The following is a 288,358-nucleotide window of genomic DNA, read 5'->3' on the forward strand; positions in this document are numbered from 1 at the left end:
AGATATGCTAGGAAAAAAAATGGATCCCCAAAATCAGCTGGTGGATTGTCTCCTGCAAAACATTTGCAGTTTACAGAATGTAACTTTTTTTTATTGATGAAAGTTATAAGTTTACTTAAAGTTCTCCACCATTTATTTTCTGGTGAACACAAAGCCACTGCCACTCTTTGATGCTGAGAAGAAAATTTTACTTTGTCAAATAGACCTTGCACAGAAAAACTTAGAAGGCAACGGACATATAACTCTAGGTTTTATGGTATGATTACTGTTCATTAGGTTTACTATGGTTCTCTCTTTCTATGAAACAAAATTCAATCCATGTATCAATCTAAAGCTGAGTAACTATTGCCAAGATGATCAATTATTATGCCTTTCCAAAATATATGTAATTAGGGCTATAGGAATGAATCTATGTTTTAGCATGGAAGGTAGTGGTGGTATATCCATAATCACAGTATGGCCACCAAGTTGGATTTGGTTCCTTCAGCTGGTTTTAAAAAGCCAAATATACAATCCATATGAGAGCAAGATTTTCTAGGGGCAAAGGCATGAGAAAACAAGGGTAAACTTTAATTCAAATAGGTCACTACAGGATGAATTTCTCATGGTTGGGAGCATGGTGCATTATGAAAAGTGATTGAAAGGGATATACTGGTTTGGGGGAATTTAGAGTCTGCAGTTGTCTTTGCCTCTAAGAGACAAGACTGCTGTTTGAAATTGTCTGCCTGGAAATGTCGGTTTTCATTTTCAGCTGGAGACTGAAGGATGTTCTTTTGTGGAGACAGAAATAGGGGTTGTGCTGTTGAAAGGAGGGGTCATAGACTGAGGAGAGGTGCTGACCCAAAGGATGAGCTGTTGCCCAGTTGTGGGTGGGTTTTTTTGTTTGGGGGGTGTGTGTGTGTAAATATCAGAGGTATTCCAGCACAACTGCAACTCAGTTTTACACTGAGAGTAGGCAGAGTGTTTGCTAAATGAGACACTTACTAAATCAATCTGAGAGCAAAGATCCCCTCAGCCTAGAAGTAGACAGGGTCCATTTGGGGCTTTGGATCTGAGATGGATCAAAATATGCAGCTAGTAGCTTGGATCCAGTTACCCAAATCCAAACACCCCCAAAATGTGGAGGCAGTTGGATATGTGATCCTAGTTTGGCACCTCTCTCAAATATTCATTAAACACGGATAGCTCTTTAATAAAGTAAAGAGCAGATAGATGCTGAAATCTTCTATTACAAAATATAGGGGAAAACCTTTTTGTGGAAAGGAAAATAATGCAACTTCCTCTCGCTTTTAATACCAGAGAGGCTTTTGAATTTTGATAGGCTCGTATTCTTTCAAACTATCACCGGTACACGGTAGCAAAATGATTTAAAAGCACCATAATTTTATTTGCTATTTAAAGTGGCATGCCTCAAATTTAGTGAAAAAACTTTTTAAATATTTGCTTTACAGATGTCTCTTTCCCTGCTAGTGAAAGTCTTCATAAAACATCTCTAGTGTAGAATGTGAAGTTGAAAATACATTTCTCTCTCATTGGTGTATTCTTGTTTAATGTATGCTCTGTATTCTATAACATTGCAATTTTAGGGTCGATCCTCCCTCCCTCCAAAAAGGGTGGTAGCCAGGAAGACAGCAGCCAGAGGGAGTATGCAATCCTGGGAAACGAGAACCTATACAAGTAATAGAGGCTCAAAATGCTAGTGCATAGGATGGAGAGGAGACTGGTTCAGTTATGTTCCAACCTGAGCAGTAATAATACTATCCATGGATTCTGAGTCTCAAATTGTTAGGTGTGCAAGAGATATTTATGGGGGGGAAAACTTCTCATGTCCATTATCACTCCATTTTACAGGACTATCAGTTAGGTACCAAGGGTCTCAAACCCAGGCCCAGAGGGCTGCCAAGTGGAAGCCTTACCCTCTGCTTCACAGCTTGATGAAGGAACTGCTGCTAATACCCCATCACTAGCAGCTACACCTGCTGACACTCAGGTGGGTCAGACGGCTAACAGACTGGTGATTGGATACCACTGGGTATAAAGCTTCCTGTTCCTGTCCTATCCCTTGTCTGAGAAACTAGTTGCTAGGTCTGTTGCTGCTCAGGCCTTTAAGACCACATCCCTCCCTCTTGGCCTGAGCCACCCTCTCCCCCAATTCCTGATTCCAGCTTTGACCTGTGATCATGACTCTGACTCTACTCCTGGCTTTGACCACTAGGTCACACAGCCAATGTTACATGTCCCAAGAATGATCCAGAACATATGAAAATCAAACTTTGCTTAAATTTTAACTTTTCGTATTCTAAGGTTTTAGTAAAACCAGGAAAGAAGCCTGCTTTTTTAAAAAAAAATTAACCACGCTATCTATTTAGCTATCTAGTCTCATGATACATATAAAATAAACCTAGCACAATGGATCTCTGACTTGGCTAAAGGCTCTAGGAGCTACCAAAATATTTGTTTAATAATATATGGCAGTCAGTCTCCAGAAATGCAATCTGACAGCTCACCTTAATCTTAAAATAAATAAATAAATAAAAGAGATATGACTAGCTAAATTGCAGGGTTTATTTATTTTATTCAGCATGATGCTAAGGATGGGTCAGTAACAACAAGAGGAACCTAAAATAAGCTCTCTTCCAGGAAATGAATGGTTATATTAGTGATAAATGCATGCAAAGGTTTAGTATGTGGGGTACAATATACATATTTTTGATAAAATAGGAATATTTTAAATTGCTCTTGTTCATCATAATGGGACTATAATATTTCATACTGAAACACAATATCTAAATCTCTCTTTGCTTCACTCTCACCTTTGCTTTCTTTAGGAGGTAATACAAACATTACCACTGATTCATAAGGGAAAAAAGATTAATTTAATAGCAAAATCCCCATGTATCTTTTGAAAAGAGCTTCCCCATTTGCTGCTCTTCAGTACAGTTAATGGAAACCTTGTGTGATCTGTGTTTTCTTATCTGCATCAATTGGATTTTTTTCCATCATAATATTTTCATTTTGCAAAACAGTGCAGAAATACACACAGATATTAGCTTAGGTCACTTTGTCATAGCAGGTTTACTGGATTTACTGGTATTGCACTGATTTTTAAACCAGTGGTTCTTAACCTCTTCTATACCATGACCCCATGTTACATCAGAAAAAAGTTTTGGGACTTACTGATTTCACCAGAGCTACCCCAATTTTAAACCAGCTGAATATCTGCTGTAAAAACACTTCAGATGAGGTTAGTTGCTTGTTGATTTTGTCTGACTTATAAGTGGCAACCCTACAGATATTCTGTTTGCAGAATTTTCTTTTTAAACCATTCCAAATTTTGCTTTGCTCTGAACAGACTTTATTTTATTGACAGGCAGTGTCCTGCTACAATAGGAGATTTTGTTTGTTCCCTTTCTACTCATCTTACCTGTGGGAATCCACGAGAATCTATAGCAGGCCCTTTGCTGTTTAGTTACATGTTGCTGCTGGGACAATTGGTTTGCAAAAATGATGGTGATTCCTGCTGCTCCGTTGATGACACAGATCTGTGTTGCACTATAGCCCAGATATTGATTCTTTCAGTCTGTGTTAGAGACCTGTTTACTGGAGACAAACTCTAGATGCCACGGCATTTGCTCCAGCTTAATTCTGGGGCTTCCTGCCGATCTTGAAAATTGTGCCCGCAATCAAGATGCATTCTCTGGGGTCTCTGAATCAATACTACCTCTGAAGTTAGAATTATAGTCCTAATTTACTGTATGCAGTGTTGTAGCTGTGCTGGTCCCAGGATATTTGAGAAGAAGGTGGATGAGGTAACACTTTTTTGCGGGGGGGAAGACACCATCTTCTTCTTAAAGCTTTTGTCTTGCCAACAGGAATGGGTCCAATAAAAATATATTACCTCACTCACCTTATTTCTCTAAATATCCTGGAATCTTTCATGTAAGTTCTCATCCTTCTGTGCTTGAAAAGATTTTGAATTTAACACTTGCGTTGTGATCTTGCCAAAGTTGTGCTTTACTCTTGCACCATAAATGTAGACTGCCTCGTGTTGGACTCTCAAAATTCTAGTACAACCATTTGCTCCCAAGACTGCTTGATCTGAGTACACAGTATGCAGCTGTACAATTAATGGGAAAAGAGAAGTTGGGGGTGCGTTGATTTGTTTTGTTTATGCATTTATTTAGCCTTTTAGATCCAGAACATCTATCATGCTCCCGGTGCTTCTGACAATGTTAAAATCCTAGTTAACATAAGCCAAAGTATTAAAACAACCCACCCCGGACAAATCATACAGTCCAGATAAAATACATATCCTAGCCATAGTAAACATCACTTCTTAAACAGCATTTCTTCCCACAAAGCTCTCCTAACCAGATCAACCTTGTAGTATTTCTTGACAGTCAGCAGATCTGGACTATTTCAGAGTAGGGGGGAGGTTATGTATTCCTAAGGAAAGGGGATTTTGTGGTGAACACCTGCCAGCAGCCCCTCTCCTCTATACTGAGAGGTCCAGATTCAATGCCTCTACAGATGTTAACTGTAGCAGCATGGCATGACACAAGGAGAGGGATGTTCTTACTCAATACTAGTACCTTAAACTCCCCCTGGAAGCCTCCAGGCAGCCAATGCAGATGATGAAGAACTAGTTAAATATGCTCAGGGCTTGATTCTTCTCTAGTGGACTGCCACATTCTGCAGTAGGTTTAGTTTTTGAGTGGATTTAAGATAGAGCACATGGCAACATTCCAGTCTGGTAGCGATAAAGAAATGACTTAAGGTGAGAAAGTATGCACCGGAAAGAGAAGGACACCCTTCAAGAGTTCTGGAGGTGGAGGGGGAAACTACTAGCAAAGATGACACATAATCCATTACCCAGAGACCAACAATGGCATCCAGGAGTAAGGACTTGGTGAGAAATTGGGCATTAGGAGTTGCCAAATCACTGTGGTCCATTTGGCAATAACAGAATATGACTAAGTTTAATTGTTACATTGGAAGTGTCTCTGGCACACAAGTGAGCTGGCTTCTTCTGTATCTAAGTCTGTCTGAACCATGCTTGAATGAAAACATTGTTGAGTGTATCAAAGGGAATGAGATGTTATAGAATTTGGATGCAGTTCTTCACTCATTTAGGGGAGCTTACTAGGTGCCATGTTCCACAATAGAAAAGAATCCAGGTTTAAACAAAACATAATTTCTGGGATAGATCATAGAATATCAGGGTTGGAAGGGGCCTCAGGAGGTCATCTAGTCCAACCCCCTGCTCAAAGCAGGACCAATCCCCAGACAGATTTTTGCCCCAGATCCCTAAATGGTCCCCTCAAGGATTGAGTTCACAACCCGGGTTTAGCAGGCCAATGCTCAAACCACTGAGCTATCCCTCTCCCCAATTTAGTGCCTATGATGGGAGTGAGGGTTGTTCTGGGACTTGGGTGGAGGGAAGGAGGGGCAAAACCAGACCAGTGAGAGGTTCTGTTGCCACTTGCTCTGTAACCCTGGGTGCCTCACAGTGCTTTGCTGCTGTAGTTCCGAGCCTGGGATGCTCATAACTAGCCTACTAGCATGCAGGTCACACCCTGAGTGTCTGTGTATGGCTGCAGGCCTAGCCCACCAGATTCTGACCCTAGCAGCCTGCCAGCAACACACCAGTGACACCCTGGCTTCCACGTTCCTTGGCTACAACCAGCAATAAGACCACAACACACTGTCAGTCACAAATTTCTCCAAAATGCGCCCTTAAGTATCCAGCCCTGTCATGGATAGAGCAGAGAAATGACGTTTATTGCTTCTAGAAAGAGACCAAACTACATCAGTTTATTAACTTAACTGAGGTAAATACACCCTTTCCTTTAAACACAGTACTGCCTTGGTTTATGGTAAAAATGAAATAAATTCATTAACAAAATATACATGGGATTAAGTGAGTTCAAGTATAAGGAATGAAGATAGAAGAAGTTACAGGTAAAACAAAACAAGTTTCTAAAAGTCTAAAACTTAATCTGGAAAGGTACACTCTTTGGATAAGCAGGTTTCTCTTCTATATTCAGTTCCCAGAGACTTCAACCTCTGTCCCCTGGGTTGAAGGAGCCATTCTTCTCCACTCACAAGACCTCTAGTCCCTTGTATTGGTCTAGTGATGGATGTTAAAGATGGCTTCTGGCTTTGCTTGTATTTTTTTAAAGTCCAATGAGCTTGTTTCAAGAGGCAGGAAGGGCTGTGGGCTTCCCCATCCCTCAGCTGATTTCTGTGTAAAAGGGACTTCCATTGTTTCTGATCCCACTGTGCTTAATTTCTACAGAAGACAGGCAGAGAGCTGTGAAATTGCCTCCTGTCTGGGCAGACTGTACAGCCTAAAAATCAATGAGTATCCATAATTCCTTACATTGTGTTTAATATACATTTCACAATGATATTAATCACCAGAATGGTGTTAGCTTTTAGAAAATGCCTGTCTATGCACTTATAGTACAGTAATATTGTATACAGCCAATTGATTCAATAGTTTCACTTGAAATTCAGACCCACCCCCCACTTGTCCTTATAGACCAGTAAATCTTTCATCATATTCTTTGAAAAGTAAAACCCCGACCAAGCTTCTCTCTCCTGTTGGGCATAGACCCCATGCTGTCTTCCTACACTTTTTAGTGTGAGGTTTGTCTCCTCCCCTTGTTAGCTTGATGGACCCATTTATGCGACATGTAAATACATTCTCATTGTCTTTCAAAGTACTTTGGAAGTAACTTGGAGGTGGGGAAAACACATTCCTTTGTTCAGAGTAGACCTATTTATTAACCCCAAGCATGCCTGGTTTAAACACACTTTAGTAACTCTCTATACATGTCACACCCATATATTATGGAAGAACATTAATGATCAGTGAGTTATTATTTATCAAATTATACCTCCCAATGCCTATTTTGTACAAAATATTATTAGACTAGTGTGTAGGATTTGAATACATGGGTGCTCAGTATCACATTGGGGTTATAAACTCCCAACTGTAGCAGCCATGAAGGGGTTAATGTATGGAACTGTTACTTCCCCAGCTGTGACTAAATGGCTGAATAGCAACATCTGAGGTAAAAAGCTGCAGTTCAAACAGAGTGGGGTGACTGCCAGAGAGGCTGGAGACTATTTAAGGAGGTTCCTCAATAGCAGTTGGTTAAGGAGCCACTCAAGGAATGAATTCAGAGGTCTGCCATGCGAGTGAGGTAAAACTGTTGGCTAATTGCCAAAAAAGGATATTTCTTTCCCTCCTACCCTACCAGATGGAAAAGAGGAGAAGGCCAGACTTTGGAGGCCTGGGTTGTCAGGCCTTGGAGAGACTACTATTCAGGGTGAAGGAACAGCCAGCAGAGACCCAGAGAGTCAGGAGGCTGGGCTTAAGTCCAGTGTATCAATAACATCGTAAATAAGGGGTGAAGGAATGAGCCCTTCAGTACTCCTTCCTCTCAGTGGTTTTCAATTGGTTTTGGCTGCAGATATCTCTGAAACCTGGAGTTCTGGGTGTCTTTTGCCTCTGAGAGAGTTTCTCTTCTCTCAGCAAGCTTCTATCACGTGTCTTCAGTACCCACTCAGCTTGGCTTTCACAACCCTGACAGCTCCTAGCAGCTCTCCTCTTTCTCCCTAGGGAGTGTGGCTACTCTTTTTGGTTTGGGGTTTCTTAACATGAACATTTAACTTTAAAACATATTTTTTTGGTAGACTGGTCAAAGAAGGATGGAGACTTTTAGTTTGTTAGCTGCACTACAGTCATGGGATGTAAGTACACCTCTACCCTGATATAACGCTGTCCTCGGGAGCCAAAAAATCTTACTGTGTTATAGGTGAAACCAGGTTATATCGAACTTGCTTTGATCCACGAGAGTGCGCAGCCCTTCCCCCCTGGAGCTCTGCTTTACCGCATTATATCCGAATTTGTGTTATATCGGGTTGCGTTATATCAGGGTAGAGGTGTACACAGTTAAGTTGCATCCTAAATAGTCTGATTAAACATGTGCTTAAATACTTTTCTGAATTATGGCCTCTGTTGGCAAGGATAGTTTCCATATTTGTGTATAAAATGGAGGTATGTCTTTACATAAAGAAATATTGTATATACAAGTTAGTCCTCGATCCTGCAGCTGGCTGCCTGCTCAGAGTCAAGGCCTTAATTTATTCTGAATAAATACGTGTTCACATTTGCTTTCATTTGGAAATGCTACAGTAACTAAAAAGCTTATTTGTTCCCATAAATATAAGATGCTTCAATTTCTAACAATCACGGAATGCCTAAAAGTATGATTTGTAAATATTTCAAAACTTAAATGGATTTCAAGGATACAGTATTTTGAAGGTGTTAGTTTTATTTCTATTGTGGACTGGCTATTATGATGTAATGGCCCAATCTAACTTCAACAGAAGTCAAGGGGAATTGGATTGGGCCCTAAATTACAGATAGCATCTTTATGAAAATATCCAGTGTACAAAATGTTATACTTTGAATGCATCCTACATTTGATTTCACTGGACTGTAAGAAGTATTAAAAATAGACCGTTTTGAGAAACTAGTTTACAATGCTCATCTTTCATTCAAGGCACAGTTAAATAAGAGGCTTCTCAGGGCAGTAATTAATGAAAATAAGCATGGTAGGCTTTATATAAAGCAAGGTCCACAATAAAACTGGAAGGAGAATGCAGTTGTAATAGATCTTGAGAGTGCTAGTTAATTATAATTGACTGTTAGTTCTGTCACTCATATCCTTTCACTGAGTTATAAGAAAAATGAGTGAGTCAATTATTTCTATCCCCTTTCACAGAAAATGAGGACAGAAATTGTACTTAAAGGGGGAGTCTACCTTCCTGTTTAAAATATTACCCTCCTTTGATAATTAACTATACTCTGCTCTCTTGTTAGGCAATTTTCTTTTTGTGCTACGAATTTGTTTGGAATTGATCTGTTGAAAAGTACCAATATAGTAAACAAATGTGGGGAATATAATTGAACCAATACATGTATAGCAAACTAAACTGGAAATATTGCCATGGGAAACCGTTTCTGCATTAGTTACAGTATGACAATTTAGCACCATTTACCTAGTGATGTACAATAACTTATGTTGTGATTAAATTGTAAGATTTCCTTAACTTATGCTTTTATTAAACATTAAAATTAACTTTCTCTAGCAACTCAGACATTTCAAGTATCAGAGGGGTAGCCGTGTTAGTCTGGATCTGTAAAAGCAGCAAAGAATCCTGTGGCACCTTATAGACTAACAGACGTTTTGGAGCATGAGCTTTCGTGGGTGAATACCCACTTCATCGGATGCAAGTAGTCAACGAAGTGGGTATTCACCCACGAAAGCTCATGCTCCAAAACGTCTGTTAGTCTATAAGGTGCCACAGGATTCTTTGCTGCTCAGACATTTCAGTAGGTCATGAAATGCAGTGGAGTTTCACTTTAGTCAGTTACTCTTTATATTGCATTCGTTGGTCTTTACATTCAAAACAGTAAATTCTTGGAATTCCCCATTACTATGGCAGCTATGTACCAATGTTCCTAAAATGTGTGGTGATTGTATAATACCGATTATCTGCTGGGAGAGTGAAACCAGTTCCCACTTACAGTACCTAAATATCATGCATGTTGGGTTTAGGGCTTTTAATAGTCTTCCTGGTAGGAATTTAAGGGCTTGTCTAAGCAGGGACGCTCTAGGAAAATTAAAGTGGATGAGTTAAATTACATTAAACCCTTATGTGGACACTTAAGCATGAAAGTCGACTTCATTTGGTTTGGTTTAATTCACATATTTACATGTACAGACACACTAGTCTAGTAACACAGAGCCATGGTACTTTAGCTTTACATACTGCCTGTTACCTGTTCATTAATACTATTGTCTCTTCTGACACCAGTGCTACTGCTCAGTAGAGAGGTGGCACGTGTCTATGGCCGCCCTTCCAGTGGAGGAGAAATCTGTCACTTGTTTTATTTACACTAGTCCTGAAATTAGCTGGTCAAACGGTATCCCTTCTTCCAAGAATCTCTTCCTAACCCCAATGCCCACTCCCAGAGAATAGCTGCCTCAAGAACTTACTCTAATCAAAGCCTAAGATAGAGGGCAAATTCTCCTGCTGCTAGACTAGCTTCTTCTCTCCTAAAGTTCCGTTTACACCAAAACCTTGCATTGCCGAAAGCTAACACAGCAAATCTTCCTAAGACCCGAAATTTTCTTGCACATTAAGAAAAAACTTGGAAGACTGTAACAGTGCCACTGGGTGATGCTTGCCATAATAGTAATAAATTGATAATCTTCTTAAACTTTAGAAAATTGTATTATCCTGGTGTAAACTGGAGTCCAATATTTTCAGTGAAGTTCTATCTATTCCAATATAGTAACATGAAATAAGGCCAGATCACTGTTTGCTTTGTATTTGGATAAATATTTGTAAAATCAACTGTGTCTTGTCAATATGGGGGGGGGGAAATTAACAAATACTCTTCACTAATTCAGTAGGAAAAATGTTTGAATTCTGTAAACACTGTTTTAACTTGTATAAAATTGGCATCTGGAAAATAATGAAAGAAAATGGCCTCAGAACTGTCTAATAGCTCTTGTTTTGATGCATTATCTAAGATGTGACATCACAAATAGACACAGTGCTAGGAGATTGCTGGAAATTTCCAGCAAAGTATTTCTCCACTAATTAGCTCCCAAGAGGTGAGAGAGTTTTGTTCTGGCTTCAGCTCTGAACAGAGGGAGGCAGCTTTGTTTTCCCTTTCCATTGATATTCAAGGAGTGTATTGTTTAAAATCAGAAACCATAGCTGATAGCCTTAAATGATTAATATGCTATTTATAGGATACAATGTATACTGAAGAAAATCAGCACACTTGAGCCGTCCTTTCAAGGCTTTATTAAGCCAAATTACATTGTAAGATAGTGTTGGTTTAAGGCTTTAAAGCATCAAAACAATTCAGCATTAGGAGGATAGTCCCATGAAGCTGTTGTGTGTGTTAATACAAGTGCAATCTGTTCTCCTCCTATCTTAGAATGTCAAGGATAGTGTGCAAATTCACTTGCAGGGAGACATTAAGTTTTTAATTTAAATCTCAAGTATGCAAATATATTATAGAACAGAGGAAAAATGTGAAGTGCTGTTGCTCCTCAGGCAGTGGGCTAGATCCTCCGCTAAATGGAAATCAGTGGAGCTGACCTGACTTACATCAGCTGAGTATCTATCCCAGTATTGATGCAGCAATAGTGGTGATGCACTAGAAGCTAGAAAATACAGAAATAATATAGTTGACAAAAGTTCACAGGATAGGGAAACTTGGGAACCTGGCCAGAAAATGGTTCATTTTCTGAAACATTTTGAGGGTTTTGAAATTTTTCATTTTAATGCAGAATGAAAATGAAACCTCTCAAAACATTTAGCAAAAAACATGCAAATAGTCATTAGCTCAGTGGTTAGGGCATTCACTTGGAATACAGGATCCCCAAATGATTTTCCCCAACAACCAGGCTATTGGCTATTCTTGGGTGGGTCTAGCTCTGATACATTTCCCCAAATCACTTCTGTTTCAACAGGGGAAAACAACCTGACACATGTTTTGACCAGCTCTAATGCTCACTAAGTTAGTATCTGATTAGTAAATAAACTTCCATTAGCCTAGCAGGACTTATTGCATGATCTGTAGCATCATAAATCCAGCACTGACAGTCATGCTGTTTTAAGATTCCAGAATTCACCTATTAACTCAAGTTAGGTCTGAGACAAATTTCATTTAATGATTGGAAATGGCTACCTGTCAATCTCCTGTATGTGTGTTGAATGAGGATGGGAGGGTGTTTTCTTTAATTTGTCATATTCATCCTTCCTGGATAGCCTCATGTTTTCCCAAGTAATAAATGAATGAGATTGCAGCCTGTTTGGAAAGGGAAAACATGGGACTTGTGGCCAGGCCTGTTTATGACTCTTATTTTTAGCTACTTTCTGCAGTGCTACTGCCTAAGATTTACTCTCCTGGCTTGGGCTTCTGAGGAGAGGCAGAACTCTGTTTAATCTAGCCATAGATGTGTAACCAAAACATAGCTCCCCAACCCACCTATGGCTATAGCTGCAGAGCTATGGCTAGAGGCACGTGAGCAATGCTGTTATCTCTAGCAGCAGGGGTTTGCAAGCAGTACCCAGAGAACCATACAAAGAATCCCCTAGTCAGGAACCAAGAGGCTGGGGGCAGAGCTGGCTAGCCTTGGAGCAAAGGGCAGCCTTTTTACCCCCCTTCTCTCATTAAGGAACAGCTAGAACTAGGGGCAAGTAGCTGATCCAGAGCATCCCACAGCTGATGGCAGGGAGCAGCCATATCCTTCTCTTTCCCCAGAGCAAGCAGCAGCCAGCATGAGTGGCTGGTGACCTCAATCAAGGACAAGCAGTAGCCAGAGTTTCCTGGACATCAGGTTGCAGAGATAACTGCTATGATCCTGGCTAGCACAGGTATGGCCCTAAAATCTAGTTCTTTGCTGCAGCCTTCTTAGTCATGCTATCAGAATTTAATACTATGTGTCACTGATGTAAGGTAATGAACATACACCAACTCTTCAGATTAGATATTAAATTTGTGAAAAATCTCCACATTTCTGAACCTTCAGCCTTAATGGGGATGGCTGTGGTTAACTTGAGGTTTCCCTGGTTAAAACAGGCAGCAGCCAGTACTTGGGACCTTTATTCTTTCAATTAGTCTGCTGTTCAAATTGATAAATTTCATCTCATCAAGGCTTTCTTTAGCCGTTTGGCAACCAGACTTCAGGAACACAGTGAAGGGCTTTCATTAATGATCATGGAGGACAGAGAATCTTTATGCATTGGTTGGTGGAAAAGAAGAACTACAGGATAAACATCAGGTAACTTAGGTTTCTAAACATAAGCAGTTGTGTGTGAAAATGCTGGCCAATACCATTTCCACCCATGTGAGCCCTTGGGGTGAGCTTCCGCTGACCTTAGCACTACCTACTTCTGGCTCTATATTAAACAAATGTCTCCAAACAAGCTAAGCTACTGAGTACTGCTGTTGTGATGGCTGCCATCCTGACTAACTCACTGAAGACTGAATCAGGGACCTCTGGAACAAAATGAATGAGACTTCACAGTTTGAGCTCAAGAGACAGGCTCTCTAGTTGTGACCTGTAACCGACTCTCATCCTCCGTGGATCGGGCACAGAGGACATGTAAAGCACACTAACCAGTGGGTTATACAATCATACCATAATATGCTAGTTTTCTTGGAAGCACTTTCTCATTATTTTCACCTGTGGACTAAACTACTGGCAAGCTGAAGTTCTTTGGGACTGAATGTTCTCAGTTCTGGTTAGGAAAACCAGGGCATGATGTTAATAGTTGCAACAGTTTCTTAGCCCTCAGGTTACTGTGTGTAGCAATGAGAACAGCAGCACTCAGTCTCTCTTTGCAAAATTCATCAAGTTTTCAGTAATACTCTAGAACGTTGGTGAATTTTCTTTAAAGTGCTTTTTCAAAAGGAAAAAAAATCAAACTGTAGTACAGATTCTTCATTCATAGGATTATCTGAATATGTATATCCCGATTCAAACAGGAATGCTAAGGAGATTATAAAGGGCTTTTATAGAATATACATATGTTGATGATAGCTGGAAGGAAGGCTTCCAATTTTTGTTTTTAAAATGGCTGGCTGAGAGGAGGACCAAGATGCAGGATTTAAAAAAAAAAACTTGCATAAATGATGCATCAAGTATTTGGGCCTTGAACGTTTGCTTAGGAATGGTTCAGAGAACGAAAGGGAGTGGAAGGGAGAGGTGGTCTGTTTTGTATCTGACTGTACCTTGTACGTACATATAAAATTTTTCTAATCTGATTTTATGAACATTCTAGTTTAAATTACATTAAACCTCAGTTAATTTTTAGTTACTGATTAAAATGGAATAATATCTGAATTCTTTAATGATGCGTTATTGTCTTAATAGAATCATTCAACTTATGATTCAACATCATCCTAAAATTGCTTCTTTAAGGGAAAAAAAGTCCACTTTTTTTCTTGACTTGACTTCTTCCAGGGGAGATTAGTAGAAGTTGCTATTGTTGTTTTATATGGCTGAATTTTGTTGCCAAAGATCCTTTGAGATGGAAAACAGAAGTAAGACAGAGGCTGCTACACAATATTAGAATTCCTGGTTAAACAAAAAGTGGATATTTTCTGCCCACAGATCAATGATAAAATAAATTATTTTTGAGCTCAACTTCTGCAGTGGGATCCAAATGAAGGATCAAGATCTTTGATTGTGTTAGTACTAGGTGGTACTAGAATTATTTGAAAATGATTTCAGATACTGACCGTATAATGCACATTATTCACCTTTTTATATAAAAGACATTCAGCCAAGGCCTCTAGATTAACAAAAGGAGAACTTCAAAATGTTTCTTTTGCATAAGCTTAAAACTAAAATGCTCATCAAATGTCTGAAGTCTGGAAAACTGGGCTGGAAATATCTTGACAACATGCCCCTATGCACCTGGGTATCGATTCAATATCCACAGTATCTTACATGGCACCAGTCACTGAAGTATCTAGGTACCAAGCTAGAAGTCTAGCTATGAGACAGCATTTTCAAAAAAATCAAATCTCAAATGTTTGTGCGGTTTATGGGAGTGGCTCACCTAGTCCTACTGCTGATGTCTCCAAACTCAGCACAAAACCTGAACACTGAAAACTCTGCTCAAGTTTTAAGAAGGAAGCTTAATATTTCCACAGATCCTGTGGGATATTAGACAAGGCCTCACTTGGCCTTAACGTCTATGAATGGGGACAGAAGGGGGAACCATTGTGATTATCTAGTCCAGTGGTTCTCAAACTGTGGGTTGGGACCACAAAGTGGGGTCGCAACCCTGTTTTAATAGGGTCATTAGGGCTGGTTTAGACTTGCTGGGGCATGGGGCTGAAGCCCAAGTCACACCACCCATGGCTTCGTCCATGGGTGGTGGGGCTCAGATTACAGGCCCCCCTCTCAGGGCAGCGAGTCTGGAGCTTTGTGGTCCTCCTCCCCCGGGGTGGTGGGGCTGGAGCAGGCTCAGACTTCGGTACCCCTCCTGAGGTTGTATAGTAACTTTTATTTGTCAGAAGTGGGTTGCGGTGCAATGAAATTTGAGATCCCTTGATCTAGTCTGACGACCTGCATGTTGTAGGCCACAGAATCTTACCCAACCCCTCCCATAATAGACCCTTAACCTTTGGCGGAGTTACTGAAGTCCTCTAATGATTTAAAGACTTCAATTTACAGAGAATCCACTATTTACTTGACTTTAAACCAGCAAGTAACCTATGCCCCATGCTGCAGAGGAAGGCAAAAAATCCCCAGGGTCTCTGCCAATCTGACCTGGGGAAAAATTCCTTCCCAACCCCAGATATGGCAATTGGTAGGAACCTGAGCATGTGGACCCACCAGCCAGATACCAGGGAAAGGATTTTCTGTGGTAATTCAGAGCCCTCCCCATCTCCATCTCCAGTCCTTGAGGATATTTGTGACTAGCAGTTGCAAATAGGCCATATGCCACTGTAGTCAACTTCATCATACCATCCCAATCCATAAACTTATCAAGCTCCGTCTTGAAGCCAGTTAAGGTTTTTTGCCTCCACTACTCCTCTTGGGAGGCTGTTCCAGAACTTCACTCCCCTGATGGTTAGAAATTTCATCTAATTTCGAGCCTAAACTTGTTGATGGCCACTTTATATCCATTTTGTTCTTGTGTCAGCATTGGCACTTAACTTAAATAACTGCTCTCCCTCCCTGGTACTCATGCTTGGTCTCTATAAATACAGAGGGATATCTCCCCTCTGCCTTTGTTTTGATTAGGCTAAACAAGCTAAGCTCCTTAAATCTCCTCTTGTACGGTAGGTTTTCCATTCCTCTGATCATCCTAGTAGCCCTTCTCTGCATCTGTTCCAGTTTGAATTCATCTTTTAAAGGTGGGAGAACAGAATTGCACACAGTGTTCTAGATGTTTCAGCAGTGCCTTGTATAATGTTACTAATGCTTCCCTATCTTTACTGGAAATACCTTGCCTAATGGATGCTATTTTCATGACCACATCACATTGGAGGCTCAGTCATCCTATGATCAACCAATACACCAAACTCTTTCTCCTCCTTGGTCACTTCCAACTGATACTGCCCCAGATGATAGCAAAAAAATTTAGTCCCTAGTGCATGACTTTATGCTACTAAATTCCATCCCATTTCTATTAGCCCAGTTGTCAGACCTTCAGATCTTCTTGTTTGACACTCTGGTCCTCCTCTGTATTGGCCATACCTCCCAACTTTTTCATCTGCAAATTATTAGCAAACTCTCACTTTTTGTGCCAAGGTTATGAATGAAAACATTAAAGAAGATGGTCCCAAGATCGACCCCTGTGGAACTCCACTAGTAACCTTCCTCCAGCCTGACAGGTCACCTTTCAGTATGACCTGTTGTAGTCTTCCCTTAACCATTTCCTTATCCACCTTTCAATTCTCATATTAATCTCCATCCTCAATTTAACTAGTTTCCCATGTGGAACTATATCAAATCCCTTACTGAAATCCAGTGGGATTTATTTTGTCTAAAAATAGTTATCTTCTCAAAGATCAGGTTGGTCTGGCAAGATCTACCTTTTGTAAAACCATGTTATATTTTATCCCCACCCCATTCTTAGTGCTCCTATTTTTTTTCCTTGTGTGGGTGGTGGTTTTTGTTTTTTGTTTTAAATTCTGTGGCTATAGAACTTTTTACTATTGGTTTTTATTTCCTTTGCAAGGTCCAACTTGACTTGGTTTTTGGAAGTTCTCACTCTTTGACCTCCAAGAGGTAGCTTTCCTTGCTGGTCCTTCCCATCTTCCATTTATTGTACCCTTTCTGATTTCTGTTGATAACATGTTTGGACGCTTGCTCATCCAGTTTTGGTCTGCAACCCTTCCCTATGAATTTTTTCCTATTGGTTGGATGCAAGTTTCAGAGTTTCTTCAACTTTGATTTAAAGTAATTCCAAGCTGCCTCCATATTCAGGTCCTTGAGTTCTTCAGTCCAGTCCACTTCCCTAACTAATTCCTGTTACACTTTAAAGTTTGCCTTTTTGAAATCAAGGACCCCAATTGCAGACTGAGACAAAGCAAAGAAACCACCCACCAGTACAGAAGGGGTTAAAGAGAACCAGATGGCTCCTCCCTGTTATACCTGCAGCCAATGCCACCTGTGAGAGGAGAGAACCTGGCTCAGTTCAGGGCTGACTGGTAAAAAGGCAGAAGCTAGCTATAGGCAGGGCCACTAGTCTGCCAGCCAAGGTAGCCACCAGGAAGTTAGCACCATCTCCATGGCTAAAGGTGATTGAAGAAGAGATTTAGGAGCCCCCAGCCTAAGAGGTAACCAGGTGAACAAAGCATAGAGACCTTGTGTTTTTTTACACCACCACCAGACTTACAGCTACCCCACCCTGAAGAACTGCACAGCAGGACACCACCCAAAATCCACAAGGGGGTTCTACTAGAGACAGGCCACCACAGCAACTTGGACTAGAGGGGCCATGCCCCCCAAATGAAAGGCAATGATGGGAAATAGCTTGGGGCAGTGGCTGTAGACTTCCTGCTGGAAAGTCCCCTACTCAGGGGTTGACTGTCACAGGGCCCTGGGCTGGGACCTCAGTGGAGTGGGAGGACTTAAAAAATGATGCACCTTAACCACTTGGGGCCAAAGTCAAGCTCTCCAACCACTAGGCTGCATAGCCCTCTAAGCCCCCTTAAACGGACCTTTCATTTGTGGAATTAGCTCATGATCACATGAACCAAGGTTGTCCCTTACAAGTAGCTCTTCTATAAGGTCCTCACTACTTACCAATACTAAATCTAAAATAGCTTTGCCTCTTGTTGGTTTGGTGACTATTTGGTGAGGAAATCTGTGCACTATCACATCCAGGAAAATGTCCTTCAATGTATATGTGGGAAATGACTCTCCCATAATCTCTCAATTCTCAGTAGTATTTATTTCATTAAAAATATTAGATATCTATCCATAGCCAAACTGGATTCTAGAGGACAGTAGCAGATGCTAAGCACTATCCCAGTGAAACATGTGTTAGCTTTCTTCCCCAAAATGCCTTTGACTCAAACATTCTGTTTATCCATTCCATCACTTCTAATTTCTTTACAGTTTTATCATTAATATACATTGCTATTCCACTACCTTTACTTCTCTCTTCTGAACAGCACATACCCCTCAACACTTGTACTCCAGGTGTGACTACTATTGCATTGTTTCTGTTATCCCTATAATATCTGGTTTCACTTCCTGCACCAGTAGTTCTAGTTCTTCCATTTTGTTACATAGGCTGCTTGCATTGTTAGACAGACCTGTTAATTGTTTATGCTTGGCTCTGACCAGCTTCCTCGCCTAGTAGGTACAGTAATTCTACTGCTAGTATCTCCTGCCTGACTGTTACTGTCATAGTGCCAATACCAATCTTTCTTCTTGATGTCTATTCGCCTTCCCTCTGTTCCTTTTTCCATTGCTGTATTCTCTTACTTGATTTTCTTGCTGCTCAATGTTTACAATAAGGTCTGGAGATTACTAGAGCATCTCCCAACTATTTCCCCCTTCCCCCCTCCAATTCCTAGTTCTTTTAATCAGTTGTCAACCTCCATCACCGAAGTCTATTTCCCTCCCTATTCAAGTGGAGTCCATCCCATGAGAACAGTCCTCTGTCTGTGAGTGTCTCCCAGGGGTCAAACATCCCCAAGTCCTCCTTATAGCATCACTGTCTACACAGCAATCAGAGGTGTGTTTATAGCATGTGTAGATATACCCAAGCTAGATTTCATCTACGTACAGTTGCTCAAATAATAATAGCAATGAAGCCATGGCAACATAGGTACATATTTGAGAAGCCAGCCTATGCTGCTGCCTATGCTGCAACGGTTTCACTGTATTGTTTGAACTAGCTAAGTCAAATCTAATCTGGGTATGAGTACATGTGCTGCAGTCACATCTGATTGCTGCAGGTTCCTGTCAGTGTGTCTACACTGCAGAGACTGGCCTCCTCCCCCTCTCCCCCCCCCAAAAGCTAGGCTAGGGTACAGTAGCAATAGTACAGTGACTTTATTACTTCCTCTTTCTTATTTATTGAAAGAACTCAAAAAAAAGTGTTAGGCAAAATATCACAAAGCAAGTTAAATTCAAACCATGCTGAAGGTAGTATACAATCTAAATTAAACGTAACACAAGCAGGGATGAAATAGACAAGTTTGAGGGTGTAGGGAAAGACCAGGTGAATATAAGGGGATGGATGTGGTTGATCAGTAAGGCATGTATTTGTCTCTCTTTGCTTTGCAAAGGAAACCTTGTAGAAATGAATCTCTATAATCTGGTGAGGCAATTGACTTTCTCTTCAAATTTTCTGTCAAAACTGTTTTTCGTTGGAAAATTGGGTTTTTGATTAACATAATTTTTCATGAAATGTGTCTGCTTTCAGCAGAAACTTCTATTTTTGTCTAAAAACCTTATGCCAGAAAACAAAACTTCTGTTTTTGTTCAAAATATTTTGGATTTGAAAATGCTGCCACAGTGCCTTATGAGAGTTATAGGTTAGTTGTCTCATGTTTCTGTAATCCTCCTTGGCCTGGGTTCTATGACTAGACTTGCATCTCCAATGAGGCATCATGGCCAGGGACTCCCATGTTGCAATCTTCTGCTCTCCAGTAGGGGAGACCATGGTGCATCACAACAGATATAGTCTGTCCCAGAAGCTCAACCCTTAGAGGAGAATGGGAACTTGAGGCATCTGAATTACAGCTCCTATGAGGCATTGTGTGGCAGGATTTTAAATTCCGTTTTTTTCCTCCCCCACAAGGGAGAAAATGCACTTTTGACCTGCTCTAGTTAGCATGGGGAAGGGGAAAGGGACAAACTCTACTACTTTCATGTTAGTTAACTGTTGTTCTGCAATCTGCCCCAGTCAGTGAAATAGCCTACACTCTATACTGTCACTCATCTGTATATGCTTTTTTAAAAGTGTGTGTTTTGTTTTAAAAGCTTTCTGATGTATTATGTTAGTCAAACTATGCCCATATAATGTTATGAGTAAAATTCCATTTGGCCCAAATTATGATGATCATTCCTCTAAATCAGTGAAAATCCATAGACTTCAACAGTTAGTGTGGGTTCACACTGGTTTTATAGGGAAGAATTTGGCTTCCTTTTGAGAAAGGGCTTGGCTTGAACAATATCAAATTGCGGAGGGGTAGCCATGTTAGTCTGTTTCAGCAAAAACGAGGAGTCTCGTGGCACCTTAAAGACTAACAAATTTATTAAAGCATAAGTTTTCATGGGCTATGACCCACTTCTTTAGATGTATGGAGTGAGCATCTTTCGAAGACCCACATTCATTTATCACAGTGGTGAGTTCCCAACATGTGTGGAGATCTTTGACATCAACAGACCCCTGCCCTTTGCAAACAATTTTCAACATTGCTAAAAGTAAACCCCCAGATACACATAGTTTATCTTCAGTTTTTGCCTTGTAGTGGCTATACCTGAAACCAAAAGCAGTAATTCAGCACATGTAGCATCTTAAATTCTTAGCAGATGTGACACAAGACATTTCTGGCCTGAAACGATAAGCTTGTATTAAATTGTCTCTCACTAAGCATATGTTATTGAAAGTCTCTGTACTGTGTATGTAATAGTGACTAAAACTAGCCTACTTATGACTGAGAAAAAGGAGCTATTTATACATTCAGTTTGTGATGGTATCAGTCATTATAATATGAGGCTTGAAGCAAAATTAATGTAGCACCTAAACAAGAAGCTATTTTAGATAAACACATGCACACAGAAAAGATGCATAACATTTTGCCTGAGCCTAGAGCCCTTAAAACACTTTCTTTCCAAGGTCCCTTACATTCTATTTTGCTGCAAGAAAAATAATTGTATGCCAATCTAAATGGGCAAGTGCAGGAGCCATAAATTATGGCCACTCGGTTATAACTGTTGGGATGCATCAACTAAGATAAGTGATGTGCACCGTAGGCTGTCATATAGCCAATAGAAAAACAGCAAAAAATAATCAAATGGTATTAGCTTCAAGCAAAACATGCTTACTCAGCTTTACAACTTTCCAAACCTATTGGTAATGAGGTCTCTTCAGTCATAGGGAGACAAAGGACAAATTTTAAAAAAACAACCCTACCAAACAGGTTATACATACTGCACTTTAAATCTGAGTTGTAACTTAGACAAAACTCAGCTGCTTTTAATAAAAATCCATTGTATACATATAATACACACTTGTTCTGACATTGACATTTTCAGCATCTTCCTTGTCAGAAAAGTATGTATTTATTTTCCTATGCCAATATAGTTGATATAGACAGGCTTTCTAAATGCACACAGTTAGGAACCATATCTATTTTTCAGGGCGGAGTACTTTGTGAATGTTTATCCATTCTGTATATGCTACTCCTGGGGGAATTCTGCGCCACTGTGCATGTGCAGAATTTATGTCCCCTGCAGATTTCTTTGCATCCCTGCAGAAAAATGACTTTCTGATGGGGAAGCAAAGGGAAGCACAAGAGCGGTCATGCGACCCTCCCTAGCAGTATGTTTTGGACAGCCGTCAGAGAGGTAAATCACTGTGGGGAAGGAGGTGGGACTGGGGAACACCCAGCTGGTGGTTTCTATCCTGTGCTGGGCTCAGCTGCTAGTCCCAGCTGGGCTGGGAAGGACGGGACTTCCTCTTCCCTTGCAGGGCATCTGGGGCTGGGTCAGACCCACCCCCATATTTCTCCCCCAGCTAAAGGAAGCTCTGCAACCCCCCACCCCACTTACTGCACCCATCACTCCTCAGCTTCAGGGGGAGGGATCCCTGTATCGGGAGCTGCTCCCCCATCCACCCAACCCCTGTGCATTCAGACTTCTTCATACCCAGACCCTCCTGCTAAGCCTTACCCCGCACCACTCAGAACCTCCACCCCAATGAGCCCCACTCCCTCTGCACCTAGACTACCCCCATGAACCACCCATACTCAGATCCCCACCCCACCAAGCCCCAACCAGCTGCATCTAGTCCTCCCACTGAGCCCACCCATACCCCCCCCTCCAAGCTCTATTCCCCCCCCACACCCAGTTCAGGATTGGGTATGTAAAATTCCCAAAACATTTTATAACTGTGAGATCTGCCGAATCAAAGGGTCTGCATTAAGGATTTTGGAGGTTTTTAGACTTGCAGATGGTCCTTTGGGATGAACTCTAAGCAGACAAATTGTATAAAAACAAAATTATTTGTGTGTATATTTAACCAAATGTACAAAGTCTATTATAGAACTTCACACTTATTCCTCAGATTAAATATAATAAAATACTTTAAATTAAATATAATTCCATTTCATATCTCTCTCCAACTCCTTTCTCAATCCTCTTTCATCCATTTATAGTCTCTCAGCTATTGCATTTTCCCATGTAATCATAGATTTCAGTCACTTCCAAGCCCTGTCATGCTTTTTCACCAGCCTGGTGAGGAAGGTGCATGGATTGTGAAATTGACTTGTTAAAACTGTAAATTCTGTTTCTCTCTGGCTCTGGGGACTTCTGTGTTCCTTCAGTGCTGCACAGAGTGAGAAACAAGCAGACTAGAGATGCACACTTTAATGATGCAGTACTTGTCTGATCTTCTTGTTCCTGTTGTGAGTGTGGAAGACCATGGAGGCCTTTCAAAGTCAGAAGAGGGACGGGGTTGTTGTGGGGAGTAGAAGTAGAAATGGATAACTCTAAGGGTTGCAGTAAAGGGAATATTTTGGGATCTAGGACTATAAAAGGGAAAGATGGAACATTCACAGGGCTGGGTGGAATGACTGTTGGAGGAAATGAGACACAGCATAGGGTGGGGAATGACTCATGATTTACAAGATGCTACTCTGGGTAAAAGAATGAAAATGGGGATACTGGAAATGTGATGCCGATTAACAGCTAAAATAAAACTATCTCAAAATGAATGGGGAAAAGACAATACTAAATGCAAGGGAATACAGACTCCCTGAGGGGAAATATACAAGAGAAAGACGGAGTTTGAAACAAACAGGAACATAAAACTGTCCATGGGAAATTACTGAGGGGAGACAAGTATCAGAGGGGTAGCCGTGTTAGTCTGGTTCTGTAGAAGCAGCAAAGAATCCTGTGGCACCTTATAGACTAACAGACGTTTTGCAGCATGAGCTTTCGTGGGTGAATACCCACTTCTTCGGATGCCACAGGATTCTTTGCTGCTTCTGAGGGGAGACAGATAAGGAAAGGCTAGATAAATGAGAAAACAGAGCAACTGTAGTTCTAATACACTGGATAAAAGCAGACTCATGTTATAAACCTGGGACAAAGTAGAAATGGTGAATATTGCAGAACTATTAACTAAGGTTTGTAACCTGTCCTTTAAATCAGCTTCTGTACCCAATGACGAAGTTAGCTAATGTAACGCCAATATTTAAAAAGGGCTCGAGAGGTGATCCTGGCAGTTACAGACCGGTAAGTCTAATGTCGGTACTGGGCAAATTAGTCAAAACAATAGTTAAGAATAAAATTGTCAGACACATAGAAAAACACAAACTGTTGATCAATAGTCAACATGGTTTCTGTAAAGGGAAATCTTGTCTTACTAATCTATTAGAGCTCTTTGAAGAGGTCAACAAACATGTGGACAAGGGGGATCCAGTGGACATAGTGTACTTAGATTTCCAGAAAGCCTTTGACAAGGTCCCTCACCAAAGGCTGTTACGTAAATTAAGTTGTCATGGGATAAGAGGGCAGGTCCTTTCATGGATTGAGAACTGGTTAAAATACAGGGAACAAAGGGTAGGAATAAATGGTAAATTCTCAGAATGGAGAGGGGTAACTAGTGGTGTTCCCCAAGTGTCAGCCCTCGGACCAATCCTATTCAACTTATTCATAAATGATCTGGAGAAAGGGGTAAACAGTGAGGTGGCAAAGTTTGCAGATGATACTAAACTGCTCAAGATAATTAAGATCAAAGCAGACTGTGATGAACTTCAAAAAGATCTCACAAAACTAAGTGATTGGGCAACAAAATGGCAAATGAAATTTAATATGGATAAATGTAAATTAATGCACATTGGAAAAAATAACCCCAACTATACATACAATATGATGGGAGCAAATTTAGCTACAAGTCAGGAAAAAGATCTTGGAGTCATCATGGATAGTTCTCTGAAGATGTCCATGCAGTGCGCAGAGCCGGTCTGAAAAGCAAACAGGATGTTAGGAATCATTAAAAAGGGGATAGAGAATAAGACTGAGAATATATTATTGCCCTTATATAAATCGATGATACGCCCACATCTCGAAAACTGCGTACAGATGCAGTCTCCTCATCTCAAAAAAGATATGCTGGCACTAGAAAAGGTTCAGAAAAGGGCAACTAAAATGATTAGGGGTTTGGAATGGGTCCCATATGAAGAGAGATTAAAAAGGCTAGCAGGGCCGGCTCTAGACCCCTGCGCGCCAAGCGTGTGCTTGGGGCGGCCTGCCGCTGGGAGGGCGGCGGGCGGCAGGCGGCTCCGGCGGACCTCCCGCAGGCATGCCTGCGGACGGTCTGCTGGTCCGGGGCTCCGGTAGACCTGCCGCAGACGTGCCTGCGGAGGGTCCGCTGGTCCCGCAGCTCCAGTGGACCTCCCGCAGGCATGCCTGCGGCTGCTCCACCAGAGCCGCGGGACCAGCGGACCCTCCGCAGGCACGTCTGCAGGAGGTCCACTGGAGCCGCGGGACCGGCGACCTCCAGAGCGCACCCCGCAGCGCGCCGCCCTGCTTGGGGCGGCGAAATTACTAGAGCCACCCCTGGAGGCTAGGACTCTTCAGCTTGGAAAAGAGGAGACTAAGGGGATATGATAGAGGTATATAAAATCATGAGTGATGTGGAGAAAGTGGATAAGGAAAAGTTATTTACTTGTTCCCATAATACAAGAACTAGGGGTCACCAAATGAAATTAATAGGCAGCAGGTTTAAAACAAATATAAGGAAGTTATTCTTCACGCAGCGCTCAGTCAACTTGTGGAACTCCTTACCCGAGGGGGTTGTGAAGGCTAGGACTATAACAGTGTTTAAAAGAGAACTGGATAAATTCATGGTGGTTAAGTCCATTAATGGCTATTAGCCAGGATGGGTAAGGAATGGGTGTCTCTAGCCTCTGTTTGTCAGAGGATGGAGATGGATGGCAGGAGAGAGATCACTTGATCATTGCCTGTTAGGTCCACTCCCTCTGGGGCACCTGGCATTGGCCACTGTCGGCAGACAGATACTGGGCTAGATGGACCTTTGGTCTGACCTAGTACGGCCGTTCTTATAATATTTTCCACATTTTATCCTTGAATAGCATTTCACCATTCTCCTTCCTTTTTTTCTTAGTGCCTTCACCTTCTGTCCAGCAGACAGAATATTTGCTAACTTACATCCTGTTTCAATACAGTTTAAATGTTCAGAAGGCTGCTGGTCATAATGTAAGCAATAGAGTTCTTCGGGTATTAAAATGAGCTTGCCCGAGACGCAATTGTAAACATGAACTTCTTCGTGTGTGTGTTGTAATAGTCATTCTCTCTGATTCTTGTATTGGCCCTGTTCAGTGTACAAGTCAAAGTAAGATTGTTGGAAATGCAAACACTGCAAGCTCAATCTACTCTGAAAATAAAATTTGCTTTCTGCTTCATACATCATTACCAACAATAAAGATTCCAGGACCAGAAGTGAGCTGGCAATTTTGTTGATTTATGAGGCAGAATGGAATACAGCTTTCTCTTCTGCGGCTTCCCTGGCTCTGCGGTGAGAATAATAAAAACATGTTTTTATCAGATAAATAAAAATAAGTAGATATGGTTTAGAAGATTAGCCAGGGAGGGATATGCAGCAACCAGTGTCCTTCTCTGGAGACTCTGACTTGAACCAATAAGGAAAAGATGTAAGCAATTTTTCCATTCTGATTTTACACATAGGTAAGAACACAGCTTTCAAAGGAAATGTGCTTACAGTTTATAGTTTAGAAAATGTACCTTTATCAGAGGTGGAGATAGATCACAGAGAAATTATTTTGCTTTGCTCCCCAAAAGAGTCTTTAGAACAGGAGCAGCAAAGGGGAGTTTTGTGAAGGAGTTCTCCAGGTGAAGAAGGAGCACTATGTGACCCTTAGGGTGAGTTTGTTTTGTGTGCTTGAGTTTTATAGTGTGGTCAGTTTAGTAGGCTGTGCTCTGAGCCAGGTGGCCTGCTAGGCTAGGCTGATAGCTTACTAACTAGGCTCCTGCCTGCTATCCTTTGATCCCTTGACAAGGGGGTGGGGCCAATTTAGGGAAAACAGGAGTTTAAAAAGTCTCCTCCTAAGCAACAAGAGGAGCTAGTGAATAGGAAAGTTTAGAGAGGGAATGCGAGAGGCATATACACCTAACAAAATACGCTAAACTTAAACCAATAGCCTCCCCCCCATACAAAAAAAAGACCCAATAAAAAACCCTGCAAGAGTAAAAATGCATGTAGAAGTCCGGCAGTGGAATGGGGACTATCCAGTCTATTGCACTGAATGCTGTATGTATGATTATCTGCCTCATGAATAAGTGGCATATCTGTACATTCAGTGCAAGGAACCCATGGCGGTCAGACAGAGTATGGGCTATTGAGACCAGACTGACTGAACTGGAGAAGCTATCGGAGACAGAGGTACACGGAGAAGACTTTCAGGGACACAGCTGAGCAGTCGTCCGTGTCTTCCTTCCCCCCTCCCACCCCCCGGGTCTGATAGCCACTGTGCTGTCGAGGATGATGAAAATTTTGGGGAAGAAGACCATCAAGCTGGAGTGAAGGAAAACATAGTTGGGACCCTCCTTCCAGATGATGTCATGGTATCTTCTCACATTGAGAGGGATACCCTTCTGGGAGAAGGGACCCAAATTATTAGGAAGAGACAGGTAACATTAATGAGGTTTTGATTATTAGGTAAATAGTTGTTTGTGATGACTGGGAGAACAGATGACTGGTGACATCTAGACAAACTTATGTTCAGTAATGGGGAGGAGCCAGTGTTTGTGGTACGTGTATGTATTAATGACATAGGGAAAGGTAGGAGAGAGGTCTTGGGGGCAAAATTTAGGCTGTTTGATAAGAGAATAAAATCCAGGGCCTCCAAAGTGGTATTCTCTGGAATGCTTCCGGTTCTAGGCACAGAGCTAGTTAGACAGGCAGAACTTCAGAGTCTCAATGCATGGATGAGACGATGGTGCAGGGAAGAGGGATTTAGGTTTATTAGGAACTGTGGAACCTTTTGGAAGGCTAGGCTACACGTAAACCAGATTGCTGGCATGTAAAATTAATAAATCCTACCCTAAGGGATGTGTGTGTCTGACCAGCATACTCTACACCTCTTGGCTTTCCCTCAATCCTTGGTTTAAAAATTCCTGACTTTTTTAAAGGGGATTCTCTATATTCTAGTAAAGAAGGAAGAATAGAAGTTAGTAGAGTATGGGTAGGAACTGAAGAGAAACAGTTAAATGAAATAGTCCCATTCAATTACATCCTATGAAGCCAGACAACTAAATATTGACAAATTTTATAAGTGCTTGTACACAGTGGAAGAAATCTAAATACTAAGATTGGTGAACTTGAATGCCTGGTATTAAACGAGGCTATTGATATAACATGAATTCCAGAAACTTGGTGGAATGATGATGATCAATGGGACATGGCAATACAGAGTACAAATGGTGGGGGACTAGCACTGTGTGTGAAAGAGAGAATAGTCAAATTGATTCATTTAGGATTTTAAATATATCTGTACCACAAATCTCTATGGATTGAAATTCCATATTTGAATAATAGTACAGTAATAGGAATATGCTATTGACCACCTAATCAAGATGGTAACAGTGACTGTGAAATGCTCGGAGAGATTAGAGAGGCTAGAAAACTAGAAAGCCCAATAATAGGGGATTTCAACTATCCCCATATTGACTGAGAACATGTCACCCCAGGATGACTCCATTAATGACTACTTTCTGGGAGCTGGTCCAGCAACTCATATGTGGAGCCTAGGATCCACTCAAAGAGGGGAATATAGCTGAACCACTTAGTAATAGAGACCATAATGTAATTAAATTTAACATCCTGTTGTGGGGAAGGGGGGAAATAAAGAAACCTACCACAGTAACATTTCACTTCAAAAGAGGAATTACACAAAAATGAGGAAGATAGTTAAACAGAAATAAAAAGGAATAGTCAGAAGTGAAATGCCTGCAAGCTGCATGGAAACTTCTTAGGGGCTCAAACTATATGAATATTTTTAAAAATTAAAAGAATTTTTTTTTAATTTTTTAAAAAAATAGAGGACCAAAAATGCCCCCATGGCTAAACAGCAGAGTAAAAGAGATAGTTAGAGGCAAAAAGGCATCTGTAAACAATTGGAAGTGAAATCTTACTGTGGAAAATAGAAAGGAGCATAAACTCTGGCAAGTAAAGTTTAAAAATCTAATTAGGCAGGGCAAAAAAGAATTTGAAGAGCAACTAGCAAAAGAGATGAAAACTAATAGCAATTTTGTTAAGTACATCAGATTGGGAAGCCTGCCAAACAATCGGTGGGGCCACTGGATGATCAAGGCGCTAAAGGAGCATTGAAGGAAGACAAGGCCATTGCAGTGAAGCTAAATGAACTCTTTGCAATGGTCTTTACTTCAGAGGATGTGAAGGGAGATTCCCACAGCTGAGCTAGTCTTTTTAGGTGACAAATCTGAGGAACTGTCCCAGATTGAGGTGTCAGTAGAGGTAGTTTTGGAACATTTAAACAGTAATAAATCACCAGGACCAGATGGTATTCACCCAAGAGTTCTCAAGGAACTCAAATATAAAATTGCAGAACTACTAACTGAGGGCTGGTCCACACTAGCTCTTTAAATCGAATTTAGCAGCGTTAAATCGAATTAAGCGTGCACCCATCCACACCAGGAAGCCATTTAATTCGACATAGAGGGCTCCTTAGTTCGACTTCGGTACTCCACCTCGAAAAGGGGAGTAGCGCTAAATTCGACATGGCTATGTCGAATTAGGCTAGGTGTGGATGCTAATCGATCTTAGTAGCTCCGGGAGCTATCCCACAGTGCAACACTCTGTTGACGCTCTGGACGCCAGTCGGAGCTTGGATGCTCTGACCAGCCACACAGGAAATGCCCCGGGAAAATTTGAATTCCTTTTCCTGTCTGGACAGTTTGAATCCCATTTCCTGGTTGCTCATCGGGGCGAGCTCAGCAGCACCGGCAACGATGCAGAGCTCTCCAGCAGAGGAGTCCAGGCAATCTCAGACTAGAAAGAGGTCCCCAGCATGGACTGACCGGGAAGTCTCGGATCTGATTGCTGTGTGGGGCGATGTGTCTGTGCTTTCGGAGCTGTGCTCCAGCAAATGGAATGCAAAGACCTTCGAGAAGGTCTCCAAAGCCATGAGAGACAGAGGATACAGCCGGGATGCAATGCAGTGCCGCGTGAAAGTCAAGGAGCTGAGACAAGGCTACCAGAAACTCAGAGCGGCAAACGGACGCTCCGGAGCCCAGCCCCAGACATGCCGCTTCTACGAGGCACTGCATGCCATTCTCGGTGGGTCTGCCACCACTGCCCCACCAGTGTGCGTGGACTCTGAGGATGGGATAGTGTCGACGGACTGTTCCTCGGAGATGTTCGTGGACGGGGAAGATGAGGAGGACGAGGCAGTCGACGGCGCTTTCCCCGACAGCCAGGATCTCTTCCTCACCCTCACTGAGATCCCCTACCAACCCTGCCCAGCCGTTACCACGGACCCTGAATCGGGAGAAGGATCAGTCCGTAAGTGCTTTAAACAAGTTAACATTTATTTATTAAAAGCAGCTAAGAACAACGAGTTAACATTATTTTAGTAATTAAACAGGGAGAGACATTAGGAGAACAGAAGGTCTACATACAGGGGGATGGAACTTTTATCTTCATAAGATATCTCCAGGAAACTCTCCTGGAGGTAATCTGAAAGTCTATGCAGGAGGTTCCTTGGCAGAGCTAGCTTATCGTGTGCCCCGAGGTAGCACACTTTGCCTTTCCATGCTATAAGCTGGAACTCCGGGACCATTGCCCTCACGAGCATGGCAGAGTAGGCCCCTGGGTTGTGGTGGCTTTCTTCCAGCATGCGCGCTCTCTCTGCCCGTGAGACTCTCCTCAGGGTGATCTCTCTCGCACACTCCTGCATGAAATTAGAGTAATTGGGGTACTATTAGTAATGGGAGCGCTTAACTGTTCCTTTGCATAACAAGAAGCCTCACTTAACAGCCACGTGCTGCAGTCTACAGAGTGGCAGCATACAGGGATCTTTCCCAGTGAACAGCCGCGAGGGGGTGCAACAGGGGCCGAGTTTATGCTTTCAGGATTGCCTGCATCAAGAGGACAGAGCTGTACATTCACTTCTATGAATCCAAAAGTGTTTGGCTTACCATGCCTTGCTGCTACATGAATTCTTCTTTCCTGCAAAGGTTCTCTGATCTGCAGCCCAATACCCCAGGCAATGAAAGCGCATTCAGAGAAATCGAACTTTCCATTAGTGAGTGCGCATGAGACAGGTGCTGTGCATACTCTTGTTCACAGACAATGAGTAGACTGTTTCTTTGTTTAAAAAATGTATCATTGTAAGAAATTCACTATCTTTTTGACATCACACAGGTGCAACTGTATCACGACCTGATGCACCATGCCCCTCACAGATGATGGCGCAAACTAGAAGGCGTAAGAAAAAGACAAGGGACGAGATGTTTGCTGAACTTATGGGCTGCTCCGGAGCCGAGGCGGACCAGCAGAGCCAGTGGAGGGAGAACCTCAGTCAGCAGCACCGCTCACTCTGCGAACAGGAGGACAGGTGGCGTCAGGAGGACCAGCAGGCGACTCAAACGCTGCTTGGACTAATGAGGGAGCAAACGGACACGCTCAGGCACCTTGTCGATGTTCTGCAGGACCGCAGGCAGGAAGACAGAGCCCCCCTGCACTGTATCTGCAACCGCCCACCCCCGCCTCAAACTCCAATCCCCCCCTCATCAAAAATAACAAGAAGGAGGGTCACCAGGGGCCGTGAAAACTGTCACTGCACCACAGGACAGTGTTAAATTACCCAAAAGCTATCAGTCACTACATTTTGAAAAGTCCTTCCCTTACTGTGTTGTTGATTATTAATAGTAGTTTTCTGTTACTTACTTTTTCAGTCATGGTTTTTTACACAACGCTGTGTTAGATGTCTTGGGTGGGTCGTTGGGTGGTTGAGGGGGTAGTGTAATGCATAGGACAGTCACCTTTAGCAGGGTACAGAGACGGGGGCTGGATCAGCAGCATGTCACACACACAGTGCAGTCAGTAGGCGGTTAGCTGGTATGGGAGGTGGTTTGCAGGTTTTCTGTCGTTGGGGGTGGTACGTGCATTTGTAGCGGGGGAGAGGGGTTACAGATGTCATGCAACAGTCCCTGTAATGGACCGCAGAGCCACGCAGCAGAGGAATCTGTATCCGTCCTCCCCCGCAACAAGGCCACATAGCCCCCGCACACAGAGTCCAAAAAAGGAGGGATGGCAGGATCCGTTGAAACAACCAGTCCGGCACTGCTGACCGGTCTGGGAGCGGGAGCATGTCAAACCTCGACTTTAGAGGCGGTCTTTACATGACCACACACCCTACCCAGCACAGTGTGCGTCCCAGTTTCAACCCTTTAGCGTAAAGTCATCAATAAAGACACCGTTGTAAAGCTACAGTGGAGCACGTACTTTAATTTTTAAATGTGTGTTAGAAGTTGGGGAAGCGGGGTGGACGGGGTATGTAACTGCAGAGGCTAGTCAACAGTAACTTGGTAAAGAAATGGGCAGGTTCAGCTTCTCTGTGAAGAAAATGAACAGTCACAGTTCACGCTGCTCGCTGGTACTTGAAGAGTTCCTTGTCGCTGTGCAAGGTGCCTGCATAGGGCGTGACGAGCCAGGGCATTAGCGGGTAGGCTGGGTCCCCTAAGATCAGTATGGGCATCTGCACATCCCAAGCGTTATTTTGTGGTCCGGGAAGAAACTACCTTCCTGCAGGCATCTAAGCAGACCAGAGTTCCTGAAAACACGCGCGTCATGAACTTTGCCTGGCCACCCGACGTTGATGTTGGTAAAACGTCTCCCATGGTCCACCACTGCTCGCAGCACCATTAAAAACTAGCCAAATTTCTCAGCAGCTGACTGTGGAAGAGGTGGACGATAAGTTGCGAGGAGCTGACAGCGGCCACAACTGCAGCGGGATCCGTGCTCGCAGTGCTGTGGTGCCCGCGCTGTCACTGAGAAGAAAAGTGCACGAACAGATTGCCAGCTGGCGCTTTCAGGGAGGGATGCTGGGCGTGATTGATGGTTCAATGATGACAGTTACCCAAAACCACCCTCCACACAATTTCCCCCCCCCCCCCAGCATTCATTGGTGGGAAATCCCAGCATTCCAATGGGCGGCGGGGAGTGCGGGAACTGTGGGATAGCTTCCCACAGTGCACCGCTTCCAAAGTCGACGCTTCGCCCGTTACTGTGGACTCACACAGTTGAATTAGTGTATTTATTGTGGATACACAACTTCGACTTCATTAGGTCGATTCCAGAAATTCGAATTAAGATGAATCGAAATAGTCTTGTAGTGTAGACGTACCCTGAGGTATGTAACCTGTCACTTAAATCAGCCTCTGTACCAAATGACTGCCAGATAGCTAATGTGATGCGCTTTTATTTTTTTAAAGGCTTCCTAGGTGATCCTGGCAATTACAGGCCGGCAAGCCTAACTTCAGTAGAAGGCAAACTGGTAGAAACTATAGTAACGAACAGAATTATTAGACACCTAGAGGAACATGATATATTGTAGAAGAGTCAACACTGCTTCTGTAAAGGGAATTCTTTGTGAGTGCCATCAAGCATGAGGACTAGAGTGATTCAGCTGATAATAGTGTACTTGGATTTTTAGGAAGCTCTTAACAAGATCCCTAACCAAAAGCTGATAAGCAAAATACAGAATCATGGGGTAAGAGGGAAGGTCCAGTTAAAAGATAGGAAATGAAGGGTAGGAATAAGTAGTCAGTTTTCACAAAAGAAAGTGATAAATAGGGTCCCCTCAAGGATTTGTACTGGGACCTGTGCTATTCAACATATTCATAATGAAGTTGCAAAATTTATAGAGCATACTGAATTTCTCAAGATAGTTTAAGTTCAAAGTGGACTGATGAGTTACCAGGGGATCTCACAAAATTGGTGACTGGACAACAAAATAGCAGACAAAATTCAGTGTTAAGTGCAAAGTGATGAACATGGGATGATGTTTTCCAAACTATGCATACAAAATCATGGGGTATAAATTAGCTTCTATAACTCAAGAAAGATTTTGCAGTTCTTGTCACACCATCTCAAAACACATGTATTAGAACTGGAAAAGGTATGAGAAGGGCAACAAAAATGATGATGGGTTTGGAAAAGCTTCCATATGAGGAAAGATTAAAAAGACTGGGATTGTTCAGTTTAGAAAAGAGATGACTAAGGGGGAAGGAGATATGTCAGAGGTATATAAAATCATGAATGGTGTGGAAACAGTGAATAAAAAATAAAGAAGTGCTATTTACCCCTTCATATAACACAAGAACCAGGGGTCACCCAATGAAATTAATAGGCAGCGGGTTTTAAATAAAAGGAAGTATTTCTTCACACAATACAGTTAACCCATGGTGGAATTTGTTGCCAGCAGATGTTGTGAAGGCCAAAACTATAACTGGGTTCAAAAAAGAACTAGACAAGTTCATGGAAGATGGTCAGGAACGCAACTTCATGCTGTGGGTGTCCCTAAACCACTGACTGTCAGAAGCTGGGACTGGACAACAGTCGATAATTGCCCTGTTCAGTTCATTCTCTCTGAAGTCTCCTAACTGGCAAGTGTTCGAAGGAAGGATACTGTGCTAGATGGTCCATTGGTCTGACCCTGTATAGATGTCCTCATGGTGTAAGTCATTGTGGTTTTTAAGGACTTTGGAAAAAACTCCTCTTCTCTTAAACAAAAACAAACCACCAATAACAAAATTGAAGCAAGTGTTCATTTGTGAAGGACAGCATGTATCAAAAGGGCCTAAACGGTGGATGGACACATGGCCCAGTGGCTAGCTACAGGACTAGGAGATGGAACCCAGGTCTCCTATACATAGAGCCATGTCACTGATTTTTTTTTTAAATGACCTTGGGAGAGTTGCTTAATTCCTTTTTGCTTTGTGCCTCAGTTTCCTCATTTGTAACATGAGGATAATGATACCCACTTTTGTGAAGCACTTTGAAATCTATAGATGAAAAGTGCTATGTAAGGATCATTAGGATTTCTCTGGCCCCTGATTTGTCACTTTGGTGTTGCGAACGGACCAGAAATTGGCCAATATCTTTAGAGAGGGAAATTCCCAACTGATCTGTGGGGCCTGGCCAGAGTGCTGTTCTCCGCTAACAGATGGCCCTTTGAGGCCACTGCTGGCATAGTGTAAAGCAGTCTCCTTTGGGGCCACTCCTGGCATAATTTTAAAGCTGCGCCTAACTGCTGTTAGCTACAAAGAAGCCAACATAGAGATGGCCAGAGAACTAGGCAGCTGAAATTGGCTCTTGTTTGCATTTGCCCCACTGCACAGTAGTATGTGAATTTTAAACATGTTAGAATCTGGAACTTTTGTTTCTAAATTCTTTGTTCAGGCTCCATGGCCTCTTCATTTTTTTAATTTTTTATTTTTTTAAGAACTTTCATCAGCATTGATTTCTCCCTTCTCCCCCCTACTCCTGTGCTGGCTCATTTCTTTCTATGAGTTCAGTTGATAGTGTTAAGTGGTTTGGTTTGGGGTTTTTTTTTTTTTCCCAGCCTCGTTTGTGCCTGTAATTCTGACTGTAACACATTCCTTTCTTAAATTTTTATCTGTCTTGAGAAAGAACCACTAGTTTTTGTTTTTTTATCGTGACAGTAGATTTTGTCTTTACTTGATTAGATGAGAAAAAGGATCAAGCAACACTATTCCCAATGCTTAAATAAGGAATAGTTTTCCATTTTTGACTTGGGAAAACAAACTGACTGGGATTACTTCAGTGCCCTGGAATACTTGATCTTCTGTCTCTAGCTGAACACACGCTCTTTAGCTTGTACAAACCATCAAATTTGTAAACTGGACTGAGTACCCAGTGTTTTGTTTGCTTTTCTAGCAAAAACACATAGGATTTGTAATAACAGCTAGTTAGTATATTTTGGACAGGCGTTAGCCTAACAGTTCCATGAATTTTTTTTTTTTTTTGCCACTCAAACACTGATAGAGAACCCACTTCACAAAGCATCTGTAGCTGCTGGCTTTGTTTCAGCAGCATTTCTTTTGGGACTGAGTAGTAACCAGAAGCCTGCTCACCAAGATAACTATTTTGAGTGAGGCTGAGGTAGCCTGTCAGAGACCCATTGGAGCTCATTAAGCCCCAGTTTCAGAACACAGTAACCTCTAAATGTAATAGATCTTAATACAAATATCTATGAGATCTGACATATTAGGATGAATCCTTTCAAGTCAGGGAACCAGCTGGAATATAATGTAGCTAGCTCTTTGGCAGTTTTTATATATCTACGCTGCAGGCTTGCTGGGTGTCATGCTTGCACCCATGCTGAGTTAGCCAATCTTGCCTCTGAGAGCCCACGTTGCTGCACCACACGCCTCGCCATACCCCGTATACAAGTGTCCATACAGGCACTGCACTTACATGTGTCTAGTGCTAAGATTTGTAGGGGCATATCTCAGAATTCTTGGGAACTTTCCAATTAGAGCCAGTCTAGGAATTGGTTCCTAGTGTATTATGGGGGATCTTATTTGCCCTCCCTTGGCCCTTTTTTGGAAATGGTTTTAGCCTGCCAGTACTTCCTACTCTGGATTTTGCTAATTTCTGTCCATTCTAACCAGGGGGAAAGCCGTGGATCTGTTGGGTGGGCTGCTCCTACATATTGATGAATAGTTTTTGCAGTGGTGTAGATGTTTGGGGAGACTCAGGATGGCATTTCCAAAACAGAAAATGGAGGGACTCTGAGGAATGGACAATTGCAATCACTGGGTCTGATGGCTGCTTGAGCCGACATACCCTAGCTAGCTTTAATCTAGCTAGGTATGTCTATGTTGCAGTCTTTCCACACGTCTGCCCCTGCTTCACTGCATTACATCTCCATGTCCACATCCCCTGCACTGAAGGAATTTTGGCACACAAGGCATCCTTGAATGTGCACTTTCTGGGTGGTGCTTAGAAAAGCCACCATCATCCATTTTCTCTTCAGTCAAGAAGAAGCCAAGTTTTTGATGAACCCAGAATTGCCTATGGTGTATCCAAACTCCACAGAGCAGAAGCCAGGTCCAAGGAACTGAACAGAGCACCTGTAGTATTTTGGACATTTGCACAACTCATTCTGAGTGGTATCTCAATCTGGCCACATTTAGGCAGAACTTGGTTTGTAGGCATGTGGAAGACTACTACTGCTCTTTTATCCCCAAATTGTCCCCTTGGCTCTGCCAAGTGTAAAGGGCCAGGTCCAAAAAGGCATGTGGGGGGAGGAGTTTCTCTAAGACAAATACTAAAACATGGAATCTTAAGAAATATATCTTGTTTATATAATTCTTAGTGTATTGGAATAGCTAGTGACTCACTACAATAATAGCTACTGTTCAAAGACGTCTTACAAAAAGGAAAAAATCCTATTTTATTGTGTGTATGTGGTGTCAAAACTTAAATCTGTTAGTATAGACAGTCTATTTCATTGTCACAATGGTTCAGCACAAGAATACAAGAATGACAAAATATGCAATGTTACACACTTATAAAAGATATTTTGCACTTGAGTAACATGTGATCATGTAATAGTATGTGACCATATATGTACAAGGGGCAGTGTTAAGGTAATCAACCTTGTCGCTGTGACATTTGAGTATTTAAATTCAAAATAATGTTACATTAATGCTACTTTTAGAATTCATGCCTTTCCAACTTATTCTACAAATGTAAACATTACAAATGAGATGGGAGAAATTCAGCTATCAAAAAGTATAGTATTTTTATTGAAAGTCATGATGTAGCTACAAAAATTTGAAGAGTCAGTTTTCTGAGTCAGAATGAATTCTTAACATGAGATGCTGTAATCACTGAAAAGTACAGCCGGGATGACACAGGCAAAGAACAAACAAACAAAACCCCAAACAGCTGTCTCTGGGAATGATAGCTCTAAAGTCCCATTTAGACGTATGAATTATTTTAACCCTCCTTACATATAAAAGATAGTGCTTGCATGATGCTAGCATTAACTAATTTAATGGCCTTGCTGTTCTTATGTTTTCATTTTGTCTAAGCAATTTAACTTTAGGGTGGATAATTTATGATAGTGAATTTAGGACTAGACAAACTATGAACATTAAACAGATCTGCACAGCACCAACTTTGATGCACCTACAGTTAAGGACTGTAAGGGAGGATATGGTTCTTGTGCCATTAAATAAAATATTTCCCATTGTAAAGAAAGAGAAAGGGAGGATACATATAACGGAAACAGTGATAGGTAAGTTTGAGATATGGTGTTTGCTCTTCTGTAAATGTTAGCTGGTCCTGTGTCAACCCAAGTCACTAAGGGCATGTCTAGACTGCAAAACAGTTTTAATCTAGCTAGTTCAGATCCCAGAGCAGAGAAGCCATGGCAGCAATGAGGGCTGTACAAGCGAATCTGGAACCCTGGGTACTTGCTCTGCTGCAGCTTCATTGCTCCAGGATCTGACCCAGCTAGACACTTTTGAAAAATAACTTTGTTATTGTAGCGAGTCACCAGCTGTTTGAGAGAAATGCACTAAAGAGTTATATACAGAAGGGTTCCTTGTTTTATTATTTGTCTTAGAGAAATTTTTGGACCTGGTCCTTAAAATTTGGCAGAGTTAAGGGACAAAACGGGGGATAAAAAGCAGTGGTCTTCCAAGCTGCATAATGTTGCCAGAATGAGATGCCATTCAGAGTGGGCTGGGTATATGTTAACAATATGATCACAGGTACTTTGTTCAATTCATTGGACATGGCTTAATCTCAATGGGGGGTGGTTACACCATGGGCTCTGCTGGGTTCCTCAAAAGCTTGGCGTCATTTGGATTGGAGAGAGAAATAGATTATGGTATTTTTCTAAGCACCTTCTACTTGTAGCATGACAATAAGATATTGCTGATCTTAGTCATCTCTGATCATAAGCTTTGAGAGCATGGTGCTTGCTACATAATTATTTCTGAAATGTAAAGACAGGGCATATAGTTGCAATTGTCATCTGCCCAACTGACCACAATTGGGTCCTTCCAATTACTCCATTGTCCTAATTTTTTTTTAAAAGAGGGATTTGAGCCATAACTCCAGAACCTGGAAGCCCCAGAACTTAGAAGACCTCTGATTCCAGATCCAAACTTCGAGGCTTCACTAATATTAAAAAATATTTCTGCTTTGCATGTCCAAAACAGGTTGGTGAATAGCTGATGGCGGCTTTTGGGACACTATATATGACTTTCCATCCTCACTAGGTACCCTTTAATATAAAGATTTTTGCATTTCCCTGTTTTAGTAATAGGGTCTCTAATATTATTTTTTCAAAGAATTGATTTATTAAGAAGAAAAAGACTGACTCAAGAATCCCTCCAGTTATTTAGGCTGAGTAGACTCATTATTAACATCGTTGTTAGTTATATTAAATGCACCCCAACTCTACAGGGACCATACTTCTAACAGTGAAGGCCATTATTATTTTCTTAGTAATAGTTACCATTAAAACAAGACTTTTACTAAAACTGAAACCAGATTTGTGTTACTAATTATTGGTGTAAAAGAAGCTAACTTAAGAAATGCAATTTACCATGATCATTCTTTCTTGAACTCTTACTCTATTGTTCCTTATCTACTATAATGTTTTGAAATGTGTACTTAAAAATGTTGTTTTGAATGCAACATGCACTTTGCTTGCATGACTAGGAAATATCGAAACTCACCTGAGTGTTCCTTAGACTATTTGAAGCAAATGTTCAGTGCAAACTATTGAAATTATCCTTTTTGCTAACAAAATCAAGAGCTCAAACTTTGCATTTTAAAGACTGCGTTGGCAGAAGCAGTTTTTATAGTGACTGAAGTTATTTATGCCTTTATAGACTCTACTACCTACATACCCAACATTTGTTGCTAGCTATCTTCTTTAGCACTTGAACTGTTGATTTGAATCCTTTTGATACTATTTGCTGAAAACACAAATATTTGAACAAGTGCAGTTTCATTGCTCTGACATTTTTTCCAGTTGCTTGAAAAGTTGTGAATGATCTCTTTTAAAAATGTATTTTAGCTGCCTGATATTGCACAAGCAACAAAAAAACAAAAATCTGTTTGTTCAAAGTGCATTATAAAAAGCCATGAATCTACTTTGAAGCAAGAAAGGAATTAGATTTTCTACTATACCTCTGTGTAGGGTTGCCACCGTCCAGGATTGTCTTGGAGTCTCCAGAAATTAAAGATTAATATTCAGTTAAATATTATGTCATATGACAAAACCTCCAGGAATACATCCAACCAGAATTGGCAACCCTACCTCTGTGCTGGGATTAATAAAATTCACAGCATATAGCTGAAGGAATGATCCATTTGAAGTTTGTATTGGCATCTTGGGAAGCTGTGTGAGAGTGTGCGTGTGTGCATGTGCTCCCCCTCCATTAACTTTTTGATTCAGTATTGTTCCTGGATGAACATTTTAAAAATGAGCTGAGATGTAACATCCACGTTTCTGCAGAGCCACTAAGGCAGGATCAAATTCATCAGTAAATTCAAGTTTCCTTTCATTTCCAAAACTATACATCTCCAAATTACAGTGAATTTGTTCCTGAGCTGGAGAGGTGCCAGAAGTTTCTCATCTAGCTGTCTGTGGGCTGCATTTCTTTTTTTTTTTTTTCCTTTGTGGCTTTCTGATGCTTATAGTGAACTCAACTCAAAGGTTTTTCAGCCTCAGACTTGTCTGCTATTCTGTAAGAGTCAGATTGGGCTCTGTAATACTAAGGAATACTGTTCCAGTGTCAGATTCTTAGTCTGATTTCCCTGCAGGTGATTCAGAAACTCCAGGATGCGTCTGGTAATGTATTTAATTTTCTAAATAAGCCACTTAGGTGTTCCCTTTGTGGGTATTTTTGGTACTCTAGTGTTCTGGGTTTTTTAACTAATTGAATGTGAAGATGTTGGGGAGGTTGCCTATTGCAAACACTGATGCTGTTTGTTTTAGCTGTCAGCCAAAGATGTGTAGGTAGATTTCATAAAGGGACCTTTTGTCTTTAGATAAGAGGGCTTACAAATACTGATAAGCAGATGCAATTTGTAATGTACATAAAGCAATAGTAAGTTTGAGATTTAATTTAAGACTGTATTATTCAAACTCGCATTTGTGAGTACAAAAATGAGAGATGTGTGTTATTGTAACAGAATTAAAACAGGGTTTGAAGAATTCACTAAATTGTAAAAACAGTGATTCAGCTGCTGTAGCAGAATTTCTGTAGGTTTTTAAACTGCCGTTTATTTTTACTGGAGAAAAATGTGGCTATGGTTCGTAGTAACCCTACAGGGCTTTGAGCTTCAGTATTCAGCAAGCAGTTTAGCTATTTTAAATACTAGACCTTGAATAGTAATTAGATCAATGTAAAGCTTCTGTAGCCAAGAGTTAATCTATTTGCCAATATGTAAAAAACCATATGCAAGGTCATGCGTGAACACACACACACACACACACACACACACACACACACACACACACAATTAATTTGATGAATTCTTACAGAATATGCTGTCGGTGTGACTCTGTGATTATTAAATTATTTGTACTGTAGTCAATTAACCATATTTTTGACATTCTCAAGAGAATAGTTCAATGGTTCTTGTCCCTCGTGACTTAGTTCTGAGGTGCTTATTAGCTGTCTTGCACACGAAAGGCATTATTATAAAATCAAATTGTTTTCTTATCCATTTTAAAAATACCTCCACAAAGTAGAGCATATTCAGTTTTGTGCCATGTGTGTTGTAAGCAATAACTTACACTTTGTATTATTTTAATAGACTTTAGAAATAATCCACACAGTTTTTGTTTCATTCTCTACCACTTAAAATAAAGGACACTTAAAATACTGAAATCATCAATAAAAAGCTATTAATCTGAAATACAGTACATTGAAATGAACATATATAAGTCGCATACACTAGTATATAAAACTAAGTATTATTGATTAAGAGAAGAGATGTGTAAAGTAACACATTTTGGAGACAGTAAATTGTCATTAAACCTAATTGTAAATGGTAGTTCTGACGTATCAATTTAGGATTCTCAACAAGCAAATTAAAATGGCTTATACACTATGCAGGCATAGTCTATCTAGCTCTCACTTAGCTATTTCTTCACTTTGGGCTTGCTCCTTTTGAATTGCATTGGGGGAGGGGAAGAGATCAGGTTTCACATAGTGATATATCTGACATGGTATAGTTAGAGAATGTGGGTTGTAGCTATAGTGTGGGTATGAGAAAACAAACATTTAATGACAAATTTTATATGAAGCCAATATTAATATGAGCCTTTACATTCGCTAAGACAATTTGTTAGATCAGCGGTTCTCAAACTGTGGGTTGGGACCCCCAAGTGGATTGCGACCCTGTTTTAATGGGGTTGCCAGGGCTGGCTCTAGACTTGCTGGGGCCTGGGGCCAAAGCCTAAGCCCCACTTCCCAAGGCCGAATCCCAAGGGCTTCGGCCCTGGGTGGCGGGGCTCAGGTTATAGGCCCCCCACCTGGGGCTGAAGCCCTTGTGCTTCAGCTTTGGTCCTCCCACCCGGGGCGGTGGGACTCAGGCTTTGGCCCCCTTTCCTTCCCCCTACCCCCCAGTCCGGAGCTCAAGCGGGCTCAGGCTTCGATCCCCTCTCCTGGGGTTGTGTAGTAATCAGTGCAATGAAGTTTGAGAACCCTTGCGTTACATGATTGTAAATGAACTTGTTAAATTGCACAAGAAATAACATGCATTAGAGGAAACTAATTTATCTAGAGTTGAACATATTGACTTTATTGTCCAGCTGAAGTTTTAATATCTGTCTTACCAAAAGGTATTATGCTTGCTTTCAATATAATTGGGACGGTGTTTTAAAAAAAAAACCCACAAAGAATTTACCTCAGTACTCCAAAATTAACTAAGGCCTGGTCTACACTAGGGGCGGGGGTCGATCTAAGGTATGCAACTTCAGCTACGTGAATACTCAAATTACTTACCCGTCCTCACGGCGCGGGATCAACGTCTGCGGCTCCCCCGTCGACTCTGCTACCACCACTCGCTCCGGTAGAGTTCCGGAGTCGACGGGAGTGCGTTCGGGGTTTGATATATCGCGTCTAGATGAGACGCGATATATTGAACTCCGAGAAATCGATTGCTACCCGCCGATCCGGCAGGTAGTGAAGACGTACCCTAAGTGTTTAAAAATGGAATTAAATTGTTATATGGCTATATGAAAAGTAATATCCACTGTGTGAATTATAATACTCCATTTGTTTACATCCTAACCATTATAAAGTGCAGATATTTTACCTGTCCTTATCTTGCTTTCTAATCTTATCTTGAATTTTTATGCTATCTAAGGGCTCAATCCTACATACTCTTGGTCATTTCAACAGTTTATGACTCAACTAATCCTAATGAAATCAATGGAAGTATTCACATGCCTAATGCTCACAGGATCAAGTCTTATTTTCCACATTAAAATTTTCTGTAGTCCTGAAATACAGAGAAGAGACCAAATTTAACAAAAACTTCAACACTTATAGTGACTTTTGGCTTAACTCCAAGGAAGCTGTATTATCAATGTTTTTGTGCCAATTTGATTTTGTAGACTTTATATTGTTTATAAATATAGAACTGCTAGGTTTTTACAGTCTGGTATGGCTACTCATAGTTTTGCTTAATGTTTTAAAATATATGACTCTTTAGTTTCTTATTGGATTTGAACAGGAAATAAATTTGAGAGGATAACTTCTTCTGGTCCCCAGAAGCGTACAGTTTGTTGTATAGTAGCTGGAGAAGCAAATATATTGCTGTTTTGCTGTGCATGTGGTACATTCTGCATGTTGAACCTGCTCCTAGCATAGGCATCGACTCTGAGGGTGCTACAGGGTTAGTGGCAGTCAAGCAAGAGTTTCAAGGATCACAGTGGAGCAGCTCATGGGGACTTAGGACTGACTCTGGAGTTAGGTACCTAAGTTGTTTCATGGATCACTTCTGAGTGTGCCTATCAGATCAGGTCCCATTCAAAATTTGGCTGGATGAGGAGGTGTAACTTGTGAGTGATTAAAGCACTCATCTGGGGTGAGGGACACCTAGGTTCAACTTCCCCCTCTCGGCCATAGGGGGAGAAAGGATTTAAACAGGGGTTTCACACCTCTCTAATCACTGGACTATGGGATGTTCTGATGTGGGGCTCTCCTGTTGAAGCTGTTCCACTATGGATAAATAATGAGTGGTTGAAGCAGGCAGACTGGACCCAAAGTCTCCCACAATCCACTCATTTTCTGCACTAAACTGTTGTCCAGTGTTGCTGTATTGTGACAATTGCTGTGGTTAGATGTGGCAGAATTTTAGCAATAGGTGATTTGTCCTGTTCTTATGGGCTCCATGATGGTGGTATCAGAGTATGATATGTAATCTTATATTTCATTATATAGTTTGATATGAGAACGGCTATACTGGGTCAGAGCAAAGGTCCATCAGCCCAGTATCCTGTCTACCGACAGTGGCCAATGCCAGGTGCCCCAGAGGGAGTGAACCTAACAGGTAATGATCAAGTGATCTCTCTCCTGCCATCCAGCTCCACCCTCTGCAAACAGAGGCTAGGGACACCATTCCTTACCCATCCTGGCTAATAGCCATTAATGGACTTAACCTACATGAATTTATCCAGTTCTCTTTTAAAACCCTGTTATAGTCCTAGCCTTCACAACCTCCTCAGGTCAATTTGTAATATGCGTTATTGTTTTGGATGAATGGTCTGTCTCTTTTAATATATTACTCCTAGATCTTTAAAATTCCATCTGTCCTGCAGGATGAATTAAATTGCATGAAACTGAATCCAGCTTTAAAAAAAAAAAAGACAATCCCTACTTGCAGGACAGATAGGATTTTGAAAGGGCCAGGAAAATATCCCATTTTTATACAAAATATCTACGTTGTTCTCCTAGAAAAGTACTGGAATACCAATATTTGGTTTGCTGATTCTTAATAAGCTACACTTCCCCTGGAAATTTAAATATGGGTTTTTGTTTTTTAACAATGAGATTTGAGGACACTAACGTGCTGTATTACTTACATGCTGTAGGAAGATAGAAACATTTTAGCACATATGTTTAATACTAGACTATGTCAGCTACTCTGAAAATAGAATTTGAAATATGAACAAAAATGGTCAAGATGTTTTTGAAGATACTTTAACCTGTGTTCCATTATATCTCCAACTGAATTTGTGCATCCCATGTCGGCTACATAAATTCAGCCACCTTACCTACTCTTGATAAGCCTAAAACGATAAGGGAATGTTAACTCATCTACTGTGGTCATGCCCCTAATTAGGAGTGTTTTGGCAGATGTCTTTACATCAGTTTCTGCAGTGTGGAAGGTAACTGAGTTTCTTTCTCTTGCCATCCTGGGCATAATACCAGAAACATTAGGACTGGAATGTTTTCCAAGAGAAATTACTCTTGATTATACTACCTACTTGCCAAAAACTTGTCTTGCCAGGAAATGGAAAAAAATAATCTCCACACCTCAACAAATGGACTAATGAGTTTAACTCATATGTCAACTTGGAAATAGTATTACAAATACAAAAACAAACCCAACTGTTCATGTTTTTATTTGGATACTTGTAATATTCAATTTTTTGCTCTCACTCAATTAGTGTTTATAATCAGGATTTTTCTAAGCATAGAATAGAATCATAGAATATCAGGGTTGGAAGGGACCTCAGGAGATCATCTAGTCCAACCCCCTGCTCAAAGCAGGACCAATTCCCAACTAAATCATCCCAGCCAGGGCTTTGTCAAGCCTGACCTTAAAAACCTCTAAGGAAGGAGATTCCACCACCTCCCTAGGTAACCCATTCCAGTGCTTCACCACTCTCTGAGTGAAAAAGTTTTTCCTAATATCCAACCTAAACCTCCCCCACTGCAACTTGAGACCATTACTCCTTGTTCTGTCATCTGCTACCACTGAGAACAGTCTAGATCCATCCTCTTTGGAACCCCCTTTCAGGTAGCTGAAAGCAGCTATCAAATCCCCCCTCATTCTTCTCTTCTGCAGACTAAACAATCCCAGTTCCCTCAGCCTCTCCTCATAAGGCATGTGCTCCAGCCACGGCCGGCTCCAGACCCCAGCGCGGCAAGCACGCGCGTGGGGCGGCCCTTTCCCGGGGGGGCGGCAGGCTGGGCCGGTGGACCTGCCGCAGTCATGCCTGCGGGAGGTCCACCGGAGCCCCGGGACGACCGGACCTGCCGCAGGCATGACTGCGGAGGGGGCGCTCGTCCTGCGGCTCCGCTGGACCTCCCGCAGGCATGCCTGCGGCAGCTCAAGCAGAGCCGCCGGACCTGCGAACCGTCCGCAGCTGCGGGAGGTCCAGCCGAGCCGCGCGACCAGCGGACCCTCTGCAGTCATGCCCGTGGGAGGTCCGCTGCTCCCGCGGCTCCGGGGCGCCTCCCGCGCATGACTGCTTGGGGCGGCCAAAAAAGTAGAGCCGCCCCTGGCTCCAGCCCCCTAATCATTTTTGTTGCCTTCCGCTGGACTCTTTCCAATTTTTCCACATCCTTCTTTTAGTGTGGGGCCCAAAACTGGACACACTACTCCAGATGAGGCCTTACCAATGTCGAATAGAGGGGAATGATCACCTCCCTTGATCTGCTTGCAATGCCCCTACTTATACAGCCCAAAATGCTGTTAGCCTTCTTGGCAACAAGGGCACGCTGTTGACTCATATCCAGCTTCTCGTCCACTGTAACCCCTAGGTCCTTTTCTGCAGAACTGCTGCCTAGCCACTCGGTTCCTAGTCTGTAACAGTGAATGGGATTCTTCTGTCCTAAGTGCAGGACTCTGCACTTGTCCTTGTTGAACCTCATCAGGTTTCTTTTGGCCCAGTCCTCTAATTTGTCTAGGTCCCTCTGTATCCTATTCCTACCCTCCAGAGTATCTACTACTCCTCCCAGTTTAGTGTCATCTGCAAACTTGCTGAGAGTGCAGTCCACACCATTCTCCAGATCATTAATGAAGATACTGAACAAAACCGGCCCCAGGACCGACCCTTGGGGCACTCCACTTGAAACCGGCTGCCAACTAGACATGGAGCCATTGATCACTACCCGCTGAGCCCGACAATCTAGCCAGCTTTCTATCCATCTTATAGTCCAATCATCCAGCCCATACTTCTTTAACTTGCTGGCAAGAATACTGTGGGAGACCGTATCTAAAGTTTTGCTAAAGTCAAGGAATAACATATCCACTGCTTCCCCCTCATCGACAGAGCCAGTTATTTCATCAAAGAAGGCAATTAGGTTAGTCAGGCATGACTTGCCCTTGGTGAATCTGTGCTGACTGTTCCTGATCACTTTCCTCTCCTCTAAGTGCTTCAGAATTGATTCCTTGAGGACCTGCTCCATGATTTTTCCAGGGACTGAGGTGAGGCTGACTGGCCTGTAGTTCCCCGGATTCTCCTTCTTCCCTTTTTTGAAGATGGGCACTACATTAGCCCTTTTCCAGTCATCCGGGACCTCCCCCGTTCGCCATGAGTTTTCAAAGATAATGGCCAATGGCTCTGCAATCACATCCACCAACTCCTTTAGCACCCTTGGATGCAGCGCATCCGGCCCCATGGACTTGTGCTCATCCAGTTTTTCTAAATAGTCCCAAACCACTTCTTTCTCCACAAAGGGCTTGTCATAAACAGATAGTTAAGGGTTAAAGTCTGTTTTACCTGTAAAGGGTTAACATGTAGTACCTGGTGACCACCTGACCAGAGGACCAATCAGAGATAAGATTTTTTCAAATCTCTGTGGAGGGAAGCCTTTGTCTGTGAGAGAACTGTTCTTGAATCTAACAGAGGACAGTCATGTCTCCAAGTTCTCCTGGAGTAGTTTCTACTAATTAATAGTGAGTATTAATTAGAAAGGCAAATTAGTCTTATGATTTGATTTCTATATTTACAATTGTGTGTTTGCTAAAGGAAATGCTTTATTCCTGTTTGCTGATATTGCTTTTACTGAGAAAAGGGGGAGAGGGGATTCTCTCCAGAGATTGATAAGGTTATACCCTATGAGTGTCCAGCGTGGGCTCATAGAGATTCTGTACTTTCTTTTTGTTCTCTTAATAAATTCTTTTCTTTTCTTTGGACTTGGTTAATTCCTTCCCTTGGGAAATTCAGGGGAAGGGGAGGGGGAAGTGGGCTGCTTCCCTGTGTGTGTGAGATTCAAGGAGTTGAATCAGGGGGGAGGGGGAAGGTTCCTCCTCTGTGAATTGATCTGTGTTCCCAAGGGGGGAAACAGGGGTGTCCCGGCCCACGGAATTGACCGGGTGGTGGCAGCCGAAGGGGAGACCTACCCTAAGATTTTAGGGTGGGGGAAGACATGCGGGTCCTCACTTTGAAACCGCCCAGTTTCAAGTGAGGGTAGACTCTGACATGGTGGCAGCGGAGTTTCGAACCCATTGTTACAAGGAGTTTTTTTCAGCTAGGCTACGCTGAAGGGAGCTATTCTCTTCTTCTATAGCAGGAAAGCAACCTGACAGAAGAGGGAGTTTACAGTTTCAGCCAGGTTGGCTGGAGGAAATTAAGTTTCCAGCAGGCTTTGTTGGGAAACAGATTTTCTTTCTTGAAGCAGTTTTCAGGGTTAGGAGTTTTTTTTTTCTCTGCTGGCTATGCTGAGGAAAAACTCTTCCCTAGAGGTGTGTCCTTCCTTTGTGATATCAGGTATCACTCAGGATTCCTAAGGTGGGGGGAAGTGCTCGCCAAAGTACATTCCCATCCAACAGGAAAAACAGGTTTGGGGGGGAAGAGACGAACCCTCCAGCAAGGTTTTTTTTTTTTTCTCCCTGTGTCTTTTGAAAGGATCAGAAGACAGGAGAACACAAATCCCTGAGGAATAGACCAGATTTTTCTCAGGGGTATTGTTAGCAGCAGCCTTTCAGCTGGGCTGCTGAGTACAGCAACTCAGAGCAGAGGCAGTTTACAGTTTCAGCCAGGTTGGCTGGAGGCAATTTAGTTTTCCAGCAGGCTTTGTTGGAAGCATATTTTCGTTCTTGTTGCTTGGACAGGCAGCTTGAGGAAAAGGCAAGTTTCAAGCAGTTTTCAGGGTTAGGAGGAGTTTTTTTTCTCTGCTGGCTATGCTGAGGAAAAACTCTTCCCTAGAGGTGTGTCCTTCCTTTGTGATATCAGGTATCACTCAGGATTCCTAAGGTGGGGGGAAGTGCTCGACAAAGTACATTCCCATCCAACAGGGAAAACAGGTTTGGGGGGGGGAGACAGAAACCCTCCAGCCAGATTTTTTTTCCCTGTGTCTTTTCAAATCCTCTGGAGCCAGGGAATACAAATCTCTGAGAGGATTTACTACACTTTTCTGCAGGTACTAAGTAGCACCAGCCGGTCAGCTGGGCTTATTAGGAAGATTGTTTTTTTGGAAACAGATTTTCAGCTGGGTTTAGCTGAGGCATAAGGTTTCTAACAGGCTGTGTTAGAAAAGGATTTTTTTCCTTCTTCTTTTCTTTTTTCTCCTTTTTTTCTTTCTGTCTGCTTAAAAACAGCTAGGAAAGAGGTGCAGGTTTTTCTAGGAGGCTTGTTAGAAAGGACCCTCACTGTGAGGTACTTAGCAAGTGCTAGAAACAGGACAAACCAGTTTTTTTGGTCTTCTCAGTATATCAGCAAACAGCAACTACACATTTGCAAATGAAAAGGTTTTGTTTTTTTTCTATTCAGTCTCTTGGGAATAGAAAGGGTTAGGAATTGGGGAAACCAATTCCCTGACTGCAAAGGGGTGTGGCCAGCACCAAAGAGCAACACCAACAAGCCACACATAAAATTCACTGACTGCAGAGGGGTGTGGCCAGCACCAGAAGGCACTGTTCCCCATCCCAAGAAATTTCCCACCTACATGGCAGGTGAGGACACTAAGGCCTTCTTCAAAAAGGTTAAAAGGACCTGCCATGGGTACAGCATCCCTGAAGACCAGTACAAGGACTGGTCAGGAAAGAGGACTTTTGCTGTCTATTACAATTATTCCATCCCCATGCTACTGGGGGCAGACTTGGCCAACCATGTGCAGCTGGCCAAGAGGGGGGGAGTGGTCACCCGCGGCCAGGCCAAACAAGCAGGCACTCCCATCCCTGTTCCTGAGCCATCCACCAGGACCCTGTCTGTGTTACCACAGACCCAGACAGAGGTGGTGGAACCGGATCTCATGCCAACAACTACAGCAGCCATAGTACATCCAGTCCCAGGACCGGAACTGGAAAAGCAACCAGCGGCACAACCAGCGCCAGCACTGACGCCAGCGCTTGCAACTCCACCGCCAGGGGGCGCCAACGGGCCTGAACTGGCAAAAGCAGCACACAACTCTACCCAAGAGGCTCAGCCAGAGCCTAAAATATCACCTTGTGCACCAGCGGAGAGCGGTCCACAGTCAATGGAAACAACCTCATCACCTACATCGCTCCCAAAGGAACTGGTGTCTCCCGCCTCAAGGGAACAGTTCCAGACTGAGCAGGAAGCCGATGACAGCCTTAAGAAAGCTTGGGCGGCGGCACGAAGCAACCCACCGCCTCTCAGCTCTTCTACCCAATTCCAGTTTGTTGTAAAACAAGGACTTTTATATAAGGACATTCTTTCTGGTGGACACCAGGAAGGCCAGCATCCTCAAAGACAGTTGGTAGTTCCAACTAAGTACTGGGACAAGCTCTTAAGCTTGGGCCCTGACATCCCAGTGGGCATTCTGGGGTCAACAAAGCAAAAACAGGTTAAAAACATTCCTTCCACTGGGAGGGGATGGGCAAGGACAATGCCAAGTATGTCCGCTCAAATGCATACAAAGTGTTCTTCAGTGTCAAATATCTTGTTGTTTACATACTTAGTAGTATATGTAATAGTGCATGTGTTTTGTTTATCTGTTTATTTTACAGTTCTAGGAGGAAATCACCACCAGTAGTTCCCACTGTTGGCGATTTGGGGGGCGTGTCATAAACAGATAGTTAAGGGTTAAAGTCTGTTTTACCTGTAAAGGGTTAACATGTAGTACCTGGTGACCACCTGACCAGAGGACCAATCAGAGATAAGATTTTTTCAAATCTCTGTGGAGGGAAGCCTTTGTCTGTGAGAGAACTGTTCTTGAATCTAACAGAGGACAGTCATGTCTCCAAGTTCTCCTGGAGTAGTTTCTACTAATTAATAGTGAGTATTAATTAGAAAGGCAAATTAGTCTTATGATTTGATTTCTATATTTACAATTGTGTGTTTGCTAAAGGAAATGCTTTATTCCTGTTTGCTGATATTGCTTTTACTGAGAAAAGGGGGAGAGGGGATTCTCTCCAGAGATTGATAAGGTTATACCCTATGAGTGTCCAGCGTGGGCTCATAGAGATTCTGTACTTTCTTTTTGTTCTCTTAATAAATTCTTTTCTTTTCTTTGGACTTAGTTAATTCCTTCCCTTGGGGAAATTCAGGGGAAGGGGAGGGGGAAGTGGGCTGCTTCCCTGTGTGTGTGAGATTCAAGGAGTTGAATCAGGGGGGAGGGGGAAGGTTCCTCCTCTGTGAATTGATCTGTGTTCCCAAGGGGGGAAACAGGGGTGTCCCGGCCCACGGAATTGACCGGGTGGTGGCAGCCGAAGGGGAGACCTACCCTAAGATTTTAGGGTGGGGGAAGACATGCGGGTCCTCACTTTGAAACCGCCCAGTTTCAAGTGAGGGTAGACTCTGACAGGGCTGGTCACCTTCTCCCCATACTGCGCTGCCCAGTGCAGCAGTCTGGGAGCTGACCTTGTTTGTGAAGACAGAGGCAAAAAAATCATTGAGTACACTAGCTTTTTCCACATCCTCTGTCACTAGGTTGCCTCTCTCATTCAGTAAGGGGCCCACATTTTCCTTGACTTTCTTCAAGTCATTTCTGTGTTACTATTCAAGCACCACGAGGATAAGTCATATGCCTGTCCCACAGGAGGCACAATGTTTAAGACCTGATTGTTTAGTGGACTTTACTATCTCAACAGTTGAAGGTGAAACAGGAGAATACCAGAAATGATACAGAGGCCAACTCTGTAAAAGGGCAGACTCAACGCGGAAACTCTAACAATAGGGCAAGGATATTGGTAACCTGGATATCTATTGTACCTTGTGTCTACGGTGCATTACCCTATTACAAAAAGAACAGGAGTACTAGTGGCACCTTAGAGACTAACAAATTTATTTCAGCATGAGCTTTCGTGAGCTACAGCTTTCAAACTTTTCAGTCTGCAGACCCCTTTCCAAATGTGTCACCTCTGGGGGTATGTGATAGACTACAAGAGGGCATGCGGGGTCATGTGTCTGTCCCCCCTCCCCTGATTTCTGCCTTCCATTTAGCAACAGCTTCTAGAGCTTTTCAAACTTGGGGCATGCTCCCCTAAGCAGGTTCGGGGGGTGGGGGGCGGGAGGAGGAGGGGAGTGGCGACACCAGGCGGCTTGAGCCATTCCTGCACAGCAGGGCTCTGAGAGGAAGTGCCACCTCAGCCCCCTGACTCACCTCAGCAGGCCACCTAGCCTGTCTGGGTTGGGGAAAGCACAACCAAAAATTATAACTCAGAGTGGGCTCAGCTCAAAATTCAGGGCTGCTTCCCGCCCAACCCCAAATGTTCCTCTGTGCCCCATAGTTTGAAAAATTCTGTACTAAATAAAATGTGTTCTCTGCCATTACGGGATTTTTCTTATGTACCCTCTGATGAGATCTCACATACCCTAGTTTGAAAACCACTGTGGCCTAATGTAAACACAAGGGACAGATTACTAGAAAGAGATTGAGACATGAAAGGTAAAGGGACAACAGTGGCAGGAAAGTAGAAAAGTGTAGTTGGTGCCATGTTACCCTTTACACCACATGACTGATCATTATCTGGCCTCCAGTGGTAACTATTTTCCAGATGGCTCCGACCCAGAAGCATCCCAGAGTGGGAGGCTGCAGAGCCAATTCGTGAAGAACCATACTTCCCTTCCTCAAAGGCATGTGTGAGGCTTAAAGAGCTTTGAGATGTCTCTTTAAAGAGCTACTAGATAAAGCGTCTTATTACCATGGTTGTAAAATTTTCTTCTTGCAGCTGACTTTGACAATAGCATTTGCCATCTGTTCTTGATATACTTTAGAAACAGGACGTTATTCATACAGAGATTCAGAATTTAGGAACTGCACCACAGAGAATCTGTAACTCCACCTGCTCTTGATACAGATGGGTTAAACTGACCATAACCCTGTCTGTCTTCAGCTGAATAGTTGGCTTTTGGACCAGCTACCATGGTTTAGCCAACCAGTGCTCTGAATGTTGGAACTTTCAGCTAATTCTCAGTGTGTTATGCTAATCTTGTGCTCTAATTTGATTGCAACTCAGACTGAACAAACCTGCTTTGCTCAGTCTGCCTCTAGTATTAGAGGTTTTTCATTTTTCACTTTCATCTCTAAGATGAAGTATAGTCACAAAGGTTACTAGTTGTCAGGTGCTGCAAGTAGATGCTATCATCCCTGGAAGAAAGAGGCAACAGTTAAACTCCTTAATAAAGGGAACAAGGAGTCCAGTGGCACCTTAAAGATTAACAGATTTATTTGGGCATAAGCTTTTGTTGGTAAAAAAAACCCACTTCTTCAGATACCCCTCTGATAAAGGGAAGTTCTGCTCACTAGAAAAGCTGAGTGCAGTGCTCTGAAAGTTGATGATCTGGGCGATCTGATTCTTTATCTCTAGTACTTGATTTAAAAACAAAACACAATGAAATATTGTTGGAAAAGTAGCTATGTAAAATGACTCTCTCCCTCAATGGGTCTGTTCCTTGTGTACTTAGTGTTTTTCTGAATTTTGTGGGTGACAAAAATAATTGTGTTGTACAGGATCTAGCACACTATTGATTCTTAATTAATAATAAGCTCTAGGAGAATGATCTGCAGTCTATTGTGGCTTGCACATCAACAGAATTGTTAACTATATTTTAATTGCTTGGGCCAACCTTCCCATCCATTAAAACTGTCAACTTAATTAAAAGCAATGAAATAACCTAATTTAGTCTCAGGGCATAATTTGGAGATAGTGGGATAGCGAACTGTCACTGAGGGCATAATTTGACCTGCAGAACCTTGTAACTGGTGATGATAGACAAGACTCAGTTTTGCATGAGAAATATTATACTTTCCTGCATAGGTTCATTCCATTTATTTATGTCCCAGGTAATTAACTGCCTTTGATGAAAAGCAAAAAATCAGCCTGTCCCTGTTCAGAATACATCTGACCTCCAAGTACTTTTGTAAAACAATAACCTTCTGTGGCACTGTTATGAATTTTTTTTCTGGGACACTTTTTATGACTTGTTCATGAAATATAATTTTTTTCTTGTCAAACAGTTTCACTTAATTACAACTTCTAAATGTTTTTTATAACCATAAAATGATCTCCAGAGCACTTCTCAGACCAGTACAATAATGTCTCACTTAAAGGCATCCCGGTTAACGTTGTTTCATTGTTACGTTGCTGATCAATTAGGGAACGTGCTCGTTTAAAGGGGTTGTGCAATGCTCCCTTCTAATGTTGCAGCTGCCTGCTTTGTCTACTGCTTGCAGGAAGAGCAGCCTGTTGCAGCTAGCTGGTGGGGGCTTGGAACCAGGGTGGACCGGCAGCCCCCCTATCCGCTCCCTGCTCCCCTAAGTTCCCTGTGCTGCAGCCGCCCAGCAGGCTATCAATTGTAGGCTATCAACTACTGGCAGTTCAGCTGTCCCTCCCCCCACTGCCATGTGCTGATCCTGCCCTCTGCATTGGAGCTGCTCCCAGAGACTCCTGCTTGCTGTGCAGGAGGGGAAGGGGGGGACTAATGTCAGGGTGTCCCCCTCCATCCTGCACCCCACTTACCCCTTCTCCGTATAGAGCAGAGAGGGGACATGGACAGAGAGAGACATAGAGAGCTTGAGGCAGCAGCTGCTGTCTCAACTTCCTGATCCACTTAAAAAGACAATGCACTTAAGAGTGGGTCAGCTTACTTAAAGGGGCAGTGTGCATCTCTCTCTCTCCCACACACAAGGTGTGTGTCTGTCTCTGTCTGTTATGCTGTCTTCCCTCCCTCATGTTCGTGCTGCCTTGTGTGAGAGCCTACGTTAACAACAATGTGTTAACCCTTGAGGGCTCAGCCGAGTCCTAGTTCATCATTTAGCAACAAGGCATTCCCTGGGAAATATCCCTCCCTCTTCTACCCTCTAACTTCACCACCTCAACCAAGCTTCACAACCATCATAGCTGTGAGCAATATTAAATTGTTTGTTTAAAACATATACTGTGTGTATATCTACATAACATATAGTTTTTTGTCTGGTGAAAAAAAATTCCCTGGAACCTAACCCCCCCCCCCATTTACATTAATTCTTATGGGGAAATTGGATTCGCTTAACATCGTTTCACTTAAAGTCACATTTTTCAAGAACATAACTACAATTTTTAAGCGAGAAGTTACTGTACATTGTTCCTGAGCCTGCAATCAGATCCACATAGTCAGGGTCATGAGAGCTTGGTGACACTGAAATGCTGAATCATTTTTTAAAAAAAGTGGGGAGAAGTTTGGGGGCTGGGGTACCTAGACTTGAATGGGACACTGCAGAGACATAAGGATCTGGTCATGTAGATTCTATTGCAGGACTGTATCAAGCACTGTTGCTTGTTCAATCAAAATCATCCAAAAATATTTTGGCTTCTTGGCTACATGAAATTGCAGCTTGCCCTTGAGCTGTATTGTTGCCAACTCCTGCAACATTGTGCATCTCCTGATATTTGTTTTTCTTAAAGCCCTGGCTCCCGAAGTCCTCATTGTGTGAGAATCTATATTAAAAAATGAAAGCAGAAAGTAAGTTTCTATCCTCATGGTTGCCCAGAAAAGCTTGCAAATGTGAATCCCGCAGGCTCAAAAACCAGAAGACAAATAAAAAGAATCCAACATTTATTAGTTTAAAATCTCATATTTAATTCAGTCCCATGACTCTTTGAGGGCATGACTCTCACATTTTGAATGCTAATGAACTGTAGCTGAAATCTAAGAGCTAATATTATCCCAAATATATTAAATTTAATAAATTAGAATAGTCCATTTCACATTTTGGTGTTTAAATTTACTTTTTAAAACACTTTTTTAAAAAAAGGAAATTAATTAATGTGTAAACTATATTCAAATTCTTCTTATTTGTAACTTTCTTAGAAGGAAACATTTAACAATCCAGAGAAAACAAAAAGCAAAGATAGAAATAATAAAGAAAATAAATCACTGTGAAAGGTGTCAATTTTATTTTTCCTATTCGCTGTCTCCTTCCCATTTCTACCCTTTTAAGTTGGCACTGGGCATAGGAGTCTGTCCTTTGTGTATAAGATAGCAGATGAATAGAGTTATATTTTTAACTATCTTCACATAGTAGAACAACTGTCTAAACTTATCAGACATTTTAAAAACTCTGCATTTTGATGATCTGATACCATTATATTCTCTCTTCTGTTCCCATTTATTTCCACATGTACTGATGCAAGTATCTGTCTGCAAAAGTAAGTGTCTTGGTGTTGCCAACACTCAGTTTCAAGAGTAACTTTTATGACTGCGCATGATCTTGCATAAAGCCATAGGCTGCTCAGACTTGCCTGCAGTTTGCGCTTTCTCTACTAGAGGTTGCTGCATCACTTGTAGAATATGGGGAGCCATTACAGCTGCCTGCAGTTTCCAGATTTCCCAACTCCCAGTGTGCTCTGATCAGGGCAGGAATGTGGAGCAGGCAGAGCAGTGAGGAACTGCCACCTACCTCCAGCCCACTGATGTGTACAGCAGCAGCCTTAGACCCCCACAATAGTATACTGCAATATATGGAGAGGGAGGAGCCACTGAAATAGGAGGCCATAAGGATTCTATCTGGGCAGCTCCTTCCTTGCCCCAGCAAACATGCTACCTTGTGGACAGGAGCAGCCTCTGGAGCTTGCTGAGAGGGCCCACTGGAGCATGGCAGGGGAGCAGGAGCAACAGGGCACTGACGGAGCCAAGAAAGGGGCAAGGAAAGGAATATTGGAGCCTGACATGGGAGTGGGACGGGGGATACAGGAGCCCTCGAGGGGAGTGAGTAGAACTGAGATGCACACTCCTATGTGTGCTTCTGTTACCAGGTAGTGCGGTGGAGTGAGCTGACCAGGGCTATGGTGTCAGGAGGTGGAATCTGGTGGGAGAAGGGCAAGTGGGGCTGCAATGTATTCAGGGGAAGGTGGATAATAAAACTGGGGGAAACTACTGGAGAATGCCTGGAGATGGGAGAATAAGGAGTCAAAGAGGGAAAGGTGGAGTCCACATCAGGAGGAAGAACAGGTACTCCCCATATGTGAGGATGATGCTTGTGTGTGAGGTTGAATTCTCATACTGACACTCTTGGTGTCTTTGCTAACAAAAAGGCAAGGAAAGGGTAGATAAAAAGTGAGACTCTGATCTGGCTAAACTAATGTGCATTAATCCTATTCTCTTAAATAAGAAAATCAGTGTGACCTTATATTTGGAAATTGTGAAATGGTGCAGGAAACTCTCAATCCTGACCAGGGCCTTTGGGTGCTACCGTAATATAAATGAATAATAGTAGGCTAGTCAGAGGAGCTTTCTGGTCCTTATGCACTAGTACTTTTGCTATTCTGTTTTAGGTTCACAGAACTTCAGGGGAATGTGTAACTTTACTGTTTCCCACCCACCTCAAAAACACCCCAGCAAAACTTTTTGGTTCTGTAAAAGCCCAATCTTACAAACGCTAAAGGTATGTCCTAAACTATGTGGCAGTGTCTTTTCTTCTAAAGAGGACCTAAGAACCAGCTACTGAGATCAGTGATGACTGCTGTGTAGCTTGCCACAGAACAAAAATCCTAATGTGACAATTATTGATCTAGAAACATTCAGCTTTGTAATCACTGTGAAGCGCCAATGGAAAATGTCTCTCTTGCAAGGTGAGATAGGTTTGGCTAGAAATATTGGTGAGTTTTACATTCAGCAGAGAAGTAAAGGAGGAGGATATCAAATGGGTGCTGGAACCATTTTTATAGTGGAGGTGCTGACAGCCACTGAACCAAACTGTAAACCCTGCATATAATGGAAACCACTTCAAGCCAAGGGGGTGCTGCAGCACCCCCTACACTCCTAGTTCCAGCACCTATGATATCAAGACAAGTGCTTCCCAGATTCATTCTTTAGTACTTACTGACAGGTATCAGCTTCTTCATTTCTTTGGTCTCCCAAAAGTAAGAGCTGCTTGTTTATTTAAAAAAAACCCACACCCCCAACCAAACAAAAAATCCTCTACATTTAAAAAGTGGCAAAATGATTTGGTTTTAAATCAACAAACAGGTTTTTGAGGCAATAACCCTAAACACTATACCGGGGTCGGCAACCTTTCAGAAGTGGTGTGCCGAGTCTTCATTTATTCACTCTAATTTAAGGTTTCGTGTGCCGGTAATACATTTTAACGTTTTTAGAGGGTCTCTTTCTATAAGTCTATATTATATAACTAAACTATTGTATGTAAAGTAAACAAGGTTTTCAAAATGTTTAAGAAGCGTTATTTAAAATTAAATTAAAATGCTGATCTTATGCCGCCAGCCTGCTCAGCTCACTGCCAGCTTGCTGTTCACCTAGGCCGGCAGCAGGCTGAGCAGGGCCTGCGGCCGGGACCCTGGGACCCCAGATCTGGGGGAGGGTTCAGGGCAGAGGGCTGGGGGAGGGGGGTTCAGGGATCAGGGCAGAGGGCTGGGGTGGGGGGCATGTAGGGCAGAAGGCTGGGTGTGTGGGGAGGTCAAAGGTCAGGACAGAGAGCTGGGGGGGTGCAGGGCAGAAGACTGGGGGGGTGGGGGGTTCAAGGCTCAAGGCAGAGGGCTGGGGGGGTGGGGGGGTGCAGGATAGAAGGCTGAGTGTGTGTGGGGGGTCAGGGCAGAGGGATGGGGGTGTGGGGGTGCAGGACAGAGGGCTGGGTGTCGGAGAGTTCAGGGCAGAGGGATGGGGCTGTGGGGATGCAGGGCAGAAGGCTGGGTGCGTGTTGAGGTGTGGGGGTTCAGGGCAGAGGGCCTGGGGTGTAGGAGGTGCAGGGCAGAAGGCTGAGTGTGTGTGTGTGTGTGTGTGTGTGTGTGTGGTGGGTCAGAGCAGAGGGCTGGCTATATGTGGGGGTTCAGGGCAGAGGGCTGGGGCTGTGGGGATGCAGGGCAGAAGGCTGGGTGTGTGTTGGGGTGGGGTGGGGGTGCAGGGCAGAGGGCTGGGTGTGTGAGGGGGTTCAGGGCAGAGGGATGGGGCTGTGGGGATGCAGGGCAGAAGGCTGGCTATGTGTTGGGGTGGGGTGGGGGTCAGGGCAGAGGGATGGGGCTGTGGGGATGCAGGGCAGAAGGCTGGGTGTGTGTTGGGGTGGGGTGGAGTTCAGGGCAGAGGGGTGGGGGGTGCAGGGCAGAAGGCTGTTTGTGGGGGGGTTCAAGGGTCAGGGCACAGGGTTGGGGTGTATGGGGGGTGCAGAGCAGAATAATAAGTGTGTGTGGGGGGGTCAGGGCAGAGGGCTGGGAGGTATGGGGGGTGCAGGGCAGAATGCTGAGTGTGTGCGGGGGGTCAGGGCAGAGGGCTGGGGGTATGGGGTTGCAGGGCAGAATGCTGAGTGTGTGGGGGGCAAGGCAGAAGGCTGGTGTATGGGGGGTTCAGGGCAGAGGGCTGGGGGTGTGGAGGGGTGCAGGGCAGAAGGCTGAGTGTGTGGGGGGGGTCAGGGCTGAGGGGTATGGGGGTGCAGGGCAGAAGGCTGAGTGTGTGTGTGGGGTCAGGGCTGAGGGGTATGGGGGTGCAGGGTAGAGGGCTGAGTGTGTGAGGGGTGGGGGTCAGGGCAGAGGGCTGGGGTGCTCGGCTCGTGGGGGCGCTTCCGGCCCCCTGCCCTGAGCAGCTCATGGCAGGGGGCTGGAAGGGATGTGTCCTGTTCCACCCCCTTCCCCAATGCCCCGTCCCTTCCTCTCTCTGCATCCTGTAGCGAGCTGTGTGCAGGCTGCCGCTCTTCCTCCTCCCCCTCGCAAGGGCCATCAACTGATTGGCGCAGGGAAGGAGAGGGGGTGGGGCAGGAAAGCACCACGCTGGGAGAAGAAGCAGGGGGAGGGGGAAGCTTCTGCCTCCTGCCCCCGCAGGGGAGAGCGGTGGGCGGGGGGGCAGAGTGTGGCTGGGGGCCGGGACCGTGGCAGGCAGCTGGGGGCCGCTCAAAATCGGCTCGCGTGCCGTGGGTTGCCGACCCCTGCACTATACTATGAAAATGATTCTCTAGCGCTGGTTTAAGTTAACATGAGGTTCTATAGAAAGCATGTGGTCATCAAGCATTAGTGTAATTTTAGAACAACATAACATTGTGATTTAGGAAACTTAGGTTTTCACAGAAATCTAAATCATGAAGCAAGTTAACATTATTTTTTTGCTTAGTGAGAAGTGCACCAGCAAATTAATGTAATTGAAGCAGAAGATTTAACTACCAATCTGCAAATTAGTCTGTTTTCTCCTCTTAAGTTTATGACTTGAAGTAACATCTTTGGGTGAAGTGTTGTAATTAAAAAGTAAAGCAGAGGCCTGAGGATGATAAATGTGCCCTGTAGTACTAGCATACTGAGAAGTCTGTAGGGTTCTTTTTTTTTTTTTTTTGGTAAAGTATAGATTACTAGATGAATAGGTTCAGTGTTCCTAATGATACAATTGTGGGGCAAGGGGTGAGAAGCAATTACATATAGACCTTATTGACTGCTTCTGACACTAAGCAGCATATGCATATTCTTACATGAATTTTAATTTAAAATATTGACTTTATTATCCTTTAATTTAGTAAATGTTGTAAGCAAAGCAATGAGTTCAATGATAGATATGCCCCACAAAACTCAATATGTAGAAGTATTCTTATCTACACAAAGATGAAGTGGCCTAAGACCATATTACAACTGGTGTCAATCGTAAGTTTAAAAAATAAAAGCATTAAGTAACTTAGCATCCTACATTTATAATTGACTATGACTTACCCAGTGATATCTGACTGTGTAAACTGTATTGTACTATTGGATCTTGGACTGGTGGAAAAGATTAATGATAAAAATATTTCTCTTCCTACAAAAGTCGAGGTATTAATTTAGGCATAAATATTTGAAATCATGGCTTGTTAGGACTGAGCACTATATAATAACAGCACTTTTCAAGTTTATTACTGTTTTCAGTACCACAGATGGCTGCAAATTGTAGTGTTCTCTCTTATTGTCTTTCCCCTCTGCCAAATTAACAAAAGAATGTTAAATCTTGTCTAGCCATAATACAGTGCATATGTTCATTGTGTAAACTGATTTATTACATTTCTGAATTGCTCAAAGAGGAGCAAAATGTGTATGTTGTTGGTTGGTTACTGGGTTTATTTTGGGACTCAAATGTATGTTCTGTACTTAATAAAACTCGTTGCAAGGTGAATAATTTTGTATTTGATTGTCAGCAAGGCTGTTTTTTGAGTGCTTTTGTTCTGTTTGGCCTTTAAGTAGTCTTTTGTATACCAAGGAGGTAGGTGGCATTTGCTTTTAATACCCATTCCCCTTCCATGGGTAGGGTTACTACCTGGCCAGTATTTGACCAGTCTGGCAGTTTTTATGGATTTACCAGTTGCCAGGAAAATAATTGAATCTTCTCCCCCACCCCCTTTTTTTTTTAAAATGTGGGTCTAAAGTGTTGCATTATTATCACAGTACACTTGGATATCTAATGTTAAAAGTTTCTGTGTCCAGCTAAAGATGGTGCAGTGTTCCCAATTCCACAGTTTAAGTGATAACAGATCAAAAGTGTTGAAATACAGCAGCTGTCTGCCCACCAATATGCAAGAGCACCATCTGTGTGAGAAAGAGGGTTTGAGTGATGAGACGTGTGAGGCTATAGATCGGGGTGACCAACCTGTGGCTCCGGAGCCACATGCAGCTCTTCATAAGTTAATAGGCGACTTCTTGTGTAGGCACCGACTCTGGGGCTGGAGCTATAGGCGCCAACTTTCCAATATGCCGGGGTGCTCACTGTTCAACTCCTGGCTCTGCCACAGGCCCTGCCCCCATTCCACCCTTTCCTGCCCCCTCCCCTGAGGCTGCTGGGCCCTCGCTCCTCCCCCAGAGCCTCCTGCACGCCATGAAACAGCTGATTGGGATGTGCGGGAAGGGAGGGGGAGGTGCTGATTGGCGGGGCTGCCAGTGGGTGGGAGGCACTGGGAATGGGGGAGGAGCTGATGGGGGGTGCTGCTGATGTATTACTGTGGCTCTTTGGCAATGTACATAGGTAAATTCTGGCTCCTTCTCAGGCTCAGGTTGGCCATCCCTGCTGTAGATCATATCTAGGTGTGTTATCTCTCTAGATACGATAAGTGGCTGTTGAAAGTGGGGGATTGTGGAGTTGCCTTGTGGTGAGGGTTGGGATTGCGGCAGGCTTTCCTTGGGGGAGGGTGGTACTGGGTTTTGGGTTTGTTTTTTTAATTTCAAAAGTGGTAACTCTATCCATGGGTGATGTAGGGGTTACAGTAACTTTCAGGGTATGCTATGGGCCTAACTGGATTGCTCCTTTAGTACCAGGAAGAAATTATCCTACCAAACAAACATGACTGGTGACATGTAGGTTTTTTTGCCTCCCTCCCCAGCCCCCAGCACTGTAGAGACTTTGTTCCCTTAAGAATAAAAGGGCTATTTCTCATCAAACTTTAGCCACCCCATTTTGGGGTGGAGGGGAGGGATGGTAGGTATCATGAGCCAACTCTTGAGGTAAATGGGATCCATGAGACTTGTGACTAGGCCTCGGTTGAGTTGGAAAGTGGCTGCATTTATGTGTCTCAGAGATCAAGGCACACCTCATCTTCCCTCAACGGTCTGGGGGTTGCTTGAAGAAAGTAGGCTGAAGGTCACTTTCCTCCCTATTCGCTGGTGGTGGATTAAAGCCAATGCTTCCCTCATGTTGGACTCTTACATTAAGTAGAAGAGTTGTGGGGCTGCTATCCCCCTTTGTAAGTTAAAATTGTAGCTGGCTGCTTTTATCAGTCTTCCATGTTGGCATGTTTCCATGTTGGCATGTGAGTGATCTGTGCTTAAGTGATTGATATAACACTAACCCCCTGAAAGCGAAAGTCTTTCCCACATAGGTTTAGCAGTTTACTTCATCCCCAAAACCACTAGATGTAGAGCCTGATACTTGATATACTTTTAAAGCTGAGACAGCCAACTTTCAGGGCATAAAAGCATTTGTTTCTAAGTGTTCATGTCTAGCACATGGTTAAATTGGCGGGAGGGGGAGAGCAAGACGTCACTCAGAATGATATAGATATAAGGTCTGAAATATAGCAAAGCACTGTAGGCACTCCCAGCTTTTCAGTCTTACACAGCAGTTGTTTTTATCCCTGTTGGTTAGTGATATCTGACCTTACTCTGTTGGACTTCATTGGTGTGGTGGATCTTTAGCCTGTTTTTTAGAACAGTGTGAAAGAGCAATACAGATCAATTTAAAATGCGTGTGAGAAATTCTTATCCATTCTAGTGTACAAAGCAGCCTGATCTATTAAGCTTGATGATCTAAAGCAGCGCTATAACGTATGCTTAACTACGGAGCATGTAGGCAGTCCCCTGCACAGCCACTATAAGAACTGCAGACACATATTTACCTTTGAGATGACCCGTCCTTCACTAAGCTTCAGCTCATGCAAAATAGGTACCATATGCTTAAGTAGAGCAGGTCAATGTGAGTGTATCATGCCTGTGCTCTGCACTGGCTTTCACTTCACTTCTGTGCAATTTGTGATGTTTTTATATATGTCCTAAATGGTCTTGGACTTGGCTAATTCAGAAACTGCCACTTCTCCAGTTAATAGCACTTAATGCTCAGTGAGAATACTCTGTTTGCCTGCCTGCAGTTGAGGTGGGGGTGGGCTGCAAGGTTTCTCCTCTCTGGAACTGCTGCTTATTATCTGATGGCTTTTGAGGTACACCACTAGACAGTCTGGATTTCAAACTACCATGGAATTGAATGAACCTGGGAGACATGAGGGTGAGTTATCCGGATTTTCTGTCCAGAATGCTTGGCTACTTTGTAAGGTGATGAGTCTTGTATTCATGCCTAGATATTCTAGGCATCTCCTCACTCGATCTGAACTCCAGCTGGAATGAGAATCTGATCATTGCCTTAAAATCACAGTTGTAGTTTAACATTTTCCTTACTGTTCATTCTAACTCTAACAGTGGTTCTCAAACTTTTGTATTGGTGACCCCTTTCACAAAGCAAGCCTCTGAGTGTGGCCCCCCCATATAAATTAAAAACACAGTTTTTTATATTAAACACTATTATAAATGCTGGAGGCAAAACAGGGTTTGGGGATTGAGACTGACAGCCCGTGACTCCCGAGGGGTCACGACCCCCAATTTGAGAATCTCTGCTCTAACACTTGGGTTTTTTTCTTTTTTTAAAGAAAAAATGTTAATACTACTCAAACCTGGATCCAACTAATAGGGAATAATGTAGCTTGTTGGGTTTCAGTGACAAAATATTTGTCAGGCACCTGCACACAGCTTTCTTAGTCAGTAAATACAGCTAAAATGTTCAGTCTGTTTAGTTTAAAAAATTTTTCTGTAGCAGTGAGGAGGAAGCTGATGATGATTACTGAGAGAGTTAATTTATTTTAGTCTACTTGGAAAACACTCTGTCTTGCATTTTCTTTGTAAGAAAAGCAAGATGAGTAAACACTTCAGTGAATACTCATTGATCCTCTTTGCATCAAAGTAACTGTTGGGTAAAAAGTTTACTAATGAATAGTTCAGTTTGATACAATAATCTTCATTTTGGAGTACAATCAAATATGAAATGTCCTCATGGGGAAATCTTGCCTAATTTGCCTTTATGCCTGTGAAATTTCTCATATTGCTGATAGCTGAACTTTGCTTATTTAGTTCAGATCTGAAGGGCTCAATTTTCCCTTCTTATACACACTAGGGGCCACATTTGGTCCATAGATGCTCATATAGTTAATTTTAACTTCAGTGAGAGCCTGTGCATAGATCTGAGGGAAGAATGTGTGGCCCCATGTGTGTTGTATAATTTATGCGAGTAAACAGATTTAAATTATGTAAATTACTGTCTGCACTGAATCCACCATCTGGAAGAAATCATACATACAAAAATCTGTGGGAGCAATACGTGGGACTGAGTATCACTGAAAAGGGAGCAAGATTTGATGTAATAAAGGAACAACGTGCCCTATAAACAAATATTTCAGCTACTACTGTCTAATAGCAAAACTATTCATCCATAATAGCCAGCATAAATTAATGGTGCTAAAACAAGTATTTAAAGTTAGCTGTAATATGAAGATTACTAGAGCTAGCTCAATGTTAGTTGGCATTGGAATGGAGGATGCATATTAGGAACAGGGGGAAGGGCTGGTATAAGGGTTCCACAAAAAGCTGAGGGACCTTGAGGTAAACTGTTTTAATTTGGGGTCCAATTCTGCTGCCCTCCTGTACATGAATCCTCTTACAGTCCATGGTAATTGTGTGTCTAAAAGGACTAACAGAGTGGTAAAATGTTAATGTTACTGTCGTGTAACTGCCATTCTGGTGTTTCGGGGTATGTCTGCCCTGCAAGTTGACACCCCTGGCTGGCCTGTGCCAGTGGACTTGGGCTTACAGAGCTTGGGCTGCGGGGCTGTTTCGTTGCGGTGTAGGCGTTCTGGCTCGGGCTGCAGCCTGAGCTCTGGGGCCCTCCCACCTCTCAGGGTCCTACAGCCCAGGCTCTAGAAACAGGATGGACATCTGCACTGCAATTAAACAGTCCCACAAGCCCCGGTCAGCTGGCATGGGCCAGCTGCGGGTTTTTAATTGCAGTGCAGACATACCCTCAGAGGCCCTTGTGATCATGCGCCTAGGATCAAACTGTAATAGCTGTGCTCACTTCTCATGCTCTGTGTTCCGATGGAGTAATCATCGCATGAGAAGAACTTCAGTGTTTAAAATAACCCAACAAAATTGCCTCATTTGCAGTGTTAATCTTGCCTCTTGGTAGCAGTTGTGAGTCAGCAAGACAGCAATTGTTTCAAGGACAATTCAGAAAACCTATATGAAACACGTAAGTTGATGTTAAGTAGGTCCAGTTTTTTAAAAATGTCAATAAAAATAATCAAATATGTAAAAATGAATAAATATTTGTGCCCTTTTTTGTAAATGAGTCTAACATAAGAATGAAAGACATTTCAGAAATGAAAACAATGGCTGAACTGTGTCAAGACAAAGGTGTATTAGATATTTGCCAACCAATGGACCTCAAAGGAAGAGAGTAATTCACTTTATTTTGCTTCTTACTGACCTTTACAAGTGCTGACTAATGATTTTCAGGAATCCTAGTTTAGAGGACAAAGCAAAACAAAAATGAGGCAATTACTATAAGTGACCATGCTATAGTAGAGTTAACGGTAAAGAGGATGTAACTAGTTAAGGTTGGTATAACATACTGAACCATTACTGCTTAAATGTAAAACTGTGCAGGAGCTTTTTTTAAAAAAGAATTTTAAATTTTGTAGTGTATTTAACCAAAGGCTCTTACGTAAATTAAGCTGTCATGGGATAAGTCGGAAGATCCTTTCATGGATTGAGAACTGGTTAAAAGACAGGGAACAAAGGGTAGGAATAAATGGTAAATTTTCAGAATGGAGAGGGGTAACTAGTGGTATTTCCCAAGTGTCAGTCCTAGGACCAATCCTATTCAACTTATTCATAAATGATCTGGAGAAAGGGGTAAACAGTGAAATGGCAAAGTTTGCAGACGATACTAAACTGCTGAAGATAGATAAGACCAAAGCAGACTGTGAAGAACTTCAAAAAGATCTCACAAAACTAAGTGATTGGGCAACAAAATGGCAAATGAAATTTATTATGGATAAATGTAAAGTAATGCACATTGGAAAAAATAACCCCAACTATACATACAAATATGATGGGGGCTAATTTAGTTACAACTAATCAGGAAAGAGATCTTGGAGTCATCGTGGATAGTTCTCTGAAGACATCCACGCAGTATTCAGCGGCAGTCAAAAAAGCAAACAGGATGTTAGGAGTCATTAATAAAGGGATAGAGAATAAGATAGAGACTATCTTATTGTCCTTATATACATCCATGGTACATCCACATCTTGAATACTGTATACAGGTGTGGTGTCCTCATCTCAAAAAGATATACTGGCATTAGAAAAGGTTCAGAGAAGGGCAAATAAAATGATTAGGGGGTTGGAACGGGTCCCATATGAGGAGAGATTAAAGAGGCTAGGACTTTTCAGCTTGGAAAAGAGGAGACTAAGGGGGAATAGGATAGAGGTATATAAAATCATGAGTGGTGTGGAGAAAGTGAAGAAGGAAATGTTATTTACTTGTTCCCATAATACAAGAACTAGGGGCCACCAAATGAAATTAATGGGCAGCAGGTTTAAAACAAATAAAAGGAAGTTCTTCTTCACACAGCGCACAGTCAACCTGTGGAACTCCTTGCCTAAGGAGGTTGTGAAGGCTTGGACTATAACAGGGTTTAAAATAGAACTAGATAAATTCATGGAGGTTAAGTCCATTAATGGCTATTAGCCAGGATGGGTAAGGAATGGTGTCCCTAGCCTCTGTTTGTCAGAGGGTGGAGATGGATGGCAGGAGAGAGATCACTTGATCATTGCCTGTTAAGTTCACTCCCTCTGGGGCACCTGGCATTGGCCACTGTCGGCAGACAGATACTGGGCTAGATGGACCCTTGGTCTGACCTAGCATGTCCGTTCTTATGTTCTAAAACTTACATCAGAAAAGTACTGCTTAAGATCTCAACCAAATGAAATAGGGGGGAAAAAGCTTTAGAAAACCTCATACAGTAAAAGCTTTGTTATCCGGCATGTTGTGGGAATTGGGGGTGCCGGTTAATAAAAAATTCTGGTTAACTATGGAATACCAATTTTCAAAGAATTAGAATACAATAAAATGAATAAAGTATAGAATAGTATCCAGGTACTCACCAATCCAGTAGTAAAACTGCACTGCAGAGTGGTTGGTTTCTTGAAGCACTTAGGTGTATACAAGTTTTCTATACTGTAGGTTATCTTATAACATTACAAATCACTATGGGCAGTGCAAGGTGTACACCCAGATCACTACAAATACACTTAACACTAAAACTATTTTGAACGTAATTAGTTTCTTTGATTCAGAAGGCACTTCAGGATCTTGCAGTGCCTCAGTGTCATCATTATCAACATCAATTACCACTGTAGATGTAGAAGGTGTAGGAGATTGGGCTGAATCTCTAATGACCCTATGATACCACCCTGGAAGCTGCTTTTTTGAATAAATCCCTGATATCAGTTTGCTTACTTGCCTTCTGCCTCTTTTTGCATAAAAGTAGAGTGCAGAATGTGCAATTGCATAACCTCCTGGGCAGTATACTAGTCCCAAGCAGTAGATTGAAGATTTGTATTGGGAGATATCAGAAATTCTGGCTAATGGAGCTTTCCGGTTGATAAAGTGCCGGATAACACAGCTTTTACTATAAAATACTTTATGAAAATTGTGCCTCAGAAGATAAATTAAGAGAATTCATGGGAAGAGTTTTAAATATAAATAAAGCTGTATTAAGTAGAAATAAATCAAGGTGGTATTGAGCCTCGGATACATATACAAACTTGGATCAAGAAAGAACAACAAATGTTGGAACTACTGAGATGTTGGAAACCACCACACAGGCTCTGGGAATGCAGATGGATTCCATTATTCTTGTCCAAGGTGTCCACGAGAACGGGGAAGAAAAATAATTGGAAAGCAATTATTGGATAATTGGAAAGAAATGTCCCTTTTTATCTCCTTTGAGGAGGCCCCTGAAGGATCATAAAATGGATCTTTGCTAGCTTAGGGCCTGATTGTGCCACACTTTCTCACATTGAAATAGTGGGAGTACTCACAGCTACTATTTGATGTATGGGTGGCAGACTTTCACACTTAGGGATCAGTTATGTTATTTAACAAACATGGTAAAGTGGTGCCCCTGGAGAAGCATTTTACATAAGGGAGGCAGAATGCATCTCAGAGTTCCTGGCTGCATTAGGCTTCACATCTGCTACTAAGCAACTATGTGGGCTGTAACTTGTTCTTCCTCTGTGGTGTGAAGCTCCACTGACAAGCATCCTTGTCCACTACATGGCAATCAAAGGGAGTAGGTGTGGAGCATTCCTAGAATTTTTAAATTCTGCCTGGCCCTCAGTTGGGTCATGCATGGAGGAGATGTCCACTTCCCTCCACTTAACATGCATGTAAGGGCATACATGTTCCGGCCCATAATGATTGCTGTGAGGGTTATTTTGTGCCACTGCAAATAATAGCGAGTACTTATGGATAAGAATATTGCTATGTAGAAGGTCGGGTGGCTCCCAGCACAAGCAGTACTTCTGTGAGCAGTCAGAGACCTCACTGAAGCTGACAAGATACTAGCTGCCTTCCATTCAGGCTGAATGAGGGAACAAACAAATGCCCCTGCGATGGAAACTGTTGCCCAAGACTAGTTTGAATGCAAATACAGAGGTTGGGAATTAATTGATGAGGGAGGGTGTGTGTGTATGAAAGAGTGGGGAGGGGCAGGCAGAAAACTGACAGAGCAGCAGAAAACCAGGCGACAACAAAAGAAGCTCTTGTAGTGTGGCCTGGAAAGAAAGCCAAGAGAGCTTTTGGGGCAGAATGCTGGCTGGAAAGGCAGGCTTGGAACTGCGAGCAAGAAAACTGTCTCCTGTTGTTTGAGCCTACTGTTTTCAAGGAAACAGGAATTTCTGTATATATGTTGTAAATATACAGGATTGCATGAAAGAAATACCTGACCTCATTATTAATTTCTCTTCCTACTGGACCTAATCTGCAGAATGCCAAATATTGGCTAACCACTTGGGCTAAAAGGGGCAATGGTATAAACAGAACTAGCAATGACCTCTTGCAGAGAAGTTGTATTTGGGTGATTGTAACAAGGTGTGGAACCCATTTTAAACTTCATAGAAAAATGTCTATGGATACAGAGTGGAATGGGAAACAGAATAATGGTTTTGCAGAACTGAGTGTGCACTGTAGACTTACAAAGAAAAAGTGTCTCTGTTTGGGGTAAGGTGGGTAATTTTAGTCTTAAATCTAGTGAGGTGAAATGCATTCATTACATGTGTATCTACTTAAGGGTAAAATACATGCTTTCGATTTTGGAGAGTTAGGGGATTAGTTGTCATGCTGTTTTAATGCAAATTCTGCTTCTGGGGAGAAACATTAAAGAAACCACTTTCTAAAATGTACATAAAATTTAATGAGCATATGCTTGGTGAACTTTATTCAAAATGGATTTATTAAAAAAAGTTTAAGTGTAGCGCCCCCTCTCCACCTGGTTACCTTCTTGAATGCCAATCTGCTTACAGGTTTTGATGGACAGATCTGGGTTCTTCTGGATCCTGCCACCCACTCAGCAGGGTGTGTGTATCTTTATTTTTTCCTATGAATTTATTTGGCAGTGCCTCCACCCCCCTTGCTCCTTCCTGGCAGGGTCACCAGGGCAGCTTGGGAGGAAAACTCCCCACTTACTTGCCAGGGAGTTGGAGACATCCAAGAAATAACACAAACACATACAATATATTCAACACAATAATTATATTAAACAGGAGACAAATACAACATAACATTGTAAAGCACTATTTTTAGGGTCACCGGTGCCCACTCTACTACCTGTGACTTTCCCCAGTCACGTTACTTGATGTAGCAAATGTAAGATTAATGTCCTGTTGCTACGTGTACTTTGTTGTGGCCCTTGATGACCTATGACCACAAAATTCTTCTCTGCAGTGGTTTAGCAGCATGGCTGACTTGGTTCAGTACAGCAGAGCCCAAAGCACTCACAAGTGGGAGAAGGTGGTAAATCCCTCCACAGGTTTACTATGCAGCAGGTTATAAAATTCCCAAACCCTTACTCCCTGGCTTGAGGACACAGTTCCGGGAGTAGGGGGTCCCCAAAACAAATTATCTGACTAACTAAAAGATGGTGCGCTCACAAACTCCATGAATGATCCTCAGGTTCAGAGATGACTCTGGACTCCTCAATCACTGCAGAGGGGCTGATTTTTGCTGGCAGGATACCAGCTGCTTCAGTCCCGGGGTGCAGGGCTCAAGGTACAGATTACACAACTGTAGTAAAGTCCAAACTGTAGTCTCCTAGCCCAGTGTCCAGACACACACACAGCAGCCAGCAGCCTTGGACTAGCAGTCAGAGCAGAGCTGTCCATGTGGTGACTGGTCTCCCCTGGGGAGTTGGAGGGCTAACAGCCTGGCTGGGGAAGTTTCACAGCAAAACTCTACAAACTGGGAATCATCAGTGGAGAAGGAAAAGCCCAGCTGAGGGATCTTGCTTTCCATTCTCTAGAGGCCAGTTCTCAAGGGCACTTTCCCACAGCTCCAGCTGCTAAGCTGTGATGGCTCCAGCTCTAACACATCTGCTGACTTACATCTGGTGTATTGTTGAACAGGAAAAGAGGAGATCTTTCTGGTGACTAGGTCAAAACAATTTAGGGCTTTCACATCAAACCTAACACCTTGAACTTCGTGTGGAAGCTAATCATCAGCGAGTGCAAATCACAGGACACAATTGTAATATGCTTTCTAGCCAAAGCTCCTCTTAATAGGCAGGTATTGCACTAATTTCAGCACCCAAGAGGTCCCAAGGTTAACCCCTTGTAGAGCATACTATAGTGGCCAATCTTAAGGTGACAAAGGCACAGAAGATAACTGTGTAGCAAGATCTATATCTGAGAGACGGTGTGACTGTCATGCTTTTCTCACCAGATATGGAATGAAAAATAACTCTTGGCCTTTCAGCAAATCAAATTAAGTGTTACAAATTGGAACAGTGCACTGAACTCAGTTACATTTATGTGACTTCTGTTTAACGAAATACCAGATGTTGTTAGGTATGGATCATTTATTAGACCAAGTGACTTATTACATGTATTAATAATATCCCAAAAAACAGAGTGGTAATTACAGAATAGTTTGTCAAGTTTTATTATCTTTTACTACAAACTATTGTGTACACAATTACAGGAATTTATTGACTGCATGCTTATTAACTTAGTTGGCCTTGTGTTTAATTTAAAAATAACAGTGGGAGACCATCAGTGATGCTACTATAAAATGTGCACCAGGCACTTCTGCAACACAGAAATGAAACAAATGCTTCCCGTTTATACTCAACATACTGTAACCCTATAGAACTGACTTACTATGATAAACTGTTGTCATTGAATTGTATTCCCACAAGCTATTACTGTCGCCTAGTTAAAAAGTATAACGTGATTACATCTATTTCTAATTATTTGAGATATGAAGGGATAAGTTCTTCATCTAGTTATTTGTTGCTTATCATTCTCATAACTTGCAAAGCACCTCGGAGCGCCTTGTCTCATTACATTATTATGGAATAAACAGCCCTTTTTAATGAAATGGATCAGCAATATTTGCAATAAACTAAGCTCTTAGGGTATCTTAATAAAAGTGAGTATTAAAACTTGTATAGAACAGGTCACTGTTTCTATAGAGTTGATGTCATGGAACAGCATCATTTTTTCAAGGCAATAATTCAGCTGTGATGTGGGGCAGGGTGAGAATTGAAAATTCCTGAGAAGCATTTCTGCAGTTTGATATGCTTGTTCCTCCCAGCAAATGCTTAGTGCTGAGTGGATTGGATGCCTATGCTACTGAGCTAATACACTAGTAATAGGGGTTTTCTTCTGAGACCAGCTATGTGGGAAGCTTTGGGCAATGCAGCAATAAAGTCTGTCCTGGCTGAGATGAAAATAGGAGGGAAATGGTACATTGCTTTATACTACATAGTGTGAAACTCTCTCCTCCCCTCCCCCCCACACTCTTACATTTTTAAGTGGTTCTAGGGAGGCTTAGTCAAAATGTAGCTGGTCAGTGGGAGCTGTGTAGCTAAATCCTCTTACAACTGACTATCTTTTATGAAAGAGGCACAGCACAATCCATAAAGAATAGACCAGCACTAAGAAATAGATTCTGTAATCAGTGCCTTGGTGGTAGGTTAAGAACCACTTCACCATCTGTTCTGATGTTTTTAGAAGTCCAGCAACAGTATCATCTGTGTTCTGCTTGTGATGTTGACTAAGTACAAGGTAATTACATCTGATGTCTTTAAATCGGTGCTTCACAGTGAGACCTGCTTTTTGGGTCTGCTCTTCTGAACAAGGAATTTCTTCATTTTCTGTCACTTACATCACAGAGCACACTGACAGTTTTTAGCAAATAAATAATGATGGAAATACCCAACTTACTCCCCCTCCCGCCATTCTGAAGGCAGTCGTGAAGGATAGCAGCCATGCAGTGTACCTGGTTAGGAAGACATTTGCCTATGGGAAAGTCCAGGTTGTAGAGGACATGTATCTCATAACAACACAGTCTATCGCAAGCTTATCAGACAAGTCATCCTCTATCTATATTGTTTTCCAATAGAATATCAAGTTAAGCTCAAGGTCCCAGTCCTTATCTTCAAGGCGGCCAGTGGCCTGGGTTAGAAAAATTCAAACCAGAAATAAGGCAAAAATTTCAACAATGAGGGTAAATAATAATTGACAAATTTTCCAAGGGCTATAGTAGATTTTTCCAGTAGATTTACTTGGAAGTCTTCAAATATAAATGTCTTTCTAGAAAAGATGCTCTAGCTCAGACAGATGTTATAGGCTTGATGCAGGAATTACTAAGGAACTTTATGGCCTATGTTATGCAGGAGGTCAGACTAGGCAATCGTAAGTGTCCCTGCTGGCCTTAAAATCTGTCATATGAGTCTGCTACAACTGCCAGTTAGAAGACTTAATACTTTGGCTCAAGAAATAGATGTTCACTCTCTTAGCTCTGAGGCTCCTGTATTCAATCCCTAGTAATGACCAAGATGGCCGTTATTAGATACGATTTACCTGTTCTATCTATAACTTTTAAATTATTTTCTTTTATTTATATTTTAATGTTTGAATAGAGGGCACTAATGAGGTAAGAGTAGAAAAGAGAATCATACCTGGATGACTAGGATCGGGCATCCCAATGCTGCACTATATATATAGGGCTGCCACTTAGGCATCTCTTTCGCACACGACATTTCTGAAATTTAATGTCCTAAAAAGTGCAGCAACTTAATGTACTGTGGAAAGAATAGCAGTGATTCTACCGTAAATGCAGTAAGTATTGATTTAATATATTGTGTTCTCTCTCTGTCGGGTGAACATAGAAAGGAAAACATAAGATTTAAATAGAAATGCATTTACTTTCTCAATGACTCTGTGCTAAATTTAGTGATAATGAAGATGTCATTGCTTGTACCAATCCACTTCCTCCTTCTGTTGGCTATCCTGAATGGTCAATCTTTTGTAAAAGCATAACTGTTTTTCCCAGCACCATTTGTAACAACAAAGGGTTTATGATCCTCTATTCTAAGTACTGTATACTAGAGGATGGATTAGTATGTAAGTGAGAGTATGTGGTCTGAATGAAAACTACCCTGTAGGTTTTGTTTTCTTTTAGTACATAAACTGAAATACCTTCATCTGCTGGATAAGTGCATTTGTTTTCCTCCAACCACACATCTGAAGGCCATGAGAGAAAGCTTTTATGATTCAGATATTTGTCTATCTCATTGCATTCAACTGTTAAAAAAAATCAGTAGTAAAGGACCAACATTAAATGCAAAACTTGATCTAATATTAGCCAGATAACCCCTTAAAGACTTCAGTCTTTTTAAAATGATGCTGCACTGCTCCAGACTTATGGGATCAGAAGTTTCCATTTCCCACCTAAGGGCAGGAAGCTGCTCCACCTCTCAAATATATGGTGGGCCTGTTCAGTGAAAATACTGGCCTAATGCAGCTAATAACAAAATTATGGTAGATGGGAATGTTTGTTTGCCTGAAGACCTGTGTTAAGGAGCTGCAGACCTCCCCTCGGTTGAGAGCTGGAAACATCAGCACTCTTTTCAAGCTTTAACTGTTTATAGTTTGTTTTTTCCTTGCAAAATGTATCCTTTAAGTGACTGCTAGCGTGGAAAGCAGGTTACCGATCTCTTCCCAAAGGTTATGAGGTAGCCAGGTCCTAGTCTCCCAGTTCTGGCCTTTGGGTTCTGAGGCAAAACATGGCTACAACTCCTTTGATGTTTGGGAGGACCCCAAGTCAGTCTGTGGCTGTGAGGGGCACTGTTGCCTAGGCTGCAGCTGATGGTACTAGAATTCTCTACTGGCCAGCTGTCTAATCAGTGTGATTAAGCCATTAAGCAGGGTAGTAAAACAGCACGAGAGATTGCATAGTCTATCTGACTAAAGACAAGAGAAGGAGAGGGATTTCTGTACTATAATCCCATCATTGAAACTCTGGGGCCTTGGTCAAATTAACTTAATCTTTCTTCTTCCATTTCCTACCCTTAAAATAAGGGAAATAGTGCTTCTAGAGGCGGTTAGGATTTTAGCAATCACCTACAACTAATGACTTTGGGGCCCCCACAGAATTCCTACCTCTACTTTGTGCTGCTGGGCCTGGATTCTCTTTCTGCCACCCTCTTGCTGCCTCCAAGGATATGAGTAACTAACACCTCAGAAGTGCAAAGGAGATGGAATTCTGTCTCACTAGGGCTGAGGGATCTTGAGCCTGGGTTGGAAATGAAGACAAATTTCCATAGTAAGGATAAGGAAAATGTGTTGGTCCCCAACACATTTGGGAAAAACAGGATTCACATATTGGGTGATTTTTGCCTTCCAGCTTGAAATGAAATTAAAGATACGGCATTTTGAAAGTTGGAGAAATGGGGATTTAATGTATTTCTCTTCATATGGGGGAAACAAGATGTAATTTGAATCCATCTGTGTTGTCTTTAATTTGTACATTCTGAAGTGCATGATTATTACACATTTGAAAATACTTGGATATTTTTTATCATATGAGGGAGTATATGAAAATTCGTATACTATTTGTTCGCTTTCAGGATAAAATAGCTATTCCTTACCTTGGTTCCTGGGCATCTCTTTAAATGTCACCTTAAAGAAAAATCTTGGGACAAGTTCTTGAAAATTTCAGCTACTCGTATAATATGTGTGCCTTTGTGTTCTATTACTGTTAGCTCCCAACAATTCATTTTGCTTTTGACTTACCTAGACAAGGCATTCTGGTCAGAGGGTGGAATGTCTCTTTCTGCTATGTAAGAATCTGCCATTTTTGCCGGGCAAAAAATGACTTGGCTTGCTAGAAAATGGGGAAATTTCCCTGTGGTTGTTTTGTTATGTTCATTGCAAATGGCTGTCAAAGAATAAAATGGCTCAAATTACACATTTGTCATGGCAATTTAGATTTGTGCAGGCAAACATTTCTAAAAGCACAAATTGCTTTCTGCAACTGTTGAGTCCTAAAAAGAGACTTCGACCACATATTTTATAGCAGCCTAAAATGCTCTGGCAAGATACTGAGAACTATTCTTTTTAAAATGTGCAGGGCAGAATTTGACAATAGAGATTTCTGATCAGAAGAACCAATACAATACTTCTAAATCATGTCTTGAGACTTAATACAGATAATAAGATGTGCTCCTACTCTGTATGCTGCTGGTAACCACTGGTGCTTATTAACTGCATCAGCAACAAAAGAATCTTTGCAATCCTTCACATGGTTAAAGTTCGCTTGCTTCTGAGAGGCATTACATAACATTATTGATTTGACCTTTCTCTCCTTATGGTTAAAGTTTACCCACTTGTAAGGAGTATTTCATAGAACTAGTGATTTTGACCTTTACTACCTCATGCTGACAATCCATGATGAATGGAGCATATGAACACCCATTTCTAACCTTTTTTTACCCTGAATCTTCAAATTTTGACAGATGCATCCTATTACCACTGCAGTCTCCAAGACTACAAAGCATAGAGTCAAAGCAGCATCTCCACCTTAACATTTAATATCTCTCTCCCCACCCCCACACACACACAGGGTAAGGAAGGATGTGCCTTTTTATATGATTGTTTGACCCTTTCTTCAGCTTCTGAGTAAATATAGTTCATTTTTGTAGATCGTATTGTAAGTTTACAGTAGTTCTATCTTAGGACTTCAGTGTTTCTCATGTTTCTGTGTTTTAAACCCAGTGGAACAGTATGTAAAACTATTGTAATTTTTATGCTCAGCCATACAAACAAAATGAGCTGCAACTGGCTTAATTTTACAAATTATATCCAATGAACAATACGTGTATGAGCAGACAGAATCAGAACCATACTATTTTTCATGCAAAATAAAATACTTATTGCTTTATAAAGAGATGAAACTCAAAACTTTTTTATGAGTTCAGTTTTTACTTTTATGTTTCTTTCATTTAACAAAGTAATTTGACTCTCAGATGGAGGGAAGGGATTTAGATCTAAGAATCAAAGGGGAAAATTATTTTGCTGTGATTTTATTTTTTTTGGCCAGCCATTTCATACCTGTATGATCAAATAGTGGTCAGTCTTGCCATGGGGAACACTGAGGTGGGAGCTAATATGCTCTGAATCATAGAGAACCTATAATCCACTTTCTGCTATGTGGAGGAAATTGGCTCTTGTTAATAGAAGGTTTGGATTTTTCTTCTGTCGGGAAGAGTTAAGTTTTTTGTTCTGTTAAGTCCAAAAAAGGGCCATTAAGATAAGAGTGAGTTAATAGTTTTAATACAGCTATGTGACAGCTAGCATCAGTGTAACTGAACAGATGATTTCTGGAGGTTTAGCTATCGCCCTTCTGGAAATTTAAATAAACATTATTACAGTCTGCAAGCACCAGCCATATTGTATCTCTCACAGCTAAATTAAACAGATTGTGCTGCTGGGACCTCTATCTTAAAACAAACCTTGCTAACTGACCCATGGACCACCTTGAATTGTTCTCTGCATCAAAGATTTCTAGGCTTTTTTCTCCTTACTGGCTAGCTTCTTTTATAACACACATGAAGAGGCTCATTAGTGGAAACTGAGACTATGTTCCCTGCCTGCCTGATTTGCTAATGAGGCGTGGTTGCTTTTCTGCAGACTCATACAGGTTGGTGAAAGATCTTTTAAAATCTGTCCAGGAACATGATAATTCAAGAGCACTCTTCTTGTCTCCTTGTATCCACCACTGGTGGATGCTTGTGGAGCCATTGGTCCGTACAAATTATGGCACTTTGTGCACTGATGGAGGGCACAATGTTTGCTGTAAGTAAGTTGAAAAGGGGCAGGAAGCTCTTGTCATTCAGCAGTAAGTCCAGCTAGTACATAGTATTGTAAGAATGCCCAAGTGGAAGTAGCGTGCCAGAGTAACAGCCCTCTCTGAGGGTAGGTTTACACTTACCTTCCCGATCGACGCGGTGAGTTCGACTTCTGGGAGTTCGAACTATCGCGTCTGATCTAGACGCGATAGTTCGAACTCTGGAAGTGCTGCGGTCGACTCCGGTACTCCACCACTACAAACGGCGGTGGCGGAGTCGACGGGGGAGCCGCGGAGTTCGACCCTGCCACGTCTGGACCGGTGAGTAGGTCATAAGAACATAAGAACATAAGAAAGGCCATACCGGGTCAGACCAAAGGTCCATCTAGCCCAGTATCTGTCTACCGACAGTGACCAATGCCAGGTGCCCCTGAGGGAGTGAACCTAACAGGCAATGATCAAGTGATCTCTCTCCTGCCATCCATCTCCATCCTCTGACGAACAGAGGCTAGGGACACCATTCTTACCCATCCTGGCTAATAGCCATTTATGGACTTAGCCACCATGAATTTATCCAGTCCCCTTTTAAACATTGTTATTGTCCTAGCCTTCACAACCTCCTCAGGTAAGGAGTTCCACAAGTTGACTGTGCGCTGCGTGAAGAAGAACTTCCTTTTATTTGTTTTAAACCTGCTGCCTATTAATTTCATTTGGTGACCCCTAGTTCTTATATTATGGGAATAAGTAAATAACTTTTCCTTATCCACTTTCTCAACATCACTCATGATTTTATATACCTCTATCATGTCCCCCCTTAGTCTTCTCTTTTCCAAACTGAAGAGTCCTAGCCTCTTTAATCTTTCCTCATATGGGACCCTCTCTAAACCCCTAATCATTTTAGTTGCTCTTTTCTGAACCTTTTCTAGTGCTAGAATATCTTTTTTGAGGTGAGGAGACCACATCTGTACACAGTATTCGAGATGTGGGCGTACCATGGATTTATATAAGGGCAATAATATATTCTCAGTCTTATTCGCTATCCCCTTTTTAATGATACCTAACATCCTGTTTGCTTTTTTGACCGCCTCTGCACACTGCGTGGACATCTTCAGAGAACTATCCACGATGACGCCAAGATCTTTTTCCTGACTCGTTGTAGCTAAATTAGCCCCCATCATGTTGTATGTATAGTTGGGGTTATTTTTTCCAATGTGCATTACTTTACATTTATCCACATTAAATTTCATTTGCCATTTTGTTGCCCAATCACTTAGTTTTGTGAGATCTTTTTGAAGTTCTTCACAATCTGCTTTGGTCTTAACTATCTTGAGTAGTTTAGTATCATCTGCAAACTTTGCCACCTCACTGTTTACCCCTTTCTCCAGATCATTTATGAATAAATTGAATAGGATTGGTCCTAGGACTGACCCTTGGGGAACACCACTAGTTACCCCTCTCCATTCTGAGAATTTACCATTAATTCCTACCCTTTGTTCCCTGTCCATTAACCAGTTCTCAATCCATGAAAGGACCTTTCCTTTTATCCCACGACAGCTTAATTTACGTAAGAGCCTTTGGTGAGGGACCTTGTCAAAGGCTTTCTGGAAATCTAAGTACACTATGTCCACCGGATCCCTCTTGTCCACATGTTTGTTGACCCCCTCAAAGAACGCTAATAGATTAGTAAGACACGATTTCCCTTTACAGAAACCATGTTGACTATTGCTCAAGAGTTTGTTTTTCTATGTGTCTGACAATTTTATTCTTTACTATTGTTTCAACTAATTTGCCCGGTACCGACGTTAGACTTACCGGTCTGTAATTGCCGGGATCACCCCTAGAGCCCTTTTTAAATATTGGCGTTACATTAGCTAACTTCCAGTCATTGGGTACCGAAGCCGATTTAAAGGACAGGTTACAAACCTTAGTTAATAGTTCCGCAACTTCACATTTGAGTTCTTTCAGAACTCTTGGGTGAATGCCATCTGGTCCCGGTGACTTGTTAATGTTGAGTTTATCAATTAATTCCAAAACCTCCTCTAGTGACACTTCAATCTGTGACAGTTCCTCAGATTTGTCACCTACAAAAGCCAGCTCAGGTTTGGGAATCTCCCTAACATCCTCAGCCGTGAAGACTGAAGCAAAGAATCCATTTAGTTTCTCCGCAATGACTTTATCATCTTTAAGCGCTCCTTTTGAATTTTGATCATCAAGGGGCCCCACTGGTTGTTTAGCAGGCTTCCTGCTTCTGATGTACTTAAAAAACATTTTGTTATTACCTTTGGAGTTTTTGGCTAGCCGTTCTTCAAACTCCTCTTTGGCTTTTCTTATTACACTCTTGCACTTAAGTTGGCAGTGTTTGTGCTCCTTTCTATTTGCCTCACTAGGATTTGACTTCCACTTTTTAAAGGAAGTCTTTTTATCTCTCACTGCTTGTTTTACATGGTTGTTAAGCCACGGAGGCTCTTTTTTAGTTCTTTTACTGTTTTTCTTAATTTGGGGTATACATTGAAGTTGGGCCTCTATTATGGTGTCTTTAAAAAGGGCCCACGCAACTTGCAGGGATTTCACTTTAGTCACTGTACCTTTTAACTTTTGTCTAACTAACCCCCTCATTTTTGAATAGTTCCCCCTTTTGAAATTAAAGGCCACAGTGTTGGGCAGTTGAGATGTTCTTCCCATCACAGGGATGTTGAATGCTATTGTATTATGGTCACTATTTCCAAGCGGTCCTGCTACAGTTACCTCTTGGACCAGCTCCTGCGCTCCACTCAGGATTAAATCTAGAGTCGCCTCTCCCCTTGTGGGTTCCCGTACCAGCTGCTCCATGAAGCAGTCATTTAAAGTATCGAGAAATTTTATCTCTGCATTTCGTCCTGAAGTGAAATGTTCCCAGTCAATATGGGGATAATTGAAATCCCCCACTATTACTGGGTTCTTAATTTTGATAGCCTCTCTAATTTCCCTTAGCATTTCATCATCACTATTACTGTCCTGGTCAGGTGGTCGATAATAGATCCCTACTGTTATATTTTTACTAGAGCATGAAATTTCTATCCATAGAGACTCTATGGAACCTGTGGATTCGCTTAAGATTTTTACTTCATTTGAATCTACACTTTCTTTAACATATAGTGCCACTCCTCCCCCTGCACGGCCTGTTCTGTCCTTCCGATATATTTTGTACCCCGGAATGATTGTGTCCCATTGATTGCTCTCAGTCCACCAGGTTTCTGTGATGCCTATTATATCTATATCCTCCTTTATCACAAGACACTCTAGTTCACCCATCTTATTATTTAGACTTCTGGCATTTGTGTACAAGCACTTTAAAAACTTGTCCCTGTTTATTAGCCTACCTTTTTCTGATGTGCCAGATTCTTTTTTATGTGACTGTTTATCATCTGATCCGGCCCTTACATTATACTTCTCATTCCTCTGCTCCTGACTATAACCTGGAGATTCTCTATCATCTTCGCTATTCACGTAGCTGAATTTGCGTACCCTAGTTCGACCCCCCCTTCTTAGTGTAGACCAGGCCTGAATTAGGGCAATACAGGGCTGTAGGCACACCATTGGGTTCCCATGGCTCCAGCCATATGCCATAGCCCTTTTTTGGGGTGGCAGCAAGTTTGAGTTCAGATGAATGGGGCAGGTTGCACATATTGGAGCTATTGTTGCTGTCTGTCTGCACACAGGGTCTGGACTTGATGACTTCTCAGTCACTTTTTAGCCCTATATTTCTGTGATTCTATTACATCAGTTACACTCCAGTCTTGTCTTCAAGCTTTCCTTTGCACTCATGAAATCTAGAAACTTTTTAAAATTAAACTGATTCTGATCTTGCGTCTCAGGGAACTGGGGCTGTAGGTAAGGGCCTGTACTACCTATGCCTTAATCTGAACCTGCTGCTACCATTTTCTGGGGATAGAAGGAGACATTAATTTTTGACTTGCCTTGTCAGGGAAATGAAAATCTGAACAAGAATTTCTGTAAATGGCACTTATTTCCAATTGTCAAAATACATCAAGTAATAGAGTGTGACTATTCCTAAGAGAAAAAGAACCAACTTAGATATGACAAATGTTATCCAATGACTGAGACTGACTGAACTTGTGAAAGATATTGCAACCTCTAAAATCAAAGCTAGATTTGATGGAAAATATAGTAAGCGATGATGTAGGAACTGATAGTTTTCCACAATATCAAAAAGAAATTGTTTTTTTTTTGTTAAAATGGCTACCAGGAACTGCTCAGAATCCCCCCTCCCTAAAGTGTCTAGACTTGATTATTTGCTATAAAGTTTCTGAACAAGCAGCAAGTCATACTATCCTATTTTTCTTTTATATCTATTACTGGGAGCAATAACCTATTGCAAAGTACATGGAGTGGTGAGATCAGACATTTTACTTGATTGATCCTGCCTTGGTAAAGAGAAGGTGAGAGTTTAAAGCTATGAAATATTGGAAGAGTTGGATTATGAAATGTGCTTCTATATTTTCCATCAGTCTGGGGGTCTTTCATGGAGGTAAGATTATCCTTTATGACTTTACTAGGATAGTGGCAGCACATAAACAATAGTGCGCTCCTCCCACCCCCAAAGTAGGTTTCTTTAGTGTTGAGTAGAACATAGATTTAAAGTTCCTATGCATTAAATAAGTATAGACTTCGATGCCCTGTCTGTATGACTTCCTGATTTAAAGGAAGTTCAAAGAAGAAGAGATCCAGTCACTGAACTGATCTACCATGCCTCAAGTGTAACAGCAAGTATTACTAGATGTTGTGTGTACCTCCTTGTAACAGATCTACTGTAATAAAGTTAGACTAAACTGTTACTTCTGAAGAAGAGAAGAGAAGGAGACCACAAGGCTTTTGAAAATAAAGGTCAGTTTTAGTACATTTTAAACTTTTCTGATCAGCGACTAATTCCCATGTCCCTTTTCTTATCTAAAGTTTGTCTTCATGAAATCAAAACAATGACTCATTTCAGAGGCAATCCTATTCTTCTGGCTTAAAGTGGTATATATATTTTCTTATAACTTTGAGAAGACTTTAATTTTGCAAGGTTCATAAGCAATTTTGCAGTACACTTCTCACTATTGACAACAGATGTTACAATGTCTCAGCGAATCCTACCACAAAGCAAGAAAAATATTTGACAGTGGTCTGGAAAGAGCTGTAACACTAATGGAGGGAAATGATCATGGTACTCATGATAATATGTATATAGTATAAGTCCCATTCCTGCAAGCAGCTTTGTGCAGGTGGACCCTTGAGTCAATAGATCTCTGTGCTCTTGTAAAGCTCTTTGCAGGCTCAGAGTATGAAGGAATTTTGGACTGATCCTGTTGTGATGGGTTGGATCACAGAAACCCCCTTGGGAGCCGCCACCTGATGTGCCCAGACTACTTCTACCCCTGCTTTCCCTGCCAGCTCAGGGCTCCAGCACCCTGTCTTGCTGAACCAGACACTCCTGTCTGCTCCAACACAGACCCAGGATCTGAATTACTTGCCCCAAAGCTGCAGGTTTACCTGAAAGCAGCTAATAGAAGTGTTCCTGTCTTTAACACTGAGATGGCCAACTCCCAATGGGGTCTAAACCCAAATAAATCCATTTTACCTGTATAAAGCGTATGCAGGGTAAACTTATAAATTGTTCACCCTTTATAACACTGATAGAGAGATATGTACAGTTGTTTGCTCCCCCAGGTATTAATACATACTCTGAGTTAATTAATAAGTGAAAAGTGATTTTATTAAATACAGAAAGTAGGATTTAAGTGGTTCCAAGTACACCTCTACCTCGATATAACGTGACCCGATATAACACAAATTCGGATATAATGCGGTAAAGCAGTGCTCCGGGGGGGGGGGGGCGTAGGGCTGCACATTCCGGTGGATCAAAGCAAGTTCGATATAATGCAGTTTCACCTATAACGCGGTAAGATTTTTTGGTTCCCGAGGACAGCGTTATATTGAGATAGCGGTAGTAACAGACAGAACAAAGTAAGTCACCAAGCAAAATAAAATAAAAAGCGCAAATCTATGTCTAATCAAACTGAATACAGATAAGATTTTCACCAGTTCCAGAATGCTTCCTTTTACAGACTAATCTTCTTTTAGTGTGGGGTCCAGGAATCACTCACACTCCTTGAAGTCATTGTCCTTTGTTCCAATTTCAGGTATCCTGGTAGCGGGGGTGGAGAGGCTCTCTCTTTAGCCAGCTGAAGCCCAAATGGAGGGGCTCGCAGGGGTTTAAATTGACTTTTTCTTGTGGGTGGAGACCCCCTCCTCACTCCTATGCAAAGTCCAGCTCCAAGATGGAGTTTTGGAGTCACCTGGGCAAGTCAGATGTCCATGCATGACTCACAGTTTTTACAGGTAGCATCCATTGTTTACATGCTGCCTTAAATGTCCTCAAGTAGACTTCTTATGTGGAGTGTTTCTTGATTAGGTACTTAATTTCAACATTCCTTTCTCCAGGAACTGACCGAATGCTCTACTAAGGTTAGTTAGAAACCAAGCCAGTCAGGGCCGTAGCAACAAAGAACGTGGCCCCCTCCGAACATACATCCGAGGCCCCTTACAATGCAGAAACTGGAATGCGGTATTTATTTTATACAATATACAGGGTTCATATTATGTATACATAGGCCTACAGTGTACAAGTATTCCGTATTTACGCAAAGCGCTTCTTTCGAGCCTTGTTCTCCGCAAATTGGTTAATCAATGCGTCATAGTCCAGAGATCTGGCAATCTTGTTTTCGACTGAGATAACTGCAAGCGCAGAAAGCCTGTCATCTGTCATGGTTGAGCGCAGGATATTCTTGATCAGTTTCATTCTGCTGAAGCTCCTTTCAGCACTGGCGACAGTAACTGGTGTGGTCAGAAGAATTCTGATGCAAATGCAAAGATTTGGATATATCTCCTGAAGGCTGTTCTTGTATATGTACGTTAAAAAATTGTTTGCCGTGACAAGTCCTCTCTTTCTCGATGACATAAATAAAACAATTCAATTCCATTATGAGTTCGTTGGCATCAATGTCTCCCATTTTTCTTTCAAAATTTTTGCTGTGATTCTCCAGTTCATTTTCTCTGTGACACTGCTTCAGGCTGTTAGCGTTGTACAGAAATCCAAACAACTTATACCACTCCACGAGTTGGTCAAATCGCGACGAAACAGAAGATATGGCCTGATCAGTGAGAACAAGAAAGAACTGCGATTTGAATTTTTCTTCGGCAGAAAGACGACTCGAATCATCAGCACATTCGTAATCAAACATTCTCTTCTTACGTCGCACCCTGGTTTCTGGAAACACCTGCTCAATACCCATATGCTCTGCTATTTCACGTGCATTTGTGACCACAGAGTTATATCCTGTATTTCGATAGTCTTCCAAAAACTTCATTGTAGCACCGACTTCTGCCTGCAGTATGTCAATTGATACATCTGGTGACTGAATTAATTTGCTGGTTTTATTGACGTGAAATAGTATATCGTACCACGTGTACACAGTCAGAACAAAAGGCCACGTAGTAACATGGTCTAAAAGCGCACCGGCTTCTGTTGCTGTATTGCCATCTTTCTTTTCGAGCTCATATTCTCGCAAAGATGACAAAGCATTGCACAATTCTTCAAGGTGATAACGCAATGGCTTCACAGCATCAATTCTCGACTCCCAACGAGTGTCCGATAACCCTTTAACAGATATTGGCATATGTTCTTGAAGTATATCCCAACGTGAAGGTGACGAAGAAAAGATAACGTATATTCTGTTAATCAGACCGAAAAAGTCAACGGCATATTTCGATGACTTTGCCGCGTCTGAGATCACAAGATTCCAAATGTGAGCTCCACATGGTACATACAAGGCACGGTCATTTATTTCTAGCATGCGGGCTTGAACTCCTTTATTCTTTCCTCTCATATTTGTGCCATTATCATAAGCTTGGCCTCTCATGTCAGCAATGTCTATTCCTAAGTTGTTTGCCTTTTCAAGAAATGCTTCCAATAAGCCCTCGCCAGTTGTATCATGAACATTAAGAAAACCAACAAACGCTTCACGAATATTGACACCATCTTCACCATTGCATTCAACAAAGCGTAACACCACAGACATCTGTTCTTCATGTGACACGTCGGGAGTACAGTCCAAAATAACTGAATAATATTTTGTTTTTTTAAGCTGCGCTATGTTGGCCTCTTGAATGTTACTGACAACAAGTTGAATCAGCTCGTTTTGGATCTGTGGACTGAGGTACTGAACATGCGTCTCTGCCTTCTTAATCCTCTGTAAAAGTTCGCTGAGGACAGTATCATACTTTGCAAGCAATTCAAAGAGTCCCAAAAAGTTGCCATTCGAAGGATCGCCGAGCTTTTCATTACTTCCTCGAAATGCCAAGTTTCTTTCGGACAAGAAAATAACGACATCAACCATGTGTTTGACAACATTTCTCCAGAAATCTCTTTCTTTCAGAAAAGCCTGCAATTCGAGTTGGTCAATAGATGTACGGTTTACTATGCCTGACCGAAGGTCAAACCATTTCACCATACAGTCTTGATGACCTTTGCCTGTTTCATGCTGCTGAAGTCTTTTTGACAGTGCTTTCCAAGCAGATGTTCCACGACGTAGCGGTATGTCGCCAGTGCCAAATAATTTACAACAAAAACAAAAAATGGCATCTTGCTGAACTGAGTACATTAACCATGAATGTCTTATTTTCTCGCCATTTGCCATGGTTCGATAGAAATGAGTACTTGTGAACTTCCGTCTTTCCTCGTTAAATGGAAATTCGTAACTTTCATTCTGCTGCGGTGGGCCACGTGCAACAATGTCACACACTTGCCTGTCCGATATTATAGACGGCCAATCTCCTGGATCATCAGTCAGTGGTTCAGATTCAGATACTTCTTTCCCGGCAGCAGCTGGAATATCTGTCACAGTTTGGTAGAACATCTGGCTTCACCTTCGACCTCACTTGAAGCACTTCTGGATACTTCTGGATACGATTCGCCGCTGCTAGCGCTGTCCGTTTCATGTGCCTGTACCTGTACGTTGGATTGCAGCGCAAAATATGTTGACAACGTTGGAATTTTCTCAAGTTCCTTCTCGGCATCTTTTGCTGCCTTTCGTTTACTAGCTCCACTCTTATACGTTCTCTTAGACATCACAAAGCACGCTTCTGCGTTGGAAACGATAAATTAAACAACTAAATTAATAACATTTATCCGCCGACCGCCATTATGAACGCAAATACACATTCTAAACTCCTGTTCTGTCTTTGGGAGTCCAATTTAAAATAAGAATGAATTTGGTAATTGTGAACTTAGATAAAATCAATACATTAAATTTTCAGTTTGTAAATTATACTTTGTGATAAAGTACATGTTCTTGTGTCTTTATGAAAATGGTTCAAAGGAAAGATTTTTTTAATAAAATGTAGTTTCACTTTAAGAATATCCCTAGACAAACAATTGTATTTTAAAAAGATTAGGCTTGATCCAAATATAACTAGTAATTCTACATACTTTATCACCAATCAATATTGTGGCAGTAAGCCTAGTAAAATAGCAAATTGTTTATTGGTTTAGAATTTTGATAGGAAAATATATTGGGACAACCTTTATCTAATTTGTGTAGGTCCTTTTACTATCCCATTATCACATTAAATATCTCTCACAAGATGATCTGTAACACTCTATCCTATTTTTTTTCTTGTGTGTGTGTGGGGGGGTGTTTTGTTTTTGTTACTTAGTTTCCTTTAGGGGTTACTGGAGGAAGGTTAGGATGATTGATTGGGGTTTTACATTTTGTTCCAAAGATGTTCATTATGGGAAGAGCTGTGCTTAAATTTCCTTTCATCCCTCTTTACTTGAACCCCTTTGGGGACAGGTTTTGCTACCGTCACCCCATTCTAGAAGGAACCACTCTGGGCTGCAGCCCTATTGTTCGCCAACTGTGTTTGGCACCTGTAAACCATTTTCCTCCAGGAGCCTGTGATAGCAGCTGATTCAAGACACTCAAACAGCTTCTCAAAAACACATTTTTATTCACCCCAAGGTACACAGCATGCAGAGCAATGGGTAAAATAAATTAAGGCCTGGACACACATTTCCCTTTAACCTAAACCTTAATCTTTCCTTGCAAACTTTTGTAAATTCCATTCAGCCCAGTTACCTCCATCTCAGGAGTGGAGGGACCCTGCTTGCTACAGTTTTTGTCTTTCTTCCAAAGACTTGTCTCCTGCTGCTGACAACCCACTTAGTCTCCTATCCCATCTTCCCTAGCCCAGGATATTTAAGGTTTTAGTATGCTCTTTGATCCTAGGCTCAGGTCTGGGGAGAATTAAACTTAGCCAGGCTGGCTGGAGCCAGGCAGGGGTATTCCTAATTAATGGTTTCCCCATTGTTTCATCAGTCTGTCGGTATTCTCTGGCCCATACTGTATTTTTGCCATGAGCTTTGTTTTTTGTTTCCCCACCAACAGCCTTCTTTGGTTTAACTCCTTGCAGTAGGCAGAACTATACCAACCAGGTAAATGTTGTCTTGCATTATTTTTCATTACACGTTGGGGGTACAGATGTCTTTCCAAACTGAACTGGGTAATAATGAGGATGGTCCTGGTTCAAAAGTTGGCCTCAAAGTTGAAGGGATATTTTTCCAATTCAGTATATAGATATGATCACTAAAATAGAAAATACTTTAACTAGAACTTGATGCTTCTCTATGGGGTAACAGTCCTGTCTCTATTGTGTTTCATCATTTGGATTATTTATTTGGAAATCTGTTCATTTTTTTAAATTTTGGGGTTTTTTGGAGTAAAATGAAATCATATGACATAAGTAACAAGGATTATTGCATTTAATATGTGCGTGTGTGTGTATATATAGTGATCTACATAGTTTAACCTTGGGATATCTGAGTATTTGCTGCTGCCCGAGCAACAGTGTTTTTAAAGGCATATTGGTGGTCCGAGAGCTAAAAGACATGTTTTATTCAACTAGCTTCACTCATCTCTGGAAGACAACTAATTAGTTCCAACTGTCGCCAGTATCTTGAACCATGTCATTAAAATAAAGCAAAATAAAGTATCCCCCTTTGTTAGAAGTAAAGCTGTTCCTTAGTTGTGAAACTTAAGCAAACCAGCTAAGATGATATATTCATTATAGTGACAGTTCTTGTTGATTGCTGGTTCATCATTTCACTCCCACTTTAAGTCAAAGCAATACCTTCCCTTAGTTCCTCCTTACTAAACCTTCAAATATATACAGCTACCATAACCCACTCATTCCACCCAATGTGCCTCCTTAGACCCTAATCTGACAAACACTTATGCATGTGCTTAACTTTAAGCATTGAACAATCCCACTGAAGTCAATAGGATTACTCATGTGCTTCAAGTTAAACATGTGTGTTGGTGGTTGCAGAATAAGGACAATGGTGTCCTCCTCCCACTTTCATCTCTGTGCCTTCTTCCATGTGGAGTATCCTCCTGATTCTGTCCACTGTCTCCTCACTTGCCTCCCTAATACTTACTGTCTGTGGGAGGCTGATAAACCTCAGCTGCTCCATCAAAGGAGTATTAATACAATATCTTTTTGTCATATATTTTATTAAACAAAGTTCTAATCACAAATTATTTATCAAGCATCAGAGTTTCATTGCCCCTCCCCCCCTTTTTTTTGTTACATCCGTTCTGTGATCCTTTTATCTGTAATCCTGATTGCCTTGAGGAGCACATAATCCAAAAACCACAGGTGAAATCCTGTCCCCACTCAAGTCTATGGCAAAACTCAGTGATTTGGGTGCGGCCAGGATTTTGCCTCATAATTTCCAGTATATGTTATGTTCCTGATTGCTGCTTTGTGTGTTAGCCTAGATGGACGCTCTGTTAAAGGGCTTGTTAGTTATTTTCATAAATGTTCTACATCTGCATAACTTTTTCATATACCAAATAGTTTTGAATCATGAAATCCTGGATTATGGGTGTGGTGGCTCACCTTCTTTCTGTGGAGGGGATATTACTTGTTTTCTCTTAATGGCTTTTATACTATATTGCCTAACTTCACATGAGGCCTTTCTAAACGTGTGCGCAATTGCTGCTTGGGATTTTTTTGTTGTTGCAATAATGCTACCTCATTGTTAATGACATTAAATGTAATATGCTCTACACTCCATGATGCCTGAACACCTCCAAGAAATTCTAGTTATGTAGTATGCAGCTGCCCATCTCCTCAGTAGTGTAAGTTGGTGTGAACACATGCCAGGGTTCAAATCTATGCATTGGCTTTCAGAAGCCATTGGCTAGTGCTCTTTAAAGTCCTAACCAGATTCAACACCGCTTATTTAACAGCCCACTTTCTTCCTATGCTCCATCACTGAAGTTAATATCAGCTGGGCAGTGCTTGCTTTTTTTAATGCATAAGTCTGAAGACTCCATGTACAGCAGTAGGACTTTACCTTCGAGGTTCTCATCTCTGGAATTTTGCTCCTTTCAGTTCAATTCAAACAGCCTTCAGGGTATGATGGAAGACTTATTTATTTTGTTTAGCATTAACTATTTCTATGTTGTTGTTGTTTTTTGTTTTAATCACTATAATTGAAGTACCAAGGTATCATGGCAATAGGCATTATCGATATTACAATATTATTTTAAAATGCAGCTATTGTCTGCCCCTTTCCTATGTACAAAAAAGACGTCAGATTGGTTAATAGCACAATCTTAATTTAGTTTGAACAACTTGCTTTTGAGTCACATAAAATCTTATAAATATATTTCCATTTTTATTTTAGCAGTATTTGGGCCCTATCTAACTTTGTCCTTTCAAATTAATATGTAAGTGTGTACTTCCTGTTAAAATTGCTGATTTTCAGCAAAAGCAGAAGTTATATTGGAGGGGAGCAGGCGTAGTTTAGTGCTCCTTTCCTATGGCCACATTAGGTATATCTGTACTGCAAGTGAAGGTGTAATTGTAGCATGGGTAGGCATACTCAGGCTAGCTTTAATCCAGCTTGCACAAATAACAATAGCAGCCTACACATAGCAGCATGAGATTCAACAAGGGCTGGTAACCAAAGACTGTATCCAGGGCACTATGAGGGCTTGCACTCTCATTGCCAGCCTGTGCTGAAGCCACATCTACACTGCTATTGTTACCTGTGCTAGCTACATTAAAACTAACATGGGTATGCTTACCTGTACTATAATCACAGCTTCATTTGCAATGTAGATATAGCCCTATGCTCACCAAAGATACCTAAGGCCGACCACTGGGAGGAGGGGAAAGGATCTGTGCTACTTGGGAGATAAACAGACTAGTCACAGCAGCCCATTGAGTGCTGAATTTTTAAATCTCCCAGTCCTGCTCTGAAATCCATTTGATACTTGGCTATTTTATCAGATTACAGGAAACTACTGGTACCGTCCAATATTGTACACTGTAAAGCTGTGACCCTATATGTGACAGCTGTGGAAATTTCCTGCAATATCCTGGACAAACTTCACTGAATTAAGTTAAGTATTTTAGGTGCAGATTGTATTGAAAACCCAAATATTTATGTATTTTGGGATTGTAGGGGACTACTTTGAGGGAAGACCACATTAATGAAATCTCTTGAAAGTATTGTGAGCTTCAAAAGACTATGTTCAGTATAATGTAGCAGACACATACAATCTTTTGGGACAATATATGTGAAATGGAATTCCTGGGAAGTGTGTGTGTGAGTGTCGGGGCGGGCAGGGGAACGGAATTGAAAATTTCCATTTATGGACTCAGCTTATGAAGCTTCGCTCTGAGGGGGGGAACTTTCATCTGCTGATCACCTGTTACATGAGAATAGTTCAAAGAAAAACTGTATAAAGGAGTAACTCATGAGTGTGTTCTTGTTGTGAGCTGAAGCTGTGACTAACTTATGACCATAGGAAAACTGTAGCCTGAGGTCTGTAGGACCGTTCACCAGCCACAGCCCTTTTTGGAATTAGGGGGTGATCTCTAGTAAACTTATTACAATGCCTGTGGGTTTTTATTATTTTTAATGTGGTGTTTCTGTAATGCTTTCACCTTAAGAATAAATGTGCTTGCTTAGAAAAAGTGTCTGGTAGCTTAACTGTAACAATTACATTGTTTACCATCTCCTGAGGAGACCAGTTTAGTCAGCCTGACTTTCTGGGGAGATTACAATATAGGCAGGGAATTGTGCACTCTGGAAATATCCCAGACATGAGGAGGATAGGCTTGGATCTCCACCTAAACAAAGTGACAGCTGGGAGCCTTTGCTGGACCATAGAGAGGGAATAGAGGCACAATTGCCCTGAACTGTGACACTAGATAAGTAATACCTTTTATAGTTCTGTGGGAAATAATTTTTTTTCCCTCCCTGAAACCTGCTTTCACAAAGAGTTCCCCTATATCTTTCTGACTTTATGAAGCATTATGGTTTGTTTCAGACAACAGATTGTTGTCCCTGCCACGTACAAGCTAAGACTAAAAATATAGTAACATATCGTATTTAAGTGAAGGTAATGCATGGTAAGCATTCATTAAGGAAATATTTGTTAAAATATAACTAATGGACACAATTTCTAGATCTACAGACTATTCCCCCCCCCCAGGGGATTAATTTTTAAGCACTTACTGCATATAAATTCATGAGCTTGGGTAGGAGTGTTTTTATTTAAATAACAAAATTACTCTCAAGAACTTTGAAAGTATGAGGGATGAGATTTTCCCATTTGCAATCATAACTGTAAATATGATGGATGGAATTGTTTTGTATGGTGCTAGTTTGCTTAGCATTAATACTTACTAACACAGAAGTGTAGGTAAAATTGTTCTGATGTAATCCAAATAATAAAATATTAAAATTCTTATTAAAAACAAACATTGATTTAATGTTTGTAATTATTCCACTGTAGTGAAGGTGACTTGATTGATAAAACTCACCTCATTACAATGTTGGAGTATCTGAAGTACATTCTTAAATAAATCAAACTTTTAGTCAAAACTTGTTTGTTTAATTATTTAATAATTTTACAAATAGGGTTTTAGCAATTGGTGCTGATCATGGCCTCAGTCCATCCAAAAGATTTTTTTGATGTATGAAAACGCATTAATCTCAGGATGTATGTGCTGTACATACCTCTAAAAGTCAATACACCTCTACCCCGATATAATGCGGCCGATATAACATGAATTTGGATATAACGCAGTAAAGCAGAGCTCTGGGGGAGGGCTGCACACTCCGGCAGATCAAAGCAAGTTCGATATAATGCGGTTTCACCTATAACGTGGTAAGGTTTTTTGGCTCCCGAGGACAGTGTTATATCGGGGTAGAGGTGTATTTGTACAAAAAACAAAGTGTAGAGCAACACTAACCCAGCCCAACCCACCCTCAAGTCAAAACCTAAAAAAAGAGAAGGCTTTTGTACTGTGCCTTAATGGTATGTCTACCCTCAGTGTAAACCCATGCTAGGCCCAGGCTCAAGGCAATCCCTCTTGCCTCTACACTGCAGTTGCACTAACCCAGGACTCAGACCCAGGTACCCAAGCCCTGCAGGAATGGAGTGTCTGAGCTTGAGTCAAGCTGGGACCCCGAGTGCGAGCTCTATTGCTTTGCAGTGTAGCCACAGCCCCACTTGGCTTGGGTCCCGGGAGTCATCCCTGAAGTAAGCCCACCGTTCCTTAGTCCTCTCTACGCCAACAATATGGAATCCACTCTATTGAAAACAGAAGTCTGCCCTGTCCTCCCCCGTCTGCGCAAATGGCAGCAGCTCAGGTCAGCACTAACCCATTCTGTTCTGATCACTGATCTGCAGGCACATTATCAGAGTGCCTCCTAGGTTTGCAATGGAGAGCAAACCGATGAAGTGTTTTGCAAAGTGAGCTGCTTCCTGGTAACATGCAGGGCAGTCAGGAAAGTTTTCCCACAGTACATTATGTTCCTAGTGTTAGAGTAGCCACAGTTTGGGGCAAGGGAGACTCTGGGATACGGTTACTTTGACTTGGTCTGCGCACCCCAGTGTGCACATCAGAGCCCTTGCTTCAAGCACAGGGTCAGCAAATTCTTAACCTAAGGGGAAAATATAACGTAGATTATAGCCCAGGTTTCCCTAACACGTATTAGCTGATTCAAGTTCCACTAACCCTGGGCTTACATTGCAGTGTAGACATACCCTAAGAGTCAACAGCCCCTGGCTCCACTTGTATCAGCTTAGTGTGTAAACTCTGCAGTCAGTGAGCCATACTCATTGAGAACAACTTGCCTCAGGGCCCCAGACAATTAAATCTAGCACTGATCTCAACTGCAATGGCAGTCTATGTACAACTTTCTGGAGCATGCACACCCTGGAAGCCCATGTGGATTGGCTTCTTGATGAACCCAGCTGATCCAGGAAAAAGACTGAATAAAAGGCCAAAGTAAAAAGTCAGGATCTCCGCAGATGGGAGTTGAGGAGCAGTTTTGGAGGGAACGTGGGGAAAAGGAGAGTAAATGGAGCTCAGAACACTGCAGGATCCTGCCCTAAAAAATAGACCTCCCAATGCCAGGGCACATTTTGCTGCATATTAAACATAGTGGACACACAATCTCGATTTTAAACATGTCTGGCTGCCATGCATTTATCTTCTGCCTGATGAAACTTTATCCCTGTCTCAGAGTAATCTGCTTTTCCTGATTACGAGTTTATCAGAACAGCTATTGCAAGTGACTAAAACATGGAGAAACTCTTTCATTAAAATTATTATGAATAATTTACAGGTCAAGAGACCATCAGTGTCTATTAGTGAACAGATTTTTTTCCTTTAATGGTTATATCAGATTTGAAAAAAACGCTCATCTGAAAAATGTTCGTTCTTGTTCACAAAATGTAGATGGTCTCTGGGCAAGATCTTCAGCTATGTAAACAGATGTCAGTTACACCAGCTGAGGATCAGGTCCTATATTTGTAAATAGCTTATTTCACAAAAAGCACTCTTAATATGGGTGAACTATTTTTAACATCTGAAATGCAAGAGAAGAGAATCTGGACATGCATGATTAAAATTCATTCTCTTAGTTTATTGCAGAGCAGTATGGGTGGGTTTTTTTTTTTAAATGCCCAGGTGGTTGTTAGTCTCTCAAAACATCAGAATAGCTGTTTTAGCAGCTATTTCAGTGGAGGCTTCAAACATTCAGATCATTCTTTTCTTTTCACTGATATTAGTCAGGTTAAATAAAAAGGCTGTATAATCCCGCAGGTGCTCAGTCTTTAGCCCTCTTTGAAATCTGACCTGAAAAAGGAAGCAACACCCAGAATGCAGCAGCTGAATGGATTTATTTGGGATTGTTGCTATGGATACCTACTGCTGATAGAGACAAGATGAAGGTGATGTGGGGAGACAAGTACAAGATATTGATTATGAAAAACTTTCTTGTATCAAGCCTGGTTGAATGAAACAGTAAACTCTCATCAGATGTCATCTGCATCTAGATGAGAACATATCCCATCTAGTATATTATTTTTAATTCATGAACAGCATAAATATTTACCACTAAAGACCAGCTTTGAGTTACAAGAAACTACAAAATCATTTTGGGGGGTGGGAGTTAGTATCTCTCATATGGTAACTTTGAGTATATTATATGCACCATTGGTTTGATTTATGTCTGTCCTAATTTTGGACCCAAATATGGAAATAATTTTCACAAAACTCTAAGAATGAAAAAGCATAATCTCTGAACTACTTCACCCTTGTTTCCATAAAGTGGTCTTAGGTGGATATGGAGTGTGATACAGCATGGCCAGAGGGCAGCATTAGAGGGTTAGAAGGGAGCCTTATTCCCTGTAAGGGGAAGAAAGTTTGCTATAGATTAACTAGAGCACCTGATGCCAATTAGAGCACCTGAAGCCAATTAGAGCACCTGCAGTCAGTCACATGATAACCCCTGCTTCAATCAGACAGTGTGGGAGTAGGAGCAGAAAGGATTGGTGTTGGAGCAGAGAACAGTTTGGAGGAGTTGGAGCAGAAAGGATTGGTATTGCAGCAGAGAACAGTTTGGAGAAGTGCTGCGGTGGGCTAAGAAGTCATAGACTCTAAGTAAGGGACACCTGGCTTGTGCAGAGGGAGGGCAGGAAGCCCCCCACAAGCTGAAGGGCAGGAGAGGGAAGTAGCCCAGGGGAAGGAACCATCAGTTCAAGTGGTTCACCACTATCCTCAGGGCCCCTGGGCTGGGACCTGGAGTAGAGGGCGGGCCCAGGTCCCTCCCTCTCCATTCCACTCCTCTAGGACACTAGTGGGTCAATTAATATTCCAATTTAGGGGCAAGAAATTGTGCCCTGAAACCCCCCCCCCCAAAGAAGAGAAAGCGCAAGACCCATCATAATAGTGCCGGCAATTTGCCACAGGAGGTTTAAATTTCAAAGTGAAACCAATGTTTTGCGGATACTGACCAGGGTCTTGACAACAAACAAAGTCCAGATTCTCAGGATTGACATGGTTAACAGTCTGACAAGGCCAAACTCACTAAAATCAGAAGGAATTTTACCTTCAAAGGGACACCAAGATTAGGTCCAAGAAATACAAAGCAAGTACACTGGGGAGCGTTTCTTTAGTTGAAAGAAGAACATGGTTTTGGTGAACTTAATTTCTCTAAAGATGTCTGTGCTTATTTTAAAGATGGCAACTCCTCCCTTCCTTGTAAGGGTTTTCCCCATAAGAATGGAATTTTCAAAGGCTCCCAGTGAATGGGATCAAAGTTACATCAAAACTGAGCACTTCTGAAAATCCCACCCTAAACTTCTATACTTAAATTAAGAGCGTTAAAAATGGAAATCCACTTCATTCTGAAGTGTTATCAGTGAATGAACTTGCTTTATAAACAATTGTACTCTTATGGAGGCATAGTCATGTATGTGAAGGCAATTAATATGCAGCAAAAATGATACTTACAGTGGAAATATTATGGGTTATATATTTTAATAGCTTTCACTGCAAAGAAATTAAAGTACCTAAATTAGTTGACTCTTCTGGATGTTGCAGTCTACACTTTGAGAATTCAGACTTCCTCAAAAGCTAATTTGTATGTTTTTAATTAGATGAAAGTTCAGCTTTCTGCATTAGTGCAAAAAGGTTTTTTTTAATTAAAAATTGTAAGTCTGTTTCTAGAATCTTAATAACCTTATTCATCTTGACAACCAAACATAAATATTTAGATACTTTAAAAAACTAATCTTTTTCTCTTGCTAATATCTGGAATCTTATTTGGTTTAAAAGTGAACAGAAAGCAAACCATGCCTAATAGCACAGCTGGTAGTGCAATGTGTTACCATTAAGAAAAAAGAGGCTTGGGAGAAACTCTTTGGCTCTGTCTAGACCAGGGATCAGCAACCTTTGGCACGCTGCTTGCCAGGGTAAGCACCCTGGCGGGCCGAGCTGGTTTGTTTACCTGCTGCGTCTACAGGTTCGGCCGATTGTGGCTCCCACTGAGTGTGGTTCACCGCTCCAGTCCAATGGGGGCAGCAGGAAGCGGCAGCCAGCACATCTCTCAGCCCATGCCGCTTCCTGGAGTGGCGAACCGCAACCAGTGGGAACCGCGATTGGTCAAACTTGTGGATGCAGCAGGTAAACAAACCGTCCCGTCCCGCCGGGGGCTTACCCTGGCAGGCTGCGTGCCAAAGGTTGCCGATCCCTGGTCTACACTATGGAGGCTATATTGGTATAGCTATGACTGCCTAACCCTATAATGTAGACATAATGGAAGGGTTTTCTGTTAGTGTAGGAATATCACCTCCCCAAGTGAAGCTAGGTATGTTGATGAAAGCAGTCTTCCATCGACATAGCTGCATCTATGCTGGGGTTTAGGTCACCACAGTGATGTTGGACAAGGGTGTGGCTTTTTTACACTCCTGCCTGATGTAGTTATGTAGACCTAATTTTTAAGTGTAGACAAAGCCTTTGACCTTGAGCTGATGGTGTCTCTGGAGGGATGGAAGTAGGGAGATAAGTAGCATTGATCTTTAGCACTGTTTCTGTTTATGGAGATGCATCACAACCTCAGGGATTATTGCGCACCTTCTCGTTTCAAGGTGTAAGCAGTGTATGTATGGGCAAATGTATGTAACAAGGTGAGGGTGCAGTTAGTACTAGAATGTAAATGCAGGGAAAGAGCTGCCAGAATGAAATTTCTAGGGGAACCTACCATGGCCAAATTGCTCTGGAACTGCTCTGGGATGTGACCCTTTCATTATTATAACTTTTATTTGTAGGGAGGTAGTGCTGAGGAACCTCAGTCATGGATCAAGACCACATTGTGCTACACATGATACAAACATGACAAAAAAGATGATCCCTGGCCCAAAAGGTTTGCAATCTAATATATGTCTGGGTTTAGACAGAATGAAGAGGAATTCTCATGACTCTAGAACTTCCATGTAAACATACAAATATAACAACATAATACAGTTGCATTAGTGTTGTTATAGTGTTATAATAGAATTATAACATGAAATCTGAGAACTACACTGAGTTAACAACACCAGAGTGAAAAATAGACATCCCTACCTGTGTGACAACCGTGAGATCAGAGAGACAAGTTGGGTGAGGTGATGATACTTTTTATTGGACCAACTTCTGTTCGGTGAGAGAGACAAGCTTTCGAGCTACAAAAAAGCTCTTCTTCAGGTCGGGGAATTGTACTCAATGTGTGACAGTACAATAGAAGTTGGAACAGATGGTGGTAAACAATGCTAAATAATCTGTTCCATCTTGCATTGAGCTGTGACACTGAGTACATTTCCCAGACCTGAAGAAGAAGTGTCTGTGGCTTGTGTCTCTAATATCCTGGGACCAGCATTGCATACAAGTTTGAGATCACTCAGCTTATGGACAAATGTTTTAATGTAAAAGGAACAATCATGTATTTACAACTGGAATTTGAGTGGAGGCTTGCAATAGTCATTAAGGCAAAAGGGTCTGTAAATTTCATCACTCTAGAAGGGCTAGAAACAAAATGGTGTATTAGAGAAGTAAGTAACGAATTTATATCCACCCTATTTTCCATTTAAATCACCATTCCTCTGCAGTAGTCTTTCACGTGATGAGGGAATACCAGGACCTATTAGATTACTGGATAGATGTTAGCATTGCCACTAAATTAAATGGTTGATACACAGTTTCTTTGTATATATGTTCACTTAAAAATAGCTACAATAATTTACTTGAAAATAAGTAAACTTTTACCCTGATTCTGGTTCTCCTCCATTAAGGGTTCAAAGAAAAAGTTGTGCTTTGTCATCTGACTCTGAATAACATAACTGCAGGGTGATGCATTCCCAGACTAATGGGAAAGCATGTGTAAGAAATACCCAGTTTGTTTATTCAGCAGGGAAGCCCCCAGCGTACTGTAGCTAGGCATATGTTTATCACTGTGCCTGACTATGTAAAGCAAAGCATAAATCAACCGTTTAAGTTTACACTTGGGTGAGTTTTTTTATGGTAACTTTAATCTATTGTATAAGGCATAGATCAAGGAAGGAAACCTGTTTTTAATACCTCACTAAATAAAAACAGGTTTCCATTCTTCAGTATGAGTAAGTAAATTTTCATTCAGATCTACCCTCTATTTGAAGGCAGATTTATCACAGTATTTACTCTTTTTTCTGCAGTAAAACTAATTCACCTAAATTCAGATGAATAGACAAAACTAGAACATTTTGTTCTGAAACTTCTATTAAAAAAATTTAGTCAATAGGATATCACTTTTACTCAGAAGGGGAACATTCAAGTCAGCACAGTGACAGCTCCGCTCTGAGGAGTGATGGTTATATAGAATATGGCACCTTCCTACTCTGTGTATTCAGAATCTCAGCTGCTTGCTCAATGACAAAATGAGTTTTTACTACTTTTTATTCCTGTGGGTCCAGTACAGCTCATGCAGCTAAGTAATGAACTGGATTCTATTCCTTATGAATCGTCAACCAAATTATTTACTGTAACAGAGTGGCTTGCTAAACCAACCTGATTATAGAATGAGCCCTACTTGAGGGCAATCTCCTATAAAGAGCAGAAGGTGGCTGCAGTAATGGGAATGAGAGCCAGACTTTAGTGGTGATAAAGCCCAACTGGGGAAGGGGCTGGAGAAAGAGCCAGGCAGAAAATTGAGAGTAAGAAAAGCTCTCCAGGCAAGAAGGCCTGAGAGAGAGATCCTGATTGAGCAGGGGAGACACAGAAAGACTCAGAGGAGAACTTAAGAGGCTGGGTAGTAAGTGGCTAAGGGAAAACTGCAGCACAGGTAAAGGGGCAGAACTAGCTGTACAGGACCAGAATCTGGATTAGAGGGTGCGACTGGGTTCGCCTACTGGCCCTAAGGAAGGGGTTTGGATAAGCATTCCACAATGGTTATTGAGCCCAGCAAGGGGGTTACAGGCTGAGCTGAAGACTGGCTGAAGAAGAGCCCCAGAAAGGGAAGAATTTTTGTTTGTGCTAAAGATATTTTAGGAATTTAGGGGACTTTCAGTTTGGACAATTGTGAACCTGGTTGGGGTGGACTTAAGACAGCGACCTGGTTGGAGGGCTGAGTCACTGGAAGAGGAATTGCCAGAGCAGCCATTGGCAGGGAGCGCTAGCCAAACAAAAGAGCTGCTACATCTTACCCCTGGACATGAGGGGGCACCTAGCAGTGAGTGAACTTGTTTACATTTGCCAAGCTCCAGAGAGCTACACCCAGGCAAACCATTTGAAGACTGAGGCTGCACTCATGTCAATGAGACCATTTCTAGAAATAAAAAGGGGCAATTATTTTTAAAATGAGGGAGAGTGAATGGGACAGTCATGCTCTTCCCAGTGCTCGTACATATTCTTCTGACCAAAACCTCTCCTCAGAACTGTGGAGGGGCTTTTGATCCTCATCCCCCACACTCATTAGATGAAGTCATTTCCCAAGAGGACTCTGAATATTCCTGAAGTGAGGGACCAGTTGGGAGAATATCAGAACCATCTATATGCAGCTTTAGGGTTCCCAATGCTACTTACTTTTTTGCACCCGTTTTTCTTTTTATCTCATTAATCCATTTTCAACACTGTGGAGCTATATTGCAGCATGTAGCTCTCATGTTGCATCTGAAATGACTAGGGATCTGTTAGTCTGTCTCCTGTGACAAATTTTAGCAACCATGAGTCTGACGCTACAGCATGGGAAAAGTGTAGTGCTTTAATGCATAAACTACAACTTGACTTTTCCCATAGAGGATCATGCCTCCAGAGGTTTTAATAAACTCTCCCCACATGCTTCTTTGAATATGAATTTCATTTCAAATGTAAATAACCATTTATATCCCATAATAAAGTTAAGGGCTAACTATGACGAATGTTGGGATGCCAATAGTGTTACGAATACTATATGTCCTTTCTATTTGTAGTGTTTGCTATATGATACTTTGATGACATATCCCTTGACTGACACTGTCATAGAGGCATCAGTCCATGATGTTTCAATCGGAGGGGCCCATCTCTTCTCCAGGATCCCATGAAGTATCATCCCCATTTTACAGATGGAGAAATGAGGCATAGGAAGGGTGACTTACCAAAGGTCATGCAAGAAGTCCTGTGTCAGAGCAGGAAATTGAACTGCCATGTCCCGGGCTATTGCCCCAACCACTGGGCAATCCTTCCTCCCACACTGCTATATGATTCCCAGGAGTTAATTCAAGCAGGGTCTATTTGCGTGCACCCAGGAAAGGGGCAATAGCTCTAGATAGCTTCGCTTACTTGAACTAAAAGGACAATCCATGTGTCTTTTACTTTTGACATTTCACCTTTGGCCGTGCTGAGTTCACCAGACTACTTTGTAGTCAGAGGTGGGAGGGATCCAAGAGGGGAAATTTGGAAAAAGAACTTTGTGGTGGATTTAAAAAGTCCTTAAAGGAAAAGGAGGAGAGTGAGGCAGAGACTGCTGAGGAGCAGACTGATCCCCAGTCCCCAGAGGTTGGGGTATCTAGGATAAGCTAGGGCCACCTAAGCCTATAGGGAAGACAGATATGCACATAGACGTCTGATTGTGTTTCAAAACATTTTCTCTTGTCATTAAACAATAGTTTTGTTTTGAAAAAGCTGCTTTGGGTCACTGTATTCAGCACTGGTCACTGTGCCCAAAGGGGGAAAAACTGTAGGTAACCAAACCCAACTGGGCCTGCTGAATAACTGCAGTTAGTACACAGGGTGCTATAGCTCAGGGACCAGCTCTAAGAGTGGAAGAATCTTAGATGAGGGAGGTGAAGGTGCAGAGTCTGTCATCTGTACGCATACACTTGGAGAGACCAGAGGGGGTAGCTGGCTCTGAACGATGATACTGACATTCAGGTAATATCTATGGTAAGATAAACTATTGGCTTCCGAAAGAGAGTTGACTTAAAAGGGCAACAAATTACATTGGAAGAACTTGTGCATGATGGACTGGGGTTTACAATGTGCAAATGTAGCTTATGTCTATTGCCTGAGTATACTCTGAATGCACAAGAGCCCATGGTTTCTGCTCTAGATGTTGTGTTAGTGAATAATGCTCAAAGCTTTTGCATATATGGTTATACCCTACAGTAAGTCTTAAACAAAAAGTGAAAAATCATGTAATTGAAGTCAGTGTTTAACATAACAGAATGACTATATCTTAATTTGAAGGGTAAAGCTTTTTGTGGGTTAAAATGTTCTCAGAGTAAGGAAGAAAACTAAACAAAATTTATATTAAAGACTGTATTAAAGATTGATAAGGAACACATTTGGGAGCTACATATGAATTTTTAATGGGTTATGAAAAAATTATTGAAACTTCTGACTTCCTCTGTAAATAAAGCACTTACAATCCATTTTTCATAATGCTGCTGAACAATATCCAAAGGCATTTTTATAATTTAGAAATCTACTGTGCACTACAGTGTTTCAGCCAAAAACTTGGACCACTAGAATCCTACTTTTAAAAGCTTTCTGTAAAAGTAACTGATACAATGCTAATTTGTATGATGTCTAGGGAGCAAGCACAAATCTTCAGAACAAGACTCATCTTCCTGTGTTTTTCTAATAAACTGGGAGAACTCTAAATAATTAACATAAACAAATGAAAACTAATTCGTTAATTTTTACCCAATTGCCTGATCCATGTTAATGAATAATTTACGAGTCAGAAATGAATATAAAATTAAAATATTTCTCTGTAGGGTCTACTGTGTTATCATCTGCATATGCTGTCTAGCTGTCTACCAATATATAAAATAGAAAATAACCCCAGAGAAAATGGCATTCATCAAGAATCAGGCTATAATAAAAAGAGCTGCAGACTCCAGAGGTTTTACTATTTCCATATAGACCTGGGATCATTTGTCTGAGGCTGTTTTTTGAATTATTCATATAAACTGTAGCTTTTTGCTTTTAGAGATTGAATGTGACCAGCTTCTATCGTATGGTTTCACATGCTGCTTTTTTGTTTGCATTTAAGGTTTTTTTTTATACAATGTCTTTTAGCCAAAGGCACTGCTGGATACTGCAGAATTCTATCAGCTGAACATCAGACATTAAGAACCTGTATATGGTTAATATTGAGGTTTCCCATAGCAGATAGGGAAGCTGTGCAAGGGTGAGCCAGGAAAATTAGGGAATGTAGTAACTGAAGAGCTAATAAACCTTGAAAATATTTTTGTATTTTTTGCTTTGACATTGGAGTACTAGCATTAAGAAAAAACATATTTAGTTTTAGATCAAAGTGCTACATATTAGTTACATGAGTCTTCAGCACCTTGACATTTAAAATCTCTATGTAATGATTTGCAGCATTAACATAGTGGATCAGACAAATGATTCACGTTAGGTATCCTGTCTCTTTCACTGGCAAATTTGTGACTCTTCAGAGGAAATTGAAACTTTCCACTCTTGCCCCATGCCCAGAGTTAATCAAGTGTGCAATGCAGGATATTAGGAAGTGGGGAAGAGAGAAGGAAACTTTTTCCTGAACTTGCATCCAAAAGCATGGGGGTTGATAGCCTTCTAGCATTCATAATGACAAATGTTGGTTGCAGTTACCTACTACAGAGTTGTGATTAGATGACTGCTTGAAGTAGTGAATTCCACTTCCAGGCTACATGCTTTGTGAAATATTTTCCTGCTTATTCTAAATAAAACTTTAAAATTCCAGTGCATTAACATGTGGCTAGTGATGTTCCATTTAAAGCTAAGATGACTCTTTGCACCCTTATTTTCAGTGAAGGAAAATGCCTTCCATTTTGCTTTTTTTAAGATTACTGCAAGTCTTCTATTCCCTCCTCGTACATCATCATCCTTACGTTAGGGATTGTGGCCTCACGTGCCTCTAAGTAAGGAGGCAAAAAATAACATTTATAGCTGGTGTAAAGGCACCAACCCTACTTGCTTTCACCTCACTTTGCTTCCTTAGACCTGGAAGCATAGAGGGCAGCCTCATGCCTCAGAATTATTTTCTCTTCCAGCTTTTAAGAGAATGAAGATCTTCAGAGAGACTAGGGAATAGAAGAATTAGTAACTAGGTAAGAGAACAGTGAAGGCTCTTCCATTGGGGCACCTAGGAAGCTGCCCTACTAAACAAACTGACTAGCCTTCAGTTCAGTTCTGTATGCTATTCACATCGCATAATTTGACAGGATTGATTTTGCAGGTGAAGAATGGATATGGGGCAATGGCTCTGGTGCCTCAGACTAAATAATGTTCTGTGTCCACATTCCCATGATGAGCACTACTACAGCAACAGGACTTGACTGGCTGAGTAACCACAGCAGAGCATTGATAAGCACATTCCAGTATTATCACAAAGCAATGAGAACAGAAGGCACAGCACTTCTTGCTTATATCTTGTTAGCCACAACACAATGCTGAGAAACTATTGCAAAAGTGATCTTGAATAATAAGCATCTGCAGATTACACAGGCAACCTTACGTTGGCCCATTTAAAATGTTGGCTCAAAGCTGGTGCAACCAACACTAAGAGTTTGTCCTTTAACTCAAACAATTAAGAATCATGCTTGTAGGCCCTATTCAGGAAAAGACTTAAGCACATGTGTAAGTCCCTTCCCATTCAGCACAGCACTTAAACATGTATTTAAGTCCTACTGGCTTCAAGGGACTTGAGCAGATGCTTAAGTGCTATCATGAATAGAGACTTTCTTGAATTGGGGCCCTAAGTGGAGGAGGTCCTGAGTTCAAATCCACGCTGGGTCAGTTGCACTTTCACTGAGAATGAGGGGGAAGTACAGAATAGCAAAGAAATAATCTTTGGCTTCAGAAACCCCATAGTCAGGTCACAGCTAAATAAATAAGTCTCAGGGTACACAGGAGTTTCCCTCCAGAGAGCCAAATGGAAAATTCTCTGTCCTCAAACCTTCCTCTTAAGGCTCTGAGCTGAGATGGTTCAGAGTCCTCCCACCTCCTTTCAGGATTAAGTGGTGTTCCTAAGTAATAACTCTTTCTCGATCCTTTTCTGCTTCTCTGACCTGTACAGGGAGCCAAACAGTCTCTGTTCCTCTAATTCACCTTTTTGGATAGTTGACAGGCTATTTCCTCTAGTACATAGGGGACATTAAGCAGCATCCCCTCTAGTCTCCTGTAAGGAGTCTCCAGGAGGCCTGCTGTCTTCACGGAATCTTTGAGGCACTGCCTACTGAGGTCTTCTCAAAACAACTCTGGGGACTTTTTTTTTTGTAAGACAGTGACTCCCACAAACATTTGCTAGACCCTTAAATGTAAAATACGCTGGAGCTTTATATGCCGTTGTTCAACAAGGTATTTTGAAATCCCTGATGTGTTCTTGATCAGGGCTTGAAATGCAATGAGAATGTTTGTTTGTTTATTAACTCAGCAATTCATGTTCCAATCACTGATAGGAATTGGAACTTAATTTTATTGGACCATTTCCCAAGCCTTGAAGATTTATTTAGACTTTGGCTCCATTGGGCAAATTACTTAAGCATGTGCTTAACTTCAAGCATGTGAGCAGTCACATTTATACCAGGATTTTTGTGCATTATCCTTGTGCTTACAGTGTTTTGCTAGAAAAACAAGGACAACAAGCTTACCAGGTAACCATTTTAAGGCTGTTTTAACGGAAATCTTTATAAACATTGTACAGTAACAGAAATTACTCAGCAATGTTTGCTCTCCCACCAATTGCTAGAAATTTGCTTTCTGGTACTTTCCAGATTGTCATAACTCGGCTTAGGCAACTATCTGACCATGAAACCAAGTTGTTTCATGCTTTGTGTCTCTGTATATTCAATTAAAGTTTGTTAATTCTACTGAAAAAATCCTGTGGATGTTTCTCTTCCTGACAAGGTCCAGGGGTTGAAAGCTCATTTATTGAAGTACATTTGGAAAGAAATTGAAGAAGTGAGTTTGCTTGCTTTTTGGGGTTCATGTTGGAAGACTAACTTGTAATAAACTCTTGAAGGTTGACTTAGTTATGGTGGACAACCCCTGCTCAGAATTACAGAGTTGTATTGATGTTTATCTCCTGTAGGTATAAATCATAGCTGCAACATGCGATGTAGGGTGGAGTTGCTAGGCAACAATTTTCAGTTAAAAGTCCCTTTTAAATATCTGCAGATATTTATTTGTGAGAAATTAGATTTAACTCCTCAGGCACTCATATGGGAACAACCTAAGAACCTAATATAAATGGTCACAGTATCTCTCCTATCACCATTAGCTATTATTTTCTATCAACAGTATCACAAACTTCAATAAACTATTTTAGTTCTGTCTGGGATAAAGATGACACTTTTGACTTCAGGATGCTTGCTCTATGTTAATGAGTTGTCATCAAAGCTCTTCAGGTTCTCAGGGGATTACGCTAACACCACTCATGTGCATATGGGAAAAATTGTTGGTTTTTATTAAAGAAATAAAGATGGGATGTGGGATTGGGAGAAGGAGCTTCAGAGTTTAAGTTCTGCTCCTGTGGAGTTTAGGAACTATGCAGGAGACTGAGTTCTGCAGAGTTCAGAGCTCAGAAGTGAGCCGCCTTAGAATGCTGGTCCTGAATAGATTTCACACAGTCCTTTGAGAATAGATTTAGACCCTGATCCTGTAGTACACTCTGTGTGGGCCAACACCTGCCTGGAGGTCATTGTGGGACTCAGGCTTCAGTTACTACATTGAAATAATCTCTAAATTATTAAGTGTATGAGAACTTCTGTTCATCCCTGTGAAATCAAAAAGTTCCATCTGAATTACTACTTCAGCATGTTATGATAATAGCAAGGGACTTTGCAAGTATAAAAGGAAAAGTAATGTCTAATGTTGGGGTTTGAGTGACTGAGGTTAAGTGACAATAGTATTGCTGTTGATTTTTATTACACTCAAATGTAAACCATTTATTGCTTTCTCCACTTAAATTTTGTCTGAATAACATCTCCATATGTTTCACTGCATCCAAAAGTTAAGTTCAATACAGCCTTAATCCCTTGCACTATTCATAAATTTTTCCTGGGTGGTAAATCGTGTAATATTTCTAGCTATTCTCCAGTGAGCATGGTCTCTTGTATGATATTCAGTTGAGTTAAGTAGCTAAAATATTTCACAGATGCAAAGCTCCCCACAGCAACAAAGACCTGAGAGTTCCTCTGCCAGAGGGGGTTTATCACGTTTTTTCCCCCAGCACTACAAGTAACTTCAGACTATAACTGTAGGTATTAAAATTCTCAACTACATCTCCCCACAACCACCACCTTGTACCACCCCTTCCTTTCTCACCCACAACTGTGCCAGTCAGGCTCTGTTCTCTGACAGTTACAAGGATCCCAGTAAATGCAGATCAGTCTGCTTTCTTAGAAGGCGACTTAAGTCATTTCATTGTACAGACCTTCACTTGAGTTAAAGATACACCCTTTCAATCCCAGACTCCAAGTAATAGGTTTCATCCTGAGGGATAGGGAAGTTAGAGAAATTACAGGGAAATAAAGTGTCAGACACTTACCACCCCAAATTTCTAAACTTTACTAATATTAATGTAGTAAAATCATGAGGATATTAAAATGTCTTAAATTTTGAGACATGCTTATTTTCCCTGTTAGTAGTCAGTTTATTTAATTTATTTAAAGACCAAAATAAATGGAAAACATCTGGTATTGTGATGTGGTGATTATGAGGAAGGAGAAGGAATGTATAGATGGGGTCCCATTGTTTTTACATTGGGAAATACTGTTTTTTTGTTTTGTTTTTTGAAGGATAAGATTTTCAAAAGTGCCTAAGCGAGTTAGGTGCCTAAATCATATTGAAAGTCAACGAGAGTTGGATGTCTAACTACTTTAGACCTCTGTGAAGATCCCACCTGCCTGAAATATTTTAGAAATCCCCTAAGGCTCCAATCAGGATTTGGGTCCCATTGTGCAAGGCACTTTATAAATATATTTGAAAATTCAGGGTCTGCCCCAAAGAAATATTTAAAGAACTGTGTAGCTTTAAATGAAATCCAGTCCTGGGTGTGAAAAGTAGGGAAGCTTGCACCCCTCCCACCAAAAAAGCAATTTCTCAGTCTAAAAATGTCTTCAATAAAAGAGAGCCCCTTAGACATGGTAAACCAGGAGACTTTGTTGTTTGAGGCTTGTGCATGATGGATTTTAGAACCTAATACTGAAAGGTAGGAATGCACAAAAAGGCTAAAATGTACTTAATTATATCTTTACAAGGTTCAGTATCTTCACCATTTCTTCTACTGTGAAACCACTGATTGCTTAGGATCTAGCAGCACCTCAGATTATATAATAGAAATAATATGGACAGTAGAAATATGGACAGTAGAAATAAAATGGCAGTAGAAATTTAGCATAAATTGCTGAGTAGCTAAATCCTAGCTTCATTAATCAAAACATTTTGTATACCTTTTGTGCTATTTAGTAACTGTCATTTGTTGCTATTAATGGAAGAAAAAGTCCACATGGTTTATTTTCCATTGAACAGAATGTCCTACAATTAGCAATTAAATTAATTTTTTAATACAGAAAATTAGATAGGTGGATTAGATGCGTATGTTTCCTCCTAAACCTGTTACTTTCCATGATAGCTATAGGATTCATTTAACTGTAGCCAAGATATTAAAAAGGCAGCTGAATACTGCTGTAATTTGCCTTTGAGACTAATCTATGGCCAGCTTTTTATATGGCATGTTAAATTATACACAGATTATAAAGAGACCACAGTAGATTGAACAATTATATTAATGACTATTAAATGATTAACTATGGATTCAGTGTAGTGAAAATGAGATTATTTCACCTATGAGACAGACACGTAGTTAAGATGTTCCACATGGCAAATTAGTATGGTTCCATATTATAGTGGTCCACAACAGTGTTGGACATTTCAAATTGTTTTGGGATTAAACTGACGTGTTAATTGTTCCAAAGGTGACAATTAAACATTTATCTAAGTGTTCTATTTAGGGGGTACTGTACATCTGGAAAGTGTTTTACCAAACACCAGATCTCTGCCTCAATTAATTTACAATCTAGCTCTAATTGAATATGCTGGAGAATAACATGCACTTCCTCATTGTCTACTCATGTTAATATACCCCTTGTAAGATGCTGATATGACAGAAGGAAACAACTAATCCCAAATCACACTATTAAGGTATGTGAAAGATTATTAGCTTTGGTTGACTGTTCTATTTGTATATTATGACAAATGGGGAAAGCCAATAACCCACCATGGTCCCACACAGTGATAGTCACTGGGAATGGCATAGCTACGCTAAAACACTATACAAAGAGGATTGAGTGAATTGTAGTTCACTGTGCCATCCAGTCTAAATACTGGATATCAGTGTCATTGCAAAATCCTACAGAGCTGACTCCTGCAAACTACTGACTACATAAAAGTAAAAGCTTAATTGTCTCCTATTCAGATCTGAGTGAGAACCAGTTCAACTAGAGTTTTGCTTGAGTCCCCCTAAAAACACCTCTTTATTTGGAGACAGCACAATGAAAAGATGGCAATAGTGACAAGCCATTCATATCTTCAAACTAACATTTCTACTTTGAAGGGGCTTTGGTTGGTAAAACTCTTATTCCATTGCACTATACCAATCGTGGCCTGCAGTACCTAGTGTGTACTTGGAATAAACAGCTTTTGAAATTGTTCACTTTGTAAATGCTTCCGCTTCACATACTCAGGTACCATAGAAACAGTCTTTTTAAATAAGAGTCCAGAACACTCTTTGCCATTATCAAACTGCTTTTACTTATCGTATGACATTTAATCTTCTGCTTTTGCTATTGCTTTCTTTTGGCAATTATCTTACATGGGATTTTAAATTTTCCAATTTCAATGTTTCCAGTCAAGAATAAGATTACTTTGACTAACAAACTGCATTTTAGGTCGGTTTTGAGATATTGGGCCTCTGATATACCTAAAATGGTACTGTCTCCATCCCAGATTGATTTATCAGTTAGTGATGAATTGCTGAGAGTATTGGATAAAGGAGTCTAGCACTGATGTAACCAAGTGCCTCAGATAGTGTGGTCTAATGATCAGAGAACAGGACTTGATGTTTACTTAAGAGTTGCAGTCTATTGCTATGTGACCTGTGACAGATTTGCTATGTGGCCTTATTCTGTCAGCCTGTAAAGTGATATGCAAACCTACTTCCCAGGAGTGTGGAAGCTGTTTGTAAGGAACTGGCAAGTCCTTCTGATTAGATGTGCTATATAAATGCAAAGCATTATTGTCTACCTTGCAGGATGTTGTCTTGGAAGCAGATTATGAACAGCATCACTCAGAACAGACACAGTGCAGTGATAGTGCCATAAGGTTTTTCCATTCGGCAGGACTGTTTTCCTGTTTCAGCATCTCTTTAAAAGTGTTTGCAGCTGCACTGATACCTATGGATAAACAGTTGTTAGATGCAGAGTATGAAGTATTTCTCACATGTACCTAGATACTATCATCCAATTTGAACAAGAGAAGCAGGAAATGTAAAGCTGGGGACAAAGAGCGAGGCATGAGATGTGTTTACTGTTTCTAACAAGCACAGCCTTGATTGACATTAATGAGTGGTGGGTTGGGTCAGGTCCTTAGGGTGCCTACATGGCTATAGTTATCAGAATGAGTGAGTGGCTTCATTACTATCTGTGTGGAGAAGCAGTATTTCATACTGATGGTAAACAAGACAGTTTGGTGGAAATTGCACTATACATAAAGTTTAAGACCCTAATAAAAGCTGGTTGGTTAGTAGTTCAGCATATAACATAGGAAATGCACACGAGCCGCTGTAGACTAAAAATATGCAGAGACAGCTACTTGCAACTGGGCTTATCTATTAGCTATCTTAGCATTTCCAGGTGGCAGATAACTAACAGGTATATTAGAAAGACAAGGTGGGTGAGGTTATTGGACCAACTTCTGTTGGTGAGAGAGCAAGCGTTTGAGCCACACAGAGCTCTTCAGGTCTTCGTCAATTCTGGTGTATCTCACTTTGATGGAGGCCTTGCTTTTGAGGCAATTACTTTTCACTTGGTTCATCTTAAATACCCTGAGTTACTTCCCTAAATCTCACTCACCAAACAAGCTACATAGATTGCCCTTCTCTAGAGAAATCTGCGTCTATGCTGCAGCATACCTCACTGAGATAATTACAGGGGATGATAATGATCTTGGAACACTTAGGATATCTTGTACTGGGTGAGGGGGAACATTCTAGATAGGTTACTCTTCAACTAGTACCTGAAGCATAAGATCTTGAATCTGCTGATAACATTGGCTGTCCTTACAGTTGTCAGGCCTCCGGTTTTTGACCGGAACACCTGGTCGAAAAGGGAGCCTGGTGGCTCCAGTTGGCACTGTTGACTGGGCCATTAAAAGTCCAGTCAGTGGCACAGCGAGGGCCCAGGGCTAAGGCACTGCCTGCACTAGCTCCGCGCTGCTCCCAGAAGCGGCCGACAGGTCCCTGCAGCCCCTAGATGCATGGGCGGCCAGGGAGGTTCCCACATGCTTCCTCCGTGCCGAGGGCCAGCTCCGCAGCTCCCATTGGCTGGGAACCACAACCAATGGGAGCTGTGGGGGGCGGAATCTCCGGGCGTGAGGGCAGTGTATGGAGCCTCCCTGGCTGCCCATGCATCTAGAGGCTGTGGGGACCTGGTGACTGCTTCCTGGGAGCCGCGGTAAGTGCCACTGGGACCCCACACCTCATCCCCCTGCACCAGCCCAGAGTCCTCTCTTGCACCCAAACCCCCTGCTGGAGCCCGCACCCTCTCTTGCACTCCAAACTCCTTAGCCCCACCCCAGAGCCTGCATCCTCAGCTGGAGTCCTCCCCCCCACACCCCAACCCCCCGCCCCAGCCTGGAGCCCTCTCCCGCACCCTAAACCACTCATTTCTGGCCCCACCCGGAGACCACACTGAACCCCTGCTCCAGCCTGGAGCCCTCTCTCACACTCCAAACCTCTCATTCCCAGCCCCACCCCAGAGCCCACATCCCCAGCTGGAGCCCTCATCCCCCTCCCACACCCTAACCCTCTGCCCTAGCCTGGTAAAAGTGAGTGAGGGTGGGGGAGAGTGAGCAACTGAGGGATGGGGGATGGAGCAAGTGGGGGCAGAGTCTTGGAGAAGGGGTGGGGTAAGGGGGGGGCCTCAGGGAAGGGGCGGGGCAGGGGTGTTCGGTTTTGTGCGATTAGAAAGTTGGCCACCCTAGCTGTCTTGTATGAGTAATATCCTGTGTTAAGGAGCTTAAATTCCCTGTTAGCTGATAGTGCCTTAAATGTTTCAAAGTGGAAGCAGATTGTGATGGCATTTCTATTGCATGAGCTGGGAAGTGATGATTTACTTTTGAGGACCCATTTTCTCTGCTTAATACTGTAGTTGATGACACAGCTTCAATCATATAAACAATTGTTGCATATGGGGACGTTCTCCTGAGTGGGAAGTCTGTTTCAGAAGATTTATTTCAAGTGATAAAGCTTGAATCTCGTTTCGGTGTCTGATTGGGCTAGAGGCGGGATAGTGCTTCAATCACAAGAGTGTACTAGAGCCAGCAGTAAAAATTAGAAAAGCTGCAGCACCTGATTAATGTTTTCACTGTAAGATGCATGCTCTGACTATATTAGGCTACACACCAAAATGGGACAGTGATCCTACGTGCTCCAGACACTGTGAAGAAAGTAGTTTTCTTCTCAATTTGGGTACAGTGTGCTCACCCCTCAATTCAGAAGGAAAAAACAGCTATTATTGCTATATATAAATAGGATGAGATAATTACTTACTGGTTCTTTTGGAAAGCTAGGTCAGTCTGGCAAGATGCATTCTACTGAGCAGCATGTTTTTAATACTTGCTGAGCTGCATTAGCGGAGGCCGTCGGGGCTGGCAGGCCTAGTCAGTGCTTTTGGTCCACTGATGTTTATCTGAGAACAATGTCAGTTATTAACAACTGTAAAGTTTATCAACCTTTCTTCTCCTGCCCTCCTACTTCCACTTCCTGCACTACATTCACTATTGGTGGAAGCATTATGCATATGTTGGGAGCACAGGCGCCAACTTCATTTCTACCCGGGGGGTGCTTGACCCCCACCACTCTGTCCCAGGCCCACCCCCACTCCATCCCTTCATCCAAGCCCCCACCTCTGCCCCGCCTGCCCCCACTCCACCCTCTTCCTGCCCCTCCCCTGAGCATGACCCATCCTCACTCCTCCCCCTCCCTCCCAGCGGCTCCTGCACACCTCTGAGCAGCTGTTCCATGGCATGCAGGAGGCACTGGGAATAGTTAATCAGCGGGGCTGCCAGTGGATGCTAAGCACCCGCTAATTTTTTTCCATGGGTGCTCCAGGGCTGGAGGAAGAAAGCAGCATTACATTGTTTTTTCTTGGGTATTAAGACTTCAGCAGCAGCATCAATACTTATTGACCTCTTCGGCAAGATGACCACTCAGGTTTATGTTTCCTGGCAAAGTAACCTGAATACTGAGTGATCATGCAATCTTACTTCTATTTTTTTATATGGCCTATATCACCATGCGCTGCTTCAAACAACAACAGTGTACATGTGCTCATTGCATTAATTGAGTCATCAGTATACACTTTCCTACTGTACATACATATTGTAATGTAAGAAGTCTTAACATTATTCAGATAAAGCTAACTCTCTCATTCCAGGCAACCTAGCCTTCACTGAAATCTGTCCATTCCAAGTTTCTAGTTTTAAACCTCAACCAGTTTTTGTAGCTGCAATTTAAAACATAAGTATTGTTTAAGTATTTTTAAATGGGTAAAGTGGAGATTTTTCTTACTATGCCATAATTAAAGTTGCTTAAGAGATATTGATCAATGATTCATGGACGTATAGTGATATTTCATTTACCCCTCTTGATTCTACAACTCAGACATCTAGCTCAAAAATAGTGTAACCAAGACTAAATTTTAAAGAATATTTTCTCTTTGGTTTTATGTTGTAACTGTATTCTAATATTTGTCACCAGGTTTTATGCAACTCTGTTATTGCTTCACTCCCTCTCCTCAATGCCCATAGGGCTGTAACTTTCAGTAATGCTTCAGCTATGGAAAAACACAGTTGTAGAGAGAATTCATTTTGTTTGGTTTTCTTAGCAAAAGTTAAAAGCAGGTGTGTATTCTCAGATGAAACACTACTATTGAAAGACAAAAAAGCCTTTAAAAAAGAAATCTAACATGGCTCTGAGTAACACTCTTGTGCAAGCTTTTCAGAACTCTTGCAGCTAGGGTATAATGCAGCGGTTCTCAAACTTTAGCAACCCAAGGACCCCATTTTGGTTTTAAAAGATTTTGTGGACCCCCAAGCCCTCCACTCAGCCCTAGGCCCCACTCCACCACTTCCCCCAAGGCCCGACCCCCGCTTCACTTCTTCCCGTCCCAGCTCCACCCCTGCCACTCCTCTTCCCTGCCTCTTTCTGCTCCCTCCCCTGAGCATGCCCAGTCCCCACTCCTTCCCCTCCCCCGCAGCGCCTCCTGCACGGTGGGGAACAGCTGTTTCCCGGTGTGCAGGAGTTGAGGGAGGTAGGGAGAGGAGTTGATCAGCAGGAAGCACGGATCCCCTGGAGTACCCTCACAGATCCCAAGGGGTCCGTGGACCGCAGTTTGAGAAACACTGGTATAATACTGTAAAGCAGTAGAGCAATGGTATCTGCTTTAGCAGAAGGAAATAAAGATTTCTTTCTGTGCTAGCAAAGCTGAAGGAAGGAAAGAACACTATTTTATTTATTTAATGGAAAACGGAGCAAAGCTCTGGAGGTCATCCTCAGAGAGATACATACCTACATGTGAGAGATGATCGCTAGATTTCCAGACCATTGGTTTACATTTGGTCATAAAGAGACATTTCAACTTTGACCCTTACTATATAATAATGAGAGCGAGATTATTTGTGCCAGTGCTTAAAGGCCTCCAACTGGATGTAGTTTATTGTGCTAAGTGATGTACATACATGGTGCTAGGTGCTGTCTTATAATTAAAAACAGCCCCAACCCAGAGAGCTTACATCTGGGAAGAACAAGAGAAATGATGAGACTTATGAATAAAATGTCATTAACTAAGCAATAAGCTAGAATGAGGGAAAATAATCACCTATGAACAGCTGAAGGGTATAAACACCAAGGGAAAGAATTAATAATCATACTGGTATGCATGAGGGTGTTGTAGTAGGAGAACTGGGCTGAAATGAAGAACAGGCTGAAAACAGAACTAAGGATGAATATCCTTAGAGGGTTCTTGATGATGTATTAGCTGTGGAATAGTTTTCTTGGGGATGTGACAGAAAATTTAAACTAGACTGTATAAAACACAAGGAAATATTGTAGGAAGATGGACTGGCTAGTCTAGTACACTTTTTCTGTATCTTTTATACTGGAAATATATTGAGGTACATACAATATAGTATAAATAAGGGATGAAAATGACAAATTGATACATTAAACATCTTCTAAATAAAGTTTGTGATTACAAAACAGGTGTCAGTGACATGGGTGTGGGTGGTGAAGCCTAGTGGTTGGAGCAGGCTTCCGTAGCCAGGAGTCAGATGCCAGAGCTAAGAGTCAGAACCAGGTTACCTGGAGTGAGGTGGGACAGGAGGAAGGCTGGGAACAAGCAAGCACAGGAGCTATCCCAGCCCTGGGTGAATGCTTTTGAGTAGTCACTAAACTGCTGCTGCTGGGTTTAGGCACCAGTGTGCTGACTCTTCCAAACAACTGGGCATTCTAGCCTGCCTGTAACGGGCTGCTTATGTTCATTCGGTTGCCTGGAGCTAGACAACTTGCACATGTACAAATTAGGTGGTCTGTATGGTATGTGTCTGAGAGCATTAAAGACATTAGCGAGCATATTTACAATAACCATATTTTGTTTTTGAAAATTCATGAAGAATTGGTGATTCTAGGGGAGTGGAGAAAAGCAACCTGTTACTAATCTTCAAAGAAATAAATTGGTCCTGGCCATTACTGCCCTATGAGTATAACTTTGATCCTTAATAAATTAAAAAATACATACTGAGTGAAGCATCTCTCACTATTTAAAATAGTTAAAACACGAGCAATACACAGCATGAATCAATTGCTTAATGGGTACTGCTCCCATAAGTATCCAACTTATCAGTTAGATCTCAAGAAATCTTGCTTGCAGTACCATCACTTAGTCATTTTGCACTAAACAGCAAGATGCTTAATGCTTTTCCCAGTGGTATTCTAATTAGCAGGTAACCTCTTTCCAGTTTGAAAGGCTTTAATTATGCCTGCCCTTTGTTTCTAGCTCTTGGCCTAATTTTCTGTTCAATGTGACATTTCCTCTCTTTAGACTGCTTTTGGTTTTTGATTGACACTTTTATTTGATTATTTAGAAAGACAAATGCATGCATGAGAGCACCCACAACATGCAGCCTGTATATTCTTATCACCTCTAACAAAAGAATAAAGTCTTGTTATGCAGTAAAATGGCAGCAGTGTTAAAAAGACACACGATTATCTCAGTAATCAGGATGGTGACCCACAAAAGACAAGTGAAGGGTGGGGGAAATGAGAGGGAAGTAGGAGTGGTAGAAGAGATAATGGAGATGTCTACTTTAGTAGTTTATGCTTATTAAAAATAGAACATGGATGATATTTGTTTTTTTTTTAAAAATGAGTTATTGTGGCACCTTAGAGACTAAATCAGCAAATTTGTTAGTCTCTAAGGTGCCACAAGGACTCCGAGACTAACAAATTTGCTGATATAGTCTCTAAGGTGCCACAAGGACTCCTCATTTTATTTTATTTTTTTGCTGATACAGACTAACATGGTTACCACTGAAACCTGATATTTTTATTACTGTAGTGCCTTGAGGCCCCAACTGAGATCAAAGCCCCATTGTGCTGGGTACTGTACAAACACACAGCAAGGGACAGTCCTTGCCTTGAAGAGATTATAATCTAGTTAGACCAAAGTTAGGAAGGGGAAATGAAGGCACAGAGTGATGAGATGACTTGACCAAGGTCAACCCCTAGTCATTGGATGAGCTGGGAAGAGGACTCTGGTCTCCTGATTTCCAGTCCTGGCCCTATCTGCTAGAGCACACTGCCTCTTAAAGTCTTTAGTCTGTTTTCTGCGGGGTTGGTACACCATTTTGTTTCTTCAATATGAACGGAAAAGTACTTTGAAACACGCTGTTACTTTTATTTGGAGAGAGCGTTTTGAAAGCAATATGATAAATTGTTCAAAGTAATATCACAGATCAGACAGCCAATAGAGTTGTTAATCCTGTCCAATTAAAGTGCTCACTATCAACATTACAGCTCACAGTGAACCATGTATTAAACAGTGTTAAATCTTGGATTGAAAAATCTTAAACTAGTCCCAAATAAATGGAAATGAATCCCTGAGCACTCATCCCATAACTGAAAAGGGTCTCTTACAGTTAGACTAAGCAAATGTAATACAACCCGAAATGTGCAACACTCCATTTCATTTGAAATGCCTTTTTGTCCCTTGATCTGAGCAGTCTTCACTGATGTCCGCTGACCAGAGAGCAGCCTTCATTGAAATTTTTAATTGCTGTAATAGGATCTTTGAACTGATTTTACCAACTGCATTATGCATGTTTGTATGTAAACACCCTAGAATGTATTATAATCAATAATGTAGCGCCCAGGGGCTGCCTCAAAAACATTCTCCCTTAGCCTGTGATAAACTCCTGTGCCAGGTGTGTGCGCGCTACAAGAAAAGTTGGCTTAGGGTCTAGAAAAATCTATCCTTCGCTGGGTAGGAGTGAAGACCTGGTTGTGAATTCTGGGGTTATACATGCCATTTTGTGCAATTTGACCCATTTCAATGGAAAGTACCCTCTATGCACAAATATAAATGACTGCATGAAGTGCAAAAAACTAGTGATTAACACTTATTGCAAAGGCTTGGTTTTTTGTTTCCTGTCCCCTCTCTCTCTAGGTTCATTGTATCCTCTGCAGACGCTTAACACTCTATTTAACAGACCTTGTCAGACTAAAAATTTAGGTTCTGCAGAAGTTAAATCAGGGGGCATGCTGTTATCTGGGAAAATTAAACAAAGAGGTATCTACAGAATTTTTTTTCTGTAAATAGTTTTTAAAATTTATTTTCCATGTGCTCTTTTAAGGGTAATATAACCTATATGTAATCATTACTAGGTTTTTTGAGAGGCACTGTGGGGAAAAATGAGGGCAGTAGAAGGGCAGCTTAAGAGTACATATTAAAAATAAATGTGCGTAATTCAGCACAGGAAACAGTGTGTGATTAACAAGCTTAATTTGTGAAATATTTACTGCTCTATTTCTCTTTACTAACTGTAACTTTGAATACTGTAGACTTTGAAATAAAGTGAAAGGAAACAAGTGACTTGATTCTAAAAAGAAGTATTTAGCAAATTTTAGGGTTAAAGACTTTTCATAAACCAGTGCCAATTCTGTGGCTTGGAGCTTCTGTGACTCCATTTGCAGTTTGTTTTCTTTGTAGAAGCCACATAACAATATAGCTTGAGTGATTATTTTTCTACTACCACACTGCTTTTCACATTTCTGTTCTATGAAATTCAGAGGGGAAGGGTAGGAAGCTTGTCATCTGACACAATACCCTCTTTCAATTGCATTTCTGTCTATATGGTGTAGGATTCATTGTTCTCACCAGAGGTAATTCCAAAACTTCAAAATTTTCAAATTCCAACAAATTGTCAGCATTTTTCAACCAATGGTGTAACCCAACAGTGTAACTCACTTGCTGGAGTGGAAGAGGCAGTAGCAGCTTGTGATGAATTACCCCTGAGCCTGCTTAAGTCTGAGTCATCCCTGAGCCAGATTGTGGAGTGAATCATCAGAGGCAATTACCTGCAGATTTTGTGATTGGCTGAACCTGGGTTGAATGGGGTGGGGCTTATCTGCAGGTGAGGACCCACCCTGGTAATTCTAAGTCAGGTATACAGGTTCCTAAGGGATGTGGTCTCTCCTGTCTGCTCAATGTCACTACGTACCCAAGAACACTCCCATTGCCAGCAATTTCAATAGACTCCCCTTGTTCTTGCTCCTCTTACTCTAGCCCATGCCTGTTTCCACACTAGTCTGCCTTGTATCCGTCTATAAGTGCCCCTGCCTCAGCTGGCCACCTGGCAATTTGGACGCAGCCCTAGGGTCTGGTCTCAGTAACTGGACTGCAGACCAAGGTCATGTGAACCAGGACCAAACTCAGAACTCTCTAGAAAATGTAGAGCGAGCTTCGAGAGACCAGAAATGGTGTCCATTGGCAGAATAGGAACTCATCCACAAATTAAGTAAGGGAAATCTGAATCCTTTTACCTAGTACTCTATATCTCAACAATCTTAACGAGGATAAATGAATCCTGTTTTGTTTCACTATTTGGGTAGAATTTCCTCGAAGTGGTTCATCTCTGTCTCCTTCAAGCCAAACAAGGCTTCCCCTGCACTCGTTTGTCTTTCCCCTGTACACCTTGGAGATTTGTTTGCATCCATTTCAGGTAATGCCTGGACTATACTTTTCCCACCTCTCCTAATTCTGTCTTGGATGATAGATGCATCACCCTCCAGGAGTGTTTCTCAGGAGGCCTGGGATTACCTTAAATATCTTCTCCACTATGTGAGGATGCTAAACTGCTCTTTTCATGAAATTCATTGAATTACCTTCAAGGAAGGTAAGAAAGTTTTCACCATCCATTCTTCATGTCAGAAGACTGAGGCCCAACAACTGCTCTCCTTAAAACCTCAAACATACAAATTGCCTAGGACTCTTCTGATACTTGCCTTGCTGCTTCCAGTGTGAATCATGTGGTCACTGTCTTATCAAACAAGGAATCAAGACTTTGAATTTAATTAAATCTAAATTAATTAATTCATGTATTCAAGAAGCTATGCCACACTATATGAGCTGCCTGCCAAGATAAGATGCCATATTTCCCATGCCGTAGTTGCCTTATGGACCCAAAGCAAAAAGGCCCCTTAGAGATAAATCTGCAATGCAATCACTTAATGCTTCCTGACCACATTTACGAAACACTATAGACCACATCAGCTGACAAAATTTTGGTTGCAAGGAATGTTGCTTGTTGGCCATTAATATTGACTTTTGCTCCTGACAGAAAAAGAGCTAGTTTCCACAGTTCATCCTTCCAGTCATTTGTCCCTCTGTCCTACCTCCAGGTAAGCATGCCTCTGTGGGTGGGTCCCCATCACCCTTTCTTGTGTAGGGACAGCTATATGGAACTCCACATTCTGTAATCATGGCAGCTAATCAGAATTTTTGCTCATGTATCTATTAATTTGTTTTTGCAACTTGGTTACGCTCATCCGGAGGTGTATTGATATGTATATACAGACTCTTGCCTTAAAGTTAGCAAAACTGAGTAGGCTAACATGATTTTTATAAACACAAGGACTCAACCAATAGGATAGAGAATTAAGAAGGCAGGAGTTGAATGGAAGGATGTGAAAATTCTTTAAAGAAGAAGACATCTGTATGACTTGCCACAGACAACAGGAAAACCTTACAATCTGTACTGGTATAACAAAGTCTCTTAATGCAAATTAGCAAGTGAAGGAGCTTGTCATCGTACTTGTATCTGGAGGGAGAACTTGCTGTCGTTTTCCCTGGGAAATTGCTCTGGCAGTTTTACAAACACCCGTATTTATTTAGGGTTAACTAACCAGCAACATGGCTGCCAGCACCAAGGGCTCTGACTGATTGTCAAATTTCTCAGTTCCCCCCACAGCCAGAGGAGGATCATCAGCCATGTAAGGGAGAGAGAGGCAGGTTTCCTCTCCCACCGCTGGTTTGTCTCCTCTTTGGGACCACCCCTTCTCTTGATTCTTCTCCCATTCTTGCCATGTCGCTCCCAAGTGGCCACCAGCATGAAGGGCTCAGCACATGTTGCTTTAAGCCTCCATGTCCCCAGAGCTTCAGGCAGGAATAACTGGCTGTGATTCCCACTGCCCCACACCCAATCATCCTCAGAGTTCAGAGAAAACCACAGACACTGTCTGACCAAACATATCTCACTTGAGCCCCAAACCGAAGAACTCTAGGTAAAGAAGCTGAAAATCCCATGTTCTCCTGAAAGCCCTAACTCATGAATAGCAGGGCCGCCCAGAGGATTCAGGGGGCCTGGGGTCTTTGGCGGCGGGGGCCCCTGCTTCAGTGGTAATTCGATGGCAGGGGGTCCTTCCGCTCTGGGACCCGCCGCCGAAGTGCTCCGAAGACCCGCGGCGGGGGCCTCCCGCCGCTGAATTGCCGCTGAAGACCCGGCACTTCGGCGGCGGGTCCCGCTTCGGCGGTAATTTGGCAGTGGGAGGTCCTTCTGCCCTGGGGCGGAAGGACCCCCCCCACCCCGCCGCCGAAGACCCGGAGTGGAAGAAGCTCCGGGGGCCCGGGCCCTGCAAGAGTTTTCTGGGGCCCCCAGAGCGAGTGAAGGACCCCACTCCAGGGGCCCCAAAAACTCTCATGGGGGCCCCTGGGGCAAATTGCCCCACTTGCCCCCCCCTCTGGGCAGCCCTGATGAACAGGGCCAGATTAACGCAGAGGTTTTAGGGGCTGCAGCCCAAGGCCTCAGGCTAAGGGGGGGCCCGCAGGCCCGTGGGCTGGATGTGGCCCAGTGCTTCTTTTCATCCAGCCCGTGGCAAGCCTCTGCGTCACAGGCTGGACACCGTTCCCTGAGCCTCGGCGCCTCCTCCCACCTGCGGGGCTGGAGCTGTGAGCGCTGGCTCACTGGCATGCCCCTGTGGCCCCTAGGCAAGGGGCATTCAGGGAATCACTGCACGCTGCCCCCTCCCCCAGCGCTGGCTCCGCAGCTCCCATTGGCCAGGAATCATGGCCAATAGGAGCTGCGGGGGCAGTGCCTGCGGGCACAGGCAGCATGCACTGCACAGAGTGGCCTGGCCCCTCCGCCTAGGGGCTGGACATGCTGGCCACCTCAGGGAGCAGAGCAGCATGGAGCCAGGGCAGGCAGGGATCCTGCCGTAGCCCTGCTGCACCGCTGACCAGGAACCGCCCATGGTAAGTTCCTCCTGGCCAGAGCTTGCACCCCTACCCCAGCCCAGAGCCCCCTCCTGCACCCAAACTCCCGCCCGGACCCCACACTGCCATCTGCACCCCAACCGCCTGTCCCAGCCCTGAGCCCCCTCCTGCATGTAAACTCCTGGCCCCACTCAAACTCCTGCTGCCACTGCGCCTTCAGCCAGAGCCCCATGTCCTTTAAATCGCCGCCAAAGCCCCAGGTGGCACGGGCTGGGCAGTGCTGAAGGGCTGGGCAGCACTGAAGGGCTGGCTGGGGGATTTTGGTCCCAGCCCCGCCCCTTGTGCCTGAGGCCCTGCCCCTTCCGGGGTCCCAAAGTTGCCTCCCACCACCTTGCCCAGGACTCTGGCCACCCTGTGTACTGGTAAGTCATTTAAGTTACTTTCACCTCTGGACACAGGCATCAAGTGGTTTTCTCAGATAATGAAATTCTGCAAGGTTTTAAATAACAACAGGCAAGATTAGCCATGTTTTGGTTTTAGCTGCTTTACTGACACAAAAAGGAAAGACATCAATTTTACATGAACACATGTCAAGATTAAAAAATCCATACCTGTGACTGATTAATTTTACGCTAATGAATTTCTAATTATCATAGATTGCATCCTCCCAGAGCTATGTTTATTTGGTTAGCGAGAAAAATGTCCATTAAAGCTTTAATATTTTCAAGTCAAATCACACATGCTGAACTCTTAAGTTCTTTGCCATAAAAACCAATAGCTGTCATACCATTCTCTTTTAACCAGTCTCTTGGATTTCATGCTCCCCCACCAAATCTCTTCCAGGTACCATTAGACAAAACACCTCAACTTCAAATCTCTCGTTCAGTGTAGGGAAGTCTGCAATAGGTAGGGTGATATTGTGCACAGTGGTGACAGATTATCTGATATTGCTAGATACTTTATAAGAGGTCCTGTGTTGTGTTTGTATGAGCTGGATTTTGGGATGCTGAGGTGAGCAAAATGGTGGACCGATGCTGCTTTAACATAGCAACCGTCATACGCATGCTTATGGGATACATCCACAGGTATGAATCACTGTAGGGTGGAACACTATAGGCACACCTTCCCTCTGCCATTCCTGATCCAGCCCCACTCCTGCCATATCCCACTATGCCATGCCAAGGTCAGGAAGACAGAGCAGGCTACTATCAGTATAGTGGCCCTACACTGCTGTTGTGCTGAGGGAATTCTTCCTTGCTCCATTTTGGCCCCTTTTGCCTTATGACAGCAGTGAATAGGGACCAAGGCAGGGACCAGAATAGCACTCCTCTGTATCGTCCAGAGGTAACTTGAAAGCCAGTTCATCTCACTGCAGCAGACTTCATGAATGGAAAAAAAGTAATGTACATAATTAGGAGCTTTCCTATTAGTACTCAATAGAAAGCTGTCGTCTTGACAGAATTTATCTTGGTTACAGATTTTCTTTAACCTAAACTAATAACTGCTTTTAACAACAGACATTTCCGAATGAAATTAGATTGTCCTTTAGATTTTTGGACTATTTATTTCCCATGGCCTAGAAACATTCAAGAAATGTTTTCTGTACTAAATGCTCCTGCACATAAGTCTCTTTTCTGCACATTCCAAAGACTATCACTTCCTCCTTTGTGGTAAGTTCTGAATTAATGCAAAACCCTTCCCTTAGTCCCCTTTAATTACATAGTGCAGATCATTTGGGTTTGGGTTGGTAATTAATATAAAAAAGGCAGTTTTCTGTCACAGTTTCTGATATAAAGTTAAATGCAACTCACCAGAAATCAGTACAGTTCTTTGCCCTCAACTTTTTTACTGTTGTTGCTGCTCATTTGTCTTCTTCCTTTTCTCCCCACTTCCTTTCTTGCAAGTACCTTGCTGGATGAATAATCTCTGCAAAACTCTGGTACTTCCCATGCATTCTCAGAAACACATCCATCTGATTGAGGAACCATCACCCTGGCAAGTCCAGCACTATTATGAGGGACAGTTAACTCTTTAAGTGCCTTAAACTGGATTTAAAGAGAACTCAGACTATTAAAAAAAAGTAGATGTTACAGGGTTTTAAATATATATGGAGAAATTTCACCATTTGCTTTGGTACAAGTGTATATTTAATATTACAGGTTCTGCAGTTGTAGTTGCAGTCTCTTGGGAATTCTGTATTTCCACTGCGGTGGAACTTAATATGGTAACTGAAGAGCCAAAATCTCTCTGCATCTCTCATTTTTGAACCTGGACTCAGTAATGCCATTGCACATGGGGGGACACAGTCACACTTCCCTTAGGGTCCACATTTGCAGTATAACACTGATTGAATTTACCATGTGCTTAAGGGACGTGGCAGATGTGATATTTACCAGGAGTTTCCCCTAAATGCATTATCCATTCACACCTCTTATGTTGTCAGATGGGCCAAACAAGTCATTTTCTTCCTAGCGTATGTGCAATGTGCCTCAGGTGGCATATGACCAGAATTCATCGCCAAATTTGGTCCATTGGTTGCTTGCCTGGGCTGGGTACTGACGGGGGAGTATGACGTGAACATTGATTCCCCAAACAGCGGCGGGATCAGTGTTCACGTCACAAACGCTGATCCTCCAAACAGCGATCTAATCTGGGTCTGGTTGGTTAATACAAAAGCTCAAGGTAGAAATATCAGAGCCACTCTGCCCGGGTAATTTCACAAGATAAAGGCCAGTATCACTACATATGGGCCCTCACAGGGTTGGCCTTTTGGCTGTGCAGAGCAGGATTCAGCAATGCCCCAGAAAGAGAGAAATAAGCCCCCTACTCCTTGTTACTCTATAACTGAGACCCTATGTAACCGGTAAAAGCAAGTTCTCATAAGGTATTCTGAATATGCTAGTAGGATATGAAAATATGATCTAAGCCCTGCTTTGCTTTTATGCAGATTACATGCTTGTGATACATCTACAGATTGAAATAGTTTTCCATACTGGAACGTTACAGTGTTTCCAAATAATTTATTTATGTGCAATAGCAAGGCATTATCCTTCATTAAATGTACAGATCCTCAAGGCTACAGAAACATTAATACACAAATCGAATGTGTAACCTCCTTGCCAAAATGACAGGTACAGCTATTTTCGCCACCTCATCTAAAAAGCAACCTTGCATTTCTAGCTGTCATTGCAAACTTTTTATAAACCAATTACTTATTAATGTCCATGTGTAATAGTAAAGAAAGAGAAAACTACAGTAAACGGTACAGTAGATTTACATTATAACAAAGTTTATAGAGTCATTGTAAGTCTCAGTGTATTCCAACAGAAGTCTGGATCTCTTCCAATTTAATTTTCTGAAGTTAGAGTTTGCAGCTGGGTCACTCCTGGTGTAATCTATGAAATGTATCTCCTCAGGCTGTGAACTGGAACAACAGCATCCCAGCTGTCACTGTAACCCATCATTTATAGCACTTGGGGTCTGAGGGCAAAACATCAGAATCACTTTATGTGGACACAACAACATAGCTAGCTTCATAAATTTTGTTGCAAGGAGCAATAATCAATACTTCATGTTTAGTGACACAAAACTGAAATTAGTATAGATTTTACGTCTTCTACTCTTCCAAATTATACAAACATTACTTGCCCCTTTTGTAGTTGCCTGATTACAGCTTCCATAAAGAATGTTCAATGATATCTAATAGAATGATTGAATGGTCAAAAATGTCACAACCAATTTTTTTAGTTTGTCTTCACCCTTAAGTTAATATAAAATGATGTCAAACACCAAAAACGATTTATGTAAGTAATGCAGGTTTTGTCACCCATGGCAATATATAAAGTCAATTGCAAATTGTTTTCACATTCTAAATTACCTTGCGATGCTCTGGGATATACTGAAAACAAAATGACCAGTGGAGTGATTCAGGAAACTAAAAGGTTATCTTTTAGGTTCAATCGTACTTCAGAGGCAGGCAATTTTTGAAGGAGTTTCTACTTATATCACATCAGAAAAGGATATTCTTGTAGGAGAGTAGAAATAGAAGGTAAGAATAAAACAGACGATTCATGGTTGGGCCAGTTTAAATCACTGGCTAAGTGGCAGGAAACAGTAAACTTTTCTAAATCTTGCACAGCAATTTGGCAGTTACTGTATGTCAACAATTATTCCGATTAGAGATCCAGAGGGAGAACATTTGGGGCAAAAAACTTGCCATCTTAACAAATCTACTTTATGCATAAAACATACTTTTGCACTAATAGTGCTCCCAAGGCCACCAGGAAATGAAAGCTGCATTAGTAGTATATCAGCTACTGATTGATCTTGTTTCATGTTATACAGCACACTTTCTATGCACTCTTGTATAAGATTAAAAAGTGCCATCTAAAATTCCTCAGTTCCACAATATAGGCTTTATTTGAGAAGGCAGAGCTTATGGATGGCTGAGCTGTTGTGTTAATAAATATGGCAATGGTTTTACTGCATACCAAAATGTTTAATTTGTCCTCAGATCAGCTAAGATAAGGAAGGGGTCTGTATAATGCAAATGTCCTCATTTTTGTCTTTTTAATTACTTTAATCTTCCTGAACTTGAGAGAATCTTCTGTGCTAGCGGGAGAGGTAATTCACTTTAAATCCTTGCTTGACCCTCATTGGCTTATTTTTTTTAGTTTTTTTTTTATTCTAAAATTAATGAGCTAAGAAATGACATGAAACCACATGTTGGCTTCTTGAATGGCCTTCAAGTGCAGTACATATATTGAATTATCAAATGATTAATTCACAAAAACAAACTGCAAAACACATGAAGCTGCAGATGGAGTAGTTCTGCTGTTTTTGAATAGCCATGTTTTTAATAATTTTATATTATGGGGGTAGAATATGTTATTTTATTTATTTAATGACAATTAGGTCAATAGAGGCTCTGGACACTGGAACTTGCTTTCCCCAGAGTAGATCACAAACAGTGGTTGCATTTAGCTGTCTGGGAAGAAGGTCTCACCATGCAAAGTGGGGCAATAGGCCACATCCATCTCCCCAAAGAGGAGTGTGCAAACAGTTGCATGAGGTACTCACCCCAGTGAAAGAATCAGGCATCTAATAATGAGAACCCACTGCAAGAGGGACAAATGGGAGCCCCATGACATTAGTTGTATCCTCTAAGAAGTTCCCAGTGATGACTTCCAATGGCTGGAACCATCACTCAGAAACATAAGAATTGAGTTGGGTGAAGCCCTTGCACTGCAAGCAACAGAAGAGACAAGCTCCTTCTCCCACAAACAACTCCACACACTTTTTTCCACTCCACCCCTCAGTTATGATCGAAATTTCCCAGGAAAACAAATGTAAAACTGGCATTTTATTGTCCTTCAGATCTCTCTTTAAGACTCGGTTCTGACTACAAAAACCTGCTGGTTACTAATGGCAAGACTGGTAGTGAGCTATGTTGTGTACAAAGTTAGATATATGAAAACATGCTCCTAGGGTCTGTCTTAGTTTTCACACATCCCTGTTTGTTTCATCCATCTATAGCATCTTGTCATTATCCAAGATTGTAAACTCTTTCAGCAGGGACTCTTTGTACTACACATCTGTACAGCGCTTAGCACAATGAGCCTGCTCCTCCACTCCGCCTCCTAAATCACTGATTGTGGCCTCTTGGTCTGTACTGTACTGTACTGTAATACAAATATTCAATGTCAGTGCTGCTCCCTAGAATTTCTATGCACTACTAGATAGATGTAGGTAGATTAACTCTATTTCTATATGGGAGTTGACTAATAGTCCTCTCTGTATCCCTCTCATTGTGAGAAAGCAGTGTTTGGTGTTATAGGGAATCTTTTTGCAGTATGTTCTGAGATTTCATTCCCTGTCAGGGAACAGTAAAGGAATATGGCTGTACTCCAGCCTAGACCCTAGAGGTGCTTTGGATTGCTTTTCTAGGGGACCTTGGTGACCAATAGCCCTGTCCTGAGCTGCCCTAAACCTTATTCAGCAGTTCATTGTTATTTAGATTTGTGTTTCAAGCAAAACAAAACTAAACACAATCAGGCTTAAAAATCCTGCTTTGAGTCATATTTGTAAACCAATTTTCTCACTGGATACTAATCGGTTTTATTAAAAATGAAGGAATTTTAAAAATTTAAGTGTTTTTTTTCCTTTTGTCACAACTTTTGGACAATAAAAAACTGCCAATCAGATTCAGTTTCTGCTTCTCAAACAGTAGTGCAGAGCTGTGATTTAAGGGCTAGATTGAACTCCTATTGAATTCACGGGGAAAACTCCTATTAACTGGAATGGGAGGAGGACTTGAACCATGTTTGGATTTAAACAATCCCTGACATGTTTTTTGCTAAGAGACATCTAAGGAATTTCCGCTACAAAAAAAACAGGGACTAATGCTGACACCACTGTAAAGATGTTGGGCTTAAAGTCCCAGCTAGTGATTCCATTAATTATGAGACCTTAGCATTGTTCAGTGGTAGAACAAAAGGAAATGGCTGAAAGTGAGAACTCTTGGCAGTTTCTTGTCCATGCCTACTTTTTCTTAATCAGAAAAGATAAGTACACAACAATAGGGACTTACCTTCAGACTAGTTTTTGCAGGTTCAGTACCTATTTTTCAGGGAAAGTCCTGGGCATGTTGAAGAATTTACTGGTTTCCCCTCAGTTGCCATTAGGTGTTTGTTTTGGATTACAAAACATACCAGGCTGGTCTAGATGATGGGTCCAGATGATGAAGGTGGAAAAGAAGCCCTCGAAGAATTCCACCATGATTTTAACAATTTCCATCCCACCATCAACCTCAGCCTAGACCAATCCACACAAGCGGTCCATTTTCTAGACACTACTGTGCTAATAAGCGATGGTCACACAAACACCATCCTATATCAGAAACCTACTGACCGCTATATTTACCTACATGCCTCCAGCTTCCATCCAGGACACACCACATGATCCATTGTCTACAGCCAAGCTCTAAGATACAACCGCATTTGCTCCAACAGACAGAGACAAACACCTACAAGATCTCTATCGAGCATTCTTAAAATGACAGTACCCACCTGCTGAAGTGAAAAAACAGATTGACAGAGCCAGAAGAGTACCCAGAAGTCGCCTACTACAGGACAGGTCTAACAAAGAAAATAACAGAACGCCACTAGCTGTCGCCTTCAGCCCCCAACTAAAACCTCTCCAGTGCATCATCAAAGATCTACAACCTATCCTGAAAGAGGATCCCTCACTCTCACAGATCTTGGGAGAAAGACCAGTCCTCGCTTACAGACAGCCCCCAACCTGAAGCAAATACTCTCCAGCAACCACTCACCATACAACATAAACACTAACCCAGGAACCTATCCTTGCAACAAAGCCCGATGCCAACTCTGTCCACATATCTATTCAAGTGACACCATCATAGGACCTAATCACATCAGCCACGCCATCAGGGGCTCATTCACCTGCACATCTACCAACGTGATATATGCCATCATGTGCCAGCAATGCCCCTCTGCCATATACATTGGCCAAACCAGATAGTCTCAATGCAAAAGAATAAATGGACACAAATCTGACATCAGGAATCATAACATTCAAAAACCAGTGGGAGAACACTTCAACCTCTCTAACCACTCAGTGACAGACTTGAAGGTGGCAATTTTGCAACAAAAAAACTTCAAAAACAAACTCCAAAGAGAGACTGCTGAACTTGAATTAATATGCAAATTAGATACAATTAACTTAGGTTTAAACAGAGACTGGGAATGGTTGGGCCATTACACTAATTGAATCTATTTCCCCATGTTAAGTATCCTCACACCTTCTATGTGTCATCTCGATTATCACTTCAAAAGTTTTTTTTTTCCTGCTGATGATAGCTCATCTCAATTGATTGGCCTCTTACAGTTGGTATGGCTACTTCCACCTTTTCATGTTCTCTGTATGTATAAATATCTCCTGTCTGTGTGTTCCAGTCTATGCATCCGATCAAGTGGGCTGTAGCCCATGAAAGCTTATGCTCAAATAAATTTGTTAGTCTCTAAGGTGCCACAAGTACTCCTGTTCTTTTTCTGTAGCTAGGTATTGGCTATTGTGAAGTATAGGCTAAGATAATATATAGGCGACTGGCTTTAGCTGTTGTGAATTTGGCATTTGGAACTCCTTGAGGCTTGAGGTATATGATTCATTGGAGGTGGTGGTTCTGTCTATTTTGCTCACTTATTGAAGTACCTTTTTGGATGCATTTGTAAACAGAAACATATGTGTGCTCTCGTGTGTGCAAAGCTGGGTGACCTTGGGCAAGTCACTGCACCTCTGTGCCTCAGTTTCCCCATGGATAGCTAGTGATAATGATACTGACCACCTTTGTAAGGTACTTTGCGATAAATAAATGTGGTTAGAAATCTAAGAACAGGTGTTTAGATAAAGATTGGGGCAAGGACTGCTGTTTACTATATGTCTGTACAGTGCGTAGCTCAATGCGGTCCTGATTTGCATGAGGCCTCAGGCACTACTGCAATATAAAGTCAGCGTGTTGAAATCTGTTATTTCTTTCCCTGCAGGAAGAACCCAAAAGGCTGCAGCATACCTTAGAACAAGTTAGTGATGACAAATATTTACTTGAAAGGTACGTATAAAAAGATTTTGGAGTGGTTTGCATAGCATTTTCACATAATCTAGTAAAAAATTGCTGTCACTTAAGCAATATTTTTTTACTATAACAATTAGTGCACTGGACAAGATAGTTTGAAAGAAGTATATTGTTTGAAGATGCTGCAACTATTGTCAGGACTGACAATACCAGGAGCAGGTGTTTGAGCTGTATAAAATAGAATAGCAAAACACAAAAGGGGACATAGCAAAGAGTAATCACGTGCTTTAAATACGTACTCTCAATATAAGTTTGCTCTGTAAATATTGCCTTCTGAGGCAAGCTTGCAGAGGTTTTTTTTGTTTTTTGTTTGGGGTTTTTTGTGTGAACATTCTGTATTTCACTTGGAGAGATGCTAAAGAATTTGTATGGCTTTATATCTCACCCCTAAATATTTGCTGATTTTTACGTAAGGGAGGATAACTTCTGAAAACTTCTGCTGGTTAAATGATGTAATTGGGTGTCAAATCTCAAAATAAAAATTGATTTCACACTTGTGGAGTTCATCTTGTGAACTCGTCTCATGCCCAGTGTTCGCGCTCATGCAGTTAGTCCCATCCAAGCCAATGTCCCATTGTGTGAGTTCACCTCTGTTCTTGAGATCTTCAGTTTTATCTTCCAGCATTTTTATGGTTTTCTTAAATTTATCACACTTTGCAGCATAAATTCCTTTGTCAACTTCTGTTGATAAGAATCTCTCTTCTTATTCTTGCATGACTTTTGCTGTAATTAATTTGCTTTATAGTATTTACATGTCAGCTTTTCAAGTATAGCCTCTGGGATGGAAGTTAAATTAGCAGGAATATGTTATACTTGTCACTGTTTTTTATGTCCATCAGTTTCTTCACCAGGCGTATTTGTCTTTGGTGAAAGGTCTAGTGTTGAAGCCTGAAGTCTGCATACATCTGATTGCAGGATAGAGACTGTAATTTGGAATTCAATTTTTTTTGGTTACCCTTCTAAGTGGGGTTGGATGCTGTGTCTTCCCCTCTCCCCCCGCCACCAATGGCATTTTTAAATAAGTAGCTCTGCTATGTACATGTCAAATGTCTGCATATAGTTTCATAGTGATTATAAAAATGTCAGCTGAAATAGATTAAAACATTTTTTATAGCCATCAGATTGCTATGGATGTGGAGAATAATATCGAAAAATATCCTATCAACTTGCAGCCCCTGGAATCAAAAGTGAAAATGTAAGTAATAGAAGATGTTTAAATGATTCATCAATACAGTTGAGACTGTTAAACTTCTGTGGAGCTGAATTTATATAGTGTTTGTCTTGATTTCCAAGTAGTTTTAAATAGAAAAAATCTCTGAGGCCTCAGTTTAGCAAGGTAATTAAGCACATGACTAACTTAAGCACATGAGTGGTTCTGCTGAACTGGGGCCTTAATGCTATACTTGTTACAGTTGCACCAATTTTGTATTTAACCATGTAAAATTGAGGGACTATTTCAGAATCTGCTTGATAACTGTATGTAAAGGGAATTTGTACATCCCTAGAGGGAAAGAGAAAACAGAGACAGGGAAGAAGGCCCCTTGTAGCATTTTTGGAACCTTAGAAAACTTAGGGTGCTTAAGTTTAAGTTGCCTCAAGTAGCCTCACTCGACCTTTTATGTGACTTCCGAGATACAATGCAAGTTTATGTAAAGAACATTTCTACTGGAAAGCAAAGCTGAAATGTTTAAGATATTAAAATAAATACAATATTAAAATATTAATGGGACATGAGGTTTCAAGTTAAAATCAAGTCAGTGTCATTTAGTGATGCAATTATTGACTAGATGCAAGAATATATATATTTTCAGAGAATCTTCTAGAAGATAGGTATGTCTGAAAAATTTAATATCCTCCCTTTACTGAAAATGGAAAGTGTTTTACGGATAAATGCATCTCCACATAAACGTAATGCACTAAACCATAAAACTGATTGAAGTGAACAAGATATCAATGTTTCATGTGTGAAGTCATGAGTTTTAAATCATAATTTTTAACTACTTCAATAACAGATTTTGAAGTCTTAGTTGATTCTCTAAACATTTTCCAAATAATTGTATAAAGTCAAAACAAATATACGTAGGTGTCTAATTCCAAAGTATCTACAGACTGGTGATACCATAATGGACACTGTTTTGGGCCTAACCCGGTTTTCTAAGGACCTGGGTGTGACAGGGTCCCCGGGATGCAACCTGGACTGTGGGAGTGCTGAGCCCTCCAAACCCACCAACCTGGGTTGTCCCCCACGCTATGATGCTAATGTCAAGTTCCAAGCCTCTGGCAGGTCCTGCACTTACATGGCCATCCACAGTCAGGGACACAGCCAACTGAGTTACTCATGAACCATCAATAGGGAGGCTTCAGCCAGTTCCCCCCAGCTCCCCACTCTTGCACCACTGAACTGCACCATCTTGCACTGGTCAGAAGTCTGGCCAGTGTAAGCTCATTCGCCACTCCCTCTGTGTGGAATGGACATACACTAGGCTGTGTGGTCTGAGCTAAGATTCCTCAAGCACTTCATCCAAACCACAATTTTAGGTAAAATATAAAACAGTTTTGTTAACAGATAGATTTTAAGTGATAACTAGCAGGCATAGAGATCAGAGTTGGTTACTTAAACTGAATTTGTTTTTGTTTCTTAAGTTCTAATTTAAACAGATTTAGCAAGCAGGCTGAAGTATTGACATATACAAATGATTTGCATATATGCAAAATAGCTCTGTGAAGTTCCCCTCTGGTATTATCTGGATCGGTGATCTGCTAGGTCACTCCAATCCTTGACTCCTGGAGCCAGCCTTACCGTGCTCTTCTGTGAGAACCCCCACTCCTGGGCTGTTCACGCACAGCCTCTGGCATGTAAGCTGCTCCCAGCTACTTGCAACCGAATGATACTAGCCAATATCTCCAGTCCCAGACACAGCCCTAGGAACCTCCATCTTGCAGTGTCCAGTTATGCCCGCTGGACACTGCAAGCTTATATGCGATCGTCAGTTTAACAAAGAATTGATCTGTACCAGGCCTGTTATCCCAAGGGGAGCCTCTGACATGCTCCAAACCAAACACACTGCTTCAGGTAGAATAAACAAACAAATTTATTAACTATGAAAGGTAGATTTTAAGTGATTATAAGTCAAAGCATAACAAGTGAGATTTGGTCAAATGAAATAAAAGCAAAATGCATTCTAAGCTGATCTCAACACTTTCAGTGCCCTTACAAAGGTAGATGCATCTCACCACAGGCTGGCTGGTTGCTCTTCAGCCAGGCTCTCCCCTTTGATCAGAACCTGAGTCGCTTTGTGTGGTGTCTGTAGATGTAGATGGAAGAGAGAGAGGAAGAGCATGACAAATGTCTCTTCCTTTTATCATGTCCTTTCTTCCTTCTTGGCTTTGCCCCTCCCCCTTCAGAGTCAGGTGAGCATTACCTCATCGCAGTTCCAAACTGACCAAAGGAAGGGGGGTGACTTGAGCAGGAGTGGGCAAACTTTTTGGCCCAGGGCCACATCCTTGTGGAGAAATTGCATGCAGGGCCATGAATGTATGGCTGGGGCAGGGGGTTGGGGTGCGGGAGGGAGTGCGGGGTGTGGGAAAGGATGCAGTGTGCAGGAAGGGGCTCAGGGCAAGGGCTTGGGGCACAGGAGGGGCGTGGGGTATTTGAGGGGGCTCAGGGCAGGGGGTGCGGAGTGCAGAAGGGGGGATCAGGGCAGGGGGTTGGGGGCTCAAGAAGTGTGCGGGGTGTGGCAGGGGGCTCAGGGCAGGGGGGTTTGAGGTGCAGGAGGGGTGTGGCAGGGGGCTCGGGGCGGGGGGTTGGGGTGCAGGAGAGGTGTGGGGTGCAGCAGGGGGTTGGGGGCTCAGGGCAGAAGGTTGGGGTGCAGGAAGGGGGGCTCAGAGCAGGGTGTGGCGGGGGCTCAGGGCAGGGGGTTGGGGTGTAGGAGGGGTGAGGCAGGGGGCTCAAGGCAGGAGGTTGGGGTGCAGGGTGCAGGAGGGGTTTGGGGTGTTGGCTCTGGCCCCGCGCTGCTTACCTTGAGTGGCTCCGGGGTGGCAGCGGTGCACAGCGGGGCTAAGGCAGGCTTTCTGCCTGTCCTGGCCTGCCTTAGGTACATGGCACCACGGTGGTGGCAATCCTGTGGGCCAGATCCAAAGCCCTGATGGGCTGGATCCGGCCTGTGGGCTGTAGTTTGCCACCTGGCTCAAGAGTCTAACAGATTCTTTTGTTACTGCCTAGGCCAGCATCCTTTGCTCCTGTGAGGCTGGGCTGGGTTTGTCCTGATGAGATGTGAACTGCCTCTCTGCTCTTGGAGAGTTTTTTCTCCAAACTCTAGGAGAGTTTTATTTTAAGCGACGAGGATACATTTTCAGCCTCATAATTACATACATGAAATTATAACCTATAACATTACTGTAACAACCATGCTCAGTGCATCATGAGCCTTCCAAAGACACTCGACATGACAAACTTTGCATTGGATACCACACAATCATTTTATAAAAATGAACATGGTGGTGTAGGGTGTTCCCCTGAGGTACAGAGTGTCACAAGCTCATTAAATTTTCATAAAATCTCACATGGAGTAGCACAAAATTTGGTAGTTGTGCTATTTGGGTTTAGCGAGATGATATCTAATTTCCATTCCTGCATTTTTTCTATACTAGTGCCCACCCCAAAGAGCATGACAAGGAGAACATAGAACACACAGGCCCTGGGAGGTAGGAGTCATGGCATGGAAGGCTGAAGAGCTGCATTTGTCCAGCTGGTTGCTTCATTCCTGGGGTTAGGGGCTATGCTCCTATAAATTCTATAGCCTGCTTTAGGTGGAAAATTTTCCCCAAATTAACCAATCACAGGGAAGAAGAATCCTGTGACTAGAGCTGTGAAAATAATAGATTTGGGAGGAGGGCGTGTGGGGGGGTGTCTCTGGAAATTCCAAAAATTGGGAGGGAAGAAATGTTGCTTCAGGTCAAACAAAACACTTTGTTCAACCCAAAACAAAATATTTTAACTAGATTTTAAGCATTTTTAATGTTTTAATTTTTTTAAACAAAATGAAAAGAAATTTTAAAACAAATGTTTTGAATTGAAAAATCAAAGTTTTGTTTAAAAATATCAACATGAAATATTTCATTTTTCCATATTTTAGGTGGATATTTTTACCAAAACAACTTATCAAAATCTATATGAATTTGTTAAATATTTTGGTGTCACTGAATTATATGCTCTTTGGTTTGGTTTTACAAAAAACATTTTGATCAAAAAATGTCCCCCAGGTCTAGTTATGACAAAGTAGATCCTGGCAATGCTGTCCTTCCTTGCCAGTCTCTTGAACCCATTACTGCATGGTACTCCATAAAATACAATAAACAAAGAGCTATTTCATAGAGCTTGTGGCTTCTAGCCTTACATTTTTCTCAATTGGATATAAACTGGGCAGTGGGGGGAAGTGACATTAGATGTGAAGAGAGGTAAGTTAAGGAAATGATCCCAGGACAAAGTGAGCAAAGGTCTGTAGGGCCTTTGACCCACATTCTAAACCAGGGGCGGCTCTAGGAATTTGGCCGCCCCAAGCACGGCGGCACGCCGCAGGGGGCGTACTGCCGGTCGCCGGTCCCGCAGCTCCGGGGGACCTCTTGCAGACGTGCCTGCGGAGGGTGCGCTGGTCCCGCGGCTCCGGTGGAGCATCTGCAGGCATGCCTGTGGGAGGTCCAACCGAGCCGCGGGACCAGCGGACCCTCCGTAGTCATGCCAACCCCCTGCTGCACCCCACACCTCTCCTGTTATCGAACAAAAATCAGGATTTTCTAGAAATAGGAGTAATTTCTTTGGTCCTCTGATCATCACTGTTTCTTGTAGGTAACTGAATGTTCATATCTAGGCAAAATTATACCCAGCGCACTCTGTGTTCTGAGATTCCATGTCCAGAGATCTTGCCACAGAATTGTGCTTCGAAATCTAAGTATTCACTGTTTGTTTGTTTTTTTTAAATTTTCTTGCTCTCATACCTGTGAATAAATCCTTAAGAACACAATGTAAGTCAATAGTTATATGTCTTCCTGAGTCTGCAGGTAACCTGTAGGTAACAATAGCTATGGGAGATGTGAACTGTTGCCATCTTTCTCAAAGGCTTGTTAACTCTGAAACCTAAGGATCAGGGCATCGCAGAGAACAAAGACATAGACACAAGAATGAACTTAAACCAGCAGGTGGTCATTTATTAAATTGAACAGTAAGTGGGGGCTGACAAGGCATTAATTGAGTCCCATGAGAGGTTAAATGGGTTCATACTATACAACCAAGGAATTAGGGTTGATCCCCTTAATCATGAGTTTGGCTCACTCCATTGCTGAATCCCACCACCTTGTCCTTGTGAGTGGGAAGGAGGGCAGATGATGAGAGTTCACGGTTCACCACTACCTCCTGGCTTCCGTGCTCAGGTTTTTCACAGGAGCTGGCCCCCTGAAGCCTATTACTTACACTGGACACCAGCTGCAAGTGGTACCTGTATTGGACTTTCAGTTACCTCCACCCCTGCAAGTGATGTCCCTTACCTTTGTCTCCACCTACCACACCTCCAGGATCTGACACCAGTCTTCCTTCCTAAGGAAGGATCAGGGGTTCTCATCAGACCTCCAGCAAGCCTGTGACACACCTACACCTCCTACAAGACGGGGTGAGTGGGGAAGCATCCAGGGGCAAGAATGGGTGCTAGGTACTTGAAATGCTTAAATACAGAGGGGATGGGAGATTTGGTGGAGCCAATCAGCTCCTTCATGCACCACTGAATTAACCAGTGTGTGACCAGGGGAAGAGACTCCAGCCTCCCCCACCCCTACCCATGCATGATCCCCACGTGCATTGTGAGCAGGTGGGAAGGAGAAGGAGAGGGAACTTGGGTACCAGAGGTCACACCCTCCCTCTGAACCAGACACCCAGGATGGCCGCTCCCTTTCTGGTCTGATCAAACACACCCCTGCTGAAATAGAAGGGATATTTTAGTAGGCACAAGCAGCTAATGTGCTTATCACACAATCCAATGTGCCTCCTATGTCCATCTCCTCAGGTCCAAAAATCTCAATTGCCTTTGTACTCTGCACCTAAAGCCCCCAGCCTTCTCCCTGACAACTTCTCTGTTGCATTTACGTGTTGTCAATAAAAAAAAAAGATCTTTGGTGTGCATCAAAAACTGAAAAAGTGGTGGAGTATAAAATAAATAAATGTAATATCAAAATAAATAAAACAAAATGTACTGATTGTTTTGTTTTATTAATTTTCACACCCAATTAAATTAAAACCTCCATTGTTTTAAATGCAAAAGGTGTTATCAATAGCCTGTTAGACTAGAACAACAGATAAATAAGGAGCATTACAACAGAATTTAGTACTGACTTTCTGTGGAGTACATAGATCATGCGTTGCATGCATTCAAATATTTCACATTAAAGCTATTACTATTCTAGATATTTTTAATGACTAATATTTCTTACAAATCTGTCTTTTTCCCCCCCTATAAATGCATAGTTGATATCAGACTGCCATCTGGTGACAAGTACAGCAATGGAGATATAATTAGGAACAGGGAATCTGAGTATTTGAAATCATGCTGTAAAAATAAAATTTCACTTAGAAAGCAAAGTCTTTTTCTTGTTTGTATTTGCCTAGCACCCAAAATCAATTATATATTACATGGTACTCTTATAAATTAAGATGTTAACAGTCCTGGTTGAAATGCCGATTCCTGTGTTTTACTAAATTTAATATGAGAACTATATAAGCTTGTTTCAAGTTGAAAATTTGGAATGAAAAGCTCCTAGTGTAACTGTGGAAGGAGTCCTCTGCCAGTGTGGTGCTTCTCTTCCAAAGACAAATTCAGCCTTAACTTCTGACTTAAGTTTTTACTAGTTTGCATCAGAACCTTAATGTTCTTTTAAAGTGTGTTGTGTATGACTCTGTCCTGCTGGTGTCCTGGCTAGGTAAAATTACAGTGAGAGATGTATATGTTGAAAAAAAGGAGAAATTACTGCAATGAGAAAATGCCCAGACTGATCATACAAATTATCCAGTAAAAATGGACTATAGCTCATATTCACACAGGGTCATATTTTTCCTTTTCTGCGCAAAAGCTATGGGAAGTTACATGTTGTAAGGATCACAGAGCCACAGCATGTTGCGGGAGTGCCCTGGCATGCCCCCAATATGCTGCCTCCATGGAAGGGATGGCATAGAGCTCTAGCTCTGTGACAGCTGAAAATGCCTCACTTCCAGATAACTCCTCAGTTGCTTATTTAAGACAATCTTAAGTCCCCTTTGTCCTCCTACAGCAGCACAAAGTGGATTCAGTATGGGCCTGACCTCTGATATTCTAATTGTGTCTGTATCATAATCTGGCAGCAAGATTGACTGACAAATAAGCTTCTGAAGCCCATCTTTTCTCTGATGAGACAGATGTTTACTTATTACAACCTATTTAAGATGTTTTAGAATTGTTGATGTATTTATAGTCTTCAAGGAGTTAATCACTTTTGTAATTTCATGAATTCCTAAACAATTATTGTTTCCAGTTACACTTTTAAAGTGCACAAATATTTCTACTCTATCGAATATCTCTGTTAGAACTCAGTGACTAATGCAAATGCCCTATATTGAGTAGTTGTTTGGGTCAGCCATGTTAATATCTTTTTATTGTTTGCTTCTCTGTGGGCATATGTCTGAATGTTTTGGGGGGTTGTGAGTGGTTGTTCTGGGTGTGAATACTTGAACTTGCATGTGAACAAGTGTGTTGTGTATGAATATGGGTATCCACTATGCACACCAGTAATGTTTCCTCTCTGTTTATAAAGTCTCATTAGCCAATCAAGGAGCAGAAACCATACCATTTGACTTAGGTAGCCAATAGCACACCACAAATTAACAAAGACATAGTGGATAATATAAGAACCCTCTATGGATTGTTATCTGTTCTCATAATGTATGTTGAAAAAATTACAAATAATATTAGTAAAAACTTATCCATTCACAAGTAAGTCACAAAGCAAAAAAGGACTAAATACATTGGATATCTTTTTGCTAATACAGTGCACCTAGCTTTCCCCCCAAAGAAAGTTTCCTCGATCTTTATGAAGTTGTGCTGGATGGAGAACCTGTTGTTTATACATATTCACCTTTATTTTGAATTGCAATCAGTATTCAGCGAGCATGGCGCAAATATCTGCAGCATCAGGATTTGCTGCACCAGGACCACCTGGAGAAGCGCAGTCCATCACCACCTTCCTTGTCATCTGACAAAATGAGCAGTTCGATCAGCATGAACACTTTTTCCGATGGCAGCACTCCTGTAAGTATAGTTTCCCTCTACAACTACTTCTTTGCTGGGTTAACCAGTAGGCATTGATATAAATGAACTATTCAAGTCAGGTGGGGGGAATTTAGGATTAAGCTTTTGACTAATTACAAAGTAAAAACTGTTAGAGTGACTGAATTTAATGGTTTCTCAAACATGCATTAAGGCAAAAGTGTTTAACCATTAAGATTGCAACTTTGCATTGGACCTTTTTTCCCAGAGCCACACAGAACAACACTGATTGCTAAACATTTTAGGTGATGATAGCAGCCGCTGAAGGACAGATTTTCGTTGATATTTTGTTCTCCTGAAAAAAGTATGGCTCCTTAGTTAAGCATATCCTCAGAGTTTTGTGTTTGTGTTCTCTGGGAGAAGGTGGGGAAACTTGGTGATGTTCTGCAATATAAATGTGATTCCCATGCTCCTCTCTAAAAGAGGGATATAAGCCAATTGAATGATCATAAATTATAACTGGCTTTGGAAGGAATATTTGAGCCTCTTCAGGGGAGATTTTACAAACTTTTCTAAAATGTGGTAAATCAGAGAACCAAATGCAATATCTAGCACTCAGGAACACTATGAAGATTGTGACCATTTCTGGAACTCTTTGGGTCTAAAAATCAATGGATCAATCATACCGATCTGTAACCCATTTCAAATCTGTGACAGATTACATTGATTTTGATATAACTTTTACTTAACTGATTCAGAATGAAAACACAAACAATACAAATAGCTTCCAAAAACATGCAGGAGATTGTAGCCTATCATGCCATGCCAGGCCTTTCAAATAGATCAAGGCAGGGGGCATTCTAGCTTTTGGCTGCAGCAGTGTCCTCTAAATAGTGGAAAATATATATTGGTCGGATACATTGTATATTGCTTCTCGGGTCATAATTTTGGTGACCTCAGAATTCACTAACAGACATGCAAGAACTGGTTTTCCGATCACAAGTAGATGGAAGATACTTAGCCATATTCCATACTTATATGTGAATTGTTACTTGTAAGTTTAACCATGACTAGATTTGGTAAAAAATTAAGTCTGGAAATCAATTTAGATTCAGGTCTCCAAGACTCTGAAAATCAAGCAACAGAATTTCGTATAATCTGCTACCTTTTGCACAGAAACAACAAAATACTATAGTATTAAGCACACAGCTCTTCTGAAGGGCCCTTTTTAGCCCATTATCCAGATAAACTTAAACTAAATAAACTGTTTCCCCTAGCCATTGTCTTCTGTGACACCATAGTGGGTTTGGCTATCTTGAACTTGACAGTGTTCAATAAAATATTACTGTTTTATTTTTGGATGTTTTCTATTCATACCGAGAAGCCACTTTCTTAGTATGAGACCATACTGCAATATTGAGTTCTGAATGTAATATAATATGCACTAAATGGGTTATTATCCTCTAACAGATAAAAACAAATGTAGATCTTGTTTGTGAGACGCTGGATATTTTGTATAGCCATTTCTTGATCATGCTTTACTGTTTGCTGAAATACCACAAGATGGCTCTCTTCTTCCACACAGGAAAAACATTTTTTTGGTTTAAGGGCATGGGTGGAGGGAGGGAACTTAATCTGGAAAACTACTTGTATTGCTTTCACTTCTTTCAACAAAATTAGCACATTTTGAATTTTATTATTTTATGTGGAAAATGAAGCATGGACACTAGTGTTGCTTTTGGGGGTTTTGTTTTTTTAAAAAAATGCTCACTTCAGGAATTCCAGTCCTCTGTAAACTTGCTAAAGTTAGAATAAGGAAAGAGGAATCATTTTCCTTGACTTTTGATAATGCTAAGACTCTTCTATTGTCTCCCTTTTAAAAAAAATGGAATCTGTTTTCTGAAGGTGAAGGACTAGCTGTCTATCTTAGGTATAGTACTTATAAGGACCCAATTACCAAAGCATTTGAGCATCTCACAATCTATTAAAATAGTTATCCTATGAGGTAATAAAATGTTGTTAAAGAAACTGTCAAGGAAAGGGGAAGATCCAGGCTGAGAGCAGTCACTATATTTTAAAACTTATTAGTTTATTTTTGACTTCCCCCTTTCTCATCTTACCTATTTCTCTTTTTTGCACCCCCTGCTGAAAATCGGACGTGAAAGAGAGCAGGAAAGAAACATAAAAAGAACAGAAAAATGTGGAGGGTAACAGTCTGGTGAAAAGACTACCTAAGTTGTGGGGGGGGACCTCAAACAAAGAAGCCACACACACACACACAACTGGTCAGAACCTAAGATGTGCATTTGAGATGGATTGGCCAGGCATTGCCCCATATACACAGACCATATTACAAAGTGATGTATCCAAAATGTGCATAAACTGAGTGAGGATGACTAACACGTGTTGAACCTCAAGTTCAGATAGTAATTGGAATTTATCATTTCTCTGAATTCATCAAATACGATACTTCCTTCTTTTGGCCATAGTTAAAACCAGGAATACAGAAACACAAAGCAATAATTAAAAAGAATCATTAAGAAGTTATGGGAATTTGGGGGCAAAATGATGAGATTCATTTCTTCCTCTAAACCAGCTGCTTCGACTCTAATTTACTGGGTTAAAATTCTCTTCTGTCAATCATATCACAACTTTTATTTCTAGTGGGTTTTTATAAGGTGTTTTTTTAAGGCTATTTGGTTTTCATAAGCTTAGGAAAGCCAGTAAAATTGAATTTGCCTGAGGGCAGTATGATGTGCCTGACATGTAATCAATCATTTGATCACTACTTATTGATCTATGGTGACGTGAACCCTCCTTAACTGGATTCTGATCGTGCACTATTCATATGTATAGGGCTTCAGCGAGCTGTGGCTCAGCCTAGTTTGCTGTGGATAACCATATTACATTTTGTCTCTGAATTGAATCTGTGTCACTCTGAATCTCAGCAGCTTGACAAACCATTGATTAAAATGCCTTTAGTTCTATGCAGTGGCACTTGTTTTGGACCAGCTACCTTCATTCATGTATTCAGAAAACTCTCATATCAGTGCTTCACTTTCAAACTCATGCTATAGAAAGGGAGCTGTTAGACGGAGGAGGAAACTCACAATCTTTGAAGAGTCAGAAACATAACTTTATTATCACCGCTCTTCCCAGGTACATGTGTTTATTTCTTTGTTTGAGAAAAATGTATATAAAAACTGTATGTGTGCTGACTGCATCCTCCAGCCCTCAGACCTTGCATGTCTTCAGCTACATTATTTAAGAAAGTATCCATAGTGGACAGTGAGCTGGCTATACATGCAGATACACTGTGTCCCTGATGTTAAATAATACTCATCCTCCTCACTAAGCCAGTCAGCAGGCTTTGTTTCTATGGCCTTTTGCCACTGGAGCCAGGGCTACTTGACTCAATGGCATTTCAATACCATTGCCTCCAGGTGTGCCCTGTCCTTCTTTTGGCTGGCTTACAAGAAGCAGATGGTGCTAAAGGCCCCCATTTATTTTTTTGGACTGCTGCCATCTTTGTCCTCATTTCTTTTGGGACCCTGGTTAGAATAACAATTAATGAAAGTAAAGGCTTACCTCTAGGGTTTAAGTGTTTTAGTCACAATAACTTTAGTTAAAACTTAAAGATTATAGGTAGTCAGAAATCCAGCCTTTCTGAACTTCTTATAATTAAAGAGTGCACATTTTAATGAAATTGTGTATGCAATGTACTTCAAGCTTTGCAGGTTATTTACTCCTTCATACAAAACGTATGTGAATGGTGCACATGCATTATGAAGAGAGGCTATGTTAACATTTTCTGGCATGCAATGATTGTGAAATCACAAACTGTTTAACTCTTACTTCTTGGATCTATGCAAACAGATATAGTGTGAATGATTTTTGAGGCTTGACTCAGAAATATTTGAACAGTTTCCTATGTACTGGAATTTTTTATATTTAGTAATTTACTTTGTAGTATAATGCCCTCCCCATCAAGAAATCTACTTAATTGGGACCCCTCATCAAATCTACAAGTTGAATTTTAAAATCTTACTATACATCCATTTGTCTCTAGACACAGCACGAAAGAACTGAATTTAAAACTTTTCACAGTGAAAAGCAACAATAATTTTCTATCAACCATACACTCCAAAAATGGAACATATCGTAAGTGTGTAAAAAGAAAATATTTCCATAATTTAGCCTATCAGGAAAAGGATTGCCACCCCTGCCCCGCCAGCCAAAAGAAAGAGAAAGATAGTTATGCTTGTTCTGAGGGCTAACAGTCTCTGGCAGGTCTGATTTAAACCTAATGATGATAAATGGTAATGACTGCTGCTTAAATAGAATGATAATTCTACTTAATTGGAATGCCTTCAAGTGACACACGTGCTACACCAGCGCTGCCAAGCGGGGCACCCCTCAGCTGGAGATGGGCGAGCAACAAGCCTCCATGAGATGGTCCAGCAATGTCAGCCTTATTGCAGCTCTGCATGATCTCCCCAAACCACAACTTTTACCGTTATAATAGATTCTGTTGATTTGAGGTTGCCACTTTATTTAGGAGGAAAAGCCATCTGCATTTGGTCTCTCCATTAGGCAGTTTCTATATTAAGGACCAAACTGAGCCATTCCAAGTAATTCTGGTTGACAACCATGGTTCTGATTCCAGCTATTGTGGGAAAATAAATGTACTTCAGAATTCTTCAAAAATCAGACCCATTTCAAAACCTCCGGTGCATGGCTAAGATCTTAGTGATGTCATCACTGGACTTTGGCTCATTTCTGTCCTTTGCATTTACAGAACGTTACATCATATTTACAGCAGAACTTCCATACAGGAGAATGCATGCTTTAACTTTACACTGCATTTGCATTTTTCAAAGAAAAACCTTAAACTACTGAAATTATACACCTGCATACTTCAACTGGGCAGCAAGTGTTGAATATGGATTTCAAATGTATAATAGGCATCCTCCTTTTCTGCCATTTAATGTAAAAGATTCCAACTTAATTCAAATATAACTTTTCAGTTATGCCCCAATAAATGTAGTACTGCTGTAAGTGTGTCAGAGTCCAAAATTCTTAGAATTTTGTGGACAAACTTGGACAAACTTTTGTTGTTAAACTTCATCTAATTTTGTACATTTATTTATTCTTTTATTAAATCTTGTGCCTAAATCACCACTCTGTTCACTGTTCTTATGCCAATGTGATTCCATTCCCTTTACCCATGGTGGTGTGTTGTGCCTGTGCATGGTAGTAAGCTCACATCCTATATGTCAAACATTCTTTCTGTCTTTTAGCCACCTCCTTCTCCAAAGCTTACCTTGTTATAACGTTGGGCAGGAGTCCTTGTGGGAGGATCCCAACCAAGCCCTTCCTGGTTGCTTGTATAGACTCTCATTAACAGCACTGTTACTGTATGACATACATGTCCTTGGCACTTTGCTACCCTTCCTATTCTTAGGAGGCGGCTGCCATATTTTTGCCCTGTGAACCTTGCCAGGAATGTGGAAAACTCAGTTAATCAGCCATGTGGGGGTGGGGGGGAATCTCTTCAAAAAAGGCTGATCAGACTAGCTCTGAGTATCACCAGTACTCTCCTACACCTGCCTTAGATACCTTCCCCCACCTCTTCCAAAACATATGATTTGATCCTGGTCTGACTGCAGTACAGTGACAAAACTCCCATTGATTTCAGTGGAGCAAGATTCAGCCCATATAGCTGATCACGAAGGCCAGAGGGAACAATGGATCAAAGTATGAGAGGCCTCCCACAATAAGGCCTCTGACTCTCCCTACCTTAATTATCTCTGTAAGATGTGTTTCCTGGAAATTAAGTCTCTTAATAAGAAACCACAGGTTTTGCAGAAGAGGTTGCAGACACATTCAAAGACTTCAATAATTATAAATTACAACCTTTTTAGCATTAATGTTTGTATTAATGAGTAACATTTGGGAATTATAGCCACGAACTCATTATAGCCGTACAATTAATAACTTTAATAGGATACAGAAGAGTTCATAACTGATTTGAATGCTAAAATAATGCTGGGGATGAGATTGTCAAAGGATCCTAAGGGAGGTATGCACCCAGATTATAGTGAAATTTGATAGGAATTCAGTGCCTAACTCCCTTGAGCTCATTTAAAAATCCCAGTCACTGTTGGAAACAATTTTTTTTTCTGGCTTTTGGCAGAAAAGTGTCACACTGGGGAGATGGCTTGAAGAAAGGATATGGGAGTAGGATGAGAGAGGGGGATTTTTTGCTAAGACTCTTCTCTTACAAATCTATTTGCATTCTGATTAAGAACTGCTTTTGCCAAACATGTAGATGTAATACTTGATTTTTTTTCTTATTAGTTGGATAGGACCTACCATTGAACATCTGACATTTTTGTACTGCGAACACATTGATAATGCGTGAGCAATCTTCAAACTTGTAAAAAAAATTTAGCAGCAAAATACAAATTAAAATAAAGTTTGATTAAAAAGGGCAATTATCCTTAAAATAACACATTGCATCTAAATAGTTTGTTTCTCTTCACTGCAGAAACGGGTAGGTAAACAGTTCTTTCTATGCTCTGTGCCTGAAAATTCTGCATTTTTCCCCCAAAGTAGGTGGTCAAATCTGTAAATATCGAAACTACTTTGTTTAAAACTGATTCTTTCTAACATGCGATTAAAAAGTTAAGGCTTGATAATGCAACTTTTAGCAACACAAGTGGACTTTATTCATGGGAGCCATCCATATGAGTTCAGTAAGTAATAACTACCTATACAAATAAGATTAGAATGACCTTTAATTACCTTTCTGGAGGTTGGTCTCTAGGGGTAAATGTGCTCCTAGAGAGGCTAAACACTTTTATAAAGTTTTTCTTTGAGAAAAATGTTAATGCCAAACACTCTCACAAAGAGCCTTCCTTTACATATGGCTGCAGTTGTGACCTGTTTTACTGATGACATCATTTAGTGTCATGTGGTTCAGCCTCAAAAACATAATCTGTCAGAGCCAGGGAGAGCCTGCTCTTTGCTGTGATGATAATCCTCAATAGGCAAGCAATGGCTGGTGTGAGACATATCTGTGTCCAGAGTTTTTCCCAGCATTAGGTATCCTAGATTATTTGTATTTCACTTTAATTTGAATCACTGGCATGGGAATGAAATAAATTTGCTTCTTTGGGAAGAAGCAGCTTGTTCTGTGCATATTTTAAGTTAGTTGTCTGGCATCATATGTTCCAACTCGGCAGTTGAGTCTGTGCTCTACAGTTTCTGTGGCGGCAAGTGACAAAACTCAGTCTATAGGCATTCCAATCTCCACCTTTTTCTAAATGCTCCAAGATTTCTGCTCTCCAGGCCCTAGGCCTTTTCAGATGACCTCTTGAGAACAGAAAGATAACAGTAGCCCTTTTGATTTTTGTGTGTGATTCTTCAGATAAGTTAATTCTACTGAATAGCAGCTTATGGATTTCTCTCAAGTCAAAGTAAATAATTACTTACTCTCAAATGGGCAAGGTTTGCACTCTTCAGTACCATGGACAGCTCTGGATAGCACACAATCATGTGGAAGTGTGGCCAGGACAAATATTCTTATAATGTAAGTTTTAAAAATATTCCTGTTTTAATTCCCTAGTGTGTTTACATGCAGATCAGTTCAAAACAAAATGATATACTTTCCCCAGCATCTGGCATTAAGGATTTCTCTAAACTCTGAAATAAGATACAGTGGGTTTAGTAATTATCTGTAAGAAGGAATATAAATGTTCACAGACCAGAATATAACAATTTATTGCATTTTAATATGATTGCGTTCCCCATTTAGTGACTTCATTACTGCCTAGAAATACTTAAAAACATGATTTTCTGCAATAGAATAATGCTTCATCTGATATTTGTGTTGAATGGAGTTAGTGGAGAATACCAAAAATAGAATCTAATGTTTATAGCTTTATAAGCAGATGAAAAGAGTTTCTGATTCACAGTAATTGTCATATTTAATATTGTCAGTTCTTTGACTTTTGTTTATGTTGCAGGAAGTAACTTCTAACACTTTTAGCAAAAATATCTGAAAATACAGCATCTGTTTAAAGTAACATAAGATGCCTCTGTAAACACATGATTCCTAATGCTTTGTATAAAACTATTCTGGGCAGTAAGAATATGTGGCTGTTACTTAAAATATAGTAGCCAGTATTTGATGATAGCACAAATTGAAACTAGGAGGAAAGTGTTTTGAAAAAATAGTTTAATGGTCAGGTAGAATGGTTCCACACAAAGGATGATACAGAGAATAACACAGATATTTATGCAACTCTAAGTATTCATAATCAGGGTACGTATCAGATCAAATGTCCAATTTTGTAACTGCTGTCTTTTTGCACAGGTAAATCCATTACACTTATTTACAAGTCACAAAATAATTTGCCAAGATATTTGTAGCAACTGGAAAAATGTAAATTTGTAGAGCAGTTGAATAAAACGACAAATTTCCTTTTCCTCCCTAGAAGTGTTTTTTTTTTAAATTTAAAACAGTTATGTAAATACAGTTTTGCTTGCTAGATCCCAGTGTGTGTGTTCAGTTTCCTTTACAGGTAGAAGTTAACATCTCTTTCAAGTGCTGCCAGCTGTTTAATATTGGTTATAGTTAAACATTTATTCATATGTTGATGACATGTTATATACCTCGTTTAATACTTGTCACCTACTGTCATCTGAGATTGCACCTCAGCACTCAGCTGTGTGAAGGTTCAATTTAGGGTGTTCCAAAAAGTCCTGTGCAGCATTGTGCATTTTCTGTATTTAATTTGTCACCTGTTGTTTGTCACCCCTAGGGCTTAAAAATAATCATTTAATCATCCTAACATCATATATTCATCAGTTGTGTCTGCATTAGCGATAATGATCTTGGCTTTATATGCTGCAGAAGCAGGAAGCAAGGTCTAGGGTGAAATCCTGTCTCCCATGAAGTCAAGAGCAAAACTCCCCTTGACTTCAATAGGACCAGGATTTCACCCCCTGGAGTTTAAAGCAGAGGACTGGGAGTTGGGATCTCTCTTTACAGGCTTAAGAAATCAAAGGTAATGTGTTAGAACAAGGAATAGCTGCAATTATTTCCATTTCTATTGATTGTTTTGCTTTGACTTCCGGATGCAGTGAATTTTTTTTTCTTCTGCACCTTTCTGTAATCTCACTACTAGGCACCTAAAGCTCATTTCTGTCTACTTGCACTTGCTACTTTCACTGTAAGCTCCTCAGGGCAAGGACTGGCTTTTTGTGGGTTTTTTTCTAGTGTGTCTAGCATAATGGGTAGTGAACTGACTGGAATCCTTAGGCACTATCACAATACAAATAATAATAAGAATCTTCATTGTCTTGAAGGGGATATTCCTTCACATCATCAGAAACTGCTAACTAGATTTTTTTTTTTTAAAAACACCCTACTTCTACTTCCCCGCGCGTGTGTAAAAACACACACACACACACACACACACACACACCCTATTAAAAGAAACCTTCTGTGAATCAAAATATTTGATTGAAGAAATGTCTTTATGGCTCACTGCACTCTACTGAAGGGGTAACATTTTTGCTCTCTTCTCTAAGGCCTGGTCTACACTAAGAAGGGGGTTCGAATTAGGGTACGCAAATTCAGCTACGTGAATAGCGTAGCTGAATTCGAAGTACCCTAATTCGAACAACTCACCCGTCCACACGCGGCGGGGTCGAACTCCGCGGCTCCCCCGTCGACTCCGCCAACTCCTTCTGATGAGGTGGAGTACCGGAGTCGACCGCGGCGCTTCCGGAGTTCGAACTATCGCGTCTAGATCAGACGCGATAGTTCGAACTCCAAAAAGTCGAACTCTCCGCGTCGAACCAGCAGGTAAGTGTAGACGTACCCTAACAGTGACCCTCACTGTAGCCCAATTACTCTCTACATAGGCACTAAAGCACAAGAGAGCACAGAGAATTCAAGGCCCCTCACCCCAGCTCGCCGTTCCCTTGGCTGGCCTTGGGGGTCTTCCAAGGGGTGTAGTGGGGGCAAAAGACATATCTGGCTTTAAGACTAAGCTTGATATGTTTATGGAGGGGATGGTATGATGGGAGAGCCTAATTTTGGCAATTAATTTGGCAATTTATCTTTGATTATCAGCAGGTAAGTATGCCCAGTGGTCTGTGATGGGATGTTAGATGAGTTGGGATCTGAGTTACTACAGATAATTCTTTCCTGGGTGCTGGCTGGTGAGTCTTGCCCACATGCTCAGGGTTTAACTGATCGCCATATTTGGGGTCGGGAAGGAATTTTCCTCCAGGGCAGATTGGCAAAGGTCCTGGAGGTTTTTCGCCTTCCTCTGCAGCGTGGGGCACAGGTCACTTACTGGAGGATTCTCTGCAGTTTGAGGTCTACAAACCACAATTTGAGAACTTCAATAACTCAGACATAGGTTAGGGGTTTGTTATAGAAGTGGATGGGTGAGATTCTGTGGCCTGCATTGTGCAGGAGGTCAGACTAGATGATCATAATGGTCCCTTCTGACCTTAAAGTCTATGAGTGAATCATTGATTTGGACGTTCTATATGTCACTGTTGTCTTCACTTTTTTGCCCACTGGCATAGGTGGTTATTAGAATTATAGATTACCAGACGATTATATTGTATTCTAATATGTATTATGAATACTAATGAAATCATTTCATATGGCGATCTTAAAACATTACCTGTCTGGTATTTATGCTATACTGAGTCACAAATATTTGGATGTATCTCAAAAATATTAATGAGAAGAATTGCTTTTTATATATTGTACAAATCAAACTGTGCCAGAAAAGTCTTATAATTCGTTGTTTTACTCTGGAAGCCTACATCTAAGGAGTTATTATATTACTGCTTCTAACAGCACAGACAAGTAACAGACATTATATAAAAAGGAGGGGTGTAGCAAGAGAGAAGGGAGGAGCTTGGAGGGAAGATCTGGAGTTAATGCCCTTTAGTGACTGAAAGTTTAATTTGTGTAACTATCCACTGTCCCTGCCAGCAGGTATATGGGATCTTGGAGAGCAATTACCACACGGGTGGGGTGCAAAATAAATGTTATTAATAAAATGCAAAAACAGGGAAAATTCAATAGTGAGGGGTATGGGGTTTGTTAAGGTAGACAATTGGGGAGGGGTTTCTTTTTGGTGAACAGTAAGGGGGTTTCAATAGTGGGGTACAACACAGCAGGATACAATACAGTGGGTAACCAACTAACACTGAAGTATAAATGTAACAGGTAGCTAGCGATTTCTATGTAAAAAGGTGTGTCACAGCAGCATATAACCAACTAATAGTTATGGAAAAATATGTTAAATAACAAACAATTTTAGGTAAAATGTGTCACAGTGGTGTAAATGTAGAATGTGAGGTGTATCAGAGAGGAAAAAGTAACCAATGGGGTTTTGAGCTAGACTTCAGCAATACAATTGAGGTTTGGCAGTAGGAGCACAGAGACACAGACACACAGAGCAAACAGGCTAGGAAGAACAAACAGGCTGCAAGTTTTAAGCAGCAGAGAGAGTGTAACAAGGTAGAAGGACACAGAGAAGCTGGGGGGGTGCAGTGGGAAGACAGACTTAATTACAATTATACAGAACACAGCAAAATCTTATCTAATTAGCAAGTAACAAAACACAATGCAACAATTCTCTAAGCCTAACTTACAAAGTATAATGCTAAACTTAACTTAATGGGTGCACCTTATGCTAAGGATAGTTCCAGAGGGCTGAGTGGTGTGTGTCCAGGACACAGCTCCAAAGAGGGTGGGGGTGACTGCAGCAGTGGATACAGCTGAAAACAGTCCAAGGCAAAGCCCACAGGAGCAGAACTTAGCAGCAGCACAAACTTATATTCAGTGGCAGAGTGCCACGGGGTTTAAGAGAGAGGTTTTAAAACACAGACCAAGGTTTAGCTGGGGAGTCTGTGCTGGGGAGACAGAGCCAGCAGCCAGGATGGGGGGGGTAAGAGAGGTTTTAGGACACAGACCAAGGTTTAGCTTGAGTCTGTGTGCTGGGGAGACAGAGCCAGCAGCTAAAATAATAAAATAAAAGTACAGAAAGTTTCACAGAGGGATTCTTACCATCCCCCAAGGCAGCAACAAAGGCAGAAGCAGCAAGAACATCAGAAGGCTCGGTACAGTCTTGATAATCAGGAGATCTCTCAGGCAGCAATTCGTTCTTCGTGGGGGGGGGTGTCAAAAACGGGGGTACGCTCAAAAATAAAACGAGAGCGGAGAAAGGACCCCCAGAACCCCTGGTTGATCAGACCAGGCAGCAATGCAAGAACCTTTCTGAAGTCTGTTAAAAAAATGTCTGTTTATAAAGGCAAACCCTGGCAGCTTCCCGCCAGTAACTCTGATTGGCTCCCCCTCTTACAGGTAGGAGAGAAGGCAGAGAAAAAAAAACTGCAGGCAGCCACCAAGACATGTTTGGACTAGTCCTGAGCCCAGAGGTATGACTCATGCCCAGGATTTTAAAAACACAATAGGTCTTGCAGCTATGGACAGAGCCTACCCTACACCAAGCCCAGGTTTTAACAAGGTGATAACAGGACTAACCCTTTGAACAGGGCAGTGGTCCCACTTAGCATAAGTGGCCATTCCTTTGAGAAGGGCAATGGCTCTTGTTAAACAACTTACGGGGCCCTCCCTTTGAGAAGGGCAGAGGCCCTGGTAAACAACTTAACAGCCAGGGAGGGGCGGCCACAGAGGAGAACAAGAACAAAATGGAGTAAGGGGGCAGCTTTAAGAAACAAAATGGAGCTGTAACAGACATCCACCATGTGCATTTATCCACGTGATGAGTACCGTTGATGTAAATTGGGTTCCTCACATGTAAAGTTAAGTATGTAGGTAAATGTTTGCAGGGTTCAGCCAGACTGTTTACATGCAGGGGCAGTGAGGAGTCAGTGGATGTGGTGGGGTATCCAGTTATTTAAGCAATAGTTATCTTAACCAATCTATTTGTTTTTACATGCAAAAAGGTATCTAAAATGGATCATGAATGTAATTATGGGAAATGCTGTGTCTTTTGTTAAAGTTTAATAAATCTATGGCTAGGGCAGAAGGTTAAGAGGAGTTCCTTTTAATAAATATTTACCATTTGCACTTAATAAAATATTATGTAAAAATGCAAATCTTTGCATTTTGCTCTTGAATAACATTATTTAAGATGGGAAGAGAATATCCAGTGTCAGAATGAAAAAACTTAATTAGAAATCAAATGTTTGATTCTGCTAGAATCATTAATGCGGGTGTGGGCTATAAGATAACATTTGGAATTATGTGGATATGAAAAAAAATGTAATTTTCAATTGCTTTAACTTGCTTAGGATAATATGGTTCTGAATATAAATAGAGAATACTCAACATCAGAGGTCTAATATGGCATTTATTTTTGACTGTGTTTCTGTATAAGTTGTTTTGTGTACAATTTTATACATGTAATGACTCTGTGTTTTACCAATGGCTTCTCAGATGGCTTTTTAACACTGTAATGCAAAATTAGCAGCTCAGTTCTCTTTGTCTTGGTAGCAGAATATAGCAGTATTTTCTTTGTGAATATATATTAAATGTTGAGTATTGATACGGTTAGTCAATTTAATGTATTTCAGCTGAAGCCAAGATCAGTTTTTAGAAGCGATTTCAACTAAAGAGAAAATGACTACCAAGGCACTCTTAAAACATTGCTTTTGTGGGGAAGTTGGGGTTGGAAAGAATGTAGCTTGAGGAAAAAAGTAAAAAAATAAAACCCTCTGTGTAAAGGATACATTCTGGCTCGGTGTGAGGCCGGCCTTCGTAACTTGTGACTGACATAACACGAATCATAGTTTTGTTGTGCAATATTTAGGAATGATGGGCCTGATTTTTCAGTGGTGCTGAGCTTCAGCAGCTCTCTTTGACTTCACTTGGATGTAGGTGCTGTGAACCTCTGAAAATCAAGCCTACTATTTCTTACAATCCTGTTATAAACTTGTATTACAAAAATGTTGCAACAGATTATGTGGTATCTAGTTTATCTCATCATGTGACAACACTAAGACTTTTTAATGTGTCCCCTCCCTCCCACATGACCAAGCCAGTTCCTTCAAAGAAAAACAGTGACAGGAAATACTGTTGTTTAGTTTATAGACAAAAATTTCACAAGATCATTAAGGTTTTCTATCAGTGTAGACATGCCCCGAGTTAAGGTTTGGCACAATTTGTGGGATAGTGTGTTCAAGGGCAACCATAGGTGTTGTAGGAGCCATAACCATTTATGCATGGTTCTGTTGCCTACAGCAGTGGTTGTCAACCAGGGGTCCAGGGCCCCCTTGCGGGGCGTGAGTAGGTTTCAGGGGGTCTGACAAGCAGGGCCAGCATTAGACTTGCTGGGGCTCAGGGCAGAAAACTGAAGCCCCACCATGCAGGGATGAAGCCTAGGGCTCCAAGCTCCACCACCTGAGGCTGAAGCCAAAGCCTGAGCAACTTAGCTTCACAGGGCCCCCGGTGGCGTGGGGCCCTGAGAAATTACCTTGCTTGCTACCCCTTAATGTCGGCCCTGGCTTTTATATGCAGAAAACCAATTGTTGTGGCACAGGTGGGCCATGGAGTTCTTATAGCATGCTGGGGGGTGGGGGGCTCAAAAAGAAAAAGGTTGAGAACCTAGAGTACATTAAGAGTATATCTACACTGCAGCTGAAAGCAATCATCCCAGTCTGGATCCACAGACTTGTGTTAGTGGTACTGACGTTTGGTAACGACATTAGTGGTACCGACGATGCCCACAGCCAACTGTTCAATTGCAACAAAGGACTAGCCAGACATGTGCTGATGGCCCATTAAAGGGAATCCACTCTCCCAGAGATTTCTCAGAGAGAGCATGTATGCTATGGGGACTGCTTGATCCCCATGTCACAGCAAAGATCTTTGCAGTAAGCTGGAAGTAAATATAAAAGAGGGGAAGTAACATCATTACTTGGCCTTTCTCCCTCCTTCCCATTCTCAACTCCTGGAAGAACATCTGGAGGACAAAGAGTTTGAACTTGGGAAGGGTGGCCCCTGTGTATTGAGGATCTGTAACCTGATTGTACCATATGTCAGGGTAAGACACTGCTTGATTCAAATCCTGTTTAGTTTGTAGAACTTAGCTAATGTATTTTTATTTCTTAAGTAACCAACTTTGGTCTTTACACTTGCTACTTATAATCACTTAAAATCTATCTTTCTGTAGTTAATAAACCTGTTTTATATTTTACCTAAAACAGTGTGTTTTGTTTGAAGTGCTTGGGAAATCTCAACTCAGTTTAAAAAGGCTAGTGTATGTCCATTCCACACTGAGGGAGTGGCGAACTATTTAATGAACTTGCACTGCCCAAGCGGGCCTTGAGCAGTGTAAGACAGTACAGTCCTGGGATATAGGGCTGGAGCTGGAGGGAATTGTCTGGAGCCTTTCTATTGATCATGAGTGACTGGGAGATCATGCATGTAACTCAGTTGGGTGTGTCCCTGCCTGTGGATGTCTCTGTAAGTGCACTTCCTGCTAGAGGTTTGTAGCATGACATGAGCATCACAGTATGAAGGGACAGAAGGCTCAGCAGTCCCACAGTCCAGGTTACACTACAGGGACCCCAGCACAACTACAAATAGCTACATACACAGTGCTTTGACTCTGGGCCTCGGGCTGGAGCTTGGGCTCTCAAGCCGATGGGTGAGGGTGTGTGTGTGTGGGGGGGTGAGAAGCCAAAGCTCCAATCTGAGTCCCAGTATCAAAGCACGGTGTACACAACTATTTTTAGCTCACTAACACGAGCTCTGCCAGCAAAGGCCTGTCGACTTGGACTTGTCGGCTTGCCCCCAGAAACAGTGGACCCTTTATGGGACCCCTCTTCTCTGCAGTCAAAATAATTTGCTAGGATTAGTTTTCCCCCTTCCTCCACCCCACAGGCATCGCAGGGTATGTCTACACCCCAATTAGACACCCACAGCTGGTCTGTGCCAGCTGACTTGGGCTCACGGGGCTTGGGCTGCAGGACTGTTTATTTACCTCGTAGACATTCCGGCTTGGCTGCAGCCTGAGCTCTGGGACCCTCCTACCTCACATGGTTCTCTCACCTCTGCGTAAAGGGGATCCACTGCCAGTATTGGATTGTTGGAGCAACTCTATGCTGGGCATGCTCTGAGCTCCTGGTGTGGGAGGCCTTTCATGGTCAGGCCAGAGATGAGAAGAAAAGGGGAGCGTGGCCAGAGTAGAATAAACTCCTGTTCTTTTCTGACCGAGTTGAGCAAATACTTGATTTTTCAGTTCAATGGCTAAAATTTTTTTATTTTGAAATGATTTTTTTTCCTCTCACCAAGACAAAAATTAAAAAGTTTAGCTTGGATTGAATGGATTGACGTGTATGAAACAAAATGTTGATTAAGATCAACATCCTTGAAATTTGGGTTTTTTTCCTTTTGTTTTTTTTTTAATTCAGATGGAAGTATTGGCTGAATTTACCCTGAATTTGTGAATAGTTTGTTTTCCTGAAACTGCAATTTTTTGGCAATTTTACTCTTCATTGAAAAAAAGTTGCCCAGCTTTATTCTCCGATTCCCAGATTCCATTGTGGGCAAGGCAGCCCCCCAGCTGCCCCAGAATAGAGAGAGCGAAAAGTGTCGTGAAGGAACTTTTGCTCCATCCGTCCCTCCCAGTTTCAGCTCTGACTGTAGAGATAGTGTAACACCGAATGAGAGCCTAAATATTCAAGAAGCCGCAAAGATAAACCTCTATGTAACCCAGACAGTAAGAACTGGCTTCAAATTGGTAAGAGAAAAGCTGAAACATGAGGTGGGCTGCTGTGCAGATTTTTTCTGGTATGTCATATGTCCTCCTAAACTGCACAATTTAAATTTTCTTTAGTTTTTCCCCCCCAAGACTTGGTGTCTCTTATAGTATCTTTCTAGTGGTGGGAGGAGAGAGGGCAATCTTGTACAAATTATTCACAGAGAAAGTATCTTTTGGAATATTTTTTTCTTTGTGGCAATTGCTGTTGCCATTTATTTTTTCTAGCTATCAGGTGTGGTGAAAGGAAGCACATAATGGATCACCTTCAGCTTCAGGTGATTTGAAACCAGCAGATTTCAATTTGCCTAGGGTAATTAAATCCATCAACAGGAATTAATTAAAATCTGGCATTACAAAAAAAGACAGCAAATCTGGTAATGAAATAGGACATGTAGTGGTGGTGAACATGACCAGCGAGATTTAAATTTATAAAATCTGTATAGTAGTGGTGTTTTTAATATTTGGGGAAAGCTTATTAAAATACTTACAATATATATACAAGGAAGGTTCAGTCTAATTATGCTAGTTACCATACCAACATTGAAATGTGGTTGCATCATTTTGAAAATGTCTATTACAAAAGCACAGTGCATCTTTTCAAGTGTATTCAGTTCACATTTCTCCCCAAAAGAGAGAGCTATTTATTTCTGTTCTGAAGAAACATATTAGGATAGCATGGGATATTCTGAAAAAAATGTTTATGTGAACATGCACTAATCATTTTTAGCTTCTTCTCCTCTTGTTATGAATTTAAGCAACAGAATTGTTATTGCTATCCTGGTCTTCAAGAGGTTTTAAATCTATTTAAATAGATGCATTTTTTTGTGTCAGCTTGAGTGTTTACATTCATAGAGTAACTTCTTAAGATCAAAAAGTTCACTATTAAGGAGAATATTTTTTTCTGAACAGTTCTTTCAGAGGAATACATTTCAGAAGAAAAAATATAAACTAGTGACATTTCTGAAAGTCGTAAAAAACCACCCCCAAATTCCTCAATTTAGCAAATGTGCCATACTGTAATAGTCTATGGCTACTCCATAATTACCAGTTATCTTCATACCTGCTTCAAAGAGCAAGTTTAGTTCCAAAACCAGACTTTTATCAGACAAAGAAATGGCAGCTCCACTGACTTCTCTATTAGGATGGACCAATGATCAAGTCTGAAGTTCTGTATAGTAGATGGCAGAAGTACATATATACATACAAGATACTATGTTATGCTATTAGACCTCTTTCTTTTCAACATTAGTTAGCAACCATCAAGGGAACTGGAGTCTTTGTAGAAGTGGAGACCACGGCCAAAGTGTTCCTTCCCTCTCTGCAGCTGGCTGCTCCAGTGGTGAGCCAACTGCTCTCTTCTGGTGCCACAGCAGCCCTTGGTGGGAGAAAGGTGCTTCCCTGGCAGACTCTATTATACTGTGGAGGCGGGGTGGGAGGGAGAAATGTGCAGGGAACATTAATTCTGCGCTTATGTTTTGTTGTTTAAAAAGGGGGAGCATGGCCTCCTGGCCCCTCCCAATTCCAGCGCCGGTGGTGACCATGGAAGTGTGTGGCTTACAGGTATTCACCAAATTCTTCCTTCTCTAAATGTATCTAATATTCTCTAGATCAAGAGTAATGTCAGCTGTTCAGTATGCTTCTCAGCCCTATACAGCCATACCATGTACATCAGATAACACCAGAACTGTATCTGTATTTGGATATCTCTGTATGCTTCTCTTCTTCAGAACCTTATGCATTTCACTCATGTTTGAGGGATTACATTCTAATACTTTTTGGGGGGTTGTTTTTGTGTTTTCTTTCAGGCATGCACTGAAGGGATAATGGAAGATATTGAGGCATTCAGTTGAAATTCCTAATAATAATTGAACGTGTTCCTAATTATTTTTTGAGTAATAGTAATTGTGACCAAGCAGCTAGTCTGATTATATGTAGTGAGTTTTCCAGGCACAAATGCCTTGCAGAAGTCAGTTGGACAGCAGCATCACTATCTCATTATTCTGTATTCCAGATAGAAAACTTCAAATCAGGTGATGAACCTACATTTCTTTGGCATCTTCCATTTTAGGAGGGAATTGGGGTCCTAGGGAATTGTTTTCTTCCAGTTCCTGACAACCCTAGCTTTCATTTCCCCATTAGTCAGTGAAGAACAAGAATGCAAATATACAATTAAAATGTTCATACTTCTGGGTGGATTTTACACATTTATATGGTGAAAAGGGTATTTAAGTCTCTTGGGACTTGCATTTAAACATCAGAGAGCAAAACCAGGTTAATTTACCACTCAGCATGGGTGAGATGACATTACATAAATTGTCTGACAAATCATCATGGTATGCTACTAGTTAAGGACTTCTTTTCTCTCTGTGTCTGATCAGATATCAGGAGGAGGCAGTGTGGTGCTACAACTGCACTAGTGGCAGTTTCAGCTAAGTCATGCCTCATTTTTTCCCTCACTTCTAGCTGTCTCATGTTGCTTTTTCCTTTTGCTTTGATATCACTCTGGTACATCAGATTTCCAATAAAAGTTCATCTTTTAAAGCTTGTAGCTAATGGCATGTCCCCGAATGTACAACATGTACTAAATGGCAACACTAAGAAATGGATAAATATACTTTTAATTTCAATTTCCAAAGTGCAGAAATAACTTCAGGTGCAAGGGTGAAGGTACAGTATAAATGTGAATAAAGAAATATGTTAGTGCCTCTTCAAAAAGGGGGGAGGCGTCATTAGAAGGACAGTTTAGCATGGCTTGTCAGAGTTATACGGTACATACCCATCATATTCAACAGTCAATCACTGCAAGATTTGTCCACAATCCTAAACACCAAAGGTGGTCTTATACGATAATGAGGAGTGCCCAAATGCTAGGGTTGTTATTTTCAAAGGGGCCTACGAGTTGGAACCTAACTCTCATTGACATTTTTGTGGGATTTGGGCATCAAAATCGTAGGTTGCTCTGGAAATCCCAGCCTAAGATGACTGTGTTTAGTATAAGGGCTGTATCCAAAGCTGATTGACGCTAATGGAGACACACTCAAGTGGTTTTGGCTCAGGCCCTTAATGCACATAGTAAATAATAATCAAATATATTTTACTATTGCAGTTTTGGGGTTTATGTATAGTGAAGTGTTCCAATGGCTGTATTTTAACGCTATGTATTCCAGCTTTTTACAGTACTTCACCTTTTATTTTTTTTAAACCTTGACTTCCTTTGTCTCATGCCTAGAATGCTCATCAGATCGCTGCATCCTCCTGAGCATATAAATCTCTTCTTATTCATAGAACTAGAGCATCCTCTGTAGATATCTCTTATGTTAGGGATTGTGATAAATAAACTTCCAGCTCTTTTGAAAACCATGCAGGGTGAATCTCAAATTATTGAAGGCTGTAGCATGCACATGAAAACAGAGTATAGTTTCTAAGCAGAGCACACTGCATCAAGAGATTTGGTTGACCTTATTGTCACTGTATATCTAAGGTACTGATTAAGTAGTAGGAAAAACAAACAATTTATGCAATTTCAAGGCTTCCACAGGCTTACATGAAACATGTGGATTGGTTTTTCATGATTCCAACTCCATAGTTACAAGAACTCATAACACACTTGAACTATGATAGAACATTTAGCATTAGACTGTAGTAACAGTGATCAAATGATGGATCATTCCATGCTGAAAGCAAAATACAAGAACTACTAATGACATAGTCCTCAGTTATTTTTCTTTCCTTCATAGAATCATAGAAGTGCAGGACTGGAAGGGGCCTCACTAGGTTATCTAGTCCTGTCCCCTGCACTTAAGGCAGGACTACATAATAACTAAACCATTCCTGACAGGTGTTTGTCTAATCTATTCCTAGAAACCTCCAATGACAGAGGTTTTTTAGGAACGTGTTAGATAATCTCCCTAGGCGATTTGTTCCAGCACTGACATACCCTGACAGTTACAAAGCTTTTCCTAATGTCCAACCTAACCCTCCCCTGCTGAAATTCAAGCCATTGCTTCTTGTCCTATTCTCACAGGTTAAGAACAATTTTTTTCCCTTCTTGTAACAGCCTTTTATGTACTTGAAAAAGGTTATCATGTCCCACTTCAGTCTTCTCTTTCCCAAACTAAACAAACCCATTTTTTTCAATCTTTCCTCATAGGTCATGTTTTCTAGACCTTCAATCATTTTTGTTGCTCTCCTCTGAACTTTCTCCAATTTGTCCAGATCTTTCTTGAAATGTGACACCCAGAACTTGACAAAATACTTCATTTGAGGTCTTCTTAGGACAGAGTAGACTGGGCAAAACATCAGTGAATTTGTTAGTTAGAAATATGGCCTCACCAAAGTTGGCACAGGGAAATATAAATTCTACCAACCTGGCTTTTTTAGAGCACCGGTAGCTCCCTTTGACTTCACTTCAGGGGTAGTTGTGAGTCCTCTGTACCTCTGAAAATCAGAGCATTTTTATCTGCACGGGATGCTTCTCTGGTATCATATGGGGTTGTTCTCCCCCCACACTCCAGCATAGCCATCATGTAGGTTTTCCACTAGATGAGGTGAACTTTAATTTCTGACCATCTTTAGTGGTGGCCAACTGGGGAAGGACATCCTATCTATACACCCCTTCCAGCAAATGCCACCAACATTTGGGGTTGTGCTGGTCCCTGCCACACCTGCAGTATAGAGAAGGCTTCAGCAACTTGGCAAAACAAGATGTTTCAGTTTCCTCTAGAGGAAACCAGGAATGAATATGACGTTTGTGTAAGGGCACTGTTGGCCCCTTACTAAAACTTAATGGGGGTTTGGTTGGCTAGCTCCCAGTATCAAAAGAAAGGGGAAGGGCCAATAGGAAATCTGAGCCCTGAGACTGACAGCTCCCAGGGGCAATGGGGAGAGGCCAACGCTCCAGGTCAGCCTGATTTACAGGGTGGATAGGCTAAGGAGGGAGTCAAGAGGCCTGGGGACTTGTCCTACGTGTGAGCTGGGGCTGCCTGGGCCAGAATGGTGCTGAGTTAAGAGAGCAACAACAGGCAGAGAGTTGTGCTGGGAGCAGAGCTGAAGCAACCAGACCCAGAGAAGCAGCCCAGGGAGCTGCACTGGAGGCAAAGCAGCAGCAGCAGCACTGAGGCAGAGTGGAGCTGAAGCTGGAGCAGTCCAGAACCAGGTGTGGTGAGCAGCTGGAGAGAGTAAGGGGAGGGAGACAATGGGGAGAGGGCCCAGCACAGGGAGACCCCACCAGCCAAGAGAGCTTGCAGGATAGACTTGGAGGGGGATTGTAACTCTGATGGTGGGGGCGATGCTGGGAAGAAGGGTCCTGCCACCCAGAGCTTGAAGGTGTCTGCCACTGTCCAACCCGCAGCATTAGCCAGGGCCTGAGAAGGAGGCCTGGGATGTGTGAGGAACAGACTGAACTTTCCTTACATTCCAGAGATGCTGTTTGTGATGTCCCCATGCCACAGGATGGGGTTATGTGTTTTCCTTTAACCTTTTCCATTTTTCCTTATTTTTTTTTAAAATTAATTGCTGCTTAATAAATTGTAATTGCTTGAACTATATGCAATGATCAGGGTCAGAGAAGCATCCAGAGTGTAGAGAGCACGCCGGAGTGGGAACACCCTAGCCCCCGTCCTAAGTGACTGTGACAAGACTGGAGATTGAGTCCCCCAGGAATCCTGGAACAAGCCTTGTTGGGATTATGAGGACTCTGTGACACAGGAGAGTGGAAGGGGAGTCCTTGTGGTTAGGCAGGCCTCTAGGTAAAGGAAGTGGGAGCGAGGACTCAGATTCTTTCGCTAGCCAATTCCACCGGCGTAGTGTATAAGCCAGAAAAATTTCCCCACCACAGTGGGACCATTCCCCTGCTTACATTTGCAATATAGGGTATGGCTACATTTCGAGCTGGAGGTGTAAATTCCAGCTTGAGGAAACATACCTGCACTAGCTCTGGTCAAGCTTGTGTGTTTAAAATAGTGTGGAAGTGATAGGAAAAGTTAGGCAGCACAAGGTCTGAGATGCTAGGTACATACTTGGGCTGTTGTGGTACTTTTTATTTTTAGCCCATTAGCTTGATCCAAGCTAGCACTGGTATGTCTCCTCAAGTTGGAATTTTCACTTCCAGCTCAAAGTGTAGTCATACCCATAGAAATGCCATCAGGATTATATTTGGTCAATGTGTATAAAGTGTGCTGGTGCTGGGTGTGTAAAATAATGAGGAGAGGAGTCCAGGAGAGAGGTTCCCAAACTGTGGTTCATGGATCACTCATTGTGTAAGGAGCACTTGCTGGCAGTTGGCTGAAAGCTGGCTGGTCACACTGTACTAGTTCTTTTTCCTTGTTTTCAGATACTAAATTTCTTTAGAAGACAGTTTAAAATACATTAAGGAACTGATTTTCATACTTTTACATTGAGTAGAACTTTATTCTGTAGAGTTTACTCCCACTAACCTCAATGGGATTACTTGGGGAGTGAGATGCTGCCTGAATGCTTTACTTTCCTAAAACTACTGTTCCATATAAGCAATGGATGTAGCTGTAGTTGTCACAGCAAGGTATGTAATTGCAAGTAGGAGAGGAGGTGGAATCCACACTACAAAACCAGTATGGGATTTTCCTTACTCTATAAAACATCCTTAGAGTAGTTAGTTTACCTGCTATGGTGTCTGATATCATCCTATACAACTCATCTGAGAACCAATCTGGTCCTTCGGATTTTTGTGTTGGCATTCATTTAATTGCCTTTATGATCTTCTCTTCCTGCATTGGCTTTTCAGAGGCCAGGTTTACACTAAAAAAGGTTTGCCAGTATAGACTAGTAAAAAGGGACTTTACCAGTATAGTTTATACCAGTTCCCCAAGTGAAATCAGATATGCCAAAATAACTGCATCTAAACTAGGGTTTTTGCTGGTCTAGAAATATCACCAAAAATCATACCCCCAACCAACCTTACTATAATGGCAAAAGTTTCTAGTGTTATAATGGACCTTAGCCTGTCTACTATTTCTGAGTTAACCTTGGCATGTTAGCTTCATTAATATATTCCATAATTATCTCCATAGGCTCTTTATAGTTGGAGACATAAATATATGTATAAAACCTCCTGAGTTCTTTAATAATCTCTCTGGTGTTAAATTTTATTCCCTTGTTTGCAGTTTATTTTATTGCATGCATTTGTTAATTTTCTTTCTCTTCTTGCTCTAGAGCCATGGAGCTTATTAGCTTTATTGCCACCCTCATAATAACTTTGTTTCCACCAGCTGAGACTTATTCAGTTTTCTCTAGAAATATGGTATTTAGTTGCCCTCCGAGGAAGAAGAGTGTTTAATATACTTCTAGACCCAATTCTTTGAGGAAAAGTTTGCAGTTTTTCAATCTCCTTTTGTTAATTTTGCTTTTTCTGCTTCCCTTTCTTTTTCCCCCCCTGAGATGGTAAGCTAATTAATTTCCCTCTCTTTACTGCTTTAAATTCATTCCTGGCCAAGTTCTTTTTTTTTTTTTAAATGGTTGACCTTTATCATTAGTATCAGAATTGAACTTAGTTTCTGTTTTGATAGCATCCAGAATAAGTGACTCTTTCATTAGAGAGTTAATCAGCCTCCATGTCTTTTCTACAGAATCACCATTATAGATTTTAAATAGGGTTCCAACCATTGTGTGGTTTGTCCATAGGCGGGGTATGATGTTTCAATCTATAATATCTAGTACCAAAGATGATGTGGTGCATAAAATTTGCAGGGTGGGATAGGAGAAGGTATAATCTCTGTAAGAGGGGAGGTGATGCCTCCAAGGGCCATCAAGCCTAGAGTTTTTCATTGACTTTTTTGATCCTATACTTATGGCTTTTAAAATATTTATCATTAGAGGGTTTAATGAGATGTTGAGGTCTCTCCAATTACGATTTTAACTGTTGCAAAATTTGTAATATTAACCAAAAATTGATAAACTATTCCTGACCATGATTAGGGGCATGGGTTGATCCCTTATCAATATAAATCTTCCTTCTACGTCTGACCTAATTCCTTTTTTAATGAAGGGAAGATTCTTTGATATTAAAATTGCTGCTATTTTCTTTTTTTAATCTATAGGAGAAAAAAGTCCTTGCACCCCCCAGTTGTGTGCTTGTTTATATTCTTGACTTTTTTATATAATGAGTTTTCTGGAGACATATATCTGTCGTTTTCTTTGATAATTCATTTACTACTATTTTTTTCTTCTTCTTCTTGGATTGTTTAACCCATACACATTAATAGTGAATGTTTTAATGTTTGGTCTGACCATTTAATTTTTTCAGTGTTATCACTGTTACCTTTTGTCATCCCCTCTCCTAATCCTGTTACACCATCTTGTGCAGAGACTGAGTTCTGTTCTCCATCTCACAAGTCATTCAATATATTGAATTACATTTGCAGCTCAAATATGTGATGTGATATCTTCTCTATCAAAACATATAACAGTATTTAACATTGGATTCTTTTTCTTATTCTCAATTCCCAATCCGACCCCCACCTTCTGTTATTGCCTGGTCCCTGCATCTTTGGGAGCCTGGGATCGCCTTTCTTCCACTGAGGATATGTTGGTTCCCTGGTGGAAAGGGGATCTACATATTTACGAAAAATCAAGTCTTGTTAAATATTCTTGTTACATACATCATTTATTGTTATATAATCTTGAGTTCACTTAGTGTTAAATATTTGCACGTGGCCTCCTCCAATGAATATTCCAAACAATCTAAAACCGTAGAGTCAAGCTTAATCTAGATAAGAACTGGATTCTCTGATAAATATTACTTTACTTTACAGAGAGAGGTAATTCTCTTTCATGGGAAATTTGATATTTTGAAATCTGGTCTTGTTCTGATTTGGAATGAAAACCCAAAATTTTGAAATTCTCCATGAAAAAGAATGGATCCTAGTCTCTGGGACAGTCTGCCAGGTGGCCTGTCCTGTATCTATGGAGCCTGCTGAGAGGCCACAAGCTTGGGAGACAGCTTTCTGAAGGCTTCTGGACTCTTGGCTCTGTCAGCCTGTCAAGTGGGCTGCTGAGGAGCCGGGCAAGCAAGCTGCCAGGAAACCAGGCAGGTTTAGGATGGAACCCTGACTAGCAGGATGGAACCCTATCTGGGTTCCATTGGGGCTTTGTCAAAATCTAACAGTCTCTATGAAAAAATTAGATTTTGATTGAATTGTTGTTCTCCAATGGAAAAACATTCCATCAGAGAATTTTCTGACAAGCTCTGCCTATTAATCATGATCAGTGTTATTTGTTAAATCAACTGACCCACAATATGAACTATACTTTATACCCATTAAGTGTACTATATCTGTACAGGCCAATTTCCATTTAACTATATCTCTTGAGTGTTACAAGCCTATAAAAATATAACATTGATTCATTAGAATAATGCTTTCACTCATATTCTAAACTTGTTTTTCTGCTCTCAAGTCTGTTCTGTTGTCTGAGTGATGCATCTTTTTGGGTTGTTCTTTCTCTTTGGTCTCATTGATTTGTCTATTCTCATATCCCATAACATTTGTTTCCCTTCCTTTAGATCTGAAATACATACATCTGCCTTTCCACTTAAAAGACAGTCTAAATGGGAACCTCCATTTGAATTTTTATTATCTTATTTAAGAATTGTGGTTACCTGATGCATTCCCTTTGCTTTTTAAGGGTTGAAGTTGCAAGGACCTGGTAAGACTTTTATGGGTTGGTTGAGAATCATCAGTGGTTCAGATATGTCTTATTGCTCTCAAAATTTTCCCCTTATGTTGGTAGTAAATGTACATGGATAATCACATCTCTCCATCAGGAATCTACTGAGGACCTGGCTTCTCTTTTTGCCTCCATAGTTTGTCTGCTGGAGGAAGTGTTACACTTTTTATGGTAGTCTTTTCATTTGGAGGGGGAAAGGTCTTCATCTGACAAAGAGTTTTTCCCTTATCCAGACATCTAGCTTCTGTTAAAAGATAACACCTCCCTTGCTTGTCAGTCCCTTTTCCAGATGGTCACCACCCCGCTTCCTCACGGCTTGTTTGCTCCTTCTCAAGATGGTTTCCACTCTGTGTCCTCTCCACTTGGCCGTCCCAAGATGATTGCCACTGAACTTTTTATCCCAGCCACTTCTTCCTCCCAAGCCCAGTAAATTTTAATGGGATTTATATTGCATTGTGCTAACCTGCTGCCCTTTTACACAATAGTGAGGGTTCAGAGTTCATCATTTCCAGGCTTGCACAGTCCCTTGTTACACAGATGGATGCCATTGGATTTTTTTGATTGATTTTTCTTTGCTCTGCTATGTGGACCCAGGGATCTCCTACCTCTCCTTTTTCCTTGTGCTTTTTCAAAGCTGTCACCATTGGTGGCTACTCAGATTTAGGGCCTAATTCGGTGGATTTGGGGTGGTTTGGTCTTTTTTACTTTCTTACATTTTACTCATTTGCACACACACCCCCACACACACATCCATCCATCCCTTTTGTAGAGAGACAGATTAAGTCATCATTGTGTTTCCTGATTTAGCCACGCCCGCACTGAAAAGATTCTTCCGGTCAAATATACCTTTCTTACTGAACACACATGTTACGTGGGGTTTGTAGCCGCCTGCTTTGCTGTTGCTTAAGGCATGCCTGAATTTGTCTGACTGTGCCTCATTAGAAGGATCACTTAATTAAACCAAAACAGCTTTTCTATCTGGCCAGGGCAATATCTGATGAGAGTAAAATTGATGGGAGATGAACAGTTAACAGCAGGAGATACACAAGAACAAGAAATTAAAGAGCCATAGTTGAACTGAAAAATATCGCCGTAGTATATTACATTTGACATTTACTGCTGTGTCTAATAATGCATTCTTCACATCATGTGCAACAGCCATGTTACTTCATTTGAAATTTTGGAAGCTTTTTGTTTAGCAAACTAATAAAAACCAGTGTTCTCAGTTCCTCATTATGGTGCCTGTTTAATTGCAGTACTCTTTTCATTGTGCAATTGAATATGGCCATTCATCTAGAAAAGTGCTTCTAGAATAATGTAAATGGTTATGTCTTGGTTTTTCCAAGGTATTTAAAATTCTATCATTGTTTCCATAAGCCACAGACAGTGGATTATTTTTCATGGACAAACAGTGCATCTTTCTCTTGGGGATTTTATGGACAGACTGTATAAAATGATAACACAATGAATGGGGCACCTGCCATACTCTATCTACTGTGTACATCAGCTATTTCAGACAAAAATTTAATACAGTGTAGTCAATACAGAGTATGTTTCAAATAGATTTTCCGGTACTAGGTATAACAAGGAATTTCAAGAATTTTCTTGATGCATTTACATTTGTTAGTGAAATAAAGATGTTTTATTTAATTATCTTCAGAATCATAAAAACTGCATTTTGAAACAGACCTCTAATACTTTGGGAAGCTATAAGAAATACTATAATATTATTTGGGAACCTATAAGAACTATTATATTTTAACTGTGTCATGATCTATCTATCAATCTGAGGTGCTGGATAAATAGACAGTAAAAGTCAGCCCTTGCTTTAATGAGCTTGTTTTTTCTTGGTTTGTGTGCAAGAACATACAGGACACTTCTCATAATTGTGTGTTTATGTACAGTGTATAGTGGTGACATGTAAATTAGTTAGTATGAAATAACACTTTACATGGTAATTGCATGAGACTTCTATAAGACACACAATGTAATTTACACAAATGCTTATAAAATCCAGTGCATGTAATCCTGATAATTTTGGCTTCTGAGCTGTCATTATATACTATCATTTATGTCATGTGTTCATTTTGCACTCCCAGACAGAGCCCAGAAAAATAAAGCTTAAGGGCAAAATTAAAAATTGAGTAGTCGTTCATTCACGTTGCTATGTATGTTTTGGCCAAATTAAAATGGAACAGAATGTGGATGCTCAGTGCCTTTGAAAATCAGACCATTTTATTTAGGAGCCTAACATTTAGGCAGCAAAGTGTGGAAATTATGCCCTAGATTTCTCTGCTAAAGACTGGCATAAGTGGTATAGACAAGACTAAATCTTAGAAATCCCATTGCTGCTACTGGACATCATTGCATTGGTTTCATTTCAGACACCTCTCAGTGATAGTAAAGTCTCGTCTATATTTTGTTCACACAGATTTCCAAGTCTCAGACTAACATTTTTGCAGCAGGATTAGGCTGCTTCTCTTTGTTAGGTAGTTCTGGGGTGCTGTCTTTTTCCTTCTTCTGCTTTCTGGATCTCTACAAGTGAGACTTAGTCGGGACATTGATCTTTGCAAGCGCAGGAGAATTATATTTTCATGTACAAATCAGAGCTTCAGATCACAAAAGAGTTTTCACTTTGTAACATTTTTCAGAATCTCTGCTTCTGAATGAACTACTTAATTGTAGGGTGATCATATTTCTCTATGCTGAATATGGGATACCTAGTAAAATTACTCATATTCAAGCGAGTTCAATGGAAATTAATCAGATCTATGCAGTACAAACATTCAAATTAACATCAAGTTGACCGCTTCCCTGTTAAAAAGAAATACTGCGTAGTTGGATTCTTTTCATTTACCTTCATGTCTTTAAGGCATTAGGGTTCACACAGAGAGGGGTGACACACACACACACAAACTCATGTACACCTCTCTCACACAGGGAGGGTGACTGACCAACCTGACTCTCCCTGCCTGGCACTCTCTGCCCTCCATGCCTGGCTGGACTCTTGGGACAGACCTGTACTTATAAAATCATAGAATATCAGGGTTGGAAGTCCCTGATATCAGGAGATCATCTAGTCCAACCCCCTGCTCAAAGCAGGACTAATCCCCAGACAGATTTTTGCCCCAGATCCCTAAATGGCCCCCTCAAGGATTGAGCTCACAACCCTGGGTTTAGCACGCTAATGCTCAAACCACTGAGCTATCCCTCCCACCCATAGACTTGGTGCTATGTCTTCCCAAAGCAACGTGTGTGTGTGTGGGGGGGAACGCAGGGTCACATTTCCTCCCTCCTCAGATTTCTGTCAAGGTTCCCACCAGAATGTGGCCAGCAGCAGCCTTTTGGCACTGTGCGGAAGGGAAGGGATGTGAGCTGCTTCCAGCCGCAGGGGAGGAGAAGGAGGAGGGGGAAGGGATTACTTGGTCCATGTCTTTGCAGAGCTCATCTCTCCCCTGCTTCCTCCGTGGCTGGAAGTAGCTTGTCCCTTCCTGCCCGCACAGTGTTGAAAGGCAGCAAACACCTGCAGTCTGCTGCTGGTCACTGACATAACCCTCGGTTACAGCACAGGCAGGAAGGGATTAAGCCTTAAGGGTGCATTGTGCCCCAGGGCTCAAGGAACCTACCTGCAGGGGCTTCAGCGAACCCCTGCAGGGGAAGATGAAGAGAGTGCTAAGCCTCTCCCCCAGAGGCTGCTGTGGAGCCTGCAGGGCTGGGGCATGAACAGGCTGAAAATTGTTTTCCCCTTCGCCACTCCAGAGCTTAGTTTAGGGGTGGAGAGGCTTCCCCGTGCCAGCACTGTGAGGGGCTTTGGCACATGCAGGGCTCGTCTCCTCCTGGCCAGCGCCCTGGGCCAGAGGATCTTGAGCTTTCCCATGGCGCCGGCCCAGCAAGAGGCAGTGGGGGAAGGAAGGAACCTGCTGGCCAGGCTGTTGGGAGCTGAGCACTCTAACCAGGGGCTGGTTCTCTGCACAGCACTGGGAGCGGGATGCACCCTGCTGGGGGGGATATGGAGGAGCAGTGGGTCTGGGAAGTGTGAAGGGGCAAAGCAGGGAGAGGACAGCGAGAGGGGGAGCACGCTGCATCTTCATCCCCACCACTAGCCTTGCATAACCGGCCACTGGACTCCCACCCTTTCCGCCCACAACCAGTCACCACTTGTGGGCGGGCGGCTGGTAAGCAGGAATCCATCTAGCAGGAGGACCCACCAGTACTGAAGATGGAGAGACATAAAATATGGGACAATTTGCCCGTTTTTAAGAAAAAGTCGGGACACCTGCAGGAGGGCTTAAATCCCTTTAAACATCTGGTCACCCTACTTAATTGGTAAGAATACCTACAGTAATTATTTCATTCTCCTTTAATGATGCAAGTCATATGGAATTTTACATACTAATTGTGATCCTCGCTTCAAGACAGACTCTTAATTGTGCCAAAACCTAACCAGATCACCAGGTCATTAGGTATTCTTCACCTTCCAAAACAAAACAAACTTGGTACAGAAAACTGTCTCAAAGGATCTTCTTACCCCACCTCATGGGAGTCTGGAGGAATAGCTTTTTGTGCTTAATGATCAAGAACTTTAAGAATTATCTCAATTTGTTTCCCTCACAGCCTTTAGTGTTCTCATATACTGTACCTGATACAGAAGTTGTTTCACTTTTTTAGTCTTTGTCATTATACTTCTGGAGTATCCCTTATTTTAGACCTAAATTTATCTCTTGTCTATGAAAACCTGTTATCCCATATCTATCACAGTGAACTTACATCAGGAAACTGGAATTCTAAATACATTCATGGCAAAAATATAAATAGAAAAATCCCTCCCTAAATGTGCTTAAAGAGCCAAATTTCTATTGACTTCAATGGGATTTGTACTCCTAAATCACTACCGTGCTTTTGAAAACCCCATTCTCGATCTCTACATCATTATAGGTTTTCTTCAGTATTATTGTCTTTTGTCTTCTCTTGAATCCTTGTTAGCTAATATGTCTCTTGCTAGGTTGACAGGCTGAGCAGGGTATGTGAGAGGTCTTGAGCATTTTCAGGTTCTCTTTCCAGACCCTTGACAATCCTGTGTTTCTGTTCACTCTAAATATATTATATTTTTAAAAACACCCTATGTTAAAAGAACATTAAGTTTGCAAAGTCAAGCACTTAAATTTAGGAAATGCCAGAATTAAGGTTGCCTGTGCAACCTTAATTCAGCTGTCTTGTGTGCATATATTATGATAGTCTTTAACTGCAGCCTTAATGGTCTTTTAGAATAGTTTTCTCAGAGAGTTATGTGTAGTATAGCGTATTATATATAAAATGCCTTGAACATTTTTGATCAGAATGCTGCGGCTTGGCTTGACTGGATTGCATACGCCAAATAAAACTTATAAAATCTCTATGGACAGTTGACTTAAATGGGGCTAAGTAAGAGCTGCACTTCCCTTGCCTCTATAGTTACACACTGCCTCTACAGCTTAAATCATTTAGGTCCCTGGACTATCTTTTCAAGATAGTCACTCTTGGGATATTTTTCGAATATTTGCACAATATAAATAAGAAAATTAAATCCATCTATTCTCTTCAAACCAAAATTAGAACACACAAAGCCTGTTTAACCTCATAGAGCTTGCATGTCTTCAGCTGCCTAATGGACATTATATAATTCTCAGGATTTCTCCAATGTTTTATAGTTTGGAAATATAAATGAAAACAAAAGTTGTGATTTTTCAAGATGTTGGGCCCTCCTTTTGAGATGTTAAGCATCCTCTAATCTCTTTCTGTCTTCCCTGGGAATTGAAGGTACTCAGCACCTTTGGGGTGTCTTTTCAGGAGGGAAATGCATTTTGTAGTGCCCTGATGCCCTTGGTTTGGGACAGCTGATTGGCCTATTTCTGCTTCTGGGCTTTTCAGTTAATGAATGTTAGGTCCACTCTGCATGTCTTATGTGTTTGAGGTGGGGTGTGGTGGATAGTGGGGTGGCTGGTTGTAGGCCTTTTCCCTCCTACAGTTATTAGATCTATCTTAAGGAGAGCTGCCTACCTGCCTATTTTTCCACCCTCCAGGAAATGCATGTCCAGTTCTATTGATGAATGACCGTTGAGATGGATCCCTAACACTGGTTCTAGAGAAGCAGCCCTTAGGGTTCACTCCCCGTGCACATCCAGTCCTCAGCTTCTATGCTGAAATTGCAGGCAAGAATGCCATTTTGCGATAGCACCACTAGTGCTAACATCAGTGATATTTAGTCATCAAACCAGAGTGGTTTGGAACAGAGGCCTATTATATATTTCCATAGCCCCTTAAACATTGGGTGCATTTTCACCTCATCAGTGTATTCCAAATAATGGACTATTAATCTAGTAAATATACTGTTCACTAATCGTGGATGTTAATTCCTCAAATGTTCATATGCAAATGCATTTGTAATCTTTAGCCTTGTCTTCTTCCTTTCTTCCTGTTAACTTAATGGCAAAAAGAGACTTGCTGGCTGTTTCCAAATATTATTTTAATAATAATGTTTTTCTTCTATATAATTATTCCTAATTTAGTGTGTATACTGTAGCTATTCAGCAACACATTCAGTTTTGGCAATTTAAGCTCCTAATTATTCCACTGGTGTTGGCTGCAGTGCTATTGACTAGGTATTTGGTTGCTTGCTGTTTGCTAATAATGCAGTCAACTTATAGAGATGGTGCCTTTGATTCCCTTCTGCATATTTTAAAATTAAACTGTTATATATCACCAACAGTCTCAGATCTCCATCGTACTCTGAATTCAGATATTAGAATATTGTTTAACTTGAACATCCATAGAGAGGCTCTGAAGATTTATTCTTTGGAAACTCTTCATACATATTTTGTTGCTAGCTTTGAGATGGGTATTTCGGTGTAATTTAATTTGGATGATATCTGCATGAGCCTTTTTGAGTTAACCTTTATCTTTATTCATATGGTAGTGAAATTAAAATTGTATTTGCAAAACTAGTATTTATAACTTAATAGTTGCAGGCTTTTTGTTATATCCTTGATGTTTTGCTACTCCAAATTATCATTGTATTTTCTTCCAAGTTGAAATAGAAAATTGACACTTACGCCCATGGAGTGTAATTGGAGAAAAGGTTAAACAGGTGTGTAGACTTGGAAGAAACATGTACTCTACAACAGCGGTTCTCAAACTGTGGGTCGGGACCCCAAGTGAGTCACAATCTCATTTTAATGGGGTTGCCAGGGCTGGTGTTAGACTTGCTGGGTGGCTGGGCTCAGGTTACAGGCCCCCTGCCTGAGGCTGAAGCCTTGGGCTTTGGCTTTGCACACACACACCCTGCCCAGGGCAGTAGGGCTCAAGCTCCCTCCCCCGGGGTCATGTAGTAATTTTTGTTGTCAGAAGAGGGGTTGCGGTCCAATGAAGTTTGAGAACCCCTGCTCCACAGGCAAAGTATAAAGATCTTTTTTTATTCTGAAGCACTTGAAACATTCTTTATGCTGAGGATAAATTTAAAATCAACGTGTTACAATCCCAGACAGTGATGAAACAAGTGAATGTCTGAATTTATTCTAATTTACCTATTGTCTTAATATCAGCTTTTATCTCTACCATTTAAAAAGAAATTCTATCAATAAAATTATTGGGTTAAAATAATATGGCATGGATAGCACATGTAACATAATGGTACCTATCGTAGATGGATGTTATCATCGGATAAGGTAAACAGAGCTCTAGAAATCTTTATATTTTATTAAAAGTTCCTTGCAACCTGGCTTACTGTTGACAAAGGAAGAAGTCATTGCAAAATGATATTCTACATCAGAGTTTTCCCTTACAGCAGTAATCAGACTCATCAAGTCTCCCAGATGCTTTGGGCAAACACACAAAGAATACTGCATAGAGGTTGTCACAGAAATGAACAAAAGCCAACCCCCCAAAATGTACACACAAAAGAGAGAGAGAGAACAAGATACGTGGATTTTTGACAGCCCCATTGATGTAGTAGGGTAAGGTAAAATATATTGCCAGGGATCAAGCATTATGCTTTCTTTGGCACAGTGACTGCTGCACTGGTATTTTTTTCAGAAGTAGTTTACATAATTGTGCTGCACTGATCAAACACAGTATTTAAGCAGTAAAAATTGAGACACAATTCATTTCCTAAAGGTAACAGAGAGCTTTGAAGAGTGAATGGGCAAGGCTAATCTCCATGAAGCGGCCTGGATTGAGGGTTTTTATTTTAAAACAAACAGAATGTTGTATTTAAAGTATTTGTCTTGGTGGCACTTCTTTTCCCCATCTCAGCGGGGAGTGGTTGCAAATTGTGTTACTTCAAGTCTGATATGTAGGAGGATTTCACAGCCAATCCAAACAATATATATAAAGGCAATAGTATCATGGTAATTGGTTACCATGGCATTCTTGAGGCCTATAGACTTCTTGCATTGCTGCCTTACTTTATACCTATGTCTTACCCACCTATACCCTTGGGTTACACACATCCATAACTGAGTTGCTTATGCCGATACTACACACCCAAAGAACAAAGAAAGTAAGGAAAACTTAGCCAGTGAATAGAAGGAACCTGTCAGGACAGATTTTATAAGCGTATCTGTATACTACACTACAAAATATATTTTGATTCTAATTACAATATACCTTTCTGTTGAACTCCATATTAACCTCAATGGGGTTTGACCGTATGGACAGAGGGAGGACAGCTGTTAAGACATCACAATGGTAAGCACAATATAACACTTAAACACCAGTCCTGCTATGTATTTTGCATACGTGGACCCAGTTTAAATCAGTAAGGCTCTGCATTGGATTGGGGGTCTGTCTGCGTACATTGCAGGACTTGGGCCTTAGATAGTAAACATCCCTATGTGTACATAATCAATACATATTCAATAAAATCTCATTCCTATAACCATTTGCTATCAGGAACGGACATCTTCCCTTGTATGGTACAGGTCCCATTGCTACATCACTTGTGTTAAGATAGTTCACCTGGATAACAATTAATATTTATCTTCTTTCTCTTCTCTTCTCTTTACTCTCAATCTCAGGATATTTTATATCATAAATTAAACACACTTCTTACATTAAAAGACCATTATTCAGGTCGCAAAGCACTCAACATTTAGGATTGTCTGTGCAACCTTAATTCCCCTCACTTCTGTGAATGTCTTATGAAACAGTCTTTAATTATGTGATCACATACTGTGTTTTCCAGAGCTCCCTTGCCTCATTCAGTGCACAGAATGGATAGTGCTCACCTAATTAACTATTTAATATTTTGTTTCATCCTCACTGTCTAATATGTGGCCCCATGCCTTATTTACGACATGATTCAACCCCTGCTCTGAATACAGAATTATTCATTTCCTTTTGGACTTTTCCATAGCACACTGCACAACCCTGGTAAGACACATGGCATGTAAAATTTAAGCCCAAATGTTTAAAATTTAGCAAAGTGATAAACAAATGAATATAGGCATTTTTTATGGGAAGAGAGGTGACATTGCCAATTTTTCTTTTTGGTGAGTGAAATGAGAATTAGCACTCTGGGGGAGGGGGGGACAGGGGACAACCACTCTCTTCTTCCTCCTCCTCTACCCCCCCCTTAAGATTGGCATGTTGAAGCTTCATGTGGTAGTTTATTGCAAGGCCACAGGCAGAATGGAACAGATTTGTCTGAAAACTATGTTCATCAAAATGTGTGTGTATTTGCATGCTAAATTTGCATGTTGTTCATGTGTGTGCAGCAACAACCTTTTTGCATGCAAATGACCAATGGGATATGAAAATGCTTAATTCAGTTGCTGTGAATATGCACAAAAATTATCATGACACAATTTATATGCAAATGCATGTGCATTCTTCCACACAGTTACATCATTTTAAAATCCAGGTTGAGTGCTGGGGGAATTGATCCTAACAGGGAGATAAAGATCATAGTCCCCTCACCCAAAAATTCAAAACCAAAACGTAAATATAATGTCCCTAATGTTCTATTTAGTTTTTGTTTTGATAAAATGGTCACTGGTTCTGTACTGTATTATGCAAATGAAACTTCAGGTGAGCATAGGCATGTTATTTCTGTGTTTCTCCAGAGTTGTTATAGTATTACCCAGGAGATATGAACTGAAAAATCCTTTTCAGATGCATATGCTCCAGCAAAAATGAAAAACATTGTCAGTAAAATAATTGATGCACACTGCTTCTTGACATGTCTGTTTTTAATTAAAACATACTTTAATTAAAAAGGGAGAGCAATTTTAAGGGAAGCTTTCTGCCAGATGGTGATTCCTAATTTACCTCAAGTGTGTTGGATGCAGCATGATTCTTTTCTGATTAGCTGAGGTTGATCAGATGTAAAAGTAATGGTTTTGTTATGAAAAACAATTTGACAAATCACTACTTCCCTGTGATCTGAACTTGTGGATCTCTTCTCCCATTGACATCTGGGAGAGTTAAGCATTAATAGGAGTTCTGTGTATACATTCTCCCCGTGAGAATTTGCGAGCTGAAAATGACCATTGCTGATTCAGTAAATGGGAACACTGCGAATGCCTCACCAATGCTGTGTACTGCATGTCACCACCGAGCATCTACAATACTATACTTTCTTTCTGTCTCCCACCCACATGTTGGTTATGGAAATGTCAGCCCTCCTCTGCCAACATTTTTACTGACAATAATCCAATTTAATTGACACGCCAACTTTTTTGCTGTCAAAATTCTAAACACAAACCCAGATTAGATATTTTAAAAATGACTTGTATCAGGTGGCAAATTACAGCTTCAAAGTAATTCATACATGTTCTGTTTATGGCCATACAGAGTTCACCATCTCAGCATCAAAAAAAACTTTAAAGATGATATAACTGGGAAATATAGTGGAATAGGGACAACTTTTTTAATTGATCTTGTCACTTTGTTATTCTTTTGTTTTTGCGCTCTCTTATTGGCTTTTAATTTTCTTGCTGTGTTTGTTTGTTTGACTGGTGGTTGAGTTGTTCACTGAGACTAAACTTACTGACTGCTGTCAACCAAGCCCAGTGCCATACTCAGACGCTGTGTAATTGTTTCCTTAAAAAACAATACCAAAAAGACATGTAATAGGCATTTAGATTTCCAACATGTAAAATACGTCTCTCAAAATAGTACAGGGTACATTTATAAATAAACATGGCAGAATTTGATTTCTATTTTTTCATATAATTTTGATGGATAATATCAAAGTTTATTTTAAGCTTTTTTTATTTTTATTTAAATTTTCATTGTTGTGGTACATTTAGAGGGGGTTAAGACTATTATTTTATGACAATAGATGTTGAGATTCAAAAAGTTGTTTTATAATTATTAAAACACAAATTGTAAACATCAGATGTCAAAATATATGAAGTAAATATCCTTAAAGCAAACTCTAAGTTTCCAAGCATTTTTCTTTTTTTACCTATCACTAAACTTTGATTATTATTGATGGAATTTTTTGGGGCAGTTTGTGTGAGTATGGTGAAATTGATGTTTACCGATATATACTGATAAAAACCTAATCCTTCCAAGCCTATTTATAAATTAAACTGAGAATCTAACCAGGGTTTTGCACTGTAACAGATTGCAAATTGCCACATTTACTGTAGTTACAAAACATCAGCTGAAACATTAATCCAAATATTCTCTTTAATCTTGGATTGTCTTCGGCACCTTTTTAATATGTATTTTGCTTTGCCAGGATTTTCTGGGAAGATTTGAATGGGTGTGTAGCGGGGTGGTCACCTGTTCCTGCCCGGAAGGGCTTAATACAGCCCTTTGAGAGGCTGTGGCAGGGGGAAAAGTTGGGCTGATTGGGGGAAACAGCCTCAGCTGTGGCCATGCTCCAAACAGACCCAGCTGGCCCTACAAAGTCCAGGGAAGCCAGGAGCAAACAGTCTCCCTCTGTCTATAGAGGGAGAAGGGTCTGGCTGCTGCAGGATTAGCAGGAACCTAGATTTGGAGCAGGGCTGGGGAAGGGCCAGGGGAGCTGGGAGCTCTGGCCTGGAAAGCCCCAGGCTGCAGGCCTGCTGACAGGTCTATTAGGTAATGGGGTTGCAGGGGACAGCCTATGGGTAGGCAGAGGCAGCAGGTCTGAAACCCTCTTTGCCTATGATGAGTGATTTACACTGCAGTCCACCCCAGTGAGCAGGGGCTAAATGGGGACTGGCAGTAGCCTAAGACTGAGGTGAAGTGGGGATAGTGGGTTCCCCTGAGAGGGGAAGACCCTGAGACTGAGGGGGTTCTGCAAGGAGGGGCAGAAACCCAGTGAAGGGGCACCGGGTCCTGGGAGGGACACAGGGGCCAGAGTGAGGTAAGGCGGATCACTGGCCTGCAGAGGGTGCTCCGGAGCTGGGACGAGCTAATTCCTGAGGACGACCAGTAGGAGGCGCCGCAGCAGTGAGTCCGACGCCCTACAGGGTGATTAACATCAACTGCTTGCTTAGTACTGAATATTTTTAAAAATCAAGGTTTTAGCTCTAAAATGTGGGTGATCTCATAAGGGAAACGGGGAACAATGGGAGCTGTTCAGTGCTGAGCTTCTTTGAAAATCTAACCTATGTTAACCTATGTTTAGTCAGTGTGATGTTCTGTTCTCATCTAAGTATGGCCCAGCAGCCCGAGATGTTTGAGTCAGTTGTACCTTTGGTTAAGAGAGTTGAGTAGTTTAACTCAGGTAATAGAGTCTCATGTTTTTAGAAGCAGAGGTTGAAAGTTCAGTCCCAGATGCCAATGACTCACCCAGGGGTGTTGCATTATAGCCACCAGCTTTTAATAAAAACAAATAATTACTAATGTCCCTCCAACAAATTAAAATGAAGTGCATCATTTCTGTGAGATGCACAAAAATATTTTATTCTTTTTCCTGACTCAACAGTTATCAAGCAACTAAACTCACAATTAAACTAGTCAATTATTCCAGTATAAAAACTAAGCAGAATGAAGCACTGTGGGCGTGAGCCAAAGATCACTGAAGTCACTGCAGACTCCTGTTCATTTCAATGGGCTTTTGGATTTGATCCTAAATAACTTTACATTATTATGTTGTAAAACCAGCAATATTCATTCAAAAATCATGGTTTTACAAGTGGAAAAGAAAAACTGGATAGAGGTGGTAATGTAAATATTAGGTGACTCAGGCTTGTGGGACTCAGGCTTGTGGAGCTCAGGCTGCAGGGCTGTTTACCTGTGGTGTGACATTCTGTCTCAGGCTGGAGCCCATGACAGGGGAGGGTTCCAGAGCCCAGGTTCCAGAGCCCAGGTTCCAGCCCATGCGCAAACAGCTCACAAATAGCCCCACAGCCTGTGCCCAAGTCAGCTGACTTGAGCCAGCCACAGATGTTTGTTTACAGTGCGGACATACCCATCATCCCAGGCTTCAGCAGACTGTTTAAGTTGGGTTTGGTCCTGCTTTGAGCAGGGGGTTGGACTAGATGACCTCCTGAGGTCCCTTCCAACCCTGAGATTCTATGATTCTATGATTCTATGATCATGTTTTCCTATCCTATTAAATCAGGTCTCTTAAAGATATTCAGGAGATTGCCATACTTGTCACTGAAGCCTTAGTATCAAAATAGTTGTATATGTTGTATTTATTTGTACGTACAGTCTTGAAGCCTTAAAATTCTACCATTCCTGCAAGCAAAAAATCTCCTACAAGACAAGTGGAATTTCAACACTTCAGTATTATAGATTGCAATTATAAGGGTAACTCTCTTACCCAGGCATACTAGCTATGACTGTGCATTATATCTAACTTAGATAACTACCACTTTGCATACTAGTTTATTTCTTATGGACAAGGTTTCCAAAGTTTTCAAACCTTTTAAATTTGCATTTCAAAATGGCTATAAAATATGTATTCCGGTGCAAAGCATTAGCATAAAACCATGCAGTATTATATATTCTGTCAAATATGTCACAAAGAATTCCACAACTATTGCATTGCCATCTGGCAACCTCTTCCTACCCTGAATATTTGCATAAATATTTCAGCAATAATGTATAATTATGAAACATAAACTCTATACATTCTATTCCAAATTGATAACTTCTTCAAAATTTAATGAGCAAAGGAACTGTGCTATTGCAAAATTAAAAAAAAAAACAACCCCAAATTCAACATCACTGCTTTCCAGCTATTTCAAAACTGTCTTGGGGAACTGCTCCCTACACTGTCTTTCACATTAATGTTTACTCTTTTTTTCCTGTCCATAGGAAATCACTGTAGAGTGGCTGAAAAGTGTATTTTATCCACTACAGTTTTGAATGTTTAAATAATTTTGTTTTCTTCACTGAATTAATGATCTTAAATGAAATACCTGCATGCTAAGTTATTGACAGTTGTCTATCAGAGTAGGATGATATACACAGCAGCTAATTTTCTTCCAAATTTGGTTGAATGACCAAATAACAACCATGATCTGCATCTTTATAAGTTAACATTTGGCCGTGTGTCACCTAAGTCTGATAACCAGGGATTCTAGTTTTCCAGGATTAAACCCCCCAAAATTCTCCAATTAAAAAAAAATCCATGTTTTCCTGCTGAACTTTAGTTTCCCTAGCTACAATATTTGTGTGTGTGTGTGTATCAGCTGAACACAATGTTCTATTGATATACAGTAGAAACACGTTTATCCATTATCTGGGATAGAAAGCTCTTTGCCAAGTCTCCTGATTATACCAATTTTTGATTATCTGATATGGCCCTGGTCCCTCTTAAATCAGATAAACCAAGTTCTACTGCAAATTTAAAGCTCATTCAAAAATCAACCTTGAGAGAGGGGAGGTTGTGCGCACTGAATAAGTGGCACTGCTACTTTCAGTAAAATTTAGTTAATGTATTTTTTCACAAAACGTAAAAACTAAAGATTCTCTGTAAAAATGCAAATTCCATGTTTTTCTGCAGCAAATGGATTTATAGGGTCCCTGCTGGTAACCTGGGACTCAGCACTATACATTCATTTTTCATTCTGCTCATGGACTGGGAGTACAAATGTGTGTGGCTGCTGAAAATGCAGCTTAAGCTGAAACCACAACGGGCTAGAACCTCAGCTCATGTACATTGTTGCAGCTCCATTGAAGTCAGTGGTGCTCCGTTGATTTACTCCAATTGAAGATCTATCCTGCAGGTTGACCTCAATCTTCTTAGGTGAGAAACTGCCACTTTGCGGTGAATCAGCAAAGTTTCAGTCAGAATCTAACTCGTTCTTGTATTCAGGGCATTTACTTACTTGCCTATTGCTTGACTACAGTAAAACCTCAGAGTTTTGAACACATCGGGAATTGGAGGTTGTTCATAACTCTGAAATGTTCGTAAATCTGAACAAAACGTTATGGTGGTTCTTTCAAAAGTTTGCACTGAACATTGACTTAATACAGCTTTGAAACTTTACTATGCAGAAGAAAAATGCCTAATTAAGCATCTTAATTTAAATGAAACAAGCACAAAAAGTTTCCTTGCCTTGTCAAATCTTTTTTTTTAAACTTTCCATTTATTTCTTTAGTAGTTTACATTTAACACAGTACTGTACTGTATTTGCTTTTTTAATTTGTCTCTGTGGCTGCTGATTGTGTACTTCTGGCTCAAAATGAGGTGTGTGGTTGACTGGTCAGTTTGTAACTTCGGTGTTCGTAACTGACCACCCCCCTGCTTCTCGCCCCCTGATGGCCCCCCCCGAGACTTCTGCCCCATCCAACCCCCCCGTTCCCTGTCCTTATCAACACCTCCTCTCATTCCTCACTGCACCCCTGGGACCCTTGCCCCATCCAACCACCCCTTCTCCCTGACCGCCTCCAGAATCCCTGCCCCTGACTGCCCCCTGCTGCCCCATCCAACCCCCACTCCTTCCTGACTGCCCCCCCAGGACTCCTGCCCCCATTCAACCCCCCTGTTCCCCACCCTCTGACTGCCTTGACCCCTATCCACACCCCAAACCCCTGACCACCACCCTGAACTCCCCTGCCCTCTATCCCACCCCCTCCTGCTCCCTACCCCCTTACCGCGCTATCTGGAGCACCGGTGGTTGGCAGCGCTATAGCCGCGCTGCCCTGTGCACCAGGACAGGCAGCCATGCTGCCTGGCTGGAGCCAGCCACACCACCGCGCAGTACAGAGCACCGGGTCAGGCTGCAGCTCTGCAGCTGCAGTGCTCGGCAAGAACTCACCACTCCGCTGCCCAGAGCATTGCACCGGCAGTGCAGTGAGCTGAGGCTGTGGGGCAGGGGGAACAGTGGGGGAGGGGCCAGGGGCTAGCCTCCCAGGCCAGGAGCTCAGGGGCCGGGCAGGTGGGTCCCATGGGCTGGATGTGGCCCGTGAGCCGTAGTTTGCCCACCTCTGCACTAAAATGTAATATAGGAAATGTCACTGGGATGCACTACAAATATTGACAAGGAAACATTCATAGTAACAGCAAGAACAATATGCAGATCATTGTGTTTAGCCAAGTGGGTACAACCGAGTCCTCTAAATACCTAACTTTGGAATCTGCATACTCCCAGTCAGTGTCAGTTTATGGGAAATAGCTCTAATCAAACTAATTTGATGTCATATTTTGGTGAGAACAAGATTGGTTCATAAGGTAGTACTTTCTCTGTAAGGCATTAGACTTTGTACTGCATGACATTTTGATTAAGAAACTAGAACAATACAAAATCAATATGGCACACATTAAATTGATTAGAAACTGGCTGTTAGGTCTCCAAATGTAATTGTAAATGGGGAATCACTGAGCAGGTGTGTTTCTAGTGAGGTTCCTCATGGATCAGTTCTTGGCCCTATGCTATTTAATATTTTTTTATCAGTGACCTGGAAGAAGACATAAAATCATCAATCTAAATTTATGGATGACACAAAGATTGTCAGTATAGCTTCAGTACAGCCAAATGTACAGTCTGCATCTAGGAACAAAGAGTGTAGGGGGATTCTATTCTGGGAAGCAGTGACTCTGAAATTGACTTGGAGGCCATGGTGAATAGTCAACTGAATGTGACCTCATAGTGCAACGCTGTGGCCAAAAGGGCTAATGTGATCCTTGGATGTATGTGCAGAGGAATGTGGCGTAGGAGCAGGGAGGTTCTATTACTTTTGTATTTGACATTAGAGCAACTGCTATTGGAATAATGTGTCCAGTTCCAGGGTCCAAACTTCAAGAAGGATATTGAAAAATTGGAGAGAGTTCAGAGGAAAGCCATGAGCATGACTAAGGACAAGGAAAGATGCCTTATAGTGAGTTCCCGGGGACCGTGCCTTGATGTGGAGGGAAGACTTGTGTTCTCAAATCACCCTGAGACCTAGCTGGTGGGGACAGAACTCCTGATATGGCCACCCAAGCCATGCAGGGCAAAGGGTAGGAGTCAGACTAAAGGCAGTCCACTGGTCCTCCTGATGTGTGATTGTGAGTCAGGCTAACAGCTTGTCCACATAAAAAAATGTTCTGATATGAAAACAGCCCAGAGACAAGACCCGTCTGTCACAGATTTGCAAATACAATGACCTATCACAGGATGATCAAGAAGGATGCTTCCATCATGGAGACAACTTATGAAGGAGTCAAACATCTTCCTGTGGACAAACTGCAATGGAGAAAAATGGGTTGTTTCATTTGCTACTAGGCATGGACTTTTTAAAGTTTATAGTCAGAGACTCAAAGAGCTCAATCTCTTTACCTTATCAGTCTGAGTACCTACCCGGGGAACAGAAATTTGATGATGGAGAGCTCATCAATCTAGCAGACAAAAGATATAACAAGACCCAGTGACTGGGTGTGGTAGCTAGACAAATTCAGACTAAAATAAGGTGCAGAATTTTAACAGTGAGGATAATTAACCACTGGAACAATTTACCAAGGGTTGTGGTAGATTCTCCATCACTGGAAATGTTTAAATCAAGATTGGATGGTTTTCTTAAAGAGATGCACTTGTTCAAACACAGCTGCTAGACTTGAAGCAAGAATTAATTCAGGGAACTCCTATGGCCTCTGTTATGTGGGAGGTCAGACTTTATGATCACAATTGTCCTTTCTGGCCTTAAAATCTGAATACTTAGGGGTCGGCCCCATGACTGTGCACATTGGACTGAAAACGTTGGGTTTCACACACAAATCTTTGTTAAGCAAAACTGGATTCTCCCACAATTCTGCTTGGACATAGCATATCTTCTCCAGTGTTTGTTCAAAGTCCTCTAAAGCAGAAGTAGATCCCAACACTGATTTCAAAGTAAAATTCTGTAATGGTTTAGCTAAAGAAAAGAATCACAAGATTTTAATGACTTAGGAATAGACTTTTTCCGGGCCTTATGCAAGTGTGCAATAGGAAAGAGTGGCAAAGGAGCTTTTCTTACTCCTTCTATAGAACAATGTAAGTGCTAGCCAGAATTCTATTCTGTACTCTTAGGAGCACAGGGCTGCTCTGTCCCTGTTCATCCTGTGCTCTTGGGGCACATGGTGCTCCAAAGAGGTGGCGGGGGGGGAGTGAGCTGGAGGTGGGGACGCTGCTCCTTCCAAAGGCTTAACATTGTTCAGCAAAGCTAACCGGCCATTCAGGACAAGTGGGAGCAAATAAACTGCACCTCACAAAAGGGTGCCTATGTGAAGCAGAATGCCAAATCCCCAAGGGATGAATCTGAGATACTGCCTCTCACAATCACAAAACTGGATAGTGATGTTTTCAGAGGAGTGGGAGAAACAGAGCAAAGTACCAGGCTTGTCATATCAGAGGAAATTGCTGTATTTCAGAGATTTGCTTAATCTAAATTAGTAGCATCTTGCCACTCTGGTTAGAGACTGAATCTGCAAAACTTGCATCCCTACATGTGAATAATACCCGTCTGTGTGATTATAACGTTTTTGGAAAGACATCTAAAATAATCAATTGTGGATCAGTCTTTTAGATTAACTGCTGTGTCCTTTGTCTTCTAGCACTAACTAAAACTTGCTACAGATAATTGTAACCCCATTTTTAATGTTCTTTGTGTACACGGGTTACAGCAGAGGAAAGGAGCAAGAATTGCTTCCTCCCTCTAGGCTTTTTGAAACAAGAGTATAATCTTAAATCTAGAATGAGATAAAGGAAAGACTGAAAACTACAGGGCAAGTGTGGATCTAAATAGCCTTCCATTGCCATCACTGCAACATATTCACCTTCTAGGTGGAAGAGGACCTGGAACAGTTTTGGCAGCCCCACTGATGCACACTGTATTGTGTGGGTTTTTAATTTTGTTTGTAAGGCATGTAGATCTCCTTAAAAGGGCCATATAGCTTCTTTCTAATATGGGCCATTGCATTCTATCGACTTAAGTTCCCTGTCACCTTAATTGAGTAAGAGAGACTACTTAATTTCTTGTCCATAAAACTGATCTATTATAATGGCTGCTTTATTCCACTCCAGAAATGGCAACATTTTGATGGTGGGTGGGTGAAGTGATAACTCTGTGTATAGTTTGTATTTCTTTAGTGTTTCAAAATGAATCAGCAAAAAGATGTAGGGCTTATGAAAGATCTAGGGTGACCAGATGTCCTGATTTTATAGGGACAGTCCCAATTTTTGGGTCTCTTTCTTATATAGGCTCCTATTACTCCCCCCCACACACACACACCCGTCTCGATTTTTCACACTTGCTGTCTGGTCACCCTAGAAAGATCTCAAACAGAAAACTAAGAGTTCCAGAAAATCTATTGTTTCACCTCCAGCATTTCTTTAATATGCAGTGTTTTAAGGTGCCAGGTAGAGTTTCAGGGTGTTGAAATATGTGTTCACTAAAAGGAAAGATGTTTAAAAAAATTAAAAAAAAAACTTGACTAGCTTCAGAATTAAAAGGGGCCCAACATTCTACTTTTACAAAAGTCTGAGATATAGGGCACAGATCAGAGAGAGACAGTATAAATCAAAAAGCAGCATGTATCTCTTACTCAGCAGCCCAGCATGATTACTGTGACAGCTGGAAATTGCTAGATCACAACAGTGTGACCAGAAGAAAACATCTCCTTTGTCATTAATACTAACCCAGGTGATGTTACATATGATGAGATAATGCTCTTTTAAGGGATCTGAAATTGGATTTCTGTGGGCGCAGGCTATGGAAACTTCATTAGCTCAGTGGCTTTGTACCTATGGACCGAAATCCTTTCAAGACACAACTATTTTATCTTTCTCGGGAAGGACTTGCTTTATCCTGTATTTCCTGATGGGTGCAGAATACAAAAATGTACCTCCTCCTTTTACACCTATTTATGTATAGTAGCCCTGCACTGAATTGACTGTGTAACTTATCCTTGTGGAAGAATGAGATGTCACTCCATGGAGAGGCTCACCCACATTTTTTGTTAGTGTGGTGAGTGATAGGAGTATTTCTTCCCCCCTGCTTTATCACAGACCTGTGAGAGGGAAATTGTTTGACATTTGCAGCCCTGCTGCATAAAGACTGTTCTCAGCAGCTATTTAAAGTGGGATGTGCTGTAGGGTAATACTGCCTGCCTCCAGCATTTCAGGTGTTTAATTCCACTATCTTCTCCAAGAGATTGAGCATCTCATTAGTCTTTCCTCTTCCCTTGATTTCCTTTCCCTGAGTGCCCTGGATAAGAAGAAGGCATGATAGAATATTTGGAGGTGGTTCTCTGTGCCAAAGGGATGACCTTTTCTCGTGCTCTAGTACACTCCTCTCCTTAACACATCTATTACTCCTCATCTTACTCCTTTCTCTCCTCCCTTTCTTACTCCCACCAGTGATCAATCTAGGCCTGAATTTAATCCAGTTTTATTAAATATTCTGGAAAATGTAGGGGATTCTCCACTGAGCTACTCTTTCACTGTGCATCAAGAAGGCCTCCACCACCACTGCCTCTGCAAGATTGGTGAGTATAACAGCCTATCTTCCTCCATGCAGTGGAGTTATATTGACTCTATTTGCATCTTACCCCAAAATATCAATGCATTCTACGGTATATGCAATGGATCTAAATACTATTTGATATTTAAGCAATTGAATACAAATTTTTGCCAGATTTTTAATACTCTCTTTTATCTAATGGAGAAAGGTAGCACTTCTGTCATTGAGGATCAGAGTGACATAATGCTTCAGTGCTCAGTAATGGTAGTTTGGTAACTGAAACTAAGTAAAAATATGTGAGGAATCAAACCATTGCGAGTGAAACACTGGCCCCGTTGAAATCAATGGCAATACTTCTGTAGACTTCAGTCAGGCCAGGGATCTCAACCTGCGTGGCTTTTGTTAACACAGATGTTAGAGGAATGGTTGTTCATTATACAGAGACTCATGTCTCTGTATAATGAAAACTTTTTCACTAGTAGGGTGGTGAAGAACTGGAATGGGTTACCTAGGGAGGTAGTGGAATCTCCTTCCTTAGAGGTTTTTAAGGTCAGGCTTGACAAAGCCCTGGCTGGGATGATTTAGTTGGGTTTGGTCTTGCTTTGAGCAGGGGGTTGGACTAGATGACCTCCTGAGGTCCCTTCCAACCCTGAGATTCTATGATTCTATGTTTGCTTTTTCAGCAAGGGTATTAATATACAAACAAAATCAAGTTTTCATTAATTTTCTGGTTACAAAGCCTGTCTTCTCTCAGAAAGCAGAGATGCTATGTGAAAGAACAGTGATAGATGAAAATAGAGTTCTTTAAAAAAAAGGCAAAAATTTGTTCACAAATTGTTTTGCTTTAAATAATTACAAATGAATAAATTTGTAAAAGTCTGTTGCAGATAATTCACAAGCAGAAAGAAGATTAATTTAATTCTTTAACCATTAATTCCACCAGGTCAAGTCACTACGGTGTCCAGAAAGAACTTCTGAAATCTATCTGAACAACTTAAAGGTGAATTGGTAACAAGGGCAGGGAAACTAGGACTGAAAATAATCACTGATGGTTTTTATAATCTATTTTACGTGCAGTCATACAGAGGCTGAAGCTTGAAAACCAGCCAGCTTAGTTGATCATCAAGATGGAAACTATATTAATCTCGTATGGAGAAAAGAAAAGCTTAAATCAACTTCTCTGAATCCTAGACACAAGCATAGCTGAAGCCTGGAAAATGTTTCTAAAGTGATACTAAAATCTTAATAACCTGTCAAACCTGCTGTTCAAAAGACACTTGGAATGAAAAATACCACAAAGAGCCATAACTGAACAACATACAGTCTACTGTACATCATCCAAAGCCAAACTGAAAATTAATTTGCCTCAATCCATGCTGATGATGAAATCAAATCATCCCCTCCTTTTTTTAGTTTAACAGAAGAAAATTGGTAATCACCTATAACTTGATATCTGCCTGAAATTGAGTAATATAATAGCATGATTTGATTATGCTGAGTTAACTGACAGATAAATCTAGTTATGATGGACCTAATACTGGAACATACTATTAGGGCTACAGGTAAACATTATCTAAACATGATGCTGAATATCAAACTCAGTATAGAGACCTATGGAATAGTAGAACCGACTACTCTAATGGGTATAACTGATTCTGGTTTAGAATTACATCACTTAGGCATGTACTTTGTACAATCTAGAGAGGGGGGAAATTGATGGTATGAAATATGACACACTGAGATCAGCTAGGATGAAAACATTTTAAAAATCCAAGGTCTGCATTGATAAGATCATTTAGAAGTAAGACAAATGCCTGTGTAATGTGATGTGAACAAAACCTTGGTAAAAATGGAAAGTATAATGGATATTGCAGCTATGGAAAGTGGAAATGGGCCAGAAGACTATTACCATGCCACCAGCAAATAGCAAGCTTCTTTCTTAGGGTGGTTGCTATTGGTTAGTCCTGACATCCATGTTGGATCCTGTGGTTGGCTGATGGGTGGTTTAGCGTCAGCCATACAAGGGCAGAAACAATCTCTCTACTATTGCAACTGCTTCTGTTTCAGCTCCACTCCTATCTTTAACAAGCTGATAGGACATCTTGCCTGTAAATGTAAAGTTCAGTTTACTTAAGTTACAATCTCTTGTCTTTTTCATACGTCCAGCAAACTGATGTTATTCTTTGTTAGTTCTTGCCCTCCACAATGTGAATTAGGCCATACAGAAGACTGGACAAAATAATAAATTAGATAATGGATGAGATTTTTCAAAAGTACCTCAGGAAGTTGGCACCTTACACACTTTTGCAAATCTAAGACCAGGGTCCAGATTGTTCAATAGGTCATTTAAGGTTCTGCTCCTACACCACTGAAGTCAACAGGAGTTTTGCCACTGACATCAGTGAAAGCAGGATGGGTCCCTAAGTTCAATCTATCTTAGCATTTTATACAGCCACTCATCACCATATCTGAGCTCCTGCCATGAAAAATCAATAGCAGTAGCAGGTTCCCTAGTGGACTTCATAGAGTCTCTGGCAAATTATTTTCTGATAAGTTGGGGTTACATAACATAGGGAAATCATTACGTCATTTACTGCACAATACACAGGATAAGCTGTATATCAAATATGTTTGACAAGAAAACATAGTTGTCCCAAGTGATTTTTTTTTTAATTAAATTGTGTTGTCCTTCCATCCTTAGGGACCAGTTGCTGGTCTCATCTGCATAAAAATCTTTGGTGCATTGACTTCCAAGGATGTTTAAAATGCAGACTAGCCTCCCACTCTGGTCTCTTTTAACTGCTACCAAATTACAACAGAAATGGAAGCTTCCCTGCTCTGCCTTATTCAACTCTATGTATCATTTTGAGAAGATTACTCACAGCAAGCTGCACATGGAGTATGCAGTCTCCCCCAGATCAGGTGTACAGTAGGACACAATTCCCCAAAAGAAACTGCTGAGTGCTCAGCAGATTTGAAAATCAGACTACTTATTTAGTTGGCTAAATATAAATTTAGGAGCCTATCTTTACTGAAAATAACACCAACTACTGTACTATAGGATCTGACCCTATGTGCAGATGCTTCTCCACTTCAAATACCAGTTGATGCATGAAACATTAACATCTTGCCTCTTATCCCTCTAAATACTGTACAGAAACACTTCTTTGCTATTCCACTAAAAATCAAAGGGCCTGGTTCTTATTCTGTTCTTATTTACTACCACTTCAAGGCCCCTTGAAAAACTGCCACAGAGATAAAAACTAACCTTAATGTAGACTCTTAAAGGCTTTCACGTGTTTGGGTTGTATTTTGTTATTCTGGTAGCAGCCAAAATGCTCTAAGCACTGCTCACACACACAGTCCCTACCCCAAACAGCATACAGTCCAATGATGGGTTAATCTATTTACTATCTTAACTGAGTATTACAGATTTTTGCTTGGGAACATAAATTAATGATGTGATAAATCTACTCTCTTTAGATACCAAAGATTTGGCATAATATTTTGTGTGATGCCCGTTACAAATGTTGATAAGACATGCCACACGCTTTGTATTTATTATTTATTTATTTTGATTTCTAAAATCTCTCTCACTGTACAAAATAGTGAATAATTTATAGCAACCTCAGGTTTGAAAACATGAGCTTCAGAAGATATTGCTACATAGCCTATCTGATAATGAATGTGCTGTTAAACTACATCCACACTTAAAAAAAAAAGGAAAGTGTTATAGCTATTGCTGGACAATAAGTATTAAAATTCTAGAGAGAGCCACTAATAAACCATATTTTAACCTTAGCCTTTCTGGAATCAATACTTATAGCAGGTCATTGTTTAAGTGATTCCACATTTTTCTGAAATTAGATGAATGTACAGATCTGCTCTGGAGAGGGTATTAATCTATGCCCTATAATAAATGCTGAAATTGGATAGATGTGTTTTGCTCATTCATGCAATGCATGCCTTCCATTGTTAGGGTCTGCAATCTAGGACCTTCTTTCCTGGACAGAATTTGAAATAAGTCTCTAAATGTTGAAGTCTGTAGTACTCCAAGCAGGTAGTACTGCAAGCAGGCGTCTGTCATCACATGTCATTCCTGTACTAGTTTTGACTTTTGAGAAAACTGATGAGACTGAGATAAGCCTCAGAAAAAGTAAATTGAATTAATAGGTAGTGGGGCTTTAGATTATTCCTCAAATCAATAATACCAGTGAAAAAGACTAAAGTAAACTTCCCTCCTCATGAGCAGTAGATCTGCCATAAATAAATGTTCTTAAGAGGCCAGGGGTTTTGCAAAGGTTTTGAATACAAAGAGTATGTATATCTATGTAATTATAAACCTTTAATTTTTGAAGTTGGGAGTGCAGAGGTCATGGGTGTGACAGGTTCCCCCCAGGGTGCCACCTGGAACTGGGGTACCACTGAGCCCTCTGACCCACCAGCCTGGGCTCTCTCTCAGACTGTGCTGCTATGACAAGCTGCAGACCCGCTCTCAGTCCTCCACTTCCTCCAGCATTCACACAAGTAGGGACACACCCAGCTGCAGTTACATGCAGGCTTTCTGACCAGAAACTGAATGAATCAACAATAGAAAGGCTACAGCCAAAATAACCTCCAGCTTCCCAAACTCACCCTCCACTGGAGTATAAACTAGGGTTGCCAGGTATCCGATTTTTGACCAGAACACCTGGTCGAAAAGGGACCCTGGCAGCTCCAGTCAGCACCACTGACTGGGCTGTTAAAAATCCAGTTTGTGGCACAGGCAGGCTCCCTATCCGGGTCCATGTGACTCCAGGGAAGCTGCCGGCATCTCCTTCTGGGTCCTAGGTGGAGGGATAGCCACAGGGGTTTTGGACGCTGCTCCCTCCCCCAGCACCTGCTCAGCAGCTCCCATTGGCCAAGAACCACAGCCAATGGGAGCTGAGGGGGCAGCGCCTGCAGACACAGGCAGTGCATAAAGCCACTTGGTTGTGCCTCCTCCTAGAAGCTGTGGGGAGATGTCGCTGCTTCCCAGGAGCTGCCTGAGGTAAACACTGCCTGGAGCCCGCACCCTCTCTCATGCCCCAACTCCTTGACCCATCCCTGAACCTGCTCCTACACCCCAAACCCTGGCCCCACCCCTAAGCCCACACCCCCAACCAGAGCCCTCACCCCCCCACACTCCTTGTCCCTGCCCCAGCCTGGAGCCCTCTCCTGCACCCTAAACCCCTCATCCCTGGCCCTGCCCCAGAGCGGCACCCCCAGCTGGAGCCCTCACCCCCTCCCGCACCTCAACCCCCTGCCCCAGCCCAGTGAAAGTGAGCGAAGGTGGGAGGGAGGATGGAGTGAGCAGGGGGGGCATGGCCTTGGAGAAGGGGCAGGGCAAGAGCTGTTTGGTTTTCTGCTAATAGAAAGTTGGCAACCCTAGAATAAACCCAAACCAAACCTTCTTGCACTGAACAGGGAACTGTACAGAGTAAGCTTCTCAATGTGGAGAGTAAATGCAACAGCCCTTTGAGCAAAGATTCCCAAGCACTTCACTCCAAACGTACTGGTTTAGATTAAAACATAAAATAAGTTTATTAATTACAATAAAACAGAATTTAGGTGATTGTAAGTGATAGCAAACAGATCAAAGCAGATTACCTAGTAAATGCAAACTAAGCCTAAGATACTAGGAAGGTAGGATATGAATTAGCAAATTCTCACCCTGGCTGATGGTACAAGCAGACTGACAGATTCTTAAGGCACAAGCTACACTTGCTCTGCAGCTTGGAATCCCCAGGTTTTTCATACACAGGCTTGAAATCCCTTTAGCTTGGATCCAGCACTTCGCCCAGTTCAGTCTTTGTTTCTCAGGTGTTTCCAGGAATCTTCTTATGTGGGGCATGAAGAACAACAGATGATGTCACTCCCTGCCTTATAGTTTTAGCATATGGCAGGAATCCTTTGTCCCAAGTTCAGTCTGTGGAAAAGCATTGACATCCCAAGATGGAGTCCAGACTCGTGTGGCCTGGTTACATGCCCTTGCATTCCTTGCTGAGTCATAGCAGCCATTACTTACAGGCTGTCTGGAACATTCAGAGGAAGGTTATGTTCTTCCAGGATTCATTGTCTTTGTTGATGGGCCATCAGCACAGTGTGGCTTCTTCATTGTTGTACCAGAAAGGCTAGTTGTAGGTATCACCCAGAGTAAGCACATTTGAAATACAGATTCATAGTCAATATTCCTAACTTTAAATACAAAAATGATACATGCATACAAATAGGATAATCATATTAATCAAATCATAACTTTTCCAATGACATTTCACATGACCCAACTTCTACAAACTGCATCGTAATTATGACATAATCATGTCCTCATATCACTGTGAAGAATATGGGTGCAGTGTCACATTGGTGTTAACAAATGATAGATCAGAATAAACAGATGTCTGGGATTTCTCTCCACAAAATATGACAAAACAAATACATTTATGATTAGGCAAGACATCACTAAACTTGTTCACTTGCTCTTTTGAAACCTGTGCCATGACCCTATTGTAGATGTGAGCAGATCTGCATTTTTCACCAATTTGACTATATGGCCTCATAACCTTAAGATCATACTATTGTGCTGGGGGTATCTCTTTGGAATAAAAATACGATTGCTCTCTCATAGGGACTGCATGGTTTGCAAGTTTGAAAAGTGACAAACTATTATTCAGCTTGATTTTTACTAATCAAAGGGCATTGGTGCAAAAACAAAAAGCCTCTACCATTTTAATTCAAGCTTCTGCTGGAAATGTTACTCTTATCTTCCAGTGATTGTGATGATACGTCAAAATTAAAGCTATTGGGAAAAGGTGCTCAGAGAAAGTTCAAACAGTAACTGTCAAACTGGGAATTGTCAAATCTATGGACCAAAACAAAAGTAGGGCAAGAGTATGTCCGTGACAGTGAGCAGGGAGGCACTATGAACAAGCTGTGTAGAGTTTAACCAATTTCTTAAGTTTTTTTTAAAGACCATCTTTGTGTGTGTGTGTGTACGTGTACATACTACAAAGATATTATACTGAAGAATCAGACCAGCCCTGCTGATCTGCAAAATAAAGTAGAGTTCTTCAAGTACAAGAAAGCTCATAACACCACCTGTTTTTCTTGGTTTGAGAGTTAGTAATGATGTGGTCATGGATCCAAAGAATGGCAGGCTTACTCTGTTAGTCAGATGTTGTGATATTGGTAATCTGTGATATGGGAAAGTGCTTTTACTAAGTAATCCACACCACTTCTCTGTGTTAAACCTACATAGACCGTGTGAATGTTGGTGCTCCATTGCACTTAGCAATTCATGTACAACTCAGCTGTAGAAGCCAGAACTATCCAATGTGTTGTTTGTCCTCTGTACAGTACACCTTTAGTGAGAATACTTGAAGATGCAGATACAATGGGACATAATTCCATGCATATCACATTAAGGATGGTGGAAGGTCTGACTGTCTTATTATAGCAATCCATAAAGGTAAGTTTGCTCAAAGAAATCTGTAACAAGGCATGGCACATGCAGACTGAAAACACACCTTTTCCTGTAATTTAAAAGCTACTATCTCAAACTTCTTTGGCAACGAACAAATTAAGTGTGAACCTGGAATAGGAAAGAGCCATTACTCTTAAAACAAGAGATTATATTTCTCAAGTGTACAAACTGTTAATTAGAATATGGAAACTAATTTAACAAAAAAAGAGAAGAGACTTAAATTAAGAAGCTTCATCTGCAAATGAAACCAGGAAATTGGAACTAACTCTGAAAATACACTAATAAAACATTGATGGTTAGATTGTGCTTTTAGGGCCTGATTTGAATCCATAGCTTCCATTCACGCCCGTTGGAGGACAGGTGCTCAACAGCTCTGAAAATAAAGCCCTTAAAGCACTGCCCTGCACTGAAGGAATACAAAGCTGCACCATGCCCACAACGGTAAAAATTCAATCTGTCCTTTTTATTTATTTAATTCTCCTAACCAGTTCACCTCCTTTCTAGGTAGTTTCTATATTAGTATTAAAGCAACACCATGAGTGAGCTTCTGTGCTGTCCCTCTAAGCACAGTACAGAATTTACAGCCCTGAAGGAAAAGGCGCTACGGAGGTATTAAGACACCTTTGCACCCTCCCAATCCTGAACTGCTCTAGGGGCTGGAGAACTCCCAGCGTATCTCCACAATTGTGTGTTGCAGCCCTGCCCCGACACTCCCCTCATTACCCTTGGCAGCCCCCATGCTGGGGCTTGCAAGAGGTCCTTCAGAGGCAGTGCTACAGCTCTCCTTGCAGTACCTGCACTGGGGAATCTTCCCCTCATGGATGCAGGCCTTTTAGGGTTCTTTATATTGCTCTGGCTCTTTTACCATGCAAAGGGGCCAGAGCAGGGGTGAGGCTCTCACTGCATATATATTTAAATGGGGCTATTATCTAGCCCTGGGTCCTGGAGCCTCCTGTCTATAGTCACTGAACCGGTGCCACATGGACAGTGACTATGCAAGTTACTGCTTCACACTTAATTTTGATCTGGAAAAGATAATCTCTCAGGATGGGAGTGTAGCTCAGTCTCTGTATTTTCAGCCTTTGCTCACTGTTCTGAGTGTCAAAGGGGGTGCCACTTGTGGTAGTGACACCTGTGGAGTTCTATGTGATATGGAAACCTGTCCATAAGGAACTAGACTGTCTAAAAAAATCACTTGTTTACTGGCTGTGCAGGAGTCTCACTCTAGGGTTCTTAGTTGCTTACCACAAGACTGTCAGAACTGTACTAGCTCTGAACTTTTTTGATCCTTGAAGCCAATGGTAGCTGAGTGGAGCTGGAATATCTGCAGAGATGAAGTCTGAAGAGGCGGGATCTCCTAGGGGGAGTCAATCATGACCAAGAAGGAATGCTTGGTGGGCAGGATTTATACTTAGCAGTGATTGGTGCATGACAGCCAGTAAGGGGGCCTGACTCTCACTGTGGTTTGCTAGTGCTGCCTTCAGGATTAAAACATTTTAACAGCTGGGCAGTTCTGCCAATCTTGCAGTAAGAAGCTATGACCTCTAGAGTGAGAATCCTACAAGATATCTGCAGGAAAGCCGAACTGTGTGGAAGTAATTTCCTTCACATAGGTCACCAGAACAGACAAACCTCTGTCTGTTTTGGCTACATACAGTTCATCTTTGTTCATGAATGTATAACAGGAAGAAAAGATTTTATTCTGGGTTCCTTTTTCCTAGATATTGTATCTTTGCATGTACTTACAGTATATGAAGATCTTAAATGTAAGACAAAACTTATTACAGTTCTTAGAGTAAATGGGTAAATAAGGGGTTTATGCCATGCATTGTATGACAGATAATTACTCTGAAATTTTTATCATAAAAATGTGCCAGAGACTGTAACTGATTGTTACAGTACATACTATATTAAATATAGTGTACATTGTATTTTGAAGACAAACTAGTTCCAGTGATGACTCATCACCATTGCAGCAATAATTATAGTTCAGCAGCAAAATATATAACCAAATTAATTCAAGTATTTTTAGCCTGAAGACTTCCTGCAGTGTTTAGAGATTGTGTGAAATGGGTTTCCTTTTGGAGTCTTTTTTTAGACTGAAAACTTTCTCTAGATTGATTACCTATTTGAACAAAGGTGATCCTTTTAAAAAAATCCAAAATACCCTAAAGGAACAAAACATGCACAATACAGATGTATCTGGTTTCTAGGAACTTCCTGAAGTGTAACCCCTAATTGTACCCTACTTTGGTGTGGATAAAATATAGACGTGCAACCCATTTGTCTTTTTCTCTGTAAAGGCTCTTCAAGTATGTGTGTGTTGTAGCACTGATGAGCTGGAAGGGGCCTGTGTGAGCAAGCCTCTTATTAGCTGAGCCAGCCTTCTGGCCCCAAATAAGTTTCTAATACGTTTCCCTGCAGCTAGCCTTGAAACAGTAAACTGATACAAACTAAACACTAGAGTGAAAGGAAAAAATGTCTGGGCTTGATTGCTGCAGCAGAGAGAGAGAGAGAGAGAATGTGTGTGTGTGTGTGTGTGTGTAAGTGGGAGGAGTCTAATTGTTTCCCCTCCACTCCAACACACGCACACACATTTTCTTTAAAATGAGTCAGTTAAGTTTGGGGTGCATCTCAAAGAATCATCTTTCTAACGATTCCCCTAGATTAAGTGTCAGGTGCGCATAGTAGTATAATAATATTCAACAGGATTCAATTAACTGGGGTTGGGGGAGTGCAGAAAAACATTGTTTTGCAGTCCTACTCCAAAAATGTTATGGTTGTTTCTGCATATTAAAAATGTCCTGCCCTCTCTGGGTCTAAATTAGCTACCACTCTCATAGGTAATTAAAAACCTGTGGCTGGTCTGTGCCAACTGGCTTGGGCTAAGGGGCTGTTTAATTGTAGAGTATTGCAGGATTGGGCTGCAGCCTGAGCTCTGGGACTCTCCCACCTCACAGTATTCTAGAGCCTGGGCTGCAGCCCAAGCCCAAATGTCCACATCACAGTTAAACAGCCCCTTAGCCCAAGCCCTGTGAGCCTGTGTCAGCGGTCATGGGTCAGCCATGGGTGTCTAACTGCAGTGCAGACACACCCGTAGGCTGCTCCCCCACCATAGGTGCGCCTGCTCTTGCCTTGACTTCACAACTCCCTCCTGCATCCTCTTCTAAGAGTGCATGGGAGACACAGTCATTCCCTCCACCACTATCATACTGGCCACTCCCTCAGCACATAAAGAGAGGTAGGAGAAAATGGAGTCCACCAGCTGTCGCACTGAGTGGTTATCCAGCAGCCTGCCTTGCTCTCACGCAGTTTCTTCCTGCTCAGTGCCAGACTGCACATGCCTTTTTTTTCCATTTGTGTCTAATGGCACTTACTACCAAGGAGAGAGAGGGTGGGAAACACCAATTTCTTACAGGTGTTTGGCCCCAAAAGAAATTGCTGTAATGAGGTTTCTGAGCATCTCTTCATTCTGGGTCCCACTAGTTTTTCTTGCTCATCCTCCAACTCCTCTCCATTCTTGATGGGTGTAAGCATGGACTATCTGCTGGCAGGCAGTTGTGCAGCAAGGAGCCATCCCTTATTCCATAGAGCTCATGTGCATCATCTGTGTAAAGTGGCTGAGCCATACCAGCTGAAGAAAGAAGTAATTGGAGACAGCTGTAAAATCCACATGTCTAGCACCGTGGCACGTGTAGCTGCCACCAAGACACTAGCGGTCTGTCAGCTTTTTATATTTTAGTAGACTGCCTGGTTACGCATAGTAGGAATTAATGTGAGTATCTAAAATTTACAAAATCCTTATCACTGCATTGTGTATTACTGCACTAGATGCTTCTCATTTCCTACATAAATTATCTGAGAACAGTCGTAGCTTTGCTTTCCAGTAAAAGGGTCTTAATTACACAATACATTGAGCACAAAGCTGCCTCTCGGTAGGCTCCAGTCAATGAAGATTGGTGATAAAACACATTAAGACTTCATTGGTATTGTTTACCAATTTATAACAGTGGTTGTGGTCTTCAGCGATAGCAGAGGCAATAAATAAAAGCCATTAGGATCGTTCTTTTCATTATCATATGATTTTATAGCTCTTGGTGTCTTAACTGCTCATGCATAAAATTGACTGATATCATTTGTAATTACTGGAAAATAACCACTTTTAAATTTTCTAACACATATTTAAAGCTTTAATCTGATTTGTAGGATTCCAGTGGGCTGAAATACAATCTTTCAGAATCTTTCCACTATTAGCTTATGTGCCACCGAGACAGAAAACCCCCATATTTGTCCAAATGGGTTTGGGAGTCATATGAAACTTCCCCAAAATGGGCTTGGGTAAGTGGGGGAGCAATATATGATGCCCATTGTTTTAGAGGATACGGCTGACTTTCATTTAACTGGAGGTTAGCTAAAAGCCAATTACACTTTAATTACTTTCTAATATTAAAGTCATTTTGTCAGTGTTTTGATTAGCAATCTCTGTTCATTACTGGTTCAGTTTCCCTTAAGTCTCATGTTATATAAAATAGATACTTTTTGAGCTTACATATTTGGTTTTTGTCTTATCACATCACTCCACTGCCCCGCTCTACTCTACCAGTCTTGAAGACCCATTTGCCCTCTTCTCCCACAGCCATCTCGGTGCTTTCTTCCACAGCAACCTTATATGTAGGCATCAAAGAGAGGACTTACGGAGGAATTTTAAGGAAGGGTAGTGGCCACACAGGTCAGTTCTAGGAGGGTATTCTACATGTAAGGGAAAGTAAACTCTTTAGGGCTCTTTCTTCATATCTATTTGTACAGTGTCTAGTACTATGATGCTCCAGTCCTGATTTGGGTCTTTGGGTGCTACCACAGTACAAATTAATAAATACTGGATACAATAAATATTTGACCTGGATCTTGTCTGTTGTGTTTACTGTGTTTCAACTATATCTTGGAGGGTATCCTCTTTCCATCCATGTTCACTTCCATCCCACATGGACCTAGAATCTTTTCTGTTTAATGCTGTAAAGTGTGAACTCTAGAAATGTTGTATCAGGAAGACTGTGGACATGTTAAAGAAATGAGTTACCTGTATCTGTGACCTTCACGTTGAGGTTTTGTCACTGTCACACAATGAGATGCCAGCCTCAGCCTGCTGGGATATCCATTACATTGCTGGGACTACCATATCTCACTTCTTTAAAATATCAACCATATTTATAGTCTCAGTGCATCATACGACTACAATGCTAACTTTTGGGCCGTCACCCCAGCCCAGTAGTGCTGCCATCTGAACTGACCATATGGGAATGCTACAGAAGTTCTGCAATCTCATCCTGCACTTTCCTTTTTATTGGGTTCAATGTCCTACACTCTGCAAAGAACAAATGGAACAATCATTTTTCCTACAAGCTCCTCTGGGGCAGGAACTCTCTCACTGTGCATTTGCACACAGTGCCTAGCACAATGGAGCTTCATTACTGTAGCAAGTAATGAGAATGACAGGCACCAGCAGCCCCACTGCATCAAGCCACACTGCATGTGTGTGCACATGAGGGAGGGAAAATACATTCAGCCAGGAGGCGGATTTCTGCTTATAAATAGTGGAGGAGTAAAAAACACTTAAAAATAACGAGAAATACCTTGACTCTCCTGTTAAACCGGCTGATGGCTCACAAGATGGATGACTTTTTTAATAGAATAGAGAGTGCAGGGAGGGTACTGAGTAAATGTGGGACATTTGTGCCTGTGCAAGGGGAATTGGGATATCAGGTCTGTAGAAAAGATGCACTAAAGCTTGTGATCTGTGTGGCAATGAGACAGTTCAGATGTCTTGGAGGCAGAGAGCAACACTGTGCAGCGGGGGTCTTGATCTCCTAGAATCTTCTTTCCATCTCTTGAGCCATCAGGAACTAAAGCAGCTTGTTCTATGCTACAGGGGAATAATGAGCACGAGCTTTATACTGACCCACATCCACACCTTCTGCCCATTCGGATGTTACGTGACCTGACCTTCATGAAAGGTTCATCCCAGGGATTTCATGAACTCCCCAGGTATGGGTCAGTGGGGCCAGCGAGATATTAGTTTATAAGGAAGAAAGGCTAACATAAACTTCTAGCCCTTGCTTCAAAATGCAAAAGAAAGAGTTAATGTGCAAGGAGATAGAGAGAGGAGTGTGGAAAGAAGTGCCTCTATGAATAAAATTGAAAACTATGTGGGAAACCAAAAGCAAAGCTACTTACTATTTATAATATTGATGAGTGTGTTTAATGTCTGGCCACAGTGCAAATGGAGAAGATGGTGACAGACTGTTAAATGTAAAGTAGTGAGACAAAGAGTGTTCACTGGCAACGTTCCACAAGTTTAAATAACTGGCTTGGCAAGAAACTCCTGTGGATCTCCCTTCTCAGAAGGGAATGAAGTGGAGTGCCTAGGATTTCTGTAGTTGTGCATGGAGATGGGACAATTGAAGTTTTGTTCATTGAATTGGAGATCTTGAGTTAGACACGCTATGCCCAGATTTTTTAAATGACTACCAGTTTAGGGGGGCCTTAATTTTTTTGTTGGGGTATCCAACTTGAGACATCTTAAAGGGCCCTGATTTTCAGAGGATGAGGCATCTAGTACTTTCTGAAAATCAGGCTGCTTTAAGGTGTTCCAAGTTGGGCACCCAAAATGGAGGCACCTAAAATGGCCAGTTGCCACCTGTGTAAAACATATCATGGAGAGGAAGTTTTGGAGCCAAGTTTTGAAACTTTCAGCTCTGAACCCCTTATTTGTTCTGAGCAAGTCAAAGTAGTATTGGGACATGTTAGCAATGTCACTGCTTCTAAGCTGGGGTTCCATGTTTATACATTACGATTTATGGTGATCTAAGTACTAACACAAGTATCTGTTTTGAAATGACATGTTGGCAACAATATGGGAGGTCGGGTTGGGCTGTGGCTTTGGAATAATGTTATTTATTTACTAAAGACTCATACATCATGGGTAAGACTAACTTTTGTCTGATTTGTTCCAAAATAGCATATTGGCTAAAAGACTGGTAAAGAGTGTTTGCTTTATATGGGATATCAGTTTGAGTCTGGTGCTGGGACTGACAGTTACCTTTATGGTTTCAGTATCTCAGAAGATTGCCATTTAGTAGTGAGATTGGATAACAGTATCAAAAGTGGCTGGTTTATAATACAGTTCAATTTCTTTTTAGTAAACCTATTTGGTAAGGCAAATGGAGTGAATTTAGTGCTAATGCAAAGGGGGTATCCTTATTTAAGGTAGGTAAGCTACACTACAGGTACTTTTTCACATACCTCCACCCATGCATCTTGTAACAGTAGCTATCCATCAGCTATAGCTTTTTAAAAATAGTACTGGAGATCTAACTAAGATACTGTAAATGGGTTACTATACTTACTAACTTCCTGGGGGTCCCAAAGTTAAGACTGTACGATCTTTGGGACAGGCACCATCTTTGTTATGTCAAAAATGTTGCCTCAAAACTGTTTTTCAATAGAAAAATGCATGTTTGAAGTGTGTGAGAGAGTTCCTTTTTCCTTTCCTAAGGGAAATGTAGGTAACTAGTAGCACAGGAAGTACTGGCTAGCAACAAAGTCTCATTCCCCTGGACATGGTAGAGACATGGATCATGTACTAACCACTGCACTGATACGAATGATGGGGAAAGGGCTATGTTTTCTTCTTTTGCTGACCAATAAGTCTTTGTCCCCACTAGTCCCTGGCCAGAGTGGCTGTAAAAACATAGTTCCCTCATCTAGACCTGGTGATTCTTTAAGAAATGTGAAAACGTAAAAGAAAAAGCCTCGAGCCAAATGTGTGTCAGCCGGCAGGAGCACCACTAGTGAGGAAACTGGGTTGGAAGCATTGTCAGTGCATGTTCAGAACTTTACTATCTATATAGTAAATATATAGATAGTAAAGCTGCAGGAAAACTCCCTTGTCAAGATCTCTCTCCTTTCCCTCTTTCTCCTGAAGCAAGTAGAAGAAGTAACTCCACAAACAAAGTCAGGTTCATTTTCATGCTGCTATAGTTTCACAGGCAAGTTTTTGAAAGATAATTTTAATTTGAAGTTCAAAGGTGCTTTCATCATAAGACCAACCAAGTGCGTTACATTCACAAACAGACTGAAAATGCTAACTGAGTAGGAAATCCTGTATTTGTATGAGTTATACTGTGCGTTGAAGTCACCATTTCTAAGGTGAATCCTGTCACTCTGACTCTTAGCCTGACTCATTGTCCAGTGGTTAAAATATTAAGTACTTTCCTTGTTCCTGTATGCCAGGGGTAGGCAACCTATGGCACAGGTGCCGAAGGCAGCACACGAGCTGATTTTCAGTGGCACTCACACTGCCTGGATCCTGACTACCGGTCCAGAGGGCTCTGCATTTTAATTTAATTTTAAATGAAGCTTCTTAAACATTTTGAAACCTTATTAACTTTACATACAACAATAGTTTAGTTATAGATTATAGACTTCTAGAAAGAGACCTTGTAAAAACATTAAAATGTATTACCGGCACGCAAAACCTTAAATCAGAGTGAATAAATGAAGACTCGGCACAGCACTTTTGAAAGGTTACCGACCCCTGCCGTATGCACTGTGCAGCACATAAGTTTGCTTTGGGGTGGTTTTTTGTTTTGTTTTATCTATTACACATAATATAGGTTAAGATCCTGATATAAGTGAGTCTTGGGTCAAGCTTGATACAGATCTCTATTTGCACGTGTCTGATCCTTAAGTGCAGTTCTCCTAAACCTGGCTTTTTTTGAGCAGCAATTACCAACTATGTACGATGGCATATTGATTTTGATATGTCAACAATTGAGGGTTTATAGGCTAGTGCATTAAAAGACCATCACTTAGTCCCCAAAGGATCAATCTTTGATAGTGGAGGTTCCTCATCTAATCAGATACAGTTTAATCTCCCCCTTTTCCAGTAACTGATTCATACAGAGTTATGATCAGAGTTTTGCTCCCTCCCCACCATGTTTGATCTCATCAGCATCCTGTTATTTCTTTTAACTGCCTAATCCAAAGAAAAAAATTAGCATCATAAAGCATTTCATCATCAGAAGTGTTGGTGGAGCAGTTCTGTAGCTGGAAGTATTGTCAACTCTGCTGCTGCAAAGTCCATTTGAAAGCAATACAGCCAGAGAAAAAACTGGTAAGGAGAATTCTCCATAAAAAGAGACCAACTTTCTATTTACCTGTAGGATTTAGATAGAGATGTCTGTCATCTCGTTTTTTCTGACTTGTTCCATATCACAGTCAATAAGGAACAGTTGCCAGTTCCCCGGTTTTTTTATCAGTGACATTTTTAGATGTTTTTAGTCTGACATTTCCAATTTATGTCATTGCTTCTCATCTGAGCCACTGGTAATATGTGGGCTTCCAGAACATTGAACTCCTAAGGCTGTGTCAAAGGAGTTCTTCTGCGCTCCATGACAAGTGTTGTGAGTATGGAGAGAGTAGCACATCCTCTCTCTGCACTTTTTTCTGGGAGGCAGCATTGACTGTAACAATGGAAGAATTACCTCATGTGGACCTGTGGCTGGTATCAGTATGCAAAACATTCTGCAGTTCACTAGTTTAGAGTCATTGAAATTGTAGCCACTGTTAGGGTATAAACTTGCCAAATAAGCCTTGCTTTCACGTAAGCAATTTAGGTCACGACATGAGCACCATTTACAAGAAAATGTTTAATTTATTGTAGGTTGTTTGTGTTCTTGTCCTAAGTGAGCCATTTTGTGGAGGTTAATTTTTATACTTCTACAAGACTTGGCATTGGTTAATAAAACAAATGTGAAAAATGAGTGAGACCTGCTACAATATTATTCTCTTACCCAGCACAGAGTAGGAGTATGTGATCATGGGATCTCTTGACTCACCTTAGAATGTAAAAGTGTTCACAACATGGAAATGGTCAAAATGCAACTGGGAAAATAAGTGAAAATAATGGGCCAAATACATGTGGCATGGCAGCTAAGGAAGAAGCAGGAGATATTATTTGTGATCAGGGGAGAGTCAGGTGGGAGTTGGGTCAGCAGAGGGTCTACAGTAGAAGCTGGGATGGTGGCTGGAAGAATGTTGCAGCAGCAACCCGCTATATTGGGGGTGGGGGAAAGAACTGCCTTTTTGTGGAGCCAGACAGAGGGGGAAAGGAGAGAAGAGGCACTGCTCCTGGACAGCTTCATTAATACCAAAATGTTTACAAAGCTGCAAGTTCAGCTCTTTCAGGTAGGACCCAAGGAATAATAAAATTGTGCAGCAGTTGTTGCACATAAAGTAGAACTGGCCTCTGGGTTTTTTGCTAATTCCTTCAAAACACAAGACATTTTTGCAGATGCAAATAAATAGCCTGCTTGATTGAAAATTGCTGTATTTGGCACAAGTAGTCTCTCTTAAAGAAGTCTCATTCACCCACCCAAAATAAGTTCTGAGCCATCCTTCTCAGTTTGAGCTCCTTGATCCATCTTTCCCCAACACCAACACCCCCACTCCCCACCCCGGTTATACTGTTCATTGTGTAGCATATCTGACTGACTGACTGGTGCAGTACTTCTGTTGTTTGTGGGCAGAGAGACCAGAGTGGAATAGAACATGTTGAAGCAGTTTTCTACACTTCTTGACCCAAACTTAGTTCAGTATGGTGAGACCTTCAGTGCATGTTTACAAATGATACTAATTCAGTTTTGGCCTCCTATGATTTTCAACATAGAAATAAGTGGGTACCGTATTTAAGGGGTGTGTGTGTGTATGTGTGTGTGTATATATATATATGAGAGAGAGAGAGAGAAATAGAAATGTATACTTGTACCTTGAGCCCCAAGCCAGAGCACTTTTTTGCTCTTTTTGCTGTGACCTAACTGGCTGATTCTCCCCTGCAGAATTACCTTGAAAGAGAAGGCTACATATTCATAAGAATAGAGACCTAAATCTGTAAAACTATGTGAAGTGCTGTTTGCTTCTACCTTGCATGCAATCAATCACCCTTTTAAATGCAGAAATCTTTATAGACCAGCCAGTAACAGACAGTTTAATTTTTTTTCTCTCCTTTAAATGTCTCTCTTTCAGTTACACAGTATTTTATTAAAAAGTGATGTCTCAGTAGTCAGCATGATGAATGTTAGGACATGTCGAGAATAGTTTAAAGAGTTTGTTTTAACCGTTATGCATTTAAATTGTTCCATTAGAGTGGACAATGCTCTCCTTCTCTACTAATAAAAAATCAGTTTTAAAAGCGCAGGTATCCTCTTTAAGGAATTATTTTTGCTATTTCAGTACTTCTTGCATTAAATATTTTATTTTATGAATGAAATGAGGATTTTATACAAATATTGCATGTTCTCAAATTTGCTTTCAGTTGATATATCTTAGTTTTCAATATCTTTGTGGAGTATTACAATACATGCTCTACTCAGCTTTTTGAAAGGTTAGCAGGGCTTTCAAGATATCATATGGATCAGATATGTGGTAACAATTATTACAGAGGTTGAAGTAGCTTTTTGGCCACTGTAAAATATAAAGATGTGTATAAACTTTGCCTCAAATAACCCTTTCTCCCAGCATTGATAGGAGCTTCACACATGAAGTTCATGAACTGATATTGCAAAATACAGGATATTTTAATTCCTTTTTTGGAGTCCAACCTGCTTCCATTTAAGTTGATGGGAATTTTGCCAATGGTTTCAGTTCCTTTATAGAAATTTCCTGTTAAATTTAAAATGAATGAAACCAATAGGATTCTTTTGAAATTACTCTAATGGATTTAATAGAGAAGGGTATATTTTCTATAGATTTATTGAACCATCCTATAGAATTCTATAGCAGAGATATAATTTTCTATTAACCCTGTGACTCAATCTCCCTGAGAATTTATCTTCTATTCAATTAAATATAGGACTTTGCCAGAACAGAAATGAGCTCTTTATTACTTTTAAATCATAAACTATATATCAGCTAATACCCCCATGTGGTCCTGCCTCTCCATATCAGGTAGCTTTGAGGAAGGATCCAGGACAGAGATTCACCCCCATAGAAGCTTGCAGCAACACCAGGGTTCAGAGTGAGTTCCTAGACCTTTTGGTTGGGGCCTCTGGATGCTAGCATAATACAAACAATGAACAATAGCAGTTACACTCCTGATGGTATAGGGAGTAACCTGAGGAAGTTAGATTCTATCTACATTGCTATTATAACTGTGTTGTTTTAAATACAGTTCATGTCTTAACGTAATCTCCCTAACCAAAATGGACAGGGATGAAAGGATGGGTACGCGTTTTTTTTAAAAACTGTTACAAACCAGGTGGGGAGCCCATCTCAGCTGCTGTTTCAACATGATTCTTGCGACAGCGTTTCAACATATGTATACAGATGGTCTTTGGAGAAGAAAACACTTCCTCCTCCTCCTCCTCCTTCTCCGTCTGGCATAAAACAAAGCAAAGCCTAATTCAGGTCATGGATGGATGTTGAGCATTAAACTAGTTTAATTACATGAGACAATGAGTCGCCAAGTTCCTTAGTTCTCTTGTGGCTGCTCACGCCCCCGAGTGCTGTGGTTTGGCGATATATTGAATACCTTATTTATTAATCTACAGTGGTCACTATAAAAAATCAGCTTTTGGCAGCCACTCCCACACATATCAGAGATACTTTAGATACCTCCTACTCTAAATAAAGGGGGCATCTGTGATAACCTTTAAAAAATGCTGACTTGTAATGGTTTATAATTGGGAGAAGAATTGGTTTGTTCAACCTTTGCCTCTCTACCACCTATAAAAAGACTTCTAATCTGGGGTCTTCTGAGCAATTTTTTCCTAAAAGTGTAAACTCTGTCAATCTATCTCTTCTCCAAGTGAAATGATAAAATGCTGCAACACCATGCAACTCTTTGCTACAGATTCATCATGTAGTTATCCTGTTGCCTTTGTCAACTGTACTCTGACACTGTAAATGGGTTGGCTGTTGGGTAGATTTGTTGCATTGTTAAAAGACCCGGTAAAGAAAATCTTAATGTTTGGTTGTGGGGAAAGAGCACTGCAAGATATATAGATAGATAGATAGATATAGCATAGTAAAGGTTATAAAAGGGGCTAAAATTATTGCTATGAAATTTTGATCAAATATGTGCCACTGAAGTGAAATAAACTGAAATAAAATTAAAAAAAACTGAAACAATTAGTGTGAGAGTTTACTCTCAGTAAACCCTGGTATAGCAATTATATTCTAGCAAGGTTGTTTTTTGTTGTTTTGATTCTTCCCCCCGTCCCCTTTGTCTGGTTTGTGATTGGAGTCTACAGAAATGAAGATGCAAAACTATAGCTCTCTGCCATTTTGATGTGCCCTAGCTTGCTTCCAATTAACAAAAGATTCCGAGAGAGGCACAGTGAACATTTTAAATTACACTATTCCACTAACAAATAGAAACCACATGAATTCATTACTTGATAACATTAAGTGGTTGCATATGTATGCTGTCTTTGCAGTAGTTTTAATTGATATGTTTATTTAAATTTATAATTTGTGTGCTGTCTGTGGCAGAACGTATAATGCATTTCCAGAGTTGGATTTAAGTTTTAATAAGATGACAAGCTGAATTAAGGAAGTTAAAGATTTGGAGCTCAATTTAATACAGACTTCTCAGCAGGTTAATGTTATACATTAGCACAGTTTGGGTTCTTTGGGAAATAAAAGGGAATCTCATTCTGATGGGTGAACTGGTCCAGATAAAATAGAACCAATTTATTTGTCTGCCAAATCTTAAACCAAATCTTCACTGAGATTTGAAAGAGTTCAGGACATCTTTTAAAACTGATTTTTCACTTTAGCACATTTCTGAGGGTCCTGACTCCAGACAGAATCAAAAGCTGGAGTGTCAAATTTCTACACGAAGTAGAATTTCCAACCAGAATGGAAGCTGATAGAATAGGACTTTTGAGTAAACCTTTTAATGAAATTTCCAGCCCAATTTATGCATATGTGGTACATCTGTAAACTGGGACTGCAACTGTTATTAGGTTCAGTCAGTAGTGACTTACATGTAAGTTCTTAGGAAAAGATTCAGATGCATGATCAGCCTCTCAAAAATTGGTGGGTAGAAAGTGGAGCTACTGAACTAAGTGAACAAGTGAAATATTTTGGTGAATAAATGCCATTGCAGTTGGGAAACATGGATTTGTAGAAAAAATAAGAATACATGGAGGTGGAAATTTCAATAACCAGGGTACAAAAGCAATGAAGGCAAAGTTACAAACGAAGGATGGAAACAAGGTTAATCTTATTGGAGGACATGACTGGGAACAAAGAGACTTATGTTTTATTCCAGGCTCCGTCACAAACTGCCTCTGTGACCCTGAGCAGGTAATATTTATCATGCCTCATTTTCCCATCTGTGAAATGGAGATAACATTTGTCTCCCTCACATGGATGCCATGAAACTTACTTTATTAATGTTAGTGAAGTGCTCTGAGAGATCCTCAAATGTAAACCACTGGCCCATGGCTTCCTAGACTTCTTGCAAGCTTGCTAGGATTTTCCTGACCATAAAGATTTTCCCCATCCTTCCAAGTCACCGTCTACATTATCCATTCTTGTTCTATTGCTGAATCTATAGGTCTGCAGATTTCAAATTTGATCCCACATTTCTCATTATGTTTGTGAGTCCATCTTCTAATTCAAGATAGCTGCTATGAAGTATGACTAGGAGTAGATACAGTAAATGAGGTAAGCAAGTTTGCCATTGATTATCACCACAGACTGCAGTATTTACAGTAACATGTAAGGGTACGTCTACACTACGGGACTATTCCGAATTTGCATAAACCGGTTTTGTAAAACAGATTTTATAAAATCGATTGTGCGCGGCCACACTAAGCACATTAATTCGGTGGTGTGCGTCCGCGGTCCGAGGCTAGCGTCGGCTTCTGGAGCGTTGCACTGTGGGTAGCTATTCCCTAGCTATCCCATAGTTCCCGCAGTCTCCCCCGCCGCCCCTTGGAACTTCCGGGTTGAGATCCCAGTGCCTGATGGGGCAAAAATCATTGTCGCGGGTGGTTCTGGGTAAATGTCGTTAGTCACTCCTTCCTCTGGGAAAGCAACGGCAGACAAGCATTTCGCGCCTTTTTCCCCTGGATTGCCCTGTCAGATGCCATAGCATGGCAATCATGGAGCTTGTTTTGCCTTTTGTGACTCTCACCGTATGTGTACTAGATGCCGCTCACAGAGGCGATTCAGCAGCGCTACACAGAAGCATGCTTTTGCTTTTGCATGACAGCAGAGATGGTTACCAGCCATATTGCACCATCCAAACCCTTCCATAAATTGGAACTAAGATGATCATGGCTACCAGTCCTTTTGTACCATTTGCTGCTGTCATAAGTGCCCCTGGCTGCTCTTAGCCAGGGGCGCAAAAGCCAAAATTGGGAATGACTCCCTGAGTCAATCCCTCCTTTTGGTATCTAAAAATAGAATCAGTCCTGCCTAGAATATAGGCAAGTGTACTAGATAACCACTGTATCATAGAACCAGAGAGCACAGCTGCTCTGTGTCAGATCCTGCAGAAATTATGATCTGTATGCTATTCACAGGGGGTGCTCCTGTAACAACACTACCTGTTCATTCCGTTCTTACCCCAGCCTTCCTGGGCTACCATACCATTGTCCCCCCACTTGTGTGATGAAGTAATAAAGAATGCAGGAATAAGACATGGTGACTTGTTAGTGAGAAATGAGTGGAAGGCAGCCTCCAGCTGCTATGATAGTCCAGACAGGACATTAAGCAGTGTGTAGGAGAGAAGCCCAGCATCCCTCTGCTAGTCCAGGGGCAACTGAATCTTTTCTTTACACATGAAGGGTGGGGGCTGATGGAGCTCAGCCCCCTGTTGCTATGATGACGATGGTTACCAGCCATATTGCACCATCCACCACCAGAAAAAATTAGGGCCAGGCGCCCTTGATCGACCTGACGGATGCTAGTCAGCATGGTTACTGCCCCATGTGCCAATAGGCTGATGACGAGGACGGTTACCAGTCCTTTTGTACCATCAGCCACCCATGGCAGGGGGGGAGTGATGATGTTGGTGTTGACGGCTGCAGCATCGTGTCTATCTGCAGCATTCAGTAAAGATAGGGTGACATGTAAAAGAGTCAGAGGATTGTTTTCCCTTTCTCTTCTGGGGGTGTGTGTGGCGGGTGAGTAGATTGCCAAGCTATGCCCTGACCCACCGCGGACACTGTGTTTGACCCTAGAAGCATTTGGAGCTCAGCCAAGAATGCAAATACTTTTCGGAGGCTGCAGGAACTGTGGGATAGCTTCAGTCCTCCAGTCCATGAGCGTCCATTTGATTCTTTGGCTTTCCGTTACGCTTGTCACGCTGCAGTGCGCTGAGTCCCTGCTATGGCGTCTGTCTGGAGATTTTTTAAAAAGGATTCTGAATTTCATCTTCTGTAACGGAGCGCTGATAGAACGGATTTGCCTGCCCTTACAGCGATCACATCCGCATGGTCCGTGCTGGAGCTCTTTTTTTATTTTGATTTCGGACTGCATCGCCACCCGTGCTGATCGGAGCTCCACGCTGGGCAAACAGGAAATATTCAAAAGTTCGCGGGGCTTTTCCTGTCTACCTGACCACTGCATCCGAGTTCAGATTGCGGTCCAGAGCGGTCACTGGTGCACTGTGGGATAGCTCCCGGAGGCCAATGCCGTCGATCAGCGTCCACACTAACCCTAATCCGATATGTTAATACCGATACTAGCGTTACTCCTCTCGTTAGGGAGGAGTACAGAAACCGGTTTAAAGAGCCATTAAAATCGATATAAGGCGCCTCCTAGTGTGGACGGTTGTGGCGTTAAATCGGTTTTACGCTCCTAAAACCGGTTTAAACGCCTAGTGTAGACCAGGCTTAAGAGCCTAGTTGCATATACATCAAACTGGGCTGTTTGGTAACTAAGGCTCATGAGTCCCTGAGGCTAGGACCAGTTTACCCATGTTACAACATTTCTGCAAGTTATAGCTCAAAATAAACTCTAAAACACATACTTAATTTAAAAAAAAAACAATAAACCCCACTTTGTTTAAGCCTAGTCTGAATTTAAAAATGCTGTTGGAGTAGGTTATATAATCCAACAAAATCTGAAGCTCTAATAGTATTTCTGCTCTCTGTCAGATTCCCAGATAATGTGTCCAAAGAGAGAACCTACATGTACATCAGCCTAAACTAAAATGTGTTATATAGAAAGAGATGTAATATTTATGGCTCTGATGTGTTTCCTCATCTGTGTTTCATTATTTAACAAAAATAAGACTGACTTGGTTTAAAGCATTAATTTGTAAGCCCTCTTCTCATGAGGCCCCGGATACATTTCTAGAGCTATTGTATTCAAATCCATAGTTGGGAAAGAATTGTACAGTTCAGGTATATCTCTGAATCTGTCATTACAGCATGTACTTCCAGGGGAGAGAAGGAAAGAGGAAAATAGTTGGTATTTCCAATTACCACTTCCATTAACACATAAAAATAGATTAGAGCAGGTTACTGACATCCAGTAGTTTAAAAAGAAAATCAGACACACAAATAGCATTTGATCAATTGCAGTACAAGACTGCTGCAACATTTCAATGATTTGAATATTCAATGATTTGAATATATTGTATACAGTAGCCCAAAAGGCCAAAGAGTTTGCCAAATATCAGTGGTAAATTTGATTTTAAGACTAGTTTGTTAAAATGGTCATTAAGCTGTTCACAGATATAAATGATGTGATAGTTATAAAGTAAGCCATGAAAGAGATTTGAGAAAAAACATTATTAATATATTCTTAAGAAAAATAAAAGCTCAAAATTAAAGATGGGGAGTGGAAAGGAAGTTTTATATGGAAGAACACACATATATTTTCTGAATTGGGTCCTTTGTTTTTTGGTAGTGTCCTTTTTAAGGTAGTTGCATATAGAAATTAATTTATAGAGTTTCACTTTTGTAACAGAATATCAGTTCTCAGATGTACCGAGTATATTTGAATACATTCTGTGTGTGTGTGTGTGTGTGTACACTAATACAGATCATATGCATACACACACAATTAGTACATATGTATATGTATTATTTACATGTGGAGGTGATCTTCATGTGATAAATTGCATTGCATCTTTGATCACCTCACTTCCACTCTTCCTGCTAACCTCCACTATGACTTCTAACATTCCAAATCCCTGAACAACTTCAAATGGCTGCCACTGAGAAAAAGCAAACACAAAAACTTGGCCAAGAAATGTGTCATCCTCTAAGTATGTCAGTAAATTCATGGTTGTTTTAATTAGGTTTTCAAAGCTAGAAGGCTACATGTAGGTTCCTAAATCCAGTGAGCACTTTGGAAAATCAGATCACTTTTATTTAGGTGCATAACTTTAGACTCCTACTGTGGAAAATTTTGACCATGGATTCTCTTAAGGCATTTCCAAAGTTTTCCAGGTAAAGTCCTAACTATTGTTTGGCTAAGCTACTCCTTGAAAGCATGAAAAGAATGATAGTTATGAGGCATACAGTAAGTGCACTGAGCCAGTGTGTCAGTGGAATGTTGGCTTTACATCAAAATGATGTGTTCTGATCTTCTCCGGTGATGTTAACATCACAGTTGTTGAAGCTGAACTGGTTTAAAACACTTTTGATCAATAACTGCTTTTTAGGAAACCAAGAAATTCTTGTAAAATCAGATCTGTTTTCTTGAAAGCATCTCTAAGCTGTTTTCTGCACAGCCTAATGCCAATGCCTTTACAATTCATCGTAGCATTCAGATCTGAAATATTTTCTTTCTGGTTCTGGAGACTCATTACTGCTCTTCTTTTACTAGACTGTAGATATAATGCCTTGATATCAAAGGGCAGTTTATTGTTATTTGTATTAAATATGACATGCTACTTTACTATATCCACCTCTGTAGCATGTTAACATGAGCTTTTTTAAAAGTTCTATGAATTTCTCTTTCTACAAATGAAGCGCTCTCTCTCTCTCTCTCTCTGATTTTATTTTTAATTAAAAATAATGAATTGACAAAGTGAGTTAAAATAATTCTCTGTTATGAAATCGCCTGACCTCTGGCTTGGGATAGGGGGAGTTCTGATTTGCAAAAGGATTATGAATGAATTTCTGGCCCCATGAAAGTCAATGGCAAAACTCTTACTGACTTCAGTTGGGGATGGATTTCATTCTCTGTTTCAGCCATATGAGTGTGCATATTCCTGTTTCTAAACTGATTTAAAATGGCCCTCAGCCAGTCAGAATGCAGGGGTTTGCATAATCATGTATTTCTCAGTCAATGCACAATTGATAATGCAACTCTCTCTGCCCTGATTGGCTATATTACATCCCTCCTCTCTGAGAGACCACATTCTCAAAACTCCCAATAAACATGCTCACGGAGGGAACAAAGCTAAGTGTTGGTCAAGGAGAATATAGGGCTGGGCAATAATGAAAACACAGTTGGTTAGGTTGGAGAAGTTATAAATTGATGTGGTCATGTTTGTTGTTGGCATTTAGATGGGGAGTATCATATGAGAGAAAGGAGAGCACTTTTCAGTGTAATAACTTGAGGGTAAAGCTGGGCCAGAAATCAAGAATTCCACTTGCAATTTTGAAATATTTCACTCCACATTAAAATATAAACAAGATGTTTTCAAATGTTTCATAAAAATTTGAGAGCCTCCCCAGAATAGCCAATAGCCCAGTGGTTAGGGCAAGTCTCCTGAATTGGACAGGAACTTGAACCTAGGCCTCCCACATTCCAGATAAGAGCCCTAACCACCAGGGTGCTATTCTCTTTTGGGAGGAATGGGTCATCTCCTCCTCTTCCCCCCACCCCCCTTCTTCCTTTTCTCCCCACCTCCAGAAGTTCCATCCTGGAACTGAGAAACTTTCTCGATGAAAGTTTTTGTCAGTTTTAATGAATCAGCATTTTCTGATTTAAAAAAAAACATTTTACTGAAAGCTTCCTGACCCGTTCATTTCTAATTGATAGCATTCGCTATAAACTCAGTTGTAACTGAATTCTGTGCTAAACCCCCTTTATTCTTCAGCCTCGGAGTTTATTTTAGAGCACCGGTTCTCAGTTGTTTACACATTGTGGGGCCAGAAGCCCCAGACCCCCAACCCTCCTGGGCTCGCCAGCAGCTCAGGACCCTTGACCTCTCCCCGGCTCGCTGGCAACCCTGACCCTGCTGCGCTGGGTGGCAGGGCATCTGGGAACCCCACGGACCCCAGGCAGCGGGCAGCCTTTAGCACACTGATGAGCTGGGCCACAGCTATGTGCTAATTGGGCCGCAGGTTGAGAACTGCTGATTTAGAGGAAGACGTACTCATTGCCTCATAACTTGAGGGAGCTCCCTGTTTATCATTAATTATACTTACTTAAAGATTACATTTATCTTCTCATAAATATTAGCTTTTAAAAGAAATACAACACAATTTTCTCTTTAAGAATAAAACGATAACAGTTGGAGCAAACAGCATCAAATATAAGGAATGCTTTGCTGGTTTTTTAAGTACTTAATTTGAATCCTTAGAGATATTGGGGGGGGGGAATAATTTTCTATAATTGACTCCATTTTCATAAGAACCAGATTTACTGAAGCATACCATTCTGGTGGGATATATACAGCCAGCTGAACTAAACAGAGGTAAAGCAGATTATTCCTGTTTGCATGATAAGGGCCTCCTAAGAGTGTTCCTTAAGTGATAGGATCTGACAGCCAAGCTGAAAGCTTCAGTAGAGAACTAATATAAAATGAAAGAACTGAAAAGTGTTCAGAATGTTATATATTCACTTAAAGCAGCCATATATTATTTTAAAAGGGTTAATCAATTTTTGCATTGTTATGTATGACCATTACTTACCTGAAATGTTTCACAAAATCCTTTTTGTGTGTAATCTAGAAAGGTTTGGGGTTTTTATGGTATTAACGTGCTAGCCATTTTCCACTAAAGGTTTGGAATAATGCATGTATGCACAATGCAAATCTAGACAAAGCTAATAAACAGGATACTATAATTTAGTTGATGCTGTTAACAAAGTATTTTGCCAGTTATAAAATAGAATTTGCTTTTACAGGAGTTGTCATTCAAACATTTACAATTGCCATTTCCACATGAATTAGGCAAAAGGCAAAATTGCAAAGGTTTTAATGGAAGCCACTGTATCTGGTGCCTTCTAATACCAAGAAGTGTCAAAGCAATCTTCAAAATGAGTTCAGTACTAAAGTATACTGACTGAGAGGCAAATGGAAAATCCATTATGTGCTCAGCAGCAGTGGCATATAGCTCAAGAATTTCAAATGAGAGTGATGTTGGCTAGGATGCTGGCGGCATACTCTGGTTCCTCCCAATCCCACACAATGCCAGGGGATTTTTAAATTCACCTGGATGCCCATCTCTGGATGCCAATCCAGGGTGCTCTGTTGTTTCTGTGTTGCAAAATTCTATTCTCCTGGGTGTTTTTAAATTGGGTGCATACAGGCGGTATCAATATACTTTTGTTATTATTATCATAGGAAGAGGGGATTTTTCCCTTTGTCCTGTGTAGAGAATTCTCAAGGCAATTATGCCAGCCTTCTGTCTGGGACATGAACCTAAGACTTCCTTGCACAATGGTGAGAATGATGCCAACTAACCCACTTGGTATGAATAAAGTATGAATGCCAGGAAGCAACATTAGACTCTCAAAAAACGTTGCACTCAAAATGAAAGCTGAGATTATGATTATTTTACTATTTAAATAAATGTCCTGGAGGAGGGGAATTGCAAATTTACAAACCTGCACATCTGACTGTAAAAGAGCCTTTTCAACCTGGCAGACAATTGTGATACATAGGCCTTGTAGGCATCTAGGCTCGGCAGGCCCATGTCCAGAGGTAAAACTTTTTTTTAAGGAACAAGTGACCCAATGCACTTAGACATTTTTAAAAACAATGTCTTTCTTGAAATGAGTATGCCAGCAACGTCTTAATGATTCTGTCCCATTAGAGAAGAGTACTATACTTGGCAATCTCTTAGAGTTAGATTGTGACTCAGACTACACGTATGCGTATGGCAGTAAAAAATGCCTCTTCCTGGTATCCCTGGCCAAGCTACCCAGACTTTGGGTCCAGGCAGATAGCAGCAATAGGCACTTTGTGCCAAGCATCCCCTCCCTACTGAGGGGATTGAGATTCAGAGGTCTGTCTGTCATAATGCTTCCTGAGGCTGCTCCTGGCCTGGTGCAGTTTATGCATCAACTCTTGCTGAGACCTATGCCTGTGAAGGTACAGTCTGGCCCTCCGAATGAAAATGACTCACTGCCACACTAATGCGTAGTGATAAAAACAGGAAGAAACGGCATCTTGAGTTGCTCAAAGGATTGAAAATATCTTGATTCAAAAAGATCACCTGTAAATATCACCTGCCTTCCATTTCGTGAAACTGAGTTAGCATGGAAAGAGGTGTTAAGGGGAGTTCAGTCCAGCAGGACCTGGGTGTTTAACTTTGCAAGAAATTGTAAGAAAGTATCTTAGCACATATGGGGAGTGATGACACCTTTTCATCTCTATAGCCATCTATCTTGGGTTTTCATACCACTTGGCTTTTCTTTGCGGATTATTAGTTTTATTTAGATGGAGAACATACAGTAAAATCAGTCTGATCATTTTTCTAAAAATCTTTATTTAAAATCTTAAATTATATAGTATTTACTTGACAAGAAGATTATTGATTTAATGAAGGATTATTACAATATTCTTGATCTAAAAATGATAAAATAACACCTCCTACCCCCAAGAGATCTGGCTGTTTCATTAACAATTAATAGAAAAATCTGACAATATGAGAGCTGCAAATTATGCTTACCGTGAATAATATAAAGCAAGGCACAGTGGACTCTACTCAAATGCATTTGAGTAATTTTCCATAAACCTGCCATCTTTCACTTGAAAGGGTTTTGTGTGGCTGCTATTTTGTCTGTCAGTACAGGAAGAAATGGAAGCTGGCAAAGTAAATTTGTTCTTTTTCTGATGATAAAAAATGTCATGACTATGAAGAACATTTGTCTTTCTGATCAGATATTACTTCGTTTATGGAGTTTCTTATTACATAACTTTCACAGTTAAGGATATGGTACTTAGGGTAATCCTCATATATATTGCTATCTAGTTTTGTTTATCATATAAATGGTATAGATGAATTTGCTGAAACTATTCTCTGCAAACATGAAACTTATTCATATGTTGAGAGTGTTAATAATTGTAACTTGAAGCAAGAGTAGAATGCATTTGACTTTCCCCATTCAATTTGTTTCATTATTCTGATGAGAATGTGCCCCGCATGCTCAGCAAAGGTTCATTGTAAAATGGCCTATAAATTGCATGTTTGTATATCAATGGACTGTCTTCAGCATCCCTTAAAAGATCAATAGTACCACTTTACACATTCTCATGGTGTGAGAATTGCTAAGTGAAGATAAGTGTCTCTCTCTGAAGGTAAAATCCTGCCTTTGCAGTCTGCTATTCACATTTTAAAAGTGGGCTGTGTTTTTTAAAGCGATACTCCATTTAGAAATGACTGGGTTCTTTAATTTTGTGTTACATTTTTTGTGCCTAAGATGGCGCTGACCTGTGAGAGACCTACATTCTATTACCATTCTGGGATGGCAGGATCTAGAAGTACTGCTGTGGCCAGGAGCATATTCGCTTTAGGAAATTGGGAACCACATGTGTCACCCCACAGGAACCATCTTAATGACAAAAGAGTGAGTTAATAGAATTCAAAGATGTCCTTTCCCCTACTAAATGAGGAAGCAAAGCCTCAGGAGGGTTTTATACCCGGGGTGGCAGAAAAGAGGAAATGGAGGGATCTGACAGGGATTTGGAGGACCCCATGAGAAAATATCATCTAAAAGTATAGAGGGCTTAATATAAGCACCGTGGACACTCCGGATAGCTTCAAGGAACAGTAAGACAATTAAATATTGGTTTTCCAGCCTGCACCTTGGAATAGATTTGGAATTGTGTAGGGAACTGGTGCAATGTTTGAAGCATCAGTGTGCTTTGGCCAGTGCATCTCACTTAACTGTCAAGCTACTGTGATAGATCAGTTGCATCTTTTATGTAGCCTTTATGGTGAACCTCAGGGAGAACATGTTTGCAGTGATCTAGTTAGGAATTGATTAAGGCATGAGTCATTGTGGCCAGGTGTGCCTCATGTGGGTAAGGGCTAAGACTTTTCAGAAATAAGATGAAAGAAAGTGTTTTTAGCCACTATAGCTGTGTGGAAGTCCAGGAACAGCAATGAATCCAACTGAATAGGACACTGAAGCTGCAAAGTAACTAGACTATCAGAGAGCAGAGCCCTCAAGAGAAACTGAACAATGACTCTTGCCAGCTTTCTCTTTCCTATTAGCATCACCTCAGTCTTATTTGGTTTTAACTTGAGCCAACTGCTTTTCATTTAGGCTCCAATTTCTCCTAATCATTGGGACAGCTGGGAGAATATATTGTCCATACATGAAGGGGTTATTAAACATAAAACTGATCATTGGGAACATATTGTTGAGGCTTTGGTCCAGGGCATCTCACTAAAATCTCCACTGGTTTTAGGTAGATGTTAAGAATTTGGGGATAGGATTGAGCCCTGTGGAACTCCACAGGTTACAGCAATGGGGAAAGGCAGTCTTGCTTTTCCATGGTCTATCAGGGAGAAATGGACAATCCGCCTACAGGAACTCTGTATAGTTCTGCAAGGTTTGGGAGGAAAACTCTCTAGCTTTAAGTACATGAAAACTGTATCCTTCCAATGTGTATGAGCATGGCTTACCTGTGTAGTACATTTCATTAGAGAGGAGCAAAAACAGATGTTAATGAGCATTGGTTAGCTAATTTCCCATGTTTTACATTGAATATCTGAGATGACTACATGATTTAGTGATAGAAGCCTTTCCAGAGAGGAGAGCCTGTTTAGAAATAGCCATCCAATGCCCATCTTTATTAAATTAGCAAGTGCCACTGTTGGGAGGAAAGGGAAAAGAAGTCAATAACTAGGTCTCTTTATGCTAAAAAACCTCTGCCTGGTGGAGTGATCAGAAGAAAAGCAGGCTGAGAATCAGCTTAGGGTAGACTCTCCTTTCAAACATACTACCTTGCCTCCCTCCAGAAGTTCCCAGAACGGTTACAAAGGATGTAGCCTTGTGTATATATGTTGAACAAGATGAAAGTTTTGTTTCCAAAAGACTGATTCTTAACAGCCATGAATGGTGATGGTCAGAGGCTCTCTTATTCTGGAGGCACTAGTCCATGTTTAAGAGCAGAATCCTATTAAAAGAGTCTTACTATCCGAGGGACCTGGGGCACAGATCAGTAGCATGTTTTTCACTCACTGTGGGATGTCATGGACAAAGGGGATTATTCTTGTTTATCCTGAACATCTCATAGGTCTAATGAGTCTTGACTCTTTTAGCACTTTGGATACACATTACATGCACCCACACAGAATGGGGTACTCCAGGAAATATGTTCTATTTTCTTCCACTATTGCCACTAAAAATAGAACTATTCTGAAAGGTTGGGTCGACAGCTTCTTGCTCATGAATCTTCAGGAGCAGCATAAGATGCATTTTCTTTATACTTGTTTTTAGGGTGGGCTTGGGTGATTGCTGTACACATCTTCTGTTTTGAAATATTCTATCTGTTCAGCCACTCAGATAACTTCTAGTCTCTGTGTCAAAAGAGACTCTATTGGAACACATGTGCAGTCTGCTTGCAGCTGCACTAAAACCCCTTGCAAATGGCAATATTTGTGCTCCTCTTCAAAGAGAAACATAAATTAATTCGTGGAAAGTTCTAAATCAGAGGGTTTGGTAAAAGACAGCACAGCTTTGCAGAGAAACTTAAAAGATGCTGGGTCACATTCACACTTCATCTTTAAGATCTTTATATGAAATAAGATGCATTTTGACTTGAACACATAAATTTATGAATAACAAAAGGTGGAGATAAATTCCTTATCATTGCTAAAAGCAAGGTTGAACTTGTTGTGTGCCCCCCTTCTCCCCACCTAATGCACCTTCAAATCTGCAAACTTGCTTGCATTTTGACAATGTAAGCCACAAAACTTACTAAAATACATCTAATGATTACTCTAGACTGAAAGTGCTGAACAGAATTTCTGCTGAAAGAAAGACATGGCTTTTTTATAAAAATTGAGAAGGAAATTAGGATTAGTTGGCAAAAAAGATCAATCACTGTGAGGGTGTTAAATTGCAATCTAAGCCACATTGCAGTACTTGCAGGTGTTTTGGTTTTGGATTCAATATGGTTGACTTTCCTCATCTGGCATGCTGAAAAGTAGGAAGAAACAGCCTATAGGAACTCTGTATAGTTCTGCAACATTTGGGGTGAAAACTCTCTAGCTTTAAGTACAGAGGGACAGAGACAAACACGTACAAACATTCTTAAAACTACAATACCAACCTGGGGAAGTGAAGAAACAGATTGACAGAGTGAGACGGGTACCCAGAAGTCACCTACTAGAGGACAGGCCCAACAAGGAAAATAACAGAACACCGCTGACCATCATGTACGGCCCTCCAGCGTATCATCAACGATCTACAACCTATCGTGGAAAATGATCCCCCTCTCTCACAGACCTTGGGAGGCAGGCCAATCCTCACTTACAGATAGCCCCCAAACCTGAAGCAAATACTCACCAGAAACTACACATCACACCACGGAAACACTAACCCAGGAACCAATCCCTGTAACAAACCCTGTTGCCTTCTCTGTTCCCTTATCTTCTCTAGCGACACCATCATAGGACCCAACCACACCAGCCACACCATCAGGGGCTCATTCACTTGCACATCTACTAATATGATATATGCCAGCAATGCCCCTCTGCCATGTACATTGGCCAAATTGGACAGTCTCTACATAAAAGAATAAATGGACACAAATGAGACATCAGGGATGGTAACATACAAAAGCCAGTAGGAGAACACTTCAATCTCCCTGGACACTCAATAACAGATTTAAATGTAGCCATTCTTCAACAAAAAAAACCTTCAAAAACAGACTTCAAAGAGAAACTGCAGAACTACAATTCATTTGCAAACTTTACACCATAAATTTGGGCATGAATAGGGACTGGGAGTGGCTGGCTCACAACCAAAGAAATTTTTCCTCTCTTGGTATTGACACCACCTCAATTATTGGAAGTGAACCACATCTACACTGACTAAATTGGCCTTCAACATTGGTTCTCCACTTGTGAGGTTACTCCCTTCTCTTCACATACCAATATATATTTATGCCTGTATCTGTAATCTTCACTCCATGCATCTGAAGAAGTGGGGTTTTTTACCCATGAAAGCTTATGCCCAAATAAATCTGTTAGTGTTTAAGGTGCCGCCAGACTCCTCGTTGTTTTTGTGGATACAGACTAACCCAGCTACCCCTCTGATAATGATTTTCTGTTCTTTCCAGTTATCTCACTGTTGCCTAAGGTACTAGATCCATGTGAGCTGATATCTCAAGCAGAGGACCAGCAATTTTGTTCAAATGGATACTTTGGGCCTCTGCTCAATGAGTCATTGTAACCAGCCACTTGCTTGTGATACTATTCCTAATCAGCTTGATGTTCACCCTCTCCTTCCCACCAAAGCTTGAGAAGAGACAAATTTACAGTTCAAATGCAGCACTCTTGATTTCTTTCATTGCTCCTAAACAGGCCATGTTGTAGTTTGCAGCTGCAGTAGTGTGCTGCTTCTCAGTCAGTGGGTTGGAAATTTCTAGCATCTTTTAGTTTCAGGCTCCACAAAGGATACAATCCCCCCCTTTAAAGTGACTAATATGATAATTACATCATTATCGCAACACTATTACAAGAGAGGAAATACTTGCCTAATGGTTATGTTGGGGTCTGAAAACCAGAACCCCTGGAATCTAATTCCAACTCTGACAGAGCCTTGCTATTTGGTCTTGAAAAAGGAGTTTAACTTCCCTTCCTCAGTTAACTGATCTGTGAAATGAATATAAGGCCACCTACTGAAAAGAGATTTGAGGCTTAAATATCTGATTGTAAAGAACAGTAAAATCCTTGGATGAAAGATTGTAAGGTACGGGCGTAGGCAGTCTGGCCTAGTGTTCACAGCTGGGCTGGGTGTCCGCAAGCCAAGGGCAGTCACAAGGTGGTAAATAAGTGAGCAGGGTTCAGAGTAATCACAAGAGCCAGAATCAACAGGCAAGAGTCAGGTCAGAGTCAGGACAAGGTCGGAGATTGGAGATCAGAAACCGAGGTGAAGTCGGGAGTGGTAGCAAGTCAGAAATCTGCATGGTTGCCCAAGCAACTTCCTGGGGCACTCTCCAGGGTTCAGTAATGAACATGACTAATCAGAACGCCACAGGGTGCTGTCTCTGGACCTTTTGACTAGTACTTCCTACAGCGCCTAACCTCCACAGTGCTCCTTGGATGTGCTTCTGTGTGGCCTCCTGGTGGCTATGTGGGAACATCAGCTCTCCTAGCTCTGCAGCCCGAGGTTCTACTCATGCAGATGCTTACAAAGATATTGCACAGTGTAAGTGAATGGCGGTATTTATTTTTAAAAAATACCACTAAAACTACTAGGACTTTTTTTTAATGTCTCCATACTGTAACTTTATTTTACTGCACATTAAATTGCCATGGCCTATGACCATGTTTTCAATCAACACTTTTAATGGTGGAACATTAAAATGTCAGTAAAGATTTTTTTACTGTGAATTCCTAATTAAGTCAGTTCATGATAATGTGAAAGCAACAAACCACACAAAGTATATCAATACCTAGCTAATTGATTTAAGATGTATACCTCAGTCTAAACAAGACCAGAAACCACTTTAGGTACAATATTAACTCTCCTTAAGGGAACAAGCTATAAATCAACACATTCTGCACGCACAAAATGGTGAGTACCAAATCTGGATTAAGAATGTCTCCTGATTAAAATAAAATATCTACATATTGATGAAAACTTGTTTACATGTTGCATTCAAACAAAGACAAAAATCCCTTGTAGTTTTGCTTCCTGTGATAGATGGTGGAAAAATTCATTCCCTTTGTCTACTTGTTAAGTCACTGATTGAGCATCAATCATTTTGCGTAATGAGGTCAGCATCTGTGGAGAATTCTACTTCTTCCCCTAAGCCTAAAACAACCATCCATACCACTGGAGAATGCCAGCCTCATTCATTGCACTGCTATCAAGAGTTAGGCATGAGAGATCTTTAATGCTGCATCAGTGATGTGAATTGCCAATTGGAAACGTGATAAAATGTCACTAACTGCTATGAACATTTGAACAGCATTCATGATGACTTATCTGTTGGAGAACTGCAAAATGAAGCAGAGTGCCAGAGTTCTCCAAACGAGTTCTGCTTTGAGGATGGGTGTTAGATATATCTTAATATTTTTCATTGTAAAGTAACTGAAAATTTGGGTTATGGAAGCTCCAGCTCTGAGTATCAGATGAATTGTATTAGACATTCAATAGATATACTGTATTAAATGTTGCTTATATAGGGAGTCCCCAGTATATGGCTCCCCCCTTAGCCATCATTTTGCGTATCTGTCACCCATCAATAGGGGAACATGTTCCACGTCAGTCCCGATCCACATATCTGTCGCTTGGCTTTTCTGTGGGTGCTTCCCTTGGGGTTCAGGAGGTGCTGGGAGGGAGGGAGAGGAGTGGGGATGGGGCACACTCAGAGGAAGGACGGAACTGGGGCAGGAGGATGCAGGGAGGAGGTTGCGGGGGTGGGAGGAGGTGGGGTGGGCCATTATTTCTTATGGGAAAAAATTCCCTGATGTCCGTTGTTTTGGTATCCGTTGCCCTTTTCAAGAATGCAACCTCAACATATACTGGGGAGCCCCTGTATTGATATAAAATTCCTTCATATCAGTAAGTATTTCTTAGAATGGCTATTTGTACTTGATTTAATTTGTTTTGGGTTTTTTTATCTTACGAACTTACGTTGTATACAACATTTTTACTTTTCTAAATCAATTAGTTCAGGTAAGTGAGCAGGCAGGTATTTGATACAGATTTGTTATGAAACATTAGTTTATGAACATATCGGTAAAAGCATAGGCCTCAATCCTATAATTGACTGTGCATTGATGTATCTGTGTGGCATCCCATTATCCTCATCAGTTTTACTGTAAGTTAGCCCTGATCTGCAAAGACTTGTGGATGTGTTTAACTTTACATACTTAAAGTGCATACAGTTAAGTATGTGCATAAGTATTTGCAAAACTGGGGCCTTAGAATACAAACTTCTTAGGACAGGGACCTTAGGTAAAATACTGGTTCCTTTGAAGTCAAAGGGAGTTTTGTCATTGATTTCAGTGGAGCTGGGATTTCACCCTTTGTCTTTATTATCTATACATCCCCATGCACCTCTATGGCCCTATGTTAATAACAAATGTACTGAAAGGTAAATACCCTTTATAAAACCAAATTATGGGTTAAAGGAAAGGAAAATTGAAAATTAGCTGTTTGCCTATATGCAATATAGTGCTATTAATCTTTGCATCCTCTATGCTTCTGTGAGCATCTGTCAATATTTACTTTGTCATTTTAGGTTAAACTGGAAAAGCAGGTCAATTATAAAGTTATGGGTTGTTCTTTAATTGAGCCTCATTGTACATTCCTATTATATTAATCTTGAGACGGTTACACTGATATTATATTTTCCCTTTAGCATGATTTGTGAGAATATTTTTCCCCTTCAAGCATAATCTACAATTCTTCTATGTTTAAAGGGATTCTCTAAATCAGATTAATTTAGATCCAAATTTAAGTTTAGTTTACAGGTGATCTTAGATCTTGTAATTTTTTTAATGTTTGAATGCCACTGCAGTAAAAATGTGTTTTGTTTTGTTTGTTTTTATTCTGCCATTCTCCTATAGCATTTGCAACCAAATCACTGAAGACTTGTGCCAATAGGTGACTCTGAGAGTGGAACAAAAGAAGCAGAACAATCTAGTCCTAGTTTTCCATGCTGAGTACATTGCAAAAAGTAAATAACCAGTAATGGTGAAAGTAATTTTTTTTAAAAAATTCTGAACATTTTAGTATCTCTTTTAATGTTGTTTTCTCCTCCCCAACTCCACTGATCCAAATGAATGGACTTTCTCACATATATAGCCCTCTATGAGCATGGGGCCAATACAGTGTATACAGCACTACAGATAGCTTTCAGTATAGTCTGAGACTTCAAAGCTACAGAACTTGCTGCAGAATCCACCTTTTCCCACAGACTTATGGTCCAGAATCTAAGCTTTCATTACAAACATCACCACCCCACAGTGTCTGCTCATGATTGTGAAGGAAACATTGATAATGTGACCCAAATGTAAACTGGTGCTCTGTTGTCTTTCTGAGGCTGCAGGCAGCCTGCAGCTACAGCTCACAGAGGTGTGCTATCTCATTGGGTTATCTCGGGAAGCTAGACGTGACAGTTTAAATGTCAGAATCACTAACTATTTCCCTGCTAATCATTTTAGAAGACACATCCAGCAAATGTGTGTATCCCAATCCCAGATTGCCCCCCACACTTCCACAGGCCACAGGTTGCCCCCCACTGCACAAGGAAGTAAGATAACTTGCCAAAGATTACCCAGTAGACCAGTGACAGAGCTGGGAATAGAACCCAGGTCTCTGGAGTCCCAGTCCAGGGCTCTCTTCCAACTAAAGACCACACCCATAGAATTGACTGATTCTTATAGACATAAGAAACAAAGTGTTTATCATACCTGTGACGGGTTTGGTCACAGAGACTGTCACCTGACATGCTGAGATTACCTCTGAGCCCATTTTCCCTGCCAAAGCTTGGGACTCCAGAACCCAGCCTTGTTGAGCCAGACATGCTAGCCTGCTACAACACAGACCCAGGTCTGGTCCACACCCCTAAAGCTGCAGATTTTAACCACAAACTGCTCAGCAGGTCACCTATCTCCAGCACCCAGACATCCAGTTCCCAATGGAATCCAAACCCCAAATAAATCCTTTTTACTCTGTATAAAGCTTATACAGGGTAAACTCATAAATTGTCCACCCTCTATAACACTGATAGAGAGATATGCACTACTGTTTGCTCCCCCAGGTGTTAATCACTTACTCTGGGTTCAATAATACACCAACGTGATTTTATTAAGTATAAAAAGTAGGATTTAAGTGGTTTCAAGTAATAACAGACACAACAAAGTAAGGCACCAAGCAAAATAAAGCAAAAACATGCAAGTCTAAGCCTAATACATTAAGAAACTGATTATAGGTAAAATCTCACCCTCAGATGTTCCAATAAGCTTCTTTCACAGGCTAGACTCCTTCCTAGTCTTGGCCCAATCTTTTCCCCTGGTACAGTCCTTGTTTGTTGGAACTAACATCTTAGGTGGAAACTAGGAGTTTTCTCATGACTGGAAGCACCCTTTGTTCTGTTCCTTTTATAGCTTTGGCACCAGGTAGGAATCTTTTCTCTCTGAGTCCCCACCCCTCCTTCTAAATGGAAAAGCACCAGGTTTAAGATGGATTCCAGTATCAGGTGACATGTTCATATGTCCTGTGAGACCCAAGCCTCCATTCTTCCAGGGCTGGCCTGCAAGTACCCAGGAAGGTTTGCAAGTAAACAGAGCTATTTACAGGTCATTGATTCTGAAGCACCCTTAATGGCTTCCACTTAATATGTTTATATCAGTAATACAAGTTTATATCTTATCCTCCTAACTCCAGACATAGAAATAAAACAAGCAAAATGGGATGAACACACTCAGTAGATCATAAGCTTTGTAATGATACCTTACAAGAGACCTTTTGCATGAAGTATATTCCAGTTCCACCATATTCACACTCATAAGGATATTTCCATAATACATTATGGAGTGTAACATCTCAGTACCTTTGTTGAATTATGAAATAATATGTTGTCAATAGTGATAAAGTACCATAACTGTAGGAATTGTTAATAGAGGAATCAAGGCTTCTGGTGAGGATGGAATAAGAATCTTGCCTTCTTGGATCAGTTTCTGCTTTGTTTTGTTTTGCTTGGGTTTTTTTTTTCCATTTAGTGCTAGGTTCTTTATGTGGACATAATAGTGGGACTTTCAGGTGGTGCCTTCTTATACAGTATATGCGGCCACCTTTTAATCAGTAGACATGTAATTACGGTTAATATGAACACTATTGGTGATGAAAGTAAAAAAAGAGCAGAAATACTAAATGCTGCATGTGACCATGTATCGGGACATTAATTGGCATAACAATTTAGTGGCATACTCCCTTTAATATGAAGCCCTTGATGTATTTCATTTGTAAGACCCTAGTGGCAATTGTTTTCTATCTAACAGAGTACTACTATGGATTGACTGGGAAGAATTCTAAGCTGATCCCCTCTAATGTTATACACACACTCTCACTTCTATCATAATTTCAATAATGGATATGAAGATGCTGATTGGTCCTCTAATGTTAAATGTACTGCAAATTGTATCTTTGATTGTTGTATAAGAATAATCCTGCTTAAACTTGATACTGAGAGGTGCTAGCCATGAGTACTGGATGGTTCAAAAGTTCTTGAGATTGGAGTCTAAATTTGTAACTTTCCTTGAAAATAACAAGGAGGTTGAAATAGGACATATACTTTACCACCTCCAAAAATAAAGGCTTCATACTGTAAATCTTGGGGATAGTTTTTTAATATATAAATCACGTTGTTCAAAAATGCATTTTCTGTATCTAGTCAGATGAAAGCAGGAACAAACAGAGGAAAGTAACTGAATCGCTGAGTGCTATGAACTGCTATTAACTTCAGGGGGAGTTCAGGAAACTCACCAACTCATCAGATCAGGGCTTCCGTTGAATCCCTGTATAATTACCTTCTAGAATCATACATGATGTTTTTATTGTTTTTCAGTCTCACACTTAGCATTATGCTTACTATGAAATCTATCTAGGTTCAGGAAAGTAGAGTTAGTGGGCTCATTTTGTGTGGAGCAGAATTTAAGTGACTTTTTTTCATTAGGGCCATGTGTGTGCTTATCGGGGATTGATGCTGCTGCGATTGATGCAGTGGAGGTTAATTTAGTAGGTCCAGTGAAGACCCACTAAATCAACCGCAGAGTGCTCTCTGGTCAACTCTGGTACTCCACCGGAACAAGAGGAGTAAGGTAAGTTGAAGGGATAGCATCTCCCGTCGACACAGTGCATTGTAGATGCTGCATTAAATTGACCTAAGCTACGTCGACTCTAGCTATGTTATTCACGTAGTTGGTGTAGCCTAACTTAGATCGACTTACCCTGGTAGTGTAAACAAGGTCAAAATAGAAAATAACAAAGGAGAGCCAGAGGATTCACGCGGTGAAGAAAGCACTCCAAAAAAGTCCTAAACTAATGCAACATCTTAACCCATAATCACACTAGGTTACCCATGATAAAGAAAAGACCATACCAGTCATTATCTGTTGACTTTAAGGGCTTGGTACAAGGCTTATTCCTCAATCTGCCTTTTGCCAGGCATGAGGTTGGGACTGAGTGGGTTGAACTGCTGTTGTGTTTGCAAAAGTTTATTTTGGTTTACATTTGTCACTGGAAAAATTTTTCAAAGGGGCTTAGGAGTGTTAGGTGCCTAAGTCACAATGACTTTCAGCAGGAGCAGGGAACCTAACTCAGGTGCTTTTGAAAGTCCCACGCCATATGTTTTATAGATGGTGGTTGAGAATACATGTGCCCAGAAGTCTGCCAGTGAGAGCGCTCTAAAATTAAAATAATAATATATTCGGTGCAGGATACCAGCATTAACACACAACCATCGTAAAAGGGCCATGGCTGCATTAATTGTAGTAGTTGGGTCTTCAGTTTCCTATCTTGTATATAGTGACAGTCCAGATAGCCCATTTATTTTTAGATTATGTCCCCCCTGAATTTTGTACAACTTTGTGGAAAGATGAATTACAGACAGTAAGTATTGAAATTACTCTGAAATACTTCAGTGAGGACAGCAAGAACCCTAAAGCCAATGAATGCTTTCTACTCTGCCCTGAAAAAATCAAGCTAAAGTAATTTTGAAATCATATTGTAGGAGAGAAGAGTTTTGCTCTGTGCTTGGAGAAATAAAATAATTTGAGCGAATGAACCATTTCAATTGTTTTGGCTCAGCAATCATTTCCAATTATTTCATGATAAAGTGCAACATTTAGATTAGGAAGGTAAGTAAAGCATACAGTAATTATTTTAATGAATTGGGAAAGCATGTCACAAAATTTATCACCAACAAAATATAATTTTATCTATGAGGCAGAGAGAATGAGTTACACTTAATTTCACTATGTTGACACAATGGTTGACTTGAAATTTTAAGACAGTATCCTGAAGTAAAAGTAGTATGATGAAAAGATGAAGACCAGAATACTAAATATATATCTCTCACATATAGTATCATAGAAATGCAGGGCTGGAAGCTATCTCAAGAGATCATCTAGTCCATTCTCCTGCACTGAGGCAGAACTAAGTATATCTGCACCATCCATGACAGATGTTTGTCTAATCTGTTACTAAAAATCACCAGTGTCAGGATTCTAAAACCTCCTTAGGTAACCTGTGCTTAACTGACTTAAATCTCCCTTTTAGCAAAGTAAGCTGATTACTTCTTGTCCTGCCTTTGGTGGACATGGAGAACAAGTGGTCACCATTCTTTTTATAACAGCTCTTAAGGTATGTGAAGACTGATATCATGTTCCCACTTACTCTTCTCTACTCGTCTCTGGACCATGGGGCATGGTATGCAACAAATACCGTATATTGCCATCTGTCTGTACGCTCCACTTCCTCTGACTTCAGTAGGAATTTGATGCACGGATGATGTTTATGGGGTTGGTACTTGAATGACTTTCCGATAGGCAGGCCAAATGAGGCAAAGTTTGATGCTGGCTATGTTCAGTTGCCTTTAAAAATGATAAAAAATTGTAGCCTCTTGCATTCTTCATGATTCAATCCTAGAGTCCTTTCTCAGTTTTTATTCAAGAAGAATTCTCACAGAAGTCAAAACACTGAATTTATTTACCTGATTTACCTGAATCAGGACAGGCAAAACCGGAGTTATGATTTTAGAATTTGGTTCATAATTGGATGCACACAGCTTTGTTGTTCTATCCAAATGTTCACTAATATATAATAAGATGTAAAAGAGCTTTCTGATGAACTTGAAGAACCCTGGATATGTTCCAGTGGAATAGACTGCAGGACAGCAATTTACTAAAGCATTGTATATTATTTCTGGAAGAATGCAGTTCACTATATTTGTGTCCCAAAACTTGTAGTGAAATAACATAAGGGGCTTGGCTCTAACTTACATAACTTGGAAAAATTTAGAGAAAAGGCACTGAAATGCTGCCATTAACTTGCTGGATAATGAAAGATCAAAGTTCTTAGGGGAGGGATTACACTAAAGAGCTCATACCCCAAGGATTAAATGTGTACATCTGAGTGGCACAAAACAGAACTGCTGTATTAAAATATATGTTTGCTTGGACTATGAACACATCTTTTCTTAAAATAACAATTGGAAACTAAATCAGAACAGGGCTATTTCAACATTTTACTGGAAATTTACAAGATACTGTATGTTTTATTGAGTAGCTAGCCTGTCTGATGGTCAGAATGAAGACAATTAAGTCAGTTTTTCCTTTTTGTTGTTCACAGTATGGTGAGAGTATTTTAACAGTTCCTGCAAACAAGCCATTCAATCATGTTTATTGTTCCTTGACGTTCTTTACCACATCTTAACAATTCCAGCTGCATAGGAATGTTGCTATCCTAGGTATTTAGTCCCCAGTGCACGTCAGTGATTTTATAATGCCTGTATTAGAGCTCAGTGATTTAATTACCACCATTTTAGGTTATGGCTCAGAAATTGCTAATCAAAAAATGTTAATGAAATGCATGTTCATTTTTCTCCCTTTTTACTATTTTTGGCTTCTCATTATAAGCTTACAGTATGTGTTTTATTTTATCATTTTCACTTTTGCTAGAAAGAAAAGCAACCTTCACTACGTAAAGATGATGATGTCTTTTATAGAAAATGGTAAGGGATTTAAGATAGTTAAAGTCAGAAAATTAAATCTGTATAACTCCACAAACCTCTTAATGGGCTTTTTAGGAATGGAAGGATAAGAGTAAATACAATTTATATTTAGAAACCATTATGTTTTTATAAATGAAATAAAAATAATATTTTATTTGGCATTGACATGCAGAGGAAAATATAAACTATGCATTCCCCAGAACTCCATTGTAAGAGAAATATTTTTATTTTCATGTGCATCATTCCAGATGACTGCAATGTTTCAATTGTAAAATGTACTTCCATTAGTGAAACAGTGAGTCAGATCCTTAGCTGGTATGAATTCAATGAAGCTGTGCTGATTTAAACCAACTGAGGACCTCATCCAGTGTCTTAATTCAACAAAGGAAGAGAGAAAGCTGGTTGATGACTTGAATAGTTTGCATTCCTCAGCAATTCATTGCTGACTCTTTTTAAAATTAATTCTGTGCTGCATATTCTGTTCCACCATCAAAACTCAACACCATTTTGGGAGTAATGGGCATTTGGCTGTGCACAAATTTAGAATGATTGGTGTATAAAATTCTTGGATTAACATTTTCTAATCTAATCCTGACTTGAATGAAGTCAGTGGCAAAACTGCCATCCAAGGGGCCAAGATTTCACTCTATATCTTTCTATTTCTATTCTTTAACTTCTGATATAGGGTGAAATCTTGGCCCCACGGATGGCAGTTGTGCCGCTGACTTCACTCGAGTCAGGATTAGGGGTGACCAGATAGCACATGTAAAAAAATCGGGACACTTTTTTTTTTCGGGGAAGGAGGGGTATAGTTGCATATATCAAATAAAGCCCCTTATATCAGGACTCTAGTCACCCTAGTCAGAATTTCACCCTAGACTACTTTGTTCTTGCCTGCGCTCACTGTGTCTTTATATAATTTGTGTGCAAAAGAAGAGCCCCCAGACCTGCAGTACTTTGTGTATTTAAGTACTTTTATTGTGTGTTTCATGGGGGTGGCTTTTTAAGATTTGTAAAACTATAAAAGATAACCATTCAGAATCATTTCAGAATCCAATGCTGATGGACTTTAAATAATTGTGTGTAAGTGCCCAATAATATTAATATTGTTGCATAATTAAGGCCCAATCTTTTTTTTTTTTTTAGATTGGGAGCAGGATCAGATTCCAAAATATGTGGATGCTTTTTTTCAGGCTGGCCTCCTTATTGTTGTGCCCTTATTCAGGTATCTAAAATGCAACAGTTGGCACATTTAGGACCCTCTCTTTGGGGAACCGGTGTCTGAAATAGTCTCTCTTTCATCCTAGAGCATCTTTCCAAACCCAGGAGCAATACAGCATTATCATTCACTCCCGTCAATGGCTTTGTTCCTCAGGTTTAGGCCAGCCTGATCATGTCCCTGCGTACAATGTCCTGCCATCTAGTCAGCGGCCAGCCTCTCGGTTGGACTGACCTTGGTTGTGTCTGTATTAATTTTCTTTGATATCTTCTCATCTCTTTGTATTCTGCCATGTTCCCACCACAATAATCTTTTTGATTTTACCCAGTCCAGTACTCTGACTTCACATCCTACTCTCCTGACTTCTTCAATTGTCTGAAAATCATTCCACTTTACACCTGCCATCTTTTGAAGTATTCTCATCTCTACTGCCTCCATCCTTCTGATGTCTGTTTCATGTAATGCAGCTGCTTCCAGACCATAAGCTAGTACTGTTAGTATACCGACTTCGTAAATGTTTACTTTGACACCCGACATAACGTTTTTATCTGTCCATAATTTTGTCAATTTAAAATTAAACTTTTACCCCTGGATCATTGTTTTAGGGCTACAAGAGACAGCACTTATGTTATTTTTAATGGTGAGCATATGTAGATCTGACTGAACAATATTGCAATGTCTGCTGTTTATTAAAGAAATTCCAGCAATACATCTCATGCAGAGATGGATTAGGGGTTTGTGGGGCCCTGGGCCTGAGCAAGTGGGGGCCCCTCCCCAACCTTCCGCCTGCAGTCCAGCCCCCCACACCTCCTCCAGCGCTCCTGCTGGGGGAATGGGGTCGGAGTGTGAGAGCTACCCCCCACTCCCCAGCAGGAGTGCCAGGTGGGTGGAGTGGGTCAGGGCATGGGGGTGCCTATTTCTCTGGGCACGGGCCCTGTTGGCCCAGTGGCTAGTCTGCCACTGATCTCACGTGAAAATAACCTACAAAATTTACTATGAAAATACCAAAAGAATTTATAAGCCCAAATACAGTTTATAGATCAAACCATGGGTTTATATACACACTGAATAATGAAAGATACTGCATGATGCAGTTTCAAATGGTAAAGTGATAAAAGAAGCCATATTAAAAAGTTTATAACAATGGGCTGTGGCAATTAAAAGAGCTTCATTGTTCATTAAATTATTTCATGCTTTCATCTCATATTTAAAGATCAACGATGTTCTGAATTGCATTTGTGTAACTATTAGTTTTGGTTACTGTATTTCCGATAAATGTAATTTACTCTTATGCCATATTAACAACATTTCACATTCCTGTGCTTCTGTTACCCACAGGGCTGGATCAATTGAGTGAGAGAGGCCTTGGCTAGTTTATTGATTTTCATTTATCTAAGCCCATCTGTTTACTTTGTTGCATGTTCAGCTATAGGACTACTGCACATGTAATAGCTGTGCTAATGTGGGTTAGCTTTATCTGCCTGTAAAATATGGTGCAAATGAGATAAAAGTTACAGAGTATATGCAGAAAACAAAAAGGTTGACCAAAAATTTAGAAATTCAGTTTTTAATCTAGATTTTTCAGTGTTAGTTTGTCACCATTTTTTCTAATGGTTTTGTTTAATATATTTTATATATTTTTTAATATATTTTTATATCCTTTAGTAGTTGGTGTGACAGGTTGCCCCTTCCCCCCTTCTGGGGTGCCACCTGATGTACTGGGGTACCACTGAGCCCGCCTATTCCACCAACCCGGGCCCCCTAATCCTGTCCTGCTAAATCAGGCCCTCACAGCTGCTCTAGTACACACACAGGTAGGGACATACCCAGCTGCAGAAAGACAGACACTGAAATCAGTACTGCATGGGAAGGCTTTCAGCTAAGGAATTGCCCAGCACTCAAGTGCAGTACCCCTCTGGAGAGTAAACCCAAAATTGTATTGTCTTGCGCTGCACCAAGAACTGTACAGTGTAAGCTAATTGAAATTCGCCCTCTCCCGCACTGTGGAGAGAGATGTGCACAACTTCTCCCAGTTATGAATTACACAAGCTGGGTTTAAAACAAAAACAAGTTTATTAAATATAAGAGGTAGATTTTAAGTGATTATAAGGGATAGCCAACAGATCAAAGCAGATTACCTTAGTAAATAAACAAAAACCACAAACTGACCTTAACACGCTAGATAGGTAAGATATAAATTAGCAAATTCTCACCCTGAGTGATAAACAGTCTGTCAGACTCTTAAGGCACAAGTTGCCTTGGCTTTCCCGGGTTTTCATACACAGGCTAAAGATCTTTCTAGTCTGATACCGTCACTTTCCACAGTTCAATCCTTGCCCCTCAAGTGTTTCCAGGTGTGTTGTTGCAGGGAGAGTGAGGCCCCTCGCATAATGTCATTATGCCCCTTTTATATCTTCTTCCCACTTGATGTAAAGCTCTTTTGCTGTGACCTGGGTCAAACAGTTCCCATTGTGTAGTGCTGTCTCTGAGAAGTTTCTATTGTACACAGTTCCTGGGGTAATCCTTGTGCTTGTGTGCATTTCCTCAATAAACCATTAGCATCGTTTGGCCTTTTTACTGTTGTACCTGAATAGCTGCCTGTGGGTGTTTTCAACCTCAGAACATGTTTCAGTAACACATACATAGCCAGACTTCGTAACTTCACATATGATAACACATCAATCCAATGAGATATTAATGTCTAGCAGATCAAGACTTTTAGAGTGATATGCCTCACAAGACATACTTTGTATAAAACATATCCTAATTACATGACGGTGGTGAATATTGGGTTGTAAGGGTGTCACACTTAGTATTTATTGAAAACTATTGATCTAACTTTACAATTATCACCAACATTATTTGAAATATCTCAGATATATAAATATGGTACTGGACACTTTCAAAAAAAAGTTATAATTCTGTATTGCACAGCTGATTGCAAATACATCTTACCCATCTAGTATTTTATAATTACAGAACAGTCTCTTAAAATGATCTGATGATGTCCTAGACCAGGGTTTTTCAAACAGGGGTCGCCGCTTGTGTAGGGAAAGCCCCTGGCAGGCCGGGCTGGTGTGTTTACCTGCCCCGTCGGCAGGTCCGGCCGATTGCAGCTCCCACTGGCTCTTCCAGCTCCCATTAGCCTGGAGCAGTGATCCGCGGCCAGTGGAGCCGCGATTGGCCGGACCTGCCAACGGGGCAGGTAAACACACCGGCCTGGCCCGACAGGGGCTTTCCCTACACAAGCTGCGATTCCTGTCTGAGAAACCCTGTCCTAGACCTATACTGGAGCAAAACAGTGGTCTAGGGGGTTAAGGCACTGGATTGTGACTCAGGAGATCTTGTTTCAGTTCCCAGCTGTGCCACAGACTACCTGTGTGATCTTGGGCAAGTCACTTAGTCTTTCTGGTCTTCCTTTCCCCATCTGTAATGCGTGGGCAATAGATGCTTCCTTACTGTCTTGTATATGATTGTAAGCTCTTTGGAGCAGGAACCATCTCCTTCTTTCTAAGTGTATGGATATTGCCTAGCACAATGGGACTCTGATCTTCTTCAGGGCCTGTGGATGCTACCATAATGTAATACAAATTAATAATAACAACATTTCATTGGGCCTGCTTATAAATATGGCAAAATGTACATTCTCATTTTGACTTTTTTTATTCAGTTGTATTTTTCAGACAGTTATATTCTAGGAAGTTGGTACAAGCTAAATAAAAAAAAATATGCAGAAGACATTTGGCCAAACTAGTTTTAACATTCCCCTTTCAATGAAAAAGACTATAGAATTCAGCTGAGTTTAAACAAGATGAGCCTAAACAAGATGAGCCTTAGTTCTGATCATTTGTTTAGAAGCAGCTAATACGCTCTACCTACATAGTAGCCAGGAGGTGACTGCTCTGCAGAGGAATTGTAGATTGTAAACAAATGGTTGATCTTTATTATCACAATAAATCTTGCTGCTGTTCTCCCTGTGGCTGGCTTTAGCAGGACACATTGGTTACACCTACTAATCTGGTGAGCAGCTTTGAATTGTTTGTCAGGTGTACTCTCTTCTGAGAGATTATATTCTCTTGTCTTTTGGCTGTAGCCAAATCTGCCCATATGTACGTGACACATCAGAGGCAAGATTTGGCCCTTAGGACTTAGACAAAAGTATAAATTACTATGTTGAAGGGCTTGCTACTCAAATGCCCTCAGCTTTGTGCAGAACAGACCTTTCAGCAAAATGCTTAGTGTTCAGTGTGCCCCATTCAGGGGGTGATGCAGAGCTGCCTGGCGGCTGGGAGCTCTCCAGCGCACCGGGGTGTGCACCCACTGCTGCACCTCCTATGGGGTACTTCTTACTCTCCACTACTTCCTTCCCTCTCCCCAGTCTTCTTTGGTTGCAGGGAGAAGGGATGGATAACTCCTTGCTCTATACTGAGTCTAGGGACTGCACTTGTGCCTCGCCTCTACAAGGGCGACACGAGGGAAGCTCTTTGTGCTCTCCCACTCCACACCCACAGAAGGGATGGCCACATTCTGGCCCTTAAGAGTGAGGGACTCTGGGACCAGGGTTCTCTGCCCTGACAGTAGTTTATTGTCCTTGCTTATGTGATTCAGATGTATTTGCATTTTCTTTGTTTAAACTGGTTAGAAAAGGTTTCTGTCTTTAGAGGGCAAATATTAACTATCTGTGCTAATTTAGCTAAGAGTCATGAAAACCATTTGCAACCTCTGCAAATGAAGCAATGAGTAAATATGTTACTACATTTCTAAATAAGGTTAATATTATGGTGATCTTTGTCATCACAAAGCCTAGAAACTTCCATACAGAGAAGTAAAACCACAGGTTCTAATTGTGGCCTGGTAACATTTTGTAAATACTCCATATTTACTTTCAGCATTCATTCCTTTCAAGTTTGTTCCCTAATGTTTAGTCTATTAGGTTAAGAACCTTTTGAGGAAAACAGATTGTATTAGTCTGGCTACTGGAAGCTGAGAGTTGTAGTTGTGTATGTAAATGCATCAGTCTGCTTCCTCCTGCTAAGTACTGGATTTCACTTGACTTTCAAAAGCACAAACCTAGGTTTCTTAGACTTAAATCACTCCTGATCAAGCTATCACTAGAATAGAGAGAGAAACCTGTATGGTGCGTCTAATAATTTTGCCTTATTAGAATTACTAGTAGAAATGCATAAAAACAGCACAGTCATCTGGTCTGGTGAGATACAGTTCTTCACAAGTTCCCAATAAACAGACTTCCCGAGCTGCCATGAGGGTGAACAATTTAACGTGTACAGAGTACCAGCTTAACAATGGGCAAGTGGAGTCCAGACAGGCCCTCACAATGGAAATTCTTCTGGCAAAAGTCTCCGAGGCAGCCAGTACAGTCAAGAAAGTGGGAGGGACTGAGCCACCCAGATGAAGGGCTAGGACATCTCCTGAGGAGTTTTTGACAGCAGGTCTCCTCTGGAATCCAATCAGATTTTAAACATTCACAGGTCACCCCAGAATTAGCTCTGTTTGAATGGTGGAACAAATAGTCCCTTGGTTATCAAATAGATCATATTGCGTTTCTAAAGGACGTTCTCTTTTGTAAATAGAGGAACCTTGTTTGACTTGTTATACAGTAACAGGAAAAATGCTCATGTTGTATAAACTTATAAAACACACCACTACCCATTGTATTGTCTTACTGTACTTTAAATGTAGGGAAGTTGCTGATTTACAGAGAAGCCTATAATTCATATAATATGTTATCCTGCAGGAAATAGGGATAGAAACTTAGATACTAAAAATGAATGAAAGAAATCCTAGAATCACGTCAAGCTATGAATGTTGATCATAGGGATTTTGTTCAGCAGAATCTTTTGGAATTCATGTATCCTTATTAATACTTTAAAGCAAATTACACTACATCACGTACATTTACTTTTTCTGTAACTGCCGTAGAGAGCCATGTTTTGTCTTTTGACAGCCATAGGATTTGGGTTACCTGGCAAGCACTATTCGTTTAACATTACACCTTAGAAAATATTAATATAAATTATATGGAAACTAGTCAAACATTCATTAGAAAGTAAGTGCAGTTACTGTTTGATCTGCTGCAGGAATTAGTTTATTTTATTGTCAATAATTACTTTACATAGTGATTTTTCTCCACATTGGTATCAGTATAGCTAGTTCTGTCTTCCAAGATATGGAGCAAAATGGCACTTTCTGACTAACTATTTGGCGTCTGAGAAGGACAGCGATGCTTTATGTGCCCAGAGCTGTTAACGAATAGATTGATCTATTTTGAAGCCTATTAGTCACTTCATTAGCGGGTATCCATGGAAAATTCACATGAAAATGTTAATTCCAGCAACATCGGTGGTAGCTTGCTACTCCCTCCTCTACTGCTGCTGCTCTTGTATAGACAGCTTGTAGATGACTCATAGGATTGAGACAAAGAGTGGATGAATTTCATGGAGTTCAATATTTTTTGAACATCTTGAGCTAGTTTGTTTGGTTGTTTTTTTTTGTTTGTAGACCTTTTTTATTGTCATTTTACCTCAATGTCTATTTCCAAGAGAAATTAAATGGAAAGGGGGAAATGCACACGTTTTCTACTTTAAAGGGAACATCTGCAATGACTGAGGGACAGAGTGCCTCAAAACCTAGGCTGGCAAGATTCTATATTTTTGGTTTTAATATTTGTTCTTCCCCCTTCCTGCAGTTTCTCCTACCTGGACTAATGCTTGGGTTCATGCTGAAGTTTCAAACTCACAATGCTAATGGATTCAAAATCAGGCCATGACATTTGCTAATAGCTTAACAGAGGCTCCCACAATATTTCCCTCTTCTGTTTGAAGATGGTTGAGGAATTTGGGAACCTACTTCTTTGTTTATCCATTTAAAGAAAATGCTGTCTCAGAACCAAGGTCCTGCCCCTGCAAGTGCTTATGCATAGTTTAAACATGTGGCTAGTCACATTGAAGTCAATGCTTAAATTAAAGCACAGGCTTAAGTGTATGTAGGATTAGAAGCCAAGTAAGGAGGCAGACCTGCTTCAGAAACAAGACTGAAGTATTACAGAGTTCAGCAAGCACAGCTGTCTTGGTCATGGATGTAAAGAGGTATAATCTCTGACCAGCACAGCTGTTCTCACAGAAGTCCCTAGTGTAGACATAGTACAGTTTTGCCAGTAGATCTTTTACCAGCATAGCTTGTTTCGCTCATAGGGTTGGTGTTACTATACCGGTACAAAGTGCAGTTTTGCCAGTATAGCTGCCTCCACACTGAGTGTTTTGCTGGTATAATAAACTGTTATTTCTGTCAACAAAGCACTCTTAATGTAGACACAGTCTAAGGAAATGTTTATACTTTTATTCCTAAAAACTGTGCAGAGTAATTGATATCATAGCATTCAGCCTGTGTGACTTGAAATGAAAGTGGGATGAAGACTTGGTAGAGATTTCCTGAGCATACTGTCCTAGGAAATTTTATGAAAACACCTGACATTTCCTGGTAGCTGGTCCTAAAAATGAACTCATTAGTATTTTTACAAGACCTGGGGATAATGAATCTCTGGCAGGGTAATCATGCAGAATCAAGAGATGGGGTGACTCTGCATAGGCCAAAAAATCACCCCAATCTTCTCATCTTGGTGATAGAATTTTAACAAGTTGGTCCTGGGAGCCCCAGAGCTTCCCCATAAGCAAATGTCTGGAAAAATAAGCTCATCTATCTCTAGTTGTGACAGAATAGGTAAGTGCATGACTTTATAGTCAAGAGTGAATGGATGGTACCATTGTTACATCAGAATAGAGTGAGCTACACCAGGGAGTATACACAGACAAAGTGGATAGGCAGACAACATTCATATATATATTATTTTGAAAACCATGATACAACCTTCACTATGGTCTCACTACTGATTTTCCATAACATAGTACATGGATTTTAATCCCTTTGTAGTATCAGCTTGATATCTACAGATGACAAAACCATTCTACTTGGTGGAATGATACAATAAGAATTTGACTATTTTAAGTAATTGTGGCTTTGAGTGAGCTGAGAAAGATGTCTGAACATTGGATAAATATGGGAAGATCTGAACCAAAGCTGAACTGGTTATTTTCAATTCTAATTTTAGAAACCTTGTGAAATTTTTAGTTACCATTATTCTCCAGTGAAACACAGGTAACAGAAATTGCTGTATCAAATTCAGAGGGGTACTTAAGCAATTTAGAAATGGGAATCCACCCCAGAACTGAAGCCTTCTCACACTTGTTCAAAACAGTTAATGGCGTAAATACTTTTTGTTATTACTAGTGCTTCTGGAAAATCCATCTACACCTGGTTTTAGATATATTTCAGTTGTGTTGCTATTTTACTTCCTAAAGACTTCCTAAAGACAGATAGCTAGAATAATATACAAATAGATAGTGTGAGCAAGGATAGGGTGTTGAGACTATGGTCTCAAGCAGTGTTCTTTACCTACATGCTACTCTCCATATTTTCCAATATACACCTCTACCCCGATATAACGCCGTCCTCGGGAGCCAAAAAATCTTACCGTGTTATAGGTGAAACCGCGTTATATCGAACTTGCTTTGATCCGCTGGAGTGCACAGCCCCTCCCCCCCCGAGCACCGCTTTACCGCATTATATCTGAATTTGTGTTATATCAGGTCGCGTTATATTGGGGTAGAGGTGTATGAATAAAAAGAAATGAAGCAGCTTGCACTACTATATGTAATAGAAAACAGTGAACTTAGCAGATGTCATTAGTGTTATTAAATTGTAGGGAGAAATGCTAAAAGGGGACTTAATGACGTTGTAGTAGCTGGTGTTCATATGGAAGAATGTATGTGTTTACAGTTCTATTCTGATCATCATACAGTAGCACTCACAGGCCTCCATCAGCATTGGACCCCATTGTGCTGGGTGTTGTAAAAGCAAAAAGAGAGTCCTTGACCCCAAAGAATTTACGGTCTAAATAGTTTGAATGTGTGTTTTAATTGCAGCTTTTTTCAATATGATAGATTCATTAACATGTAAAATGATCCTTGTAAATCATTCAAACTCAACAAAGGCTTAATTACATCTTTGTAAAAAAATAAGCTGCTGATTCACAAAAGAGGAGAAATGAATTGCTTTGTACCTTCTTAGTGAACACCTCCCAGACACATGTAAATATGTTTAATTTCAGGATAAGTGGTTTACTTTGAAGATGCTTGAATTTATTAAATGCTTCTCTTTATCACCGGATATAGCTGGTTATTTTTGTTTGTTTGTTTAATTTAATAGATATCAACAAAAGGTAGTCCAAAAAAAGTCCCTTGTAAATGCATGTTACTATGATACTAGATATACAATTTATTGCACTTAAGTCACTTTGTTTAGTAAACAGAGTCTATACTCAATAACCTGTTACTGTTAAGCTGATGTGCTCTGTTGTCAGCAATGTAAAATAATCACATTTCTTCGACATGGCCAAACAGCCTGCTCATAGGAAGATAGTCTCTTCTTGGAAATCTCTTTGGAATGAGTGAAAACTTCAATTCAATACAATGGATTCTCCCTTAAAGTAATGCCAGCCTCCATGCACCTCTCCTTTCCTGGCCTATAGAGCTGCTCCCCCACCCTGCGAAGGGGAAGCATATTGCACCCTGTACTGAGGCACCGGGCCCCCTAATGCACCCACTGTAGGGCTTTGCTTTCACATAAACCTGTTCCATAGGCTGTGACTTTTCCCAACAAATTTAAGCTCTTACTACAGCTGAGCCCATGCATAACTCTCATTAATATTTTCATTAGCGTTTTCTAAATAGCTGATTTCCAGAAACAGTTATTTATGTTCTAAAATACTTTCTAGCATCACTCTAGGATAGTGCAAAGTTGGTGTGAAATGTTAAGGTTAAGGGGTTGAATTAATGATGAAGTGAGCCCATCTGAGCTTTCTCCTAATTCCTGCAGTTTTAATCCTTGCCTGACAAAGTTCTTGTTGGAATATCAAATGCTGGTATTCATATAACCAAATTGTTTTTGCAGGAAGGATACATTCCCATATCTTTAAAGAAAATGGTGGTTAATGGAAATCTGTATGGGAATTTGAGTAATATAACTAATGGGGTGATTTGTAATATGGTAGCTCAATAAATCCTCCTATGACACCTGACAGACAACTGGAATGATTTCACGTAAGCCTGATAGAGCAATGCCTATAGGTCATTCTAGATAAATAAGTCACCTGTACAAAAATCATGTGGTGCTCCTAGCGGTCTGTTTTGACATTGATGCTCTTCGTTATAATGATCGTGTAGATGGTACATAACTATATATTTTTCCCATTCTGCCTCTGAGGGGATCTACCATGCCTATGGAAATATACTACTAACATTTGAGTGAATAATGAATAGGCTGAGATTAAAAGATGGCTCCTCTCTAAAAAAATTATTATGTAGAAATGGCACCTCCTTCCTCAGTGGACCTGCCCAATACATGTATTCCAAATAACGTCTGCTGACATAACCGACCAAGAAACATTTTTACTATTTGTTAATCTTGTTAACTCAACACAGCCAAAATAGATATGGGAGATGGAGCTCAATTCAGTTCTGGACCCCCACATTATGAGGTTGAAAAGCTACTGAATACAGACTAACTGATACAGACTAACACAGCTACCACTCTGAAACCTGAATAAATTCTGATGACAGTCTTAATTGTTGGGCAGTTAGCAACAGAAGGAGGTTTTTTTACCTGTGAAGTGAGACGATTTATTTTGAAAGTGTTTGAGATACAATAAATATGGAAGCCCACAATGCTGCTCTTACAAAGTCAGTCTTTTCAGAGCACAACTGCACTCCAAGCCAACCTTTGTGATCTTGCAGCATCGTGGTGTCCTGACACGGTTTTGTTTTGTTTTTTAATTCCTCTTGAATTTGGGCTAATGGTGCTAATACCACAAAGCCTGTAGGCTTCTGACTTCCTGTTTCTTTATGCAAGAGTCCAGCTTCCAGCACAGGAAAAGAAGGGGGTATGGCCACCATAATCACATTATGTGTAAAACTGAGGTGCATGGTGTATCCACCCCAGCACACATTTTGGGTAAGGAGCTGTGGGGCAGAGCTGTAGGGATGCAACATGACGCCTACCCCTCCAATGCACAAAAACCTAGGAAATTAGAGGCAATGTCATTAAATATATCATATAGCTGGACGCTTTCTTACGTTTTCTACCTTTTATTAATCTTTGACTGTTATGTTAATGCATTTACCCATTTTATTTTATGCTATGTTCATTTATCACAAAATACTTTACTAGAAAATGGACCCCAAAAGATCTATTGAATCTTATTTTTAAAGAAAAAAATCTTCACACAGAAATTATCTTAATTTAAAAAATACTAACCAGTGCTTCTACATTGCTACTTCCTAGACAGGCTGTGTAAAAATAATTTGAAGATGGCTCACAATCTTTTTTTTTTCCTCCATGCTACACTAATCTGGCATCTAGGATTTTTGTTAACCAGTCATGTATAACCCCTGCAACAGTCTTGCATTATGAACCTTGGTGTAATGCAGGTTTTTTGTTGGTTTGTTTTTTTCCTTGATTTTTTTTCTAATCTGAAAAACATAAAATGATGTGTCATGAAACCAATTTTATGTAAACGAGGAGCTTTACTGTAGGTTTTGAAGATGGCAATATCATCATCTGCTTCCCTCGCCATATCTGATCAGGGAAGGGGTTGTTCAGTGATGTGATGGTAACAGGGGCGGCTCTACAAATTTGGCCGCCCCAAGCAGTCATGCCCGGGAGGCGCCCCCGAGCCGCGGGAGCAGCGGACCTCCCGCGGGCATGACTGCGGAGGGTCTGCTGGTCACGCGGCTCGGCTGGACCTCCCGCAGCTGCGGGCGGTTCGCTGGTCCGGCGGCTCCGGTTGAGCTGCCGCAGTCATGCCTGCGGGAGGTCCAGCCGAGCCGCGGGACCAGCGAACCGTCCGCAGTCATGCCTGCGGGAGGTCCACTGGAGCCGCCGGCCGAGCGTCCCCTCCGCAGTCATGCCTGCGGCAGGTCCGCTGCTCCCGGGGCTCCGGTGGACCTCCCGCAGGCATAACTGCGGCAGGTCCGCCGGCCCAGCCTGCCGCCCCCCCGGGAAAGGGCCGCCCCAGGCGGGTGCTTGCCCCGCTGGGCTCTGGAGCCGGCCCTGGATGGTAAATATTTGGAACTTAGCACCTGGTATTAGCAGTTACTATGAGAGATGCTGTTATTGCTGCTGCTGTTCCAGTATCTCCTACATAAGGTGTCTTGTGCTCCCTTGAAAACAAATGCTCAAAAGAGGTGGCAACATTGTACCAGCAAAATTGTGCAATCAAAACAAAGTCAGATAATCCATATATGGGCACTTCCTCTCATCTTAAGACAACTCTGATCTGTTGTTATAACAATTCTGCAGACTCACCAGAAGATTTGAAAACCCATAATCAATTATTATTTTAATCCAGACACACTCATTTCACATTATCATTTCATTGACTCTGTTCAGTATTATCTAGCAACAACTGTGTGTAATGTAAAAAAAACCCCCACCTTTGTGTCAAAATTTCATTGCTTTTGAACAAATTAACATTTCAACTAACGACGGTTGAGTAAAGCAAAGCAGGGAGGAAAAGGGAGTAGATTCAAGGATGGTAGGGGGGGAAAGAGGATAAATTAACAGAAGAGAAACTGAGGAAAAGGATAAATCAAAAGCACAGAATTTATAATAGTGAAGATGCTGCTACGCTGACAGGAGATAATCCACCTCCCCAAGAAGTGGTAGCTGTCTCAACAGGAGATGTTCTCCCATTAACATAGCGCTGTCTATACCAGGGATTAGGTCAATCAGTATAACTATGCTGCTGAGGAGTATGGATTTTTCACACCCCTGAGCAATGTAGTTATACCAATATACATTTGCAGTGTACACTGGCCTCATCAGTAGTAGGAAAGAGGAGAGAGAGGAAAAAGAAGAGAAAAAATAGGATTTAGAACAGTGAAGGTATTTTTAAAAAGTAACTGGACCTGTAAATACTAGGTCAAACAGACAGTGAAGGTCCAGAATAAAGCCATGTTTCATTATTGGTTATGGGACTCATATTCTGTGACAGTGTATAAAGAATAATAAAAAGGAATTCCATGTCCAAAACGAAATCTGAATTCAAATATCACCTCAGCCAAAACTTAAAATAGTCAGAGCAGAGCCATAAATATGAAAAATCTTCACACAGCAGTGATACATGGGAATTAAGAAAAGTAGCCTTATTTCTATCGAGTGAGAATGTTTTCCTTTTTTGTTTTAAAGAAGTTCAATAGGAAATAAACAGATCTGTGTAAAGCTGTTGAGAAGAGAGAATGCCATGTAAAGGATAAACATTGCCACAAGGCCTGATCCAAGTGCCTGTTTTTTAATTTATTTTTAAATAAAACAGGTCTTGTTAAAGTAATTAGCCTGACTGTGATAGCTTTGCGACCGTTCTCCGCATTCCCGAGATAATAAAGCTCATCTTGAATAAAAAGGCAATTCTGAACCCAGCCATATATCTCAAGGGTCTTTTTTAGTACATGTTTATTGCCCAAATTCTTAATTGTTGAGCTAATGTAATGTTTTAATTGGACTTGCTCTTCTGTATGCAGAAGTATAGAGTGAGCCACAGCACTGATTAATTTTACAGTTTGATTAAGCTGTATGAAAATTCAGCCCATATTTTATTTTAATCATGCTGTACTTATATAGTCCAATAGTCTGTGTAAGAAGTTCGAAGGGATTCCTTTTGTATGTGAACTATATGTAATTGTCCATCAGATACACATTGTGATGAGCATTTCATAAATGCCTCTAATAAAATAAACCATCCAAAATATTTCATCATATATACCATGTGTGGGGAAAATACCTTGATATGTATTTGAAAATAATCTAAAGCAAAAGCTGTAAATATATTAGATTTTTATCCACCAAAGAAGGCACAACTTTGTCTATATGTTGGACATTAATACATGTATAATAAGTCAGAGGCCAGAGACTATGTAAAATTTTGAAAAGAGTATTAAATGACCTGTGTATGTGATGATGTCAACTGAAGAGGTTGCCAGTGAAAAGAATTAGATGAACCATGATATCTTCAATACCATCCTGTGGTATCTGTTGGGAAATACTGGCTTTTTGATGGCGACCAATGTATTTCACATATAGTGCATGCAAATGCGAGGCTAGAATTTGGCACTTATTCCAGGAAATTACCTAAAAAGTTAAAAGATTTAAACAACTTTAGCAACCAGCAATGTTTTTGATGGTACTTTAAATTTAAGGTCCCCTTGTAGGAGTAGGATTTTATAATTGTACTATAAGAATTAATGTATGATTTGATTTTACCCTGTCAGCCACCCTCTTTGAATAGCAGAAAGGAATGGCAGACCAGAACAATCCTTATGACTGATTATGGTCACCCTTTTGTTTTAGGATAAGTTATAATGTCTACTATGGTTTCCTATGTGTATTACAAATTAGGAACTCTAGTTAAATATACATTTTTTGCTTTAAGGTTTTAGTAAGTAAGAAACAGGATGTTGTATTGTGTTTATGTTAAGGAGATTAGAAGAAATATTGAGGGCCTGAAGCCCCAATGTGAATTGTTTTAGTTATAAGATTTAGCAAGGCTTGATTTACAATGTATTCTGCTGAATATAAAATGCTGTCTGTATACCTTTGAAGGTTTCTGTAAGAGATTGTTTGTTTGTGTGAATGAGAAATGCGTGCATTAGGAAAAGATAAGGTGTGAAAGCCATCACAAATGTCCAGCTGGTCAAGAAATAGTAAAAGACTTGGAAAGACAGGAGACAATCAGAAAACATCCATTGTATCCGATGCTAAACATGTTAGCAGCATTGATGTTTTCAGAGGTGAGGCAGGCACTCCCGAAGGCGAGACAACAAATAGGAAATAACGATGGGAAATAAGTATGGGAAGCCCGACAAAAACTATCAAATAATAACACCACTTAAGGACTAATGATTACAGGATAACATTGCAAAATGCCAGGACTCAATTGGGAATTTACAACTATAAAGCTGGGGTGTTTTGCCATGGAACTCTGAGTTCAGTCCTGCAAAGCCTTGGAGCATCGGATCGTGTTCTAAGGCTCCTCCCTCTGGGTTGCTCAGCCCATATTCTAGATCCTCTCTAGATTTTTCTAGAGAGTTCCTTCCATCTCTCTTTGTATCTAGATGGGACCCACCTGCTCTAGTAAGTCACCAGAATCCATTTAACCCTTTCCTACAATGCTCAACACCTGCTAACAGGATGGCGTGTTTCATCCAAAAGCTGCCAGTCTGTTACTCTGTTATAAATCAACATACAAACTAAAAATGGCTTATAATTTCCATAAGTTTTGTACAGTGGTTAGATAGGCAATATTGTATCCTGCTGCACAGGAAACAAGCTCACACAAGACATCAAGTTTCTTGTTCTGCCAGAATTAGAGTACAAGGGTGATGATGCTAAACACAGCTGCACCACAAAGATACAAACATTTCACATCAATGTAAATGGTTACAGTTCTCAAAAGGAGCATCCTTTTAATGATAGAGAATTAATCAAACAAAAATTATAGATAGTTTGTGTGTCATTCTATCTAATATATAATTGCATTTTAATGGCTTGTTTTTAATACATTTGAAAAATGAAATCCCAAATTTGACATAATACATGAGAAAAATGCATTACAGGGTCAATCATTTACAATTAAACCATGCAGTCAGGAATTTCTGCAACCTCTTACGCATACTGAGTAGCAAATACATGAATGATAGAATCAGGCCCTCAGTGGGGGATGGGCAACAAAATGTATACAGTACTGCACATTAAAATTACATATAGTGTGCTTATTTCCTTTGAGGATTATTTGTTACTGGAGATTCCAAAGGTTCAACTGATGTTCTAAATGAGATTTACATAAACAGATTAAGCAATTAACTTTACCTCCAGCTTCTGCTATGCTGTTGTTTTCTCACTTGTATCTTAAAATTTTGTTTAGATAATTATTTCAGAACCAGAGGGCTTTTAGTGAATAATTATCTTGATGAAAGGCAGGGGCGGCTCCAGACCCCAGCATGCCAAGCGCATGCCTGGGGTGGCATGCCACGGGGGGCGCTCTGTCGGTCGCCGGGAGGGCGGCAGGCAGGCAGCCTTCGGCGGCATGCCTGCGGAGGGTCCGCTGGAGCCGCGGGACCGGCGACCGGCAGAGCACCCCCCGCGGCATGCCACCGTGCTTGGGGCGGCGAAATGTCTAGAGCCGCCCCTGATGAAAGGGCAGTAATATTCTACCTATGAGTATAAATAAGCACAAGAAGAATACCCAGTAATTCTTTCTACCTTATAGGATAGTAGTCTTAGGTGGCCAGAAGGTGATAATGATAAACTAAAATCGTAGTAACCATTTTCCTTGGTAGATACATTAAATAGTTCTGAATAATATGGGCCAAATTGTGCAATACTTTATTGAGCCAAAGTCCCACTGCTTTTGTTGGCTGTTTTGATTTAATAAGGACTGTGGAATATGACCATTCATGTTTATTATAGCAGTGCATTTGCAACATTATGGAATATGTCTGCACTGCAACTGAAGGTGTAATTTCCGTTCAGGTAGACATACCTGTGCTAGCTTTAATCTACCAAGCATGGTTAAAAATAGCAGTGAAGATGTGGCAGAATGGGCTTCAGTGTGGGCTACAAACATGAATACGTACCCAGGGTTTCATGTGGGCTTGTGTAGCTGTGCTACAGCCCTTGCTGTCATAGCTTCACTGATATGTTTGGCTACGCTAGCTACATAAATGCCAATCATGGGTATGCCTACCTGACCTGCAGTCACACCATCGATGATAGTGTAGGCAAACCAATTGCTAGGGTTGTGCTAGCGTTTCCATTGTCAACCCCTTTTTATCTATTTTTATTTCCGATCCATTGTTGGAGGAATGATTCTTTGTTTTGTTTCTCCATCCCTCTCTGAGTGCTGATGCTCTCCCATTTTTTAAACCTCCCCAATGCTATGATGCTCCATCATATCTGAGATTGAGGACAAGCAGAGAGCAGGGGTGTAATGGTATGTGTGGAAGGCCTGGGGGTCCAAGCCCCCCATCCCCATGTGGCCCTTGACCACTGCTAGATGGCGTAACAGCAAAGCCCCTTCCCTGGTGGCATGATGGAGGGGAGGCTGAGCCACATTGCGACTGTATGCACCAGGTCACAACGCCAGCCAAATAGGGCAGCTGGGCTGATAATGGGGAACCCCTCCTTAGCAAAATTCTGACAGGACTCCATTCAGAATCCATCAAGACCGATTATTAAATGGCCAGAGATGTCAGTGGGATAGGGTAAGGAACACTCTTAACTTCCCTTGAAGGAACTGTCTGCCTATAATAACTCTACAGGCTTGTCTACTCAGTGCTGGTGAAACGCAACAGAGGAGTGTGACTTGTAAAATGCACTAACGTTTTAAGTACTCCTGTTTCAAACATGACTATGCTAATGTGAACTAGGTGCCTTCTAGAACGGGATCAGGAGACCCCAGCAAGGTCTACATGGGACAGATAGAGTGCAGCTAGTTAGTGTGCTTTACAAATCCCAGCCGTCTTGTGCTTTGCCATGCTGTATAGACAAGTCCTAACTATATTAGAGCTAGGCTGATTTACACTCATTAAAGATCCTGGCCACTCCTCTATAGCATTTGGATCCAGCAAACAACAGATAGTGATTAAGACTCAAACCCATTTTCACTGCATTTGTTTCCTGCATGGATTAGTGCTGTCATGGCAAAGTGTAGCGTTTTTATCTTTGGAACATGCATCCATCAAGCTGTCAGTCTGGTTCACACAAAACTTTGTTATGGAACACTTTAAGATATTCCAATGACAATGCTATGGTACACGTTGATAATACTTCAGAGATGTTTATATGATTTCACTACTGATCTGTTATACTGGCACAATCAGTATGTGGCATGCAGCTGTTTAGTCTGTGCAATTTACTTGTGTTTTTGAAATTAGCTTTATGATTAATGTATTATATATTGGTACTACTCTGAAAAATATATTCCAACTAGAGTCTGCTCTTTGCTCAAGTTTGAAATTCTCCCTGGGATTGATGCAAAGCCCACTGAAGTCAACAGGAGTCTTTCCACTGTTGGAAAGCAGCGGGGTTTGAACCAGGCATGCTATGTCTTTCACATAGCAATCCTGCACAATGCAATAACTACCTTAAATGCAAATGGCATCGTTAATACCCCAGAACAGTATTATAACTTTCCATTAGTGGTTATCAAATATTCATGAATGAAAATGTTAGCTCTTCTTGATACTGCTGAGTAATGTTAGTTAAAGATAAGGACTGAAAATTAAGACATTTGCTGACTCTGACTTTCATAAATGAAATGAGCCCACCATGAACTAGAGATCTAAACTCCCAGGCAAATTGAATATGAATATGTATCTGATCATACCTAAAAATAGACTGTTTTAGCATAAGAGCCAAGGGTTATATACATTTAAAAATGTGTTTTCTTTCTCCTTGCTGTATATTACATGATAATCATTTTATTAAAGTAAAATTATTTTAGTGATTAGATTAGCATCAGCTAAATACAGATTTTTCTGGTTAATTATCCTGATTTTTACAAGAAAGATTGCAGAATAAATTCTAGTTTGACATCAAAATTGTATCACCACCAAAATGTTGGATCATTGAAGCATCTAATTCTTCTATGCCGTCTGTGACATCACACCACTGCTCAGACCACAAACTGTTTTGACTATAGAGAATGTCTAGCAATATTTATTTGTGTATGTTCATTGTTGTTCTTGTGTAACTGATTAACTTTTTTAAAAGTTATCCTAACTCACAATTTCTTGTTACTGATCACTAAAAGATGAGTTAAATTTTCTAAGTGATGTGAGTGGATTTAGCCATAAGCTGCCCATCAACATCAGTGAACCACACAGCTATATAACACTTAGAAAATCTGCCTCACTTTTTTAGAATACTCAGGCTAAAAAAATCCTTCCCCGCAGTGCTGTTTGTTTGAGTATTGGTAACCAGGTTCTGCTCAATAAGGAAACAGGCTATTATTGGCCTAAGTAGCCTTTTCATGGCTCAGTGTATTTTTTTAAGTACTCATTATGTACAGGCTTTACATAATCCAAGTTGCTTTGCTTTGCTTTGCTTTTGTGATCCTACCAGGAGACCTAGAAATTCAGCTCAGGGTATGGCTACACTGGCGATTTGCAGCGCTGGAAAGCCTCCACCAGCACTGCAATTAGTAAGTGGCCACACCTGCAGGGCACTTCCAGCGCTGCAACTCCCTGGCTGCAGCGCTGGCCGTACACCTCACTCAGCATGGGGAATAAGGATTCCAGCGCTGGTGCTGCAGCGCTGGTCATCAAGTGTGGCCACACACCAGCGCTGTGATTGGCCTCCAGGGTATAAGGATGTATCCCAGAATGCTTTTAACTAAATTACTCTCTTTGTTTTGTTATGCAGCCTCTCTTTGTTTTGTTGTGAACGAGCTCCGTGCGGAGCTCTGTTGCCGCTGCTGCTTATCTAAAAAACAAACAGAGCTCCTGTTTGCTGTGATCATCTGTACCTGGCTGTAAACAATCAAATGAGATTGCAGGCAGGGAGTGAATGAAACAGCGGGGAGTCGTGTTGGCTGCAGGCTGTTTGCAATTAAGAGTTAAGACTAAGGGGTTGGAAACATGTTCTGATTTTTCAAGGCAGGAAGCTAAACACACAGTGTTGGCTCCAAAAATCCACTCTCTCTCTCTCCCCCCGCTCCCTGTCACACTAGACCCCACTCCACCCCCCTCTTTTGAAAAGCACGTTGCGGCCACTTGAATGCTGGGATAGCTGCCCATAATGCATCACTCCCAACAGCGCTGCTAATGCTGCAAATGTGGCCACACACCAGCGTTGGTAGCTGTGAGTGTGGCCACACACCAGCGCTGCTCCTATACAGCTGGATGACCAGCGCTGCAAACTACCAGCGCTGCAAACCGTAAGTGTAGCCATATTGGAAGATTAGAAATAGGTGTTTAAAAAAGTACAGACTAGCTACAAGCAGTAATCAGCTATTACACTAGTTAAGTGTACGATGCCTGTCTTCTTCATTGTACAAAAAACCCCACAAAGTACAACAACTAAAGCATTTATTGCACCACCATACACCTCTACCCCAATATAACGTGATCCTCAGAAGTAAAAAAATGTCACTGCCTTATAGGTGTTATATCAGGTTTGGTCCGGCTTCCCTGGCGGTGATTTAAAGGGCTGCGGGGAGCCCCGGGCCCTTTAAATCAATGCCGGAGCTCCAGCAGCGGGGCTCGGGCAGGGATTTAAAGGGCCCAGGGCTCCCCACAGTGGCTGGAGCCTCTGGCCCTTTAAATCACCACCGGAACTCTGGCAGCAGGGCTTGGGCAGTGATTTAAAGGGCCCAGGCTCCACATGATTTCAGATATAATGTGGTAAAGCAGCAGGGCTCGGGTGGTGCTATAAATGGCCCCCAGGGCTCCCCGCTGCTTTACCACATTATATCCAAATTCGTGTTATATCGGGTCACATTCTGTCGGGGTAGAGGTGTATTATTAATGTGGAAACCTAAGGAGCAAAACATTCCTCCTTTCCTTTCCTTTCAGTAGTTAGGTCAGATGTACTATTCATAAAGATCATTTAAATTATGTACAAAGACATCATCCTGCCCTTCAAATGCCACCAGTTTTGATATTACCCACAATTCACTGTCAGTTCTTCTTTTAGAGAAACACAATTGTCTAATAGAATTGTTATTTCAATTTATAGCAAAGGCAGAAATGTCCAGCAATGAGGTTTCCCCTTCCCCTTTGTGTGGTCTAGGATCAGTGCTTGGCAAGCATGTATGATCCTGAAAGGTCTCTTTCCCCTTCTCCCCCCAAACTTCCTCCTAACCTAGTCTCTCTCAGGGTAGTACGTAGTAGGGACATGAATCCCCACTCTGAGAGATGCTTAGCCAGAGGATTACAAAGGATTGGACAGACACAACCTGTGGCTCCACTCCCTACCAAGACCCATGCTTCTGTTAAGTGAAGAAGCCAAGTTACCCCTATGGAAAGGGCATGGAAAAGCTCTGAGCTCATGCATTTAGCTTTGCCACATGTTCTGCTTTTCGCTGACCCTATACAAGTGATTGATTGGATTGAACAAAGGTTGTACAATAGGGAGGAGGTAAAGCTGACGCATTCCAGGTATTGGTCACATGACCTCTGTAAAGTTGTTGTACCAGCTTGGGGGACACAGTGCCTCAATAGTTCAGATTGAGGAGTTTCTTGGGTTCAGTTCTATCGGAACCATAAATATCACTAGAATCTGAAAGTCTTGTTTTGTGTCTAGAAGTAAGTGATCAGTATAAGTCAACATCTTCACAGAGCTTGCTACATTTTACATTTAACAATAGCTGCTTGCTTTCCTTTGCTCCATGTGGTGTCAGTTATGTACCTTTAGGCTGGGAGCAAAGTTACATATATGCCTACACATTTCCAAAAGGGTTCACTAACGAGTGCCCAGCTTGAGACACTTTAGGCCCTTTCTAGGAGATTTCTAGGAGAGCAGAGAGCCTGTAGCTCCAGCTGATGTCACAGTGAGCTGCAGGTGCTCAGGACTTTTGAAAATTGGTCCCAAAGATTTGCACTTGGCACCCAAAATCTGAGGCACTCAAAATCAGTAGCCACTCTTGAAAACCACAGCCTTATAGAATAAGTTCTAATGCAGCTGGGACAGCACCTTTGCTTACAGATAAAATAGAACAGTGTGTCTTTGAAAAGCTATGACACTATATTAATCTTGTGCTGCTTCTTTGCATCACGAGAACTATAAATAATGCAGAATAATTTGAGGTAGATTGTCTTCTCTTTTCATGCAAAAGAACATGTGGGATTCTGACTTGCACTAGCCTGCAGTAATATGACAACATGGTGCTATGACAGGTGCATTTCTGTTCTACTGATACCAGACTTCCTCGTTGCATTTTTAATATTTCTTTAAAAATCACATTACTACAATCAGGTCACTTTACACATCTCCGAACTTCAGCAAAAACAAATGCCTCCAAGAATTTCCTATGACCAGACACAATTACACTGACCTTGTTGGCAGCAGCAGCAAGAATAAATGTCATACCAGATGGTAAATTCAGACATTTGTTTTCTTTGGGCTGGCTTAAAATTGATCTTTTCTGCAGTTTTTAATATCTTTAACTACCCTCTTCTGACCATAAGAAGAATGGTTTCACATTGATTGAAGTAGGAATTTTAATCAAGCATTCTGGTGGTCCTAGTTAATAGGATATATGCCTTGCATGATTAAACTAATGTAACATTTTACAGTGCTCTAAATACAGGGTATTCAAAGTATAGGAAAATAATGTATCTCAGATACCAGGATATGATAACTGTTGCATTTTAATGGTAACCACAGTATCTTTCACCATGTGTGTTTATCTATGAAACTTCAACACCAAACTAAAAATTTTCATTTCTTAAAGGTGGTGTTTACCTTCAAATGTTACTAACTTCAAGATGTTTCCAGGACTGGGCCCTTCACCTAATTAAGGTTCTGATTCTGCAGGCACTTAAGCACAGGCATAATTTACAAGAACAATCCCATTGAAATCAAAGTGATTACGCATGAATAAAGTGATGTGCACTTAACTGTTCGCAAGATCAGGACCATAAACTGCTGTTTCACTTTATCTGAGCCAAACCTGAATAACTGCTAAGAAGCAAATGACCACCTGGTGTTAATATGGTGCTCTGAATTGCCTGGGTCAGGAATGGCCCAGATGAAAGTCTAGTATGAAAAAGTTACCTAAGCTTAACAATAATGTTACAATCAATAAGTGATAGGTAATGTAGGGTTTTTTAAAAACATCTACAAACTGGTTTTGCTTTTTAAAATCCCTTAACATTTTTCAGATTGCCATTCAAACCATTTTGCATTGTGTATGCTTTCCAGATCAGTAAAAATAATGGAGGGGAACTGGTTAAGGAGAATAAACCATCCTTTTTTCATAAATCCTGTCAGGAACTATTTCAGATCATATTATTTCAACAGATATCAAGGTAAAAAATGCCAGAAAATAAGAGTGACTTTAAACAAAGCACAATTTTATCACAGAACATGAATAAGTTATTATTATTATTTATCATGTGTGTTTGTTATGCTGAGGGGCTAATTGAGAACAGGGCCCCATCATATTAGGCACTGTATTGCTTTAGAGAATTCTTTTTCCTCAAAAGAATATCTTTGTATTACCAAATCAATCTTTGTGTTTTGGTCCATGAAAAACAAATTCTTTTAAGTCCATATCAAGGTTGCTACTCATCGCAGTATTCCCTTATCATCCGGATTTTGTCACTGAGACTAAAAAATAATAGTCTTTATTTATAATACATTCTTCCCTCTTTTCCTCTTGCCATCTGTAGCAGGGTGGACCCTGCTCCTGCCCGGAGGGGTTTAAAAGCAGCCTGGCAGGGCTTGAGAGCTGTGGCTCTAAAAGCTAGGCTGATTGGGGGAGTGGCTGCAGCTGGGCCACACCCCAATCAGGCCACAGCTGGTGCCTATAAAAGGCTGGAAGCCAGAACTACAGTCAGTCTTATTCTGCATTCAGAGGGAGATGGGTCTGGCTGCAGGGAGCTAGAGACTGGGTACCTGAGTGAAGCAGGGCTGGGGAAAGGCTGAGGAGCTGGGGAGCTCCAGCCTAGAAAGCCCCAGGCTGCGGCCTAGCAGTGGGCCAACAGGTACTAGGGGTTGCAGAGGCAGCCCAGGGGTAGGCCAAGGCAGCAGGTCCAAACCCCTTTGCCTGTGATGAGTAGGCTGATACTGCAGTCTGCCCCAGTGTGTGGGGCTAGACAATGACTAGCAGTAGCCAATACTGAGGCAAGGTGGGGATAGAAGGTGGGGGTTCCCTGGGGAGGGGAGACCCTAAGAGAAAGGGGTTACTGCCAGGGGCAGCACCCCATGTGAAAGGGCACTGGGTCCAGGGAGGGACACGGGGGCCTGAAGACAGGCGGATCACCGGCCTGCAGAGGGCGCTCCGAACACTGGACTGAGCTAATTCCCAGAAGCACCAGCAGGAGACGCCGCAGGGGTGAGTCCAACCCGTCTACACCATCCTCACACACACAACATTATTAAAATACAATGACAGGATGTATTAGGCACCCCCTTAAAAATCAAACAATTTAATCAACAGAGGAGGGAGATGGACATGAGGAAGGCAGACGAGTTGGGGGACCTGGGGCCAAAGGACAGCTAGAGGCTGCTGAGTGAGGGCGTTGATGGTAGAGACAAAGCTACGCTGAGTAACTGGAACCAGATGGGGTTTGATGGAGACCTTTTGCTCTAGTAGCTGTGGGGATTGGTCTAATCTGCTGCACACTTTTTCCCTGCTCTGAATTCACCTTGCAGCAAAGCTGTGTTTTGTTCTAGCTATTACATTAAAAGGCCTTTGGCCCCATGTAGTCTCCTGCTGATCAAGGTGGCTTTCTCGGCTCGCTCCTGGCTCCACAAATAGTTTCCACAGCAAACGCGAACACCCCAACCTGAAACATCAGTCACTTCTCTGTGGCCACCTCCCACTCAATACTGCCTTAGTCCATCCATCTTTCTCAAGTCCCTGTTCTGAGGTCACCTCTTTCCAGGACTCTGTCCTGCTTCAGGGTCAAATCATACTGCCCCCAGTTCCTTCCCTCTCCCATATATCAAATAACAGGCCCCCTTGACTGGTGAAATACTTCCTCATGTCCCCTCCTCTAATGCAGCAGGAGTAGCCTCTGTGCTTACTAGTAGTGGCTTCCCCAGCCCTGCCAACTTCTTGTAGTCCTAGAACTCTCTTTGGAAGAGGCAGAATTCAAAAAACCATCCGCAGAACCCTCTTCTGCTTGCTGTGTGAAGTGGATCCCCCTCCTACATCACCACTAGTAGGTGTAGTCTGCAAGAGGGCCCCTTAGGGGGGAACAAAAACCAATCAAACAATATTTTCTAGGATTTAAAAACAAAACAGAAAAGCTGTTTAACTACTCAAGATCCCCAGAGTTATGCAGAGTGCAAATTACAGAGAGAACAGGGTTTCAGGAGGAGAAAAAGACAAACAGCTAAGCATGATGAAAAATGAGCTGAGAGTGAAAACAGACACTGAAAAGAGACGAGACCTCAAGATGCAAATGAAAAAGAGGAGGATACAAAAAGGGAAAGAAGAAAGGAAAAATCCACTCAACTGTGCAAAGGTTGTTTTTTTAATATTGTAAAAGGCTGGCTTTCATCATAATTTTCAGTGTCCAATTTAATGGTGTGTGGGCTTTTTCCTGTAAAAGAGGGGGAAAAAAACAAACAAAAGCTTGTGTAAATTTTCCCAGCTTCTGGATGAGGAAAGGTTAAACCCTCTCCCTGAACCTAGCCCTCTACACTTCCTTTTATTTTCTTTCTGGAAACTTAACAGGTGTTCAATAACAGTGATGTCAGGACAGTGCTCTGTACACAGATGGTTAAAGAGAACCGTTAATCATTGAAAAATGAATGAAGAGGAAGCCTAGGGGCAGAGCTACAGCAGAGGTGGTTGCTAGGGGCAAAGAGGCTTAGATACAGGAGAATCTGTATGTTTTATAAGGGCTCCCACATCTCTCTCTCTGGAATTACATGCTTTCAGGGGAGCTGTTTACAAGATGATAACCAAAAACTACATCTGAGAATGCTGATGTGCCTTGCACTGTGAGTGCTGGATAGTTTGCTGATTTGCAGTATATAAGAAAATAAAGCAGTACTAGGAAATTTCATTTTGGATTCTGATAATTACCTATTTAACCTCCAATCTCTTGGTTTATGGTGTTGCCAAAAGATGTTAATGGAATTAAAGCCTTGGGTAATGCCGTTGCTTATCTCGTACACTGCAATCAATTTAAAAGCATTTCTGAGTTGTAAATTAAAATGAAAAAATCTACCCAAGCAAAGTAAAATACATACTTAAGAAGTAATAGACAATTAACCTCCAGATATCTTGTTTGCAACCTGCCCATAGAAGGAATAGCATGCAGTCCATTAGAATCAGAAAGGCATTTGGGTAACAAAATATCTGTTCATTGGGATAGAATCCTCCTAGCTAGCTAGGAGGCTTTGTGTTGAAGCTAAAACAGCAACATGAAATATTTAGGTGTTCTGAGTGTAATTTTTATTATGACATAAAATCATGCAGAATAAAGACTGTAAAAACTCTTTCAGGGAAGCAGCACAAATCACAGTGGCAGAAACAAACACACACCTTTATTGGAGGAAATGGGACTTGCACTATTTTTTTAAACTGATACATATTGCTTACATGCACACTGATCATTCATACTAAGCTATAGAAAAATATAGATACCCAAAAAGTGCAGTGTGCATGGCTTGTCTCTTTCATAACTTTCTCTGTATGTCTTAATTGAATTTGTATGGTAAGAAGAGAAGTGTATGGTTTAAAAGGTCTTTTATATTTAAATGAATGTAGAGAAAAAGACAAACTGATTATATCTATTATACTGTGCAATATAAAATAAATTAGACATCAAACATCAAAAATTGTTTAATACACAAAATATTATGTGCCTGAGGTGTTCGTTTCATTTGGCCTTCATCCCCACTTCTATGCTTAAATCAGGAAGCATATGCCATTAGAGGGCTTTGTACCTGACCAGAATACAAGGACATTGAAATGTTCCAAAAACTGTAGAAGCAGACATGATTTGTCAAATGCAGGCATACCAAAGTCTTTGCAATACTCCTTTAGCCAGTAAATTGTAGAAGAGAAATTCATGGGCTCATGAAAAAGCAATTGCTGAGAATTAAATGCTCCTTTTATGCTACCTGATTTGCTTGCATGTTCTAAGGTCTTCCATTAGAGTTCCAATGAGTGGCATTGGGCTACATTATATTTTTACAAATCACAAGATAAAACTATGTTACCAAATGTGATGAAGCTCATCAGAAATTAAAAATGACCTTTCCACTAGAAGCTTGAATAACAGAAATTTGGTCTGAAATGGAGGTGCTGGCCACAGAGTGAAACCAAACTCTTTTAATTAATGTAAACAGGAGAGTGAAACTTCACACACACACCCCTTTAAAATTTCATGCAAAATATTGTCACTACTTCCTGCATATTTTTTCATGAAATTTCTTTAAAATTGCCATGTTCACCAAAAACATGTAGAATTCAAATTTTTGCAGTTTTCAAGACCAAATTATTTTTGGTTAAATGCAATTTCATGTTTCAAATTTTTAAATACATTTATTTTATTTCAAAGCCAAAAAGCCCTATACAATGAAATGAGCTTTTCTACAGAGGGACTTCTTTAAAAAAATTTCAAAATGAAGTACAAAAACCAATTCCTCATCTTTTCCGATTTTTTTTTTCAAATCTTTTCCATGACTATAGTCAATTAAATGGAGTTTGCCGTTCTGGGTCTGAATAGGTAATGGCTAATCTTATCCTTTTCCTCATCTGCACTCTCACTTCTCAGAACGTTACATGCTTTTAAAAGTCCAGAGCACTGATTCGTTATTGTTCACTGTATGCATCCCTTAGTCTGTCTAAATGGACTAGTCCAGGCCTATGAGAACATTCCAGTGCTAATTCTCACAGGTCTGATTCCTCTCAGGAAGTAGGAGGGTGAAGTACCTGGTTTGTACTTTTTGTGCAGGTTGCTCTTTGTGCGCAGTGATTCTTGCTTGCAGAAGAGAGTCACAAAAATGTAAAAGGTGCAAGATCTCTTTAGAGAATATAATCATTTGTAAACAATGAGGAAAGCCAGGAGGATAACCCTGTAAGTGCTTTCTCCCTCGTGTCATAACAGATTGAATTTTTTACTGCTGTCGGCCACTTCTTACTTCCTGCTTCCAGGAGTTCCAGGGACTTGTCCTCCCCAGGTCCCAGGAGGAAGGGGAGTTCCAGAGATGTATCCATTGGAACAAGTAGCCTTCAAGATCAACCAGCTGGGGACCACAGCTCCAGTCTCTCAAGTTGTAATGGGTTCAGGAAAGGTTATGCTGCCACTAATGCCTGCTGTCAAGAGATGGATTTGCAACCAGCTCTTGTGTGGGGCAATGGACAGGACAGTGGTAGCATATAACAGGGTTCACAACCTGTCCCTCTTCCTGGGGCCCACTTGCCCTCCCCAATAAGGCTCGAAGAGGCTTCAGGGTTGTGCAACACCTGTGTCTTTATTTACTTATCGTTGTCCCACCACCAGTATCCATCTATATACAAGCTTTACAGGTTTGGTTACCTCCCTTACATGCAGAGTCAGCGTTCACCTAGGAGGCCTCCAGTTCCCTCCCTGACTGGCTCCCTCCCAGCCTTTATAGCCCTTGGCTTGTCAGGACAGCAGGTGTTGCCAATCCTCAGGCCAGCATCAGCCCTTTTCCCTTGATTAGAGCTGACCAGGCAGGGGCTAATTAGGTGCTTCTGCACCAGCACCCTGCTACATAACATTAGTGTGAGCACGTCTCTCACATCATAGACAGTCAAGTATCGGACATATCATAAACATTGAGAAGGTGCTTGTATGTGCAGCCTGGACAACCATGTATTTGGTGTTTGCAGAAGCAGTAACCCTTAAAGCTTAGCACACACTATGCTGTTAATCAGGATTCTATGCTGTTAATCAGGAGTTTTTCAGACCTCATCCCACACAGGACAGGGCTTATTCAGTGAGGCACAGGTTACCCACATACCAAAGGACAGTTTTTCCACAACACAAGGTTTGGTTTTGGCACTCTTGCATACACCTTTGTCAGACTGTTGAGAGTCGTAGCTTCGGTAGGGTTTATTTTGCCTGACTCCAAATGAGTCTAGTTCCAGTTCCCACTGGAAAGTCACTGACCCACGGTTCAAAGATAGAGTCCATTTGCCTACCTCTCTGCCTAACAAAGTGAATGGTACACCAAAAACTGTCTTCACGATTTCACTTGTGACCAAGAGATAGGCAATCTGTGGTAAGTACAGACTTCTTCCTGTCTGTCTGGAATGCTGTGAGTGTGTGAAAGAGACTCCTAGCTGTTGGGCCCTTAACAAACTCATGCAGGACTTAATAACCCCTTTCTGACTGCTGGCTGTTTATTGGGCCCCTCCAATAGCCAGCTGGACAATATTGCTCAGAACATGTTGATAGGGACAAATGAGTTCATGGGAGTAAGCCATTGGGCAGGTGGCAGTAAGAATCTAGGCACTTCATAAGACCCAGTGTTCGTATAATGATATTTTCCAGAGGTCAAAAATATGAGCACATGAGAACAAGATGATCTGCAAAACTGTATCATGAGTATCCAGCCAATGGTGTTAGAAAGCGCGGTACATTGAATGTTCACATTTGAGGGACTTGGGTGATAGATCACTTTGCTTCTCCTTGAAACAAGGTGGAAGGTGCAGTGGTTCATATTATTGGGTTCAATCATGTTCACGACTCAGCACAAGCTACTCTGTGTCATAGCTAGTAGTAGTTATGAGTGTGCCATTGCCCTAACCATTGTACAAACAAGTACAAAGACACAGGTTTCTACTGATTTAGGAAGATATTTAGGTGCCTAAAGGTGCAGATAGGGGCATCATAGAATTTACAAAAGCTCTCAAGCAGGTTAGATACCTAAGTCCCATTCAGTGGTAGTTAGATGCCTAAGCTGCTTAGTGCCATTGTAAATAAGTAGGCACTTATCTGCATCTTTAGGTACCTAAAAATTTTGTAAATCTAGTCCTAAATCCCTACCAAAAGAAATCTGATGAGGTTCAACAAGGACAAGTGCAGAGTCCTGCATTTAGGATGGAATAATCCCATGCACGGCTACAGACTAGGGACCAAATGGCTAGGCAGCAGTTCTGCAGATAAGGACCTAGGGGTTACTGTGGACGAGAAGCTGGATATGAGTCGACAGTGTGCCCTTGTTGCCAAGAAGGTTAACAGCATTTTGGGCTGTATAAGTAGGGGCATTGCCAGCAGATCGAGGGAGGTGATCATTCCCCTCTATTCAACATTGGTGAGGCCTCATCTGGAGTACTGTGTCCAGTTTTGGGCCCCACCCTACGAGAAGGATGTGGAATAATTGGAAAGAGTTCAGCGGAGGGCAACAAAAATGATTAAGGGGCTGGAGCTCATGATTTATGAGGAGAAGCTGAGTGAACTGGGATTATTTAGTCTGCAGAAGAGAAGAACGAGGGGGAATTTGATAGCTGCTTTCAGCTACCTGAAAGGAGGTTCCAAAGAGGATGGATTGAGACTGTTCTCAGTGGTAGCAGATGACAGAACAAGGAGTAATGGTCTCAAGTTGAAGTGGGGGAGGTTTAGGTTGGATATTAGGAAAAACTTTTTCACTAGGAGGTTGGTGAAGCACTGGAATGGGTTACCTAGGAAGGTGGTGGAATCTCCATCCTTAGGGGTTTTTAAGGTCAGGCTTGACAAAGCCCTGGCTGGGATGATTTAGTTGGGGATTGGTCCTGCTTTGAGCAGGGGGTTGGACTAGATGACCTCCTGAAGTCCCTTCCAACCATGATATTCTGTGATTCTATACCTTATCATTGATTCCATTGCTTCTCAGACTGCTGCAGAAAGTTACATTTGAGCTCAACTGACAGAGCCTGATTGTACCCAATAGCTAAAGAAGTCCTGACTTGCCCTGCTAACAGCCATCATTCCACTGATAGATGATCCAAACATATTCATCATTCTTGGAAAGTAATTTTTGAAAAGCTGTCGAGAGGTGGATTATGAGGAGAGAGGCATTTTCACAAAAATCCTTCCGATCCTGTAATCTTTTAAAATAAGTTAGCAACCAATAGCATATGTAAAAAGGGAAGGAACTTGCACTTTTCTCTCTCCAGGAGGTCTCATGCCAACTCCTCATTCACTGTAACCATCCTGGAATAGTTGATGGAAGTTTCCTCCCTAATATTCAGGTCAGAACTGTTTGTGGAAATTTGGTCCTTTGTGTTCTTGTATGTCTCAAGGAATGGAATCTGTTGCAAGTTTGGTCAGTATCTGGCTGTGGTCAATCCTGTTAAAGCTTCTGTCTAGACTTTTCAAATATAAGTACCTAAAGTTAAACACCTAGAGTCACATATATCCACAATGTAAGTGGCCTGCTTTTCCGAGGTGCTGAGCACCTACAGTTTGCATTGACTTCCATGGGAGTTGTAGGTGTTTAGCGCTTCTGATTATTAAGATCACTTATTTAGGTGTTTGATTTTTGATATCCAAGTTTGGAAATGTTGGCTTCTGTTGTTATGTCTCCAGAGAAGAATCCTTTCAGTATTAAGAGGCATTTTTATATACTTGTCACCTTAAATAGGATCTTGCTGGATAGGCTTTTGTATTGGGGAATCCAACTCCTAGCAGGAATAGGAATTTACTTTCCCACTGACATCTCTTTCTTCAAGGGCAGTGTTTTCTCCATGAGGAGAAGCAGGTCATGTTCCTCCACAGGTTATTTATTCAGTGCTCTCCAGGATTGCTCTTCTGCCTGCAGGAAGCATTGTATTCCACCCCGGTTGTATAGAATTCTGTAGGTTTTCTCCCTCGTGTGCTGCAGCACTATTTATTTATTTATTTTATTTTATTTTGGTGGGTGGAATTACCTTTGTATGGAGCATATCTGTATGGCTCAGAAAATCTCTGTTGATCCTGGCAAATAAGACATCTAAAAATATATGTACATCAAAAGAGCTTTGGTACTAGGTTCATTTTATAAATGAAAAAAATTAATGGGAATATAGATATTGTTGCGACTGTTGTTGTGTCTTGCACTTGTGTTTAATTAGTCTGGCTGTGCAGAGGGCAGATAGAACTGAATGGTCTGGAACTGAACAGATTGTTGCTGGAGAAGTGACCTGTCTTTCCGCCTTGTTAGACTGCTGCTTAGGAAACACTTTAAATAAAAGTTAACCAATTTAACTCCAAGTGAGGACCAAACAATTTTTCAGTACAAATACAAGGATTTCAGATAATGTACTATTGGAAACTCAATACACTAAGCAGAGCTAGTGAATTGGTTCTTGGCACTCTGCCAATACCTGGTGGTGGTTGAGCTTTCAATTCCCACTGTGAGGTCAGAAGGAGGAAGAACTTTCTGACACCCTTCCCTTTACTTATTTTATTTATGAAGTTTCTATGGTGATTCATTATTGTCATATCTAAGCACCTCACAACCATTAATGAGTTAAGCCTCACAACACTCCTGTAATTTAGGGAAATAAATGTTTCATGTGTAGTGTCCTTAATACAATGTATATGAAATTAGCAATGTTGCATTGCTAATCCTATTAAAACTGATTAGAGGCCTGAATTAAAATAAATGATAGTGGTGTAAAGTAATGACTGTAGTAAAAAGTTGACCACTTTCAGTGGATTTCAGAATAATTGTGGAACTGTTTTTAAGTCAGTCTTGATACATCTGTTGGAAAAAATGCATAGTTATATGTTAACTGCTTTATGCAGAAATTTATTATTTCAGAAAGATATCAGTTATAACAAAAGCAGAAATCCTATTTCGAGCTTGGAACCAAACTTGTTCAGACGAGAGCAAATATTTCTCTAATTCATTTATGTATGGATGTTCACCTGCCATATCAAGATAAAACTAAGTAAGTGGCTGTCCATTAATTGTGTCAACACTACTGTGACAATGGAGGACCTGTATTTACATGGGGTGAAATGCAATACAGTATGTAATTCTGATAATTCCTCTCCAATGTTTGATAAAAGAGTATCTTATTTATTGTTGGTTAACCTCTTGTTCATTGGTGCGGGAGGCAGAGAATGAATGTCATGATGTATTTTACGTTTTACACATCATTACAAAGAGCAGACAATGATAAAGTCAAAAGTTAGAATGGGCATTTTTTTCAAGGAGAATTACGTGATTTTTGGGTGCTGACAGGAAAATGAGCAGGAAGTAAAGGTCTTTCCTATCAGCTTTTCCCTCTACCAGCCATTGAAGATCATCATGGTAGCATATCACTGAACATTCCCTTGCTCAAGGAGTTGGTAGCATTGCCTCTTTGGTATTCTAATCTCTTGCTAGCCAATCAAGTGAAAGACTAAGAACAGCAATCAAACTCTGGTTCGATGTGGTGCAGTTTCTTCACCACATGCCAGTTCAACATGAAGCATTCCCATCTTTCTGTTCAATATTTTTCTTATTTGACATCTCCCTGAAATAACTTGTCTCATGAAACAATAACAAATGTAAATTTACAATATGATCTGTGCAGAGGCTATGACAGAACAAGGAGCAATGGTCTAAAGTTGCAGAGGGGGAGGTTTATGTTGGATATTAGGAAAAACGTTTTCACTAAGAGGGTGGTGAAGCACTGGAATGGGTTACCTGGGGAGATGGTGGAATTCCTTTCTTAGATGGTTTTAAGGTCAGGCTTGACAAAGCCCGGGCTGGGATAATTTAGTGGGGGATTGGTCCTGTTTGAGCAGGGGGGTGGACTAGATGACCTCCTGAGGTCCCTTCCAACCCTGATATTCTATGATTTTATGATCTGTGTAATGTTATTGCAGTTTATGCTCCTGGGAAAATTGGTTTAGGGTAAAGCAGCATTGGTCTTGGAGTAAGAGGGGGGAAATAATGTAAATTGATTTCCATTTTTGATAATCTGGTGACTACTTTCTCTCTCTCTAGGCTAAATTCCCTTGCTGTAACTCCGATTACTTGATGATTGACACCAAAGCAATTGAAGGCTTTAGTTTTACACTGTTTCTCACTGGTTACTTTAAAGTAAACCAGGGGTCAACAACCTCTGGCGGCTCGCCAGGGGTCAACAACCTCTGGCGGCCCGCCAGGGTGCTTACCCTGGCGAGCTGCGTGCCATTGGTTGCTGACCCCTGAAGTAAACTTTAGTGAGAATGGTTTTGGCAGCTTCCCGAAGGTCTCAGAGGTTAGAAGATGCCATTGTTTTCTAAATTTCTTTAGCCTAAAAATGTGAACATAAAATGCATATCACCCATGGACTGTATCAAGCACTTTGAGTTTGGACACTTTACTATTAGTCATTTCAGTGCAATCTCAATAGTGTAATAGGCAATCAGTTGTTGATTTATTTTACCCATTACTGAGCAGAAGCCACGAAAAATGTTTTAGTTAATGTACACATTTCAACTGAAAAGATGAATCTTCTAAGGATTTCCATGATTTCATCTTCTGACTGTGCTCAGTGAAAATTCATTTTTGCTTGCGGCATTAGAAGTGTTTTTAGTTTGGTCAGAGAGGAAGACAACAAGGTTAAAATGAATGCAATTTGTGTTTAATGGCAGAAAGTGAATTGTGCTCATTAAAACTAGATCTGGTTATTTCCCCAGTCCACATTAGTCTTTTGGTCACCTTTGCAGAGGACATGCAATTTAAGTACCATAGCCAAACTCAAATTTGGATAATTGCCGTACATTGTCTATGTAAATTGCCCCTGAAGTTTCGTTTGCAGACATTATTCTGCCTCCTTTCCTAGCCTAATCTATTGTGTAGTGTTGCTGTGCCTTGTTAAATAGGCTGTGCCCACAAGCACCAATTCATTTCAGCTATAGGTGAAATGACACATCTCTGTGTGTAAGTGATATCTTTGGGGATCAAAGGCACTAAATAACTATAAAGTCTTATTATTAAATGGCACAGTGTAAAATCACTTTATTGTATTCTGGAGCTAGAGTAGATTTTTTTTATAGTAAATATAAATCAAACAACATAATGATTGCATCAGAGTAATACAGGCTAATCTGCTACAGTAAATACTATCTATAGCAGTGATTCTCAACCAGGGGTCTGCAGCCCCCTGAGGGGCTATGAGCAGGTTTCAGGGGGCTGCCAAGCAGGGCCAGCATCAGACTCACTGAAATGCAGGGCAGAAAGCTGAAGCCCCACCACATGGGGCTAATGTTTGGGTCCCCGAGCCCTGCCCCCTGGAACTGAAGCCTGAGCAATTTAGCTTCACAACAGCCCCTGTGGCATGGGGCCCCAGGCAATTGCCCTGCTTGCTACCCTCTAATGCTGGCCCTGGCTTTTATATACAGAAAATCAGTTATTGTAGCACAGGTGAGCTGTGGAGTTTTTATAGCATGTTCGGGGGGCCTCAGAAAGAAACAGGTTGAGAACCCCTGATCTATAGTATCTTAACTGAAGAGTGTCATACAGTAGTTCTCATAACAAGTTATGCTTTAGAGCAAACCAAAAATGACTACTGTGCTCATTCCAATAACTTAGAATACTAGACTGAAGTTGACTATGATGACAAGGTGTAGAGATTAGGTAGCCAGTTGTTCCAATTTATAAGGACACCCTAGGGTGGCCAGATATCCTGATTTATAGGGACAGTCCCGATATTTGGGCTTTGTCCTAGATAGGCTCCTATTATCCCCACCCGCTGTCCCGATTTTTCACACTTGCTATCTGGTCACCCTATTACACCCATGAGGGCCGCTGAATTTAAACTCTAATGTGAAGAACCATAGGTTGAAATTGGCAAATCTAATATGCACAGGAAAATGAGGCAAAAATTACAGACTGAGCTTTAGCCCTAAAATTTAAAGTTTCTTATTGTAACCACAGAGAACATTCACAAGGGATTTAGAAGGAATTAGTGATTATCAGTTTTAAGTATCAAAGTTTAATAACCAAAATGAATCCATGTATTGAATTAAGGCAATTCACAGCATATTGTATTAAAGTGATGTGGAGTACAAAAGCCAACAGGCACAAACTCATTTACCTCTTGAGACAAATTATTAAATATTATCATTTTTGTGACCTAATCCACGTGCTGTCATGGATCCAGGGAGATTATCCATGTTGCTATACAAACGAATTAGGCATTCTTGTTCAAAAGAAAATTTATGAAAGCATAACACATAATTTACTTGTAATTATAAGTATTACAACTGAAAAACCTTCTGGATTAAAAAAAGTAAAAGGCTTGTCATGTCAGAATGTCTGCTTTTAGTAAAGCTTAAGAGTTGCCTTACCTTCATGGGGGGTGGGAGGGAGTGTCTTATTTATTTGCATAATTATAGAGATCACTGATCAAAATAATAAAAGGCAAATGTAGTTGAGGGATCAGCTGGTGCCACTTAATATGTACATGTTGCATTAAGCCTTTCGTAGTTGTAGATATGCCCAGCTGCTGATTGAATGTCTACCTTTCCCAGAGATATTTATTTTATTAAATACTTGGAAAATATAATTGTTTGGAAACTTGAACTGTAGCCTATAAGTTACAGTTAGGAATTCAGATACAGTTTGTGACAGCCTCAATAATTTACTGCTTAGAAACAAAGATGTATTAAATAGTTTTACACTTAAGTCTATTAGATATTATAAAAAATATACAATATAATACATAGGGTCAAACAGCTTAAACTCATGTGTTTGGGAGTTTTGTTGTTAGACATATCTGCTTATTCATTTATGCTCCGGAAATTAATTTAGTTCCTTGTCCCATTTTTAAATGTTACTTTTGACTATATTGCAGAAGGTTGAAAATAAAAGTTGTGCACCTAACATCTCTGGTGTTTCTGGGCAATATTACACTTCTCTTCTGGTACAAAGCTGCCCTAAACTGGTAGATCCCGCCAGTGGTGGATTCCCCCTGAATAGATGATTTCTCCAGTGGTGTAAAAACGCTTAGTTCATGGAGCTGAGAAAAGGCTGAAAATGGAACTTAACTTTCAGGACAGGTTTGAATGTAGAAGTCCTGAGGCCTCCATATCTGTTCTCCTCCTGAAGGGGGAGGAAGGTGTCTGAGGGTTCCAAATAAGTAAGAGATAAAGTAGTCTCTTATACAGCTGGCATCATACACTGGGATCTCGCTGCTCTCAGGGATGACCTCAGAATGAGGATCCAAATCTAAGGAATATTTCCTTGAGTGGATTGCACATCTTCTAACAAGAGAGTGTATTTGTCCATACACAAGTCCTATACAAGTTTAAGATAAGGGCCCATCATTTAGGTATCTTCTTTTTTAACTTCACAGTGTCCCTTTCCACCTCTTGAGTGATAACGATCCCCATGTCATACCTGAAGGTGTTTTCAGGGACAGTATTAAGCAGTGAATCTCTTTACTGGAACTGTCACTTCACTAAGAGGTTTTTACAGGGCCGCCCAGAGGATTCCAGGGGCCCGGGGTCTTTGGCGGCGGGGGGCCCTTCCGTTCTGGGACCCGCCGCCGAAGTGCCCCGAAGACCCGCGGCGGGAGCCCCCCGCCGCCGAATTACCGCTGAAGCGGGATCCGCCGCCGAAGTGCAGCCCGGTCTTCCGCAGTAATTCGGTGGCGGGTCCCGCTTCAGCGGTAATTCAGCGGTGGGGGAGGGTCCCCGCCGCGGGTCTTCGGGGCACTTCGGCGGCGAGTCCCGGAACGGAAGGGCCCCCCGCCGCCAAATTACCGCCGAAGACCGGGCTGCACGTCGGCGGCGGGTCCCGCTTCAGCGGTAATTCGCCAGTGGGGGGTCCTTCCGCCTCGGAGCGGCAGGCCCCCCCGCGGGCGAAGACCGGGAGCGAAGAAGCTCCTGCGCCCTCTTGCCCCGCCCCCTCTGGGCGGCCCTATCCACACACCCCCGGAATGCCCCCAATCCAACTCCCCCCATTCCCTGCCCCCTGACCGCTCCCCCAACCTCTGCCCCCTCCCTGTGCCCTGACTGTCCCCAGGACTCCCTGCCCCTTAGCCAACCCCCCCGGCCCCAGCCTCTTACCCCCGGCTCCCTCCTCACCCGGAGCCTCAGCGCCTCGCCCGACAGCTGCGGCGTGTCCCAGGCAGGGCCTGAGCTCCGTCCCGCTCCGAGCCGCGTGAGGAGGGGGCGGGGCTGCGAGCTCCACGCCGAGCGGAGGCAGCTGAGCTCAGCCCGGAGCTCCCAGCCCCGCCCCCTCCCCACGCGGCTCTGAGCGGGGCGGGGCTCAGGGGCCCCGGCGGAGACACGCTGCGGCGCTGTCTGAGGACAGCGCTTGATGCGCTAGGGCTCCAGGAGAGGGGCGGAGGCGGGAGCCTCAGCTGTTCTCTTGGGGGCCCCTGCGAAGTGCGGGGACCGGGGCAAATTGCCCCGTTTGCCCCCCCCCTCTGGGCGGCCCTGGGTTTTTATCTTCTTAAGGATTCACAAGAAACTCTTGGCTATAGGAATATTCCTTTCTGCATCTAGAAAGAATATTTAGGGGAATAGCTATTTCTTTGTGGTGCAGATAAAACTTTAAAGACAACAAAAATATTCTGTATGCAGTTCCAAATTCAGCTATCTTTCTGCTGGCCCGTTATACGTGCTGTGAGGCCATTGTTCATTAATATTCCATTTAAATCAATGGAATGTCAGGATTTAATGCATCAAGCAGCACAGCAGGCCATTCTGTCTGACTATACCTTGAAATTATAACACAGCTAATGGGAAACTAATGTAAACATGTAATATTAAAAATACAGTCTGAAAAATATATCTAAGTGAAAGAGCCTCAGAGGAATGATTTTTTTCTGCCTCTAGTTCAAGCCTGTTTAGTGTTTTACTTGATAGTCCATATTGTAGTACGACATAACCTAGAAATTAGCAATCTTAAATCATCTCAATGACTGAGAATTCAAGTTTAAATTTAGTTATTTGTAAGTAACCACATGAGAAAAATGTGAGGGTTTACATAAGGGAGATCTTCACAGAAAGTGAACATAAAAGGATTGTAAACTCTTCAATCAAAATTCACTGATACATATGAACAAATGTTTGTGGGAAATATTTTCCACTATCCACTCAATTCAGTTTCTAGCAGGGGTGAGCTATAAATTTATAACAGGGGTGAGCAAACTATGGCCCATGAGCCAGATCCGGCCCCTAAGGGCTTTGGATCCAGCCCGTGTGATTGCCACTCCCGGAAGCGGCTGGCACCACGTCCCTGCAGCCCCTGGGGGAGGAAGGGGGTAAAGGGCTCCGTGCGCTGCCCTCACATGTGGGTGCCTCCCCCACAGCTCCCATTGGCCAAGAATGGGGAACCAGGGCCAATGGGAGCTTCGGGGAGGTACCCACAGGCGAGGGCAGCGTGCAGAGTCCTCTACTCCCTTCCTCCCCCAGGGACCGCAGGTGCCACCACTTCCTCGTACACCCTGCACCCCTCCTCTGCCCCAACCCCCTGCCCTGAGCCCCCTCGTACACCCTGAACCACTGTGCACTCCAACCCCCTGCCTTGAGCCCCCTCCCACACTCTGCACCCCAACCCTTTGCCCTGAGCCTCTTCCTGCACACCACACCCCCTCCTACACCCCACACTCCCTTCCGTACCCTAACCCCCTGCTGTGGCCCTTGGGCCAAAAAGTTTGCCCACCCCTGAGTTTATAACAATGACCATCAGGTGACAGAACTGCAACGAGTATATCACCCACTTTGCTATAATAGTCCAGACGGTAAAAGAGATGTTTTCTAAGGGCCACATTCTGATACCTTTACACATAATTAATCATATCTTACTCCATAAATAGTCCTATTGAAGGCAGTGGGACAATTCGTGAAGTAAGGTGCTTTCCAAAAAGAATAAGGGTTTCAACTAGTGGCAGATTGTGTCTATATATATACAAGCTGGCATAAAGCTGGTTGTGGGTAGCAATGTTGCATCTCACGTAAACCATCTGAACTTGCAGCTTGAGTCTTTAACCAATATAAAGAGAGTGATAGAGGTGGATGTTATCAGTATTCAGCCCAGACCAACAGATAATCTCACACTGGACCCTTCTGGTGAAAACCCTCTACTAGTTTTAATGCCATCCTCTTTGTAAGAAAATATAGCAATGAGCTGACTAGTGCATTGATATTCCATTAACATATTATAGTTTTTGTACAGTGTGACGGTGGGATACCAGGTTCCAGCTCATGCCACAGTCCCCATGTTTCAACTGAACACTAGAATCAGTCTGACTCACCTGTTAGTATCATTAAAATAGGTATTAAAGTGTAAATTCTAAACACATTTTTATAGTTTTATTGAATGCTTGTGAGTTGCTGCCTGCATTAATCTCACTTATAGTATCTGTATCCCATCCTGTAAGGTAATAGTTAAGTATTTGTACTGTAAGCCTCTGTGATATTGTAAATTACCAGACAAGAGAGGGACATTAACTTGTGTAAAGTGCTGGTTTCCAACAGCAGATGTTACATCCTGGCCAACAAGGAAGGCCTATCAATACCAGATGGACTATTGTGAAACATTAAAGAGGACAAAAAACATTGTTGCTCTGTTCTTTCCCACCCCCGACCTCACCCATGAATATGAGTTTGGAGCTCAGAGCACATGGGGGGAAGGGAATACAAACCCCTAACAAGAAGGAAATATATCTCTGTTCTGCTTGGACTTGGACGGGGGAGCAAGGTTTCTAGGCATAAGCAAGGGATCCCCAGCTGCTTAGCCAGGGTTAGCCCTAAGGGACATATTGAGCTTGCTTAGTATAGCAGCTTCTATTACCTTTTGAAATTTAAGATTATAATTCATTTGTGTATATATATTTACCTACTTTAACCTTGTCAATAATTCTTGTTTCCTTTACCTATTTAATGAATCTTTAGGTGGTTTATTCTAGGATTGGTTACAAGTATTGTCTTTGGTGTGAGATCTAAAGTTCAATTCACCTGGGGTAAGTGGCTGGTATTTTGGGACTGGGAGTAACCTGAATATTGCTGTGAACCTTGGTTTATGGGGCCATCTATCACAAAGGCAGGTTTATCTAGGTGGGAAGACAGATTGGGAGTACAAACGGGACTATCTGTGACTCCATGGTAAGGCTGTTATAGTGCCTGTTGACGCTTGCTAATTGGTTGGTGAAACCAATTTGGGGGTTTGTGCCCTGGTTCTTAAGTCTGCTCTGAGATTGGGTGCTCATGCCCTTGAGTCACTGCAGGGCAGCTTGACATACAGTATTTCCAAGGACCCCAGTCAGAATTGAGATCTCAGTGTGCTGGACATGCTGTGCCAAGAAGCTTGATATCTATGTCCCTGATCCTGCTAACAGATCCAAATCAGCAGACTCTTATGCCTGCACAGAATCAGACTGAAGTCAGTGGGGCTCTGTACAGGTAGAAGTGTCTGTCCTTGTGGCTCCAATGGATGGGAATGAAAGAGGAATAAGACATGATATTTGCATGTAGAATACAAGAGAGGAGGAGATGGGGGTGGGGAGATAGCGAAGATATTATATCTTGTGTTTCTATTACTAACTGCACAATTTTGAGCCTTCATAGGTTATGATTTTAAAAGAAGGTAAATGAAAAAGGGGTATTAATGCATCACTAACTGGCTACCTGCCTAGTCATTGCCCAGAGAAAATTAGAATTGATTTCTACTGGATAAAATTAGAACTGCTTGAGTGTGTATTATAGACGGTGTACTGCCTATAGGTAGCTTGAGTGGTAGATGCCTGTACTTTTGGAGCAGGGAGATCAGACATTCTTAGTGATTATGGTATGCAGCATATTGGTAACCAGGAAGTGCTTGATGGCCCCAGATTTATAACCATAATATTTCAAAAAAGAAACAAATTAGCCAAAATATGTTGCATTTTTTAAAATATTATGCAAAAAATTTTGACTATAGGAGGAAATATATATGGTTAGTACATCACTCTATGTACCTAAATTAATTTACCCTGTTGCCAAACCTACATGCTGATTTGTATTTCATTCAGAAATGGCTGTGCAACTCAGATTGGCAAAATCTCATGTGTTGAAGAGGTTGCTAAGGCAACTATGCTTGTTTTTGTGTGTGTGCATGCGCGTGTGAATTGTGTAATCACATTAAGAAAACCTGTGTAGATTGTCAATCTGTCAGCCCCAGGGCAGCAATACTTTATGACTCCTCTTTAATAAAGAGGTGGAGGGAAGCAAAAATCAACACAACAGGGAAAAAATGTTGATGTTTCTTTTTCACTATAAACATTTAAATACATAATAAACTGGAGACTGGCCCTTTTGGCATTCTATTTCCTTCTCATACATGGCAACTTGGGCTCCAATTAATGCAATAAGTGCAGATTTAATAAGTCATCTACGTGAACAAGGCTGGAGTACATTGGCTTTTAACTGGAGGAAAGCATGTAATATATTACACCTTTCCTGTAAAGGCCTGTTCCTTAATCGGGGGCAACACATTTCAACCATCTCCACTATTAATTATCCAAACATTCAGTCAGGAGTGCCTGTCATAATTGCATTCTCATGAGCAGATCTTTATCCCTGTATTTGTCAAGGTGTAACATACAGCAAGGGGTAATGCCTCATTAAAGTTGTATATTTAATTGCAAAGACAGCATACACTGTACTTTATCAGGACCATATGGGTATCATTTTGTCTCAGATACATCACCAATACTGGGAGGTTATAGAGAAGTCAGTTCTTAACACTGTATAGACACTGAAACTCAAATAATCTAAAACTAGTGTTTTATTGTACAAACGATGCATTTTATTTACACGTAGATTGCAGGTGTAAAATTGTTTATTATCCAAAAATAGAGGTGGGGCGAAAATGTCTTGTATAAACATTTACACTTTAATTTTCTCTTACTTTCTCAAGGCCTATTATATGTTTATCAAGGCGTGTAACAGCTTTACATTAACAATGCAACGATGCATCATTAAACGTACACCAGCTGTTCATATTCTAGTTCCTATTACTGATAGGAACATTTCCCATCAAGGGAAAAAAATGCATGCTCTTCTTTAATAACTAACACTAACGCTTCAAAACAAGAAGCAATAACAGAAAGGCCCTGACATGTTGCTTTCATAAAATATTGCCTTGGAACTCATTACTGTAACAAGCTGTATATGAAGCAGAATATCCAATCCTGAGTTTTATACATGAAGAGCTCTGTAATGAAGATATCAACAGAACATTAATTCTAAGGACTGAATTGTTACTATTGCTGATGACAGTTTTACAGAAGCCTCATGAATTCTAACTCTAAAATAAATGCACTGAATTTTGATGAACACATTCTAAGAAAATATTTAACAAACTTGTTCGAAATTAAGCTAAGTAATAGTGTTTGTTTAAAATCAGGCATCCAAACAAAAACAATAAAGGAAGCAGGGTGATGGTCCAGTGACCAAAGAGCATCTTAACACATTATCACACAGGTGTTCAGGATCTGGATTTGATCCTTTACACTCAAAGTTGACAGGCACAGTTCATTATTATAAGGGAGGGAGGGAGCATGTCATTTCTCTCTAGCGACCCCTCTGGTCAGCTGGAGGAGTTGCACTTAAGGGCTTTGCCTGAAAAATAAAATTATTTTAAAAAACATCAATAAGGAAAAAATGTGCAAATTGAAGTGCATCCATTTATATAGGATAAATCCTTAATAATGACACTCTCACAACATCAGTTTGTCTTGCATTTTTAAGGGCTTAACAGTAAAATGGAGTACTAGCCTGTCATTTCTTCTTCAGGTCCTAGTTAGTTAACGGTAATAATAATACTTTGCACTTGCATGGTGCATCTTATCTAAGGATCTCCCAAGAGGTTTCCAGAAGTGGAAACTGAGGCACAGAGAGGTTATGTGACTTGCCAAAGTTCACATAGCAACCTAACAGCAGAAGAGAGAACAGAAACCATTTCTGCTAACTCTTAGACCCTTGTTGTAATAATCCTGACACTTCAGTAAGTCGGTACGTGAGCAGAGACCAAAACCTTGAATTCAAAACACCTTGGGGAAAATCAGATCCAGACTGAACCATACAGCTGTCGTTTTAGGCAGGCGTGTGTGTGAGAGCGTATGGATTGGAATTGGATACAAACTTTAACTTGAGCCCATCTCTACCAAAAAGTGAAAGCACGTTTCTCAGAAAGTTGTCTGATCCTTGCAGTTCATTACATAAGAAACAATATTTTGCATTTCTATAGCACCCTCTCTCCAAGAATCTCAAAGTACTTCACAACCATCTCATCTCCCCTGAAAGATAGGTAAATATTATTATTCCCCATCTTAAAAATGGTGTAACCTGAACCAGAGTGAAATGTAATTTTGCTCAAGTTGCATACATAATCTGTGGTGGAGCTGGGAATAGCTCCTGTCCTCCTACTCCTTTTCTTTAAACACAAGACCATCCTTTATTCAGCCTTGTCTACCACAAAACTACCACACGCTGTGCAAATATGCAATCTCAGAAGAGGGAATAATAGGAAGTTGGATTTCGGGATCCAGGTGCTATGAAAGCATTTGGCTATGACTTTATCCCTCTCTTTGAACATCTAATGTGCACACACTATTTTTGAAAAACAGGACTTTTTTTTAATTGTCTTGCTTGTTTCGCATAATGGAATGCGAAAATGGGTTAGTGAATGTGAAGTGGTTGGTGATCAGATCTACTGAGATGCATCATGAATTGGGAAGCACTTAGAGAGAGTGATGATGGTCACTATAGAAAACCCAAAGAGAGGTCTGTTGTATCTTGTTTAGTTAAAGGGAGAGTATTTAATAGGATGTGTACAAACTCTCTTGTCTAACGTATGGTTAGTGAACATGCCTGATTGACCCATTGGTAAGGATTAATAAACCTGACTATGATATGGTCCATGTTGAGGAGGAGGAGGAAAACATGAGCATAATAAAAAAAGCTATCTGTAATTTCAGATCTGAAATTCATAAGTATCTAATAGCTTGCAATGTATACACATACGGATGCAATATTGCAGCTTGGCAAATTAGATTTTGCTGTAGTCTGAGAGCACTTGAATCTTACTTCCCAGGAGCACTGCCTTTCTCCTCTAAGCTCTGTATTTCTGTCAGGCTGAACAATTTGTGGTGTGCCCATCTTTTTGGTGTGCATTTTGCTTTGTTTTAACTTAAACTACATTGTATTAAAATCCATCACCGTGTATTGTATGGCATGATAATGTGTTTATATACATATAATATGCCCATTTTTGTATTTTAGCAGTATAAATGACATAAACGAATATGCAGAAGTAAGATTTAGTATCTGCTGTTTTCACACTGTGCTTCTTAACAGCACAAATAATGAATGGTGTATTCTAATCCTCTATTTGTAGACACATATGGCAATTAGGTTCGTAGGAATAACATCAGATTATTATTAAACCTGGGGGCAGGTTTACCACTAGGTGAATGAGCATCAGTCAGACAGGGAAGCAGCTTTTTAAGGAGGCACATCTGGAATATATTGGGCTTTTCTTGGATCACAGCTCCATTCTGGAGGTCAGACAGAGAGAGATAGGTGGGGCAATGTAGCCCGGTTGTGCAGTCTTTTGATTCCCCCTTCCTGCCCCCGCCCTCCAATTTGGTACTGACTTTGACCTTTTTTTGTTTTTGTTCTATGTGTTTGAAAAGCCAATAGTAGTTGTGCCTGTATAGAGTTCTACTGTATAAATATTTGATTGATTATGTATTTATGTTTACACTGATGCATTATAGTTCATGGTATATACATGTCGTTTCCCATGATTTATATTCCTACAGATTTATATTTTATGGTCTAAATCCAGTTTTCTTAAACACTATCATCAAATTTCTACACATGCAATTTTGGGTGTCTCTTCCCCACTTCTGTTAGCAGTCTTCAGAAACCACTGAGATGCTGGCAATTGGAAGAAAGATCCCAGGATTTGAGTTAAATTTATACGTGTTTGTTTTTAAAAAGGGCCTAATACCAAAGGCCGAGGTCTCCTCTGTCTCAGCCCCCACTTCCGGTATAACACAGGAGAGTTACCCTAGCTAGCCTAGAGATGCATTAAGTACCCTGAGGAGATTTTCAGAGCTGGGATTGTTGCAGTGTGGAAGGCAGGGAATTCATTTGTCTGAGCTTGCTGTCTTCCTACCACAACTGTAACTCTTGGATAATATCAGAAATTTGCTTAATAGAGGGCTTCCAAAGCAGACCAGCTCTCATAAAAGCCAATATTAATAGCTTTCCAGTGCTTGAAATGCCAGGGATATTTTCCACTGATAAAGACCACTTAGGGTGATGAAGCATGGTACACCCTCTTGAGTCCTGTCTGATCTGATTCTGGTAATAAATGCATTCATGGAACCACCTTTTGAGCACCTTGAGAAGGTTCACTTGCATCTCTTGATCCTAGGTTTATTTAATGACCTCTTGTTTGTCTAGAAGAGTGGAGAAGTTACTGGTATTACTGTGTAGCCCTACCTGTCATTCCACCTTGACAAAGTGGTAATCAAAACCATTCCATGTTTCTTACCTAAGATTTGTTTTCACTTTCAATTCAGAAAGCCTCCTTAATCCCTCTGTGTCCTGTTCCAATAACAGGAGAAAGAAGCTTTACTACTTCTACAATGAGAAAATGGCCTTGTACATTTACCTCATATACAGAGTTCAGGAGATTTGATTCTTCTTTTTTTGGTAAGAAGGGACTACAGTCTTCCGAGGGGACTGTATCAAGAATAGTATTCTGACAGTCTACTTTTGTCACTGATAGAGGGAACCCCTGGCTGGCCTAAAGTTTTATTCCATGACAGTAGTCTCTGCTCATTGGCCCAAGCAAGCAAAGAGACCATTTGATCCCCTAGATTACAGGTTAGCTGTAGTGGCATCTTTGGATGCAGCTTTTGGGGATAGAGTGCCACGGGTATCCATTTTTCAGGTGCTTCCAGTCCCTTGATTTTTGTCCGGATATTCTGTCTATTTTATGTATTGAGGTGGCCTCCATTACTGTAGTATGTGAGCACCTCACACTCGTTAATGTATTTGCCCTCACAACATCCCTGTGAGGTAGGGAAGTGCTATTATCTCCATTTTGCAGATGTGAAACTGAGTCACAAAGAGGCTAAGTGACTTACCAAAAGTTACACAAGAAGTCTGTGGTGGGGCACGGATTTGAAACTAATGGCCCTAACCACTAGACCATCCTTCCTCCACACACTGCCAGGAAGTCCCATTTTTGTCTGCACTTGCATAAGACAAATGCTGGAAAAGAGTGGTGTTTCTTACATATTGTTTTATTTCAGTCTCCTGCAGCAGCACAGGGACTTCTCCTGTATGGCTGGTTAAGTTCTGTTGTTTAGATCCCTCTCATTTATTTTGAAGTACAAACAGCTGAAGTACAGCAGCAGGCTTGCCACCTTAGACAAGAGTGACAACAGCTCAGCTGTATTTGACTATTGGAAGGGATTTATCAGGAAAACATGGAGAAACTAAATAGGCAAAAAAAATTACCCTTGGGTCACAGTCTCTGTAGGGACTAATTAGTTTGCATATCGCGGACATGATGGACAATCACTGCTTCTTCCTGAGCTTCCATGTACTATAGTCCCTAATTTCTATTTTACTTTTCTGCACAGGATAAAGAAGTTATAGGCACTTTGATTTAGTGTCTGAAGGAGAGGACTGGGAATTATGACTCCTGAGTTCTACCTAACTTTGTCAATGAGTTTTTATGCATTAAGTCACTTAACCTTTCTGTGCCTATATTACCTATCTACTGCTCCTTACAGCAGCTTTGTGATGCGGAATTAATGTTTGTAGAATGCTCTGATGTCCTAGAAATGGAAAGCATTATTATAAACAGCCAGTGCAGTTGTCTTTGCTATATTGGGAAGAAACACATCTCAGTGTCAGATTTGATACTTAGGTGAATCATAACCAACTTACAAACCTCCAAAATAGGGATACATAACAATTTATAATCTTAACTATGATGCAGATATCCCGCAAAGAAGGGCAACTTCTCTACAGAGATAAGTCAGATGGTTACAGAATTCACTTGAGGATGTTGAAGGAAACTAACTTTTTAGTTATGGTTAGACTGAGGAAATTCAAACACTGTTTCAATTTACACTTGAAAAGAAAAATTATGTGGGTACAGTTTAGTTTTTAAAACGTTTCTGTAATATTTAAAATATATACATATTGTATTTCAATTCAAGGAAAATTTATGCATTAAAAATACAAATTTTGTCATGAAATGAAACATGTAATATCCCAGAAAATTACCCCAGAATATATCCTGAAGAACATAGCTAACAGCTCTTTTGACAGTTAGCCTAATTATTGTAATACGCACTAAGGAAAATAAATGAGAGCTATTTAGAGGCTAAAGTAGGTAAAATATATTACAGGTGAATTAGTTTGTAAGTCCAAAATTACAGAAGGGATGTTAGATCTGCTAACTCTCTATAACTCTCTCTGGATTGCCCAAATAGGTTTTGGGGACCTCAGTACTTTTGTTCAAAATTTCACCGGTCAGAATCCACCAGTCCAGAGATGGGGTAGGAAAGAGGTGGCCTTTGTTATCCCTTTTTATATCTTGACCCTTTGGGCTGGAACAATCATTGCTGTGTCATGGGGTTAGGCAGTTCCATGGTGTACATGCATTGCCCATCAGTCCTTCATATTAATTGCAAATTTTTGCTTGCACCTTCTGTGTTCGTACCATTTGAGGTGTCTTCAGGAATGACATGCAGAGGCTCTTGTTTACAGTTCTTTTGTTATTCCTGAAGAGCTAGTTTGTGGGCATTTCTCAGACTCGCAATATGTTCAACAAAACATATAGCAACATTTCATAACGCTACACACAATGTTGATGTACACATTACAACAAGATAATAATACTCAGCAGATTATAAGTTTTCCAGTGCTACCTCACAAGGCATACTTTGTATGAGATCTATCACAATTTTGTAAAAGTGGTAGATTATAAGTGTAGACAGTCACCTTCCACTTTAGACAGCATTACAGTTGGTATTGCCATCAAAGTTTTATAATGGACTAGAACTGTAAATGGTGAAAAAGTTAAAAGTTGAATGGCACCTGAAATATTCTTTGTTTCATGTTTATGCTGCACTCCATTTTTAATTTTGCTTAATTTTTTTTTAATGAATGTGCTGAACTTGTAGATAATTTTTCTTGCCACAGGCCCCAATCTTTCAAACATATATGTTCTTAACTTTACATTGAAGTCAATGGGACTACTCGCCTGCCTAAAGAGCTAGCGATCTAATCTGTAGACGTGACAAAGCCAGTGAGGGTTACAAAGAATAGGAAGGGATGTGGTGAGGAAAAATTAGGGTTAGAGCAAAGAAAATCATGTTTGCTCAGTTGAAGGCGTATGTACATACCTTGATGGTTCTACTAAGGCATGCAGCTGGTATGATGATGAGGGTGTTGTGTATTTGGTTGTCATGGGTTTTGTTACTATGGCAACTGAGTTAGACTATTAAGGGATAGCTCAGCCGGTTTCAACCGGCTGAGTGAGCTCTCTGTGTCTGTAAATAAAATGGAGGTTTTGGTTAGCTGTCTGCTCTCTGGCCTCAAGTGATTGCTTCCTACACCGGCTGCCCCAAGGATATAACACTGGCGACGAGGATGGGATCCTGGTGCTGCTCCAGTAACAGAAGGAAGTAGAAGTCAAGGTAAAGACCAAACAAAGAAAAAAAGCTGCTTGTTTGCACTGACTGTGAAAGTGAAACTAAAAATCATGGCTACTCTGACCAGGCCCCTGGAGCCTTTTGATGAGAATACAGAGCAGTGGCATGTGTATACTGAGCGTTTTGAGCTTTTTGGTATTGCAAATGACATTACAGAAGCGAAGAAGGTGCCAATGTTCTTAACTGTTGTAGGGGCTAAAACCTACTCTCTGCTACGCAGCTTACTACACCCTGTTAAGCCTGAGACTAAATCTTACAGTGACATTGTGGAAATCCTGGGGTCTCATTTCTCCCCAAAACCACTGGTAATTGCTGAAAGATATAGGTTCCACAAAAGAGACCAAAAGGAAGATGAAACAGTTGTACAATTTGTAGCCATTTTAAAAAAGCTAGCAGAACACTGTGAATTTAAAGAGATGTTAAATGATGCCCTGCGTGACAGGTTAGTGTGTGGCCTCTGCAGTGAAGCTATACGGAAGCGCCTACTGACAGAGGCTCAGCTTACATTACAGAAGGCTGTTGATATTGCTGTCTCCATGGAACTGGCTACAAGGGAGGCACAATACATCGGTGCACCCCCTAGGGTGCAAAAAGTGTCACAAGAACCGACCCACAAAACTGTGCAGAGTCAAGAATGTTACCGCTGTGGTAAGCCAGGACACCAGGCATCAGAATGCTGGTGTAAGGACCTGGTGTGTCGGCACTGTGGCAAAAAGGGACACATTGAGTGTGCCTATAAACAAAAGAAAAAGAGGCCTGTGGTCTGGCCGACAAAAAGAGGAACCTTGCATACCCTAGAGCAGACCCAGGATTATCAAGGTGACACCGCCTCACAAGAGGAAGTGCCACTGCATGTTTTGTCTTTGGCAGCGGGCTCACATGAATACTGGGTAACCCCCTTATTGGAGGGCAAACCTATACGCATGGAACTAGACACCGGTGCAGCTGTCTCGCTGGTTCCTGAGACTGTGTATAAGGAAAAGCTACAGCATCTTCCGCTTAAGGCAACAAAAACTGTTCTGAAGACGTATACAGGTGAAGCTGTGCCCATGTTGGGCACTATTGATGTTAAGGTGGAGCTCAATGGACGGGCGGCTAAATTGCCACTGTTTGTGGTGAGAGGTAACTACCCAGCCTTAATGGGTAGGTCTTGGCTTGGGAAGATTCAGCTGAACTGGGCAGAAGTGCACCGGATGACTAAAGAAGAAACCAGTCTAACCCCTATACTAAGGAAACATGCTGCTGTTTTTGGAGATGATTTGGGAAGTATGAAGGGAATCACTGTGACATTGAACATTAAACCTGGCAGTCCACCAAAATATCTGAAAGCCCGAACTGTGCCATATGCCATCAGGCCAAAAGTTGAAGCAGACCTGGAGCGCCTGGTCACCAATGGAGTCCTAATACCAGTTACCCATAGCTCATGGGCCACTCCTATCGTTCCAATAGTGAAGAAAGATGGCTCTCTCCGGATTTGCGGTGATTTTAAAGTCACTGTCAACCCAATGTTGTGTGCAGAGTAATACCCGCTTCCCCGCATCGATGACCTCTTCGCAGGCCTGGCTGGGGGACAAAAGTTCAGTAAGATTGATCTGAGTCAAGCATATTTACAGATGCACGTCAATGAAAAGTCCCAAGAGCTGTTGACTATTGTGACTCATAAGGGGCTTTATCGATACTGTCGCCTACCCTTCAGAATCACATCGGCTCCCGCCCTGTTCCAGAGGGCTATGGACCAGATCTTGTGTGGCTTGTCAGGAGTTCAGTGCTATCTGGATGATATCCTGGTCACTGGAAGAAATGAAGAGGATCACTTAAAGAATTTAGAGGCTACCCTACAAAGACTGGAAGAGTATAGCCTACGAGTTCGCAAAGACAAGTGTGAATTCTTCAAGCCCTCTGTTGAATATTTGGGACACATCATCGATTCTGCAGGTCTTCATAAGGCCCCTGCAAAAGTTAAAGCTATTGTGGAGGCTCCCCCACCTCGAAATGTAAGCCAGCTGCGCTCATTTCTAGGACTACTGAACTATTATGGAAAGTTCGTCTCACAGTTAGCCACACTGCTAAAACCACTTCATGAGCTCCTTGGGCAGAACAAGGCCTGGAAGTGGACTGAAGCCTGTGATGTTGCATTTAACAAAGCTAAGGATGCATTGTTAAATTCTGAAGTTCTAACGCACTTTGATCCATCCTTACCCCTGCAATTGGCCTGCGATGCTTCCCCTTATGGAGTGGGAGCAGTCGTGTCACACATTATGCCTTCGGGAGAAGAAAGACCTATTGCTTTTGCTTCACGCACTCTAAGCAAAGCAGAAACTAACTACGCCCAAATCGAACGTGAGGCATTAGGAATTGTTTTTGGAATTAGGAAGTTTCATCAGTACCTGTTTGGGCGAAAGTTTACTCTTCTTACAGACCATCGACCTCTGACATCAATTTTTGGACCCTACACAGGCATTCCCCCATTAGCTGCTAGTCGTATGCAACGTTGGGCATTGATACTTTCTGCACACACATATGAAATCAAATATCGGAAATCCACTCTGCACGGCAATGCAGATGGCCTCTCAAGGTTGCCTTTACCGGTCAAACATCAAGATAGTGCCCAAAAGGAAATCTTCTACTTTGAACAGGTAGAGAATACACCCATCACTGCTACTCAGATAAAGAAGGCAACCCGTGTTGACCCAGTATTATCCCAAGTTATGGACCTGGTGATGCATGGAAAATCTCGACAAACCTCTCCGGTCTCACCCGACCTTGTTCCCTACATGTCCAGGCGGACGGAGTTATCGGTCCAATCTGGTTGTTTGTTGTGGGGGAGGCGTGTCATTATTCCACCACCCCTGAGATCACAGATGTTAGAACAGCTACATTCCGGTCACTGTGGAATAGTGCGCATGAAGGAAATTGCACGAAGCTATTTTTGGTGGCCTAGATTGGACAGTGCTATTAAAGAGAAGGCAAAAGCTTGTATGTCATGTCAGGGTGTAAGAAATGCACCCCAGTTGGCACCCCTACACCCATGGGACTGGCCTGAAAACCCGTGGCAACGTATTCATGTTGTCTTTGCTGGCCCCCTTGAAGGAAGCATGTTCTTGGTGGCAGTAGATGCCCATTCTAAATGGCCAGAAGTCTCTATAATGCAGTCCACTACTGCAGAGAGTACTATTCAAAAACTACGAGGACTCTTTAGTCGTTTTGGTCTGCCAGAACAACTTGTGAGCGACAACGGACCGCAGTTCGTCTCTCAGGAGTTTCAAAATTTTATGAAGGCAAATGGGATACACCACATCACGTCAGCACCATATCATCCGTCCACCAACGGATTAGCTGAAAGATTTGTGCAGACAATGAAAAACGCTTTGAAATCAGCAAAGGGACAACACTCCATTCAAAAGCGTCTGGGTACCTTCTTACTTTCCTATAGAAACACACCTCATGCTACGACCCAGGCTTCCCCAGCCTTTCTAATGATGGGACGACAGCTGCGCACTTGCTTTGATCTGCTGAAACCTTCTGAACCCAGACAAACTGTGCAACATCAGCAGCAATATCAAGTCATCAGACGGGCACCCAGAGCAAAAGACCGAACCTTTAGCCCAGGACAGCCAGTTTTGGCTCGGAATTATACTTCCAGAGCTAAATGGGTCCCGGCCACAGTCATCACTCAAACAGGACCTGTTTCCTATACAGTCCGGACTGCAGAGAATCTTACCTGGCGGCGACATGTAGATCAGCTGTTGCCAGGTCATGCCAGTCTTCAGGACGCATCTGCAGTTGAGGGGTCTGACTTCACCCCTCCTGGTGAGACACCGAATCATGAGTCACTTGTTCCTGACTGTTCTCCTCCATTACCGCCGGCAGCTGAGATACCCCTTTGCCCAGCACGAGCTGATACCACCTCCTCACCTATTCGTGCTGCGGACCCTGAGCCCCTAGTACTTTCAGGTGCAACAACACCAGAAGTTCACCGTAATCCACCTAGAGACAGAAGGCCTCCTCATCGGCTGGATCTTTAGTTAGGGCGAACCCACGGTTATGGGGCAAAATAATCCCCAGGGTTTAGCCGGGAATGGAGGCAGTCTACCCTCCTTCTCTAGTTTAGTGTGTGTTTTATTTTGGGGATGTTCTTATTAGGGGGGGAGGAATATGTTGTGTATTTGGTTGTCATGGGTTTTGTTACTATGGCAACTGAGTTAGACTATTAAGGGATAGCTCAGCCGGTTTCAACCAGCTGAGTGAGCTCTCTGTGTCTGTAAATAAAATGGAGGTTTTGGTTAGCTGTCTGCTCTCTGGCCTCAAGTGATTGCTTCCTACACCGGCTGCCCAAGGATATAACAGAGGGCACTATAACAACATGAATAAAATAAAGGCTTGTTTTGTTTTTCAAATTTATATAAAAACCAAGAGAGAGACAGCCTGCAACTGTCAACACTATATTTTTGATCTTAGCTCCAAGGAGCCGAGAAGAGATACTATGTCAATTAGACTTGTTTTCAGCAACGTTAGATGACACAATGCTGAAAGCAATGTCAGCAGCAAGCAGCCCACCTACATTAGGGCTCTTTATGGTATTGACACCAGACCCAATGAACCGGGTTTTCCAATGGGAAATCTTTCCAGAATGTCCCTATGGTAGATGAGGCCACAGAGAACTTGCCATCTTTCATTACAAATTTGTTGGGAGCTACTCCTGAGCTGATAGGCTTCCATTATTCTTTGTTTAGAAAGCATCTTTCCAAAGAAGTGAATTGAAGATGTTAAAATAGATAATTTCTGTAGTTGTTTTATTTCAATCTGATGGTAGGGATTTAGTTATAAAATTAGTCTTTGGACCAGACATTTTCTGATACGCAGAAGAGGAAATATGGAATTAGCTAGTTTGCATTTGCTCATTATAGAGTAATGTCATTAGAACAAATATTCCCGCAGGCAGCCATTGCATTTTAATTAGAAACTTTCCTGGACAGTGGCTTCGAGATAAACTAAAGTGTCCTTGAGTTTTCTAATCAGCATCTACTGTAAATTCTAGAACAAAGGAAAATAGCTCCTTCCCCTCCTAATCCTGTCAATTCCTCAGTATGTGAATTTAAGGAGAAAGGTGGGGAGGGACAGGAAAAGACTACAAAGGAGGAGTGGGGACGGTTTAGGAGCAAGTGGATGGCGGTTAGTAGGAAATAGAATTTAGATGGTAAAAGTGAAGTGGTTAAGAGGTTGAGATATTTAGAAAAAGGTGTGGAGGGGATTACAAGGTGTGAGGGCTTCAGAGGACAATGGGGGTTATTAACAGAAACTGGGAGCAATTGAAAAATGTGGGAGAAAGTGGTGTGGTTGAGATGAGGTGGCAAGTTAACTACCTGCCTTGTCTAGGTGAGAAGGATTAATTAATGTTTGTACAGTGCTTTGAGGTCTATTACTTATTAAATGTGCACCGAATTCCATGTTAACAAGAGTATTCAGTGTACAGAGATTACAAGACTGTTGTCATGATTTTTGAGTCATTTGATGTCAGTGAAGCAATGTCAATTTACACCAGCTGAGGATCTTGCCCAGATATCTCCATTGGCATAAACATAAATAAAGATCTATGGAAC

At 41.2% G+C, this 288,358-nt stretch overlaps 1 protein-coding gene across 1 annotated transcript; it reads left to right on the top strand.

Annotated features, from left to right (window-relative positions):
- Nucleotides 1-7,092: 7,092 nt before the first annotated feature.
- Nucleotides 7,093-225,977, top strand: IQCJ (IQ motif containing J). Its single transcript, XM_045030329.1, has 5 exons — nucleotides 7,093-7,211; nucleotides 130,700-130,764; nucleotides 131,903-131,983; nucleotides 139,961-140,111; nucleotides 225,908-225,977. Exons 1-5 carry the CDS (start codon nucleotides 7,182-7,184, stop codon nucleotides 225,926-225,928), a joined length of 348 nt encoding a protein of 115 aa, XP_044886264.1. The 5' UTR covers nucleotides 7,093-7,181; the 3' UTR covers nucleotides 225,929-225,977.
- Nucleotides 225,978-288,358: the final 62,381 nt, after the last annotated feature.

The sequence above is a fragment of the Mauremys mutica genome, chromosome 9 (assembly GCF_020497125.1).
Source record: "Mauremys mutica isolate MM-2020 ecotype Southern chromosome 9, ASM2049712v1, whole genome shotgun sequence".
Classification (NCBI taxonomy): Eukaryota; Metazoa; Chordata; order Testudines; family Geoemydidae; genus Mauremys; species Mauremys mutica.

What these genes read in the sequence shown, in the direction of transcription:
- IQCJ (XM_045030329.1), top strand. Translation starts at nt 7,182, where the DNA reads ATGAATTCAGAGGTCTGCCATGCGAGTGAG. An exon ending in AGGTCTGCCATGCGAGTGAG is followed by an intron (nt 7,212 to 130,699) that starts GTAAAACTGTTG and finishes CTTTCCCTGCAG; the next exon opens with GAAGAACCCAAAAGGCTGCA. An exon ending in GACAAATATTTACTTGAAAG is followed by an intron (nt 130,765 to 131,902) that starts GTACGTATAAAA and finishes CATTTTTTATAG; the next exon opens with CCATCAGATTGCTATGGATG.